The sequence below is a fragment of the Pagrus major genome, chromosome 5 (genome assembly GCF_040436345.1).
Source record: "Pagrus major chromosome 5, Pma_NU_1.0".
Classification (NCBI taxonomy): Eukaryota; Metazoa; Chordata; class Actinopteri; order Spariformes; family Sparidae; genus Pagrus; species Pagrus major.
The window spans coordinates 14,645,500-14,889,292 of NC_133219.1; the positions used below are offsets into that span (position 1 = coordinate 14,645,500).

Below are 243,793 nucleotides of genomic sequence, written 5' to 3' on the forward strand. Positions count from 1 at the left end.
AACAGCCTGGACAGAATCTCAGACATATTTTCATTACTTTGTGCTCCTTTTTACAAAGAAAGAGAAGGAACAGTAAATACAAAGTGGAGTGACAGGTAGCTAAAAGAACCTTAAACTTTGTAGGTTACCAGCTGGGCCCGTTAATGAAAGTGTAAACTACTCTATATGTGGTGATATTGCACTGCGATCTATGCAACGCTACCTCGAAATCACACCACTCCCCCCTTCATTGGTGTGTGAGGCGGTGGGTGTGCGGCCCCCATCAGGGAAGCGGGAGGCGTGAAGGACGGCTAGCCATACACATCACACAGGAGATCCCCGGATTAGTCACGCTTGCTGGTTTTCTGCTGCTGCCACCCTCTGCTGCATCACCACCACACATCCAAATCCAGTCTCAAAACACCACAACAAGGGCAACACTGCACTGCCCGCCCTCATATGCACACACGGGATAAACAGCAAGCTGGGCCACAGTGTGTGGTTACTACTGCAAATAACAGAACAAGCGACGTGCATGAAGCTTAATGAGATGTAGTTAACAGTGTGTGAAGAATATCATTGGTGAGGCATGCAAATGTATTTTTCTTTAAGTGGGCTTTGTTATAGATGAAACAAGTTCTTTTGTTGTTTTGTTATTGCAAGGCAAAATATGAAAAGTATCTAATGAGATTATAATTGTAAAGCACGAGTTCATACTGCATGTAGTCTACTACAGTATACTGATGACATTCTATATATCAGATGATGCTGAATTGACATGTTGGAGGGAGAAAGCACATTGCCACAACTTAATAACAGCTTCAGATATGGTTTTAATTACATAGTCCACATTTAGGCTGCAACTAACATTTATTTTCATTATCAATTGCACATCACAATTTTCCAGAGCTCAAAGTGACATCTTCAAAATTGCTTTTAGCAAAAGCAATCAAAAAACCAAAGACTCCTCATTTACCGTCATTAGTGACAAAGAACAACAGTAAATCCTTAAATTTAAGAAGCTGGAAGCAGTAAATGTTTGACTTTTTGAAAAATGACGTTTAATTGATTGCACCCTCTGGCAGCTCTAGCAAACGTGACACATGGAAAACCAGTGAGAAATGGCATCTAGTACCAGTGATAATGCTAACCACCAGCTCTCGCAGGTGCAAAGAAATCAATTATTATCTATATTTTTTTTATTTACGATCTATTGTCTTTGCTTGGTTATATTATTATAACTGTTCGTAATGGCAGAAGTGACTGTGGAAAAGCGAAAAGCCCTAAAAAAAGAAGAAAAACAGTCAGAGCAGACACCGGAGACCTTTTTTGCCAGCAGACTAAGAATCCAGATCTTCATACCACCACTGCCACTGCAACACTGTAAAGAGTGGCAGTGTCATGAACTAAGGATGGAAGTCCTACTGTAGAGGCACCATAATTTGTAACCATTTAATAAAACACCCACAATTGTCCCCCATGAAGCAGGGCCCACTGGAGCTAAGTGCACATTCTCTCCCCACTACACTGGAGGATATAATTATTACTGAGAGCAGTGGTAAACATATGCCCCAATGCTGTACAAACAATTCCACTGAAATGGGACAGTTGGTCCCAAACCATTTCTATAGTCTAACTAATGTGGTACCAGTGACAGAATGGGAATATATTTATAGTGGCAGGCTGGCTGTGCAGCAAATACACAGGTTCAGAGTTACAACTGAACCCGACCACATCCATGTCTGGAGCCTCTGCAAATATCAGCTTTACACCACCTCCAGTTTCACTCTCTCCCAGTCAAACATGCAATTTAGTGCAAAGTAGGCTGAAAAACTCTTTTCACTCCAAGTGTTTCGCCACGGATGAAATGTTGGGAATGGCATGTTACGAGTATGGTGATACTCATTACTGTAGTAATGCAGACAGGAAGAACTTGAAGGCTTTATCATTACAACCTCTAATTTCCTTAAAAGATTGCAAATTCGACTGAGGACTGGAGTTGACTGCACGGCTGCAAACCCATTTCACCCTCTGTCTCAACCAATTCATGCTGCCAGATCTAGTCATAAAAAAGTTCTTCTCTCTTGGTGTACATTAACTTATTAAAGTCGTTTTCCCTGGCCCATTAATAGCCCTCAGTGCATAAAATGATAAACAGTGGCCTCAGGCTCACTCTGACATTGAATGAATCAAAATGAGTAATAAACAAAATTTGAACACTTCCTGAAGCTCAGGGACTGGACTGGAAGAAATCATTTCAAAAGCAACATGGTCTAAATGTCACTTGGGGTAGCAATTCTCTTGTGGAAGTGTTCTTATTAATCATGTCCAAGATGTAATGTGAAAGAGGCAAGAATGGTTCCAAACAATATTGAGTGAGTGTGTATCTGCACCATAAAAAAGTATAATTAGCTTTAATAAATTCTCCTCTATCTTAATTATTTGGAAAACAGGCCAGTGCAGATCAGTGGGCTGTGGGCCAGAGGTCCCTCTTCCTTCAAATGCAACCAAAACACCAGCTTCTCAAAGGTGTCAGTGAGAGAGAGAGACAGAGAGAGAGAGAATAAAATAGTGCATTAGTGGGAAAGCTGGGAGTTCATGGCCATGGGCCTGTTGGCCCTTAGAGACAGTCTGTGTGACTCCTGGCTGAGGCTGCCTTATTAAAAGTCCTCCTCTGCACATTCAACACAGCAGTCAGGAAAAAGTAACTTCAAAACTTTCTGGGACAATTTTCATTTCTATTCAGCTGAAGTGCAGGGCAGAGCTGAGCCAATTTATAATGTATGCCATTTGGTGAACACTTGGGTGACCCCAGTGGGAACTGGAGGTCTAACTGGTTAGCCAATGGCTACCTACTACTAGTGACAGTCTTCCTGCTCAACCTGTCTACAGATTAGACTTGATACCCAACTTACGCAGCCAGACACCATTGAAACTGACTAGTGAAGCTACCTTTTGACTCTGCATTGTGTGGAGCTGGTTGAAGGAATGATGGACGGGAGGCCTGCTTCTATTACTGTGCCATTGACTCAGGTATATAACACAGTTTGGGCATTAGCAGGCTATGATTAAGGGTGGCGCTTCCACATGAGTACTGAAATGGCTGAAATATCGTCAGCCATGATACTTTACAAGTTTCTTTCCTATATCTCAAAGTTCAGCTGCCTAAAACCTGAGAACATTAGAGGTTAATCATTGAGCTTAGGTTTGGAGAGGTCATATTAGTCTACACAGTACATGCACGCACAGTGACAGTCAACCATAATTGGTCCCTTGCCAGTAGATTAATATGCATTCCCACTCTATTAAAATGGCCTTTCTTAGAGATGCTCCAGAGAGCTAATTAAACCGATGCCATTTTGGAGAGCCCAGGATTCAAGGATAAAACTACCTTGATATAAGAGGCTGGGCTCAGGACGGATAACTGCACTTCAGTGCACTTAACCTTCTCTGACTAGCATTTACTCGGTAACGGTTACAGGCTGAACCTGCTGTACCTGTTGTTGGTGTAGCGGAGGCTGATGTGAAGATTATATATAACCGATGGGCCGCTGCTGAAGTTTCACTGTGAAAGGTCACATTGAACATGGTCTTTAAAGCGAAAATCTCCCTGGTAGGATTCCACTCAGCTGTGATCATATGTACAGCACTCGAACACAAAACAGCAGCTGTGTGTTCGCAACTACTAACAGAGAGAACGAGAGGTTAAAGGTCACTATACTGTAAATAAGTGATGTAACCAACCTGAAGCCTGAAGGGGATGTGGACGACTCATTGCTTTGTTGTGCTGGTTCTTTCAGAGAGTGAACACTATATAGGGTCTAGTCATATTCGAATAATTTTGTTCTGCAACCCCAACCTTACTTTGCCTTTACAAGTTCTCTGTAATATTATATACGGGGAATTAGGGTGGGATAAAATATCAATTCAGCATTATATTGCCTCCTCTTGCAATATTATTATTAATGCACTGGAGCCAGATAGAGATATTTTTATTAAAACATGAAGGTCTCTAAACAGATTCCACTGATAACTCGATTTACCAGAGTCACTACTTCATGACTCCTTGTGGTGTAAACTTCTGTAAACTTAAATAACAATAAGAATTTAGTGAGGCAAAGTTGTATCCTTCCTTTAAACATTTTAACTCTAGAGCTGCTCTGCTTTCTGACTCTTCGCCAATTTCACATCGTAATGATGGCACACGTGAACATGGACATGTTGAAGTCAGTCTGTGTGTGTGATAAAGAGGCACCAAGCTAGGACTCTAGCGTGATACTATCATTATTGTGGGCAACGTATCTTGAATCGTATCATGGTACTCTATGTTGGCATTGTTGGTTTCTGCAAACTATGGGTATCTTGAATTCATAAATTTGATACATATTATATCAGCATGTCTACAATACCTATCATAGTATGTTCACATGGTTCACAAAGCTGGGAACGGTAGTGTCCTGACACCTAAGTGAGATGGATGCCAAGTGAGAGACCACTGAGAGTCGACAAAAGCAGGTATTTTACACCAAACATGTTCTTCTCCAAAACCCTAACAAAGTGGTTTTTGTGCCTAAATCTTACCAGACCATAAACACAGCATTGTCACAACATAAAATTGAAAACTGAAATCTAAAGCAACGTTAAGATTCAACATATAAAATGTATGTTAGGAAAAGTACAAATTTAACATGTCCTTGGTTTGCAGAAATGTACAATGCCAACATTTATTCTGGCATTGGGTTGCTTTGATAAATAATTTGCACATTATCTTATTCATAAACTTCTTAAACACCATTGACTGAATGACTCCTGGTTGAACTGCAGGGTGCTCAAGGAGCAATAGAGTGTGTGTCCGTGATTCAACCTCTCTTAAAGCTAATCTGCTGTAAACACTCGGCCCACAGATGGCCACTTATTCCAACCTTGATGAATCATAAAGGAAGGATTTTTAGGGCTTTGGATGATAGAAAATGAAATATGAAATCATAAAAACAAACTAACAACATTAAGCTGTACACTGTAAAATGCTGAGAGGGAGTGAAGCAGCAGATGATAGTGCGGATTCACTCAGTCGGTTTGTCCCAGCAGCCCTGCCACTCCAGGGGATAGCAGAGAAGGCACCGACTTGTGGGAGAATCATAGCCTTAGGGAGGCGGTGGAGGTAGGTTAATCTCCCCTCCAAGTGCTTTCAATAACTGCATGTCAGAGCCTGGCTGTCTTCACCATTTTGTGCGATTTTTTATTTTTTTTTGCGAGTCTTTAAATCTTCCCCTCATGTCAAGTCTTAAAGCTGATATCTCATCCGGGGCCGGGCCGTAACTCCTGGTTGAGGTGCACAGATGCAGCTCTGGTGATGTACTACTCCCCGAAGAACAGCCAGCACAGTAGCTCAGTCCCATTAAACAAAAAAGTACAAGACCGAGACAGAAACAAAACATGACCTGGAGTTGAGATCCACTTTTTCTTCAGCCAAACTACGCAAATGACCAGTTTGAGCTGCCAAAAACAAGATTAACCGCAGTAGCAAAAAAAAGGGGACATACTGTGGCGACTCAGCGTTCTCGTAAATCAGCAGCTAAAGAGAGTCTTCTTGTCAATGTGACCAAAGAAAAGGCCGACTGTTTTGCTGTTTGTTTTTTTTTTGTTTTGCGTTTTTTGGAAACAGAGCTTCCACAAATAGGTTCAACTTCAGTTTACAGCTCCCGGGCAACCAACATCGAAGCCTGAATTGTTTGTCAGGTGGCAACGAAACTTCACCTCTTTGAAACAAGAACATCAGTGCTTTGGAAGACGGTGAAAGCAATGGCAACCCAAGACACATACAGCAGTTACTTAGGATCTGTGAAAGAAATCCTAAAATGTCAGTTTGTGTCAATTACTTTAAACTGTTTCATGGATATAAAGAACTACATTAATTAACTTTTCCGACTACTCAGATAATCCATGCTAGAAATCAACTACATCTCACACTTTAGCCCCTACAATAAAAGCTTTTCAGAAGTCCCTTCCCTGTTTGATGCATTTACTTATTTTTCTTATATCAAGAGTGGCTTGATTGTCATTGGTTACATCCGGCACAATTTTACAATCTCCTCTTTTTACATGTTTTGAAATGTACCTAACATAACACCAAGTCATCTATTCCTCACCTTAAAGGTTTATGAGCCCATCATTAAACCACATGTCATGTCTGTAATCCAACGCTTTCACTCTTACTTGATGTGCTGTCTTTGACAGGTTTCTGGGGATTTTCAGACTGAAATTTATTTGAGAATAAGATCTGACCACTTCGTAGTCGTAAGGGCAGCACCTGTTATAGAAACCCACTGGTAAAAGTATACCACAACACACCTTTTTGAAAAGAGGAGGATGAACTCACCTTTGGTTGAGGAGAAAGACCCATACAAATATCAGGACAGGTTGACATTTATCACAGCAGAGCCACAACACCTGAAAAACAGAGTGAAAGACGTTTTAGACTTCTGTGTAATTTGAGTAAACAGAAGCATGAAAAGGAAAACTTTGACATTTCAGGAAATAGGTTCATTCGCATTCTTCCTGGGAGTTTGATGAGAAGACTGCTACCTGAGTAGAAAAGTGCATTTAAATGGCCAGTGGAGAGGTAGATTATTCTGAGGGCGCTGTTTGAGAAATTGCCATGAATATTTAGATACTTAGAATCCATTTTAACTGCCGTGAGGCAAAAGTATTTGGGGTTGGGCTGTTGTCACTGTACATCATGATGTTTCACTGTGGACATTGTCAAATGCCAATTTGGTAGACATTTAATGCAGTTACGCCAACATCAGGTTCCTATTGGCTAAAGGCAGGACAAAGCAGGTTATACAGGCCGACATCCTGAAGCTGCTGAGTAAAACTCTTCCAGGCAGTTTCTTTGGCCAGGTATCTTACATTAATAATAACATCAACACACTGACAAGCTGTGGTTATGAAAGAAGCTCCAGCATATCACAGGTTGTCAGTATTGACTGGCGGCTATCAGATTTATAATTTAATACCAGCACCGGCTGTATCAGTCTGCCACTAGTCTGAATGGGAGAGATGCTGAAGAGCCTCTGTGATAAACAACAGAGAACCTTCAGAATAAAAGCTATGAATGGTACATGAGGACAGCCGCAGAGTCAGACAGTAGCATGGGGTGGTCTGGTTCATGTCCTGTTCGGTCAGTGGGCGAGACCACAACAAGATACTGGCAGGACCTCCGGCTGAGCAGCTGCCATGCCTCTCCATCCTTCTTTCGACTCTCCTCTCTCTGAGCTCTTTAATTCACTCCGTAGTCCTCTCCTAACTGTGTTAGCTGAGCAGTACAGCTAACACGTAAAAGGTCACAATGAAGGAGAAGCCAGGGACGCCAGATGTTGCAGGCATCCAATAAAAGACTATACTACAGCAGCCCTTAGGGGTGGGGGGGGGGAATCGATACTTAGATGCATTGAGATTCTTTCTTGAAAGTTTTTGTCTCAATGCAGAAAAGTCAACAATCTTACATTCAAAACCAAATTCCTAACATTATGTTCACCTGTAACAATTTTGTAACCTGCTGAATCAGAATCGAATGCCCAGACATTCTCACCCCTTGTAGCCCTGAAGGCTCAACCCACCGCAGCTAAAGGAAAAACAATCAAATGAAGAAATCATCCCCAAACTTCAACAATTTGACAACACATACAGTATAAAAACATAACAGAACAAGCTGCAAATATAGAAAACACAACAAAACACGCAGACATTGGAAGTTTAATCAGGAAGAATATCTTCATGCTGTAAATTCTCTCTCTCTTTTCCTTTGTCCGCTTTCAACTCAATCAGCTGATTGAGGGAGTTCACTCTTTCGCAGAAACCAATCAGATCTTGCCACGACCTCTGTGAGCCAATCATATCATTGCTGTCAAACTTTAAAGTGTTTCCTTTCTCTGCTGCTGTAAGCTGTCATTTCAGTGTCAAATCAACGTGACCCTCCTCCACCCCACATATCTCCAGTTTCCATCACATCACATCCAGGACCCATGGGAGCCCTGAGCTTATCAGAAGTCCCACTCCACTTGTCATCCATCCAGATCTTTAGCCCTTCACCACCACCAACACCACCACCACCACCAGTGTCTAGATACTCCTTTGTAGCTCATGGTATAATTACAACCTTGAAATAATGACATCACATACTGTATACCTCCTCACATATATCAATTTTATTTAATTGCTCTTTCAGCTCAGCTCAATTAAGCCTCACCTAATTAACTGTATTTGTTTATGATGCATTTTGTTTGTTTTCTTCATTTGCTTGTTTTGTATGTGTGTATTTGCATGTTTTTTCTTCAGTTGCAGAAGAAAAAAAACTACAAATAAGGTTCCAAATGATCCTGACATGAGATTTTACAACTGTGCTATCCTCTAATTAAGCTTCTGTCTTTGCAACTTCTACAAAGTCCTAATAAATAGCTGTAACATTTTCTGGTGCACTGCAGAAACAGAAAAGCACACCCCAAAAAACTAATTTCCAGCGAATAGCAAAAAGCTGTCTTGTTGAGAATGTGACGACATTTACAATTCCTGGGAGGCCTGCAAAGGAAAACTGACAGGAGTGCTTGCAAGCAGCGGCCTCGTTCACTGGTATTGCTCGTTCTGCAGGATCTTTTATGTGACACCATTACAGCTCAAGGTTTTGTTTTTTCGGTTCTTACAAAGGGGGTGATTCAATGCTTTATGAAAAGAACAAAAAAATTGTTCTACAGAGCAAGCACATACAGACTTAAACTTCCTTTACAAGAGGCCCCAAGGGAAAGATTAGTTAGAAACAACGGCATCTTAGAAAATGGATCCAACAATCAGTGGCGGCATTGGGCTGACTCATAATTTATTACCCGTGCACGCTGCACAGTAGCAGCGCCTGTTGGTGTTAGACTCAACACTGGGCATCCGACTCAAAATAGATGCAAGAAACTGGAGCTGGGAAAACGATCACATTACAGCATTGTTGGGCCTCTATAAAAGCACATGACATATTTGACTGTAGCTCAGTGGTGTTTAATGGTGGGGAGGGTTTTCTTTTTGTCAATAATGGAGCAGTGTCTGATGCTCATGTTTCACTGCCCTGGAAGCACTGCCTTTTAATACAAAGGAACAGCATGCTATCAAAACAGCTTGCTATCAGCTTTCATATCATCTAGAACCACATGGGTATGACAAGGTCCTTGTAGTACTCTGACTTTAATGAGCAAAAATACATCCACGCACAAGGCTAGACTTAAGAGGAAGAGTGGAAAACTTGATTCTGTTTTTACTGACTTGAGGTGGTCAATAGAACTCACCCTTACTGTTTTTTTCTGTCTCACACTCACACAGCACACATATAGCAGTCAGAGGCAGAGAGCTTCCATAAATAGAATGGAAAGTAAGGCAAGTGGCTGCTGGGAGTGGCTTTTACTGGGAATATGATCGATTAAAAAGCAATTTGCTCCTCCGCTCAGGCCCTGCACTCCTAAATGACAGCCCCCCACGGTCCAGATGGAAGCTCTGAGGGGTCGGAGGAGCCGGCCTGCCCTGCCTGGCTGCCACTACATCTCTAGCAGCCAGGCACACACACAAACACACACACATGCACGTTCAGCCTCCACTCTCAATCCTCAGTCACAGTCTGGTAGGCACCTGGAAAGCGACCAGGCAGAAACATCCAGGCAGCCCCTGCTGGTCTGACAAAAAATCTAGACTTTGTTCTAACATACAGTGTATTTGGGGAAGCTGACATGGCGGCGAGAGGGCAGGTAATGGCAAACAGGAACAGAGCGATGCACGGCACAAACTCAAGACAAGGCATAAATTCGATTGAGTAGTCTCAGGGCACACTGGACCAACACCTGCGTTTACAACAGCTGCTGCAAAATACACTGTTTAGACACAACTGCAACATGATCACACTGATTTTGAATAACCAGATTTTCTGGATATTATTGACCATGTTTGTCAGTATACTCAGTTACTTCTCCTGGAGGCAGATCCTCTCCCAACTATCCAAAATCATGATGACTCAAACTCCTTTCACACTGAAGTCCCAGACGACGTTGTGTGTAAACACTTTTCCAACCGTCTCCGTTCAAGCAGGAGCAGGAAAATGCAGGAAAACAGCCCACGTTAAAAGTTGCTCGTAGCTGCTGGCGTTAGGCCGTAATAAGCAGGAAATTAAAGCTTTAAAGCCTAGCCTATGGATGTCTCTGCACTGCAACTTTTCCTCAGAGTATATGTTTCCAATGTGGCTTCATTTACTCGGCGCAAGTAACTAAATTAAATCATTCAAAACACAACACAAACTACTTGTGCTCAATAGCCTTTATTGTTTAGTTTCACGCTAATTAAAACCTACTACTGTATATCCATATAGTTGTTTATTCAGAGTAAATATTTGTTTAACATAAATAGAGTTATTCATAAAAAACCTTTGTTTGACTATTTTATCACTGGACCTGAAAAAAACTATCAATCAAATTAACTAATTTTAGCAGTTTTACCTTTTTCAAGAATAAACATGCTAACTTAGGTTTAAAAATGATGTATGTTTCCTCAAATGCTTGAGATTACCTCTATTCTGGAAAAATAGCATCTTCTGCTGGTTTACACAATTTATAAGAGGAAACCTCATCAGGGAAGCTGTGATGGGATACAGTCGATCGTTGACTGATAAACAATATTGCAAAGTAATCACTGGGGATAACAATCACTGCTGATTCTGACCTAAACTTGATCCTGGTTTTATAAAATGCAAATAATGAAGATAATCACGAGCTGCAGCCAAAGCACAAATTCCTGTACATGTAGCATGTTAACCACAGACACAGTGTAACCCCTGGCCCAGAACATGCAGTGTGTGTGTCAGATCACCTGCTGGGAGGAGAGGCTGGGTGAGGAGGGGAAGAGCGACGGCAGGCAGGACCATATGGGCCCTGGATTTAGCCGGCTGCAGGGGGCACTTTTTGGGAGATTAGCCCACCAGTAAAGCTACTATCACTGATGTATCATGATACAATTTACTGTAAATATAGTTTGCACTCGCACCCAAAGACAACCGCTCTACTAAATGAATTAAATCGATTTCTTTACACTGGACATCCTGTGAGAGATGTTTCTGTTTTTATAGTTTCACAGCTGTGGCTGAGAAACACGTATCGTTTAATGGCAGAAATTTTGGATCCAGATCTATCAGCAGGGGTTCCACTACAAGAGCATATCACTGACGGAGCAAAAAGATAAACACTATTTTGAAGTGCCAGGGAGGATGTTCTCTGTTACCATAGGAACACATGTAGTAAGTGGTGTTGGTAGTGGAGACTGTACAGCTGAAAACACACTGCGCAGTGGAAAAATTCATGCTTTTTTCATCAGAAACCTTGCTTGATCAGATACAGAGTGAGCGATCATTTTTAAACAAATATAAAGGTAAAGACACCAATCACTCAAACTAGTCAGGCCTTTCATCTTCCACAATCACTGGCTACACTGATTTAACATGACACCGGACTCAAACCTGCAGCGTTGTCTATTTTTCAAACCTTTTAGCAACATTGACCCTGATTATCCTCACTGTCTGTCTGTAGCTCTTGGCTTCAGCAGGGCTTGGCTTCAGACCTCTCCAGACTTAGTGGCTGGAGGTTAATTGATACTGACAGATGACATAATGTGAAAGTCATTTGCAGGGAGATCTGGCTTCTTTATCAATGACGCTACTCCTCACACACACAGACAGGAGGGAGGGAGTTAACAGATGTGATTCTGTCCAGAAGCATCGTGCTCCCACATGCACAGTGTTAGAGGGCTAATGACTAAAATCCACGCCAAAGTTGTAAATTATGTGAATGAACGTTTATTATCTGTGATACAAAAGTGATATTTTCAGTATTATCTGTTATTTTTATTGCTAGCCTGCTTAAATTCAGTTTTAAACATTGAAATGATTAAAGGAATACAGCACTAGCTTTACCTTTTGAGAATGCTTTCTTGCCAGGAGCTAGATGAGAAGATTGATCCCATTTTAGTGACTTTACATTAAATATGAGGCTAGCTTAGCATAAATACTAAAAGTAGGGGGAAACAACTAGCCTGGCTCTGTCCAACACAAACAAAATCTGACTCACAGCTCGCTAATTCACAAATGATATCTTGTTTGTTTAATTTGTACAAAACCCAAAGTGTAAAATCGACAAGTTGTGGTGACAGGGTGCTGTGTTGGCCTGTTTCAAGACATAAAGCTAGGCAAAGCTAACACTCTCCTGAATCTATCTTCAAGATTAGCACACAGACATGAGGGTGGTAGCTTAAATATCTTCTCATTTATCTCTAGGCAAGAAGGCAAGCACGATTTTTCCTCCTCATTTAAGTTTTGCTGGGAGGCTCTTCAACTTTACACCATCATTTATCTGAAGGCTAGTGGACCCTTGCTGCCAAGAAACGATCACTTTAGCCGGTGTCTTTTGTCAATGACTCAGTGACCTTGCATGGTTGATCAGAGGTCCCATGAGTTCACTGCTAATGGGATCAAGGGATAGTGAGGGTAGGGGAGTAGGGGGGATGGAGGGGGTCTTACTGGATTTCAGTGAGAAACAACCAGAATTAAAGCCCCTCTAGGGAGAAAGGAAAAACCATCAGAACTTTTGTTCCCTCTTCTTTTTACCCACCCAGAGTGGCTGGCTGATTGATATTCTTATGAATGTTAATACTGAAGCGCCCCTTCCAAAGCTCACCTTGATTGAATTGATTTTCCTCAAAAAATAATTCAGCGGAAGCATAATGGGAACTAGTAAAAGTGCCTCAAAGGCTGAATTCAATGGTTTTGAAGTGAAAAAGTTTCTGGCGAGATTCCCTCAGTGTGAAAATGACTCTCTGCAGACTGTGGATCCAATTTCTTCAAACTATCGAACAAATTTAATACAGATACGTCTGCGTTTGACTTTATGACCTATTGTCTCCTGCTCCATCTTCAAACATAAAATATTCATTTATCTTGGGTGCACAGATTAATAAGAAGCTTATTGCTGCTGTTGCAGAAAACCCTCGAAACACTCATTTCAGTTTTCTGTTCTTAACTTATAGTCTTCTTAATGCATAAGTCTCTCAAATCCCAACACATAAAAACACAATGCCTGATTGTCAATTAGAAAAATAACGCCTTTTGAGATTTGAGTCAATCAGACAGCAGCTAAATGAGTTGAGAGTTAACCTCCTATTTCACCTTTGATGGGTTGGGAAATAGATAACAGGCAAAGACAAATGTGGACACTTCCACTTGATATGGTGTTAAAGCAGCAGTCTCCTATTAAGGCTTATGGATTAGCCAGTCGCAACTCTCCCACACACACTTATCCACACACACACACACACACACACACACACACACACACACACACACACACACACACACACACACACACACACACACACACAGCTTTCTCTGGCACAAGCAACGTGTCAAACAATAGTTGCCAAGTCTGCTGCCTGCAACAAAAGATGGAAAGAATTAGAGAAATGGAAATGGTGATTCAACGCTGTTATAAAAACTGGAGCGCAGCGTGCTTTGACAGAGTGAAAACCCATTCAGACGGACTTAATGCTCCGTGGAATCTCTTCCCCGCCCCGACCCCCTGTCTGTGGCACTCAGAAATGCAAACAAAAATCTACTGTATTGTCCCTGAGTTTCAGCACACACTCATACACTCTCACACCCACCCTTCCCTTTGCACCCAGCCTGTCTGGCTTCCTACATTTAAGATTCAATATTTAATTGCTATGTCACTACTGGTGATTGGAATTTGTCTCCAAGCAGTCATTCCTGAGTCAAATATATAAATGAAAATATTCTTACAACGTTAAGGTGACTTCAGGCAAAAGTCATTATTCCCTATTGACTTGCCTTGCAAAATCTATGCTTGTCACAAAAGAGAAGCGGCTGAGTTAGATTTTTGAATTGCACAAAAGAGGCTGCAACTCAATATCATGTTCAGAATATTTTGCACATTCAGTCTGCTTCGGTCCTTTTATATTCTCAGCCCCACTTCACCTCACGTCTCCGTTCCCACCCAACAAAGTTACACCATATTGAATTCTCCCAATAGAAAGTGCTAGTGCAGACCTTTCTGACATCTATTTAAGCCTTCAGCCATATATCTGAGGCTGGGACACATCCAGGAGCGGTAAATACCCGTACAGAGGCAGCGGCACTGCTTCGCTACAGTGGAGATTGGTATTCAGTGTGGCAGCTTCCAAAGTTGAAGCTGCATAAATAGCCCAAACTATTACATAAAGGTAAACAAACCACATGGTGCTGAATCATATCAGCGCTGCGCTGCAGCAGGTGGATAAACTGACAAAGGCTGCTCCACTCATCAAATGATATAATAATATGTTTTTTGGTTTTATTAGTCTTTGTGGCAGAGTGCAGGCTGAACGCTGTCAAGATGGAAGCACAAAGAGAAGACAATGAGAGAGCAGGAGCAGAGAGAAGGCAGAGGAAGACAGAAAAATGGGCCAAGCGGCTCAAAGTGAGCTGTGAAGTTTTAGTCTTTCAGAGATGACTTCCTTTGCCGGGTAGCAAAGCGGGCCAAACTGTAGAGTAATGTATGGCAGATGGTGTCGCACAGTGGCTGTCAAGCTTTTTTTTGGAAATCATTGCTCAGATAATGAGCCTCACAAGTTTGGATAAAGGACACACACACACACACACACACAGACACACACTAAGAACTGTTTAATCCATTCACAGGTCGCTCAGCCAAACATCTCCCCACCACAGCCAGGATGTGACACTACTGTCTGTTTGCAGGCAGAAAAATAAATATTACGTCTTTCACTTTTCGTTAGTGTTGTACAGTATCAGCTACACAAGCTGCATCCAATTTAAATGGTGTCTGCAGGCTGCCAGAAGAGGGAGAGGTGGTGGGAAGAAGATGGAGGCAGGAACAGTCAAAGAAAAAGATCGAAAGGAAAAAAAATGGTGGGAAAAGGAAAGAAGTACAAGAAGGATATAAAATAAGTATGTAGAGAGGGATAAAGGATGTGTTGATAGGGATTTAGGGAGCAGTAGTGGACATCTTGTGGTTCTCCCACATGAGGGAGTTTTGTGGCAGGCAGTCTGTGATTGCTGTCAAACAGCATCAACGCTCTCCTTCTCTCTGGAAACAAGAGTTGTGGTTGTTTATCCATCCAGATCCTGGAGGACTGTTCACTCACTGTCAACCCAAACACATTTAAAAGAAATCTGTTGTATTGTTAGATAGTCAGCAACTATGATGCTTGAAAGGCCTGTACTAGTTGATTGCACAAATTATGGCACATGGGGATGCATTTTTTTCCCTATGTGGTTTTTAGTTTGCAGAGGCACACACAGGTAGATAACTTTGATATATGTTGAGTTTTGCCTCTTTCACTTTACTACTCAATTCATCTATGTACAATATAATCGAATACCCATACATCTTTAATGCACTTTTACAGCAGTCTATGTTAAATGGGTGGTGACTAATACTGGTGCTTCATCTGCAGCCTTCAGTTTGAGACAGGTGTAGTGTGCATTTACGTATGGACCACACAGCATGAAAATTCATACTTTATTTAAATCCTCGAGAATTAACAATCCTTTACCTTCAGTGCTTTTAACCTGCCAGACTGATAAGAAATTACACACAGATTCAGAGAGTTTATAGCTCCTCTCTTGGACTAAACTGCACTCATGAAAGTCAAGGACGATCAGAGTTGTTTAAATTTAAGCAGACTCCAAACAGACTTTCCTCTCGTTAATCCACATATTCCATTCTGTCCTGCAACTGCAAACACGCAATCATGCTTAGAGTAGTATAATTGTATTATACACCTTCTACTGGCAGCATATTTAGGGTGATGCATATCTTTATTGCAAAAGAAATTACATTGTTAAGGTACGTTTATTGCGACAGAGATTTATGATTTGTTTTTAATTAATGCAGTCAGGTTGTCCTTGGTGCCACTAAAGCATATGATGTTTGCTTATTGTTCATTTAGGGTTACAAGTGTTAGGTAAGTTGTATATATGGCAGTCCTTACACTGAACAAACAATTTAACTATCAATAATATGCCGTTTATCACCCTTTTAACCTTTTTTCCTCTTTGTGCTCCAGTCTGACTGCCCGATTCAAAATCCTCTATACTGACCCCTGAAAATGTCCCAGCACAGAGAAAATAAAGAAACAAAAAATACATGTTAGCTGTTATCTTACCAGCTACAGTAGTTTATCAACTACCTCTGCATGTAGTCACTACATTAACACATTTCTAGAACCACATATTTCACCATGACATATGAATTAATTTCCAGCCATCCATTCATTGGGATGGCAGCAAGCTAAGCAGGTAGTACATCCCTCTCTCCAGCAACATTTCCTCCAGGGGGATCAATAGCTAGATGACATATATGATCTCTCTAGCGTGTTCTGGATCCTACCAGTTGGCCCTACTCTGAACTCAGTCGAGATGTCAAATAAGAATAATTTTCTTTGCCTGATGTAAGGGTGGCACAGCAGAAGTTAAGGCCTTTCTGTCTGGAGCTTCCATCTTTTCCACAGGTCTGCATGAGTGTCCTTTGAGTGCTCTGGTTTTCTTTTTACAGTCCAAAGACATACAGGTAAGTAGAAGTGGATACTCCAAGTGGCTGCCTCAGGGATGGACTGATAAAATGCACAGGTTGGATCTCACCTTTCACCCTGACACTCAACATGTTACACTCAGTAAAAGTCTCCATCCTGCCAAAATGTCGATGAAAATGGAGAAAGTTGCTTGGCCTCTATGAGCTCATTGGGTGCTTTTCTGCGGCTGACTTCTGACCTCGCTGAAACAGGTGTCACAGCAAGTAAACAGACTCAAATAGACCTTGCCTGGAACTCTGATGTACTAAACCCTGAGTCAGACAGTGTACACATGAAACAATTTGTGCAGATTTGAGGTTCAAAAAGGTCCCTATTGTTGTCCCCTCCCCACCCAAGACATTCAGCATTTACAGGAAGTATTAGCATTTTGACTGACAGCTATTCTCAGAGACGCACAATGCACAAAACAAGCCTATAAATCCTGAGTTTTTCTCCCCTGCCTGTAGCCACATAGTTATGCTGTTGTTCACCGGCTGATTTGAAGTCCATGATTCATTTTAAGCTCGAGCACCAATCATGTTGCTGCTGAAGTTCAGACATATGGTGGCAGCAGTCTGTAACAGGTCGCTGATGAATGCTTCCTACAGCATTAGTTTTGGACAACAACTTTTCTGCTCTAACACATGGCAGAGTGAGGATACCAGGGTAAACATAAACTGACATTTTCTAGGACAAAGATCATAAAAGAAAAGAAGAGATTTGATTCTTCATTTGCATGTAAACCCACAGCTCCAACGCTCAGCTTAGATGACACAGTCTCATTCCGGTTCAGAGCTGCGTAGATTCGACTGTGGCTAATTTATCTCCGACTCATTTTCTCCAGGCTTTTAAACAACAGGGAAGCAGAACAAAAGTCTGTCATGTGTGATGTACAGTACACTAAAGCAGACTTAGCCTCTGGAAAAACTGCCTCCATTTACTCCAGCAAGTAGGGGATAAAACGCAGCCTGCGCCACTTAATTTATGATACAGAGTAAATTAATGGGTGCTGACAAGCTCAATAATTTTTCAGAGGCAACAGATAACAGTTATAATTATCAGCCGCAGAATTAAATAGTCAGTGGAGAGACAGTGGGCACTTACTGCGCGTGTGCACATGTGTGAATGTGTGTGTGGGTATGTTCGCTCTCGTCTGTTGGCCAAAGCTGGGCCCATTAATGGCGGACCTTGAGTGTTAATGTGATATTGTTTGGTTTATTACAGTCCAGTGTCTGCCAGGAACCTGACTACACAGAGCTGATTTCATGCCAGCTCTCTCCCTCTCTCTCCCTCTCTCAGCCTCTGCTGCTTGACAAAAACATATTACATCTACAATCTTTTTTCCTGAACAAACTGTATCGCCAGAGCTCAGCAAGGAGCTACATTGAATGCCCCAGTGTGACGAATCGACCGTTTCTGCGTTATGATCCATTACCCCCACTCATTTAAGGCAGCAGTAATCAATGGTTGGTCTTCTGCATTTCAAGCTCAGCCATGTTGACAGCTTTTAAAAAGCTTTTAGTTGAGCGAGATTCATATGGAAGGAGACACAAACAACAGGAGATACAAAGTAAGTATGAGGGAGCTCATCATCAAAACAAGCCTGTGTATTGTCTCTGGCATATGCCCGACTTCATTAGGGGCTTGCATGCTGCTTCACACACACTCCAACAGGCTGAAACCATAAACAACATAGAAGAAATGGACTCTTTCTGTGCACTGTGAGCAAGCCAGGCCAGTTACACAGGAAAACACACCACCTCTTTGGATAACTTGCGTTATGTCTCTCCCTCTTATGTTTGTGTCTCTTACTCTATTAGTCAAAGAGGAGAGATTGTGGAGAGCGCAGCTGCCCTCTATGGGTGTGAAAGCATTCCAACACACTGGCAAAGAGGCAGCTCGGATTTCTTCTGCTGCTGCTGCATCATGGCTGGAAGAAACAGAGAGGTGCTATTGTTGGTGCTCAGGTGTTTAACACTAATTAGTCGGCTTATCTTGCAAATGTTGCAGAATCATCAAACGTAGCTCCAGCAGCGTGGAACAGACGGGGGATTTCTCAGTGTAGTACAACATATTTTGCTTGCCTGGAATGTGAGGCAGCCGACTTGTGTTCACATTTTTTATGCTTGTGGAGTACACTCTGAACCGCAGACACACACAGCTCTAGTATCTGCGGATCCAAATTCCGTGCTTTTGCATGCCAAGTTCAATATAGCACGAGGAAAGGCGGTGTTTGTCTTTGCTTTGTCCTTGCTGCCCCATGCTGAGGACATAAACCATAAAAAACAAGGTGAAACACATAGAGCTGGTCTGCTAATAGATTTTATAGAGTGAGCCCAAAACAAATGGGTCTGTGTGTACTGACTGAGCTTTAAAGAGCCGGAGGAGGCAGCAGTTCATATTTCTAAGTCAGTTGGCTTCTCCTCTGCATCGCAGGGACCCCTGTAGATCCAGGAAGCATGTAGCTCTAGAGGGAGGCTGTGTATGAATCCACCCAGCCACTAAGAGGTCTTCCCCCTGATCATACAGAACACGCTGTGATGTGTAATCCTGCAAAGACCTGAGAGGATGAAAGGAATGTATGACTCCTCCATTTCTGAAAGTATTCATAACCCTGTCAGAGCAGGTCAACTTCTGGTTTTCAGAGAAAATGGGATGTTTTTACCAGGAAGAAACACAAACTAACAACGCAGGAACAATGCAGGAATGTGACAATAGCTACTACTGAACTTAGTATCACAGCAGTTCATCAAATACTGATGAAATTTAATCAATAAGATTCACATAGATGGGCAAGAATTGAACATATTTCTGTCAACACAAGTTTAAAATGAAAATGTGTATCTATGTACACGAACATAAAACCAAAATCAAAATCTTTCCCTACTCTAAACCAAAGTGATTACTATAATTAAAATGTTGTGATAGTTTCACAAGCTGAAAGTATCTTCTCTGAACCGTAATCAAAGCACTTTGTTGCCTAAATCACAGACCAGTGTTGTAAAGTATCCAAAAGTCATACTTGAGTAAAAATAAAGGTCTCATGTTAAAATACAAGTCTAAAAGTATCTGATATAAAATGTACTAAAGCATTAAAATAATGGGTATATAAGGATGCTAACTGCAAAGTAACTAGTAACTAAAGTTATCAAATATAGTTTTTTATTTAGGGGGATCTATTGTCAGAAATGCAAAATAATATTAATGATTATGTTTTCATTAGTGTATAATCACCTGAAACTAAGAATCTAAGAAAGTTTTCGTTGTCTCTGGGGGAGGGTGAAGAAAGGGGTATTTTATACACTGTTAGATACCACTAAATCCCACACACTTGACCTTCAAGAGATTCTTCCATAACTTGCTTCCAATGAATGCAATACCAACGAATAAAAATATATATGGCATACATAAGAATACAATTTACAGCTTTGTTTTGGTGCGTAAAATATAAGTTGTCGAGTGAGTGATTCAAGTGAGAATAAGAAGAAGCACCCAAGACTGAAGTTATGCTATCTTCACCCGACAGCACTATAACACATTTTGGCACTTTGGCACTTCACCAGACCACTTTGCATATCGAGCAGAGCAGAAATGAAGCAAATTCCCTCTGCCAGTGTCAGGAAGACTGCATAACTCCCCCATTAGAGTTGCAGGAGTCAGGTGATGGAGCGAGAGCCTGCCTTGGCTGCTGCTCCTCTTGCCCTGTCATCCATGGCAAAGATCTAGCACAGGCCGGAGAAAAGCCGAGCCTCTCTTCAGGGAGAGCAGGGATGTGAGCAGAGATCACTGCAGCGTGTAGTGAGGCTAAGAGCTGTGGGCAGAGCAGCTACTCAGACTGTTACACCAGTTACTGCAACAACATGCTCTATTATACCGGATTGCAGACCTTTGGCTGCCAGACATCATTAAACACATTGCGGCAACACTTACAGTAACACTGAGAGAAAACACACTGCATCAATAATAATGAATTACTCACTCACTCACTCACTCACTCACACACTCATGCAAACACTGTCTCGTTTGCTCAGTCGCTCACCCACACACTCAGCTAAGTCACTTGCTCAGGCACTTGCCCGCTTGCTCATTCACTAGCTTGCTCAGTCATACACTCGCTCAGCATTTCTCTAATTCACGCACCAAAAAACACAAGCATACAAATAAATGCAAACACACACGTGATATCCCCAGTATCTGTTTAGTACAGTCGAGTACAGATACAAACATACAGACACAGATTCAAAAACGATATTAGTAAACACAGAGAGAAAGCATCGCAGCATGTATAACTGCATGTGAACTACAAGCACACATTATCATACGGCTGAATATTATTCAATTCAACAAGGTGACACTGTCGATAAACAGTTTAATCACCACCACACAGGAATTTAAAGCTCTGAGTAGAAGCCCATCATTGAAATTGAATATTTACTCCACTTTTTTACATTCCACGTCAATACTGTATGTAAGCTGAATACTTTTACATCACCTGTAACAATGTCTATACAGCTTGGTTGATTTTGACTATTAAAGAATAGGGAAACTTTCTGTTTGCATTTGTCATTAAATCCCATTAAACAATCAAGCTTTACCGAACACTATTTATACAGGTTACCTCAGCCTTTGGCTACACATTGTTTCAATGCACAACTCATCAAGATGAGTGACAAGCAGTTGGATGGGAATGTGACCCACTAAGGCAAAGAGGGGACTAACAGTAAACTTTAAGTAGGCCAATAGAAGAACCCCGCATTTAATATATTTATAGCCCTTTTTCTGTTGTATCATGTTACTAATGCTGCTGGAATTGTCCCATTTTCCATTCTAGCATCATTTAAGTATCATATTTTATTATCTCTTATCAGGACATCCTATTTTTCTGTGTGGCAGCAGCAACCATTTTCTGACATGTGTTCACATTGCTTTAACATCCAGACAGGAACGATGGATGTGTGTCCACTCATTGCTTGTTTGTGCGTTCATCTATATGTCACTCAGGCTCAGACACCTCAGGCCGAGTAGTGATAAACCTTGGATGAGTGATGTTTCTCACAACAAGAATTATATTTAAAGGTCAGAAATCCTCAACAAAGAGTTTCAGTGGTATATCAACTGTTCAGCTATCACTGTACGCCACATGATTCCCACAATTTTGACTTCCTTGAAGACAGTTTTCCCTACATGGTTCATGTTTGGTTTAAGACATGTTTTTTGCTTCTTTGTTTCCTAATCCAAGATTTAATAAGAAAAAATCTGCTTTTTCTTTTATAGAAAGATTGTAATCACAAACTGACATATCATCTAATGTAAACATGCTTGATGCAACAGCCAGTATCTTAAATAAGAAAAACAATAACCCTGGGCTCTACGGCAGAGGAGAATAGCCTGCACTACATTACTTCTATAAAAACATACATATAGAAATATGCAGAGGCCTGTTCCAAGTTCAACAGCAGAAGTATGTCCTCAGAGGAAACCAGTGGCTAAAACAACAGTTAAAGTATCTGGCTTGAAGGGGTCGAAACAGTCATGCTGCAAATGTTTCACCACCTCTTGACCACTAAAACATTTTCATACCTTTCCACATTTCCACATTTCCATATTTCGTAACTTGTGCCTGTGTGGGTGATTGAATTCAACACTTTCTACATTTGAGTTTAAAAGTATGATCTGTAAATTGTAGGCACCGAGGCAGCATCTGCAATATTAAAACCATCCATTTGCACAGAAGTTTCATCCCATCCTCAATATTTATTCAATATTTTAATGAGCTCAGAACTACAAACTATAAAAATAACATTTTAATACTCAATATTTAGAACCATTACCCTTCAATATCTGCACATATTTGTTCGTAAGAGAAATTGGTTGGAGATCTGCGTCCCTGCATCAATTTACACAAATTATGGAAAATTACCATGAGTCTTTCTGAGCAGTAAACTAGAATTATTTTAAGCCAACAATAATGTCTTCATATTTACTATGCTTTAGTTTCTCAAGCAGATTCAAATAGAAAGCCAAATCTGTCAGGGTTTATACATTTACAAGAACTTATGTAAGGGTACCATTATCTTTTTCTTCCCCTTCTCTGATACCTTTATCTCTGGGTATCTAGTCTATCTTTTCTCTCTACGTTAATCCAATGAACACCTGTTACATACCTGACATAGAGTACTACAAATGTTTTATCACATATTTGCAGCTGATGAACTCTGCCTCAGCTAAGATGGTCCAGATGGCGGAGATCTTGAATGGTTTTCCAACATTAATGCCGGGTGAATGATTTGCAACCTGTTAGCCCGTCTTGCCCTATCACACAACACCAGAGCGAATTCAAAAGACAATTTAGCTTTACATGCATATTAGACAGAGGATATGGGTTTAAACCTGTTGAGCTGCCAGATGTCTTGAACGTGCAAAGCGGGATTGCAGGGCCTGGCTGTTCATGAGCGTACACAGGAGCAGGTGGACAGAGTAGTTTGCATTCAATTTCAATGATGATTGAGATAAATGAATCACTCGTTTTGGGTTTCAACCATGACTGCTGATAAAATATGTGACCATTTGATCTTAAATCTCATTGGAAAAACAAATCAACTGTTGATATGTTGAGTTGCTGATACAAGACATTTGATGCTGACTGTAAAATTCAATTGATCACAGTCTCTTACCCTTGGAAAGCTCGTTACTGACTGTATAAAGCTGCAATATTCAATATCATTATAACCTGCACCAAAAATGTTTTTGTTCGTTTGTTTGTTGGTTGGTTGTTTGGTTTGTCAGCATGATTACACAAAAACTACTGAATGGATTTCCACAAAACTTGGATGGAGGATGGGCCTCTGACAAGAATAGACATTAACATTTGGTGTGGATGCCGATAAAGGGATGGATCCAGGAATGTCTTCTCATTTTGTTTAACTTTGCGTAAAAGGGCATTTTTCAACATTTTTCGTTAATTTCTCAGGGAAAAAATGCATGGATCTTGATGCAAAAAATTAGACAGATTTAGTTGGCTGGTATCTACAAGTAAGGACATTTTATGAACTCATCAACTCCATTTTCAGCAACGATAGGCAGCTGTTCAGTCAATGTACCAACTATAAAAATGTTAGCTTTTTAACTGTAACCTAGCTAACAACTGACTGTGTGCAGTCTGTGTTTGCTCATCTTAAACTAATCTCAGAACTCACCAGTTCTTTGTTATTTTCATCCAGTTGCTCTCCTTTTCCCTCTAGTCTCTGCATACTTATAAAGAACTGCTATCTTCATGAAGTTAGAACGAAAAGTTACATTTAAGACTAAGCACCAGCAGACAGATAAAGTGGTGGAGAACAAAACCTAACCTAAATAGACAGCAAATATTGGACTTGAATTCATAGTTGACGTTTAAGGTCACTGACTGTATTCGTTACCAAAAACACGTCTCCAATTGAATACTAATGTTGTATCGTGTCTGCTGGATGTTTAAAAGTATACAAATGTATTTTCAGCTTCTTCTGCTGCTCTGAACAGGCCAAAAACATAATTCAATGCACGTTTAATGATTGCAAAGATGGTATTTCAGACTGCACACTATTGCCTTTGCATGAACCAGCGCTGGTCTAGTCTTGCTCTGATCCAAGTAATGATAAACTCAGGGAGGCACCTCCTGAAATAGCAGCCCATAAACATCCCATGCATCACCAAATTCAAACAGGCACCCAGCCAACAGGAATGCAGGTGAAAGTAACTGTGGGCATTTCATGGGCGTGCATACAGGCGGGGTGAGTCAGTGGCTGCTACAAGCCTCACTCACTCTACCTCATTAGCAATGGATGGATGGAGCTTCAGAGCCAAGGAGCTGTCGAGGCTCTACCTGGTCCCATGCAAGCAAAAGCACAAATTAAAAACCTTCAATTATGACCTGATACATCTGAGTGTGGGGAGTTGTAGATTTCCTGGCGAGTAGGTTAAATATTCAAATATATGAGAGCATGCAAACTAACTGATAATGAACCATGTACACACCATGTATGCAGTATGAAGATTAATTCAGGTGGTGTCAGCCCTGTACGTCTGCCTGCCAGTTACAGAGCACTTGGCTATGACTGCTCCCCATCAATGACTCTGTTACTGTCAGACATCATCAAGCCTTGACTCATGTCAGTCTACTGCAGAAGCATATTAAGCAACAGAGCCAGCCGCTAGACCCCACACATCAGGCATTTTCTCAGATACACAAGGGATGTCTGAATCCTGCGTGAAGAACAGTGTTGAAGATAAAGCCCACAGTTAAAACGCCTCCTTTTCGGCACCAAGGCTGTTAATCCAAATTAACTCCACCAAGGCTTTCCTAACACTCCTACACCTGTCAGTTTGGCCTGGGCCCTAAGCCGAGAAGCAACGCTACAATGATCAGACCTCCACAGGAGAGGAAATTACTCAGGAAAGTGTTGAGGATTATTAAAAGAAACTGGAAATTTCCAGAAATTTTTGCTAAAAATAAATCATATCCAAAATCTCCTAGGGGCATTTTAATATCTTAAAATGTGTCTTCCTTCTGTTCTGAAATTGCTTTTTGCAACAAGTTATCTTCATATATAAATCCTTAAATCAAAACGGATCCTGTCACCTCTATGAGGAAGCTCCCCTTTTTACAAAATACCTGCCGAACCTCGAAATAATACCATCCAGAACATACAAATCTTTACTGACAGAGAGTAGAAAAAAATTAGATGAAGAAAATGGAGCGTGATAAAGAAATCGACAGTCAGAGTGATAGTATGGAATAGGAAATGTGAAGGCTAGGAAGTCACGTCTACTGTGCAGGATGAGAGCAAATCCTTGCACTGTGTTAAGAAAAAAAATCCCTGTGCAGCAAGATTTCATCTTAGCGAGATATGTAATTTTCAACTCGATCACCTCCCATATGCTGGCAGCAGTTGATAGTGTGGCTATGGCAACAAGCAAGGGGAAGGGTTAAAGGACAGAGATGATGGAGGAGAGATGACAGACACAGGTTACATAAAAGGGACAGCGGAGGTGTGAAACTGTCACACACATTCCCCGCATATTTGCAATTGAGTAAAGAAAAGATGTCATTGAGCAGATGATCAATTTAGATTATAGTAACTGAATAAAAACAATTGAAAACAATGCAGTACAACATGGCAGACTGAAAAAATGGTGCAACGCAATATAAAAAGTTTCATACTGCGCATTACAAAGGAACATCACATCACAAGAGAAGTGCAATACTATATAATAAGAAAGTTTTTGTATCGGGCAAGCTACATGTCAATACCAATACATCAGTGATGAGCAGTGTTTACCGTAATTTTATTACTTTACACTTTAGCAGTGTACGGGATTACAATTTCCCAGTCAGTTATTATATTACAGTTTGTATTTAAGTAGCGCTGTGTTAATGTATTGCCAGAATGTGGTTTGTTTGCTCTCTTAGGCGCGGCAGGTCATGTCGGCTACAAGTCAAACAACTGAACGAAGGATGGAGGATAAGGGAGAGAGGTACACTCTCAACAGCTGGAGGTACTGTCATTATTTTGAGTTTTTCTCAGTCAAAGACGCGAAGAACATTGTTGTCCATTGCAAACTTTGTGCAAGCAACAAAACGCTTTCAATCACAAAAATACAACATCTAATTGACTGGAGGATCTAATACATCAGCACATCAATGTGAAACTTGTTGAGAAAAACAATGAGGGGTCTGCTGCCGGTGAAGCAGCATGGACTCTGGCTAAACAACAGATACTGGAGAGACATTAAGTGGACAAAATCTAAAGAAGCTCGTCGCTGGATATATTGTGGAGGAGATGTTACAAATGTTCACAACTGACTCATCCTCATTTCGACGCATTATAGAAAAAAATACCCCTGAAGAGTAATGTCAAGCTGCCACAGACAATACGTTTGCTAGCTGCCTCAAGAGAGAATATGCAGTGATGGAATCTAATTCAAAGGCCACACTTACTGAGGTAGACTTTGTTTCCACCCCAGCTGATATCTGGAGAGCTAACAACAGAAGCATCAATCGACCAGTGAATATATCGGTCGGGCTCTAACTATGACACATAATACAAGGTCAGATATGACTCTGTGCCCGGAGGAGCAGTGCACTGTTCTTGTGAGTCTTTGTTGGCCTCAGTTATGACGGACAGTAGTCATCAAAACTAAGTAGCAGATTTGTCATTGTTTTTGAATCTGCATTCATATTTTGTTTTGCTTACTTGCTAACTTACAGATCGAGCAGACACAGAACAAGATAAGTAGTCAGTCATAGTAGCAATTTGTCTACCTGATGAGTTTACATCCATTCACTCTCTTTTTAGGTCTGGTCTTGTTTCCAAGGGAGGGAAAAATCTGCTCTTTAGCTGCAAAATGTGGTATGTTTATTCAGTATGTTCACCAGCTAGCTGCCTTCTTTGTCTGTCTGCCATTTGGTGTTGGGCAGGTACTGCAGAGTGGCACTTATTGGAGCTTCGAAACTGAAAGCAGCTGCCTGCTATAGCTGAAAATGACACTGATGAAAGCAGTGAGAAAGATTCAAAACAGAGGAGCTGAAGGCCGGAAAATCAGAACAATGAGATGCCAAAAAAAACGATGCCACGGCAAATGCGTGCAGTAATCAAAGCTAAAGGCGATCCAATGAAATATAAGGGTGTGTGACTTTTTTTTGCCCGGGCAGTGTGTAACGGTCAATTAGTCAATTAGTTGATTGACAGAATGATAAATAAATGATAATCAAAATCAATGTTATACAGCCTTAATCTAACCTGAAGGGAGCAGGGCTCGCAATAGTAGTCTGATGTGAAATGATAAAGAAAAATGCAAATGGAACCACTCTATATTAAAAATCAATATTCATAATTCTGACTGTCCTGTCCTCCCTAATTAAAAACTGATATGTTTTGTAAATGATCACTGTCTAAATGTTATCCAGCTCTGCATGTTACTACAGCTGGCACACCCTCAAAAATATTGTCAGATAATCACTACACTCTATATCTAGACAGATCTGCTTTGTCAGTGTCCTGGTTATGACGTTGTACACAGACTGTAGTTATATCATAAATCCAAAAATCCACGGACTGTATGAAAAAGAAAAGAAAACCTATCACCCTGTCTCTCTGTCGGATTATTATGTCCAAAGCTTTGAAGGAGGAGGGGAGGAGGAAGAGATTACAGATTCTCATTTTATAGCTCAGATGTACTTGGAAAAAAAGAGGAACTTGCTGTCATGACAAGTATTGATTTGTAACCTTTCACAGGGTGATAATAACCTGTGAGCTGCTGTCCCTTAAGGCCTGCCAGAAAAAGAAAAAAAAAAGAGGGAGGACGCCACGGTGTGTTCTCTATTTTCGCCTCAGCCTGGGAGGAACATTTAGGCATTTTACGAGTGTCAAGCCATTTCATTTCCTCATAAAAATGGCAATAGTAGTGAGGGAGAAGACCATTTTTCCTTGTAGTTAAGTTCCTTACATAACACTTTTTGTTACCGTAAAAAAAGCTGACAGTGTAAGAACTCCTGCTCATGAAAAAATAAGCAGATTCTGTGTTATTTAAAAACCGCAGTCTTAGTGTAGGATCAAAATGTGGGCAGGGACATAAGGAGCTTTAATCGGCGAACAATCTGAGTGGCTAATGCAAAGAGGCACTGCACAACTGGTCCACATGTGGATCTGAAGAGGGTTCAATCTGAGCGCTCGCTTTCATTGCCACACACTTGGAGGTGCTGTCAAACAGCATTGTGAAAGGTTCAATCCCACAGTGCATCTTAACACCACTTATCCACATTAACTTCACGCAGCCTCCAGCAGGTCCAACTGACACCCCCACTAGGGTGAGTCGTTTGTCCCTGCGCTCTGGTTATGAAGTGGGTTGGGTGGAGGGAGGGTGGTAGCGCTCCTGTTCGGGGGACTTAGCTGACGTCACGCACCTCTCCTACCTCCCCCAGCTGCTGTTTGAACCAGATTTCAACTCTACCGCAGTTCTGATATGTGTCGTGCCCTAGAAACCGCTGCAGAGTGGCTTAGCCTGACCTCGATATTTCCAGACAGGCCACATCGATGGCTGCTGGGCAAACAGGGGCTTGTCTATGGCCGGAGTCAGTGTTGTTAAACGACTTGTCACCGGGGCGAAGGAGCGGACTGTGAGCCATGCTGTGGATTGGTCAACAGCTTTGGGATTACAGAGGTCACACGGAAAGACGAAGCCCAATACTGAAAAAAGGAAGGAGTATTTGCACACTCTGAATCTGGCTCATGCTTCTTTTCTACAAAACATACATTTTTTAGACATTTATCCTCTATTTGGAGTTATTCACAAGCGTTTCTACTGTACTTCATGAATTTTTTATGAAGTACCTCAATTTTCCCCCAAAGAGAAGAAGTAAAAGTAATGCCAGACACACAAGTCTGCACTGAGTTTTATTGAGGCGCTTGATATGTTTTTGAGTGGTTGTTAGCCAATGCAAGAGGACGTGGTCCAACTGTGGAGGCTGGAGCGAAGAGCACATATGGCCACAGGCCCTCAAGGGAGTATAAAGGCCAGACTCCCTTCATCACAGACTAAACAAGCATATGGAGCGAACAATACTCGAACTGAGGTATCAACTAAGGCAGTACACAGGGAATGAAGTCCTATAAATTCCCTGCTGGTTATGAGTTTAATAAGCTGTCTTGTATCTATAATCAATCAAATCAAACCATGCTCTTCATATAATTCAGTACATATTGCAATACTGCTTTTAAACAAAGAGGGGCTCAACAGGTAGCAGGCATTACTGGTTTTCAAGTAACTCAAAGCAACACTGATGTCCAGTGGAGGTGCACTTGTACATTAGAGCAAGCTTTGAGGTTTCAATTAGTAATTTAATTACTCTTTATTTATATGTACAGTGTGTGTGTGTGAGTCTGTGTGTATGTGTGTGTGTGTGCGTGTGTGTGTGTGTCTGAGTGTGACAGACATAGAGAGAAAGTGAGAGAGAGAGAGAGAGAGAGAGAGAGAGATGATCTGGGCAGGTCCCAGTCTGCTATAATTAGTTATCTTTTCACTAAACCGATTAATCTCTAACACTTGGACGGCAGCTCTCACTTACACACACACTGACACATATAAACACAGACTGATCCTGTACATGTGAGCTAATGGCCATATATCAATTACTTCAAGGCACGTGCCAACAGGATTTTTTTTTTTGTGATTTAATTTTTATTTAGTTTATTTTTACAAAATTAATCAATGAACCAATCATTCAATTAATTTCTTTAGGATAATGGTCCGTATGAGGTCTACATGAGAAGGCTGGAAGCTTCCTCTTCCTATATGGCAGTTCGCTAACACAGTCACTGAGGAGCAGTGGGACTTGCACATGAATGCAAATCAAATTAAGCCCAAATTAGAATTGCACGCTTGCATTCTGATGCAGTGGATCTAAATACTGAGCGCCGTCACTGTAAAATTATGTTTCCTCACTCCTCAGAGAACAGCTCCCCAGAAGGGTATTTCTTTCCCTTTGGCCTGACCATTCTCTCAGTCGTTTAAATGTAAAAAAGAAATGATGTGCTTAAAATTCAACCATTATGTTCTATACTGTATGATCAGTGCCAATCTGCTTTTTGTTCCCTTTGCTTCAAGAACAAGCACAATCGTGGAGGGTACAAGAACTATAAAAGGGACCTTGTCTCTGAAATCACCATCTTGATTTTGACCAGCCACAAAGAGCAACATCATTTGATCGCAAGATTTCAAAAAGAAAGGGTCTGTGCTAATTGGAAACCCTTTATCTATCACTAAAACTCATTTGAATAAAGCCCATGTTCCCCAGGTGCTTTGAGATTGGATCCACCAGAGTCCTCTCTCCTCTGTGCATCACTGTCAGACCTAGTGTTTCGTCCCTCCACTCTCATGTCTTGTTAAAATTACTGAGGCAGGTAGAAGGGCCTTCTTTGCAGGTAAACATGGCTTGGAGCTGCTTGCAAACTCTGGAGATGTCCTTTAGTTCTGCTTATTTGCCCATGTGTAAAAATGCCATATCATGCGGGGTCCAACAAATATCTAAAATAAAATGCCTGAAAACCCTGATATCAGTCTGGCTCTAAGTGAATTTTGGAGCCTTGTATTAGGAGTGAGCATGTACTCCAAACCAATGATATATACCATAACATGTATAAGAAAATAAGTGTCCTAAAATACCAAACTATTCCTTTTAGGGAATTTTTGTCACTCTCCTGGTCCCCCTACGGTAACATAATTCAAGCTAGCTTGCTAACAGCGTGTGCTTTGTAATGTGACCCTTTATTACTGCTGTGCTTGTAATTGTACAGTACATCAAAGTAAACTACTGACTAAAGGCAACCAATTGTATGCTTGATAGTCTAGGCATAACCCTTAAAGTAATTTACATTGAACAGAGTACATGTTACACCCTTGTATAACATCTATCAAGTTGTAAATATGCAAGGATAATGCAATCTTACACAGAGTCTTGGCAGAACATGGCTGGTGCACATAATGATGACTGATTATATTCCTCACAGTGTGATGGAACAAAGCACAGAGCGCACAGGGACAACGTGGAGCTTGTAATGTATACAAATATAAGAACATGATTGCTACTGACTTCAATAAGGTCTTCATCATGACCGCAAACTAAAATAAATGGCTGCCCCATTTAAATCACATTTCCTATTTTTCAGTAATGGTTTCCTGTGTACCCTGTATCTCTTTGCCGAATAAAACCCGAGTACAATGGGGTATAAATTGAATCGCCTAGATACATGCAACGTAGTGTAACACATGAATTTAGAAAAAAGTGTATATAACATGCTGAAATGTCAGTATCCTCGCCAAACAGATAACAAAGGGTATAACAAGGTAATATGCCAGGCAGAATCGTTTAATTAATCCATTGCTAGTAGCAGATGGGCATGAGCTTAGCAGCTCCTAGTAAGCGCTAATGTATTTTTGCACTCAATGTAATGATGGCCATGATGGTGCAAGCTCTGGAGTCTGAGGACTGACATAAGGCCAAGCAGAAAATGGAAAGCACCTCTCGGTCAGAGGTTGCTGTGACCTTCTAACTCAGAGGATATAATGTCAAGGAGAGCGCCTTACCGCCATGTAATCCTCTACACAGAGGAATCCTCAGGGCTACAAACCAGCGTGCCCTACAAAATGCCTCTTGGTGGGGTGAAGTGTCTCTCAAACAGTGCAGAACATGTACAGATCCCTCCTCAAGAAAATCTGTTTTTAGCTCAACTGGCTGGTATGGATTCAGACTCCTGGCTTCACCTCCCTATACTTAGGCGAGGCTAAGATGAAAGCGATAACCATATTTGAAGGGAGGAAAAATATATTTCATATTGAAAGGTTTATTAGCACACTACAATGCAGCCTACCCTGCGTCATCTTGCAACACAGTGACTACTGAACTGCCACATAATCTTCCATCGGTATCTCGGCTCACTTCAGTACTGGTAAATCGAAATTAAAAGCCACAGGAGGTTTGTACGGGGACCAAATGTGAAAATTACACACACTTGAGGGACAGACTGTATTAGCTTAGTGGATGCTCACTGAGAATAATCTATCACCCATCCTCCAAATTCCCTCTGAACGTTACCAGGGTTACAGCAGCCCTGAGATTTCGCATGCACTGCTTCACTTTCCCTCATGTGCCAGCGAGTGAGGCTTCGCTCTGCTTCTGTGTCGGACAAATCTGCTCCATAGCGTGACTTAAACATCATCTCTGCTGGCAAACAGACTTTAGAATCTACTTCAGTTACCTGTTAGACCATATGTTACTAACAGATAATACGAAAGTGTCAGTGCCATATCATGGTAGCACATTTTGACTTATTAGAGCTTTACATTCATTATTTTGCTCATATGGAAAGCTTGGTTTTCAACGTATATGCACTCATGGAAGAAAATCTAAGGTGAATGTCAGATGAGATGGTTTCAACAATGAGGTTGGATGAAAGGCAGAAAGCATGCAAGAGAAAGGGAAAGCGCTGCTGTATCCGTCCTGTTTAACAGGTCTGTGTGCTTCCCTTGTACTACAAGAGCGGAGAGGGAAATGAATGATGTCCACACTCATTCATTTGTCTGTGCGTCATCCAGAGCCATCGCATGCCATTAATTGCATATGGCTAATATGAGTCGACAGGCATTCCCCAGAGGTTGGTCATCATGTCCGATCCATCTTGCACTATAGCTGATCTCACTGATTCCACTGCTTTATTCATGGCCTGCGCTAGTATCCAAAGTTGCAAAGAAAGCTTCATATGAGACCAAACAGCAGCAAAAAAAAGAAACCAGTAGTGTCACTGCACCAACGAGAAGCACCTTGGTAGCATAATGGTTAAAATACATGCTGCCTGGATGCACATTGCCTGTTTGATTGCAGCCAGAGAACTTTGTTGCATGTCATAACCCTCCCTCTCCCCATTTCATATCTGCTTCTGCTGTCTAATAAAGGCAAAAAATGCCCCAAAAAAATCTTTAAAAAAAAAAAGGGTGACAAATCTCTACTGACATCTGGAGCAAGAAGCTCTCCATGCACTGGTTTCCTCCAGCATCACGAGTTTGAAAGCAGCTGAGCCTTTTATCTGCCTTGAACTAGACAACACTGATACACTCAACAGCCACCACGAAGTCTAAAGAGTAGACTGTATGTAGGTTGGCATGTGTAGGAACCCCCTTGCACCCAGCAGGACTCCACTGGGTTGGAAAACACAGTGGATCAAAGACACTAGCAAGGGGCTGGAAGCATAGAGGCATGTGGTATTCCTTCAGGGCGCCGCAAAGACTCGTTTAATCTCTCTATACCTCCCTGTCCTCAGCAGCTGTTGGAGACGGAGGGGTTTAAGACGCCACGGGCTGAGACCCATAAGAGCAGATTAGGATGGAACAAGAAGGAGGAGGAGATGAGGGGGAGGACGACAGGGACAATTTTTCATCACAAATATGGAACATGGTAAAGGCCTGGCTGCTACAGTGCTGAGGCCCTGTCAATCATTCAAGTGAGAGTCGAGTCCCTGGGTGGAGCAAAGACATAGGCGTGCAATGTGGGCCATCTCGTCGCACAGTGAGCTCTCTGAAAACTGGTTGCCTCACGGCATCTTTTAGCAAATGCCACGATTGGGTTTGCTCTGCTTTGCTTTGCTTTGCTTTGCTTTGCCGTGTATGCAAAAGAACTGCTCAGAATATTCATACGCTGTCCCGAACAGCTGAATGCAGATTGCAGACCCAGCGGGAGCGGCTACAAAAGGAGAGACATGCAGGAGGATGGCATGGCATTTGGAATTGGTGTCAAACTGCACTCAGATATCTCTGTTGCCTGCGGTCAACCAATTGATTTGCAGCTCTGAAATATACGTTCTAAATCCCCCTGGTGCAACCAATGTTACTTATTTGTGCGCAGTGTAGTATAGACGGAGAGCAACAAGGAAACAACAGATTAACATAGGCTATTATATTGAGACAGGAGATTATTTGAGGCCATTTCAAGCTGTGACCATTCTTGCTTGAAACATTTCACACAGAAAACAGTCTAAAGGATTACTCTGTATTCAGAAACTTGTTTAAACAGTTTACTGCATTGTAATTTCAGAGAATTAACTTAATCTACACCATCTTGTACTGCAGCTACAATCTCCACAAGGCAATAATAGACAGACGAACAAAAATAACAGAGCAGAGCAACAAAAAACAAATGTATTCTCTATATCCTGATGAGCTGTTTACACCTTGTGTGCCAAGTGCATAATCCTGATTATAGAAAACACGCTGTGATTCTGCAACGACACTGACATTTGCAATGCCCAAACCTTAGTCTTGTCCACGCAGCTACGACAGTCGGAATGAGGTAATTGGGGTCATATCACTCGTCGTAGAGTTTAATTATTTTCAGATTCTTTCTGCATATTAAAGAGCGCTGGCAGAGGAACATCTGGGGTTTTAATAGTGATTGGGTGAAGTGTATGTTTGTGATAGAAGTGGGTGAGATACCCAGCATATGGAGTATTATTACATTGGGGCTGTGGTGCTTAAATTAATGCATTCACCAAGGTCAAACAGAGGTGTATTTGTATGAAAATCACATATTCTCCTCTTTATTTTAATCTCTGCACTTGGCAAAGTTTTGAAAAGGTCAGGAATGATGATCTAAGTTAAGATTATTTTCCATTAAGGAGAAACACCGAAGAGCGAACAAAAGTTAGAAAAGGCCTAATTCATTCTTTTGTCATATTTTTTTGAATGACTTTGTTGAGGAGAGCCTGACTTGAAAGTATCATCCAAATCTGAAACAGACTGAAAATAATGGGTCACACTTCAAAAAAGAAAACTATTCCAGACATCTGAGAATATTCGAAAGCACACATTACTTTGATGGATAGACTGCACGAGTAATTTCCACTCACTCTGAAGAAATAACAGTAGCTTATGCTTCTTTTGATATTAATCATCAACTCTTAGTGGAGAACTTTGCAAGTCCAAAAGAGTGGTAATTAATTTTGTGACAGCTTATTTGAAAGTGAATGTCATCTCATTCAAGAAGGAAAATGCGTCTTGTGAAGCTAAAAGACTTTTAAATCCTATAAATGGAAAATAAGGCAGCTTCACAATTCATGAAAAGGGTGTTTGATTTTTTTTAGTAATGTGATAGTGAGATTAGTGGTGACTGAAAGGAATAGAAAAGTGAGCAGAGTATCTTTATCATAGCCTCGAATCAAATCAGTATCCCTGATTATATCGTCTTTCATGTTAGTCTCAGAATACAGCCTGCTGCAGTTTACCAGCGTAACAAGCTGTAAACACAACATTTATAAAGTTGACACAGCTAATGTGCTTGCAAACATTTGCTTATTTACACATCCAGCAAATACTGAGAAACATTAGCATTAATTTGGAGCTGTGTGTCTGGACCATGGTGAATATAAAGTCTAAAATTTATGCCCTATTGAAGTCTGTTTTAGTCTCAAAACTCAATGCTGAGCAAAATATCTGGCTCTTTAGCTGCTATTGGCTCCCACTTTTTTAACGCGCTAGTAGCAAACGGTGGCCTATTTGCACATCCTGCAAACTCAGCTTCAGTGTTAACATTCATTTGGAGCCATGCTACTGGCGATGGGATGAATTTAAACGGACCATAACAGTAGTTTGGTGGCCATGAAACTAAAACAATTTGAAACATCCCCATAATCTGTGCATATAACATTCCCTGTTGAAACGCTTACATCTCCTGTCATTTCAGTCCCTACTCTCATGTGTTTCCTGTCTCCTTGATTATCTGCACTTGTTTCCAATTACTCACCTGTCCCCAGTCTTGAAATCAGTCAGTCTCCTAGGGTACATCTCACGTCTTTTATTTGACATTTCCTAGCTGTTGTTCCTGGCCGTTTTGGTTCGAACTTATGCTGCCTTCAATAGCAAGTCGATATCTCCAAGTTGGTATGTCTGACTTCCAATCTAAAGCATTCCAGGGCATCTTCTCAGAAAAAAAACACAGACGCCTGCTGCAAACAGATGTTTAAACACAAGCAACTACAGCCGCTGATTTAACAGTTAAGGGCAGGAAGAGTAGGCTCTGAAAGACTTCTACTGAGCACAAATCAACCGAATGAAAGTGAAAATGACAACTACAAAGTTCTATTTAGATGGAAAGATAGATTTCACAAAACAAACAGTACATAAAGTAAAAAGTGATCAAGAGGTTAAAAGTAATTGTTCCGTATGTGGGCCGCCATACTGCTGTGAAGTCGGGTTTGGTGAATTTTGCCAGAGTCTCCAACTTTGAATACCGACTTGGATGACTACTGTCTTTGTTTTCCCGAGTTCCGAGAGCAATGGAAGGCAGCATTATTCCTGCTCCGAGGGGCCATGAGCTAGGCTACACAAGAGCAGCCTTCTCGGAAGACTTTCAGCTGAACGCCATGATCTACCCCTATGGCTTGCACATTTTAATGGGATGGCAGATGTCGCTTTACATGACGCCCCAGAGGAAAGGACGTCTCATTACTCTTAAAACATATTTCCTTGTTTCCTCTCTCTTCGCATGGTTTCCTTGCCTCTCTCCAGGTGGAAGCTAAGATGTAAGTGAGATGCAAGATACAATTTAATCGACTTAAGATGTACCCCTATTGTTTGTTTCTACGGTTTTGTACATAGCTTTGTTTATTGTGTTTTGGATTATTCCAGCTCTCTGCCTGGATTTGTTTGCCTTGTTCGGCTTGATCTCTTGTGTTTGACCGCCCGTGTCTTCAGTAAAGACCTCGCATCCTATGTGTATCTCAGCACTTGAGTTTCTGCGTTGCCCTGGAATCACTGCAAAATTAGCTGACATATGATAAAACACTCAATAAAGATGAGGTGAAGTGCAGAGTTGGGTGATAATGATGTGAAAATGATGTGAGGTGAGAGTTACTACTAAGTCATGTTTTTTAATTTGAAACCTAAAAGTATGATTGTGATTATGTTTATTTGCTTGCTTGAGTTTCAGATGCCTCTATGCACACAAATTCTGTGGGTACCTAACACCACGGATCACTCTTACTTAAGTCAATCTCAAAACACACAAGCACAGAACGAGAGAGATCTCTTAAAAGCCAGTGAAAATGAGGAAGGGGATTTCCTCACCATATAGTGTAATCTTCACAGGTTGTAAAGGCTTACATTATATACAACTCTTAACAAGTGACTGATCTGAACATATTTGGCTTACTTCTCATAGATTGTTAAAGCCAGTGCTCCTGTGATAAGCAATATAAAGAGAAGGAGAAAGGGAAGGAGAAGAAAATACTGCCAGAGCTTTCAATTAACTCGGCCAGAGCGAGCACACACACTGATGAGATCTCACTGTCTAAGGAGGGGAGCTCAGGCATATGTCATACAGTATGTCAGTGCACACTCGCAAACAAATCACAGACACAATCCTTTAACAAAGCCCATTACATCATTCACCATGACAAATGTTGTGGGCTAACAGGGCCCTTGTGGGAAATGGCTTCCTCCTCTGCCATGCCCTGCCAGCAACACCAAGGGATCAGTTACCATTCAATCCCATCAGCCCCTGCATCCATCCCCCCCATCCCCTCCTGACTTCTCATTCCCACAGAGCCTGCCTCCTCTCCTTCTTTTTTACTCACTGTACTGTCATTCTTGGAGTCAGCATCTGTTTGAAGTGATTCAGTGATGAAAAAGGGGGATGGGGTGTTAAGGGTGTTTGTGACAGAGTGACATACTGTGTTGATATCAGTGTGTCGAGGATGAGTAAGTCAGCGCTGTGGAATCAATCTAATCATGAAGCATGGATTTTTTAATATAGCCTAAAATAAACTGAGCACAGTGTTCTTGCAATATAACACCATTTGCTAGAATGCTTGTATTAGTCTGACATTTATACATTCATCCATAATGCCTCACAGCTCCATAATCTATTGAATGGGAGAAGGTAAACCATCTTTTTAAAGCTGCGCTAATAAATATTTTGTATTAACAATGGATCAGTTGACTGTGTGTGATGTCAAAGTGGCTGCTTGGCCACTCAGTTCCAGGGTGTTTTACGGTCTTTCAACTAATTGTTTTGGTTTTATGGCCAGCAACTTATTGTTTTGGTCTGTTTCCATTGGTCAGTTTGCCAGAAACACAACTCCAAATAAATGCTACTGTTGCTCTGTGTCTGCTGGATGTATAAATAATTAGTTGCAGCACATTGGCAAAGTGTTGTGTTTGCAGCTTGTTCCCCAAAAAAGAAAGTAATTCTATTGAAGCTTACATATATAACTCTAAAGCCCCTTTCACACAAACTCCAGGCAATATCCAGAGAATCAGATCAGGAAATTGTCCACATTTGTTTGTTCAACAGGAGATTGTCCGTGTCAGACGTGTTCACACATGTTGGAAATACTCCAACGTGAAGTATTATTTGGGTGAGGGGCAGCGCTTGGGTAGGAGGCTATGACTTATCCATAATGATGGCTGTTTTTGCATTGATATCAATACTACATGTATTTGGAAGTAGCCGCAATATCCACGAAAGAGTGGAAAGTAATATACAGGCAAGCAGAGAAGAGTACAAAGCAGCTACACTTGTGAATGAAGATCCCACCGTAGAAAGAAAGCTGCAGCATTGTGGCTCTGTGTCCAGCAGCATCATGAATGGTAGTACAAGAGACAGAGCAGGGAAATATTCTGGACAGATGTTTTGCAGAACTTTGACAATGAACAGTTTAAACCCCATTTTCACGTGTGTATGTTTGAGTATGTGTTATGGCTGATTAAACCAGCACTAACACAGAAGATTACACGTCATCAACACGCCCACTCACTCACTGTAAAATCACTCGTCACTCGATTGTCTCCTCTATTCACACATGTGGTTCACCTGGATTTAGAACTAGGGAGCTGGCACGGTGAAGCCCGGGCAAATAATTTGCGTTCACATAAACTGCGGGTTAACTGTGGATTAATCCTGAGTTACGGTGCATGTGTGAAAGGGGCTTATGAGCATGAGCAGACAAAAAATCCAACAGGCTGTAAAAAAGGCCAACACTACTGTCAAATTGATAAAATAAGGCAATGTTAGAATGATGAATGGTGGAATTGCTTTTTGGAAAATATTTTTGTAGTATATATTATGATCACTGTAATCACTGGAAGTCATTCGATTTTGACATGGTCGGCCATGATTTTACATACTGGCTATTTTATTTTAAGTGCCTAAGTGATAATTGAACCTTAAACTACTCTTTCTCCTCACTGGAAACTGTGACTAGAAAAAGAAATGCCCTGCTCTGATCTCTCATAAAAGAGGTGCTATGTATCAAGATATCACATGAATGTACACTTGAATTCTTTCATTGTTAAAACTTACAGCCACTGCATTACATTGGAGCAGAGAGATCACAGCACTAACTCTGCTAAGGTTAACACTTAGATTACCACAGAGGCTGAGACTGATGACCGCCTCTCTCGTCATTATAAGTGAACCTTTTTTTCTCAGAGCCAGCTCTCCCACCTCTATACACACACACACACACACACACACACACACACACACACACACAAATAACACACACACTCACACACACACACTACACAACCCCCAACTAATGCTCTGATTAAATCAATCCGAGCTCCAGTAACGCCAAGTGTTCTCTCTATTCCCTTCCATTTCTGCTCCCTCACTCTTTCCTTCTTTCCCTCACTTCCTCCTTCCCTATGGACCTCCAGTAGCTGAAGCCTCCTGCTGGGTCTGTGTGGCTGGCTTGGAGCGCAATAGTGAACACCCATCACCCATCCAACAGCACCCACCCGCGGGCCTGCAGCACTTTCAAAGAGCTCAGCTGAAATGGAAGAAGTCTGTGGGAACAGCTCAATCGCTTAGGCTCTGATTTCCACACAGGCAGGGAGGAGATGCACATTTGGCTTGCGCAGATCGATCCAAATCATTTCATGCCATGGTGGTGCCTGTGGGGATCTCATGATGCTCTAAGGTAGCGCTGCCACAGGATGACTTCAGTGAAGTTGAACCCGAAGAGCAGATGTAATTCAAGCCTAACACCTCGATACAAATAGGCTCACACAGCAGGAGCTCGGCCAGGACCTGCGTGAAGTGTAGTTTGGGGGTACTAGCAGAATAAGAGGATTACAGTATTCCCTGCGAATATGATGATGACAAGTTAGTGCGGACACCATGGCAACAAAAGAGGACATGAGAGGTGGCTGAATTTATTCATTTTTCTGTCAAAGTAGGGCACAAAAAAGCTTAGCCAAGTGTTTCTTGTTGGAGAATTATCAACCATTGAATTTGGGCTAATTACTGTTTATGGATTCTAGTGCTGAGTAAGCTTGATTTGTCTTAATGTCTCATATGACGTGTCTGCTTTGGACATTTTTATTACTTTGCGCGTGTGTGTAGCATTTACGTTAGTGCAGTACATGGTTAATGGAGCCTCATGCACACTGCAGCACTGCCCTCTATGCTGCAAAGCTCTGCAGCAGCCAGAATTGATTTCATCACAACCACAACACTGGGTGAGACCCTCATTTGCACTGCTCCTCCATGGTGCACAGAGCTCTGCATCTGAGAAACCTGCACTCAGATAGAGGGAGAGTTAGGAAGAGGAAACACATGCTTCATTAATGAGCCAGCACCCAAAAAAACATTTAAGTGAGGTTCCCAATCAAGCTGTCACAAACTCAAAACGAGTCACTTCCAAACACCAAAGTCTCTTGTAATGGGATGGTACACTGCTACTTTCCACGCTCTGGTTACTTCTCCTCTAGTCTTACAAGAACTTTCTGCAGTAGGAGGCAGGAAAGACAGCTTGCATCCACCATCGCTCAGTCCCAGCTGGGCAAAGCTCCTGGCTTTCACCCTCCACAGAAGACCGCTGCAGCGCGAGCCCTGCACATCAAAAACTCTCCCACACATAAAGCCCGGCATTGATGAATACGCTGGCATCTCCTCCGCCACATTCATGTTCTGACAGTGTCCCTTTATATTTGCTGCCAGCTCTTAAGTAGGGGAGAAAAACATTTTCCTGTCTTTATTTGACAGCCTCTTCATGAGGCCATCTCGCATGACCTCCGCATAAATTAGCTGTTGTGACTTGGCCAGGGCAACAAATATGAAAATGGCTGCACAGAATGTGTATTGTTTTTCTAGTTTGGATTTTTTTTTCATGAAATTTGAAATTGCACAAAGTAAAGGGAAATGCCAGCCTCATGTACTTTAATTTCACTTTTTTTTTTTTTTGTATAGCCTGGCTCGTTCCCCTAGCCTTCCTTTTCCATCAGCCTCCTGGAGTCTTCTTTTCAATGTGATTTTGCGAGGCAAACAGCCAAGAAATAGTCCAGCACATGACCCTCTGTGAAATCACTTTTCATTTTTGTACTGTTTTTATGGATTAAACAAACAAGATGTAACATGTCAGCCCGGTAGCCAGAATAAAATGTTGGCATTTTAGATTTCTACAAAACCCAGATATGTGTTTAACTCTATCCCCTCTAACTCTAACTGGAGTAAGAGGGGATACTGGTGGCGTGACAGCTAGTAGAGAAGGCTGTCACTGTTGGAGACAAGTGTAAACCGCTGGACATTTTAAGAGATGTCAAAACTATTTCCAGCTGTTTGTGACAACAGAACCAAGTCGGCTAACACATTATCTTTTCCTAACCCTAACCAAGTGGTTTTTGTGCCTAAACCCAACCATAAACACCGCTGTCAGAACATAAAATTGATAACTGAACATAAAGAAATGTAAAGTTTCAACATATAAAACATACATTTTCAACATATCCGTGTTTTGCAGAATGCACATTGCCAACATCCATTCTGGTGTTTGGGCTGAACATGTTTACTGGGTGGCAGATTTTTTTTTTACCTTTGGACAGAGCCAGACTAGCTGTTTCCAACATAGTCTTTATCTTAAGCTAAGCTAACGTGGTGCTGACTGTAGTTTCCATTTAACAGGCAGATATGAGAGTGGTATGAGAGTTGTATTAATCTCCTCATCTACTCTCAGACAAAAAGCAAAATAAATGTATTTCCTAAATGTCCTAAAACTATTTCTTTAAGTTAGGTATTGATGCATTTCCCACAATGCAACAACTTTCAGAGTGAAATGATTGCGTATTGCAATCTGTAGGTAGAAAATTGAACAAAAGACTTGAATTCAAAATAATCTCTGTTTCAGAAAATGATGGACATTTAGGTTATTAATGAAGAACAGCAGTCTTTAATTGCTGTCTTTGTAGCTCATCAGAAGTTAGGCATCACTCACCACTCACATCAAAAGAAATTCTGAAACATTGATCTCATTATTCCCTTCAAGCTGTAATTGCTCTGACTATTTCTGCTGCGATTTCTCAGTTAAATCTCACAAATGGATTAGTATGTTTTCTCTTACCTTCCACACCTCAATTACACCTCCTGTGAATGCTCAGGAAAATGAAACTGTTTAGCTCAGCGCAGCAGGAGAGCAAACAATTAATACAGACAGAGGAAAGAACCTAAGAATCGAAATCTCTAATGACGTTCAAGCATATTGCATACATTTATAACCCTAAGGATTTGTCTCTCTAGACTAAAACTGTCGCTGGCTGCTTCTCTGTGTTTCAAGTGTGGTTTCAGGCCCCCCATGTTGTCAGTGGGCTGTGTGCCTGTACATTTTGCCACTGACAACAATACTCCCAATGTTCATCTTTAAAGCTCAATGAAATGTAAGTAGAAGACAAATGTAGGTGACCTTCCATTTCTAAAAGAAATTAGATTAGAGTGAAATGACTTGTCATTATGGCAAATTAATCTCTGGTGTCTTGCTTATTAAATGAATTAAATGTAATTGTAAATAGTGCAATCTTCTCATCTAACTCAAGGCAAGAAAATGGAATTTTATACATCCAAAAATGTTAAACTTCGACTCTTAACTAGAGTGGGTGAAAACGCACATAACCAGAACAACACTCAGCAGAGCGCATACCTCAACCAAGGCCAAACAGCCCTTTAATTCAATCAAGCCTAATCCAATATCAAGCTCGATAGCCAGATCTGTAACAACCGACCACAAAACAATGCATACATTAAAACCTTTGGTACCTATGTATTGTCCACTCGGACCAGATTTCTGTTTGGATCCACATCAAATTGTGTTTAATCATAGATACCCACCACCTAAATAAACTTGATTAATTTTCCATCAAGATCATAAATCACCTGCTAATATTAACACTAGGGCTTAACTATATGCAACAAAAACAAAAACATTTTGCAATTACTTTGACAGGTATTCAATATTGATTGCAATATGAGTCACAATTTTAATGGGAATGGACATAAGTGTATTGCATATGAATTGAAAACATAAGAAAATGATGATGTGATTCTTGCTGAAGTCTGCACCAAACAAGCTGTTCCCTTACGTCTGGAGAATATGATTTGTAGGTCGGGGCATCTCTTTAGCACCAAAGAGCTTAACTTATAATGATATGTTGAGACATCTTTTTCCTTTATCAAAAAATTGCAGCTCCTGTGATTTGGATATTGGACTTAACCATATTGTGATTTCAATACCATTTTGATTAATTATTCAGATTGAATTAACACCCAAACACTGCAAGGGGAAAATGGGACAAAGTGCATTCGAGGGGGATGGTGTAGTGCACCAAGGACAGGTCGCCTGAGATTTGACCTCAGCTCTGCCACGACTAAAATGCCAGATGGCCAACCTGTTCCGCTAGACTGCCTTTAACATGAGAGTTGTCTCAATTTACTTGTTCCTCTAAAAATGTTCATTGGAGGGTTTTTTGGCATAAAGATGTCCTTTTCAGTGGAACAGACATCAAGCTGTACTCTCCAGAGGGCTAGGCCTGCACTCAGTAGAAAGTTCAAGAGGACAAGGTTTTCTCACACTGCATTTCACTACAGACCACCAACCCATGATTCACTTTTGCTGCTTATCTGGGTTCAAATGAAGACAGCAGGAAAAAGCAGATAGGCAATTCTGAGGCAGCCAAAATGGATTGCTCTGCACTCTGTGACTGAGCATCGAGATTATATCCAAGAAAAGCACAAAAGTACAGCTTGCCAAAGTCCAATACCCTACAAGACAGCACTTGACAAAGAGTGTTACAAAACCTTTTATGAAGAAGCCATTAACAGAAAAATTCACCTCACCACCGCACAGCAAAGGCATCTCACCTCAGTGCAGCCTTTACAAGGTGGTGGGTGAAGGCAAAGCCCTTGGTATGCTGACTCTAGTTTACAATATTCTCTCACATTGCAGAGAAATAGTTAAGTTTGTACTATCTCATCAAATTTCCCCCAACCTTTCTTTGTGAAGCAATCACCGTCTAAAGCAAACAAATTACAGCTACTGTTCAGGAGCCTTATCCCCCCTTGAACCATCTAATGATGTGCCAACTTCATTTCACAGTTTCAAGCTCTGGTGCAAACGTCAAATAGGAACAAAGCCACAAATTATTGGTGAGAAAGGCTGCCGGCAAATCAGTATTTTGAAGATTTACAACTATAAAATATGTCAATAAATTCTGAACAGTTTATGTTTTTGTTACAATCAGTGTATGTAGTGGCTGCTCATCTATGTCTGTTTTATTGTTTGTCTTTATGGCTGATTTAGAGCGTTGTATTATGTCTTTTATTCTCTAAAAAGCCTAACCAGGGACAAGGACTGCAAAATTGTATTTACATGTAACAATACCAATGCAATACATGTATCTTCCATGTTAAATAAACCAATTGCACCAGTTTAGATGCCACAGTAGATTCCAGTAAATTTAGACGATTTCATCTTATAAGAGCTTTTCGATACAGAGTTGAAATCCAAAGTCAAGTGATTCATACTGACTTCAGGTAATTCAATGTGTCACATCACCTTGGTAAAATGCAGGAACACTTGGAGTGGATGTGTCATCGAACTTTATTCGTAATTGCTAAATACATTATCAAATTATGCCACTTTACATCACAAAGGCCACGCCATGCCTAAATGGATGCATGCTGCGTTATTGGTTTTCTTTTACACCTCATAGCTCAGCATCTATAATTAAAAGTGTAAAGTGCTTGATGGCTTTCATTTAGATCTGACGAGTAGTTTCCTGCTAACTGACAACAAACAGAAAAATGGGATTAAAAACATAACCTCCTTTGCAAAGACAGTCAATTAGTGAGAAAATGTGGTCATCCTGGGTGTTTCTGAGGAGGAAGGGGAATGTTGCTTTTCCTTGCTCTGTCTATCTATCCATCTCCAGCGTGTTGCCTGGACTGATCCATGCTCCTGTGTTGACAGCGCTCAGGACAGCTCCAGTGATTACAATTAAGCAGCTCTTATCCCTAGACATAATCAAGGCAGGCCAGTATGTAGAGGGCAGGGTTAATCCTCAAGACCCAAGTCTGGGAGTGGAGGAGGGGGCATGGGGAGGGACGTTGTCTCAAGTGGAAGCCATCAGGCAGAATCCACATTACCATACACTGTACATATAATGTTCAGTACAGGTCTGTGTGTGCTATGCTGCCGTCGATTCACTGAGGGCAGAGAGTGGAGAGGGGACAGACAGGTTTCAGGAATATTCAGGAGAGGAATTTAATCAGCGCTCTAATGCAGAGCCCATAACGCAGGGAGGGTGTAAGAATGAGGGTGGTGGATTATCAGCGAGTCAGCATGTTACAAAGCACAGGCTGGCTGATGTTCTAATAACAATGCCACCCGAGGTCCCAACAATTGGGTACGGAGATGATGCCACAAAAATCTAATTTAAAACCAATTTTGACACAAGCATCATCGTGCGTCTGGCAGCGTAGAGTGCTTCCTGCACTGACCCCGGCATTTAAGGTTATAACACATCATCAGACGATTCAAAAAATGAAAGCTGGTGAGAATATGACTCATGATACTATCAAACAACTATAGACTGAAAACATGTCCCCTGGCATAAACAACATTTTGATGGGAATAATAAAGCATTCTTGTCTAGAACTTAATAGACATGTATTATAATATATAATAAATTGGTGGTTTGTATTGATAAATCAAACCAATAACGATTGAAACATTTTGAGGGCTGACTAGTCGATGGCTGGGTTATATGGGTGCTTAAAAATACCATTAATGGTGAAATACAGGCCAAGCAGGTAGAGGCATTCACTCTTCATTACACTCAGTGGCCACTGACAAATGTAGCACTAAACTGTAATGTCATCTTTAAGAGCAGGAAAATACATGCAGGCAGTATCACATGACACTGAACATTACAATTCAAATCCAAGGCTAACACTTTGTTATCAACATTATAACAGTGAACGTCCTAGCTTCACCCAAACTCACCCAGCAAGAAAATGAAAGTTTTCCTTTCAAATAAAAAAACGTCTAGTTGTAGAAAAGATCAGAGTGTGGTATGGTGCTGAGAAGAACAGGGTGTATTCACACTGTGGCCCAAAATCGCCTAGCTAATTCATTCTTCCCATATCGGCTACTAACAAGAGAAAAGCATCTTTGACAAAAAATGTAAGAAATGCAGAACAATCATCCTGATTATGCTACAGAATGAAACAGCCTCACCTGAACCAAAGACCTTCAAGACGGTCCAACTGCAGACCTCAAGTCAGGGGACCTCAGGTCTCTTAGACAACAGGAAGAGAATAGAGTCCCAAGAAGAGAGGTGTGTCACTTCCATTAGCTGTTAGAAGGTTTTCTCAGCACATGACTCTATGTAGCATTAGCATCATGTGTCAAGCTACAAAACTAGTGAAAGAAAAAAAATGATAACCTAAATAAATACAACCTGGTGGTAGTAGTAAAGTGCAGGTGATGCCTGTCAGTTGGAGAAACTAACATCTATCTTAGTCCAATAAAACCATGTGTGAAACAGATACTAATATCCTCTGAAATAAAACTGAAAACATTAACTGATGTTTTCAGTCAGTGGTTGAGTAAAGTGAATTACGTTTGCCTAAACATATCTGCCTTGAAAATGTACACACATAAAAGAAAAAATTAAAGTTTTTCAAGTATTTCTAGGATTCTTGCTCAAGATAACAGGCTGGTACGGTAAATAGTATCACCGTGTACAAAAAGCTAATCTTTAACAGCATATTAGCTGGCTAACATTTGTGTTGCTAATGTTAAAAGAAGACTGAAGTTAAAATTTACAGTTAAAATTTCTTACAGATTGGATGTTTTTTACATATAGCATTTTTTTTGTTACACAGAAGTTACAGTAGCCTACTGTCACCTTCATCAATCTGAGCAAAAACAAATTAAATTAACCATAAAAGTTGGCTTGTTTGCATTCATACTTTAGCGCAAGAAAAGCAACTCCTGCTTTGGGTCCCTATCTCTTCCCACTGGCTCAACAGAAATAGAAGTAATTTTTAAAACTGACATAAAAAGAGCAAAACACATTTTGTACAAATCATCTTGAAACCCCTCTGCTGAAACAAAGCAATGTTGTGTACCTTTTACAAAACTTCTAAATTTAACCCCTTGACAGAGGCAATCGATATAGCTCTAACACAGCTCTGCAATAGCGCTTCATTTGCCTGGCCCAAACAAAGACATGAGTTATAGCCTTTGCAGGATGGGCGATGTAGAACAGGTGCCAAGACAACAGAGCAGCGCCAGGATGGGTGGCCGAGGGACTGGGGAGTGGGAAGGCCAGGGAGGTTGGAGGTGCATGTTAATCACTTCAGGAGCAGGAGGCTGAGCTCTGCAGGTGTCTGTCCCACAAAGGACCATTCACTCTGGCTCCGGACAGGCTTTCCCCTGACCACTCGCTATCACAGACCGCTTCAGTCAGCTCACAACAGCCACGAAACACCGCTCATGCATGATCCAACACAGCAGAAGAGCTCTGAATCACAATCACTTCAATCTCCATATGCAGTAAATACACAGGGATAAGCCTTTGAGTGTCACTTGATATAATTAATGTGGTTTATGATAGTTTTGCTGATAATTACCACTCACTAAGAATATGTGAGTCAGTGAAGGAAAACTGAATACATTTTGAAGACGACTACCACCACATGCATTAAGCACTCAGGGCTGTGAAACATATCATTCTGCTGTAATTTAACTGGAAACACATAATACCATTTCGATATAATAATGCTGCTGCTCTATAATTAACATGCACACTCGGTAATGAAATGCTACACTGACCATGAAACTATAATGAGGTCGGTATAAGGCTAATGTGATTAACATAACATTGGCTCTCAATGCAGAGCGGTAATATATTTTTTAATATATCTATATGTGCATATGCAAAGAGTAATTTTAATTGGTAATCCCTTTTCTATTGGTAGTGATTTTGAAACTGCAGACCTGTAAAAAAGAAAGATCAAAGTTTACAAGTTTAGCAGTAGAGTAGCTTAAAGGCCCTACATGCCGCATTGTTCACCCATGGAAGTGTTTTCACTTATTGTGCATGAATAGAACTCTTCTGTGGACTGTGCGGCTGTGTAAAGCATCCCTGACTCTACTGTTAGTTTTGCTGGACTTGTCAGGGTGAGCCATGTTTGGTGGCATCATGTAGATCCAGCTATGTGAATTTGTAGGGTCTTTTCCTGTAATGCAAAATTCTCAAATATAACGACAGACAGGGATCTATCCATGCTTTGACATGTCATAACAGGGAAAGCACAGGCGTAATTAATAATATTAACTAGGGCTGCACTCAATTCAGCTTTACCTGTTACAGGGTCATACTATTGTACATGTTGGCTGACTAACACGGCTTATTAAGGCTTAATTATTACAGATGTTAATGGTATTAATTACACCAGTGCTTTTCCTGCTATGATGAGTCAAAATGTCTGTTATGAAAAAGGCCCGATGGGCTTTCACAGGGTTTGGAATAAACAAATAACATTAAGTTTATTTCTTTCATTATTTACTTACATTATGTAAATGTAAATCTGAATCTCCAAATACCAGCTTTATTTTGTTTGCTTTTGTAATTAAAGTGCCTTAATCCCTGTTCCTATATAACTGCATTATCTGAGAAAACAGGGCTATAAAACTTTAAAACCCTTAATTTATGAATAAAAGTGCATTGCCCAATTTCAAAACTGACAAAGAAAAAGTATAGAAATGCAATTAATAGGGCTCCTGTCGACTGAAGTCAAGAGAACATTGCCCTCTTATTACTGTTGGTGAGCTCTATGTTGTGCCTGAAACGACTTGCTTAGTCAAGTAACAAATACTTTGGTGAAAAAAGAAATTTAAACAGCCAAATTAGTTATGAGGATATTCTACTGTTTCATATATATTTACACATCTGGTCTGGTAAATTTATTTATTTATTTATTATTACTTAATTTTATTGAAGTCTATACATTTTATTATTTGCTTTGTTTGTTTAAACTGTTTTTTTAAATTTAATTTTGATTTAAAATCAGTAATAAATGTTTGATTTATCACTCAATAGGTCCCACTGCCTTTAAGATTTTGCATCACATGATGTGATCCAGCCTGCAGAAACTGAGTCTCTGTTAGGAATACTCATTGTCTGGATATACTAAATCTGTGGATGTTGTTGCCTTAAAATGCCATGGTCTATTGCAATGCATTGCAACTGTTATTGCAGTGTGTTGCAAAACTAACTAATGCATGGAGACTTCTTTTTCCTCTGTTTACTACTCCCTCTATGTGCCATGAGGACTTCTGATTTAAATAACAATACAACATGTTGGCTACTGGCTGTTTTGACACAGAAATATTGATTCAAGCCCTCAGAAACACGTGACTGTGAAAAATCTAAGACCTTCAGAGCCCTCATCACATAAAACAACCGTATTGCTAAGGTTTTTCGTTGCCAACTTGGTTCACACATCCTTCTGATACAGTCAGGGAAACATTTCACAAAGGCGTAACAGCACGGGGTCAGTCAGTATCTGCAGCCCTTGTGTAACAGTTACTGTAGATATTCATTGTCCTGAACCTGGAGCATGAGGAAAGTCCTACATTCAAACAACAAACAGATTGATTCATTTAAAGAGGGGCTTTGCGTTCCTCGTCAGCCCCTATCAACTCATGACTGCATAAAACTCATAAAATAGGTTTCTGCATAAACATTGCTAAAAGAGGTATGGTGAAACAGGTGGTTTAGTAGCATTTCAGCTTGCATTAGTTTCATTTCTGCAGCAGTACTAAGACATGATTATCAATCATTGATCCACCTGTCCAAGGTTTAACCATTTGTCCAAATTCATGCAAGTAAAAGCCCCAGACCCAAGTCCTGAACAATAAGGACTATATAGAAAATGGATATACAGAACCAAAGCCTGATTTTCATGGCAGGGAATTATACTCAGATAGTGCCATGGCAAGTTACTTCCTGTAGACTTGAAGCAAAGACAGGATCTGACAGTAACCAGCTTCCACATTTATATCTAAATTGCCAAAATGCTGCAGGGCTGACGGTTAGGAATACTACATCTTCTTCAGGCATCATACTTCCTCATAAATTTGTGCATTAGAGCGTGAACTGCTCTTGAGATTAAAACTGACCTCAGGTCTTGTCAAGACCATTAGAAAAATGACATTTTAACCTTTAAGAGCTTAAAGTGGTGATATAAGAATTAATTTCGTACGACAAAAAACAAAGTCTTTTTCAAAGAAAGAGCCCGCAGCTGGGGTCAGATCTGCTATATATTTTTAAAATCCTCCACAACATGCAGCTATGTTTTGTTGTTCATTAATTAGCTTGTTAACTGATGATGATGTTAGTGAATTTTAACAACTGCGGGGGGTTTTTAGCCTCAGGAAAAACAGAACATATAATAGAGGACAAGACAAAGTTGTTATATTTTATCAGCATACAGGAAAGCGTCTGATAACTTAAGCAGGAAACATAACAGCAGGATTTTCTAAACATTAGCATTCTTGGGAAGTCTTCTTGTTTACCCCTGGTTACGGAGAATTTTTCAGTTTTCTGCACAGTCACAGGTTGTGTGGAAATTCTCGTCCTGTCCAGAGATTGCTCTGTGTTTGAGTTGCAAATATTTTGTATTCCAAATGAGCTGCTTCCTGATTGCCAATGAGCCCAGAATGTATTCTGCGAAAGTGAGGATGTGCTGACATAGATGCATCTGAGGAGGTCTTTGCAGATATGGTATACATTAATATACTCATATAGGCCTATCATATGAGACAGGACTGATCAAAACATGATTTTGCAGCGATGATTAAATTGCCAGTTTACAGAGTGCATATATATTGTGAAGGTCCTTTAGTGAGTTGGCTGGCAAAATCTCGAGCACTTGGACTCACTACCACGTAGCCCTGAGTGATCAGTGTAGATCTGTTTCCTTTGCTGCACCTGCAACCCCTTTTCTAGTTCTGCTTAGCTGTTTCTTTTAGACTTCACAGTACCATCCATGCACACAGTTATGCTGACAAAGACACCTTGTATATTCAATTTCATATAAAATTATTCAAACTTTGGCACTGCATGTCCATTTTCCACTTAATCATGATCCTACAGGCAGGGTTATGACAATGTGTGAATAAGAAATGAGATAAAGAACCACTACAAAAATGTCATCAAAGTCCACCATCATCCCTTCACAGCTGCCTATGGCATCTAGGTGCAAACCTGCTATATGCAAATCTGCAAATCACACCAGATGTCTTTTAAAGGGGTACTATGTAGTTTTGGAGAAGAAATTCAAACTGAGAATTTCAATATTGACAATATTTATGAGGTAAAAATACAAACTCAGAAATAATTTATTTTTTCCTTAACTGAAAAATACAGCTGTTCTCAGAGGAAAATAAGGTCCCCAGAACACTGTTTGAAGCTAGAAAGGTGGCAGGGTCCGCCACATATAAACAAAGTAAAACAGTATGAAATTGTGTTGTTGTTTAAAGTCAGTTTGTTTATTCAGTTTATTCAGCGTAAAAAATCAGTCAATGAAAATCTTTCTCTTCTAATTAATATGTCTTCAACAAAACAACATAGTGCACCCTTAAAAATGCACCTTGATAAATCAAAAATAATACATTACTTAATTAAAGCTATTACAATATGTACCACTTTCCCATTTGCCACACTCATAGTACTAACTTAAACCCCAAACTGTAACCAAAAGCTTCATACAGCAGGGTGTGAATGCAGTATTTCTATGGATTTGTACTCAGGATTAGGGCCGTAGCCAGGATTTTGGAAATACTGAGATCCCCACCTCCACCCATCCATCAAGAACATTTTGAAGACTATAGTATAAATCTGTGCATTCTCTGCATTTTCACTGGACCAATAATCGCTTAGAAAATAATATCAGTACCGACAGAAGAAGAAGATAAGTAACAAAATGGCAAATTTCGACTTAAATGTATTAAACTTAATTAATGAATGGTAAATGTATAGTTAATTAGATTTAGTTTTGTAATTTCACTGTTGAGAAACAATGAAATGGTTCATGAAGCATTTCTTAAGCAATTGTAATTGTTAAAAACATCAGTTGCAACTTTATAATGGCCATCCAAATAATGTTCAAAAATGAACTACAGTATTTATTAACCATTTACAAAGTATTATGAACATCTATTGCAACTTTCCAATAAACAATTGCTAAGAGATAGTGTATAAAGCGCTACATTGCTTGTGAACAATGAAATAACTATTAACTAAAGTTTGATTAACTGTAAATTTGCCAATTTTAATTATATATAATTGTTTATTTTAATGATATGATAGATACTATAAAGTGTTACCAAATATATATATATGTATTAAGACATCACAGACCAAGAAAAAAAATACGAGGACATGACCTCAGTGTCCTCAATGGTAGTTACAGCCCTGCTCAGGACATTTAAGAATAAGGAAATGCAAATAAATTGCACTTGCTCACAGTTAGGCTTATTGCTATAATTGCATGCAGCTACATCCTGAGGCCATTAGTGCAAGCAGGGTGTGAAAAAACAGACCGGGGGCAATCAAAGTCTACTGAGAACTTAATTTGCCTCTTCCTAATGGCCTTAGCCCAGGTCTTTATTTTGAAGCGCTCAGTCATTGTGGCGGCTGCTCACATGGGACAGGATCACAGCACTACCAACCCAACAACACCGTCAGTCCCAGCAGCCGCTGACAGCCGCCCCTTTCTCCAAAAAAGGCAATCAGAGGAGAAAAACCGGAAGACTCTCCATGGTAACCCACTCACAAACAGGAGGGGCACAACAATGGACGAGTGAGGATGGGATGATTGACAGCTCGTTGCGGCTCGCGCTCGCTGCCTTTGACCGCATCCATTAGCGAGAAGAGCTCACAACAACACCCGAGCACACAGCATATATCACGTTTAATCAACATATTCGACACAATATGCTATACAGCAGCGTAAAATGCAGCTCCCTCTGTCGCACTGCATTTAAAAACACCGACTATCTAACAAAAGCGTGATAAATATTTTCTCACACCAGGTCCGCGCATCCTAATCAATACGCCTCATCCCTGCACCTGTTCACGACGGCTGTTTTCCCGCTCTCCCATTTAATTTGACATTGCTTTCACGTTATTGCTATCACAGTGTTGTCACACCCTCCTGAGTTGCAACGGCACAGGCTAAAAACTTGGCATGGCGAGGTAATCACCACATGGATTTACGCGAGAAAGCGAAGAGCCGTATTGCTGTTTACCTCAGTTTTCTCCTGTCCCTCCGTGTTTGTTGCTGGAAGCGAAGAGACTCTCCAGTGTTGGTGTGCGGTAGGTAGTCCGAGCCTCTGCTGAATAACGTTGTTCTGGATGCAACTTGGGTGCTGCTGCGGGGACACTACTGTTAACAAGCCTCCCCAAATCTCAAATTGTAGTTGTCAGGCTGCTTGCTCGTGCGTCCCTCCAGTCAGCATGCAAAAAACGGAAGTATCCTAAGTGACTTAAAAGTTATTTGTTGTGCACGAAGCGACTACCGTTAATTATTACTGATTAGTTACTGCGACGCTGTGTTGTGTGGAAGGCAGAGCAGCCCCTATCCCTCTCATCCACAACAGTGCTGGATGCTGTGGTCACACCAAGTGTCTCCGCCCCATCATCACTCGCACAGTATTGGAGGAAATGTGTGATTGATTTTTTTCTTATCTGGAATTATCGATTGAGCAATTTGTTCTTTTTATTAGCCTACTTTGAGTTTTTGTCATTCAATTAGTACACAGTGCTTTAGTGTGTGCTTTAATGTTTGTATTCGGTTAATTAGCCAATTAAATGCCACAAAACAGAGTTTTGATCAGTTAGTCGCTCATATATACGAGTTATATTTTTATTATATTTCATCATCTGTCCCGTCTTCTATTTCTCCAGATTCAGCACATCTATTGTTATAATAATTTAATGGTACTGTGGCATTGTCAAGTCAGCACAAATATAATAAAGACTACCTTTTCAAAGTAAAAGTTTTGAAAAAGCGACGCAAACGTCGAGTAAAACAGTAGGATTACAATTTTGTGTAGATTGGTGAAGAGGCAATCTGCATTCATCATTGAGATAATTTTACATTTTAAAATAGTGTACAACACACAGTTGAAGGCATGTGTTGATCATTAGCCTAATAGTGTATTTATCTACCTTTCTATTTATTTAGGCTATGTGCTCATATTTCTTAGGTATCCCTGGAGGAATGTGCTGTAATCAAACAGCCCTTGTGCTTCAGGTTTGGAACTTTTGTCCTGGTCTCAACAAGCCGAGACTAAATCATATTGTGAATAATCTCGCCAAAACACTTATAATATCCATGCTTTTATTTTTGAATGTCTAACCGGAAAGGCAATTAGTGGCGATTGCTGTTAGCGCGCTTGTTCTAGTAATGCTCCTTCTTCTGACCAATCACAGCGAACTTCGGAGCTTTGATAGAAGTGCACTCGTTTTACGTGTTTAGACTGCCGGGGTGGGCGGGACTCGGGACAACGCATAGAGAATAAACCTTCTCATCCCGCTGTGGACGTTTATGAGACGACTGGAGACACGAATCGAGGTCATTCAGTGTGAACACTTCCTTTCAGTTGTCAACAACGAGTGTAAAGGGACAGGGAGTACAGTTCGCCGATACTGTTCAACTGTGTTGAAGACAACAGGCGAACAGTTAGCTGAGCAGACGTTATCTGCAGTCTAATGTGCCGCGCATGACAAAGTTTAGGTAGGTAGCTGAAGTTCGCTTCATTTGCGTTCTCGTTCCTTTTTCTGACTGTATTAATGCTAACGATAGCTTGTTTTTGCCCAGGTTACCAAGTTGTGCTGAAACTATTTGGATCTAGGAACTAGCCACATGTTATAATGCTACTTAACCACTCTGGTCTGCAAGGCAAGACTTGTTTTCAGCTACGTACACAACAGACAGTGGCTATGCTACTCAGCTAGCTCATCTTGTAGCAGGACTGTAGCAACTATTAATAGCTTGCCACAGGGCTTGTTACTTGTTTAACACAGGGTTATTAGACCTTTAACTTCTACAGGTAATGGTAACTGTCTAATGAGCAGTTATTAACTGCTGGCATTGTAGTATCAGGTGACTACAGCACACTGCCCAGCACAACACTGAATGACATGACACGACATGACATTGTGACTCATGTTGCCTAATTGCTACCTTTGCACTCATTACAATGAAAAGAATAATAAAGATAATGCACGTTTATGATACTATGGCTAACACCTACCTTTCTGAACATGGGGCAGGTTCACAGAGGTACACACAGCATGCACTCTGGATGGTCCACTTCTTTGTCCTGCAGCCAAAAACGCCATGTAAGTATTGCAATAATCACTGGTCTGTGATTCTGATGAGTGCATCACATACCCAAGTCATTTCTTCCAGATGTATGCTCTTTAAGAGCTGCAAAAAAGGCCATATGCTTAGAGGAGGAAAGAAACCAGAAAATATGCACATTTAAGAAGCTGGGATCATAGACGTTTACGTGAATATATTTGGATTGTGGACAAAAGAAGACATTCAAGGGCTCATCTTGGGCTTTGGGAAATGCTGATTGGCATTTTTCACCATTGTTTGACATTTTATCGACCAACAACTAATCGATTTAATATAGAAAACAATCGACAGTGAATTTTATTCATAATTGCAGCCCAATGGTCTATAAACACTCACAGTGAAGAAATCCTTAATCTGCTGATATCTCTATCTGTACGATGTTGCACAATTTGAACATCCCTGATCTCATACACCAACACTTAACACAGGTGCATGTTTCTTTTTCTGTGTTCTTCTCTTTGTCAGATATGACGAAGATTTGAAGGCAGATGTGGATTGAGTGAAACATTGTCATCAATCCCTCCCCAATACATCCATGTGTATAATTTTTTTCAAGTTTGACCCCCGGCCTGCATCCAAAAATGCCTACAGGTGAGCAATTTATCCTTTCAGCAAATGGTGATACTTCTTGTGTAATTCAGTGTACGTATATACAAACTGTATATAGGTCATCCATGCAGTACAAGACAGGTAATTCCAAAAGAAAGGACTTGCAAGGGAAATATTATGTCTCAAGATAGATCATGCTTTGATGTAATCATGAAATGCTGCATGTGCAGAAAATGTATCTTTATTGCACTTAAAGCCCCAGGGTTGTACTTTAGCTACAGCTACTTTGCAAACAATCACTAATCCTTGTAAGCAGTTCTGGAACAAACCCAGTACATCAAAACTCTACACAATTCAAACCAAAATTATTTTTTCCTTTAATCAGACCCTCTTTGTGCACAGAGGTAAGAGAGCACAGTCACCCACAGAACTGCACACATGAAGCTTGTAGTATCTTGCTCTACTCCTGCTCTACTAGAGTGCATTTAAGCACTCTGGTAGAGCAGCCAAAGAATGGTGTCTTTAATACAATGTCACTGTTAATCTAAAGTGTCAAGCAGCAAGTAGAAAAACACCAAGATAAGGATCAAACATCATAAGCACCTTTTTAAAATCCTGACATACCCACTGTTTGGTCCATCTTCATAAACAGCTTTGAGGCTATTTTTTTTTTAATATCCCCAATGTGTCAGGTTGCATTTTTGGGAAATTTTCAAACAAATTATGCAGGATATTTCTTTTTGATGCAGTTCTAAAAAATAAAAAAACACACACAGGGCTGGGATTGAATATTTCACTGAGTTTACATCATATAGCTTCAGTGAAGTGTTGAGACATGCAGCGAAAGAAGATATATTTATGTTTTTATGAAATAAAAACAAATATAAGAGGACCAACCTTTCAGATTGATAAATCCCTGCTGTCATAGTCTGACAAGGCTGCAGTGCTCCCTATTTCATCTTGTTCCAGAATTGTCTAGTGTGTCTCTGAGCAGAGACATAAGCACACACAAATAGCAGCATCGTAACAAATGAGTAAAGAGAAGAGCATTTTTGTTTTACTATCTGTTTTATAAACATTTGGAACAAACTGATATGTTATTTTGGAGTTGTCAGTCATTGCCACAGCCCAAGTTTTTCATTGGCTGACATGAATAGCCCTCTGTATCGGGCACATAATCTACTTAGCAATGGTGAAATGATAAGTACTATAGAAAATACATCACATTTGCTCAAATCTACCACTTTAAAGTGCTGAATGAATCATTGTGCAACCTCCATGTACCCTACCCAGCAGTAAATGCTAACTCCTTTCAGTGGGCAGCACAGACTGGTGCGCTCTGAGCAGTCATTGTGAGTTAGGGGCCGATGTGGAGTCCAGCTTATTAAAATTCCCCTGAGCTGGAGAGTGAGCTCTGTACCTGGCCATAGTCCATCTCTGTCCTTCCCTCTGGGAGTCTGACCCCGCCTAAGGAGATCACAGCAGAGGTGTGGTATGAGCACTGACTCAGACCTGAACCTTGGGAAAGGTGAAACGTACTGTGTCCTAATGTGGTTACCTCAGTGCTATATATAGACTATTAGTTGCAGAATTTTTTTATTTTTTTGCTGCAGTGATGTTTAAATCAAAAGGAATGTGCTGCAATACTTACACTAAATTGGATTGAAGGCACGATTAAAGTTTCATTAAGAGTGTAATTTCATATTATTACACTCCCACAGCACAAATTGACAGGAATATACCTGCAGGGGTTAAATGGGTTCATATTCAGCACAAATGACTCAATGATTACCCACATGCTAAGGTTTCTGTATTTTGAAACTCAGTTCCTAGCCTGCAATGTTTTTTCTTTATTTCAGCTTTTTCAGCTGCTCAGAATGAAATGAGTTCTGCAATCAACCAATCAGCATTGTAATTGAATTTGACCTGTTATTATAGCACTTCCTTCAGGCTAGTCAGTGTCATGTAAATATTGATGGACTAAACAAAACGGCTCACTGACAGTTTTTCAGAGCTTTTGCAATGGTGGGGATAAAATTGTCGACTGCCTTAGGAGTGTGATGTCGCTCATGGCAATCTGCCAACTTAAATCATGATAGGTGCTGTAAGCAAGTTGACATTTTGGCCCAACACTGGCTTAATAGGAAAGCACATATGGCTATGTTCCTAAGGACCCAATGAGAATTGTGAATATCCTTGAATGATTAATTCCACAGCAAACCTGTGGCTCCTGCTCAGTCTATAAGCCATTGTGTGTATTGAATACAAAAGTTCAATATTCATGAAGAGCTTTGATAGTTCTCTGCTTCTCGCCATCCCTCCTACATGATGCAGCTGGCTGACTGTGATCCGAGCTGCTCGCATGTGATTTTTTTCCCCTCAGGATCCGATAGCAGATGCTCTCTCACTGGTGTAGCATCATTAGTGTTAGCTTTGTTTTGTGGAGCAGTGGTGGCTCACAGGGTGCCATGGGAACAAGCTGTCGTCAGCCCTTGATGCGCAGGGGTCGACCCCTATTAGGTCAGTTTGGTTTATTTGTTTGCTCTTAACAGGATCCAAGCTCCCATCCTCAAAGATTAATAGGGGGACCATTGCCAAGCTCGGATGGAACATACAGCTATTTTAGAGGTCAATAAATGCCAATGGCCTTCTTTTTTCTTTTTCTAGCCTGTGTAGTTTGCCCAAGGGTTTAAAATTGCCTCTCTGCAGTGTTTAAATCCATATCTCAATGATCTTTAACTCCAATTCCATAAATACACAACATATAGTTTTATCGACAAAGATAAATTATGTTGGTGCATTGCTTGCTTACACACCACGAGTCTATTATATGAATGTCTGCTAAAAATGCTAATACATGTTTATAAAAGTCACAGGTTGCAATAGTGAGAGGTCATGTTTTCCTTTGAGCAAGGGACTAATTGTTTTCTGTGTTTCATAACTGCTGATTGGGTGAGATGAAGTGGATATTGTTGTGTGCATGGGTGTTGCTATGTGAGTAGTGAATAACAGAAGCTGAGTGGAGATGTACAGTATGCATATAAAAGCTAAGTGATGTTACATTTCCTTGCTACGTGGTTTACAGTAGTGACTTGCTAGTAAAGGAAACTAATGGCTAACTGTCATTAGATACAGGTCACCATGCAGGTTCTCGTAGTTAATGACCATCAACATAATGGCAATACTGCTCACTGACTCACCTGAATTGTAATGCAGGTCAAGTGTAGTGCAGTGCTGACTGGCAGCCCACATCAGACTACACTACAGACTCCCATACAAGGTGATTTATTAAAACTCCGATCACACTCTTTTCCAGGCTGTTTACTCTTGTTTGTATCAGTAAGTGTTTGTGTAGTAGCCTTGCTTTGGCAATAAAAACAGATTTCAAATTGGATAAAACTCCTGGAAAGGTTGCTGATGCAAGGCAGGCACACACAGCTTCGCAAAGTGAGATGAGGATAAGATGGTTCATCTTGATCTGTCACAGATTTAGGTTAATATTTATTACTTGAAATCGTTTTTATCCCTTAAAATCCAGTTTACCTCTTTAGTAGCTTTAAGGTTAGAAAAATGATCTTATTCCACACTTTCTGATCGCATCATATATTATGTCTTCTGGCTGCACCATCTTATCAAATGTAAATATTCTAGATGTCTGATTTGTTTTATATGCATTTCCCCCAAATTAAGTCTGACATATTTGTTTTCTTTTGGAACTTATTTCTTCGTTCGTTCTTCAGAACCTGTTGAACTTGGATCTCAACTTCTGTTTCACTTCCTTACTTTCCTTCCTTCTGTATTAAGTCGGGTTGTCTGTAACTTTTATATTGGCTTGGCCTTTTGATGTCACATTCCTTTTGATCCTCTCCTCTTTGGTCATCATCAAAGGTCCTTCTCCTTATAACCTCGACCTTTTGTACCCTCTGCAGCCTGCTCAATCAATTTGTAATATCGCTATAGTTGAAGACTCCTGGACGCATCTATAATGTCAGGGACAGTGACTCAGCACTGTGTCCAGCAGTCTGCAGCAAACAGTCTGTCTATCTGTCTACCAACTCATTAACTTCTAGGATGGGATATCATGTGTTCATGATGATGAATGAGTCATTGATGAGGGATCTGCTGTTTGGACCAGCAATGGTAATACCTCATTGGCTCACATCTAGAGCGAACGAACAAGACTCACTGAATGAACAAAAACAACAAACTAAAGCCCTCTCCCTCCCTCTCCTCAGGCTAATTTTGGCTGCAAACAGAGATGAGTTCTACAACAGGCCATCCAAAGCTGCAGACTATTGGGGGACCAACAGTGAGATCCTCAGCGGTGAGTGATTCCAGCTCACCACTCACTATTTCACGCCCTGCAAACACAAGTTTTGAAGAAGAGAGCAAATTACATAGCACTGACTGAAATACTCTCTGCTTGTCTTCTTTAACACGAGATAATCAGTAAAGATAAAGCATGAGACAGTCGAAGTATCAAAACACTCAATCCACCAAGAAATGCACAGAGCCCGTAGTCAGAAACTCTGCCTTTAAACGAGCGGAGAGGACTTCTGTAAGGTTGTGATGACACAAGTATACAGTCAGCACCCTCAGCAACGCCCCCAGCATGGCCGTGGTTGCAAAAACACCAGTAGAGCTGATACACAGTAGGTTGTGCCTATTGGGGCCTGTGAGAGCTGACCAATCAGAGCAGACTGGGTTTTTCAGGAGAGGGGGCCTAAAATGGCGTGTTCAGGCTGAAGTGCTGCAGCAATAGACAGTATGAGCAAAATAATGTGTTTTTCTGAACATAAACACATGTAAGCATTTTCTAGCAGACAGCCATAATATGGGACCTTTAAACCAGGTAGATCACAATAAGGGAGACCTGGCAAAAATGGTAAAAAAGAAAATTGCAAATACACATACAAAATCAAGCAACAGATAATGTGTTTAACTGATGTAGAAGAATTTGAGTTCAATCTAGACAAATTCGATATGTTTTAGACTTTAAAACATACCTCTCTATGCTCTGTGACTGTGTGAAAATGCAGCAGATGTTGTCTTTCTTCAAGGCTAAATGGCTTTCAATAATCAAGGAAAAATCTGTCTACTTCACCCTGGAATCCGATTCTCCTCCACTCCGTCACACGACATCCCCACCCGCAGTAAACTATATTTAATTGACTGATGTCTAATACACATTATAGCCAAGCAGAGGAAATCAATCATCCCTTTTTTTCCTGCTGGAGGAGGAAACGCAGAGATAGCCTTGTTGTTCATCCGTCTCCTTCGCCCCTCTGTAATAGAGGGGTCAGAACTCCAGTAGTGGGCCCTTAATTGATGGCTGCTTTTATGCGATGTGACAGGAATAAATGGTCCTGCCTTATCTGCGGGGCTGGGAGGATGTGGAGGCAGGGCCCTGAAGGAGACATAGCATGACGAGAAAGGAAGTAAGCTATAGCTCCCAGTGGGATCAGGCTAGCTTTCTGTCCATCCCCCAGAGGGATAGGACCGTTTGGCTCTCTTGGTCACTGTCAGTGTAAGTGGACCTGTCTATATCGATCACCAGGAAGTGCAGTAGACTTGCAGCCCCACCTTTTTCATGTCATGTGAAGGAGGGGAATGTAGAAGGAAAACAATGGATTTACTGATGGATTGAGTTTATATAAATACTGCCAAAGCTGCACATGAGGGTAGTCAAGTGAAAAGACATTTTAAGAGATATACTCCTTATATACTTGTTCTAATTTGTGATTTGTTTTTTTATGTCAATGACAGTCAGTTGAGTTTCTTCAGTAGATCAGCAGGTGTATCTTAATGTAGACTAGTCGGTGTGTTTTCTTACTGCTTCTGCCAGACTGTGGTATTAGAAGGAAGGACATATTGCATCAAAGTTTGCAGTTTGAGGGTTAGCTTTGCCAAGGATGGTCTCCATTGTTGTAAGGCAAATGCTGGACATTGAGAAAGGGATAACCTATGAGAATAAGGTCCATGTTCAGTCATGCTTTGTTTGTTGAAACAATTTTCAAGGAAGTTTCCTAGGAATTTAATTGAAAGAAAAGCTCAATTAAAGTAATTATTCCTGATTTATTTATTATTGGAATCTTTATTTATCATAAGATGACTAGTATGCCTGCCTGTTGACAGACATCACATGTTTGCATGTTAAGCTGACAGGCTGAACCAAGTAATTATACTTAATCAGATGGAAGTCAACCAATTCTCCATAATCAATACCAAATAATGTAGTTATCCAATGTACTTCTTAAAGGAGACTGACCTGTGTTGAACTGAGGGTTTTAAAATCATTGTGGAAAATCTGCAGAAACGTGAGAAAAGACTTCACTGATTGAGTATTTTGTGTGATTTGTTTAAATGTATGGAGGTTAGGATCTTTTCATTTGGCAGATTGTGATAGTTGTTATTTCCATCAATAAAATGATTTATGTGTAAAAATTCTGTAATTTTTGTGTTAACCAGGCCTGGACCAGGAATACGGTAAGGAAGGAGGATCATGGCTAGGGATCAACAAGCGGGGTAAGCTGGCTGCAATCACCAACTACATGGAAGGACGTCCCAACCCTGATGCACAAGGAAGAGGTGAGCCGGTCGTGAAAATGTCACGTCATGCCTACCAAGTCTCCACATTTTGCATGTTGCTTACACTTCAGATTTATTCGATAATTTGTTTTGTTCCTGATACATTTCAAGTCTACTTGTGTAATTACTTTCAGAAGTTGGTATTGTATATTCAAATGTGATTTCTTCTCCAAGTTTCACATTTCTCTTTTATTATTTATATGTACATATTTACTATGTATTTATTATTACCAGCTAGGCTGAATTTATTGAGTGCATAATTTAAGATACATGTTTTTGTCTTTACTGTTCTGCAGGATTCCTAGTGTCAAACTACCTTATGGACAAGGATCAGGACAGCTACTCCTACCTGAAGAAGGTGTCGCAAGAAAGTCACCAGTACAACGGCTTCAACCTCATCACAGCGGAGTTCAGGTGCGTGAAAGGTGTAGCAGTGTAGTGAAAGCCATCTGAATGTAGGTGTTAACATCGTGAGTATCTTTAGACTGCAATTTGCTTGCAAAAAGACCCAGTTGTCTAACAGTAGTAGCCATACTCTCAATGTGACACATTTCACAAGTTGAAATTTATTCCAGAGTGTGAGAGAAAAATACCTAATATGGCCACCTAAGGCTGTTGGATGTTAAGACAAGTTCTTTATTGCACTGTGTGGGTGTCATGAAGTGACATTGGCAGGTTCTTGCACACTAAAGGATTCTAAATCTGAGGTTTTTTTGGAAACTTGTTGAGAATGGGCTGTAACTCTAATCCTCTGAGTTCTGGCCTTACCTTGGAATGAAACCACAAAAGCAGCGTCTTCATCTCTGGAGTGCTAAGCAGGCAAAACTGAAAAGAAATCTCAGGTGCTGAGCTGTGAAAGAGCCAGCATTAAAATTCAGAAGGAACACCTGTTCATATTTCAGGCTTTCAGACAACGAAAATCTAGGCAGCATTAAAAATAATGAGGGTTTTTTTTTTCTTTTTTTCCCCCTTCTTCTGCTTTGCCAGCCTGACTTGACTTGGTGATCTGTTTAAGGGAGAAAAATCAAAGTGGGATCAGTGCACACCAAGATAGCTGTCATGATGGAGGCCCCTGTAGACAATTGGCATGGAAACAGGTCTCAGTTTCTGCCAGCTCGAGGTTGGAGGTTCAGCTCCAACACACACCCCTACCAACATGTATTCCTGCTGGGGGAGAAACAAAAAAATCTGGGTTTTCACAGTGGAGCTTGGTGTCATGATCCATGTATCCTGGTAACATGGCCTCAAGCAGGATCTCATCTCAAAAGGGATTTTCTTCTGCTTGCACATCCCTTCTGTACATTTTTTAGCATCACCTTAAGGTTAGGGAAATGCCTTGGTTTTCTGCTGTATTAGTGACTAATGATATTATTATTATTATTATCATCATCATTGGATATGATGCCTTTTATTGATACAGTGAGTTTGAAAAAGAAACAGAAAATAATAACTGAACAGTATATCAATTTGTTCTCCATTTGTTCATCCTACAGAATACAAACCCCAGTGTCTTGGGTAAAAGTCCTGTACTTAACCCACTCAGCCATGGTGGCTTGCTACAGATGCAGTCACGTTTTCCTAAGCTTAAATGATGGTACTGGAGCAACAATAATTATGATGTTCTATGAACAACACCAACATGGGCGATATCAGATAAACGGTGTGAGGCCACTCACGCTGTTTACTCCATTCCTTCTTAAAAGGCCAAAAAAAGACACCACCTTCCAAACTCTTCAAATGCCAAGTATGTCTCATGATGCAGCCCCATGCACACAGCTTAAACATGAGAAGAAATCCAAAGCTTGATGGGACAATCACTATTTCACATCAGCACAAAATATAAGCTATTTGCAGCCTCAGACCACAAGCCATCAAGATATGCAAATGTTCTTGTTAAGACCAGCAGCCTTAGCTGCATCTTTGTTGCCCCACTGGCATTCTTCTGTAATGAAAGAATAAGGTATCACCCCACTCTCATGAGACATCAGCAAAGCGAAAGACACAGTGTGTTTATGTCATGATAATGCCTCATGTCTTCTGCTTTGGCTGGGTTGTCATTTTGGGCTCATGCTGTGAAAGTGGTGCATGTGTTTCTTCCGCACATACCTGTCTAATAGGAGCCGCATTCCCTACAGATAGAGATGGCACGCGGTGACAGAAAGCAAGCCTAAATCTTTTTAATAAACACTATCATTACCAGCCTATTTGATTCCCACTGTAGTGTGTCCGGCAGCCCAGAGGAAATAAGGCGTCTAGTTTCTTTCCAAATCAATAACTACATCTGGTGGATAGAGAGAAGCCCTATATTACAATTAGAGGATTTCTCAGTCATCTGTAACCGGAGACATGATTTATGATGTGGTGGCCGTGGGGGACAAGATGTGTCCTCCACTTTTAAGCATTCTCTGTCTTCACTCAGTTTGTGAGAGGGTGTGTGATCACCCTCATTGAGATGCAGCTGAGAGAAAAGGGGGTACACTTAAGACACAACCCAGAGGGCCATGATTTATGTATTGCGCCTTCTTTAATTGTGATGCTTGTTAAACTAATACTTCCTTGATTAATAATCTATAACCACGTTGGGTTGAGTTCTACACACAAGTGATTCGGTCAGTGGCATTTCCTAGAACATCATACTGAGCCTTCCCTCAGAGGAGCTACTGCCATATATATTTAAATTTTGATCTAAGATATTCTCGGCTTGATGCTCTCAAGGCTCCATATCCAACATTTCATCTGACTTTTCTATAGCTTTGGTTTTTGATCCTAGTGCCCAGAGAATATCCATTTTAATGAATATCTCCTCTGATGTTTGCCCGCAAAGAAATGCCTGGCTTAATGCGCATTCAGTCAAGCAGAGTGTGGCTGCTTTATAAAAACAACGTTAGCAAGTGGTTCAATCATTATGGCCTCAAACCATGTGTTGTAATTCTTGGCAGAAACTTGTTTTAGCTAAAAAAGAAAAACAGCAGATATGCACATTCCAGGGATGGAGTATCAGGGGTGGATGAACTCTCAACGTTTTAAAGAACAGCTATTGGTGTTTGTTTTTTCCAAGCACTAGTAAAAATTACCTGTGAAGAAGTCCCATTCTCTTTGCACTAAATAGAATTAGCAGGAGATGTAAATGGTTCAAATATAGCCTGCATTGTTCATTGAGTGAATCCAGATGCCACAAAAATCAAAATAATGCTGATTTTGGCTTTATGGTTGTGGATCATATTATACATCAGAGGGAGAGCTGAATCCCATTACATTTACCTTTCCATGAAAGGCTGTCCATGTATGCTGATTTGAAAGGCTAACTCTTCTAGGTCAGGTGTGATTTTGTTACTAAAGTTACATAAGAGTATTATAGTACTCTATTCTGTTCTATTTATCAAGTCAGCGGTCACCTTGAGTTCACATACTGTAGGCCGAGCTGATGTTGAAATAGAGTATCAGTATTATTTATAGTGATTAAATCAAGTTCATAATTTTGACTATGTAGACTAAGATTCTAAAGCCTTGCTAGCAGTTCTGTGTGGCTGATGTTTTGATTAAAGTACTAACACCAGCATCATTCACTGTAGGAAATATGGTGAGAGCTCTCTGTTCTAAAACAATTACGCCAATGCAGAAGTGCCTTGAACCTGCATTCTTTCTAATGGCACAGCAGGGTGCAACTCCGATGGTTTCTTTCAAGAAGAAGCTTATGTCTCAATTGTTAGTTTCAAGTGTTCTTCAGTACAGCATGATGTCCATTTTGTAAATGATGGTACCTTTCAGAGTAACATAGACGATAAAGTAGGGTATGCTTTAGGGTGCCGCTTAACAGATTGATAAGTCACAACCAAGGTGTGTTCTTGGTTTCTCAAACTGCATCCAAATGTCCAGACTTCCCAGCCCTTGCAGTCTCAAGTATTTTGCAGTCCGTTTGTGAGAAGTCTGCGAGTGATGAGGGCTGTCCAAACCCACAATTTATCCAGTCCACAAGGGCCCTCAAGTAGGCTTTCTGCAGACTTCCAGAGAATCCACTTGGGGTGCAGACTTCACCGAGCTTCACTGATTTAAGTACCCACAGTTCATTGCAATACAAACTTTACTATGCATCTGTAAAACAGTGACTGTTGAAATGTTACTTGAATCATGTAGGCCAGAAATAATATGTTATATATAATAATAACAATGTAAAGCATTCAACGAAACCAGGAACATTTATTTTAATAAATCCAATTCGGTAATCTCAGAGTTCAAAGAGATGAACGACATATCAAAATTAAAAATACTCCTGGGAGAGGGAGATAGGGCATACCTTGCTGCCCAATATGTGTCAACATGCCACAACCTGAGGGACAGTGAATGACCGACACACACACACACACACACGCAGGCACACGCACACACACACACTGTATATACTGTATATATAATTTATATAAATCAATCTTGGTGTTGTGTTGGTGTGTTATTTGTTATGTTATGTCCGAATGTTTGGAAAGATGCTTTGGCAACATTGTTTTTAAACTGTCATGCCAATGAAGCCCCTTTGAATTGAATTGAATTGAACTGAATTGAATTGAATTGAATTGAATTAATATTCAGCAACATCATGATACGGAGTATATCAAAGTAACAGGCTATAGAGTTGCATTGCATTGCATTAAAATGCCTTTTTTTATTATAGTCTTTAGGCCTGGCCATCAGCGGTTTATATTGCCTTGCAGTCTCAAATCCTTGCGGAGTTGACGTGATGACAGTGAACAGTCACAGTATGTACGACTGAAGACCGAGAGGGCCCAGGCTGCGTGGATTCAGCCTTCAGAATTCAGAATTAATTAAGATATCCTCCCCAGCTCCCCCCTCCCATCCCAATATGGTCACTTCTGGCTCTAAAAGCCAAAATGGCGACAGCCTGTAATGCCAAATGTGCGGCTTCATACGGTATATGGTATGGGTGACGTCACGGTGTGCTCACTCTTGGTCAGAATTCCAAAATGCTCACAAAGACCATGCTAACATGCTGATGTTAAGCAGATGTAGTGTTTACAAAGTTCAACATTTTAGTCTAACGTGTTGCTAACATTTGCTAATTAGCACTAAACTCAAAGCGTAGCAAAGAATAATGGGAATGTCATTAGTTTTGAAAGTATTTAGTCATTTTGATCTGATGATGGTGCTAGATAGAAAATAGATTGAAAGTTACTACAGTTCATCATGATGGGAATGTGAATGTCAGTACCAAATTCCATGGCAATTCGTCCAATAGTTGTTGAGCCATTTTACTTGTACCCACTAACGTCAACCCCATAGAGGAAAATTTGGGGAATCTCCAAAGTCATTTGCATTCATCCTTTGGCTATCATGGATGTCTAAACCAATGTTCATTGTAATGCATCCAATAGTTTTTGAAAAATGACACACCCATCATTGCCATCCATAGAACCCTGAATCTAATATACCTCAAAATAATTACAAACAAAACAAACACCAAACCGATCCAGTGTTTTCCTTCATTCCATGCCTTTTATGTCTGCATGTGTCGGTGTACATGCACAGATGTGTGTGATTGGATACAAGACTACATGTTGTCATTACCCAAGAGCCCACACCAACATTGCTACATCTACATTCTGAATTGATAATGTTGAAAGCTCATCCAACCATCTCCAGGCAACCACACCACAGCTGGCGATGGGGAAACTGCTCTGCGGCCTCAGTATAGAGGACTCTTCATTAGAACGTCTCCCAGCCAGCATACTGATTACCTCTCTAACTGAGATCTGAAAAAGCCTGTTTTCGACTCTTCCCTCCTCGTTCATTCGCTGCCCAGTGGTCTTGACCTCCTGCTGTTCCCTCATCTCAGCCCAAATCAACCCACAGCACACCTGATGGGACTTTCAATATTCTAGCCAGTTTCAAAAAGCAGAAATAGAGCTATCACTCTGCAAAATCCTCCTCCTGCTACCACCACTGTCAATTTGATGCATACCACTGGCAGAGTGTATACATAGACATGAGGCCTTTCAGGTATTGCTGAGTTCAGGTCACAATACCAAGATCAAAACAGTATTTCAGACATTGTGTTTGCCCACAGCAGATCTGACAACAGGTTAAACGCTTCACAGATTCTTCCGTTTCTCTCCAGGTTACAGTGCCATCTGGTTCGCATTGAGCAGCTACTGTGCACATGCATGTATGAGGGGTGAGCGTTAACACCCGAATCAACAATGGCCAGTGCGGCTGTGTTCATAGTAACCATAGGAACACAGAAAAAGCGGTTGTTTATTCAGACTGTTCAACTGGGTTTGGATACAAGCTGGAAACAATATTAAGGCCTCTGTTGTTGTCAGAGAGATGGTGTAATGTCAACCTACGGTTTTGAGGATTCTCTCGCAGCTGCTCCAACACATATTGTCCCGCCTTTAGAAAACGCTCCGCTTCAGGAAATTTACACAAGACAGAGCAGTCCCTGCGTAAACAGTAAAGGATGACCTCTGCACAGTTAGTTTATCACTAATCAACTGTAAGGCATGAACGTGAGAGTGTCAGACTGTGTCATCATGCTGAGGTTGAAAAGAAATGTCCCAAAGGAAACCATGAAATGAATTATGCTGTACAAGGTAATAAACTGACTCATCAGATGAGATGCAACAACTTTAATTAGTCCAGTCACCACCTACATGTTAAAATGCTAAATGCAAGCATATGTATTGACATGTCGCAGCGTCTCTTACATCACTCTGTCTACAGTGATCCTCACTGCTTCCAGGACAAACGAGGAGTAACACAGCATTGTATTAAGCCTAAGTAAAGTCTGACTTTGATAAGCAAATGAATACAATTTACATGAAACTATACATATTTCTTGTGCTTCTTGAGTCATACCAGTAAATACATTACAACTAGCTTATTGAAACCAAATAGCCAGAAATTAATGCTTTTTCATATATAGAGTTTCATATACTGGGGCTATCTGGCTTGTCAATAGGTTTGCAATCGAGGATTATCTTTGTTATCTTTTAATTCATAGAGTTTCGTAACATCCTCAAATTGCTTCTTTCGTTTTATCAATTATCAAAATAGCTGTCGGTTAACTTTCTGTCAATCAATTCAGCTCTACACGTCGGATATGTTTAGACATGTTGTTAATTGGTTCAATGGCAAACATCCACTGCTTACGATGATATATGATATAGACCAGAGAACGATTTGTATCTTGGCTTTTAAAACCATCCAATAAAGTGCGAGACAGAGCTACAAGCCCAGCAGCATATTCTGTTCCTGCCTTGCCAGTTCTTGACTGGGAAACTTTCCAAGTTAGATGTTGTAACAGTGTTGCACCACATTTCAGATTGACTGATGCCACTGCTATGGCTGTCATTAAATTGCCATCAAAAAAATTCATTCCCCTGCCGGTTCAAAGGATTTGGTCGTAATTTATTATTCACTCTCCTGTACCAAAGCCGTCACTGATGCCCTTGATGTCAGACAGATTTTTCAGACTGAATAAATTCCCTCTAACTGAGGACTTTGCAAAGAGATCTAACACCGTGACTAAAGGGTTTTGTGGTAGTCAAAGGTGTTTGCAGCACTAATTTGTATTTCGAAGCTTTAATTTCACCCAGTTGTTCCTTTAGGATAGATTTAAATGTTGCAATTAACTATGGTGTTGGCTATTTTCCCAATTGAATTGCTTCTACAAATGAAACGGGCTTCTTAATTCCCATTTTCCAGGACTGCAAAGACAATCAAACATTAAAGAATACTGTATGGTGCACTGTTGATATTCTCTTTCACCCCGAGCACCTGTTTCACATGATTCCCCCAGGAGTGCTTCTTTGAACATTGCTGTGTTTCGTGTTTATTTCAAGTGTATTGAAGCATTCTGACTCTTGACACATCCTTCATAATTAGACCTAAACAAGTATAATCATCACTAAATGCAATCTCTAATTTTCCATCTTACTGTGTCCCGTGTAGAGCCAAACAAGACACTGTGTGTTACTATGGAAACAGAGGCAGCCCTGAACCCATCCATCTAAAAACAGGTCTGTGTTTTTAATATGGTTGCTGCAGGAACCGTTCATTTCGCATTTTTACGTCTCCTCTCAGCCTATGGCCTATTCATGTTAGCTTGACATTTCCATGTTGATATTGCTCTCAGATTGTCTATTATTGGAAGATGTGCCACAAGGTCACTATCCACACTTCCTATTGTGGATGTTTGTCTTTATTTTTCACATGCCCCTCAGCAGGAATCTATGGTTTGAGTAATTCGTTGCTGGACACTCCGTGGAGGAAACTGCTGCAAGGCAAGCGTCACTTCACCAGCGTGGTCAACGACCAGTCCCTGTCCTGCGATGGACTGGTGCAGGAGCTTCTCAACGTCCTTAATAATGAGGAACTGTGAGTGGTGAACACCCACTTAGACATTGCTGTAGATTCACACCTCATAACAGCAACTTGTCATCTTGATTTTAGTTATTAAATAATCTCATAGTTATACTTTATCTATTTATTTAAAGGCTTAATGTTGGATGTCATGCAATTCTTCGGGTTAAATATGGATCAATTGCCAATAATGGTGTCATGGATGTTTGTTATCTACATCTACATTCACTAGTCCTGTGGAGTGGTTTGTTGAATTTGACCAGGTCAGGTGCCATGTGTGGGGTCAACATTGCTTGATTCAGTGTGTACAGAGCTGGACAGAGTCCCTGGAACATGCCAGACATCAGAGAAATACTGTGTCAGGGCTCTGAATCAGCTGCTGTATGGGATTGCAATTTTAGCTCAAGCTTGTGTCAGCCCCTTTTGATAATACTGTGTCTTTTGAGGGATATTATATAATACCAAAAGGGTGTAACAAACATAATGACATTTTGGGAAACATGATTATGGTTTCTTGCTGAGAGTGAGAAGACCAATAAGGCTCCAATGTCTCTACAGTAAACAGAAAGCTGTAAGACACATAAGATACCCACAGCTCGTTTCTTTTATTATCACGATGAGGTTGTGCAGCATATCTGCCAAGACTTCAGGAAGTTGATGTACCCTGCCTGGAAATAAAACTTTTAGATTTTTATACATATTAAACAATCACGATGGGACATATTAATTGTAGGTGAGCTTTAGAGGTGTGAAGAAGTGGATTTTGTTGCCACTGGACGGAGGCTAGCTGTTTTCTCAATTTCCAGTCTTTGTGCTAAGCTAAGCTAACAGGCTGCTGTCTAAAGTCTAACCATTCCTTTTACATTTTGTTTAATATGAGTTGTTTTTATTTTAAATAATTGGGTCAGAGCAGGCATTTGTTTAACATCTGTCTGATCGATTGTTGTTTGTGATTTCCCCTTGCACTCTGCACTTGCTCTCTGCACTTGCACTCTTGCAAAGCTGTGTTTATTCTGACAACCACATATCTCAAGATATTGTAAGATAAAAATGTTTTTCATAACTGATAGAAATGATAGCTAACCCTCTTGTTGTTTGCACATTACACCCTTAGTGGATGTTACACACAAGTAGATTTCTTACTTAAATGTACTGCATGGGCACTCTGACAGTGAATGATATATGTGTTTTTATTGTGGGTTTGTTAAACAGGAACACACCTGATCCAGCTCAGGAGAGCCAGGGTGATGGTTACAGCCAGCCCATGATCCAGGCTCTGTCAGCGGTGTGTGTTCGCTCAACTCATTATGGCACAAGGTCAGTGTCAAACTCTATATCCCCTTGTTTGTTTCTACCTGAGGTGACTGACAGGGCTGTGCTACCCTGCTGGATCATAGAGAGAACTCTTGATATACAAAAATCCCCTGTGTAATCAATCCTCCACAGGAAGGAAATGAAAAGGGATCTTCTGGATTTGTGTATACAGAGACTGTCCTGTAGCCAAAAGGTCAGAAGGTCTGTCTTTGCCAGAGCCATCAACAAGCCTTTAGCAAGGCACTGTCTGCCACTGCCTGCTCAGTGTCGATCAAGTCAAATGTGACTTTATCATAGTTGTCCCTGAGAGTTACTCCTGCCCCTCACCTGTGGTCTTAGATATTTTTCAAGCATTTTTTAGTTGTTAACTTTATATGTTATATATTTGTTTGCTTGTATCCCCTTGTGTCCCTGCGCATTTAGGACCAACACAATTATCCTCATAGACGCAGAAGATAACGTGACCTTCACAGAGCGCACCATGCTCAACTGTGACACAAGCAAGTGGAGCACCACTTCTTTCCAGTTTCAACTACAGGTGTAAAGACATGATGGAGGATACCAGCTCTGTGCCTTTCAGCATCACCTTTCCTTCCATCTCCCCCCTCTCCCCCCTCTTCCAGCTGTACCTCACCGTCGCAGCAAGACTCGTCTGCACTTTTTCTTCAGCTAGTCTGCACTAGCTGCCTCATTAACATCAGTGATATGTATTTCTTATTCTTGATTTAAGTTAAAATGCATCTTTTGAAAGTGTGTGCTAATTTAAAAGATTGCCAAAGAACATTTATAATTTTGTAGAGGAAAATATTTTACCTACATGTCATAAAACAGCAGGATTGGGCTGCTCCAACAAGTCTAATCCATCACAGATTAATGGCAGCCTGCTTTGATATGCGATCTATACCATCGTGCACAAGATTATTTTCATGCAATACAATTTATTCTTGTTGGTGTCAGATTTTCTTCTTTAAATCCATGATGTAGAGTAATATACACTTAATGCACAATTTCCAGACTGCAATTTGAGATAGCATCCTTTAAAAACAGCAATTAAGAAATTGTATTTCAGCTGTTTTAGATAATAGGAATTCATAGATTGACAGTTTTTCCAATAGAATGTGTTAATCGGATTAAAGATCACAGTAATTGTCATATATTAGAGTTACCAACTACTTTTTAAATTTCCAATTACTGTAACTCTGTTACATGCATTTCATTATATATGCCACAGCCCTGCACAACATTAGTCTCAGTGTTGGTTACAACAGATGTTTCCATGTTGAATGCAGATCCTTTCAGGCACTGGATATCTGACCGCTTCCATGATAAAACAACAAATTTTACAGCTGCTTGACAATAAAAACAGTTTATCCAAACACTCACATTTGGCTAAACCATTTTTTTAGTAATCACATGTGTTAATGCGCATCTCAAATGACTACTGCATTTATCTCTATCAAATAGACAGCTGGCTCTTCTTTTTAGCAAATGTATTTCACTTCTGCTTCTTGTGTTACTTTTCCCCCCACGTTACTCATAGTTAGGACGCTGATTCAACAAGATTCACAAGCACTAGCCTGAAGAGAAATTCGTAGCTTAGAAACTCCTATTGTAGAAAGCTATGTGCAGATATTTAATATCTACTATTAATGCATATTGGCCCTTTATGCATACTGGATTTAAAGAGTTTTAAAGGAGCCATTTATTTCTACGATCTTGTGTGTAGAGGGGTTATGCAGCCAGGACGCACTTGCAATCTCTCTTGGTTAATGTCAAAGAACCCACACTTCATATTAATTATGAACACATGTTTATATGTACTTTAGTCTACTGTCAAGATTTTGCTCTCATAAGGCAATGTGGCTGATTTCAGTAGGTCACAGTAGGGAATGCACAGGTGCAAATTAATTATGCCTGAATTCCATAGAGTCTTTGGTCCTCATTTAATGTTATTAGTAACACCTGTGTTTCCTACTATGAAAACTCAAAAATGTCTGCTGCTGTACAAGGTTATTATGCTAGATTTTTATTGTACAAGAACATTTCAGACATGGAGAATATCACTTCACTAACTTAAAAAGATGAAAAAATGTCTGTTCCTTTATCTCATTGTGTTTAAAATATCCCCAAAAAGATACCTCACCTTGATATAATTTAAAACATTAATTAAAGAAACCATCACCTCTATTCCTGTATTTTTAGTAGAAAGAAATTAAGTGAACACTGGGCTGCCCTGCATCACTGATCTGCTAATGTTAGTGAACAGTGCCCCCAACTGGCAATTTGAGATATTGCAATTCATATTATCCTCATTATCCAATATATTTATGTGATACTCTGAAAGATCAACTCCTTACTTTTCTTTGATACTGGTGGTAACAGCAAAGACAACCATGAACACAAGCTGTGTTCATGAACACCCTCACTGTGTCAGGTGCAGAGAAAGGACAGACCTTGTCAGTGCAGCGTTGTAACACTGATCTGTCAAACGAAAGCATCTTGGACTTTGGTAAAAAAAATTTAAAAACATTTCTAACTCATAGCTCTCAAAGAAATTCATTTTTCAGACAGAGCACGGACAAACAAACATGATGAAAAGGTTTATGACATTGCAGAATCTACAGACAGATAAGTAAACCAAAGGAAATGGGTACTGATTATAAACTGATTTTCTTTTTTTTTTTTTTGCCTAAATAAACTCTCAAAAATAGTTGACCATTAACATTCTGACAATTGTTTAAAGGTGCACTAAGTAGTTTTGGGGATGAAATTCAATGACTGTTTTTTTATGCCTAAATAAACAAATGGTCTTCGTTTTCATGACTGAAAAAACTGAGTGAACAAACTGACTGAAAGTTGAAGTAAACAATTTTATACTTTTACTTTGTTCATATTTGGCAGATCCTACCACCTTTCTAGCTTCAAACAGTCTTCTGGGGACCTTGTTTTCCTCATAGAAAATGTTGTTTATTCAGTTATGGAACAAATAAATATTTCTGAGTTTGTACTATTACCTCATTAATATTGTAAATATTAAAATTCAGAGTTTGAATTTATTCTCCAAAACTACATAGTGCCCCTTTAAGTGTTTAAATAAGCATATGAATCTGTTCTTCATGTGATTAATATTCTGGCATTAACATGTTAACATGTTGCTCATGTGTGGTGCTGTTAACGTTGATTGGTTCAATCATACCAGTAGACGTCGTAAAATTGAGTTTTGATTGGCCCGCTGACCGATCAATCATCAGAAGCCGGTACAGAGAGGCGGGGCATGAGTTGGTTTGCCGCTGTGGTTTTCTTCAAGATGGCGGGGCTGCAAGTGAGGCAGTATGGCGGCGCGTCAAGAATTAAAGTAATTTAGAAAGGTAGTGAGGTGCCCAGAAGGAGACAGCCGTGTCATATTTATCGGTGAGTATTTTTGTAATAAAGTGTTTACAAGCTCGCTGACCATTTCAGCGGACGCGGATATTTGCACAGTGGGATGGTTGCTTGCTAGCATATTAGCATTGATGTTAATGTTGCCAGGGGCCCTCTGTGCAGCTGAACAGATGCACTAAAACGAGGTTCTTCTTAGGATGAATTTGCTCGTTATATGAACTTGAATAAGCGTTAATCATATTCGCATGCAAACAGGCACAAATGTAACGTTGAAGACAATTTTCCACAGCCACATGGTAGTAGTATTATGTTCAATAGCCTGTCATATTACGCTATCAGTCATAAAGTTGCACGAACTGATATCTACTCTCTCTGGTCCTCTTTTTTCTAGCTCCCAGAAGATACCAGTGGAGGATGATCAGTGCCTAGATCACATAATAAGCTGAATGCATTGTGATTTCCAATAATTGAGACAGTGATTCTGAAAGCTGTCTACATTAATGAAAAGAACAATGTAGTCAGCTTAGCATTTTCACCTCTGGTACGTGGTCTATACAGGGATGTGCTTCTGCATGCATTCTGTGTTTAGATAAGAAGAAAAGTCTCAACAAGTCAGATTTTAGAGTAAATTATCAGTCTATATAAGTTGTATTTTATAGTACAGAGGAAATGGAGATAGATGATGTTCTACCCCCTCTCCCCTTGGAGCCCCCTGATGATTTTGGCCAAGATGAAGGCAGAGCACCTCCACCACCTCCCCTGCAAACGTCCAGTGACGCAGAGGTAATGGACGTTAGCTCTGGTGGTGATGGATACACATACACCCCAGGGGACGGGGATGCCCAGCCACAGGAGCCCCTCAGCATGGGCTCAGTAACTTTCTGTAGCCACCTCTCAGATGAGGCCAATCCCAACCCACCGTGCCCCAGAACAGCCCGCCACGCTCCCCCTGTCACCAAGTTTCTCCCAGACCTCAAGCTGCTCAGAGATGTTAAGATCCGTGTAAGCTTCACTGAAAGCAGCAGCGCAAGTAGCAAGGACAGGAAGGTTTTGTACACTGGTGAAGGGCAGGAGAGAGGAAGTGATGACGGCTTAGACAGCCTGAATGGTGAGTTGCATGACTCGACTAGTGAGCAGGAGGCAGCTGAGGGTAGTTCTGGAGCAGGAAATATAGCGGGCAGAACATCAGAGGAGGCAGAGGTAGACCTGGAAAATAAGGTAGAGTTCGCTGTCCTGGATGAGTTGGAGGACTTCTACGACAACTTCATGGATCATGATGATGCGGAGCATGGTGGCTTTAAATCTAAGGTCATAGCTCAGCAGGAGCAAGCAGATGACGAGGCCGTGGCTGACCCCTATGAGGTACGTCTGTTCTTTGGTCTACACAATTGCTTGTTCTTCACTGCCCAACTGAAACTATGTTAGCCACATACATACATACATACATACATACATACATACATACATACATACATACATACATGTATGCCTACAAAGGAGGGCATCATTATTTTGCGGTTCATAATATTATACATTCTCATAATATTATAAACTGAATTAAAAATTATTCTTGACATCCTGGATCATGTCTTCTCACTAATACTTTGAGCAACGTCCCCAAAAACTGTAATTCCTGCAATAACAGGGCTGTTTTCAGTGGGAATGCAGCCTAATGGTTAGTGATTTTACAAATTGACACCTGCCTATCCCCCTTAACCTTCTCTGTATATTGTGAGGATGAGCATAACTGCTTCCCTTGTGTCACGTCACCCACATTAAAAAAAACACCCCAAGTTGTATATAACTAAGAAAATCATTTCCGTTCTTTACTTGGTAAGATGGGGCTCTCCTCTGCTGCTATTTATGCCTCTCCCCAAATACAATGCAGGTACAATTGTATTGGATTTATGGCCTTCAAAGTTTCAGAAATTACATATGGAAAATAATCAGCATCCACCAGTGCTTGTTGATGGTTGGTTTTATATTAAGTATAACCGGCATATAGTACAACTGATAAATAAAAATGTAAAAGTTTTGGTGACAAACTTGATAATGCTAATATTTGGACAGATTGATGTTTGCAGTGTCCCTGCAAATACAGAATGGGTTGTATGTTAATGATAGTCACACTACTTGCTACAGGCAACAATACCTCAAACAGGATAGCTATAAACTGGAAGAAATACAATGGGAACATGTACAGACTAAGTATAGGTCGAACCTAATCAAAGGACCAGTAAACAAAAAGGAATGAAGACTTTTTTGATTTGACATTGCATCACTTGAGATCCTTTCTCCATCATTAAGCATGACTGGGTAAGCCAGGATCAAGTGTTCCATTCAGCAACATAAATGTAAATGTGTGTGTGTTTGTTTGTTTTATTTTTTTTTTTTTCATTTGTTGTTTTTCACTGACATGATAAGTGTGATGCTGGAAGAGGTTAGTGCCATTTTTAATTTCTCCCATTAATTGCAGGGTTTACTTTTGATGCGAAAGTAATCATCAGTAATGAGAAAGAAGTTCAAAACTGCTAGAAAAATCATATCAATTGTAGTAATGAATATAGATTCAGTACTGTCTTTTACTACATTCAGACGTTTTTACTTTTAGGCTTCAAAGTGCAAGGATCATTTATCCTGTATTGTGGTAGACTGTTGTGGTTTTTTTTGGTTTTTTTCTACACCAGTAGCATTACAGCAGTTCCCTTAAACTGTTGACCTATCCTTCTCTTCCGGCCTTAACCACTGACTCTTCCAGGAGGAGTTTGACAATGATGTCGATGCTCTGCTGGAGGAGGGCATGCCGGTCCCCAAAAAGATGCGTCCAGCCGAAGACAAATATGCTGGGGACAGTGATCATCAGTCAGATGGTGAAGAAGGTGTTCAGCCCATGATGACCAAAATAAAGACAGTCTTGAAGAGTGAGTGGCCGATCTGTCTCTTCAGGGTTGCACAGTATGATACGATACAACACTAATGTAACATGTTTCGTATTAATTTTGAAGTGAACGGACACAAAATATGGTAGTACATTGTGTTTTTTGAGTTATATTACACAATGGCGTGTATTGCTGGTATAGATCACAATACAGGGTTGTTCCATGGAAAACTGATCAGCAGAAGTGGAAATATATCCACAACTAAAATGGACAATCAAGTAGCACTCTTTTTTTGTTTTATAGTGCTCTGAAATAGCATTAAAAATCGAAAAAGCACACACTGTTGGGGAAACTTTGACACGTGCACTGTTTTTGGTCAGCTGGTGAGATATAAAACACTACATGCATGGACTTGCTACATTGGATAAAGGGCTAAAATGGGATTATGAAGCTATTATCAGTGTATCCAAATGTTTCATTGATATGACATTTATTTGCTCTGCCCATCCTTGCTAGTTTTAAAAACAGCGTATTTGTAATGATCCATAATTAAGATAAACAGATGAATTTTACTTTTCAGCTTGAGTTTTCGTCTATTTGGTTGGGTGACAAAACACAGATGATATGTAACATTTTACTGCCTTACTGATTATCATACATCACCTCAACCTTAAACATTTATTCCAAGCCAAGGATCAGTTGTAGACTTATGTAAATATCTTTTGACTGCTTCTCACACAATTGATGAGTATCACTCTTGTGGTAGCACATAAAAGTCTATTAAGGAACATTGGAAAAGTTTACCACATCAAGTGATAGTGAAGTAATTGGTGCCAACATTTACATTTGCCCCATGCCAGGTCGAGGGCGTCCTCCCACCGAGCCTCTACCTGATGGATGGATCATGACATTCCATAACTCAGGCATTCCAGTCTACCTGCACAGAGAGACCAGGGTGGTGACCTGGTCCAGACCCTACTTCCTGGGGACTGGCAGTATTAGGGTAAGATGCAATACAAGCTGCCACTCAAAGCCTCCAGTCTTTCGCTCTTATTATTAATTCCATTCAAAAATAAAAGGCTTAAGTAGTGATAAGAAGTTCTGAGGGTTAGCCTTGCTTATAAAAGCAGTTGTGTTTGTTGGACCCTGCAACATGGGCAAATGGGTTCAAGGAGGACCAAGCCACTAAACAGAAGATTGACAATAGTGACAAGTGACAATACTGTTGTGATGTTTTGTAACAACTGTTCTTCCTTTTTGATACAGAAACATGACCCTCCTACCAGCAGCATCCCTTGCCTACACTACAAGAAAATGAAGGAACAGGAGGAAAAGGAGCTGAATGGGGAGGTGGCACTTAATGCACATCAGTCTCCAGTCAAGGCCAGTGAGGAGGCCAACGGGGAAGAGGGAGGTGACAAGTCGGGGGCTACAGCTGAGGAGCAGGACCAGGACCAGGTCCAGGTCCCTCCCCCCAGTCTGACTGATGGCTGCCCAGATGAAAAGGCTACCACTAATAACAGCCTGCAGGGTACAGAGCCCCATTCCTTTGACACTGCCCAAGGAGCCTTAGGGCAAGTCAAGGCCAAGGTGGAAGTGTGTAAGGACGAGTCCATAGGTAAGGGCTTTTCATATACTGTCACAGTGATAGATTTCTGAAAGGTTATTATTAGCTGTCATTCATTAAATGATCTAACTCCTCCTGAACTGCTCCTCACAGAGCTTGAAGATTTTCGCTTGTACCTCGAAAAATGCTTTGACTTTGAACAAGTCACTGTAAAGAAGTTCCGTACATGGGCTGAGCGACGGCAGTTCAACAGAGACATGAAGAGGAAGCAGGCAGAGTCAGAGAGACCGATCCTGCCAGCCAACCAGAAACTGATCACACTGTCTGTCCAAGATGCACCCACTAAGAAAGGTATCTGTGAATGTCATACAATTCATGTTCTTAAGAAGATTCTTTCTAGCCTGTAAAACTAACGAAGCATGCATGATTTCTTCCTTTTGTCTCGACCTCAGTTAAAGGAACTTTCTAAATGTCAGCTTTATATCTTTTTGTTAAAAGGGTGGCAACCAGATCAGAGTTCAGTTATATTAAACCTTAAAAAGCCTTTATGTCAGTATCTTATAATATATTACAGTGTATTATTTGTTTCATTTTTTTTGTCATAACAGAATTTGTCATCAACCCAAACGGAAAGTCTGAAGTTTGCATCTTGCATGAATATATGCAACGTGTCCTAAAGGTTCGACCTGTTTACAACTTTTTTGAATGTGGTAAGTTCTTCTTCTGCAAGTGCCTTAAAGTATTTAAACTGTCATGCTTGTCAATATATATATATATATATATATATATTATTAGTAATGTGTAAATCTACTGTTCATTTTGTAACCCAGCACACTTTTACATGACCCCCCTATGTAGTCACTTAAATGTGCATGTGTTTCCCCACAGAGAACCCAAGTGAACCCTTTGGAGCGTCAGTCATTATAGATGGAGTAACTTATGGCACAGGAACCGCAAGCAGTAAAAAACTTGCCAAGAATAAAGCTGGTAATTTCTTTCATTTACAGTACTTAGCATTGGGATTGTTTATGGCACAACTTGATATGCACCGTGTTAGCTCCAAATACCATAGTCAGTGGGTAAAGACAATGGGATTGCTGTGAGGTTTTCTGGAGGAATTTCAAATCCCCATAATTGTAAATATTTTGTTACAATTGTCATTGTTGTAAATGGACAACAATTAAATTGGTTTAAGGGCTTCTCATAATGAACAAACTTGGTACAGAGGTTTACCAATCAAACTCTGGGATTATATCGGTGTATTGCAAGACTGGCTTTCTTCCAGGCCTAACATTTTTTGTATTTTTAAGATGTTTTTTCAACTAAAATGTGTTGATTGATGATAATTGTCTGAATTATTCAGTGCGTATGTTGTGTGTTTAACATTAGCAAGTGTACAGTCAAGAGAGAGGGAGTGGGTAACTGAGTATGAACAATGCATTATTGTGAACGTGGCAGTACAGTGTGTCTACAGTTTGTGGAAACCTCCTGGATATATAGTAGGTAGTTGCACTAGTAAGTTTGCCTGTTGTACGTCAGTAGTTCTGCCCTCACTTGTAATTTTCATGTAAACTTCAGCTCGAGCCACACTGGAAATCCTCATCCCTGACTTTGTGAAGCAGACCTCGGAGGAGAAGCCTGTTGAGGGCGATGAACTGGAGGTACTTCCTTTTTCCTATTTTTACACTTATTTAAGTTCTTAGCTGGAATCTTGTGGAATAGAGTAAGCTGAAATTCAAGTGCACATATCCAACAATGAAAGCAGTTTAATCAACATCTGTTCCCAATTGTTTCCCTTTTTAAAGTTGATGCATCTTTAGAATTAAAGGCAACACAACAGTAACATGTACTCTGCTCCACAGTATTTTAATCATATCAATATAGAAGACTCAAGGGTGTATGAGCTGACCAACAAAGCAGGACTACTTTCGCCATATCAGATTCTTCATGAGTGCCTTAAAAGGTAAGACGTAACGCATAATGCCAACAATACAGGTCACTTTTATGATTATTTTTAATTCAGTATTTTTGGTTTTCATTGTTTTTAAGCTTATCGATAATACAAGCCAACATAACAGACATATTTACTATAGTTAAGGTAGATTTGAGCAATACAAGTGTCATTATAAAATTGCCATACTGTAAAATATGTTGATAACAATGTTAATATCATGATATCTCTGTGGAACCCGTCTTTGTTATTGCAAATAATGTTTAAAGCTGCTGGTGGGCAGGTGGGCCTTCACACAACTTCATCTTTCACTGTTGCTACTTAACTTTTTCCTCACTGTTGCCAAGGACAACAAAGCACCAGGTTACAGATATGTATGTAAGATGTACCATTTGGTCTTTCCTATAGAAACCATGGAATGGGAGACACCAGCATTAAATTTGAGGTGATCCCAGGGAAAAACCAGAAAAGTGAATATGTGATGACATGTGGGAAACACACTGTGCGTGGCTGGTGTAAGTAAACCCTAAGCGTCATCTACCCACATGATGAGACTGAACTAGTCAATGTGTAGAGCTGGGTGTTATTTGAATTACCTTGTCTTGTCTTTCACCTTGGGGGGCCAACTTGTCTGCCTAACCCTCTAGACCCCAAAGCACCCACTCTATATTTCACTGGGTGTGGGGGTGTGTGCCAAAGAGTCAGTATGGAGTAATGGCCAGGTCGAGTGCAATGTTTACATGAAAACCTACATTGCTGTTGTTTTCTTATAATGTTAGTGTGCAGGATTTTTTATCTTTATTTTCAAAGCCTAGAGTTATCTAATGAAGAATCTGTTTTGTTGTTAGACTCGGGAGACAAATGGAAAAATATTGGATCATATATTATTATACTACTGGATCATATTCATTATTATATATAATGGCCTAATAATATACATACACATACGTTTGTTTTTACCACCAGGCAAGAACAAGAGGGTTGGCAAACAACTGGCATCTCAGAAGATCTTGCAGATGCTTCATCCCCACGTCAAGAACTGGGGCTCACTGCTGCGCATGTACGGAAGAGAGAGCAATAAGATGGTCAAGAAGGTAATAAGCTTCTTTCACACTTACTATAGAGCTTGTTTGGTCATGGAAACTTCTCTTTTGTGTCGCAATGTATCTACATTAAATCTTTGTGTCTTTCAGCATCTCACTAATGTAACTTGCATCTTTACAGTTTTGACTCAGAAGTTATCCGGCCAGTTCAGTTGTAATGTTGCTCACGCATGGCTTTGTTAACTTTACTACCTGCCTCATCAGTGAACAACCGGTGAAATGTAAACATCAATATGCCGATAATGAAGGTATTTCGTCATCACGTAAGCACATCTCCATGACTTATAAAACAGCTGATCTTTTGCAGGAGAACTCTGACAAGAGTGTGATCGAGCTCCAGCAGTATGCCAAAAAGAACAAGCCAAACCTTCATATCTTGAACAAACTGCAAGAAGAAATGAAGAAACTAGCAAAACAGAGGGTGAGAATTATACCATGCATTTTATTTTTTTATGTAATTCTAACAATTGTTAATCACTTATCCCGTCTTCCACAACTCTCATCCGAGCAAGCTTTAGCTGATGTGTAACTCAGTACTTAGATTTTCACTTATAGTTGTACAAAAGTGTAGTATTAAGCTGAAGCAGACATTTTGACTTCTTGTCGTAATACAGGTGTTACTAATAACATTAAGGATGGATCTGTTTAATCCAGTTGTACCAGTTAAGTCATGGCAGTGTGACAGTGTGCCAGCATGGCTTCTGTCACAAATGCCTACTGCATGAGCCTTTTATTATTTCTCAGTGAAGGAATTTTGGTATAAAGTTTAGGGCCGTTTGTTTTTTGTTTCTTTCTTCCCTTGCCAAGAACCAAAAAACTGTATTTGTTTTAAATCAGAAATTCTGTCACCAGAGAGCTCATTGAAGGAAAGACAGGGTGGAAGTTTTAATCCAAACAAAACCCTGAATTTCACTTGTACAAACATGAGAAATCTGCAGGGTCTCAATTAGCTGAGCTGGGATGCTCTTCTCTACTGCAGCTACATGTGCTTGAGGTTTAGGCTTATATTTCCAGTGCCAGGATTTGTATATTTTAAAACTAAGAATGGCTTTTTTTTTTACTGTTTTCTTCAGAATATACTCCTCACATTATGGTTACTGTGTTTCTTTACTAGGAGGAAACTAGGAAGAAACCCAAGATGACCATAATGGAGTCTGCCCAGCCTGGGAGTGAACCCCTCTGCACTGTTGACGTTTAAGTCTCTGAATCACTGATGAACCACGGCACTGAAACTCCAGTCACTGTCACACATCACACACCACCATCCATTTCTCAATTATGCATCACTGAGATCCAATGGCAATATAGTCGCACATTGACCAGGCCGATAGAACTGCTTGCTTGCTTCCTTTGCCCACGTTTTATTGGTTCAGCTGGTAGATCTAAGGGTAGAACTAAATGCATTACCAGACAGTAGAGCAAATATCGTCTACCTCTCTAGATGCATCCTCGTTATGGCACTAGAAAAAAAGAAGAAAAGAGAGAAGTGAACCTAACTTGATAACATATGAACCACATCAAAATAAAAATGCATGCTTCTTTGATCACAAAAAACACTGCACACATTGGTTTTGTTTTGAAGTGTCGTTCTCAACAGTCACAATCTAAGAGTGCCAGCACCTATTAGTTCTGTTTGTGCTTCAAGTGTTTGAAAGGGACTACTAATACTTGTGTATTTATACCATTCATTTAATTGGGAAACAAAGTTACTTGTTTATTGGGTATTTTAATGGTTGGTGTTATGGATATTTTGGGTCGTTTTGTTTTTTTTCCTCAGAATGGACAGTTGCTGCCTTGGTTTGCACGATAAAAACATATTGTGAAGTGATCACTATTCAGAACTATTGTTATGCACTCATGTCCTGTCACATATTTTTGTTGACTGATCATGCTGTTGGTACAAGAACCAACTGCTTTTGGGAAATTTGGAGGGACTCGTTGCCTTTTTTTTTCTCTTCTGCTTTGGCATTACAAGACACTGACATGCTCCTCCCCACACCAACACTGCAGTAAACCCAAGCACAGGGCCACAGAGTACTATCATGTGTTTAAGGTAAAGGATTGTTTCTTTTATGCTTAGTTCTTGCTAGCTTGTTATTAAAGTACTAATGCCATGCACTCCAACTAAACACTTTCAGTAGCTTTTCATTTTTGTTGCCCTTAAGAGATCATGTTGCCTTAGTTAATTCATTTCATGAAGGGCTTAGAGTATGTACAATACATTGGACCTAAAACACCCTTCAACAGGAAGTGAAAAGACCAAGCCCCCTTTACTTGATAAAGCATTTATTCTTTAGCCAGTTGGTGTTTTAATGAAGACAGCCTGTGAAAGATCAGTTACATTGCCTACAGCATGTGCAGATCTTTAAGACTCGTCTTAATGGATCATGTATATTGTGTACGTTTGCCATCATTGTGAGAGTTGATCATATTTTCTGACCACAAGAAGAAAACATTTTTCAAAAGGCAGCCTTGCGAAATGTAGTTGGTACACTGACATGAACAAAATATTTTAGTTCAACACAAGCTGACGAAACTGTGTATACCAAAGCTTACATACAGTCTTATGCATTTTATAGAATAATGTTGCTGCAAACTGTACAGTAGGAACATCTGACACAGGACAATACATAGTCATAACTTGCTGGAACAAAATAGGAACTGCTGTGCATTCTTTGTCAAGTGTTTGGCCTGTGATTTTTCTACAAAACATTCAAGGACACGTCACAGTTTAAAGACAAGGCTGTAGTGATGTAGATTGCTTTAAGAATGTGCTTTCCCCTCTGTGCGTTTGTCATCTTGCCAAGTGTGTGTCGGTGTGAGAAGAGAAAAAAAAAATTTCTGCTTTTACATGTGTTGCTGTTGAGTTGTACCAATGAATTGTTTTTGAGATGTTGCTGCCTAGAAAATGAAGTATGTATTGCAACCTGAGCTCCATGACTTCAGTGATATTTGTTATGCAAAATAAAATGTCTTGACTAATGAGTGGAACGACTGTTTTATTCAGCAGCAGGAAGATAAAGGAAAGAAGTTAACAAACTGAGGTGGCACTTTGATAGTAAATCAGTTTATTCCATAGTGCCCTACGTGTGCTGCACAGTTACATCCGTGTCAGGAAGGCAAAAAAATCTAGGTAGCTTTATGGTCTTTTGACAAAGCTCAAAGTAACCATTTTTGAATGAACATAGCTGGCAAAAGAAACTAGAAAGACAGAAAAGCAAACGGTCTGTAAAACTCAAGTAAACAATACAATGCATACTGTAATAAAGACAGTTAATCTGAAGCAGAGATTAATATTGAATTAAGAAATAAGGACTTAATAGGAGACACTGGTGAGCGGTTAACTGCTATGTAATTTTAATTAACTGACCCTTTAATGTTAACCATATAAGAAAAGAGTGCTATTGTAATCATTAGTGAGGCTGAGCAGACATTCCTAGTATGGAGAGCCCATGCTACCTCTATCAAACTGTACAGCATTGATTTCTAAAGCTAAGACTCTGTCATTTCCTGAGTGCTGCTGCTGCTCTGCTGGGAATTGTAGTCCACTCTCTCCAGCAGCAGAAGCATCTCCACGTGTATGGTCTGAGGGAACAGATCCACGGACATGGCTCGCACCGGACGGAACGGGGCCCCATGAACTCTATTGGATGGAGCTCTGCATAGACTGAAAGGGAAAAATTGCAACGTGAGTATTACCACTTTTCTAAATGATATTTGGTTTTACAGTAGAAGTGTGTATTCAAGGTTTTGTCTCTATAACTAATTGGCCAATACCCATAAACACATTAATATAATCCTAACTGCTGCTTCATGTTAAAACTCACTCGATGAAGTTGTTCATGGCCGCCTTCGCATTGCATGCCACATAAACCAGCCTCTTCAGATGCTCAGCCCTCCTGATGGCAAGTATCACCTTGGAATCTGTGTTTAATTTAAAAAAAACAAAAAAACTCTTAATATGTGACACAAAGTGAGTGAATTCTTTTTCTGGTTTTGGCTGATTACTCACGCAGGCCTGCCCTCGGTGGATCCACAATGGCTGTGATGTTAGGTGACACAAGAGCGTTGAGAATGTTGGGGAACACGTCCTCGGCTTTTCCACAGTGAAACTCAACATTACTCAGACCTTCAAATACAAACAAATGACAAACTGATTAAAAATAAATAGAGTTGATCACAAGGTAGTCAAGAACTAAACTAGAGGCTCGAATATGAAAAATAGACATGTGAAACCAGGATTGCACAGTACCCATCTACCACTACAGATGAAACTTATCAATACCAACTTTATAGGTTCATGACTTTTATGCTCTTTACACACTGACAAAAACATTAAGAAGTAAACACAATATACTCCAATTAATACAATAAGTGTGGAAAAGAAATAATCTCACAAAACTACATCTACTGACACAACGTGCCTCGTCATTGCCCTACATCTACAAATATTAACATTTTAAACACAAATCACTGGCGGTAGTTTGATGTTATCTCTCTTACCATTGAGCTTTGCATTAACTTTGGCGTCCTCCACTGCCTCCTGGCACATTTCGATCCCAATCACCTTCTTAACCGTCTGGACACAAAGTATTCATTCAGAAATCTTAAACTACATAACAAAAGGAATATATGAAATACGTGGAAGACTTTAAGCAAGTGTGTGTGCAGACTAATACAGTATTTATTGGTAACTCTAGTCAGTTCTAATCAAACAGCAAAATGTGAGTTAAGATTCTGTGACAGAGAACTAATGTTACCTTAGCCAGAGAGAGGCCGATGGTTCCTGTCCCACAGCACACATCCAGCAGTGTACTGTCCTGATCCAGCTTGGCCCAATCCCCCACAGCAGAGTACAGCACCTCTGCAGCGCCTGTATTCACCTGCCAGGTAACACAGACACATACTTAACACTAGCAACTATCGGATAAAAAAAAAAAAAAAAAAGCTAAAAATTAGCTGGAAAATGTGGCACGTGCTTCTTAACATCTAGTGGGTAAATCTTTCTTACCTGGAAGAAGGAATGAGGAGATATTCTGAACTTTAGACCCAGAAGTTCCTCGTGAATGCTGCCCTCTCCAGCCACCAGCTCACAGGGCAAGTCCTCTAGGTTAGGAGAAGTCCTTAGAAGCCGAAAAGACAGTGTTAGTGTAATTTTTTGCTCTGCCCTCTGCAGTTTGTCCTGCATTTTTCTGATACCATCAGTCAATTTTATGACTGGTGAAGCATCTTTTTTTTCTTCTTACCTTTGACCCTCTCTGACAAAGTAAAGAGACGTTACTCCGCTGTCTTTCCCCTCTCCTTCTGTGAAGTGCTTCTTCATGGAGCTCTTTAATGCACTGATTTCCTCTTCATCAAGTTTCTAGGGGGTCATTCAACACATCAAAGATCAAAAATGACAAATCTAACAATGTGTTTTTGTTTTCAAAAACGGATGCACCCACAGTTTGTAAAGAGATAATTTCCTCACCTGTGGGTTGAAGAAGGCTACAGCCATGGCTTGTTTGGTCCTTGTAGTCCGTACAGTGAGCTGCTTCCAGTGTCCTTCATATGTTTCAGGACTGTACACGGAGTATGGTGTTGTCCTGTATGCAAAATAATATGGAAATTAAATGCAATTAAAAGGAAATGTGTGTGTGAAAACTGTTTTATCAGACTAGCTCTAAATCCAACACTAGCTAACACAACAGCAAGTGGGAAACTACTCTAATGTTGGCCATGTTCCTCCTTTAAGTCTCATGTCTATGAAACCCTGAAAAAAGTATTGTATGTAACAGTAGTTCTGTTTTTTTTCATATCTGTACCCTGCATTGGACTATCACATAATAATACCTGATGAACTTCTGAAACTCGCTGACCACTCTCTTGGCCTCGGCCGAGACATGGCACGTATCTGCTGGGCCGACTACAGCGCAGGAGCCGCCTTTATATTTTCCAAGGCGGAAACCGATGGTCTTGTCCTCGCCGTCTGCACCCACTGAAATGAGGAACTCGCACTTGTTTCTGTACTCCGTCTGCCATGACACAGGTAGATAAATATGCACATGATTAGGAGGGTTTAAGACACGTCTGCATTACAAGGTGGAGAACAACGGAGCATAATGTTTGTAACAAAGTGACTGACGGCACTAATTAGGTTATTGTCAGATAAAGGTCAGAGTTAATCCCAACATGTAAACATACCTGAGTAGGAGATGGTCGGATAGCTTCCAAGGGACAACACATTTTGTTGTATTTCCCTTTCTGTGCAAACAGCCATGGCACCATGGCTTTGTTGGTGCTGCCAATCTCTCTGAAGAAGAAACAGTGAGGTATTAATAAAAAGTATTTTCTATCGCAAAAGTGCCCACACAGACACTGAAGACAACGTTTCATGTGAGGCAGTAAGATATGCTCCAACATCAAAATAACTTTTTGTGTGAAGGGGCTTAATGTGATGCTCTAAGTAGTAATTGGTAAGTTTTTTCTAATGAGCAATGTTGCCAGAGTGGGCAGGGTATTGGCCATGAACAACATAACTGGCCAAAGTCCAGTGTTGATACTCTGTACACTGTATGCCACTTGTATGTATACAAGTATCAGACTCTACATAAATGACATCACTCACTTGGTTAGCCTCTGCAGAACCCCCACCACCTCCTGCTCCTTCCTCCTCAGCTGTTCCTCATAAGGCACTTTCCACAGAGGAGTCACCACGTTGTTTATCTGCACACTGAGCGGCTCCTCTTCCTCGTCCCCCTCTGTCCGCTTGGATGGGGGCTGCCCTCCCGCGCCCTCTCCCTCCTCCTGCTTCCTCTTCCTCAGGATGGGGTCTGCTTTGGGTTTGGCCAGCTTCACGCTCAGCACCTGGCCCTTCCACTGCATGCCGTGAACCATCTTCATGGCCTTGTCACGCTCTTCCTCATTCTTGAAGGTGACGAAAGCAAACGTCTGCTTGCCAAACAGCTTGATTTTGTGCGGGTTGAGGCTGTGTTTGGCCAGGAACTTCTTCAGGTCGTTAAAGCCGACGAACTTGGGGAGATTCCTGATCTCAACTTTGTAGATCTCAGATGTGAAGAGGTCCTGCTTGATGTATCGGTACATGTCCGGGTCAGAGGCTGCCTCGTTCTCCCCCTCAGCTTTGGGATCAGACTTTACATCATTGCTGGACTCCTGAGGGAGCTCATCAGGCTTCTCCTCCTTTAAGGCTGGAGGATCAGCTGCTGGGCTGCCACTAACATCTGCCATCTTCCTGCTGGGTCGTCAAGGCAACAATACAATTAGTAGACTGATACTGATCTTACATTCAAGACATGTGACAAAACGTTTTCAGTCTAGTCAACAAACAAGACGTTTTTTTAACAACTTTTTTACAATCAAATGACTCGATAGCTGGACAGTGTCCTCAAATATCCACTTAGGTTGATAACTGTTTATAAATTGTTACAATTAACTTTAAAAATCTAGATAGTGGTGAAAATGAAAAAAGAAACGTTTAGATTTTAAAATAGCGACACATAAATGCAATCATTGCTTTGAGTTTTAGCTGCATGTCACTTAAAAACACTTTCTCATTACTTGTTTTTCATACAGAAGTCTCCACGTTGTTGTTAGCTAAAGGCTGATGTGGCGATGAAACCAAATCAAACTCACTGAAGTTACGCACGTTTAAGAAGAAAATGGTTCGTCTGTAGATATTTTAATACATGAGTCAGTCAGCAGGTTTCTATCGTGCTATGTGTCAGCTATTGCCGAATTCAATGGAAGACTTGATAATGTTTTTGTGAGTCTTACCTTCTTAAATTAACTTCCACTTTTCTACACAAACGTACAGGGCGCAGCCATGTTGATTTAACCACGTGCAGCGGTGAACTCTGACCTTTCTTAAAGCGGCAGTCGTCATTTCGGGGCTAGGGCGTTACATCCATGTTGTTTTATTTTTGTTTTGACCATGCCCTCTGGCTTTTTGTATAGTAATTATAATTGAAATTAATTACGTTGAAGGTATTTACACTACTCAAAATCAGTAAGGAATATTGGGATAGTTTAGTGTTCCACTTTATTGTTTATTATGTGACATATCTGATTTTTTATTTTGTTAATATTTTTGGTCCCAAAAATAATGCGACACACTTCATTTGACTTTAATTGCATATCCAGGCACAAGCATATATGCATCCCTATCCCGATACCCAAAACAAATTTTGAATGGTGTATGTTTCCCAACAATTGTTTCAACTTCTTTTGACCTTTATTTATTCTTCCCCAAGGCAAAAAGCCTTTCTTTTTTTACTTCAACCAAAGCCTATGATGAGGTGTTATTATATGCATTAATAATTGTATGGATGGATTTCCAAACTGGCAAGTCTAGCAACTGCTGCAGGGCCCCAGACCCCAAGGCTCCAGGTCCAGCTTCACAATATAGCAATTTGTTTGTGCTGATTGAATTTCTGCTGCCTTTATGAGGCTACTAAGTACACATTGTGCTCAAATGTTGCATTTTACACAATGCATTTTTGCAAAATGAAGTCAGTCCAAACTTATAGATATATGATGCACTGATGCACTGGTAACCTCATTTTAATACTTCAAAAACATAACACACACACACACACACACATTTCATGTTTGCATGGCAGCATTATTACTTAATTATGCTGTTTTAGTTTGACTTATTGTTTTCTTCTTATGAATAGAAGCATTCATAAAAATTTTGCCCCTACATTTTACATTTCAAATGGTAAACCCTAATGTTATAGTGTAGTGTAGTGATGACGTATTTTTATAGGCTAACCTGGTAGTTAGCATCGTCCTGATTCCCTCGACAAAAATCCCATTGGCTTTTTGTCGAGCGAAACAGGGCGATGCTAACTTCCGGGTTAGCATGGGTGTGGAACACACTTGCAGATTTATGCTGATGAGTGCCCCAAACCTGAACTCCTGGCAATATGTTTTTTAAATGCAGAAAGTAAGCATTTGTACATCTAATCCTATATTACACAAACCAGTGTTTAATTTGGATTATATAGTTTTTCTGTTCTGTTTACAGATGCACAGAAATTCGAGGTGAAGTTTGATGAGTGCAAGGAGGAGATCAGAAAAACTCTAGAGTTTGATGAGATACAACTGAGTTAAATGTTTCTCTACAAATGCAGTGTTTTATCACAGTATTTAACATGTGGACTACTTCAGCAAAGAGAATATTGGTTTACTAGAAGCTTTTTGTCAGGGGAAACAGGGCGATGCCAACTGGGTTAGCCTACAAAAATACATCATCTCTACACAAATAATTTTAATACTGAAAATATCACAACAAACACACATTTCACTTTTGCATTAGCGCATAATGGTTTACTTATGTCCTGGCTTTGCCTACTTAATTATGCTGATCCAGTTTGACCTATTGTTTTCTTCTTATGGATAACTAATAAGTATTCATAAAATGTTGCACCTGACTACATTTTACATTTCAATATGTTAGATCCTAGCGTTATAGTTCTTGCAGTTGATACAGTACAAGTTGGCACATGTTTCTATTGTTTAACAACTAATAAAAGGTCAATAATAGAAACAGAGGTTGTTATTGATTCAGGCAGTCCCACAGACGACAGAGGCGGTGCGCGCGCTGTCACAATGTGGGCGCGGGCATACGTAGGAAATTCGGCGCGCGAAAGCTGTAGCAGGAAGTGAGAGCAGCACGGCGGCCAGTCCGGGATTTCAAATCATCTAACTACTTCCATAATCTACAAACATCTACATTAATATGGCAGACCCGAAGGTGAGGTCACGCATTTTAGGTCATCTAATGTATTAGCTTTGCTTTAAAATCGGAATTTTGTGCCAGGCGTGTTATTTTAAATGTCATAATGTGCCAAAGTTTGTAAAGGAAGCTGCGAGCCACAAATGCCGACAATGCTGTTGTGTTTCGTGATGCTAGGAGAGCTAACTGGTGTGTTTTCAAGGCGGTAGGATGTGATAAAAGCCTGATAACTTTCTGACAGACATCTGGACATGTCCGGTGTGTCTAGTGCACAATTTTAGCCCTTTGTGCGTTTCTCCACAGCTCTCTTTGACGAGCTTAAAAGTACTGTGAAGTGTGCAGCCAGTCAGCATGTTAACGCTAGCCTCATACACTCATTATCTGCTTAGGAAGGCAATGGGGCACAACACTCCTAACGACTCAATAAACCATCGCAGTCGTCGGTCATTTGCTCAGGGTATTTTACAATCTACTTGCAGCCAGCTGGCCAAAGACAATGGGGTTAAGTTAGCCGGGTGCCTTGCCTTTGTCTGCCAAGCACAACAGTTGCTAACATTAGTTGGCTAATGTTAGCTTTGGGGCGCTGGAGCCAGTGACTGCGTATTAACAGGCGGGTAACTGTAACACGGTTACATTGAATGAAGTAGCAGTTAGCCCAAAAAGCATGTCGCCTTAGTTCCTGACAAATTAACCACGGTGTTATTAAGTGACACTCATCGTGGTGCGAAGAGCCAAACGATTAGCTCTCGACTAGCCCGCTAGTGAAAGGCCTCGCTGACTAGCTAGGCAACTTCACAATGAGTTGTCTTAGAAACAAAGTTGAACAACTCTTAAACGTTAGCGAAGTAAAATGCAATTGCGGTAAAAGCAGATTTTTAATATCTCGACCTCGCATTCGAGCTAGTGGCCACGTTAAATTAAGTATACCGCTATTTTGTATTGCATCTTTAATGTTAGTAGCAGTTGTGTAGCTTACCTCGTTTAGCCAAGGCACAAAGACGTACATTAGATTGGGACACAGCTAACTTGTTATGCGGCTAACCAGTATCTTAATAGGCTACAACTTGGTTTGATCATAGGAAATGCTTAGTTTCCGATAAATGATATTGCACGTCATGAAATTGTTCACACAGGGCTTTTCACACTTTATAACGGGTCATGAACTAGCCATCTTGGTCCTCACTCATTTTTTTTGTATCACAAAATGTTCTTGCCATGATAGTAATGTACATGTAATCCTACATACATCAACGTGGAGCCCCATATAGAATTAAAGATGCTTGGTTCAGCAGTGATGCTACACGAAAAGCTTTTCCAGTGCCCCCTACAAAAGCTATACTTAACCAATGAGCCCTTAAATCCCTCCATTGAAGCATTCATGGCCTGTTGGTCAGTTGTCAGAAGTCACTTTGTTCCTGTGAGTTTCAAAGAATCACACTGAAAGATACCACATGCCTATTTACTTTAACTTATTCTGAAGTTTGACACGGATGTGTGAATAATTTCCCCGAAAGTTTAACTCATCCACTGCTTTTCCCTTTAGGAACAGGATGACCATGAAACCACTGTAGAGGACTCCAACCATGATCCCCAGTTTGAGCCCATCGTGTCCCTTCCTGAGCAGGATGTGAAAACATTAGAAGAAGATGAGGAGGAACTCTTTAAAATGTAAGTTGCTTTAATGGTGATCTGATATACATTTTGCTGGCCAGCATAGAACTGTTAAGTAAGCCAGTACATGGATGTCTAAGCTACGAGTGACTTCCTGTTAATGAAGTGTACCAATGTTTTCCCAGGCGGGCTAAACTATATCGTTTTGCCTCTGAGAACGACCCACCAGAGTGGAAAGAGAGAGGAACCGGTGACGTCAAGCTGCTGAAACACAAAGAGAAGGGCACAATCCGCCTCCTGATGAGGAGAGACCGAACCTTGAAGATTTGTGCAAATCATCACAGTGAGTCAAGTGGACGATTATAACTAAATTGCTATTTTATATCGTGATACCAAACACAGCAGATCAAATACCTGTCAACTACAACACAAATTAAAATGGCTGTTTCCAGAAGCATATCTGTGTTAGTAATCACACCCTCCTTTTTCCCCTATATTTAAATGTTCCAGCGTAACAGCAAAAAACTGTCAGTCGGTAGTATTGATGGCCACCAGCATTTAACTGTAGGCCAGGGCAAATATAGTCTGCAGGTTACCGGTACAGCTGGGAAATTACGCATCTTGGTGTTCTCACCGATCCAGAAGTTATCCTTGGCATCCCAAAATATGATGGTTATGTTCACTGGTACATGAGCAGTAAATCTGCACCGATAAGTGTTTTTCACTGATTATTTGGGAGGGAGGACAAGATAAATATAAGGAGACTTTTAGCTGCAGCACGGTGGTTCAGTTGTTAGCACTATCGCCGTACAGCCAGACTGTTCTGGGTTAGAACCCGCTGGCTGGCTGGGGGTTTGCATGTCCTTCCAAGTGTCTCCGAAAAGACTGACAGGTTAATTGGTGACTGTTGTTGAACTTGGTGAATGGTTGTTTGTCTCCATGTCTCAGCCCTGTGATGAACTGGTGGCCTGTTCTTTCACCCATTGTCAGCTGGACCAACTCCAGCCCCCCTGCAGCCTTGCAAAGGATAAGCCATAATAGATAATGATGGACTCGCTATTAACAGGGTTGATAATTTTCTTTTAAATGTAGTAAATATGGACTAGTGGTTCTGCCAAGAGCTGCAACAGTACCAAACAAGTCATTGTTTAGATTATATGCAGTTAACCATTAGCAGAAACAGTATAGCTAAGGTTTGGCAGCTACTAAACAGGATAACCTCCTCCTATTGGGTAAATGCTTATGTCTCTGCCTTTGTGTGTTAACCTTTCTCCCCCCATTGTGAACTACAGTTACAACTGCGATGGAGCTGAAGCCTAACGCTGGCAGCGACAGGGCATGGGTGTGGAACACACTTGCAGATTATGCTGATGAGTGCCCCAAACCTGAACTCCTGGCAATACGCTTTTTAAATGCTGAAAGTAAGTATTTGTACATCTAATCCTATATTACACAAACCAGTGTTTAATTTGGCTGCATTTTCAACATTTAAGGAGCCTAACAGCTATGTTGTGATTGGTTTTCCTTTTTTCCCCATTTGTCAATGCAGCATTGGCCATCATACTGCAGTGATGTAAATGTATGCTAATTTTCTGTTCTGTTTACAGATGCGCAGAAGTTCAAGGTGAAGTTTGATGAGTGCAAGGAGGAGATCAGAAAAACTCTAGAGGGAACAGGTATGTACAACTTTTGGCATTTTCCAAAGGAAATATGTAAAAGTTTGATGATACAACTGAGATGAATGTTTCTCTACAAAAGCAGTGTTTTATCACATTATTTAACATGTGAACTACTTCAGCAAAGAGTGCATTGGTTAACTAGGGGTAATAATCCATTTTACATAGTAACGTGATTATATTCTGAGCCCCTAACTAATTCAGTTCAAACTATAGGTAACATTACATCTTAGGTTAGCTTTCTGGGGAGTGCAGACTCACTCTGTTCTTTGCTGCTCACTCCAGCCTGGAACTTTTTCTGTCTGCTACATGAACATGCAGAATGTAACACTTAACTGGCTTTGTAAAAGGCTGGTGTCACTATGTTCTGCTACATTGCTATTCAGGTTTCTCACAGGTTAACCCTTTTTCCTAATATGACCACAATAACAAATGGTCAACCTAAAATCATAAACATAATATAGTTGCTGCATAAAGAGGTGGGATATTCTAAAGACAGTGAGTTGAGATTCAAAGTGAAAATAGCATGGATGTTGTGTTTAAACTGTCATAGCCTTTTAAGTTGACTGCACATTTTACTGTTTTTGCCACAGGCAACACTGATAGCGCAAACAAAGTTGCAGAGAAGCTGGAGGAACTCTCTGTAAAGGACAAGGCTTCAGAAGGAAAGAAGGAAGAGGACAAAAAGGAGACGGAGAAGAAAGAAGATGAGAAAAAGGAGGTGAAGGCTGAGGAGAAGAATTGAGAACCAAGAACTTGCTTTGCTGATCTTCAATTTATCAGTTTTTCCTCCTTTTCTACAATAGACTCTAAACGAACTGAATTTGGACACTTGCATATTATTAGTTTTTTTTATTTTATTTGTTTTGCCTCAAGATCACAAGTCCTTGATGCCACTGAGGAAAAAATACAAGATAATGAATTTACGAAGACAAAAAAGCCCTTTCCCTTCCACTCCCTTTCCCTCTGCACCATGGAATGCTACGCTTTCCATCCTCGTCATCTACAGTTCAATTTTACTTTTGACAAACTGTGAAAAGAGGCTTGTGATAGTGATAATTCCCACATTGGGGTAATTTTTTGTTTTTTTGTTTTTGTTATTCTGAAGCAGAGTTTGTTTTTAGGGAGAGGAAAAAATGTAGCCTGCTTGCTAGCAGCACGGGGTCAGAGAACAGGCATTATGGAGGTGCATTAGAAATGTAATATCCCATATTGCATCTCAGTGGGCCTTCTAACCCTGTCCACTGTCTGAAACATCAAATAAGGGGAAGACTTCTCAGTGGATGCCTTGTAGAAGTAGTTCTTTCTTGGTTCCTTCTTGCATCAGTTCTGTTGGGACTGACTAGAAGAGAAATCCACTCCACACAGGCGAGGGGCATCAGATGTGTGCTGCAGATCGTAGCGTCCACTGATAGCTGACTGATAGATCAGATGCACTTAGCTAAGCATTTCTTTCTTCTTTTTTTCCTTTTGTTTTAAAAATGTGAAAACCATTAAGTCCAAAGTCAACGGTTCATCATGCTCTAACTTAAGGTATTCACCAGGAAATCAAGTTTGTATTCTGTAGATCATAACATTCCCAGACTTGAAGCATGTAGAGTATACAGTATGTAACAGAGTGTGCCCTATCTGATCTGTGTGCTCACCACCCTCTCCTTTTCTTTCCACTAATTGAGTTCTTAACCTTGCCTCTAAAGCGCATCTAAGTGCCAGTGCATCTGTAAATACATGTATATGGATGAAATGTTACTATTCATTTGCACTCAAATGATTTGAGATGTTTCCTCCACCTTCGAATAAAAGCTGTCAAAGACCACATGTTTGCATTCATATAAAAGTCACTTGTTTCCTTGGATCGCAGATGATAAAATGTATAATTATAAACGATACTGCTCTATGGATCTGCAACTACGATTATTTTCATTGTCAATGCAGCTGATAATGTCTGAAAATGGTTTGAGGAAAAAAAAAAAAGCCAAAGACGATGTCTTCAGATGTCTTGCTTTTTCCACAACCAAAAAATATTCAGTTTACTGTTAGAGTAAATAAACTGAAAATATTCACACGAAGCTGGAATCAGAATATTTTTTTTAAAGAGACACGGTAGTTTTGGAGAAGGGATTCAAACTCAGAAGTTTACAATATTAATGAGGTACTATACAAACTCAGAAGTATGTATTTTTTTCTATAACTGAATGAACAAGCTGTTCTTAGAAGAAAATAAAGCTCAAGCTAGAAAGGTGGCAGGGTCCGCCAAATAAAACAAAGTAAAACTTAAATTGTGCTGTCAGTTTGTTTATTTAGTTATGAAAACGATGAGTTTGTTTAGGCATAAAAAAAAAATCAGTCAATCAAGATCTTTCTCTTCTGTTTAAAATCCCTCATAGTGCACCTTTAATATACAATGTGATAATCTGTTCAGTTCATTATCTACCGCTTTTCCGTGAGAGTCGCGGAGATGTTGGCGCTTTATCGCCCCTTTCAGGGGATTGCGGGTTACTGGGGCCAAATCCAGTTCACATCGGGCGGAGGCCAGGGTATATCCCTGGATGAGTCGCCAGCTCATCGCAGGGCCCTCTGACGGCAGAGGCTGCCACACAAGGTGCCAACAGCGTCAGGAGCAGTTTTGGGGTTCAGTATCTTGCTCAAGGATACTTCGGTAATTAGCTCAGTTCCGCCCAGGGGAGCCAGGGTTTGAACCAGCGACCTTCTGGTCACTGGTCACCTGCTCTACCCACCGAGCTACAGCCGCCCCCATGTGATAATCTGTTAACAAAAAAGTTAATTAATAGTTGACAACTAATCGATTAATCCTTTTGGCTCCAATGTTCTACATATTAAAACAGGATGTGTTAAGGTTTGTAGTGGGAGTAGAAACAAGGTCATGTGTCAATCCTGAAGAGGCTTGGACAACAGCTGTTTCCTAAAGAAAATGAATTTGATGTGCAGATCGATTCTTGTTAGTAATAAGGGACAATTGCATTCACTCAAAGAGTTGGAAACTTTATTTACTCTGCTCAGGTCATTGGGAAATATTTCCTCTTCACAAAAATAGGAACGCATGTACATTTATAGTATATTCTATATTTTAATACATATTGAACTTTCTATTTGAGTTTCAGAAAACAAAGTCAGCTTGTGGCTGACGGAACAGATTCATTGCTGACTGTCAGGAATGGTCCCTGACCTGCAGTGATGTCCATCCAAAAAAAAGAACATTGGACTAATGGCAGTCATCTTAAAGAGGAATGACATCGATAGTGTTTTGATATGTGGTCAAACAGGGATCTGAAAGTCATGATAGACTGGGCTATTTTCAGGCAACTCAGCAGCTAACGATCTTCAGGTATTTCAAAACGTTCCAGTTAGCTTTTCCACTGACACTTTTACCTATCAAGTAGCTCTGTATATCACAGCCTTACAACAGAGACAGTTTTAATAATTCAGTAATACATGACTTGAATAGAGTGTTACCTCACATTACTGTGTTCATGCTAAGGCAGCTGGGTGAGACCTTTAAAAGGGAGACCATATTAGCCAGAAGGTTGTAACTACAGCTACCAGCCTTTACACTCTCATCTCTGCTGAAAGAAAGCTATGAATGCAGAAATGGGAAGAAAATAAAATCCTGGAATATCATAATGAAGCAAGATGATGTAAGTCTTGTACATTGGCCTTTCTGTTGTTAAAATTAGTAAGTTTACCCAATCTAAGTGTCACTCCTGCCATTTGCTGCTCAATACAAAACACTAACGGCTTTCGAGTGTCCCTTAGTGTAGAATAGTTTAACAACTAACCACATTTCACTGTGTGTGAAACAGTTTTTCCTCTCAAAAGGCAACAATGGTTTACTCTTGATGCAAATGTAGCTGAACCAAATCCACTAATTCTCATCTATGTAATTCTGCCTTGGTTTTCATAATCAGTTGGTGCTGAATATAAAATCACTGATAATATCTGTTCATTTCTATGATTAACAGTAATAACTGTCATGAGACTTGGGGGAAAAAATGGAAAGAAAAAGTTGAGTTTGATCTCTCTGAGTGGTGGGTAATACTAGAGCTGTACCAGACAGCTGCTGCAAATTGATTTGACATTTTTTAGTCTTCATGATGTCACTATGACATTGTGACACGGTCACTGTCTTTGAGAAATTAAGGGTGTGTCGCCACTTTTGGCACTGAGATCTCAAGGCAGTTTCTATTGAAAGCCCCTTCCTGGACTAGTGTACAGCACATACTGTTCACTAGTCAAAGATTGAGACTTCGATATTAATCTCCCTCATATCACACATCTTGTAATAACATTTCATCATAAAGTTGTTTTTTTTTACACTGCAAGGTAGAACAAGCTATATTAACTTCATGGATTTTACCCATTATCATTTCTCATTTATTTGCTGAATTTATAATTTATCAACACAAAACTCCACTCAAAATAAAACATCCATTCCAGGCTTAATTATCTGTATAAAAAGATGTATCAAACATAGTTTTTGAAAGGTTGGGTATATAAAAAGCAAACAAACGGATTAAAAAACAACAAAATAATGAATGAGTGACCGGTTATCATTTTACTACATGGGACAATGGCTTGTTTCACTACACTTTTCCATTTTCTATGGTTATAACACAAACATAATTTACATACTAAATTAACTTTTTTTTTTTTTTTTTTTTAGACAAAACATAAACAGAAAAGTTGTTTTGGTTGTGCAAGGCTGAACTCGTTCTGAACTCGGTGAACTTGGGATGAGGTATTCTGATCTTGTAGAACGCCAATATGTCTGCCCAGCACTTGACTAAACTTCACTATAACAAACTGAAGTACTGCACCTTCGTGACGGGGAGTAAAGCGGGCTGAGCTACACTCAAGCCCTGAAAATCTGCACTTGACTGAGACAAAGAAGCAGACATTCATTATGTATGAATAACGTCAACTGGCATCTCTGCTGGTTGCATTCACTCCTGAGAAATTTCTTTTTGATAAAGAAGGGATTTAAGTTTATTTTACTTTTAATTAAAAGCAAGCGTTTCTCAATGAATTTGGAATGCAGCCACCAGACATGATATGATGATTTTCCCCTCTCCTTTCCCAGTTTCTCATCTTACTTATCATGTGTGGCATGCAGTTGCCCTTGGTGCTGATCTAACCAATCTGTCCTCCATCACTTCTCTAAGCTGTACGACTCCACCATATATGCTGTAGATGACATGAACAGTACAAATTAATGCGAAGCACCTTGTCTTCTTGAGGTCAATTGACTCGGAAAGGACAGAAAAGGAAGTCTTCTCGCAGAGGTCCACGGTGAGGATGTCTGAGTTTAATTCGTCTGTAGTGTTTTCGTTCAGCCTTCAGCGCTTGCTGGAGAAAAGTTTGTGTGTGACATTTGGAACAATGTACGCTTCATGACCACATCTGAGACAACAGTAATTACATTGACAATCTGTTGGACGGTCCACTCTTATGAGCCACAAAATGTTAATGACTAGACACTCCTCATACATAAAGCCTGCTGCGGTATCAACTGCCAACCGACCCCTCCGCTACAAACACACACGGGCATTTGGCTAGACAGACCCACACAAGAGCAGACAGATCCTCTGATTGGATAATAACTCCAAAACAGGGAGTGCTAGTCGCCCCTGACTGGCCATCATCTAGACTTCACAAACATAACAGAGAGGAGAGAATCTCTGGGTAGCTGGGTGGCCGTTGTTGTTGGAGTTGGATGCAGTGCCCCTGCTCACACTGATATCTCATAGGTGGTGCCTCCTACACCAGTCACCTTTTTAACATTACTGTGGCGACCGGGGCTGAGGGTGGCACCCTGGGCACTGGGGTGGCAGTCCATCTGCCCATTAACTTTCATGGCCTCTCTGAGTGGAAAGAGAAGAACAGAGAAAATTATGAAAAGAAATGCAACACAAACCAAACAATAATTTATTAATAAAGGTTGTGGCAGCATGCAGATTAGTTCCATGGAGCACGACAGCAATATGGGCAACTACTTGAAAGTGTACTTGTTAGTGAAGCAAAAGGCTTGAGAGTGTTAGGCGAGAGGGTGAAAAGCATGCAAAAGAAAAAGAAATGAGGAGTCACAGAACTTTATTCATCTGACATTTGTGAAATAATACAAAAATTTATATTTTACTAGAAAGGCAAACAAATAAATCAGAACAAAACACGTAAGAATTCACACCAGACAGTACTTATTATGAATAAATGGACTCAACAGTTGGACAAATACCATACACCATACACAAATGCTACACATTGCCTCGGTTAGGATTAATACACTACTGCCCATTCCAGCAGAGGGAGCTCACCAGTCCCCAGTGGTTTAGTACAATGCATGCAGTCCCACAGGGGCAACGTTACGGTTCATACCTTGGGCCCCCCAGATGAGGTGAGTCTGTCCTCTCACGGGCACTGATGTAGGAGAGTTTCTGATGGGAGTAGGAGGGGGATCGGGGCAGAGCAGGGGAGTGTGGCTGGTGAGCCGGGGAGCGATAGGGGCCCTCGGGGACTGTGGCCCTGCTGTGGCTGCTGTTGCTGCTACTGTGATCTGTGTGCAGGGAGGTGGATGAAGTCCTAGGGGCACGGCCCAATGTGGAGCCAGCATGGCGCAACACAGGGGTTCGTTGCCCGTAGCTCACAAGCCCGACCCCCATCAGGTTGTCCCTGGAGCCTCCATAGGCTGGGGGTGTTGGACCTCTGGAGCCAGGGCCACGAGGCCCGTCTGGGTAGCAAGCATTGGGGGGTAGGCCATAGCCCCCATCAAACACACCAGAGTCCTGGGCATAGATATGGGTCTGGGAGCGCCCATGCAGCATCTGCCGCTTCTCCCTCTCCTCCATCTCCTTTCGCTCCTGGATGGAGGCCATAATGGTCTGGGAGAGGTTGTCGTAGCGCACTGGGGATGGGTCCCTATCCCTTGGGTGAGGAGATTGCCTTCCTACACCCCTGGGTGGCAGCACTGGACTGTAGGTGGGGGTGACCTGGTGCCTCTGCATCTCAGGTTCCCGGATGTGGCACATTTTGGTGGGCAGGTAGGGCGAGTGGAACCCCATGGAGGGCATACCACGATGGGCCATGCACTCGCTGGCAGTGGCTGGGGAGATGCTGGGGTTCAGCAGGCTGTCATAAGACAGGCTGCCATTACGGTTGGAGAGCGTGTTGGGCGAGAAGACACTCTTGTAAGGGGTGGAGGTGACTGTCTGCGGCTGCAGGGCTGGGAGCTGGCCCTTTTCTAACCGGCGGTGACCCTGCTTCAGGCTGAGGGAGCGCGAGTTGATGGGGTCAGAATCCAGTTGGAGGGGAGAGGACTGGAAAGTGCGGTGGAGGGGAGCATTGGTGTACTCCGGCAGGTCCAGGTTGGGCTCAGATCGGTAGTCATGACCACGGACACCCTCTTCTAAGATGGCCGAGGTCTTCCGGTCATCTTGCATGACAATCTGAGGAGCAAACAGCAGTATAAAACATCAAATCTTAGTGGAACTTAACTGAAGCTTTTACAACAGGCAATGAACCCCTGGCTATTAGAGTGGAGCTACTTATCATAGCATAAAATCAATGATACCATGATAAGTGCTAAACAAATCATGTCCTACCTTATCTCCAGCAGTGTGGTAGTGGACTTTAGGCATGGTGCCAAAGGACGGCCTGAATTTGTACATGGCTGGAGTGGAAGGATGGGTCTTACCAGATAGAGAACTCTCTACAACCCACATAGAAAGAAGAGCAGAGTTAACAATGTAGAGATAATAGAAATAACACTATTATACTGGCTCTGATTGAATGTCATGTCAGGGAGGAAAGACAAGACCTAAGAGCTGAATCCTATTATCAGAGTAAAGAGGCCGCAGGGACTGAGTTTTTGAGACCCACACCATCACCGTTCTCAAAGAATGAAAATGTATTTACAGAGGGTGGGTAGTCGGATAGAAGGAGTCAATTTTGTAACTGATATATAACACGAGTCTTACAGTCCAGCCAGACGTCCATCCTTGACAAACTACCTTATACGTGGGCAAATCCTGAAACCCCAAGGTGCTTCTTAGCAAGTCGCTGCTCCTGTGCTCTTGTGTCTCTGAATGTTATGCAGAGAACTTTTACATCCACACATTATTAGTCCCCTAAATTGCTTTAATACAGTGAGCAATGAATTTAGACCAACTGCAGTACTCTGAAGTACCACCAAGCAGTGGTAGAGCTCCATGGAAGAGCAGAAAGTGTTCACTCCCTGACATAATGCACCATGACACTGGAGATCCACTGGAGGGAACCTGCTGTTGTAGGTTCAAAACTATACATTATTGACACTTAAACTACTGAATGCAACAGTGTAAAGAACACATTACCATTAGCTGTCAAACCTCTGCCAAGATAGTATCTGTCACGGTTCCTAAATGATTTTCAAAGGCAGTCAGTCATTTTTTAGTCCTGATTCTAGACCGTATTCCTCTCCCATCCATCCATTTGGCAGAGCTCTGTTGCTACACAACACCAACAAAAAGTGGTGATTCATCTTGCAATGATTCACTCTGAAATCTCTCCACTGTTCCACAAATCTCGTGCTGATTCAGTTAAAGGGCTGGCCTCTCAAATACAAATCACGCCTATTCTCTTGCCCAGCATAAATAAGGCCATTGACCTGCCACTGGGACGGATATTTATCACGCTAAACTAGAGCCGAGTCACACACTGGGACACTGGTGATGTACAGAGGGAGTCTGGGAAATTGCCATTTGACAGGAAGGAGAAATGGGATTGATGATGACTGACAGGAGAGTTAGTTGCTGGAGAACACAGGGGGACTGTGTTCCTGTGTTTCTTACCTTCACTGGAGGTCAGCTGGTTTTTCAGCTGGTTGTACCTGTCAGCTTTGGGTGGCAGCGGAGGCTGGGTTTCTTTGTCATCCAGGTTGTCCAGGCTGCTTTTGGACTACAGGGAGGAGAGCAGGGTGTCAGAAGCATCCCAAACAGGTGGGGGAACAGCAGATGAAAAAGAGAAGAGCACGTGCTAATGTTGGGGATGTACTAACACTGCTCTCACAGATGGTTTTAGGGTACCAAAGCTGCACCAGGCAGCTGCTCTACTTGAGTTTAAATTTATTCTTTTTAGAGGCTAATGGTCTGGAAATGATGAAAGGAAATTAACTCAGATTTTGATTGATTTTTTTTTTCCTCAATAGAGTATTAATTTGTTCATCTTAAAAGAGAACTCAACTGATTTAGCATTGCACTTCGGTCACACTTGGACTAAGAATTTAAAAAAAGGAGCAAAATCAATGCAGAGGAAACAGTGATATGGTCTTTTTGATTCAACATGTTCTTCTTTCTTGTCAAAACCTGGTGATTACATTGCCTACAAAGTTTTCTATTTTGCTCCTATATTTCACTTAATTGTTATCAGTTTGCAGAACCCCAACATCAGAAAATAACTGAATCTATAGGGTTACTGTTGAAGGGAATAAGAAGCTTTCCTTCACTTGAGCCCCACTTTGTGCTTTAGGCCGGTGAGATGGGTGTGTTTTTACAGGCACAAAGCAATCTGCTATACCTTTGAGGACCCTGAATGACCTATATCAAGCAATTTTCTGACAATGCATGGCATGAATTTAAACCAATGGCTGACTAGGGGGTTAAACTATAAGTCTAAAATATACAGCATACTTTTTTGAAAACAGTCAGTAATGTACAATTACAATCTCAATTGTAGACTGACCTGCCGGAGGAGATCAGGGAGGCTACACTGCAAGACATTGTCAACTTTTAAGTCACTTCTAGAAACTAAAAAGTTGAGAAACTATACTATTTTAGACTTGCTTTTCTATTGATTTTACTGTTTGTTTTATTATACTTCAATGCATTTTATCATAATATTATATTAACTGTTCTTTTATTGTGTTCTTATTAAAATTAATATTATCATTCGCAAAAATGGTCAAATTAATTTTCCTCCCTGCGTGAGTCACTTGGCTTTGACATCAAGTGTCTAATAATTTTCTGTTTGAACAATGAGGAAATTCTCTGATAAATCTGACTTCAATGAGCTGCTGTATCTTTTGATTTGTTGCCGTCTGAGCCTGTATTTCAATGGGAAACTAGGAACAGAACTGGGGATACACCATGCTACACATTTGTGACATGAGACTATGGGAATAAAACAAAGAGAAAATGGTTACACTACTGCAGAAGAGGGACTAAATGTAGGTCAGTTGGATGATGGATAACAGGAAAATAACAGGAAAAAGCTCTGCAGTGTTTGTTAACAACTCACCTTGGAGCTGATGATGGTGCTGTGGATGCCATTGTCGCTGACCTTGATGGTGATCTGCCTGTCGGACAGGTCAGGTCTGATGAATGGGGGCTGAATTTTGACATGGGGCTTTTTCCTCGGGTCCAAACTGTACCTGCAGAAAAATGAGCAGCAGGTATGAAGAAACAGGTTCTTTATTGTCACATCACACCACTTTACCAATTTACAATACAGAGTTGGCTGTGTCACTGGATGCAACCACGACGACAAGTTTGCAACTCTTTAACAAAGCTGAACAAGAAGTGTCTCTGTAAAGTTGTTGGTGGTGGTGTGCACAAGCTTTGTCTTCATGACTACTGACATACTGTATGTTATGTGCAGTGAGACTTCAACTACTACAACAGTGATCTGTTTTAAATTGTACCAGAGTGAACAAACTCTTTTTGAATAAATGAAACTGAAATGGAAAAAAAACAAAAACTGTATGTACTTATATGTATGTTATTAAAATATGTTCATTTACACAAAAACAGCTAACGTTGCTAATGTTAATTCAGTATTCTTCTCCTACTTTATATACCACACTTTATACTCCACTGTCGGCTCATGTTCACCTTCCAGAGACGAGCAGTGCAAAGTACGATGATGAAATTAGTTGAGCACTTTGCATAATCCCATTTGGCTCATTACACAGTTTAAAACAGACATTTCAAGCACAACTTCCTGACAGAAAAAAACATCCTTTAAGTGTGTCTTACAGGGTTTTTTCATAATTAAAAGGGCTGTCACTGCGATTTCTTTTCATGTTGAATGGCAAGTGTGGAAATTTGGGGAGTAAAATCTGTGCTATACTTTCCGAGCAGTCTTGACATATTTTAGGTTATCAACCTATGTTACTGATTTGCTGTCAGTTTTAAAGATACTGTTCAGTATCAGTCAGGTCTAACATGCTTTGAGTCAACGGTTTGGTAAATCATAAACTCCATCAGGGACCATGCAGCAACTTAACAGCAGATGCTTGTAAACGCAGCGTTTCAGCCCCGCTTGCTGTTGTCTCTCTGCAGTCACACTGTTGATTTTTATGGAATGGGATTTGTCCCTATGGGTTGTAAAACTGCCGCTATGGGTCTTAGCGATGCTGTGTGTGTCTGCGCTCGGTTTCCCATTAACTGTTGTTCTACAGGGTGATTCAATTCTCTCAGCCATCTGCCTTCCCCCAGGGTTGCTGGCTGCTGTCAGGCTGGAACTGGATACACACCTCCGCAACTACCTCAGAGTATGTGCATACATCGTACGCACAATGCTGCCATCTGTGTTATCATTGCAGATGGTGCTATGGCATGGATGTCATTGGCTATAATGGACAACAACCCTAGCACACACACCTATCTGCATAAACATACACAAACATGAGCTATCAGGAGCATGAATACAGCACCACTGATTAGAAGATGAGTTAAATGTGAGCTGAAGAAAAAAAAAACAACCTTGAAAAGCATGATACACACACATACAAACGCAATAGTATAAAGCATCTTACCTAGGTGCCAGGGGACTACATAAGACGTACTCCACGTTGCCACAGCAACCCTTAGTGAAGGGATTTACTCCTCCACGAAACTTGCCTGTCACCTGAGGAACACAACGCCTTGTTTAGAGTCGGCAGCAGAGGAAGGACAAGGCCACAGCACACACACATTCGTATATACACACAGAGGTCCAGTGCTTGAATACAAAGAGGATGATTCATGTTGTTGAAGCATCACATAATTAGTACGGGCGTATATGTGCTGCTGTTTACTGTCTTTAATAAGGTTAATGTATATCTGTCCACACAGACTAATTGGACTATGTCTGCAGTGACCAGATTTCCAAATTATTTCAAAGGTGCCCTAAAGCAAGCCCAGGTGCCAACAGTCAGGCAGCTCCAGGTGTGAATGTTTGGATGTGTGTCAGTGAGAAGCAGCTCTGTTGATTTTCGCTGGGTAAACAACAGGCTAATGATTGTTTGTGTGTGTACATTCGGCTCCCATGCTGGTGTCTCCTCACCTGTTCGTTGGTTGTTCGACCTCGAGCTACGAGCACCATATGGAAACCTGTGAGTCCCATGACTGGAATAAAGAAAAGCCCTGCTATACACATCACCACCAGACTGGACACAAAGGTCAAGGAGGAGAACACAAGCAGATGTACTCCAAGAATAACTGCACTGACTCCTTCAGACAGATCCAGAAACATTATTCTGAAAGATTGAATAGATAAAACTGTCTTTTTTTTTTTTTTAAAAAAGGAGGAGGCTTTAGTTAGCAGGGAGATTTTAAAGCAGTGAAAGGATACGTGACAGTGGTGTGCAGCGCTCCCAGTCTCTCCCGGTGGTGGAGGACGAAGATGAGGCCGAAGGAGAAAACTCCCACCATGTGGATGCTCAACGACAGCAGGAAGAGGAAGAAGTAGCGGTAGTTCCTCCGTCCAATGCAGTTGTTCACCCAGGGACAGTGGTGGTCGAAGTCCTGGGGAGGAGTTACACAGTTATTCATAAAAATGTATTAAATTATGTAACCTGCAACTGCAAGAAGGTTATGTTTTCACCCATGTCCATTTGTTTGTTTGTCAGCAGAATTACACAAAAACTACTGAATGGATTTCCACAAAACTTGGATGGAAAATGGGTCTCAGCCCAGAAAGGATCCCATTAACTTTTGGTGCAGATCCAGATAAAGGGACAGATCAAGGAATTTCAATTTTTAAAAACTGATCATTTTTGTTATTTTCTCTGGGAATAATGGTTGGATCTTGATGTGTATTTAGGTGGCTGGTGTCTATGAGTGAGTACAAAAGGGGACTATTGGGCCTTGGCAGTGGTATGCACTCTACTAAGTGCCATTCTAGGTAACTAGACTTTTACAGTCTGTAAGTCAGACATTCAGTCTTCAGTCAGTAAAATGTAGAAGAAAACAGGATGCAGGAATACAACCTGTGTAATTCTGCATCCTGTGTGTGAGTGTGTATTAATGTCCTGATGTGTGTGCACATTTGTAAGACAAAAATGATCATTTGAAAGCGAATACTGATAACAGTATTTTATAGTTGAAGCTGCCAAAAGCGGATTCATGCCAATAATTACTATCTTTAAAGATTTCATGTTTTTTGCCAAAAAAACCCAGATGTTTAGACAATATTTATTTATAGAGTGTTTGTCTAAGATTTGATTTCTTGGCTGGGAAGAAAATACAAAATATGCACTATGTACAAACTGCATTATATATAACATCCGACATGCTCAATCCAAACAGCATCAGACTCCTGATAAAAAGCAAATACTAACCAAATATATCAGTCTAACCTTGATGCATATTAAGATTTCAGTGTCAATACTGAAGATAAAAGGTCTTTCTGTTTGCACATTTGTATTCAAACAGACACATACATATACACACACACCTCTACACAGTTGTCACAGACGCTGCAGTGTGAGCAGCGTGGCGGCCTGTAGAAGTGACAGGTGGCGCACCACTTCATCCGGACCTGAATGCCCTTGATCTCCACGTTCTTGTAGAGCGGCGCTCGGAAATCATCGTCTTTGTCCTCGTCCTCGTCCGCTGTGGGGGAAACACACAAATATAGAAACACAGACACACAGAGAGGCACATTTACTTGGAACAGATGCATATGGTGGGATGTAAGAAAAAACAGTCACAAACACAGGCAGAAGAATGGTTTTGACTTATGATCCCATTTGACAGGGACTACAGCAGAGCACCTTAAATGAAGCTCACTCCTGCTGTTAGCTGTCAGCCGAGAGAGCAAATACTAAGAGAAATGAACATTTTTATAGACGTGACCTATTCCCTCTGCTTTTAACATTAAGACTGATTACTGAGCACACTGTGACTCATGTAGAACAGATGCTGTTTAATTTCCGACAAGTCATACATCATCAAAATAGAAGCGTTTTTTTTTTTTTTTTAATGGAAATTAAAGCTCTAACCCTGGCAGAGTTGGTACCTTGCTCTGCTCAACTTAAGCATTCTATAAGCACATAAGCTCTAAACTACAGTATGAGAGTACAAGTGGCAGTTCCACTGCCCCCGGTGAGCCTCTGCAGTCAATCAAATTGTTTATGAGAAGCTTTGTACTGAAGACCACTTTTTTTCAGCCACTGAGAGCGTTTTGCTCTGGAGCCACGGTGCAAAATAAAATGTCTTTCAGTTGATCAAAGGGCACATTCACACGATCTACACAGAGCTAAAATAATAATTTCACAGTACAATAATGACTGCAGGGAGATCTAGGTAGCTGAACAAACACACGCACAGAGAAAGCAAGAGAGAGTGAAAAGAGAAAACAAGAGCGAAACAAAGGTAGAGCGCTGAAATAAACACTTCCATAAGCGGAGATTGCTCTGTTATTATGGCTGTCAAGTCTCTTCAAATAGATTTTAAAGGTAAAGCGGCTGCCAAACCAGCACACACAAACAGCAGCTACGCCTGCATCTCCTCTGACAGCTTCTACTCTACAAATGCAAGAAATATTCAGCAGACAAAGCAGTGGCCTATTTCAAACGGTACACATTTACTCTGCAAAAATAACACGCAATTCAGATAAATTACAATCACATTTGAGCATTTTTACCTCTCTTCAGTGAAGTTGTTGGTTTGCAGCTTATTTACTTACTCATGATTATTTTCACCACTGAAGAAGGAGCTACCTGAATCTTATTGTATGTGTGGATGTACAATCTAAATCTTCATCAAATAAGAATTAGGCTTAATCCAGTTATCAAAATGTATGTTAAAGAGGTCATATTATGCTAATTTTCAGGTTCATACTTTTATTTGGGGGTCCTAGTAGAATAGGTTTACATACTTTACTTTTCAAAAAACACATTATTTTTCTCATATGGTGCATGGCTGCAGCGTCCCTTTTCACACTGTGTCTTGAACGCTCCGTTTTAGTGACAGAGTGAGACACCTCGCCTCTGTTTTATCTTTGGTGAGAGTTGCACATGCGCATTACTTAACAGGCAGGATGTAGCCAATCTGAGGCAGAGTAGGGCGGGTCATGCTGAGCAAGGTAGTGTGATCTAAAATAACGCTGCTACAGCAGTAGCAACTGTATGTCACATATATATAAAAATATATATCTATATAATGCCTGTTCGATAGTGATGCACATAAGTTACAGAAGTAAAGGCTTGACTCTAAACCAGGCTTTTCAGGTGGTGCAGGAGCAGTGTTTTGTGTGGGAGAGAGTAACTCCCTTTGGCGTGGACTTTTTCACTTTGCAGACATCTGACATGCACAAAAATGCTACATGACATAAAGGAAAGGCAAAAACCCAAAAAGCATAATATGACCCCTTTAAATTAATCTCTGTAATCTTCAAATACAAGTTAAACAGCTGACACCTGCCCTGATAAAATGCTTGCTCTTGTGAAGGTCAAGTGGAATTTTAATGAAATTATGGGAGTACTAAGTGGCTAAGTATCTTATTGACAGAGAAGGATTCTGAGGACATATCTGCTACTTTACTGCAATTATTTCAACAGCATCAATGTGTGCGTGGGACATCAATCTGTTCACAAGTGTACCATGTATTATAATCACCACATGTTATGTGTGTATGTATATATGTGGGGTGAGCAACTAGCACTGAGTGATGATGCAAAAGCTCAGTGTTTTATTCATCGACACTCGGGCAGGATGAATGGCTATTAACAGGGATCAAACCATTGACCTTTCAGTACTAAAATGAGCACTTAAAACACTTATCCTACTTTTTCATGCACATGGCTAATATTTACTGTAGCTGTTGCCCAGGGAAACAGAATGTCTTGTTCTCAGAAACTTGACATGCACAACAGCTTGTGTTGAGAACAATCAATGGGAAATGGACAGCACTTATACAGAGATTTTCTATCTCAACAGACAAAGCTCTTTACAATATGCCTCCCTTTTACCTATTCACACACACAAATGCACGCACATCGATGGCATTGAGCTGCCATGCAAGGTGATGACCCTTACCACTGAGAGCAGCAAAGTAACTGCTATATCTTATTGTCTTTGGTATTGTTATCGTTATTGGTCTTCCACTGATAAACCCTATGGGAAGACATACTTCATAGCAACACTATGTAACTTTTGAAAGAGCAAATACTGAATTCTTTATTAATTGGTGTGGTATGACCAGTAGCTTATGATGGCTAACGCTGTGGATATTGCTCTATAACGGCCATTACTGTGGCAGTTTGCTAACTTATAAGTCAGCTAACATGTACTACAGTTATTGTGTTGTAGAATTTACCATAATTCTATTTTCCCCCAGGGTGGTTAAGTCATGATCTGCCCTAGTACACATTGCCTTCATTAGTTGGGTTGGTTAGGTTTAGGCATGAAGAGTGGGAAAGCAGTATCACAGATGGCCACTAGGGGACATCAGAACAAGCTGTAAACACAAAATGGACATACTATCTTCTCATAAAGTTAATGTGGTGAACATGTTAGCCAACAGTTGCATATTTACTCATCTAGCAGCTACATTAGCATTCATTTGAACTCCTGTTTCAGGCCAATTGACGGATGGGCACGGTTATTCACTCTTCCTCTTGGTCTCCTCTTGGTGTTCCCACAACATCATAATTATTGTTGCTCCAGGACAGACCACTGCAGCTGACTAATCATGATTTTGTGGTGTCTTAGGTTTGCCACTCAGGAAAATGAACTGAAAAAGTACACACATGGGAGAAGTACATTTTGACCTAAACCAGTATCTTTCCCTCGTCTGAGAGCCTGCATGATGTCAAAACTCCTTTTAACCACCCAGGAAAACTGAAAATGTCCCCCGAGTTCTGCAAATTGCAGCAATTTTGTGAAAAGCTGCTGAATTGTGAAAATTGCAGAACTTTCTGATATTTCTGCTCAATCAGCTCCCTCATCTGTCACCTCATTTTGCAGTTTGCCCCAAAAAATGAAAAGGACAATAAATGACAATACACACTAACCCTTCATTCTCACTTTTACAATCTGGATGACGGTGTGATTTTCTAAGCAGATGTCAGTTAATAACTATTTCAGTTCTTTACTTTTCAGTTCAGAACTTTACTGGTGGGCCTGCTGCCCGTGAGATATAAATATATAAATAAGTCAACATCCTTCAGTAGTCTATAAAACCCAGCAGGGGAGCGGCAGCACTGTCACCTCTGGCGAGGCAGATAACCTCCGCTTTATACAACTTAATGATTATTACCCCTTTATGGGCAGAGAAAGCTCCTACAAAAGACAGGTGCTTATCATTTACAAGCGCATTACAAACACCCCTGGGGACGAGTTCAATCATCATTACTTAAACCAGATAGCGCTGAGGACAACAAGGATGCATCAGGAGCATAAGTCAGCGCAGCTTGTTTGAAAGGCTAAGCAGCTGAGAGATACTGACTCCACCTCACGCTATGAAAGCTTGTGTAACTTCCAGCAATGTCCTGCATGTGGCGCATGTGTTGTAAGGCGGAGAATGGAGTCATGAGACATTGGGTTGAGTGGTGCTCTGATAAATGTGGTGCTATTAAAGGATACCCTCTACATGAGGACCCTACAGGGAGGAAACATTACTCACACTTATGGGCACATACATTATGACAGATACTAATATTTTAAGTTGTCGGATAAATATTGCATGCGTACAAACCTCGGGGGTAAACACCAGGGTCCATGAAGGTTGCCATGCTGAAGTTGGCCAAGACGAAGAGGAAGACCAGGCCATTGTAGAGAGGCACAGCGGGAGAGATTACCTTTGTCAACCAGGGGCACCTAGGGACACAAAGGAAGAGACAGCAGAGGTTAGATTTCTTCAGCCACACACATCTAAATGTTATCACACTGACATTTGAATGCCCTCTCATCCTATTCGCGTGAGCAATGACCATAACTGGAAATGTGATTAAAGAGAGAGAATTAGAGCGGGATAAACAGTGGATGCCAGAACTTGAACCAATAATCCTTACAGTACAGTAATTCCTTGTAAATAACCAGGATAACTGTGAAATGAATTAACTGAATAGTTGATCTTTAGCCTGAGAGGCTTCTTTAGAATTATCTGTTTTAAAAAAAAATGCCTGCTGTTTCATAAAATAAAAATAATAAATTTGACTCCAGGACAAGTATTTTCTTTATGTGCTTCCTCCTCCTGCATGGTGTTCAGATTAGAGAATAAAAAGATAGCATCAGGTCACAGCCCACCTGACTATGTAAGCTAAGCTGAACTGAATTGATTTTACGATAGTAGAAGTTGTGCACTGTTAAATTGTTTTGTTTCTTGGCCAAACTCCACTCAGTGACACAAGCTACTTCTCAAACACAGCTGAGACTGTTGGGAATGTTTTACAGTCATTTGGCCATTAACTGATAAACTTGATGAAAAATTAAAGGGGCTCTGTGGAACTTCTGTGTTGTGCTGGAAGCCAGTTGTAGTTTATGTAAGCAAACGCCATTTCTAAACCAATGTTGGCTACTGTTGCTCTCTGATGAGAGGCCTAAGACGAGGCACTCGACAACGTGCATCAAGTCCCATCCTTTGGACTGTTGTGGAAAATCAGACCCGAAATCCACAGTCCAGCAGCATTAAACTACCTCAACAAATCATCCACAGGCTTGTATAGACAACTGAGAGAGATGGGGAAAGTCTAATTTTCCACGACACGTCAAGATCCGCTCACATATGGCAAATAATAAAGTGAGTAATACTTGTAAATTGCTACACATTGTTACATAGAGCCACTTTAAGATATCATTAAATTGATTCTATTCATCCTGAGGAGGATATGAAAGTGTGTGCCAAATTTAATGGCAATCCATCCGATAGTTAATGAGAACATTTCACTTAAAACCCACAAATATCAACCTCAAGGTGGGGAAGATGTAAAAGTGACAGATCACCAAAGTCAGTAGGATTCATTATCTAAAAAGGGCCATGAATATCTGCACACATTTCATGACAATCCATCCTGTAAGTGATGGACCATCAGACCGACCAATGACTGACTAACTGACCAACCAGCTAGGGTTGCAACGATATACTGTTTTCAAGGTATACCACAGTATGAAAGATTAGTGACTGAAAGATGATTATGATGCCATGTACATACACACTGCCAATTCGTAAACACCTGTGCTGGTAAAACAGGCAGTCACAGAGGTTATCAATGGAGAACCTCCTTTAAATTTCACCCACATATTGCATCAACACTGACCTTCTCCATTGCCTGCAAGTCATAACTCAGCGCTGTGAAATATTCAACTGTGGCGACACCCACACAGACCTGCTCAATCACCTGGATTCAAATGTCAAGACACTGTGTGCCTCCTAGAGTGCCATCATTCAAGCCAACTGTTTGTGCGATCTCTCTTGAAATGAAACGCTGTCAGAATGAAGATGTGTTACTACCTCCTGTCAGGCATACTGCAGAGATCCTGCAGGTCAGAATTTATGAAAAAACAAAGTATCTTGATAAAGAGGGAGGAAGGGGTTTCAAAGAGAGACCCTCCATCACACTCTCCTGCTCTCATTCCTGAGCCCACTTGCACATGTAATATACAGTCTTACACACTGAAGCTCGCTTCTCCAGCTTATTCTGACGTCAAAAAGTCAATTTCCTCGTCCTCGTGCCCGAGATCATCTTCAATCCATATCTCCTGCTCTGCCAGTCCTCTTTTTCTTTGTTGAATTATTCAGAGCCGCAGCTGAAGCAAGCCACTGACAGAGAATAGAGAGGCGCTAACGGGGGTGAGGTGGCCTCTCAGAACCAGTCTACACTGGTCCACAGATTTGTGACGGCTGGTGTGGGCTTGATTGATTCATTCTTCCAAGATATCACTGGATATCAATGCTGGAGCCAATTATAGCAGACGTCATTCACATCACTTGAAAAAGTAGCTCACATATAATCAGTACCATTACATGTACAAGCGTATAATAAACTAATTAGAGGCAGAAATACAATTTATTTTAATTAGGCAATCACCAGGAAATCACATGCTAAGTGTTCTAATTATGAAATAATACTGTTGGTGGATGCAATGAGCCTATAATTATCTTATATGGCTTTAAAAAATGTTTTTTAAAAATAGCTGTGTTGCGCAATGTAGATCCAATACTTTGGTCAAGTATCTCAACAACCGTTGGATGGATTGCTGTGAAATTTTGTACAGAGGTGCCCAGAGGAGGATGAATTTCCACTAAAATTAAGAAAAGATTCTGTCTCACCAACTAAAAGTTTTGGTAATTTATGTTTTGGTTTTGGTGCCATTAATGCTCTTAATACAGTTTCAGTCACCTATTTTATGGCACATTTTCCCGCTTCCAAGATAACAACCCATACCAAGTACATTTCAGCAGAATTGGCATTCACGCAGGGGGACAGTAGTGAGTAGTACCATGCCATGTCATCAAGTAGACAAGGTACAAATGCTTAATAATTGATCAAAGAAAAGCAACAGCCCACAGCTCCACCATCTTACAAAATCCCAATTTACTTGCCTGTCAAAGGTTCATGTATTTTGCCCACATTGTGATACATTCGAACCAGAGAGGAGGAAAAAAGAGGAGTGCAGCTGACAGCAACCATCTTAGGATCCTGGGAGCAGACAGTGTGGGAGGAAAATATGACTGAGAAAAAGCCAGATTAAGGCCACAGACACTGGTTAATTGTGTAGGAGTAACAAATAACCACAGAGCGCTTATCAACACTGTTTAGAAGCCACTTCTGCTGCTTGTGTAACCACAATACCCCAACTGAGGCAGAAAAGCCTCCAGCTTGTCAGAAAAGTTCGGGGCCAAGTTTATTAAGCTGAAGGAGCTTTCGCTGCCAAAAGTACAGTAATGTAATGAGTTTGGTCGTGTCCTTGCTTAAAGTCCTGAGGCTGGCCAAAGCGGTAGAAAGGCCTGAATTCTCTGTGGTAATTAAAATGCCTGCAAACAGGAGCTGGAGAGGTAACAAAGCAGGCACCCTCCAGCCAATCAACATTTAAAACGCCAGCTCAAAAGCCCGTGGAACATGCCCAGCACACTGTCTCAACAGAGGTGTAAAGATAAATTTCATGCTGAGGAAAAAAAGAAATGGAAATCAGATATCTCACTGGCTGAAATAAGGGAAGGGAGCAAGGTAAAACTGAGGGATTAAATAGGAATAATCCACAGCTTGCTCCTCCGGCTGACAGAGCAACACAGTACTGTCTCCTCACTAACCTCAGGTGGATCAATCACATGAGGCAGACTGCTACCAAAGGCCACAGCGTCCACACAGCAGCTTTCACTTTGGCTTCATACATTAGCATCATTAAAGTGGAAAAGAGTTTGGACTTTGTCCTATCTAAATATGACTCAGTGTGTTTTGGTGGTGTCTAAGTGCCTTATGTTGGCTTATAAGCTTATGATTCAATACCTGATACAAGCTCCATGATTAATGCAATTGCAGCAAAATGTGACTGCAGAATTTTTATTTTCTAAGTCACCAATTATTTTTATAATATAAACACGGATGATAAGGGATGATAACAGGATGTTGTCAAATATTCAATTTGATTCGTATTGTTTGATTATAATTACCTGAGAATTTGTGAAATGATCAAGGGCAATGTGATTCGTGATTCCTACAGGGAAAGAAAACGTCACTAACAACGCAATATAAATTCTCATTTTTGCATTGATGTTAGCAAAAACTGTTTTTTTTTTTAAAGCTGCACTAATCACTGTTTATTTAGTAACAATGCCTCATGTGACTATGAATGATGTTAAAGGTGCTGCTCGTGGAGAATCATCACCTGACTGCAGTTCGCTTCAACTCGACAGAATATTTTAGTGTCTTCCAGCTTATTGTTTTGGCTCTGTGTCAACACTGTCAACAACTCTATTTTCCAGTTACAGCTGGGGTAAGTTTCATGTAAACTACAGGTACCAGTCTCTCCTTTTGTATCTTTTTACTCTTGTGGCCCCAATCTCATTTGTGGTTGTTGACGATGCTGCATCTGATATCTGCCCTTGAGACAAAGTGAAATCATATAAATCACAATGACAAGACACAAACACACACTTAGTTCCATCTAGCATTAGGATGGAAAAAGAGACCAAGGTATCTGCCTTCTCAGTCACTGCAGCAGTAGGGGTGTCTCTAGGTGGGTATTACGATAAGGGGAAAGCACCCCAGCTTCGTGGGGATAATAACCCTGCTGTCTTTCCAAAAAAAAAAGAAAAAAGGCTGGACACAAATCCTGTCCTAAAAACTCAGCTGATTGCCCCTTCAACCTTAAAAACACAGGCTCGAGTCCATTGATTACACAAAATCTGTGTGGAACACTTGAAATGAAGCCTCTAATCCCCACTGCTGTGGAAAACCTTTAGAGGGGGGAAACGCTCTGTGGCGTAATTAGGTGCTTGATGACGAACTTTGAGTTTTTTAAGGTGGTAGGATCGGTCTGTTGGCACAGTTGCAGCTTTAAATAGGACTTCAATAATCAATCACATCTACCATTGAAAGCTGTCTACATGCTCGCTACACATCCGAAAGCTATTTGGCTACTCAAATCTTCCTGTCCTTCATTTGCCTGCTTTTGGATCGGAGCAGAAAAAGCAGCCGGGCCTTTGAAGTAGCTCTTATCTGTTCTTTTAGTAGCTCTGGGAGGATGAGGAGGGTGGGGGGGAGGGCTTGTGTGTGGAGGGCAACCATCAAAGAGAAAAATGACTCAATCCTTTTGGCAGCGACACTGATGGGTACTTTTCTAAGTCTGACATTAAGTTAGACATTTTCACCCGATGCCAGTCTGTCTGAATAATGACGATGGACTAAAATGCACAACATGAGTTTGATTCATTCAGGAGCTGAATGCAGGTCTGCTGCTCAGTGACACAAGATTCAACATTTTTCATTCACACTCCGACTATTTAGTATTCCACTTACATAAAACTGGGGAACTCACAAAAGTAAGAAAAAATAGAAAGGTCAAAATTGTTGGATCACAGGTGGAGATATTCTGACTTTTAGTCTGTAGTATGCGCAGAGTTCTGAGAAAGGTGGATCCTCCATTTCCCATAATGAAACCTTTAACATCATTTCATTAGACCCTCCCTCTTAAATGCTACTTCTATAGTCCCAGTTTGTAATGCAGGCTTTCTGTTATGAAATTGAAGTGTCAGATTGAAGGCAAGACTATTAAATTAATTGCAGACTATTTTTATGAATTAAGTCTTGGAATCTAATGTGAATATTTTCTGGGTTTTTTACTCCTTGTGGACAAAACAAGACCTTGGGGAACACTGATCTACATTTTGACCATTTTCTGAAGACACGGTCAAGCTTGTCCACCCACTTCAGACGTGCTGCATGCAGCTAAAGTGAAGACTTCACTAAATAACATCTTTCCAAATCAATTTTAGGGCTTCTGCACTGGACGAACTGCATGAAGCCATTTTATGTTTAGATTTTTTAGTTGTTTTTAATGTTTAAAACAAGTTCCCCGTCTACTTCAGTTGTTTGGGAGAATGCTACAACGCCATTTTGTTGTGAAGTTCCAGAAATGTTTCATGGACTATGAAACTTCACCTTACTTTCCATCGACATGGGGGTGAGTAAATAACTTCTGAATATCATTTATGGGTGAACTTATCCTTTAACTTCTTATCTTGCAGTGATGTAGAAATGCACTCTGGGCTCCGTCAGTACACTGAGCAGTGCACTCTGCTTTTCAGCCTGGTATTAAGTTACAGTTTAATATCAAATACAGTAGTACTAACTTGATTTTGAAAGATAATTGGAGAGGAAGTATGCTATTATACTAAAATTAGAAATTAAATGAAAAGAAACAAATTCCAGTGTCGTAGAAACACGGCAGCGCAGTTTGACTAACAACATTTTAATATAGGAGAATAATGTTTCCCTGTGGAACATTGGATCACCTATTATCAGGACTGGAGATTAAGCCTTTATCAGACTATAATGCTTGTGAGTGTGAATGACACTTGTTACAGCAAATGAAGCTACCGAGCCACTGGGAAAACTTAGAGTAATGTATTCAGCACACGGTGAGAACACCATCCCATTGTTTAGTTCATTAACACTGAACCCAGTGGGACACACATGGGAGGCCTGTTCTCCTGCAGACAGCCTGCTGAGACCCAGTGATCCAGAATCTGTTGCAAGGCTGGTGTCGCTTCACCCTCCAGGAAGAGTGTTTCATTCAGATTTTTTTTTTTAAATTTAAAAAAAGAGGGGGGATTGTATTTTACTCCTCGAAGGATTCATGAACGGCAGCATCACTCGCTGCTAAACTCCCCTGGGAGCTGCCGATCTCTGATGCAAATGCATCCCTGAGGCTCGGCATTCACACACACGGCATTTAGTATTCCACACACAAACACACACACAGCAGCAGGCCGGTTGTCAGTGCAGACAGCGGTGATGTTTGCTGGAGGCGTGGAGCAGAGCAGTTGCAGGCAGGTCAGACCAGAGTCAGAGCTGCACAGATTGACTGGATATCATGACTGAAATCCATTTCCTCTAGCCCTAAGTTATTCATTAGGGACAGGTTCTTTTATATTTTTTATCCACCAACTGCACAACAACACAATCTTTAGGCAGAGTTGTATATTCACATTAGGTGTATATATTTCATTTAAGTGTGGTTTTCTATCTTAAAAACCAACATATAAAAATTCATTATCATTTTTAAACAAATCCCCGTCACCTTCAGTTGTTTAGGAGAATACTGCAACACTGTTTTGCTGTGAAGCATGGGGGTAAATAGATAATGACTGAATTTTCATTTTTGGGTGAGCTTGGGAGATAGTAAATGGTCGTCACATGTTCAGTCCAAAGTGATGTCTTCGAATTTGCTTGTTCAGACAAAACAAGCAATTCAGAACAATTTACAATGTTATAAAAAGAAAGAAAGAAACGCAGAAATTCCTTACATTTGAGACATGTTGAACTCAGATTTATGGGGAGCACAGAGAATCTTTCTACCTTCAGCAGATGAGTGTGAAAACAGCCCATTAGTGTCAAAGAAGTAAGAACAGGCCAAATAGATTTTTGATTTTAAGTGTAGGGACTTGAATTTTTGAATTTTGTTGAATGTTTATTATGCATGAGCAGACTTGCAAATATAAATTTTAGAGAGTGGGAAAAAACTAAATCACACCACCCCAGCTCTGTTTGTTGATGAGGAGACAGCCTCGAGGAACGGCTGACTTCACTCTAAGACAACAGAGCAGAGGAGGGACCTGTGCAGCTGCAGGGCACACTGTACCCATCTGCATTTCAGCTCAGAGTTCAATGTCATTTCCATTCTCATAATTGTATAAGAGGTCCATTCAAAATCAAATGAAACGCTTTGCCCCCTAAACGCTGCCCTTTTGCAATTTACATATTCATACCCCCGCTATTACGTCTGTGGAAAGCGAAGAGCAGGAAAGCTGTCCCATGGAGAAAAAACATTTCGATTTCCCCTCGGTCGCAAATGTAGTCTAACCAGCTTACCACACTAAATGACATCTCACTATAAATAAGCCCAGTGAGTACTGATACAATTACAAACGCTGTCTGGCTCCATACCTATGAGGCTCATGTTTAAATGAACAGTTTCGTTCCAGAGCTATATTCACAGCTGATGCATAACATAACCTACATTTGAGCTCAAGAAATTCATTGATATCTAAAATTGCACTTGAAAAATGCATGATAAATGGTCAGCTAACTAAAACTGAGAAAGAGTTTGTTTTTGTAACACTCACTGGAACATAATCTGATTTAGGATAACAAAATTTCATTCAATTTCCAAGAAGAGCTTCCTCTTAACGTGGGTGAGCATTTTGTGGGAGCAGATGTCACATTTTCAAAAGTGGATCTCACTGATAAAACAAATATTTTGATATGGGAGAAGAATGAATTAGTGTGTTTGCTTGTAAGTGCATGTTTCAAGGGGAGAGGGTTAGTGTCACCTTTCTTCGCTTTATCCTCCTACTCACTTTCTCTGTAGAGTTAAGAGACAGCACATACACACACACACACACACACACACACACGCTTTGTTAATCTCCCCGTTTATTCCCCAAAAAATCTGCAAAAGCACAAATCTCACCCACACAGACACTCTCCCACAATGCCTGACACAGGCTTGTAAACCTCCAAAACATCAACAACGTCTGCTCCCATAATCCAATAAAACAAATGCCAATCATTTTTCCTGGTGAAAAACAGTTTGCAGTGACATGTGTCTATAAACTGGCACAACAAACACAGTTTCTTGCAAGGACTGGTGTGTAGTGTAATCCCCCCAAGGGGTGATGACACATGTGCTGCCTGTCTTTCAGCCCCCCTGTGGGAAACTGGAAACCAGTACAGTGCCATGGGTCAGTTGGAATAAATGAGGCTTATGGGTCCAAAGACACTGAGGCTTAACTAGACAAGTACAATAAATATCTGTGAGTATTTAGACCACAGGAGCAAGGACAGTCCACCAAGCCGATCCAACTGTTGCCTCTGTGTGTGTGCATGTTAAGCTCTGCCAGTTTGAAATATGTATCTGTATGAAACCCAATATTGGCTTTTGTGGAGGGACGAGTGTGTGGATTCTGCTAACATGGACGCCCCTCGCTTCAGACAACCATTGGGGCGGCTCACTCAGTTGCCAGGCTGGTATATTCGGAGGGAAAGCGATGCCCGCAGAAGTTGGCTTGGCTTGTGTCACATTCCTTGCCACTCTAATTCTAAGCCCGGAGCACAGTGGCCTGCATGTGTGGATACTGTCAAGAGCTTCAAGAGTTATGACGCAAAGAGGCGACAGAGTTGTTCAGTCTGTTTCAGCCTGTTTTGAGGTAATTGGCAGCCGAACAGTAGTGTTGTACAGGAAATGCAACATGGGACAATGAGTTGCATTCAACTCTGAAAATACTCTCATGGCATCAGCCTGAGAAGCCTGAGGTTCTCCAAGACTGAAAATGTAGTGACAACTCGCAGGGCTAGTTAGCAAACTAGTGCAGCTGGCAAGCTTACCACTAACACACTAGCCCTCCAGGAACATGCTAGCGCAGTGTTATTATGGATCCCACTGTCTTTCTCCGAAACCCTCCCTACCTCGCCTCTGATCGGCTTGTATCTTTTGTTTATATGACAAAAGCCTCAAGAGCTTTGTGGTCCTGGTACTCCGTGCAATATACATCCAACAAGTTTTTCGAAGGGAGAAGGTGAGAAAGTAGTCAAGTTCAACTGACAGGTGCCTTCTTCCAGTTGAAAAACTGAATAAATCTTAAAAGAGATTTCTGTGGCCCCGGTAGTCTGCTGGACAACCAGAGGGAAGGAGGTCGGTATGTTTACCTGGGAAATGACACTGACAATAGAACCTCAAGAAAAACTGACATAACCAGAGCTACACTATGAGCTTACAGTTTGGGACAGGCATGTAAAACCAATCAGAGGGAGACTGAGGCGGATCTTGCAAGAAAACCAGTGGGATCCATAATAACGTGTCACAAGATCTCTCCAAGCAACTGTTATCAAATAACACATAAGCAAATCCAAACAATAAGAAGATTTAAATTATATTTGAATCCCTTTTTCTAATCCAACACATCTATCTGACAGAGGCTGGTCTGTTTTGTTAAAATGTAGATTTAGGGTAATGCGAAGAGCAAGTGATGCCAAATCCTGTCTACCAGGCAGCACCCAGCCGGTGAACTCAGCAGTTCTAAGAAAAACAGAGATAAGAGCAACTTAGTTGAAACCTGAGGAGGTACTCCAGAAATACAGCAGATGGTAGACAGATACACACACACACACACACACACACACACACACACGCACACGCACACACACAGAGGCAGTATGTAAAAGTAAGATAAATACAGAGCCCTGAACAAGTCTAAAGAAGCGGGACAAATCGTTGACCTTAATGTCCATGCCATAAAGCACAATGACCTGCCACCATCGAGCACCCGCCCCACCATGCTCCCTCCAACACAGTTATGACTGTTATGCCTATTTATCTGCAAGCGCCATCTGCAAGCTGCCTCCATCCACACCAGTGAGGTCAGTCCAATTCTCTTCTCACTTCCTGCAGGAAGCCAAGGTTGAGCTGGGGCTGGACGAGCACACAAACACACACAAGCTGCTCTCCTCTCTACAGAACAAAGCAGTCCTCTCAGTGTGGAGCAGACACAGTGTGGAGATATTTGGAGAGTTTAATGCACGTGAAAGCACAAACACATGCAGCCACACCAGGTTTTAACTTAAAGACACAGATAGAGGGAGCAGCACAGTGTGTAGAAGACCTGCCTTGTGGTTTGGGATTGACAAAGGGTTTTTAGGGCCATACCATGCTATGTCCAGTCATGTTGCTTCTCTGCAGGCTCTGTTGGCAGTTACTGGTGGATCAGCTGCTTGCCTGCCTTCTGGTCCTGGTGATATTTACAGTACAACACTCAACCTGCTTTCCAAAAACCACTGATTAAATGGGATGGGCAAACAGCGTCGTTTTCACAGCTCAGGCATGTCCTTCCTGCTAATCCACTTAATCACACAACTAACCCATAAAATGTGTAGCACAATGGCAGCCACTTATGTAAACAAACCTCAGCTACGTTTGTGACTAATAGCAATTATTTCACAGTCAGAAAAGTCTCCTCACAGCAGAAAATCTATCACAAAAGCTGCAGAGTCACGCTAAAGTGCTGACGCAGTCGGCGTCAAGCCACGGCGAAATCTGGTTATATTTTAAATCCACTTGATGTTGCCGGATACTTGTTGGCCCCTGCAGAGCCCATCAGCCTAATGAACTGTTCATCAATCAGTTTAATGTACACACACACAGGCGCTGGCTAGTACAGATGTTGGCAGAGATGGATGACACAAGACTCGAGTGGTATAATAAAATAAGGGGAGATGTCCACACATATTCCTCCACCCTTACAGCCAAAGTGTCAAGTCAAATAGCAGGAGACATTGAAGGTTTTGTGAATCATCCTGCAGAGGAGTGTGTAGATGCACAAAAAGAAACAAAGCCTTATATGGCTTTCTCTGCTATTGTCTAATGTAAGAAGTCCCCCCTAGCATTCATGGTCTAAATCCACAATGTTGAGGCATCACTGGAAAAATTTAGAAAGTTTGTGTAATAATAGTTTAATAGTTTATGTGCAGTCTTTAAATGTAATTACTGATTAAACCTGCGCTTGTGTTTAAACAAAATCAACTGGCTACTAAGCAAATTACACCATCTGGTTGGCTAAGCATCTTCTTGTAAACAGTGTATGACAGGAAACTTTTCTTATCCTTGAAGCATTAACATTTAGCCAAACTATTCTTTTGACAATTATGTCTTAATATGTTAAAGCCAGAGACTCAAGATGAAACAATGAGTAGCAAGTGTTTTGCTGTAAAAATGTCAGTGTATGTCATACTCAGCAAATCCAACAGCACTGTTTCTGGCAATTTAAAGCCAAATCACAGACACATAATGTTTCGAGTGGAATATATGTTTAAACAATTTTCACACCTGGCACCTCGCCTTATAAATGCATACTGGGGGAAAGATCTACAAGCTTGCTTTAGTAGCAGAGGGGGCAGTTAAACATCAGTCAAGTCCTGCCTCGCAGTAAACTAAGATAATATCATCAACTTCAGTTCAACTGCAACAGTAAGTCAAATACACCCAGATACAGTGAGTTGATTAATAGTAAACTCAGATCATTCCTCCCACACACAAACATGCGCTGGCTAGAACTGATAGCTTTCTTTCTGCTCCAACATGTGCTCAGTCAAACCCAATCTCCAGGCTTAACACCTATTTCATTTGGAGTGATTTGTCCTTCCACTCACCTCTAACAGATTTGACATCATGGTGAAATTTCATTATTGGACTTCCCCTACAGACAATGCTATGGGTTATTCAGAGCCAGCGTTGGAATATGAAATTCTTAATCCTAAGTGATTGTCCATATGTGTCTCATAATGCTGTGCTTTCCATTCCAATGCATCTGCTGACAGATGTGGAAAGAGATTGCATACACAGTCAGATTGAATCTATATATATATAACTTAAAACGCCCTGGTGCACTGTGAGGGGGTCTGGGACAGTGTTGCTGCACAATACGGACAAACAATTTGCTGAGTATTACAACTTTGATATTAAAATATAAACACAAAGGGATTTCTCTTTTCATATGTTTTTTCTTTGGATTTAAATATGCTCTCAAAACGTATCTGCGTGCAAGGTAAATGCTTAAAATATGCAACTTTGGTTTAAATTAAACCAACACACGGCTTTATATAGTTTCAAAAAGGCACAAGAAGCCTTTGTTCAGGAAACTGGATGAAACACTGCTGCCTCACAGGATTTTCAAAGCGTCGTCGACTTTTTTTCCCCTTCTTTTTTCATTTACAGTATGGTGCATGTGTTTCATGTGTAGTGCATGGCCTCAGACTTTGAAGGGAGGTTTCTGTGGTGTGGTGGTCCACGGCAGCCCACATGCCTGGATGTATTATGACAGACTAGGCCTGAGACCAGACTTGCTCTCCCCACCACTGATGTCCAGATGTGCTTTCATTTGAGTCTTGATATGATGTCTACCACTGTAGGTCAAAAATGGATATGGTTAGCGTAGGAGTCCATGTGTGTATTTTATTGAGAAGGTGCTAGTTGTGGCATTTGTGAACATTTATATAATAGTTTTGTTTACCTGTGCGCTCTTGGTTCAAACTAATGTCTGGCCAATGAGTGACATCACTGGAGGGAATTTATCAGACTACACGCAGCTTCCTCTGGAGGCACAAAAAGCTTTATACTACTTTCCTCACATATGCAGCAGTACTCCCCAAGACCCGTAAACACACTTTAATGTGTAAAATTGTTAGTTACCCTTTAAATATGAAGCTACAGCTAAGAGATCATTAGTTTAGCTTAGCTTAGCTTAGTTAAGCTTAGTGAAAACAAGGGTGGGGGTCCATCGGTAACATAATCTTCCTACAACATCTCTACAACTCACCAATTACCACTATCAACAAACACTACCTCCTAATCCTGTTTTGTACCAGTAATGAACATTTGTGCTATAAAGCACATTTCCCGACAAACCCAGCCAGCTGGCATGCCACACAAAATCCAGTTAAGACTCAGCATAGGCTGCCAATCTGTTTTTTTCTTCCTTTCTACGTGCAAACATTAAAGTGGTAATGATTTATTGATGTCAGAATGTAAGCACCAACTTTATATTCACTCCAGTAAAAAAAATGTAAATTGAGTCACAACAGAGTTTCAGGGGTTTAACCAGGAGAATTGAATTAGAGCGTCGTTGGATTTGAGAAGCTTTTCAGGGCAAGAAAATCATCTTGGGACCTTTCAAAAGAATTTCATTCCCGAATTGCATGGATTTAACATGAATTAACCCCGTCCTGGTTTCTTTGTGTCTGCGCTGCTGAAGTGAGGTATTTTCAGTCGGCCAAGTTGTCCTTCAGTTTGAGCTGAAACGTGCTCCGTCCACCTCCCCTCTTCTCTTTCTCAGTTGTTCCTCTTCATCCATCATGAGCGCCGGAGCTGACGCAGGTGCTTTCACTAAACCTCCTTGAAGAGCCCCCCCACCACCACCACACACACACACACACACTCCTCCTCTGCCTGCTCCTCCAACCCTCTCTCCTCTCTCCTCTCTCCTACTGAAGGAACTCATCAGTGGCCCCTTTCACATCTGCAGGAATCTTAATTGTATATTGTCAAACAGGGGCATTTCTTTTTCAATCCAGCAAGAGAGGTGAGCTATATCAGCTTGGGGGAATATTTTATGAATATCTACACACACTCTTTCAAATGCAAGAGTATGCATACTTGCATGCAAATATATTCATATATGCAAAAACACACAAGGGCATATGTACAGTACAAATGGATGAGCACACGTGACACAGGAAAGCAGGCACACTCATTCACAGAGGCGCAGAGAGAGAGAAAAAGTGGGATGGGAAACCTCGGAGGAGATGGAGCATGGCAGCTCTGCGATAAGACGGTTTCCTGTTCCTTCTCTGTTTGGATAACTCCCGGGTTTGGGATGAAATGTGACAATCTGTTGTTCCTTTCGCAACCTTTCTAAAAAGCACAGGAGACATGTGAATATGATCTGCCACGTCTACGCTCAGCAGGCCGCAATCATGACACGTCATTACGGGCCGGGGCTTCACGTCCTACATGCCGCAGAGGGAACAAAGAGTCCCATTGATTAACAGAGCTGCAACAAGACAAGACAATGATTCCTTTTAGCGACAGAGACTGGTAGCACTGGGCAGAATCCCACCAGTGTTCTCTGGGAACTCGGGGACAAAGAGAGGGACAGACAGAGGGTGGGCGGGTCAATAAACTGGGTTGACCTGTCTTCAATGCAAGCCCTTCAGCTCCAGCGTACAGCAAGTCAGAGCACAGAGCGGCATGACGGCACATACATGACTGGGCACATTCACGCCATCACTGAGCAGTTGCATAATTGATGTTACAGCAGTGTTAGCGTTTTACGGAGAGCATCAATATGTTCTTTCACATCAAGTGCCAATTCACACGCCACTGCTCAGTGAGCCTTGCTTAGCTGGCAAACTTGTTGCCAGTGGACAGATGTAAATATAGGTCGCTGACGTTAAACTCTCGGAGGGACAGTTACAGCATCCAGGCCCCACCACCCAAATAAAGAGCTCCTTCTGTAATCCAGACTCAATTGAGCACCCATTCTTTCCGAAGGCGCGTTTATAAACCTGCTGACTGAAACATAAGACTGATGGATGGCATTTAGAAAAGGTTGTGCTAAAAATGTGCCCCGTGGCAATGTAAAGGGTGACACAGACAGGGAAAGCAGGTTGTATCACAATTGATTATTCCATCTGTGAGAGATGAGGTGATTTGGGGAGTTAAATGGTTGAAAAGCCAAATGTCAATATGCCTGATCTGACAAATTCTGGTTACATTTAGACAACAAGAGACAAATCACTGTGGGTGCAAAAAAATGTAATTGAGTGTTTGTTAGGACTGTCAAATCATAGCTTACAGCAGCAACCATAACAAACCATAGCAGGTCTTTCTCCACAAGCCTGAGCACTGAGCAGTGAGTATGGGGCGGCACAAGTGACAAACTCAGTACAAAGAATGGAGTCTTTTATTTTGAGCTTTTTTAAAAACCCAAAGCACAAAAGCAGAAGTGTAAGGAATGGGTTAAAGTTCTTATCGGCTGGATGTGCAATACCCAAATTGCAGAAGCTGCAATGTTTTGACAATATGTCAAATGTTTGTCAAACAGCGTTATAATGAAATACTGTAGTGCTGCAGAGACGCCCTGGCCTACAAATCTTGTTCTCCAGATGCTTAAAGAGATCCTGACAATTATCACATCATCATGATTTTAATAGTTTTTTCAGTGAAAATGAAGATTGTGATAAAAAAAGAAAAGAAAATCATTTCCAGTTATCAAAAATCATATCGCTATTGTAATTAGTAGTTACTAATAGTAAGTTACCAGTAGTTTTTTAGTTTATTTTCTGTATTGTGTAGCCCAGCATTCTTCAATCCTGGTCCTTGGGGACCCCTGCCTGCAGGGTTCTCTTTTTAAAAAAGGGTCAGCTGGAAAAATTCTTAATTTGGACATTTACAACCAACTCAGGGAAGTAAAACTAGCTTAATTAGCTAGCTACTTAACAAAATCAACAGCTACAGCAGTCATTTCAGACAGCAAAACTGATTGAGGCTAGCCAGAATTGAGAAGACTAATTTGGTCTTTAGTCCATTTCAAAAAATTACTCAAGAATTTTCAGAGGTGAATCTGCCATTGATATCAGAGTAAACTACATGTTAGAATGGAAACCTTGGTGGGTGGATCAGCAGTGGCTAACGGAGGCTTAGTGAATGGTCAATTGGAAATATTCTAATGAACTAACAACTAACCATTCAGTCAGAGCAGAAACAATACTTTTCAAAATGTCCAAAAACAATTTTTCAATGTGCAATGAGATCAAAATGTATATTTATACAAATAAAATACAATTTCTTGGATGAAAGCTCAGTTATTAAAACTGATTTACAGCGATTTGACCAGGAAAAATGAAAAGTGCTGCCCTCTGACTCCCTGAAAAGCCAAGCTGAGATTTACAGTTTCCACTGGCTTGACTCACACACCAAGGGATCTTGCGAATATCGTGAAAAGGCAGGAGTTATCTTCTAAAGCGCCTGCTGCTGGCCTACTTCCCTTATTAAGGGGATTCCTCTGGATGCCTCTCCCTTGACGCTTGGGTCGTGCCATCTGCTCCGGCTGCACTGGGGAGTTTATTATGGCGCTGACAGCCCCGCGAATGGTGACCCTTAATGAAATTGTGGAGCAATATGTAAGGTCTGATCCGCTTAAGGGGCTGTTGAGGTCTGTTTCCCTGCAGTAGTGGCAGGCAAGAGCTGGAGAGTCAGAGCAGCGGGAGCCTAGCTGGAACCATATGCAGGGATAAACGCTGATGTCAGGTCACCGCTGATTCAATAAGGAGGACTACAGGGCTGCTCTGCCAGGCTTTTACAATAACAACATATTCACATTAAGGGTGTGGGATTTCATTACTGTATTGTTAAGTGATTCATGGGCATATCTTTTGTTGGAAGGCTCAACACAGGGAGTAGCAACTTGGCGACATGCTGGAATGAAGACTGATGGCTTTTATTACGATAAATGTATTTCGCTCTTTCACTGCATCAGCCCCTGTTACTCTGAGAGTACAACCCCGGAGAAGGTGAGAAGAATAAAGATTGATTGTCTAGACCGTCTATGTAGACTAACACAGAAACAAACACTGACTGGATGTCCTTTTAATCCTTTCATTACAGTTTAGACAACAGCTCCAACAGCTGAATGTTTTAATGCGGGTGAATCTCTAAGTGGTCGTTTTACAGGATGCTAATGAGAGAGACTGATAATAGTAGGTGTTTACTTAGAGCACAATCAGGCCATTTAGTGCAACTAGCTCTGCTCAGTGTTTAATGTGTTTGGAAAGACAGATTCTGTCTATAAATATAAATGCTGACCCAATTATAGGTGGAGTACAATCATCTGTGATTTAGTCTGTTTGAAGGCAGCCAAAAAAAATCCCCTGGAGGAGGCTGGGTGGGGCTAGCCAATACTCTGAAAACAATTAGAGCTAGATATTTAAAGAAACAGGCCAAAATCCATTTGACGTGTTGTATAAAATTTTGGCTTACAAAAACCGTTTCACTCTTTTGCCATCTGAGCACAGTGTTGGTGATTTGCAGGTGAAAACCGACATATTTAGGTTATTCTGCTCAACTTACAAAGGCACAATCAAATCACAAGAGGACGGCTCTGAATGCAGGTGTGAGTGCATTGAGAACACAAGCCATATTTCATGGTTGTCATGTGTCCACATGCTGTGCTGTGCGTGTTGCGAATCCAAATGCGTCCCTGACTCCATAGAAGAACTGCTGAGCTGTATGGCTGAGTGCACATGTGCATCCTTTTATCAGGGCTCTGAAGGAAGTTTTTTCCATTTGCCGTCATCTTTTCCAGATAATACTTAAACCAGAAAATCCCTTTTTTGCCTAAAGGCAGGAGGCCTTGATGAGCAGAAGTGAGGAAGCCCCTCTGGGTGAAAGGTGGAAGCTCAAAGTAATCAGTGAGACGAACAATGGGGGGAAAATGAAAAACTGACTTCCTCATTGGCTTAAAGGAATAGTTTGACATTTTGCACTGGTCCCAGCTAAAACGTAAAATGTTCATTTTAGGCTTAAATTTTTTGTATCAATTAAATTTATCATAACGTTTTAATTAGTCTTCTTAACAGGTGCTGGTAGGCGGATTGTGTAACCTTTTCACAGAGTCAGGTTATCAAACTTCTCATCTAACTCTCAGCAAGAAAGTAAATAGCAAGAAAGCAAATAAGATAGATATAATAAACTACAAGCAAAAAAAAGCATGTATCTAATCTCTAAGTAATACATATGAAACGCACCGTTGTGACTTTTTGGCAATCTGTCGAATTCCTACTTTAAACAAACTGGTGCAGCATATCACAAGCATAACTACTAACAGCTGCTAACTGTAGCTACCATTAGCTAGTTAGCTTAGTTAGCAGAACATCTAGTGGTCCAGACTGGGAGCTTGGGTTACCAGGGATGTGTTAGTGTTTACACTGCTAGCACAGGACCTTTGGACCGGCATGGGCTGGGGCTAGCTGGTTAGCATGCCAACTTTAGTAGCTATCGCTGCAACACAATACATATATGTCGTAATGTCAAAACTGTTATGTCTACACATTATGTTGATCATTTTAGATAATTATTTCATGTTTTCAACTTAAATTCTTAGATATTGCACCTTTAAAAAGGAGCTTTATGCACAATTTTTTGTTAAAACATTCAAAAATTAACTGAAATTATCAACAGAATCTAAAGAAATAACAATTTTGACATTATGTCAAAGACGTTTATGTATTGTGTTGTGAGATATCTAGTGAAGTTAGCATGCTAACTAGCTAGAACCGGCCCATCCTGTTTCCTAAGACCATTATATACCTCAAGAAGCAATAGCGAGTCACTGAAGCATCCAATCTGCACTCAGTCCAACATGACAGGATGAAGAAGTAGAGCTGCTCAGAGGGCAAGAAACTGTGATGGAGTGAACGCCCCAACTTTCTGGTGATAGGCTGATTTGTTGTGGTATTATTTTGACAGATGGCCTTACATACAGTATATCACTTTTAAGCACAATTATGCTCATGACAGTGTTTACAACGCATTTGACCTCACTGTCACCTCTTCTAATGTGTGATCTGCACTAACTAACACCTTCCCTGCCAATTTGACCTGCCTCATTATCACAACACCTTGCCTGTAAGGCCAGTCACATCCCTTAATTTAACCTGCCTTCATCCAGATTATGCATGCTTTTTTCAGCACTGTTGCACTTGTAATTAACTCTGTTATGTAAGCGTTTGCATCTGGGAACTGATCAGTACTTCTGCTGTTAACCAGTGATACGCAAGTGTTTTACTCAGAGGCATCTTTACTGCATTTTCTAAGAGAGGAAAGAGCTTCCACCAGTTGGTCCAAGCATCTGCACCAGGAGTGTCCTGGTTTCAACCCAGATAGCAAGCTCTCATACACCACAACCCCAAATGAGAGCACCAGGAATCTGCTTCACACCCAGGCACCCATTAGGACCCAGGGCGTGATTGGCAAGAATCCCGACTGAACCAAAATAGAGCTCTGCTTCCTACTAATCCCAGATGAACAGGTGCTTCTATTTAAAGGACAAAATCCTCTCCAATCCACCCAATGGAATCCCAACCCTCTTTCTCCTCTCCCGCTCTCCACTGTATGTGTTTTTCCCCTGGTTTTCTTCCCTCTCTCTGTCTTTCCTGGATTAGCAGGGGAAACAAAAGCATTGAGTCCTGAATGAGCTGTGGAAATCTGCATGAGGAAAACCACTTAAGAAACCAAAGCTTTCACCACCCTTCCCTCGCAGAGAGTGGCCAAGTGTTTGACTGAGCATGCTATTTTTAAATACAATGGTGAACTGGTACTTCTCATTGAGTTCATTCTAACTTTTTTCTGCGCGTCCAAGTCAGTAAACCCTGGAGATGATTACCAATATTAAACAGTCCACCCATAAATGCCACAAGGCCTGAAAGACACATGACTACATAAAACAGCTGGAAAGCAGTGGCGGTTTTATTTAAAGCGGTATTAACAAATATTTTTTATAATAACAATGAATCAAGTGACTACATTTAATGTGAAAGTGGCCACTTGTTGTGATAAAGTCACCTATCTCATTAATGCAACCAACTCAAGCCAAAAACAAGCAAAAAAAGATGTTAGTGACGAACTGGTGGTGCATTTAGCAGCTAAAGAGACAGATATTTCCCTTAGGAACTGGTTGAGACCAAAACAGACCTAAAAGGCAGGTGAGTATTGGAGTTAGATTCTTCAGGTGGGCAGAAAGATGACACCAAATCTATGCTAATGTTGCTCTGCAGGATACATACTCATGAAAAAACATGTTACCCAAGTGGCCAAAGACTTTAAAGCGAGTTAAAAACTTATGTAACGGTCTAGAGTTGCTACAATGATAAGGACAAAGCATCTAGGATCCAATTTTAAGCCTTATTTAAAGCGGAACCTTGTTAATAAGTAGCTTAGTGGCAGTGTCCCAGTCTGTATGTCAGAAAGAAAAAAAAAAAAGTGTTTTTTTCAGCTGAGCAGTTAATGAAGGAGAGGATATAGTCAGAGTATCTCTGAACGGGCCTAGTTTTTATCAACTATAATTCTGCACCATCTGCACTTCTATTCCTATTGTATGAAGTTGAGTCATTAACAATCAGAGCGACAGAGAGCGGAGATTTCCTTGATCCCAGACGGAGGAAACGTCATTAGAAAGGTTCACTCAGAGTGCTCAGGCAACATGGATGAGAGCAGGGTTTGAGTCAGAGGAGGAGGAGGAGGAGTAAAAAGGAAAGAAGGGTGGTTACAAGATTTACTTTTAGGCTCTCCTTTTCTCTTTTTACCTCAAGGCCTCCTGGAAAACTGAGAGGCCCATCAGACAGGGCAACACCTGGTGGACACTGAGTGACGGGACAATATGGCGCGAGTCTAGCTTTGACAGCAGCCACAAGACAGATTGATTGCACCCTTTGAGTACATGGTCAACATGGCAAAAGCACACTACGGCAAACCAAAGCTCTCAGGAAAGCAGCTGAGTTTGAGCTCTGCTAATTATACTTTTTCCCCTCAGGCCAGAAACCAATTTGTCTCGTTTTCAATACCACCAAGTTTCTCCTATCACTCTGACAGAATGGCTCGGGGCACTGTTTGAGAAGCTGTAATGAAAACAATTTCTTCTAAGAACCAGTGGGGTCTGGACTCGGCCTTGAAAAATGCAGAAAGAGTAATCCCTCCACTCCTATTGCTGTAAGTGGGTGGAGGAGCCAGAGAGGAGACATAAATTGTATTGTAGCAGTCCAAATGTGTTATGTTGTTAAAAGGAGGAATAAGGTTGACAAGCCCCTGGGCTAGTATGGGGAGCCGGCTATTCACACAAGCACAATCACGACCTTTCTAAATATGAATTTCGTTTGGTGTGTGTGGTCTGGGCTTTTGTTGTGGGCACAATGTGACATGCATGGGCTGCGTCAGCTCCACGACACACAAAAAGAAGGGAAAGGCCGGGGGTATCTGAGTGTGGGACAGTGTTCCTGGCTTTCTTAAAAGCCCTCGTTTTCTTTTTGTGGCCTGACCTGGTGATTTCACTATTAAGAGCAGGTTGGTACACAGTGAAGACTTGGGTTTAACTAATGGGAGATTCTGAAACCAGACAATATTAAAAAAAAGATTAATGTAATTGTTATTTTACAACACCAGGGATGTAGAACGACACGTGGGTTGAAGTCCCTTAATGCCACATGAGAAAAAAATAAATTGATTTTATATAGTGGAGTGCTGAGGATTGATTGAGGAGTCTCACAGCCTGAGGAAAAAAGCTGCCGTGTAGTCTGGTGGTACGGCAGTGGATACTTCTGTATCTTTCGCCAGATGGCAGCAGGGTGAACAGACTGTGGCGGGGGTGGATGCTGTCTTTTAGTGAACACTTCACGACAATTCATCAAAATATTTCAGTCTGGACCAATGTAGTGGACCAACCGACTGATGTGGCCATCCCTAGAGCCTTGCTGCTAGAGAGGCTAAATACACAAAAACATAAATAAATTAATAATTCAAAGATGCAAAAAAAAAATTAAAGCCTGTTATTATCTGTAATCATTCCTAACACATACAGTATCTGATTTTCAATACAAGACAAATAGGATCTAACATGCCATAATTCAATTAAAAAGCATGACACCAATGCTCTCAGCTAAGCCATGCTGGATGCTGTTTGTACTGATGGCTTTATGAAGTGCAGTTAATAAAATCATCCTCTAAACTGTGTGTATAACAGTTAAAAGAGCCATCTGGGTTGGGACCTATTACAGCCAAACCCACACCAACATCCCTGGGGCTGAGGACTCACTCTGAGATCCAAAAAACTGGATCTCGTCAGTGAGGGAGAGTGTTGCACTGCACCCTTTATGACTTGGCAGAAAAACACTCAGCACTTTGTGTCCGAACTCTTTCTCCTAGTGCTGAATCTCAGTGACACAAGAGCCCTGTAAACGTCCACTGAGAGACGGCAGACAGGCTGATAGCCAGGCGGGGAGGAAACAGACGGAAGAGTGACCTCAATGGTGAGAAGCTCCTGGTGGGATATGAAAGAGTGGAGGGACTGTCATTGGGAGTGGGGAGACTTGCCCCACCTGAAGGTGAGGAACAAACCCGTGGATTCACTGAGTGTCCCTTTGACATACCTCACTCATATCTGTGCTTCTGAATGGTAACTAACGCACAAATAATAATCCATTTATGATAACGTCTCTAAGATTCAGTAGACATAAAAACACGTACGTTGTAAAAACAGCTTATCTTCCCTCTCAAGGCCATGTCAAAAAACCCTCTTAAATGTTGGAATATTGCGATGAAATCAATGAGCCTCAGTGGATTTAACTTTGGTGAAGTTTCAAGGGCAAATTAGTACTGCTGAACAGTGGTGGTCCTGACCGTGCTGACCTTAGAAGGACTGAATGGAGGAAGCTATTCTATCTTAGTAGCTGTGTTTCACCATCTGCTTTTATTACCTCTTCTTAGTCCCAGTTAAGTCTGGCATGATTTGCAGACAGTAATAAGACAGTAGTACATCTATCAAATTAAATAAACTTTATGAACTTACTGTCTCTGTAGAGATCTAGCTAGCTTACTAAGTGACGGTTAATATATTTGAATTTCAGAATATCCTAGTATTTGGTATTTCCCCCATTTGCTTTAATGATAGCATACTTGAGGGCCTACTTGAGGGCCAAAGACGACCAAAGAGTCCGGACTTTCATGGACTTCTTCTCCAGTCACCTGACCTCAACCCCTTTGAACACTGAAGACTGAGAAAGCCAAGCACATCACAAGACGCTTTGTCATGCTGGGATAACATGAGTCATCAGGTTTTAGAGGTCCAGAGACAGATGTTCAGAAATTCGTGGTAATATTTCAAAGATTCAACTTTTTCACTTGTATTGTTAAGTTTATATTATCGTTTGTAATGAGAAAAAAACATTATTACAAATTATTATTCTATTCTATTCTAAACAAATGCAAAATACAAGTATTTTGACTGGTGGTCTTAGACCTTTTGACATCATGACAAAAACAAGTATTATGGATGCATAACTGGGAAATGGTGATTAACTGTTCAATATAATATCAAAGGTGCTGAATATTACCATATGTATGTCTGCTGACAGTGGACACACACAAATACAGTGCATGAGTAGAAAAACAAAAAAATATAAACTAGACACTGACGATTACATCACACATTATTTAAATAGGACTCGGAAGAAATGAGAGTGCCTTTGCATAATTTCCTGTGTTTGCTTCTCTCTTTGCATGCATCTTCAAATGATTTATAAAGTTAAACAGACTGTCAAATGACAATTAAATCCAAGCACGTTAGCTTGCTGAGTCAACATTCTGTATAAATCTAATAACCGTAGAACAAGGCAATAAAAGGACTGAACGAGCTGGAGTTAATCTGGAATGCATTAGCCGAACCGTATTCTCAATCTGTGCTGTCTCTCCACAATAACTTGGTGCAGACAGTTTGTAACATCTGAGCCTCAGCTGACCAGCCTGCATGGACACTTTGCTCTGTTCCAGTTTGTATTAACGTGAAACTTGAGTTCTGCCCTTTTGCAACATTATCAGTGAATGATGAGCCAGATCCACCCGGTTCTCCCCTCCGGACCTCGGACGGAACAGTGCACTCATTGTGACTACTACATCAGGCCTGACACCATCAGTGTGTCCCATGACACTCCATCAGTGGGCTGAATCTCTGATGTAAAGTGAGAACCTGAAGAACAACCAAAGGAGGATGGAGGAGTGGAGGATTTATAGCTGCGATATTAAAGCAGAGGTTTACCACAATTGATAACAAGTGTATGAAGAACACATACGTAAAGCCAGACTCTCCTCTCCGTGAACTCAGTGCTGATGAAACACACAGAGTCGTTTCACATGACCCGGTTTGATGCAACAGGATGCAGAGGGCATTTTCTGATCCTCCCTCCAAAGAAATCACTCTCCAGGCCAAAACCTTCACTTACTCCCCTGGTCTTGGCAGGCAAGAGGAGGCACCAATGAATGAGAATTTTTCTTTTCGATTATCCTTCAGTGAGTAAAAGGTTCAACTCGGTGCTCTCTGCTACTTTCAGGACTATACTTGCTCTCTCTTGCCTGCAGTAACCCGGGCATGACTCCATTTTGCTATGCTTTTTTCCCCCCACATCATAAAAAGAAAAAAAGCATCGCAATATAACTCCACAAACACTTTATGACACTATCACTTGAAAGCACATCCTTCCTCTCCGTCTCCCTCTGATATTTCCAGATGTTAAAGTCACTTGTATTCTTGACAAATAGGTGCTGAACCACTATGAGTCTTACTCTTGGTAAGAGTATCAGCTCTCTGCCTTACATGTTGCAGTTTATCTGACTCGAAACACCTCCCTTCTGGCAGGACTTGCAAGAACTCAATTCATTTTCCATCAGATTTAAGGAGATTGAATCAGCAAAGGGATTCCTTGAAGTGAAATACTGCTTCCCTGAAGGAAGGCAGAGCTTTTGGCTTCATGCAGGATGTTGATGGTTTATAACACGAGTTGCAAAGATGTGGAATATTGAATTGGCTTTTTAGGCATAGCAAAAATAAATAAATGTGGAGAAATTGCATCTCTGCCAAAGTAATGCAGCTTTTCAGTGAGTGTTAAAAAGATGAGGAGATTCAATTCTCGTTCAATTTGTGACGGTGGCAGACGGCCAACTGGAGTAGAGACTTCACAGTGTGTCTCTTATGGCTGATTCAGAGAGCTGCCAGTGGTGTGTGTGTGTTGGTATGTGTGTGTTGCTGGCCCTTCTCAAGATATCTCTGTCAATCATGTGATTGAAGATCTTTGAAACTGAGATTTTTTTTGCGTCCGTTTCCACTACCTGGCTGGACTATTGAACAAACACTGTTGAAATAACTTACGCTCCCACTTTCCAGCCAACAAAGATTTAATTAGAGGATTATTTTTCTTGTTTACTGACCCTGGTTCGTTGTGTTCAGCAGTTTTCTGACAGTTGCTGAGGGGTGGTGGTGGTGGGGGGGGGGGCTCAGACTCACTCTGTCTGCAGAGAGAAGCAGCAGAGTGGGGTATTAATTGTTCCACTGTCAGCCACAGGCACTCATCTCATCCCTGAACCATTAATCATATAGTGAGAGGCGGGCAAAAGGGTGCAGGACCAAAATCACATATGCATGAAGGCAATTTGTAACACCAGGGATCTGATCAGAAAAAAACTTGTTTGGATTCCCATGTTGAAGCATATTGGATCAGCAGTGTAACGTTCCCTTTCGTGTTCCTTTGAGATCCTCAGTAGAGCAACACCTTGCTCATCAGTGCATTTCAACTAACTGGCGGGAAGAGTTTACAGTAAACGCACGTATGTGAACAAAGGATCTCATTAAAAACGGCCACAGACAGACCATAGCCTGTATGTCTCCACGCAACAATGCTGCCTCTCTTCTTCATTCCACATAACCTCCCTGGAGTCCGGATTATAAGCAGCGCCGGTCTCTCCTGAGCCGCACAACAGTTCATGAGTCAGAACCTTTTACATCCACACCTATTCACGAGGAGGAGAGAACAGCAGCCTTTACTGGGTGCAGCCTCCACCTCCCTCCCTTGGTTCAATGAATGAATGGAGGCTCTATTAGGCCTGGATAGTCTGTTGCTTCAACCCACAGTGGAAAATATGATGACCCAGCAGCAGGTAGGAGAAAGAGGCTACTGGGACGGCATGGGTGGGAGGTCCCACCACCAGTACTACAACTTTACACACAGCCGTTTGTATGTCGTTGTAGATGTTTAACTGCCAATTATGACCAGAGTGACTTCAAGGCTCGAGGTGAAGGGTTCAGCTTTGTCTTCAAATTGAGTGAGCTTTGAGCACAGGAAACAAGACACACGTGCTAATCACACCATGGCTTGGAGAACTTTTTCAAAAACTCAGGACCATCAGCCCCATTTGCACCAGAGGAGCCAGGTTCCAGTGTTGGTTCTTTAGCCACAAGGCCATGTTCAGACTGACTTTAGCCATGCGTCAAAAACACAGCCCCCTCTTTCATTTAAATAAGACCAGTCCAGCGACATGTGGCTTTCTAATAAGATGACAGCAGAGATGTGACATGCATCTTCCTCATCTTCCTAATGTGGGAATGGTGTGGCAGCACCCTACCACCCACCATTTGCTACTGATATTTAGAGTCCATATTAAATCACTTATGGAAAATTAAACTTTGACATGTAAATATTATTATTGTACATCATAGACACAGAGGGCTAAATTATTGTACAAATAGGATAATTATCGTGCACCTGGCAACACTGGAGTCAGAGCAACTGTGCCTAATGTTTTCTGTGTAATCCCACACACCAGCACGTCATTGCTCCAGAAACAACGACTTCCATATTTACTCTAGCTATCTAATCTATGCTACCTTGACTCCTTCTTCTGTCTTTATGGTGTGGCTGGTGTGTGTTGCCCTTTACTTCCTCTTGGATCTTTTAGTGGGAATATACTCTTATCAGTGAAGTCAAACACCTTGAACATGCACATCAAGGTCATCCTACTACTCCCTGATCAGCACGATCAGGGATATGCTGATCGTTATCAAACATCCGTCACATTGGTTGTAACAATGGTTACTAACTATCAGCATTTGAATGAAGCATATTGTCACCAGAACCAGAAACATTATTCCCATTGCTGTGAGGTGTCTTTGGAAAAAGCTGTATCTAATGGCTTCACGGTACTAAAAAGCGCAAAGGTAACGGCTGCAGCACACAGACATTGTGTAGAAAAAATACTACCTAAACAATGGCAGAAAATTGCTTGGTGAGAAAATAACAGCCGAGTAGAAGTGGGAGATTTTCTCTGCCTCTATCACTTTATTTTGAATGCAGTGTTAAGACGAAGAGAATCAATATAAGCTATTAACATAGTGCTCATGACAACAATTGCTGCAGGTAATGAACAGCTACCGTGCAGAGCTCTGGTAGGGGCAGTCGCTCTGATTACTCGCAGCTTCGAGGAAAACACAGAGCCTCTATTCTCATCTTCCTCTGCTTCCATCCTCCCTCTCCTCTCTTTCCACCTACCTGCACACTCATGCTTTAATGCCGGGGGGTGAGGGAACATTTGTCCGACGCTGAAACAAGTAGGACTTCGCCTCAAATGTCTCAAACTCCTCTACAGTGGAATAGCTTAATGGTTAGAGAGCGTCCTGACATTTTCACTGGAGGAGTACAGCAATCATCTGACACATTTTCCACAGAAACAACAACCCACAGTAGGAAACTTGGCGCCTGTGAGAAGCAGTAGCACCATTTCTGAGTAATTAATACATAAAGGACAAACATTTGACTGTTAAAAAAGTAGGTTAGACGGACTTGTTTGTGATATAACAGCCTTACAGTGACCTTTTTCTTAAAAATCATCCAAGTTACATCTTAGTGTCCCATGATCTCAATGCTGGTACCACACTGCCAACACAGCAGGGTCGAAAATTGTTAAGATGTATGTTATTATGAGACATCTTTGCACAAAACAGAATCATTTATCGGCAGCTTAAATATCAATTGAGCTGCTTTTAGCCTTTAAACACATGTTAATTGAACCCTAATGGGGTAAAGTCAGGCTTGGCTGTGACTTTTGAAAAACTTTGTAAACTGCTACAGTGAAACACACTACATTTATCTTTATCACTGCATCAGCAGCGACTAGTTTCCTCTAACATTATTTATGTGTGATTTATGGAATTTATTGGACGCCATCTTCCACGGCCATCCATCTCCCACCAGCAGTGACACCATCCCGTCCTCACCTAATGAAGCAAAGCAAATTACTTTTCAGTTGGTGGAGGAAACAACATGGCAGGATTTGGATCTCCTCCTACCAATCTTACATTAAAGGGACCCCTCAAGCTGTGACTATAAACTCTTCTTTTTTAAAAGCAGCTACAAGGAACCCCTGTGGACAAAAGCAGTATGAGCTATGCTATATAGAAATTGCCAGTCTTCTTGCTGACGGTCTCCTTTGCTGATATAGGTCATATAGAGGCATCTGTGTTAAATTGAGACTGTTTCATAACCAGTTAAAAGCTCCTTGTAGTACATTTAAATACACAATTCACAGCGGTCCCTTCATCACAGCCATCGCCCAGTCTAACAAAGACAAAAAGACTTTTCCATTGAAGGCTGTAAATTATTTATAGCCACCAAATGTAAGAGGAACTTGTCCTGTTTGAGTCAGACTGCTAAAGTGCCATTTAACAATATGTAATCAATGCACATTCAGTTGCCTGTGTACCGCAAAGCCCTTTCTGACTACACCACTACAAGATGCTCTGAATACGTGTTTAATTACACTGTGGCCCAGAGCTAGTTCAAGGACCCTGCTATGTTTGATTGGGTTGTGTTCATGATATCACTTTTAACAGCGGCTACAGTAGAAAATATCGATTGATGTCAGATGTGTGACTTGGTTCAACATTTCAGTGAAATTAATTAGATGCAGATGACACATTACAGGATATATACTCATGTGTACTCGAGTGATACACTGCTGCAAGCCTTTGGTACCATTACATCCTACATACAGACCACTCTAAAGGAGACTCACTTGATTTAATACCTCAGTAAACATTTTCCTAATGAGTTTATGGGCTCAACCATTAGCTTCAAATCTTCTTCGACACAGCATGATGTTCATATTAGCAAATTATGGACCAACTTAGAGTAAATAGACGATAAAGCAGGGTATGCTTTGGGGCGTGGCTACCTTATGACTGACAAGCTGCTACCACGGCTTGTCCGTGGGATCTCAGTCAGATCCAATCAGGATATGCTCCCCAGCTCCACCCTCTCTTGAGAATATGGTCACTTTTGGTTTAAAAAAAACCCCAAGACGGCAACGCCGAACAGTAGTCCACAAACCAATGGATGACATCACGGTGGATTTAAACTTGGTCAAATTAGATATTAGCAAGCAAGTTTTGTCAGTCGTTTCAATTAGCTATTCAACATTACAACTGGGAGTTAACAAGTGTAATCATATAGTAACAATCTCTAAGAAGTAGTTGGTGTGGTGCAACCCATATAGATTTAGTGATGAGTAAATCAACACTTAGTAAACCACATTATAATTAAGCCAAGATTCAACAGCTGCTGACACTGGCACAAGTTCCTCTTCAGTATAATGGGTAGTGCACACACACTCAATGCAGTCAGGTAGTGCTAAATTAAAGGCTGGTGATCTGTGCCCTTCTTAGACCCTGATTGCCTGGCAACAAGGTAAAACTGGACTGAAGTCCCTCCAGTAGAAATGTTGTAAACTAACTTTAGGTGGGTTTATCTTACACTGCTTTCATGCTGCCAAAGATAGTGTTTCCATTATCCTAAAGCCAACCATACTAAATATGTATGCCCTCTAATGAGGGCACTTTGGATAAAAGCAGTGCATTACAGAACCAGGAGAGTGCCTACATATTTGGTATGGGTGGCTCCAGAAATGTGCTTTGCATAAAAGCATCCTCTAAACAGCAGATAATATTATATACAGCGGCAGAATGTGCTGATACAATGGGCAGTAATAGGGACATAATCACTGCGCTGTGATTATGTCGGGCCAGGCGTCCCATCCTGCAGGGATTAGTCAGGGAAAACTAGGCCTTGCATTCACTGTCACCTTGCCATGACTTCACACCTTTTTATAGCTGTGACAGGTCACAGTTCATACACGCTCACAGCTGCATAGCCAAAAACATGCTGAAGCCTTAGTTAAGCACCTTGCCCTCGGCTCGCCCCTGTATTGTGTGAGAACAGCTTGTTTTGTAAACTCCTCTGTGTGTGTTTGTTCTGTCTATTCAAGCCGTTAGGTGCCACAGCATCTTTGTGTTTAAATGCCTATATTTGGAGTTTAGCACAAAGCAAACAGTTTGTTGCGTTTCTTCTTAATGCTGACTCTGCTTCTGCGTCCACCTCGAAGCTCACCTCTGGCCTGTGGGGTCAATCTAATAAAATGACCATAACCCCTACACCAAGGGGGACATCACTGTTTAAATCCTGCTGACACCTTTGATGACCGACTGCAACAATTTAATGCTGAGATGGTTGGCTTTACAAAAGAATGGAAAAAAGCCATTATGCAAGGTGGCAGATAACCTGTGCTTCTCTGAGGCACAGGCACACACACACACACACACACACACACACACACACACACACACAGATGTGACACTAGCTACAACAGTAATTCCTCCCAGGCCCATGAAAGCAAATGTCAATCGATGCATTATTAAATGAAAAGCAGAAGATTAACAAGAAGGTAATAATAACTGTGATTTAAAAGTCATCCAATTTGCAAAGAGCGACTCTGTTGCTGCTTGCAACCAATTAGCCGTTTCAGTGGCAACAGTCATTACAATCCAACATTACCAGGCCTCAATATCATAATTTCAAATGAGGTTAGCTGGAGCTTTGGAAATAAAATCTATTGGATAGCAGCTAAAAAGGTTATCATTTCAGCTAAACGCCTGCTGTAAGGTTTTATTTTTCAACACGGGGAAACACAGGCTGTAATTGTAGTGTCAATCTCTCGCTGTTTGTTTATATTGTGTAAGTTGTTATCCTCCCCTCCCTAATTTCCTCTGTGCTACATCGAAGATTTGAACTGCCGTGGTGCCTCGCAGGAATGAAAGTGTTGGCTCTGGAGCAACATTATCTTATTCATGCTGCTATACAGCATGGGACAAAATGTTACAACAACCTGCTGCATTTTACTGGTCAACCCTGCTTTGCAAAGCAGTGTCCAGTTTCTCCAGCTGCCACTGTTTTTTTCAGGAGACTCAGTTTATACATGATAACTAGCCACTGCCAACTGTGTGTGTGTGTGTCTCTGTGTTTGTGTAAATGTATAAGCATGACTTGGAGCAGGTGCGTGTGGGGGTGTGGGCATCAGCAGTGTGTTATCCTGTATGTTGTCCTTCCAAGGCTGGACATAAGCCTCCCACTGAGCTCCATTGGATGAGCCTCTCAAAGCTAAACATGATGTACTGTACTGGGCATATACCATTTGTAGACACTACAGACTATATGTGCTCTTTACATAAAAGCTACACAATCCTTTGGAGGAATAAACAATGACATTGACTGCTTTTCTTGCAAGACCCACCCGTCTCTGCCTCTGATTGGTTTGTACCAACTGTACTTTCAGTGGTGATCTGATGATAATGTGTCTGTGTTTTTCTTACTGTTGGTTTGTAAAACAAACAGCTAGCAGTGGAGCTGATACAGTGATGTGAGCTGTAGTTTCCCCAGTAAACATGTTAACCTGTTCGACTGTCGAAGCTGAAGTGTCTCTGGCTCTGGAGGATGAGTGACCCCAAGAGGAGCAGCAGCAGAGGAGCAGGAAGGAGGCTGAAGAGGTTGGTGTTTTAACAAGGGAAACTAAAGCTCATATGCCGCTGTATCAGAACCGCAAGAAAAACATACATAACCATGCTACACTATGAGTTAACAATTTGAATTAAACATAGAGAATGCAATAAAGGCAACCAATCACAGTCAGGACGGAGTAGGATCCATAATTATTTTTCATTGGCAAGAAACAATAAAGCAATTTTACTGAAAAATTAATATCAATATTTATGTTTTCATCCTAGAATCTTAGAAACATCATAATTCCACAAAAATGCTTGGTTCACACTCAGTGTTCAAGTTAATACTTGACCTTGAGAAATCTTAACTGAAGCTACTAAGACCACCTTGAGTTTAGATATTGATGATATATAAAGATATTTTGGGAGGCTAATGTGATGGAGCTCTGAAATACCAAAATCATAGCTAATAATAGCTGTACAGTTCAAATAAATGTAATACATGCACATAGACAGCTGTGTGTGTGTGTGTGTGTGTGTATGTGTGTGTGTGTGTGTGTGTGTTGGGCGTTGGTAAGCTATAAAAAGTGCAACAGTCTGGATGGTAGACTCAAGAAAGAGACAAGCCTCCAGCAGAGCCCTGATCCTCCTGAGTCAGTATCCGGTGTTGGGACAGGGCCTCTGCCAGCTGTGGCATAATGCAAGCCTCATTAGGCCCTGGCATCAGACAGACAGGCAGCACCAGAGCAACAGAGTGCTGCTAAGACACTCCATTTCCTCCGAAACGCAGCAGGTGTAAAAGGAGAATAGATCTCCATTATAGGTTAACGAGGAAGTCTGAAATATTCAGACTGATTCAAACTGCTGTGTCACAGCGTCTTAATGCAGAAACGTCTCTATTTGACAAGCTACCGTCTTAGCATCCCAGAATCAATAATATGCTGGTATTTTCAGTGCACTCCACCATGACTCAGCAAAGATGACTTACGGCTTGGTAGAGGTTTTCCGATATCTAAGCATTCTTTGTTAGAATTGAATACAGCAAGTGTTTTTTCTAAATGACTTTTCAGTCGGTTCAAAAGTAGAAGAGCACCACAGGCCTTCCTCGGTGCTATGAGGAAACAAAGTCAAACAGGTCTTTTCATTTAGAATATTTAAAATTTTCCTGAATCAAAATGAAAGTTCAAATTTCTAATAAAAACTGACAGCACTACCATATATATCCATTGTTGTATGATGCACATGAGAACTGTAGTTTATTTTGAGTCAATCATTAACAGCAAATGTGTATCGAAGTTTGCTAAAATTACATTGCCCGGCTGTTAAAGTAAATTACTGAGCCTTTGATGAATGAGACCATACTCTATATAACTGCAGCCCATTTTCAAAGATTTACATCTTCAGTGGAAGCAATCGGCTTGGGGCTGAGTCACAAGCAGGACAAGGAAGTCGAAAAAAAAAATTGAGGAATGGCCTGAAGCATTGTTAATTTTGTTTTTTTAAACAGGATTTTTCTACACATAAGAAACATCTAGAATAATGTCAGCCTTATCCTTTAATATTAAGACCCAACATCACCAACGTATGAGTTGAATTGTGCTAGGCAAGCACTAGAACATAAAACGTTAATCAGATTGCTGTGTCTGTATAAATACGCAGAGATGACACTTAAACACTTGCGTTTTGATATAGTCACATCAACTAATTATGCCCAGCTGGCAGAGACTGATCCGACCTCAGCCTACATTATGAGATCAGTGTGTGTGTGTGTGTGTGTGTGTGTGTGTATGTGCGCGTGTGCGTGCGTGCATGTGTGTGCGCACGTTGCTCCAGGAGCACGAAAAACACTCCATGATGCACAGGTGTCATCAGCAGAGTCAGTTCCCTACTTAAGCCCCAGGCCCATCTGTTCCATTCATACCCAGTGGAGACAGGTCACAGCCACTGCCAGGCATTACAAGTCGACTGATGATCACCAGGTGCTTAGACCTTATGCAAGGAAGAACTCTGTGAATACAGAATATTACAGCTGGGGATGTCTCCAAGAAGTAAACGCCTCAAAAAAGTCCCAAGGTTTATGAATGCTTGCACTTTCATACACCTCATGATGTAGTTGGCTGAAATGTTCGAGCGGAGGAAGATAAAAAGTTTATCAGAGCTGTTTGCTTAGTAAACTGACCAGGCCGTGTCAGGCACTTGGGTTTGTACACATGGAAGAGTGATAAAAATGTCCTCTGGATATGGTTTGAAGATAAGGGCTGGCAGGCGGCCAGTTCAGTGAGCCCAATGAGCTACTGAGATTCCTGGGACTCAAAGCCAAGTTAAACCATTAAATGCTCCCAGAAGCAGCATTTATAGTAAAGTGAAGATCCCAGAACTGCCCCGCTATTGTTTTAAAGAAAAAATAAATAAAAAAACTGAGCCACTTGTCTAGAAAAAAAAGGAGAACAGGAAAAGGGAGATGGAAAATGACCACTGACGACAACTATTCGTCCATAGTTGCTGATTGACAACTACCTGCCTTTTAGCCCTATTACCCATTTCAATGAGAGAGCGCTGTGCTCCAGTTACAGGAGGGGAGTTAAAAATAGGCCTCACTCAGTCACCACTTAGCCTGGCAATGTGGAGAGCAGATTGTAAATGAGCACAGTGAAGTGCTTGAATGGCAGCCCTTGTCGCTGGCTCTCTGGGCTCTGATACACACACTGAATGTAAAGCAGTAACACACACTGCTCACGATTGAGCAGTAAACACACTTATCATGCATTAAGGGTCTGTATGCGGGGCAGATAAGGACAACAGCAGCTCTGTCTCTACGCTGGTTTACTAATGCATTGATATTACAGCCTCTGACTAAAAAACAGAAATTTTTGTTGCACGTCTATACTCAAACCTTACTTCTGCTCTTCTCCTGGAGGCACGGGAGCAGCTGAGGACACGTCATTCTCTGTAACAGTGTTTGACAGATGATGAGCGCCAAAAATGACCAAACGCCGGTTACAGATTGACAAGCTTGTGACAGAAAGCCTTCGATGTGAGGCACTGCCTGACACAGAGGGGTGAAGTAGCCCCTCTTGGCTGTAGGGAGTGTGACAGACAAATGTTTACTGCACCTCATTGCATCAAATTAATCTCATCCCCTTACTAAACTACCAACAAAATGTCAGTTACAGCATATGCTGAAGCACTGATACCATTCACTGCAGTTTCTATGATGTTCGCAAAGCCAATCAGAGTTGTATATGCGCAGAGGATCAATGCTGTTTCTTAAACTCTCTGTGTCATTCATGTTTCTTTTTTTTGTTAATAACTGCATCATCTTTAAACCTGAGTTAAATAGATTTTCTGGGCAGCAGCACAAGAAGCTGTAAACACACCACTGAAATGTTTTCAGCTCAGCGGTTGAAGAAGTGTTCAGATCCTTGATTTCAGTGACAGTAATAGAACCACACTGGGAAAATACTAAAATAAGTCCTTCATTCAGAACCTTACAAAGTAAAAGGAATTAAGTATTATCAGAAAAATATTCTTAAAGTATGAAAAGTAAAGTTACTCATTGTACAGTAAAATTTTCCTGGTGTTTTCCTGTTATATCTGATGTTTAAGGATGAATATTACTGCCGCATTAATGTATAGGTGTCATTTTACTGCCGTTGATGTTTATGGTTGAGCTCATTTTAACTACTTTATTGACTTTTGGCTATATAATCTACAGCAATACATCATTTTCTCTCAGATCATCATATGTTTGTAGTGTCACTGTCCTGTGATGGTGTGTTCCATTTACCTTGGAAGTCAGAAGTCGGAGCTACGAATGACCAGAATTGAAGTCAGAAAACCTGTTCTTTCACATCACATAATTTTGTGCATATAAACATTGGGGCAACATGTCCACATATAGAGGTTGGACAGTACTGTGTTTAAGACTGAGATACAAATAAGACAGAAGTGCCAGTAAACAGTATAACTAAAGCTTTCACAGCCATTGATGAGCAGAACAGACATCTACGGAGTTGGTGAGGTGTGCCCAACTTTCCGAGTCAGAAATACAACTTCAAGGGACATTCCAGTTGAAACTGCAAACATGGAACTCGGACATTCCTCCTTCCCAGTTCAAACTGAAAGCACCATGAGAACCATGCATCTCTAAAAAGTAATTTTCTCATGAGCTCAGAAAAACAGGAGAACGTTTAAACAACCAATTCAGGACACTTAATCTTTCAGTTTATCAAAAACATTCATATTCAAAATGACCACATTTGGAGTTTGTGTTCACTTGAAAGGAAGTGTATGGAAACTTGTAAGCTGAAAAGTAACTTCTAATTAAGCAATCAGGCAAATGTAGTGATGTAAAAAGTACAATATTTGCCTCTGAGATGTAGTGGAGTAAAAAAAGAAAGTAGCTTAAAATAGAAATACTCAATTAAAGCACAAGTAAATGAGTAAATGTACTTAGTTACATCGCAGCACTGGTATATATAACTTACATGTCAGGGAACGGTTGCTAGTTACACATCCAGCAAAACTGGAGCAATATTAACATTAATTGGGAGATGTGTTTCTGACCACTTAAAGAATGCAAGTCATTCTCCTTACCAACTCTGCAAATGCTCCACTATGTTCAACAGCTAGTCACTAACTTTGTCCGTCTTCTTTGGTGCTGGGCAGGTAATGTACACAGTGGAATTATCAGAATAGTTTTTTGCTGATAACACCTGCTTGTAAAGGCTGGAAACAAGATGGATAAGAGCGATCAGACTGAACCGTGAAGTGGTGGATCGTAAAACCAAAACAATAAGCTGCAAGGTGCTAAAATGTGCCATAGAGCTAAAGGGTACAGTAAAGTTGGGTGACAAATATAGCTATAGCCTGACCCGTGTATGCTACTGACATGAACCAAAGGCAAAAAAAGATTCAGTCCTTCATGAACTTTCTCCGATGCATAGTCTCAGATTATATCAGAAAATAATTAGCTCCAGCTTCATGCATAAGCCATGAGAGCGAAGATCAATACCCCTGCTCTTTCTGCATGTGCTTCATTAAGCGCACCATGAGGCATCACCTCGACGGCGCTTGAAAAATGTGTTGGCAGCACCAGCAGCCTTCCTCCTAGTTGACACCACTCTCAGGGTGGAGCCGCATGTCTGCAAACACTGCTGCAAAACACAACTCTGCTATAGAGGCAGACAGCATCACATGTCCGACTGCTCCTGAAAACCCCACAGGCTAAGTCACATTGAAGTTTGACCCCGCCAGGCATGGAGAAGTGATTATACAGTGATTATACTAATGACACGCAAAGAAGTGTGGGGGGTCACAGTATATAACACTTTTCCTGCAGCCTTGCGTAATGTCCTTGCTAATCACAGTTGTTCTAAAAAAGCACTTAAAAGTTCACAGGCTATGTGAAACAACAAAGTCTGTGTAGGCATTTCGTGTCTAATGCAATCAAAGTCTTTTACAAAGCATCATGAGTTTTTTGTCTTTATAAATGTAGGTGTATACAAAGTGCGAGGTCATGCCAAGGTAGAAGTCTGATGGGAGTACATGACCTGGAGCATGACCCGCAGAGTCTATTAGCAGCACCGACCTGCCTCTCTTCTGCCATTTGGCCTAAAGTTGCCCGATTCACATGGTAGACTCCAGCCTGACATAATATTCCTCTGATCTCTATGTACATACAGTGCTGGTATCAGTACTTGGTTGAAAATTGGACAGTTGTAGTCTCTGGGAAGCAATCCAACCAAATTGACTCCAGCGTGCTGTTTTTCTGAGGTACAGTACAAATATGAGTAAATATGCTGCTATTCCTGTCCTTTAATTTAACAGCGCATGGGTGTTATGTGATAAAACTGCCACTTCAGAAGCCTTTCCTCCCTGCCAGGAATCTAATTATGTGAGAGTGCTGAACGCTTGAAATGTACTGGCATGCAAACAGTTACACTTACACATAATTAATACAATTAAGCTACATATAAAATCGTAGGTGTTATGTTATGCAATGGGGGAAAAAAAGCTATTTGTACATGTCAATGTTCCCATTCTGATACAGAGCTTAAATTAAACAAATATTTAATCTACTGTACATATACAAAGCTGCCTATTGATATCTTTAAGTGCTCTGTACGGACTGTGATTTTCTCCCATGTGAAACGTCCCTTTCTGCTTTTTACCATAACAAATTTTGCATTACTAAGATTTTACAGACTGCAGACAGCAGCGACAGACACATTTGTTAAAGTCAACATGATTAACATCACGAAAGGCTCCTGAAATTTTGAGACAGATGCTCTGATTTCTATTAGTGATGGTTTAAAAATGTCATTTTGTGGGAATCTACAGTAGAAGTAGGATGCTGCATGTTGGTTTATCCGTTTTCTCCTCTTAAGCCTCAGCTCTGCATATCTGTACCAGAGCTCTCCTGGTCCAGCTGCCACCACACCTCAGCCCATGCCACATGAAAGCAGGCTTCCCGGGCAGCTGTTGTCACAGGCCCTGTCACTCCGTGCTGTGGGACAGACCTTTTGTCAGCAACTCCAGACACAACAACACCAACTCCTTGTCCATCACTGCCAGAGCTGAGCTGACTTCTTTCATGGGTTCAGGCTGAAACTTGACATTTGAGCTTAGCTTGCGTCGTACGGGCCTGTGGGTCTTTACTTAGCTCAGGGGTTGGGACAGCTGTGCCATTGCTACTTTTGCACTATCCTGACCAATTGTTTGTGCTGTTGGTACTTCCCAGAGCCAGGTGTACTTTCTGACTGCTCAGCAGTTTCTCTGTGATTCCTGCTCCTCCTCCTCCAGTTTCGGGGCTTTCAATCAATCAGTCACAATGTTGTCGATGGGAGTTGCAGCTCCCCAGGGGCTCATCTCTCCAGTTCCTACACTGCGGCTCCTAAAATATCCCTGAAACACCCAGGTCAGTTCAAATCTGCACACCACGGCTGATGCAATTAATATATCTTGTTTAATGCACACACTGGCAGACAGTTAGCTTCATCACATTGGAAAAATGTATTTTACTTTTATTAAAATGTTCAGAAATGTGCCAGAAATAGATCAAAATACTAAAGAATTTAAAAACTGTTTGTAATAAAACTTTGAGTTGTCTAAGAAGCACATCTGACAAACTGAACTTCTCAAATCAGGAAAGAAAAACTTCAAAAAAGTTAAGATGTGATGGAAGTCTCCAGGGAAGACCTAAGACTCCCTAATAACAATCTGCACATACTCTCAGGGGGAAATTCTCAATTTGCAGCACCCAGCGCATTAGTGCAGGCAGAAATATGCTTAGGAACGAGGGACGCCGGGGCTCGTCGCAGATAAGCTCTGATTTCATTAACATAGAGCGAGATATATTTCGCAAGGCAGGCTAAACCCACAGACACGTATCAGGGGAGCTTTAACCTGCCACAGTGAGAAGATGAGATGCATCTCCTTGGACATTTTAGCTTGTCACAAACTGAACACTGAGACTCAGTCATGGCATCTTGCCCTGGGGTTGACAGATATGAGTATAGTCATCACAGGTGTTTGTAGAGGACTTGTCACTGTGAATGCCACACAAATGCAGCCTCCTTAAACAATGGCTAGATTTTAACAACGAGAGAGGCGAGTGTAGCTGGGAGAAAAATGCAAACTGACGCTGGCCGTCATCTTCACCAAACTCATGGCAGAGGTGGACGAGCAGGATCAGAATGTAAAATGAATTAAGGAGGGCACCGAGTACCGAGCCGTGCATGGCCTTGTATAAAGATCAATAAAACAAACTAATTGAGATTCACAGGTTATCCTACCCGATATTCAGTGATGCTAAAAGCCAGCGTGCCCGTGGGAATAATGCAAAGAGGTACATTATAACTGCTGCATTATTAAACTTCTGTGGGCAGAGAGGAACTGAAGTGGAGTTTCTGTCAGAGCGAGGGAAGGGGAGAGGTCTTGAGATACTGAGCTGAGTAAATATTTGACTGGAACCTCAACACGACCCACTTGGGGCCGTCTGGTAAATAAGGCTGTTGCTGCACATTCACAGATGCTGTATATCACACAACACACAGCTTGAAGGGATGGCACCCCGAGTAGAAAGATGTGTTCCCCAGCCATTGATCTGTCACACTAATACTGAAGAGTTTATCAGTCACTCTGCCATTTAGAGCCATTATTGTATGTGAGTTATGAGGTATTAAAACTTAGGGGCAGTAGGTGTGCTCCTACACCTGGTGATTGATGCTCTGGGTGGCCCTGATGTCAACAGGGAGTAGTATTAAAACAATTTGAGGGATCAGCTGGATTTGGCTGGCTAGCTAATAGTTCCACGGCAGTTTAATCAGGACTTTAGCAATTATTCACACTGCTGAGAATGCATGGTGGCAGTAGTGATGGGGGCGGGGTGCTGTGCAGCAGACTTTGAGGATAACAAAGTCTGCTGTTCATGTCAGTTCTGATCAAATGGTTTTAGGCTGCTGAACTAACTGGGCGCAGCCAGGTCGCTGAATTAGATCACTGCCTGTGCGGTTGGATAAAGACTCCAACTAAGATCCAAATTTGGAATAAAATGGCACCGTGGTGTGGCTCTGTTTTAGTTCATCACTCATTTGGCTTCAGGTCTATTGATATTTTGCACTCCTGCCAGAGCACAGTTTTGCCTTACACCACAGCCAGTGAGTGAGGTCTGAGCTTGCATTGACTGTGTAAAGGTCAGGCTTTGTGGTTCCATCTGCAGCCCGAGTGGCTAGACAATCAAGCCCACCTCTCAGGATCGACAATTTCACTTACTTCCCAGGAGACAAGAGGCAAAACAAACCGAAAACATCCTCACCCTGGAGCAGATAAGGCAGGATGAAGTTCCTTCAAGTAATAGAGGACCCAAAGCACTTAAGGCTGCACAGCCACATGGCACGCTGCCTTACAAAACATCCAGACAGTCTAATACAATGTTCACTAAGCCCCATCCCCCCTTAGTTACACTGCTACGCCTGTCAAGCTCCCCTATCTCTGCAAAAAAGGCCGTTTACAATGATAATGGCGTCAGATTTACCATTCAAACAATAGGTTTTTGGTCTCAGACAGGAGTAGACAAGAGCAGGCTTCTCATTTCTAGTCGGCCATTGTCTTTTTTTTTTTAAATGGCTGAAGCAACACCTGTCCTGGCAGATTTAATAAGCTTAAGCTAGCTAGCTATCAAACCAAGCTAATGTCAGCTCCGTGAGTTGGTTGAAAACGCCGTCTGCAGCTGACTTTGTAGGCAAATGTTTCAAACAGACACATTTTAAAATGAGAATCCTGTAAAGGGGTTTTAAGTATGAAATTGATGGCTACATATTGTGCTTAAAGAAATGTTAAAGCATTGTATATGTCAAAGGACATACAGAAATATCTCAATTTGATGATCAAGAAGACATGGAAATAAAGACTCATCATACAAAACGATACAAGAACAATGCTAAGGAAAAATATTAAATCAGACTTATTTTATTCTAACATAATATGTGGTTGTTGTAGCTTCCACTTTTATTAGTTTAGTTTTTACTTTTGAACCAACCAAACCATCCAGCTCAACAAAATAAAGTACTTGACTGACCATATCACATGGAAAAAAGGGAACAGCCAAGGAACAGTTCTGCTATCGGTTCAGTTATGGGGGTAAGCTTCTGTGTGTATGTCGCTGACAATCATTCTCCAAAGAAGTACAAGTGAGAAGTGAAGAATTCTCTGCTTATAAATCCAAAGTCAAACTTCCTGTCCTTGTTTTTCAGTCAAAGATAGTGCAACTATGACTTAATCAGCTGGATATGGATAACGGTCAAAAACTGCAAGCCTTTCTGCAATTTCACACACTGCTGGGCCAAAGAAAACAGTGTAGGAGAGGAAATCCACAGAGCTGGCTGGCTTCTCTCCGGCAGAGTACAGCCTCTGTCACAGATGTGGTCAACAACTTCCTTCCACACCACCAGGAGTGTTAATTCACTACACATTTTTGTATTGTCTGTCAAACTGTGTACTAAAATAGCACAGAGTGATAAGTGGGTGTCTTTTACTGTCTTGTAAAAGCAACAATAGCTAAATAAAACAATCCAAGAGGACAAGTTGCTTCAAGTATTACATCTGGATGACCTGGAACCTCAAATTGAGTCCACACGCCTGTCAAAAGCTTCAAGATTCAAACTGTGAGATTTCTCTCCATGACACACTCAGACACTTTATATTAGGTAGAACTGGACCTGGAATCCACAGAGAATGGTAAAGACCTGCGGGCTGAACACATTTGTCCATTGTGAATTTAACCCAATTTCAAAATATCCTCCCTGTCAAGCACGATGCCATACTATTAAACAGACATTTGACATAAGGATTACACAGTAACTGGTTGGAGTACAGTGGCCCACCTTTACCTTCTGTCTCTGTATTCTAACTGTAGCATGTTGGCAGTGGGCTGAATAGACAATCCAACCTGTTTGGTCTAGCATAAAAAACAACATCGCACGGGGCCGCATTTGCCTTTTTTATATGTGTTTTGGTGCCAACAGAGTTCGATTACAATTTCAAATATGAGAGCGAATGATGGAGAGTGGATGAAAGCTTGAGTAGAAGGCAAACAGCAGCTAATGCACAACATGCTGAACTACTAAATGTATAAAATAGGGTTTGTCTGTCCTTTCATTAGAAAACAGCTTCTGAGAAGAAAAAGCTATGACAGAAACAATTCCCTGAATGTCACAGCAAAATACCTTCTTGTATTGTTGTAGGGACTGGCGCTCAGGCCTGCACGCATTTGAGTATATGTTTACGAACAAAAAAGGAGATTTCTATCTATGAGTACATGACATTTGGCAGGTCAAGCTCTTTTAACTATTAATATAAATGTCCTGAGAGGTGTGAAATAATAGCATATGACAGACAGTATAAGGCAGCCTCTGCAGTGAACTACAAAGGGACTGGCCAAATGTCTAACAGAGGAGAACCTGCCAAGAGCCCCTGGATCCATGGCTTCAAAAGATGAAAGTGACCACTTTTATTTATAGAAAGTCACCTCCACCAAACGGATATATCACAACAACAAGCTTGGAGTGTTAAGCTTCGGAATATATTTTGATTTTATAACAGTGAAGACGACAGCTCCAATGATACGGCTGTATTTCATGGTGTCATCACACTACATCTTTATTTTTTACATCATTGTGCATTTAAACCTGCATTAACTATATTTTTAACAGACGCAGAGCAACATCAGCATTCAATCTGAGTTTTGAACACCTTAGTAAGTCTAAGCTAGTAATTCTCTGTGGGCTCATCACCACAGGCAAGCCCTTTCACACACATTTTTTTTGACCCATCGTTAACATAAAAATGTTACTCATAGCAGCTTTAACCTGTAATAATTGCTTTTGTTTTGCTGTTGTGGACATAACACTGACATATCATCACCTGTTTTGTTTGATAGTGAGAAGTGTGTTTGTTGAAATGGCTGAGAGTGAAGTGTTTATTTCTGCTCCGTCCGAGGACTTTGGATAAATGCACGAAAGAGCCTTTGCCTAAATTGGCTGAACATTATTCAGTGGCTGTGGGCGATAAGCCCCTTAAAGAAAATATTAAAGTGGCTTTGAAATCAAAACTAGTCGAATCAGGGGTTTTGACAGGGGGGGGGATCCAGAGTTGCCTCCTCCAGTGGCTACGGCATTCCCCTCCCCAACGCACGGGTTAACTTTCGGGCAGCAGAAAGAACTTCTATTGATGCGGATGGAGCATGAAAAGCTTAAACACAAATTGGAGGTTAATAAGCAAATTGAGGTGGAGAAAATCCGACAGCAGACAGAGAAGGCGAAGTTGAACCTGGAGGGTTATCGTTTGTCTCTGGGGAAAGGATGACCGGTCTAGTATGCAGCATTTTGACATTAATAACTTAAGACTGCTGCCACAGTTTAATGAGAAAGTGGATATTGTAAACTTAAGCAAATGGTTGCATATTTACACATTTACCAGGTACAGAGCAACATTATCATTCATTTGGAGTCATGTTTCTGACCATCTAGGGAATGTAAATTTCGGTTTCTACCGTGTGTGTGACCACTGAAAATGCTAAGTCGTACTTGACAGATCTTTTGGTGCACGTGCGACCAGAACAGTCATACCCTGGAGCCCTGTCATACATTGTTTTTATGTAAATATCAATTATAGCCACTTTAAAGCGATGATGAATGTAAGAATTTCGGACTCTGGAGCCCCCAGTGTTGGTATACAAAAGACATTTCAGCTGACATCAATACACATCACACTGACTGCAAGTTTTGCCAGAATTTTTCCCACTAAAACGATTGTCTTAAGAATGATTTTGAAGATGTTAAAACCACATGAAAATTCTACACATGGTGGCTTTAAGTCTTACATGTTGATATCTGCATCGGTCTGCAGTGGTTCTGTGGTTGAACTCCACTACACAGATGAATGGGTCGTGGCTTTGTTTGCTGTGCCCACTCATCTCCACAGACTTCTACAACCGCTTACTTCAAATAGTGGCAAAGATGCGGAAGACCTGCCCTTATAATCACAGAGTCTATCTGCCTGTCTTCCTCTGTGTCCCAGAGATGGACACTGCTTCGCTCTTGTAAACACTGGGAGCCTCAGCTTGCTATACAGACTCCTTGATCTCTCAGAAAGCCACTCCAGCCGGGGGTGTTAAGACATAGAGCTCTGTTTCTACTTATTGCCAGTCATGGTCTCTCTCTGGCAAAACAACATGAGGGGAAAAAGGGTGGAGACACCCATGGAGGGAGAGGCTGGAGGTCTAAATTAATCCCACATGTTCCCCAGGAGGAGACTTTCCAGGCAGCCCAGGCTTATTCGGCTGGTGGGAGGGTGGTGGAGTACAGCAAACTCTGAGAGCACCTCGCTGCACTTTCCCGCACTTTTCGCCCACACACTGCTGTGCACTGAATCCACATGGATCCATTTAGCTCAACTATGGCATCACAAGGCACAATTTACTTTTCTGGCAAGCACCAGCACTCCAGAAAGTCACTGCTTCAGAGAAACCAAACGGACTTAAAATAGACATAGAGAAAGGCACACAGTCATGAGCTGCAGTGGGAAAATAAAACTCTATTGATCCTGCATACAGATGACACATTCGGTCAAATATAATAAATTTCCTTCCTGTTCTTCAAGGCGTATTAAATTTATCTGATTCACACGTATTACAAAAGAGTGCAACAAAAGTAAAAAACACAGGATCGGACGGGCTAATTTTAGAAAACACTGATTTTTATTCAAGCTCAGCATGTGCCTGAAAATCACGATAAGAACATGATGCACAATTTGGATTCTGTATCACCTGCTGTTGCAGATTAGCGTGTTTGTGCTTTTATTAATTTATGATAAATGTGCAAACAATGATCTCACCCTGTTAAAGACATATGGTCATGTGCTGATGGGGTTTTCACTGGAAATTAGCGCTCTGTTTGAAAAATGTGCAAAGAAAGAGGAAAGTATTGCTCTACAGTACAGCTCGACAAGCTTATTACGTGTCCAAAAAAGGGGCTTGTAGAGTAGATGACAGATCTGTTGATTTTGTTGAAAATTACAGAGGGAAAATGGTAATTAGTAAAACTTGCTGTACTGAAACTCAGCACCAGTTTGTGTGGCATGTACAGTCGCCATGCTCACATTTGCACCGTCATGAGCCAGGGAAGAGGATCCATCAGCATTATCTTAACCTAGTTGTCAAGCAGTGACGGCGGCTGGGATGGGATGAGATTAGAAGACTTGGCCTTTTATTCTCTTGGCCTCTGTCACTCATCGATACCAATGGAGACAGACTGCTCTGACTGTATGAAAGCTCTGCCAGCGGTCTGCAGCTCAGGCCTCCTTGAACATTGATGGGGGGAAGATGAGGATTACTTTTATCTTGAGTGTAAGTTTGCTTTTGTACACTGACCACTGACTTTCCTGTAGGTTGGGTCTGTCTACACAAAGTGAGCACAAAAGTACTTCCATCATCGAGATAACACGAATAGACAAACAAAATTAACGACTTTATTTTTCTGCTGCCCCCCTAGGAGTCTTCAAAGTAACCTTTGCTGGACTCCTGACCCCCCAATGAGAACGCCTACTCAACAGCTTTACTCTGAGGAGATACAACAGCTGGACATACCTCGGCTCGACAGATATATGGCAGTTCCATGCCACAGCGGACAGGACTGGTTGGTGTGTGTGTGCATCTTGGATGTTGGCTGTTCTGTAATGGTTTGCTCCAAAAGAATCCGATTTGATGTCTTGTGAGAACCACACTTATCATAATTACACCAAGAAATTTGTCTGAAACTCACATTTGATCAGAGCAGAAACAAGACAGTCAAACAATCGGCAGCTAAAATTTTGAAGGATTCAGACGTGTTGAGCTACCGCTGGAATAAGAGCCATGAGTTCTCCTGCTGTCTCCACTGTTTGATATCAGATAAACATCAATGGAATCCATCCAGGATTATCTCTATTTGGATTTTCACTCCGATGTACAACATTGACACAACAGATCAAAGCCATGGCATGTGTAACAACTGTCTCAGATTCACTCCCTCTGATTTACTTGATGCTCCTTCCAAAATAGTTTTTTGTTTTGCCTTCAAATGAGATGAAAACATTTATGGTATTCCAGAGAAACTTGGGTTTATTTACTGAATCCTACCACAGAGGTTAGCTACATGACGTTCAAGCTGCACTTAAGGATGCTTAAAAATTTGGCAATGGCATCCACCACTGAAGACTAAAAACAAGATGCGTCTAGACTGCTGGCTCTATAAGGCTGCAATTAAGCACAGTAGCGCAGCGGGGACCATGAATGTCTGTCCCGAATGTCATGGCAAGCCATCCAATAGTTGAGATATTTCAGTCTGGAGGAAAATGGTTGACTGACCAACAGAGAAACCAAGCCTACCATCCCAAGAGCCATGCAGCTAGTAGGGCCAGTAAGCATTATTTTTGTTATAGACATGCAAACAGATGCACATCATGCCAAAAACCCCAAGGAGAGACCTGTGATTACAATATACATACGGTACCCCCTGAATCTCAGGGCCAGACCAGTCTTTACAAATGATGAATGCATAATAGCTATAGTTAACTTAGAAATAGACAAAACACAGTTCTAATGGATTTAAATAGAAGGTGTCTCAGATTGGAGCTACATGACGGTATCAAAGAAACAGTCATGTCAAAGGAGTTTTGCTTCTGCATTGATGAAATCAGGACAGCGGGGGATGGGACACAACACGAGGAGAGACTATTTGTAACTGTAAAGACTTCAAAGTGAATTAAAATAGTCAGTCAGACACCTACGCAGTCAGAAATATTGGTCGTTTCAGGTGTCCTTGTCTCCCTGAGTCTCTACAACTGAGGTGGAGAGTGCAAAAAAGACCCATAGAGCCAAAATAGCCACATTTATGGGAACTACGCCTTGGCTGAAATAAACTAGTATTATCCTTTAAGGCTGTGAAGCTGCATGAGCAGGGGTTTGGTTTACAATGTGTGATGACCCTGCAGGGTGGAAACGTGCCTTGTGGTAAACCATAAACCACAATGAGAATGAAAATTAACCATAAAAGAAAAACCCACACAGGCTTAAAATAAAAAAGGCCAATTTATACCTGTGGCCTCATCTTCTGCACTAGCTCAAAGTGAAATGAGACCTGTTCTGCATTCATTGTTGTCCATCTCCTTAAGTACTTTCTGAAAGCATAGGGGACACAACCCTGCACTTCAATTGTCAATCTCCAGGCCCTCGCTCCGAGGTGCTGACGGATGAGAAGTACAGAGGAAATTACATCGTTATCTTATCTGACAAAGCTAGCCACACCGCACCGACCTGCTGCTGGTTTTATCCCCAGTGAAGAAAATACAGCAGTTATCTCGACAAACCAAGAGGAGACTGCGCAACATGGATTTTATCAATAGGCAAAGGGAAAATCTTGGCCCTGGTGATCTTGTACATCTACTGGCTACTTTTAGTCAAGCTTTATCAAAGTTTTATCCTCTGTGTGACATGAAGACAGCATGGCTCCTCATTCACCTCAGCTGAGGGGCTGAAACCTCCTGCTGCGACAGTGTGTGATGACAGTACAGCAATATTCAGTGAATGTGTCTGACGGCAAGTTGAGGAGGACATGCTGAAGACTGTGACGAGCTCGCCTTGAAGGAGACCTATTATGCTTTTTTTATTTTTTTTTATTTTCCGTGTGTGTGATGAAGGTTCTCTTGTGCATGTAGAAGGTCTTGAAAGTTGAAAAGGCCAAAGTCTGCGCCAACAGCAGCTCCTCTCTCCCACAGAAAATACCACTTCTGAAGTTCCTTGAAACGCCTCGTCAGTAGTCCCACCTTTAATAGCTCACCATGTCACACGTCGGCATAATTTATGCCCAGCAACTGGACTCGACTTATGTGTTTTTGAACATTAAAGCATGTAAACATAGTAGTAACCCAAACTTAAATTATGAAGATGAAAATGAGCATAATATGTCTCCTTTAAGAGCTGAAATCTGCTACTCACATGGGAATCATGGAATATTTTCATAAAGCTTATTAGGAGGTTAAAGTTGTGCCAGCATGTCATAAGTCCTGCTCTTTTCTCAGTATGCTGTACATGAATATCACATCAGGGAGGCTTAGATTCTCTGGTTTCTAGGCTTGATAGATGCTTGTTCATGAGCACAGAGACTGAAAGAGCTACTAGGGCATATTAATAACATGTCAATTGGCAATTTCCTCCTCCTGAGAAACTCTCTGCCCTTGCGACATCGCAAATATATTCTCAATCATTGATTTAAATAAACAAACTAAACACAAATCGGCACCAACATCACATGAGCAATATTTAAAACAAGCAGCCGGGATGGGCTGACTTACACATGGAGCATGAACAGGACGACTTAAACCAACAATTCATTTAACTACAGTCAAACATGTGACGCCTCAAAGCCACTAACGCCACACAGGAGGAAAGCACACAGGCTCTAATGGACACTAATACCAAGTAGCAAGGCATTAATGTTTACAAGCTTGTTTGCCGAACCCCTCGACAAAAAGACGACAGCAGCTCAGCATACATAATCACACGCAGGATGCGGATTAGGATCAATGAACCAACATTCAATTATGCTTTTAGACCTCCAATTAATAAGACGTGGACACAGCCGAGCGAAGGGGGGCCAGGCGAGCGTAGAGGGGGCTGCAACCTCAGTGGGGGGGGGCAAGTGTGAGATTAGGAACACCTCTGGACTTGACCATGTGTTGAATGTGAATGGAGTTTCATACAAAGGATTAATAACATCTTTTCTATACTTTTTAGCTAATAAATATGGCTCCAGGCTCAGCTGTATCCTATAGACGCTTTCTCTTTGAATCGGTCTCTGTATGCTTATTTCTTTGATAACACTTCTACTATACTATCCACTAAGTTTCCCAACTATTCCACAGTAAAAACAGAGGTTGTATACAACCAACCATGTTAAATGGTTCTACATTGAACCATTAGGGGTGCCATATGTGTACCAGAAGGTTGAATAGAGCAGCACTTGTTTTATCAGTGTATCATGGTTGTCATCCCTCTCGTTCACATATTTCGACAACTCTGCACTCTTAAACAAAATCGGAAATACCTTGACAAATCTCTACAAGGACCTCTGAGTGAAGCACAAATGCAAAACAATGCATTCAGTAGGATCTGAATAAGGTCCTATTGAATGGATATACAGTGAAAAGGAGGAAACAGATGTGGAAGCTGAAGATTAGATTCCTGCCGGGCCTGTTCTCATGTGCAGCTCTGCTCTCAGCCTGCTGATATGCTGGCTCCGACTGCCACCACTGACTACCTCTCTCATAATTCAACTCCACTCAGCAGAAACTGCTGAACGCACGTCTTGTCCAGATGATCAATTGAAAGTTTCCACACATCTATCCATGCGTACGCTAAAGTATGGACTATTAGGCTTAGCAACAAATGATAACAGCCCGTCTGGACATTCGGTTTCCTGAGCAGGTTACTCATTTGGCTTATGGTCAAGGCCGGTGATGAAGCCATTCTAAGGAATTACTAAAAGGTAACAGAAAGCTTCTTCAATGCAGCCATACAGAGCTGGGACGGATTTAGACATAGCGCGGGGTCTAAGCTACTGTATAATAGAATCTCATTATAGACCCAGATATGGCTGGGATAACATTATGATGGCTAAACCATGACTAAAAGCTTAATTTATCATCCGTATTTTTTGTGGCGAGTCGTGGTCATGCTGTAGAGATATAAATAATTCTGTACTAATGTGTTCTAATTCAATCTCTGTGGGAAACACAAACTGTCAGGCGTCAGTAAGCCAAACACAGTGAGAGTGACACACCATGGACAGTATGTGTGTGTGTGAGCCAGTGCTGGCCCCGGGTCTCATCCTCCATTGCCCATATGACACCAAGTGGCCTGTTGGCAACAGTGAGGCCTTTAACATACTGCGGCCTAGGAATAAAAACAGATTTGTGAGCCTGGCACTCTGCTGCGTGAGTGTATATAAGGGACTAGTAGTTTTAACCCTGTGTGAGGCTGCCAAACGAAATTGGCGACAGAAATTATGAGTGTTCCCACCATTACACTTGATACATGTAATTCTGGTTAATACAATTTAGATAAAGGCATACCACTGTTCTTTGGCTCGCATTAATAAATGTGTAGCTTTGCACTCGAGCCAAAGACAAGACTAGACTGGGTTCAACATAATGGACTCTATGTGTGTTTGAGAATGAAGAGGCATGGCCTAGTTCACTGCTCCCCAGGGGGTTCCATTATACGAGACTGAATCCCCTGGACCTTTTACTGGGAAATGAAGGAGCAACAGAGTAAAGTCTTAATCCTCACCCTGGAACCATCTGCTGGAGGATGAACCTTAATGTGTGAATTGAAGTGAACCCCAGCAACAGAAGAACTAATATTATTCAACAAAAATGTCTGAATAGCAGATTATTGTGAATAATATGGCTTGAAATGCAAATTTCTTATTAAATCACAACACGTTCACTCTGAATCAAGACTTGTAAATCAGGCCATTTGTTTACCCAAAGCCCTCCACCGAACAGCAAGGAGGGCTGGGATTTTTAAAGCTACAATCCAACCTGCCGACACTACCCGCAAACACCATATGTCTCCTTCAGTCTCAGTCGCTGACCTGAGACAGAGTGGAAACCCACTCAGGGTGTAGCTAAAGCGTCTTTTGTCTGCGTCTTCTTGCATTTATCCAGGTTGGACAAATCTCGTTCATACATGTGAATGACACACACTGAATCACATTTTTGAATCCAACGCAGATTTGTGTCACCAAGCAGTAAATGATTTAATAGTACACTCCACCTTAGATCCACAACAGCTATAAATGGATATGCGTACATATTAACTAAAAATCTATGTTGAAAATGATAAATATGGCTTATTATGCAAATGAAGTAACATCCTCTTCACACTCAACGTGTTCCCATTAGCCACAGTGATACTTTTTGCACTATTGGAGGTGAGGAATCACATTCAGCAATATTATTTTGGCTCTGCCTTGGATAAAGGTTGGATGATGTATCCCCACAGTCCTAAATCCAGGTCAGAGGTTCCCAAAATGATTTCCAACCCCCCTCCCTCAGGGGTCCTAATCAAGCATGGCATTGATTCCATTGATAATCCATTCACCTATAGGGTTAGCACTGTAGAAGAGTAAATGTAGGAATGATGAGACATCACTCTCTCTGCTGTTATCTCCCTTCATTCATCAGATGGAGCGAATGGATGGGACAATTCATCAGATGGGACAATAGCCGTCCTACCTGGGGGTCCTTGGCATGATTGTGATGCTGGCTGATGGGCTGCGTGACAATGTAATCATCCTGATTGCAGCTGGTGTCACCTGCTTGTCAGAGCATAGAAATTCACTTGAACTCAATTCATATCTGCTTTTGAGGGGACCTGTTGGCCTCGGTCAGAGGTTGCACTTTAATCCTCATTTCCTCCAAGGAAGATACTAGATTACTGTGTACACATCAGGTGAGACATGGTGGCTGGGAGCTCCTGCAGGACTCCACACTGACAACCTCAAACCTGAGAGGATTATAATGCCTCTGGCTAGGTTGTGTGACTCTGCAGCCACCTCAATTGAGTGTGCATGAATCAAACACAACCGCCTGCTGGGCCAATGCAACCATTTTAATTGTATCAACTACTGCCTGCGGCATTTCTTCAATTGAACGTGAGTACCTGCGGCCTAAAGCTGTGGTCTCCAGCACGTTAAAGCATGTTAAACTTGCATGCTTTATGGGAAGTTTGCCTTGCAGGTATAACTGAATGATGTGTCCGATGCTGCACATGAAGGCAAGATCACAAGGCTGCTCTTTACAACCCCCCTTCCAGTATTCCCCTTTGGGATAGATACACTCCTCTACAATCACTTAATCTACCTAAGTGATTGAATCCACCCATGCAAACTTCGAGCTGCAAATCCCATCTTGTCTGGGTGATCAGTGAACACACAGTGTATGAAAGCCCCGGCGTGCAGCGAATAAGAACAAAAAGCGATGCAAACTTACGTGAAAACGAAAAATAAAGTGGTCGATCCCACAAGGAGTGTGGCAGCAGTGGACACTGGGATGTATTTGGTGGGTTTAAATCTCTTTCCAGCGCTGTTGGGCATTCTGTAATTTCCACATTCCTCAATTATTTATTCCGATTGGAGTCGCATGTAGAAAAAGGATCCAGTGTGCAGTGTATATATAGGTCTTTTCTATAGCTATCAAAGGTACAGCCAGTCCGTCTTTTGCTGTCGTTTAAGCCGCATAGATCCTAGGATAGAGGCAGGAATACACAGCGCTCTCTGAAAGCCTGGAAATCCCACCCTTACAATCCAGCCCACTGGTGAGGTCACTGAACCGCTTGAAAAGGTGGAGCCTGTGCAAACCCTGCAAGTGTCTCCAGAAGAAAATGATTGGACCTATAATGTTGATGTTCCTGCATTTTGTCGGAAGCATGAGTCACTCTGCACGCATTTCTTGCCAGGTAGATTCCGCGAATGTAAAAACCTACTTTTTTTTTTTAAAGGTATTCACCGACTCATCCAATCTTCACTGCATATTCAATTAATTTAACATAAAATAGACAATTAAAGTTTAAGATGATGTCTATCGCTCTTAATTTTCTTTTTGGAAGCTACCCTGCCGGTAGCTCTGGTCCAAATGCGCAGAGGTCTTTCGGCGGAGAGCGCGCCGCACCAAACCTCATTTACAATTCTGCAGTTTAATGTTGCTTTCCATGAACACAAGCATACACACGTGTCAAAGAGCCGTAACTGCTTTGACACAAGGTCAACTTAAGCTTGTAAATTCGGTGTGGTTTATATATACTAATATTCATTATTTAATTGAAAATTAAGTTGTTAAAATATCTTTACCCATTCCATTCACAGTCATCTATCACCAAAATAGACATGGTAAAAATGTAAAATATAGAGAAGCGGGGGGAGCATGAAGGTCTTTTAAGAGATGGGATTTTACTAAAATTATGTGTTGATTTATTCGGCTTTAATTTGTGTTATCATACAGTTGGCCCATTGAAATGCTGCATGTTGAGTGGACTTCGGAGTCTACGCTGTAGTTACTACTGTGAATTCAGGGATTAGAGCGCCCTCGTGTGGTACATGTCGGGATTTATGCGAAAGGCGAAAGCCGGCTTTTTTGGCCCCGCCGAGCCACCGTTATGTTTGTGGCGAACTGCTCAGATTAGCTTGCTATCTCTTGTGCCGACAGTGTTTTTAGTTTCCTGGTAAGAGCCGCCGCCCGGTCGATATTTGTATCAAAAGAAGCGTGTTTTGTTTCCCGTGGTGGCGGTGGAGTCGACAGTCATACGCCATTTAGCATTTAAGCCACACATTAGTGAGGCGGCTAGCGTCACACCTTGTTAACAGCAGAACGGAGTAGAGCAGTTAAGCGCAGCTAATTAGCTAGCAGTAGTTTTTCCCTCTCGCAGGATGTCGTACAGGAAAACTTTGAAACTTATTTGTGGCTTCGCCGGAGGCTCTGCCGTCGTTGTGTTAGCGGCAGCCGCTGCCGACTCTCGCGGTTACTTCGGTGAGCAGCGCGGGGAGGCGGCCAGTCGGTGGTCGAGATTCACCGTCCTACAAGCTGCGCAGCCGGCGTGGACACCTGCCAGCCACACACCAGCCCCGACTGGACACTCCTGGGACTTCAACTGGGATAAGTACGTGTCTCTAGACGCGCTGTCTCTTCACTGTTTGATCATCTGAACGTAGCTATTACTGCCTGTTGTCCGACCTCCATTTTCCCCCTTTAACTTTCAATTTAATAACAGGCTATCCACTACGATTAAAGTTAAATTGATCTTGGTGAGGTTGACCACATTTTAATATCCTGCTAAATTGAATTTCTGTTTTGGACGAGATCAGATGATAGTCAGCTATGAATATAGTTGTGGAAACTGGAAGTGTTCTTCATAACGAGATGTGTGAATAAAATGATCATGCTGATCATAATCTTAGTTGTGTTAATCCAGTTTCCCCATCCCTCAAGTTAACCATGTGAGACAAAGCTTCTAAACTTCTAATCTCAAGATGACCTCGTCTTAACTCTGTTAAGGAGAGACCCATCTGCACTGTCTAACGGGAAGAAGAAGGAAACTGCAACTGAGGACCCCAGCTCTGAGCAGGACAACGGCAAACCAAAAGCCACACGAAACATCCTCCTCATCAGACACTCCCAGTACAACCTGAGCGGAAACAGCGACAAGGAGAGGATCCTCACTCCATTAGGTCCTTTATTTCCCATTAAGTCACCTGAAAGTTGACCAGGAGTCACAAGTACATACTGATGCTTGCATCAAGCTTCAGTGCTGTTACTTCAGCATGCATGTATCACCCTGACAGCAGTTATTGAAGTAACAATCTCTGTTGTTATACCCACATTTTCCCCTGACAGTTTCTGACAGACCAGCCATTTCTAATGACTGTTGTGTCACTACTTCCAGGTCGTGAGCAGGCTGAGTTGACGGGCCAGCGTTTGGCAGCGTTGGGACTGAAGTATGATATTCTGATCCACTCAAGCATGGCCAGGGCTACAGAGACTGCAAATATCATCAGCAAACACCTTCCAGGTAGTAGATGGATGTCACACTGGGGTTTTAAAATGCTCTTTGAGGGAGTTCACAGGATGCATTTTTATTATCAGCATAAGAAAACCACGTGAAATTAAGTTTTAAGGTATTATTTTTCTTACATTCTTTACATCTCTGTTTAAAGCTGGTGCAGAAATGTTGAACATCACAATTGCATATTAACATTTTCTCCCTCACACCAAATGTCATACGGGTCCAGGAGTGGACCTGTTAAGCTGTGATCTGCTGAGAGAGGGTGCACCCATCGAGCCTGTTCCACCGGTCACTCACTGGAAGCCTGATGCTGTGGTGAGAGTGGGCTCAAGGCCCCAATTTCTGTATTTGCATATCCTTGTTCAGGTAACTTTCTGCTCCCCACATGTCTGTGCAGGCGTCTTGTCAAGTGCTTGTTTAGGCTTACAGCTGCAAAATCAGCCAATACATCAGTGCATTGCCACAGGAATGGCTGTAGGAAGAGTTCATTTCCAAAATGCCAGCGTTTCAAGTAGCTGAGGAGCAATCATATTAGAGTTTACTCATTGCTATTACTGCATAGAGAGGACATAAAAGGTTTGGTTTGTCCAACTGATAAACTTACCCAATATCATATCTAGCCACACAGGTAGTTTTAGTTTTCATCACGCCTTTAAAAAATAGTCAACAGCTTCAGTGTGTTTCTTTCCATAAACACTGTCCTGGTCACTGGATAATCCATGGACCCAGCAACCTTCAGCACAGTAACAGCAAGTGGTTACAAAGAAAACTGTTGACAGTGAGGTCTGTGGGTTATCTAAAGTAACCAGGACACTGTTTCTGCAAAGACTCATTGTCGCTAAATTTTTATCTGGGAAAGCTTTCATCTAAAAGCAGAGCTCCGAACATAGTAGCTGCAAGACCATGAAACAGGATTATCCATGTAACAATCCCATAAACAACCCATGTAAACATTTTCCTCAGTAATGGCTTACTCCGAAAACATAATTGAATCATTAATGTGAATGTAACCACTAATATTTCCCACAGAGAGCAGTGCAGCTGTTCACAACAATTTTCAGCCGTCTGTGATTCACAGCTGATTAGGCCTTTAGGAGAAGTAACATTTTCCAAATAGTTGGCCTCATTTTGGAAGGAAAACTCTTCATACATTCCCTACAATGCACAGCGGTATCATGTATTGACTCTGTACTGACTGGGGGGTTCAAACAGAACCCTCCCATGTGACAAAGGTGGCTTTCAACCTCTCTACCGTCCTCCAGCAGTACCACGAAGACGGCGCTCGCATTGAGGCAGCCTTTCGCCGCTACATCCACCGTGCTGACCCCAAGCAGAAGGAGGACAGCTTCGAGATCATCGTGTGTCATGCCAATGTCATCCGTTATTTTGTCTGCAGGTTTGTGTCGCCGGCATTCTCGGTGGTCACACATCGGCCGAGGCCAGAGTGTGGCCTTCTTGCTTTGCAAACCATTGTGTTTAAAACTATGCGGCAACTGTTTTTCATAAGATTTTTTTTTTATTGAATATGTGCTTCACATGTGTCATTGTGCTCTTAATGGGATCCCTAACAAAATCCTGTTAATGTAAATATTCTAGCTGCTCCATAGAACCTTGGTGACTGCTTTTCTGTGCATGTGATTAAAAGGGACTTAAAGTACATGTAGTTAGTCATGAAAAGGGTTTAAAGTCCGTCAAAAGACTACTTGCTGTATAATGTCACACACAAATCAAATGATTTGTTAAAGAAGTCCCCTGTAAAGATACACTAGCTCCAGATGCTCGTCGCAGCTACTCATCTTTCTTTTGTTTTCTCAGGGCTCTGCAGTTTCCTCCAGAGGGCTGGTTACGGATGGGCTTGAACAACGGCAGCATCACGTGGCTCACCATCCGCCCTAGCGGCAGGGTGGCCCTCAGAACTCTGGGAGATTCAGGATTCATGCCCCCGGACAAGCTAACACGGACCTGATGGCCTGACACGCTGCAGGTTTTCAGGGACTCAGTCCGATGCCCATGTCATTTGGTCGCAGGGTCAAAGCTCAGTTTTCTCCTTAAGTGTCTTGAAAATTACTGTTATTATTTTGTAATTGAATTACCATAATGTAATGAGACTCTGTGGTTGTGATTACATCCGTGCCATAGAACGCCAGCAGAACTGATTCAGAGCTGCATAGCAACTCCTCCTGAATGTAATGGGATTTTTACACAAGTGACTGATTTTTAAACCAAAAAAAAAAAAGTATTTGTATCGCTGCTGTAAATGCAAATGTTGCTCTCTGCTTTACATTTCATTACAGTAAGTTGAAGTGAGGATTATGTGTTGTATGGTGCAGCTGTAGTAAATAAAAGAAAATGCTGAATGTCTGTTTTCAGTCACGTTTCTTTCCTGAAATAAATTGAAATATCAACAAAAAAAAGCAGACACATTGGCAGTAAAGTAGGAGTGATGTTTTATTGATTAGTTGAAAGCAAATGAGGTCTAGACATACAGAAAGAATTCACCGTCAAAGTTTTTTTTTTAATAAAGCACAGAATGCTAATAGCACAAGAAGCATGTTTTAAGTTTTTTAGGTGCATTTTTGCAAAGTTCCACATTCATAAACATTCAGAGACCAGAATTAGATCTGTTGTCACCTGAGAGCACAAGGATGACAATACAATCTTCTCAGTGAAGTAGTTTGTGCTCTCGGATAAAGGTTTAGTTCACAAAAAAAAATTTACATTCAGAACACTTGTTTCTCTCGACCTAAGTAGAGTGGCAATCTGAATATTCAGAATGATTGGCTTTTTTTCGTCCTAGACATAGATAAGCCCTCATACAGCGGTGAATTTAACCCGAAGTTACAAATAATTAGGATACAGCAGATTTTTGCATATTCACATTCCACCATGTTTTGGGTTAGAGAACTGCAAAACCCGCCCTGTGTACATGAGTTAACTGTAAGCCGATCTGAATACCTAAGAGGTTCATGACATAACTTTGGGCATTAAAGCTCTATTAAGCGCTAGTTTTTGAAATTAACACTGAATCAAACTACTTCCTGTAATGTGAAAAGGGTTACGAGTTCTGCCGATCCCACTGGGAATCACCACTCAACTCTTACAGCTTTCAGCTAATCAGTTGAGTTCTCTGCAAGCATAAGGCAGGTTTTTGTTAACAAGATGGCCATAATAAGTTATAATACGATAGATGGAACTATATCAGGGTTGTTACTGTTGAGTTAGTTTTGGAGTAATTTTGCCCCCTAGTGGTTGAAAGTCGCTTAATACAGCTTTAAGGTATTCTCCGGCTGGGCAAATTTAAAGTTTAGCCCCAGACAAGACAAATTTGAAATACGTGATGGGTATGTTTCGTCATTCATACTCACACTGTGGGAGATGCTTGTGAATGAATGAGATATCTGAGAAAAAATAAAAAATTGCACAGTCTAAGGCCGCCAGTAGTGGCAGAAAGGAAAAGTCAAGACATGTCCAGGAACCACCGAGAAAAGATGGAAAATGTATGCATTTATTAAAGAACAAAATAAAAACATGGAAGCTCTCATTCTTATCAGTTTTTCTCATGTTTGCCGTAATCATCTGTGACTGACGCAGCCAGTGAGGTCGCCATTTCCAGATATTTTATGTATAAGCTAGAGAGAGTGTCCAAACTGACAGAGAACTGGTCCATCACTTCAGAAAATTAAGGCAATTCCTGAACTGAGGAAAACATAGGAAATGGCAGTCGGTTTTAACACCATTAATAAAAACATTTAAATTTTGTGCTACTGACCAACATACAAAAAATAATTTTTAAAATATTGACATTTTACTTTTTTTAAAAACATCTTCAGTGACAGGATCCTGTTGAGGATTCCACACTAAGGTTTTCGTGATGACCTAACTTTGGGGAGTGCGGCTTGTACTCACGATATTCAAAAAAGTTGACTCAGGCTATGATACAGGTGCTTCACACTTGCCACAAATAACATTACCGTCAATTCAACATGGTCCACACCCATACAGTACATAAATTATCAAGGTTTCTTTTTTTCCTTTTTAAAGTCTTGAGTGTACATCACAACCCAACGTGATGAGGATTTCTGTATTACATAGGAGTAGTACCATACACCATTAATACAAACCTTCCAGACACTTGTGCATATTTCTGTTAGGTGTGTGGTTTCTGAGCTCTGGTGTAGCCACCTTGGTGCAGTAGTGGGAAGGGTGTGGGGTGGGGTTAGGGCTTTGAGAGGGTATGGCCGTAAGTGGTGGGAGACAGGGAAGGAGTGGGCAGTTAGACTGGTGGCTCGTTCAAGTGCTTGAGGCGGATGCGCTGGATGTAGCTAGCATTGGCAGGGCTGTAACGGCTGGGGCTGAAGTCTGGTGAGGCGGCGTGCCGGGCAGGACTGAAGCGGCCGCTGGGAGACATCAGGCTGCTGACCGGGGAGCCAGGAGTCTGATGCGGCATCCTGAGTCGTGGTTTTACCACCGCAGGGCTGGGCCAGCTAGACAACAAACATCAACACCAGTCAGTGGTTACATTCACTGTATAGGTCCTTTGCTAATATTACTGAAAAGGTACAATTAGTACAGATTTTACTGTCCCATAGGACAAAAGTGACTGAACAATTACTGCAACTGGTGCACATTCATTCTGTAACCTGAAAGACCTCACATTCTGGTGCCATTATTATGTCCTATGACATTTAGGTAACGTTTTTCACATTTTATCACCTTTTGCACATGAAATAAACAGGTACTTTCTGCACTTGTGCAGACACAAGAGATGGGACTGTTGATTTTGTCTATATGCACCTGACACAACTTCTTGAAAAGCCTGAAGAGAGCAAACCTTTTTATGATGTTTGTCTTTTCATATGTATTCTCTGAGCAAAACACTTTTCTTGCGCCAAAAGCTGAAAAAACCCTCTCCACACCAGACATCTCTCTTGAATTTCTGCTGTACTAATCGTTTCTACTCCTCTTTTTTGTCATTAAGGAGTATTACAATTTATAATAAGTGAAATATTTCTTTCAGGGCAGTCAGTATCATCCATCCGTTATTCACTTACTATTTTAGCAAAATCATTTCAGTCTGGTGTAGGAAGACTATATGAAGAACCTCAGTGGATACTATAAAAATATGCCTTTATGTCGAGGAATGCCTTTGCTTTGGAATGTTTCATTGCTTCTGATTTTGAAGGTGTGCATAAAGCATACAGTATATCTAACGTGCCAGTATGTGGAAGACTTTACACATAAAAATGCAGTCAATGATATCATGGTTCAGCAGCAGAGGCCATGAATTTCTTTGACAAAATGAACTCAAACTGAATTGTTTCCCCACACAAGAACTAAGAATTACAGTGTTTAGCCTTTAATCTGATAATCTGGTTTAATCAGGAACTGAGACCAAAGACCTACATTTTTAGGCCAGGGCAGCATCATAAACACAAAGTGGAATCAGTAGAACAACAATAGAGAAAATATGCATTGCAGTAAAATGTCAGCTGGGCCTACTAACCTGTGCATGTCTGATGCAGAGAACGACTTCATTGTGCTCTTCCACTTCTGAATGCTGGGAAATTTCTGGGGATCGACATCTATGCTTTCTATTGCTGACAGGACCTCTCTGTCCAACTTGGTCGGAGTATCCCTGTAAAAACACACAGGATTAATCTATTGTAAAATTATCATATATAATTGTCATTGTACGTCACAGGTTTGGGGATCAAACCTTTTTGGAACTAGCTGCCAGTCACATTTCCCCAAATGCAGTCAAACTTTTCTAGACTTGAAATATACCAGACAGGTCTCGCTACTTGTTTCTAATTAGAATATCAAGTCTAAAGATTGTGATGCGATATCTAGTAAAACAATATCAGGGGCATTTTGTTATTTGAGTAGCTAAAAGTTCTTTCAACATCTAAAACAATACTTCTTTTACGCCTTCTGCAGAGACACCAGTGTGACTCACCCTTCAATGAAAAGTCCTCTTCTCATGTGCGGTGGGGTCCTGGGTAGGAACTCATTGGAGTTCTCCAAGGACTTGTAGGAGGACCCAGAGGACCCTGAGCTGCTCAGGTCCCTCCCCCCATGGTCCCATGACTTGGACCTAGCACAGAAGTTGCGGCCCCCTGATACTGACCCCCTAGTCCTGCCCAGCACCTCCAGACTCTCCTCTGCTTCAAAGAACTCCTCTGAGCTCCCGCTGCTGCGCCTCTCCTCTGCCCCTCCTCCCCCTGTTCTCCAGCCTGGCCCCTCCACGGTTTCACCGTCCTGACTGCTATGACCGAGAGACAGGCGGTTCAGCCCGGAGTTCAGGTCTGTGGCCGAGGAGGAGCCATAGGAGTCTCTGGCCTCCCTGTGCCGGCTCCCGCCACTGCTCCTCCTCTCCCTGCAGCTGGCGGGGCTGTCCAGTGGCTCTTGCAGTGACATGCGCTCAAACTCCACCATGAGGTTGGAGATGGGCGACAGCAGGCAAGAGGATGAGGATGGGGAGGTGCGAGGGGCCACCTTGTCTCCATTGTGAGTCCTGTCTCTGGAAGAGGAGCACACCCCATTTTTGCAGACGATGCCGGGCGACAGCAGTCCGTCATCGCAGCAGCACAGCAGGTCCTGCTCGGCCGCTGTCTCGATCAAGTCGGCCCCACGGTGGTGCAGTGCAATGGGCAGGATGTGGAACTCGTGGCCCCCCACTGCTCCCTTCAGGCCGTCCTTGGATGCAGCAGAGGAGGTGATGCTGGTGAGTGCTGCGTTCTGTCGGTTCTTCATCTCCTCGAGGCTGATGTCATCGCCCTCGTCCAGGAAGGCACCAACAGAGATGGAGTTGCAGAACTTTTTGGGCTTGCCTGCAACCAGGGATGAATTATTACAGTGTATTTTTTATGTAATTCTTCATTGCAAGAGATTATGTGGCTTTGAAAGAGCCTTTGTCTATTTCACGTCTGACAAGAGGCTTTATCTGAGAACAATACACTAATTAAACTACAATGTCAATCAACAAGTAATTGATATAATTAATTAAATGAATCTGGAAGAATTAATGAATGCACATTGAATGTGCGCAGCTCATTTCTTATTTCAGGACTTGAAGCCTCCCTGATATAGAGCAGGTGAAGTTACCTGGAGAGGGGGTTTTGAACCTGTTGCTGGTCTCATTCTCCCCAGCCTCTTCATGAGCCAGTGGGCTGAAATCCTTCTTGCTAAGGTACTCTTCCAGCTTGCGCAGCCCCTCACTCGAAGACAGATCCACAAAACTATCCAGAAAGTCCCAGTACTCAGCCCACGGGTGGCCCATCACATGAGCCAGCTGTCTGTAGATCAAGGATGAATTATCATTTACATTATTGCTCGTTTAATTCAGCCCTGTTTCTGTATTTGTTGCCAATTTATAAATAAAGAAACAAACAAACAAACACTTGTATGGTCATTTTGGGGACTACAGTTTTGTCCACCCCGTTTATATCAATGGATGGGCTAAACTGTGTATTAGAGTCAGAGAGGAGATGACATTTACCAAAGCAAGAACCAGGTTTGTATGCAGGGTGTGTAGTACATGGCCTGACAGGTCTATAATCCTCAAAGACATTATTCTGCTTGTGTATTAGCTTCATACATTACAGTTGGCAGCATTAAGCCTAGTTGTATCACCCTTCATATTTTTTGATAATACATTTAGAAAGCAATGAAAACAATGAGAAGTTATGTTTTGGACGTACCTGCCCACCCTCTCTGCCCCACGGTCAGGATCTGACTTAAGAATGTGGTGGAAATGATCCGCCCGCTCTCTGGGTGGCGTCTTCCAGGACCGTCGAAAATCATCTGCCTACAGGACAAAGCGATAAATGGTCAATCAATGTTTTTAATAACGCCGTGATGGACTTGAGTTAGCACAGACCGGTAATCTGATAAATAACTTGCTTTAGAAGGGCTCAATGGGCCAGCGAAGGCTGTGACAGTCATCAGCGGATCCATAGGGCTTCTTGCATGCAGCTGGGTCAGCGAGAGACTTTCTGAGGACTCAGGTGACCACAGAGCACCAATGATGGGCTGAGTGGTGTTGTCAGATGCCCTCAGCAAAGGGATATAGCAGCGATCTGTGAGCCAAGGGACGATTTCATGTTTAGATAACATGTTCCATAGACATGACTTTTATCCACAGCACTTTACAGAACAATGGCCACATACATTTTCAATGAGGGTTTCAGTTTGTTACAAGGCTTGGTTTCTCAAATCCGTCCTGAGTAAACCCTCTTCCGACATGCAAATCAATAAAAGATCTGAGACGCTTTTGATGATCGAAATTGAGAGCTCATTTGGATCAACTTTCGATTGAGAACCAAAGTCGTGACACCCCTACCTGCTAATGATGTTTTCTAATTGCTACTATCAGCCACCACATAATAAACAGGACAGAAAGAGAAAACAGCAAGACTGAGGTGGCACAGTCAAATCCAAATGAGGTGATGTAACATACTGCTTCTGTTTAACCAGCTCTGTGTGTGTGAGTGTTACTGTCACTTGCATGTGTCCTTCAGAAAACAGGAGAGGATATGAACAAAAACCCGTAATGTTTAAGAAATGTCTGTGTCCTTACCCTCTAAATAGTCACTTATCTTCTGCCTCACCTCTTGGGTTTTATTTTTTCTGCTACAAATAAGCTGTGGGAAAAAAAAGAACAACTGTGGATATATGTACAGCTGACAACATACAACTGCTGCTGGATTAGCAGGGGAAAGAATTTGCTCATGCTCATCTATGTTTAGCCCTCTATGTGCAATGAGTGATTGTTGCCAAAAGATTTAAAAAGCAAGCTAAAAGGTCACGGCTTCAAAACCTGAGTACTGTAAAACTGCACCTCCCCTCAGCAACTACTGCCAGGATGTCAGTGTTCAGCAGTATTGTGCAGTACACCAGAATACTTTCTACTTAATAACACATAGCAACAACAATATTGTCTTTCTTACTCAGTGTGCATGTTACCGGGTTAAATAAGGGTAAAAAATAAAACTCCTTACATCACAAGGCTTCTGGCCATCCTTGTTCTTACAGTTCTTATCTATGTCAGGATGCGAGCACAGGACGTTGACCACGTCTGGGCACCCAAACTTACAGGCAAAGTGGAGTGGTGTTTCAAAGCCCTAGAACGTACATACAAACGAAGCAACATACAATATGACAAGACAGCCCATTAACTTCTATTTTAAATCTGGTTTAGCCCGTATGGTAAGAACTTACAGCCTTATCTGGAGTGTTGAGGTAAAGATCTACAATGTAGCGGATACGTTTCTGCAGCATTACTTCCTGGTCGTCTGGGTACATGAGGCGCATAAACTCGGGGTTCTCCAAGGTGTCGAGCAGCAGCTGGGCGACTCCAGCCTGGTTCTCCTTGGCTGCCACATGCATTACGTTGTACCGGCAGCCCTCCTAACCAGACAAAACAACAAACAACTGTATGGATCAGGACATAATCCTCTTTAATCTCCTGTCAACAGGAAAGGATAATTTTGTCCAAAAGCAGCATATGACCTTACAGTCACCTGCTGAAGTTACCCAACATTTATTTCATTTTTAAGCCAAAGGGTCTCAGAAATGTTTGGGTATTTATTTAACAGTGTCATCAAATTTTAAGTTTTTATATCAACTTCCAAAGACTGATGTAATGCTTTGGATTTAAGACAAAAAAAGATATTCAATTACACTCATAAAAATCAAGTCATTTTTTTTATTCATCTTAGCAACTGCAAGCTTGACAAGGACATTAGTGAGGTTGGTGCAGATATGGAAAAGACATTTACGTATCAACAAATGACAACAATCCGAATACGGCAATGCACCTTTATAAATCTCAAAGAGTTTGAGAAACTACAACAGTACTACTACAACAAGCTCAAACAATGATGCTGTCTTTTATTCATTCTGTGTTTAGGAAACTGGTTCAGAAAGTTGCAATAAACAGATGAGACTGAGAACACCAAGGAAGTAACTTGTCCTCACCTGCACAATGGTGGGGTTATCACCTGAGCCAATGAGATAGCGTGGATTGTTCGACACTAGCTCACTGAAGGCCACCTCGTCACCCTTCTCCACAGCTTTCCTCAGTTTGGCGGTCAGATCCTGTGTGCGTGGGCTCTTGAAACTGTTGGCCCGCTCCCGGTTGATGGTATCAACCTCCATGTTGTCTGGTGTGGAGAAGGAGAAGAGAGTGAAGGACAGGCACAGGAAGTCCAAATACTGTTTAAGGCTGGTGTGCCCTGTACATCAGTTTATTTTTTTTATGTTTGTCAGATGACATCTCAGACACTATTGCACCTGACAAAGCTAGGAGGGATCATCGTTACAATGATCAGCACTTGAATTAAAGGCAGGAGAAAGATGCAAAAAAGAAGAAACTGCAGAGTGATGCAAATTTAATAACAGAGAGAGCGTTATATCAACAGGAAACAATTCACTTCAGTTTTAAGCCTGCAGTTCTCTACTGTGCATGTCACTGAGAGCACTGACCCAAAAGATCAGTGTGCCATGCCTTGATGAGACCTAGATTAGACTTCTAATAAAATACATAACAGAGGGCTGTTTTACTGAGAGCTCTGCATCTACGTCGTAACTACTTACCCTTACTAACGAGGCCTGGCTTGACAGGAGATACACAAGGTGTAGATTTGTTGGGAGAGGGGAAATAGTCACAGATCCCCTTAGCAAACTTCTCCGCATCCTCACGGTGGGGAAAGGCTTTGAAGCGGGCGCCCTTCATCATCTTAACAGCTTGAAGGGCATCTTTCTTATCTGTGTAGACATGTGCTCTCTCTACAGACAAAAAAAAACAAAAACAAACACTTTGGGTCAATCATCTTTTATCCATTTTCAATGTTTCTCCATAATGAGCACCCGATGTTTCTTGTTTCATACATTACGGTTTGTAAATGTGGCTTTTTAAATGTTGTTTGAGCTGTTGTTTCTTTACTTTTCTATCAGGTCAGCTTGTCAAGTCATATTCTGATGAGGATGAGTTGCAATAAAAGCCTGCCCTGTCAGATTAACATTACCAGCATTGATTTTCGTGGTTGCTCAAGATTAATGTGATCAATACTCTATTCCAGAGCAGTCAGGCAGTTCAAATGCCCTGGTACTTACAACCAAAGAAATAGCAACACATTTTCATCCACTAAACAAATAAACGTGGATGTCAGACTACATCAACCTCAGTTTCTTATTTGTTTATGGGAACTATCTCTCCAAAACAAATACAGAAAGTGGACAACATAGTGGATATCATGAATAAACAAACAAGCAACTTGGTAACCGTTAAAGGTGGACTTCAGCCTCAAGTCAGTATACACCAATCTACCAAAAAATGAAAACCACCGACACCCAACAACCAAAACAACGTTTTAACAATATGACTGATTGGTGTCAGTGTCTTTTTTTTGGGTTGTGGCTTATTTGGTTCCTGTGGGTGGCAAGGTGAGGGCTCCATGGATCAGACTTGTTCTGCCATGTGGTTTTAGGGGGGCGTTACATGCCAAAGAACTGGCATTCATGTGGATGAATGCCAGGACCCAAGGTTGCCCAGCTGAACATTGCATATGCCGAGAGATGATCAATGTTGTTCACTTCACCTGTCAGTGGTTTAAATGTTTTGGCTAAGTGGTTTAAAGCCAAAAGTTTAACCTACAAAAGACAATAGTGTTCACAGTGGTTGTGTATTTTTTTTAAAGGAAGAATTTATACATTAGGCTAAAATTGTTGATGATTTTTTAGTTTATTTTTTAGATAATTTACATTAAATTGATATATTTATCATGTATTATTTCGTCCCATAGTCACACCAGATGGAATCAAAGGTTGTTTTTTTTTTCTGGGGAATTTTTGCCCCACCAGAACACCCCAAAAAAGCAACAATCACTATGATTAACCACACGAGAAAATCATAAGAATCTGCAAGAATTTTATCTTGACTGTGGGAGAACAAGCACACCCGTTTGTGTCTTAAACATCAACACTCATTTACTGGTGTGACTGTATAAGTGTTTGGGCGGCAATGCATTTATTTATGCCTAACAATAAAGATTTTATTAATCTACTTCACTGAGTTATTGATAGTAAGTGATGAACCAAACAGTAGTACCCAGTGCGTTTTTCTCATTTGAATTATTTCCCTAGATTTTAAGATGTTTAGACTGATGATTAATATACTGTGTACTTTCCTCTCTCATTGAACAAATTCAGACTGTGCGAGATGATGGGGGATTTAAAACTTCATATGAGGTCTAGTCATGGTTTAAAAGGTATTTTTTAATACACTCTAATCCTGAGGTGAGATGTAACTTTCGCAAACCTTCAGAATGTAACACTGAAGTCTGTATGACACCACACAAAAACAAAATGAGTCTCTTACCATTTCTAGCCAAAACATCATCCCACAGTGGACATACTCCATAATAAAAGGTTGGAGACACTTGTGCCAGCTTTGAAGGGGTTTCTGTTTTGAATTGAGAGTTACTGCCTTCAGCTGAGCTATGTGAAGACGTCTTTACTGAGATCTCCTCTTCCTCTGGTGGGTTGAGACCTACACCGTAGCCAAAGTCCAACTCCTCACTTGCAGTCTCAGTGGGCTTGTTGCTTGTTGCAGCAGTATTTGGTGCAACTGCTAAGGTGGCACATGACACAGGTTTGGCATGATCAGCAACAGCGGCCGCACTGCCCAAGATGCCTGGTGATGAGCTGCTGTCCGATTCAGTGGCACTGCTCTCGGGTCCAGCCAGGACTCGAGCTAACTTCCTCTCAAAGGTGGCTCGGGTGGTAGCTGTGATGGGGCCGCACTTGACGTCTGCTCGGGCAAACTCCTCGCGCAGTTCATCAGCACTTAGCCCCCTCAGCCTGCTCAGAACCGCCTCCATGCTTCAGCTCCCTACAACACAGAACACATTACACTTCAGCAATCATGGCCAGCAGTTGTCAGTAAACAAAACAACCCTGATGTAGAAAAATGTGACACTTGGCATTAGTCTCTTTGTAGTGTTCCACTACTACTCCAAATATCAAGAATCGTAATTTCAATTTTTTTTCCTCACAATTAATACCTAAACAAAGCTACAGAGTCAGATTTATTCCAGGATGATTTCTTCAATACTTGTGAATGCCAATAAAAAAAAAAAAAAACTATAGTTCCTTCCAGGTAGACTAATAAATGTTTAGACAAGATGAAAGGTGAGTATCAGAAAGGTCTTCTTGTTTTTGATGTGTTTTTGTCCCATCCATACAACTTCACCACCATTGCTTGCAAATAACAACCATAAATTCAGAAAAAATAATAATAATAATTTTATTAATTGCCTGACAGTCTGAACACATAACTTAATTTAGCTTGGTGTTATTTAGTGTACTCTGGAGGAGGTCATAAAACTAATATTAGCACAGGAGCCAAAACATTGGTGAAACCATATGTTAAATTACAAAGCAATCTTAGTAGGTTTTTACCTTCCATTATAATTCCCATAATTAGCAATCCAAGAGCCTGAAATTGCTCTGCGTGCCCATATATTAAATGCCATCCATTATTTTTATGCTACAACAAGCTGCCACACATTCTAAAATATAAAACACACTGATTGAACCAATAAGTGAACACTTGCCCTTCAATGCCGAATACAGTATTTCCAGGAAGGCTGCACAAATCTTTTACACAGCTCTCGCTTGCTCAATGGCAACAAAGTCTTTCACAACTACGAGTCCCTGTGATGCAATAAAGCCAGTACCACTTAATTCCCATACACCCATATTACTAACTCGACATATTACAGTTTATCCGAACCAAACCCCACTAATGTGAGACTAGCACCTGCTAGCTAGCTTGCTAACCAACAAGTCAGCTTTAGCAGCCGGGGAGTGTGCTTGACAAAGCTAGCATGAGGGAAACTGCTCCGATGAAAATCTAAACTGGCAGAGTAAAGCACACAGTTCGCGCAGGAATGTTAACGATCACATATACGTAGAAAACTGGGTAAATTAAGACATTATTAGTCGGTTCATCGCATGCTGTCACGCCCAAGTATGCCATTCGAGGTGGGTTTTCGAGCTGTAACGTAACGAATTTGATACGTCTTCGAGGTGATGATGCCGATAAAAATCCAAGTGTGCGTGATGACATTTGGAAACAAATGTGCACATATACTTACCGAGAAACATGTTTGTTTAACACACGCGGAGTTGTGAGAAATCGCTGTTAGTTTTGCACAGATAAAGTGTTGGACAGACACAAAGCTTGAGACGGTCTGGAATAGTCTCATTGTTTACAACATGTTATGCGCATGCTCAGTTTTAAGGGAGGGCGCACGCTGCATTCCCGACCGGTGGGAAAACTCAAACATAGACGACTTGAAGGTGACAAGCAGCTACACAAAGTGGATTATCAATTTCTATTTATTTATTTATTTATTTTGCTGAGGAGCGATACCTTGATAATTTGCAAGGTACCCTATACTGGCATGTGATATTACACTGAAAGACGCCACCGCTGTACAACGTCTACACTACGCCAATTTTTGTAACATGGCTACATTCGTTAATCATAACATCATCATAAAACACCACTCAAAATGACTTGCTGGTCCGTGCGGATAACAAATTAGGCACCTGGTTTGTATTTGTTTTTATACAATTTGTGAATATCAAACTGCTTTTCACGTTTACTGTGTACTGCCATATCAAAACAAAAGCAGTTCACCTGACTTGTTCTTGTTAATCACCAAGTTGTTGTGCCTCGCCTCAACATTAAACGAGGGATTTTATTCTCACAAAACTGGCCGATGACAGGAAACAGAAACAGAAAGTGGCTTAAAACCGTATTTGAAAACGTGTCTTATATTTACGTACTATCCCCAAGTTTTGAACGTAGCATTATGTTCTCCTATCAGACGTGACTAATCCAAGGAAATGACAACCTAGTAAACTCATGCCAACGTTTATCTGGTTCACAACACACTGGCCTATTTTAAAACAAATGAAAATGGCGAATTGGTGGTCATACAATGTTTGTATAAACACCAATCTAAATTATATCCATGCTGGTACAATCCTATCCATGCAGGCCAACTTGGTAAGGCATGTATGAGTCAAGCTAACAGCTGGACATGAAGATTCTCAATATATTTATACCAGACCTGATCGTCCATTAAAGGTGGAAGCAAAGTAAATTACAGTAATATTAGCTACACGACCCAGTTTTGTGAACTGAGTCGGGTAAGCATACTAACTGTCATTAGCCACTTAGCAAGGCAAGAAGCTAATCACTCATGGCACCGGTTAGCAATTCGATACGTTGGTTGGCACGGTGAGAACGCGCTTTTTGCTCTAACCGGGCACACAACCCTAAAAAAGCATCATAATTAACTATAGTACACTTTTAGTGAAAATAAAATCATTTTTAACGATGCCATGCCTACCTCCTCCTCTCTCCCCGGCTGCTGCTGCTGCTAGGTGTCTTCTCACCGCTACGGTTTCAAAATGCAGAGAGCAAGGACCCGATTCTGTCTAACATATCGCCTGAACAAAATGACGGCTTAAATGTGGGGAAATGGGACAGAACTTGAGACATTCAGAAAGACTTGGTAGACAACATTCACGGAATGAGCACACAGATTTGACAGATGAATAGTGCAATTTTATGATAAATACAATCACATCTCCCAACACAAATATTAAAACAGGAATGAATCAATTCCAATCTTTAAAAAAAAAAAAAAAAGAAATAAAAAAGCAGCTAACAGCAAGGTTTATGCATTGAGCGCAGGCGCTCTCGCAATTGTTATTATATACTACCTAACATCACAGTGAAAGGTAGTTTGGAAGATACAGTCCAAAATATTTTTTCAGCACAGTATATCAATATATTTGTTGTTATTTGCCTCAATAAGCATTCACCTCAAACTATTTATTGTCCCTTTGGATATTCTTGAGCATACAATGGTGTTAAAGAAAGTTTTTTAGTATGGGAATAAGCAGCTGCCGCACAGTTGCATGCAGAAAGCTACTATACCACCCAACGACCCCTCTACACTGACATGTTAGTGCATCACAATAACCATCTGCTCTGATTTATGGTTTGATGTCTTGCATTTCATCTTCGTTCCACTATTAAATAATCATGACGACTTTACAATCATACAAAAAGGAAGTGTTTTTATATATTAACCTCTGGAAACAATTAACTATTCCCCTTACCCATGAAACAGCCATAAAACAAATAGAACATCTGATTCTGGGGTAGTCATTTTTTGTAAATACAGTATGTACCGAATGTAACAGAGAGTGAACACATCTGATTGCACCTGCTGTTAGAAGAAGTAACATCTCAGCTTCATCTTACAACTTTCTCTCTCAGTCAGTGTTGATCATCTACTGTGCGATGTCAGTTGATGTGACCCACTTATTTTACAATAAACCATTCTTCAGTAAGGATTTGCACACATATACAATATAACATTACATCTTGCACACAACCTAAGTATAATACGTTCATTCACACCACCTTAGTCCTTTACAGCATATTAAAGATTGCTTAAGGCTTTTTTTGAGTACAAATTACTGCAGTCCATGCTAGACAAAACACCTCCATACATAACTGAGATTAATGTTTTTAGAGTTTTAGAACCCAAGGTGATATGGTTACAACAAATGTAAGAAAACACTGCATTTTAACAAGGCAATACAAAAGAAACTGACCACAATTGTGCATGACTTTTAACTTCATGAAAAGGAGTGATGATGATTCATCAATAACTGCTTGGAAACCATGTGAATGTGTAACCACGCCAGTTAAATCATAGATGAGCAACTTCACTCGCACACAGGCACAAAGAAATGGAAGAACAGTTCATAGCCAGTCTGGTTCGTTTCTGTCACCAAAAACACTTTCTGAAATAATGTCAGCCATTATTGAGCAGCATCAAAGCCACTGATTTCATATTATGAGGAGGAGCATGACTAAATCCTTTTAAGTGAGGAAAACTGCTGACTCAAATGGGGAAAATTGGCCCAACAGATCAACAACTATACCATATTTGTATCTATAACAACTGAGGGGGGTGAGGGGTTGGGGCCCTTGGAGAGGCTGTCAGATAAGTTGTAATTCCTTAACTCAAAATAAATAAATGTGACAATAGCATAACAAAAAATATAAACAACCATCAAATAAAGAGGAAAGAATAAAGCCATGGTATACAAAGTATTACTCTGTGAAAGCACTTCTGTGCTGATGGGAAAATGCCAAATGTTGGCAGCAATTGTTAAGAAAAGATACAGGGAATAAGGGGCTGAAAAGTGCCTTTGTGGATAAAACTCCACTCTCCCTCTATTGGCCTGAGAAAAGTTCTTCTGTTATGATTGCTGCTGTTCTGCTTCATTGTTATTTTCCACCACCATGTTGTCGAGCGGCGTTGATGATTTGGAGATGTTGTTCTGAAGATCCAGTTGAGCCAGTTCCTCCTCTGTGTTTGTCAATGAGCTCATCGACTCATGTACTGTTACTGTGTGTTCCTCCATCTGCCTCTGGAGGCTGTCCATCTCCTCCCTGAGAAAAACAAGCAAAGCATTACATTTATTCTGGTATTCTTAGGATAGTTGCAACAAAAAGCCTCATGTAGACATGTTAATAATGTAACCAAGTCATATGGTTAGAACAATAGGCATACTTGAGCTGCCGCAGACAGTTGTGCAGGTTGTTGAGAGGCTCTTTATTGACAGAAGTTGATGGTTTCAGCAACTCATCCAACAGGGTGGCAGGCACTGGGCAGTCTGGGATCTTAACTGGCGTCACTGGGTTGGATGGGTTCCCCTCACTCTTCAGCTCCATGCGCTGCTGCTCCAAACAAATCATAATTACAGGGATGGATTTAGTCATTTATCTGTAGCAGGCATTTCCTCTTTGGCATTAAATTTACACTAGCCTTTAAATCTTTCTAAAGAGAGGGTGGTGGCTCTGTAAGCATTACTCAAAGGAATTAACGGGTACACCCAAGCTGTACACTGCTTTCCATGTTAAAATGAAAAAATACTGAAAAACTATTTTTTGTTACTTCAATTATAATGTGTTTTACTTTTGTCTGATGATAGCTGATATTTTTTTGTAATGTTAAATATTCTAATTTTCAAAATGCTTTCATGCTAAAGAAGACAATTAAAGAGCAACTTAACATTAAACTCTTATGAGTAGGCCAAGGTTATAGGCTGATACTGGCTCATTAGCTATACTGGTGTAAATGATGTCAAAAAGCAAATGTAAATACCATTTAATTTGCTACAAATATTTATTGGTTTCCCAAAAAATTAAAAGGTGCAAAGCGTTTGAAAAAACACTCAAACTGTCACAGACTAAAACAAGTTTTCACATAGAAAAATAAGGTTCCTTACCTTCCTTAGGCGGCTCTGTTTGAGGTCCTGTTTAAGTTGCTGGTTCTGCAAAAGGACTGTCTTCATGCTGTTCCTCAGCTCGCCCACTTTGGCCTGCAACATGAACTTGTCCTTCCTGGTGCTGCTCAGGTCCTCCTGCACTGACTCCAGCTCCACCTTGATGTTCTGAGACATAGAAATAATCTTTGTTTGTTACAAACCCTCCCGAAAAAGGAGAATGTGGCGGAAATGACACAAATGACTGTATAGTAATAACTACAATGCTTACTTCATTCTTCGTCTCCCTCTAGCACTGTTTACTTTAATTGAAGTACTCCTGCACATTTGCGAATACAGCTAAATTTAATTTCTTTATTACGTCTAGTGGATTTGTAAGCTATACTTGGGAGCGTTGTGTTAATTTTTTTACAATAAAGTGAATACTTGCCTGCAGAGCTCTCTGTAGGTTGTCCAGCTCCCTGTGGTGACACTGCTCCATCATCTCCAGCTGCTGCTTCTGAGCCTCAATCTCCCTTTGCTTCTGCTCCAGCTCCCACTTCAGGTCCTCAACCTGAACAAGTGGTCAATGTTAGACATCAGTGTCACTGAAATTAGTCCTTAATAACAACAAGTGATGGACTGAAATGGATTTTTAAGAACTGGAACTGGAAGACCAAAAGCATGATAAATGAAATCCTGGTCAAAAAGTTGTGTTATAATCAATTTAGGCTAATTATCCATCTATCCATCTATCTATCTACCTATCTACCTATCCATCTATCATATCAGAGGATAAGGGGATGACCACGGCTTCTCTGAATCAATACGTTTAAATAAAAGTCATGATCAGCAAAATATTTTCGTCTAACGCTTGTTCAAAATCCTTACCTCTTGGTTAGTGAGGGGCTGCTTGGCCAGTTCCTCGTCCAGTTGTTTCTGGAGGATCTGGAGCTGTGAATGGGCCTCAGACAGCTCCTCCTGGAACCTGGAAACCTCCTGAGTGTGCTGCTCATCCTGAGCCCTGCGGGGTATGACACATTCAATGATAAATAAGTGGTAGGATGTACAAAAACTATAAATTTTGCAGCACAATAACAGATTTAAAGTGCCAAAAGTCACTGTATTCTTTTATCAGGCAAATGCACGTACTGTAGTTTGTGGGCTTCACTCTGCAGCGCTTTCACCAGGTCCTCTTTGGCCTGCAGGTCCTTCTTGATCTCTGACAGCTCCAGCATGGCTGCCCTGTAGTGCCGTCTATTGTGGGCCGCTTCAGCTTTTGCTGCTGCCACCTAAAGGACACGTCACATCATTACAACCCAAAAAATTGAGTCAAACGCTCCACATTAGAGACTGGTGACAAAAAGATTACTACTACTGTGGATTTACAATTGATGCATGTAACAATTCAGCTGTCTATCTTTTATATTTTAAAGAGGCTTACTAATGTGCCCTGTGCTCAAAATAAATATTCAAATATATCTAAATGACTCTTCAGAATCATTTGAAAGGCAAAATGAAAATGACCAGATGATGGTTAGCTCAGAGCTCCTACCTGTTCTTTCAAGTCCTTGACTTTGGTTTTCTCTTTTTCTAAGGCAAGCTGCAGAGTTTGTACCACCTGCTTCATTTGCTGGTCCTCCTCCTCCTTACGCTTCAGAACAGCTTGAACCTGAAAAAAGGATGAAAGGTGAAGAAATGGTGTGTTAAAAAAGATCAAAAGTGCACAATTTCTAAACCAGATTTTTGTAATTTTGCATACTGGTAAACACAACACTTGACAGGTATAATCCAAAAATACATCAATATTATAAGATGCAAACAATTGTTTTTACCTGCAAGTTGAGCTGGACAAGATCTGCCTCTCTCTTAGCTAAGGCAGTCTCCAAAATGTTGGAATGCTCCCGCAGTGTATTGTGGGACTGTGCTAATCCAGCCAATTTCCCTTTTTCATGTTCCAGCTCAAGTGCGAGCTTCTTGTTGGCGTCTTCTAACTTTCGAATCCGCTTTTTAAAGCATCGAGACTCTTGAAGCTGTGAAATTAGTTCATGTCATTAATAGTACATAGCATACATTGACTGAGTGATGACAGAAGTGTAAACATGCTGCTCATACAGGGTTGGGATCAATATCGTCAAATTAAAAAATATAGGAAACAGTAATTTCGTATTAGACAAAAAGAGCAGTTCTTTTCAAAAACCTGAATGAAGTAATACAAGGGGACACAAATGATTAATGTTCACCTCATCCTCGAGCTCCATGACCTTCTCCTGGTACTCCTCTAGCTCTGTGGAGGTGAGGGTGATCACTTCCTGCAGCTCCTTCTCTAGCATGGTCTTACTGTTGGTCACAACCTGCAGCTCAGCCTGCAGAGTCTTAATCTTCTCCTGGATGACAAATAAGACCACACTGTATTTCTATATACACTTAACAAATGTCAAAAGGTGCCTATATGATAAAGATATGAGTCAAGGACAAGGACAGGCATAAGGCTACCCTATAAATCAATGTTTTTTTTTAAACCTTGTTATTGTTTCTATGGGCTGTATACTCTTTAACCTGAATTAGGAATGATAAATATGACTTATTCTTCAATTTTGCTTGACATTGGCAAGATCAACATCTCTTGACTGTATTCAGTGGCAGAAAAGCAGGTGTTTTAGACCTTGTATCCCTGCCACCTTATAGTAGACAATATATACAATGTGATGATAAAGAAAAAGTATATTATTTCATATTATGCTCTATCGTTTATTTAATTGTGTTGCAAATAAAGTTTCATGTCTTCTGGATTTAGTCTGATGAGGTATATAACGTGCTGCTTTCTACAGGTTCATGTTTTTTTGGCAATGTGAAAGGGGTCAACCGCCTATTATTAGCGGGTTTACCCATGTTAAAAAAACCTGCATATACATGCTAATTTTGGTGTTAAAATGGTAATACTGTACCCTTCTTTCAGTTGCTAATAACTGTAAATGGATGAGAGCCCACACACTGTAAAATGCTCTGCTGACACTTCTCTAACTATGATGCGTTTACTTATGCTTACTGCATAAAACATTGCTAAACTACGTGTTGTAGCTGTGAATTGTAAAGGTCTAGCAGGTTTATACAGTACCTGTAAGGCCTGGCTGTTTCCCCCATCTGACACCTGGGCCTTGAGTTTGACCAGCTCTGCCTCTGCCGTCTCCTTGTCAGTCAGAGCCTCTTGGAGCCTCCTGCTCAGGATGCCAACAGCATTCTCATAGGCCTTGTGTTTGGCCTTCATCTCCTTCTGAGCGCTGGTCAAATCAGTCCCCAGCCGTTTCACACGTACCTTCTGCTCTGAGATGGCCCTATTTGATGCATAAGACATTAAGAAATTCAAAATCTCCATGGAGAGATCAGGTTGTTTCTTTCAGAAGACAATAAATACATAAATATGAACAGAGGATGTGGCAGACTGTTATCTTTAAGATCACATTTAATTGACAGGTACGAATAACACACAGAGTGTAATGCTGTGGATGTACTTTCCGCACCACATGTACTGAGTCATATGTCAATGTGGAGATGAGGAATTATATAAGAAATGCCCTCTATTTGTATTTATAAATAGCGCTTGACAACAGAGGTATGCATCATGGTCCAAGTCATTACTGTGGGAATCATTCAAGCTCCCACAACCTCTAATGCAGCAAATGACTCACTTTTTGGCTTCTCCCTCCATCTGCTCCACCTGTTTCCTCAGGCCTTCATTCTCTTCTGTTACAGCTGCTAACTGGCTTCGATCAAACTGTAGAGACTGAAGAGGGAGGAAAAACCAAACACTGGACATTACAACAAGATTCACACTAAAACAGTTCACTTCCACCTGCTTTAAATACATCCAAAACATCAACATTTACTTTTATTGTTAAAGTATGTATCATTTATTTATCATTACCTGGACCTGGGTTTCTAGCTGATCCCTCTCTGTCTGAATGGCCTGCAGATGGGCCTCCATGTTGCTCATCTGCTCCTGGACTCTGACCACCTCCTTCTGAAGCCGGGCCTGCTCCAGCTCCACGTTTTGCTTCTCCCCCTGAACGGCCAGCAACTCCTGCTTCAAGTCCTTGACCTCCACCAGCAGACGCTTTTTGGTGGACTTGAGCTCACTGATCAACTGATCTTTGGAGCTGGCATCCCGACGGTAGGCTTCCACCATCACCTGGAAAGTCAATAACTGTGTGTCTGACTAATGAAGTGAGAATTTGCTCCTTTTAAGGAGTCTTGACTGAGACAGAAGGCAAAAGACTTTTCATAATTACTGGAGATACAGAGATGGCGAGACACTGCATCATTTTTAGGCTTGAATAAGCATGAGATACATTTCACAAAAAGGAAAGTCACACACATACTGTACCCTATTTTTGTAGTACAGGCTTTTCATTCCAAACAAAAGTGTTTGTTCCTACTGGCAGTATCACACATATTATACAAAAGGAAGCTTGACATTTTACAAAATCTTACATGAAACCAACAAAACAAAGCTGTGATGCAGATTGTTTTTCATGTAAGCTTTTAAATACATTCAAATTGCATTACAGATCTGAATGCAGGTATGGCTGTGCATGTGTGTGAAGTGCCTGCATTTGAGTAAAAATTGAGCGGATTCAATTTTCTTGCTTTTCTTCAAACCAAAAATGGACAAAACATCTTCAAAACTGACAGCAAATACCTCATCTTACTTGTTGCTCAGTATCCTGTACACTTTTAACAAGTAATTCATCAATCATACCACAGTACCTCACATACCATTAATGTATTTACTTTAAATGCAGTGGAAAGACATATCAGATTATTGATAATGCAGCCAAACTTTTTCTAGTTTGTTTTTCATGGATTACTGATGCAGTCCCAATACAGTGTGATGGACTCAGATGAATGTTAATGCAGGAGTCTGAAGGGTCTATAAAAACTCGAGTCTTGAAAGAAACTGAATACAATTGACATTTCTGTCATTCTGTCAATAAACTCCACCCTCTTTATGACAGTCTGTCAGTGCGAAATGAGCAGCCTTCACTACTGCTCAATCCACTGAGGCGTGTCAACCAGTACTCTTCTGAGACGACAGCCATCTGGCTCTACAATACATCCTCCCACGACAGCATCAGCTCAAGCCAGCTGGTACATTCCTGACATTTATAAATGTATGCAAAGTCTACACGTCTCCCTGCCTTCTACCAACTTTACCCAGTACAATAGCTGTACATGATCCTACATAAGAGCAAGGGCAAGGGCTTACCTTTTGTTGCGTGAACTGCTCCTTTAATTTCTGAGCTTGTTTTTTGAGGGAGCCATTTTCCTGTTGAAGAGTTTCAATCTGTAACAAAGCAAAGGCCCTTTGTTATTCACTTCATGTTGGTGAAGAGGCAATGAAGAAATGTAGAACAAAATGCTACTTGATTCGGTTTCAATTCTTGAACTTTTGTACAAACTGACTGACCATAATTTAACATGTCACTATAGAAGTAGATGGGAATATAAGAATGGAATATAATAATCTTTTAAGTTACTGGTAATGATAATTGCACTTATTTTTTCACATCTTTATCTTTTGCTTCACTGGTGTCTTAACTTTTCCACTAGTGCCATACCTGATTGGCTTTGACCTGGACTTCTTGTCTTAGCTGATCCAAGACATCTGAAGCCACCAGAACATCCTCTCCAAGCCGCTCAGCGTTCTCGTCAAGTTGGCTCTTGTCAGCCCGGGCTGCCTGCAGCGCTACCTCCAGGACAATCTTCTCATTCTGGAGGTACTGGATATTGTCGTCCTTGGCGCTGCTCTCTGTCTGCAGCTCGGCCAGCTGGGCCTCCAGCTCTAGGTAGCGGGCCTCTAGCTGGTTGATGGACTGCTCTTTGGTGTGCAGGTTCTCCTGAGTGCTCGTCAGCTGGCGCATCAACTCCAGATGCTCTTTCTGGAGTGACTGCAGCTGCATGTCCTTCTGGGAAAGGGTCAACCTCACCTAAGGGAGACAGTGTGTGAAAGGCAGTTTAGAGCAGAATACCATGAATATTTTACTGCCTATACAAGGTCGAAAACAAATCAATGTTACATTTGGCATGCCTACCTGCTCTAGTTCCCTTTCCAGTGTGCTGGCTGTGTTGGCCAGTTTTATTAACCGCTCTCGCTCTTCCTCAAACTCGTCCAGTTTGTGCTGCAGATCGTCTTCCACCATGGATTTTGCATCCTGGATCTGCTTGTAATTAGCTTCCTGGGTCAGCATGTCGGCCTAAAAGACACAGACAGTAAAGGTTTGACACTACAGTTGCTTTAAAAAAAAATATCATCCAACAGATGAATAACATAATATCTATAAACCCAATACATTTTAGTTTTGGTAATTTAGAAAACCTACTTTTATCAAAGGTCCTTGACTGAATAATGACCCTTATGTGTGGGTTGATTCCTTAGTGGACAAATTCAGAGAGGGATGTTAGAGAGTATACCTCAATGCTCTGCAGCTGAACGGCAATGCGCTCTTTGTCTTTGATGGAGCGATGTTGGGTCTCGGTGAGTTGGTGTGACAGAGTCACATTCTCCAGCTTCAGATGTTCCACAACACCGATCTGAGTCATCTGTCCAGCCTGGGAGAGGGAAAAAAAAACAACAAAGTGTTGTCTGTCAAATTCCAAGCCTTGATGTAAAAACCAACCACATTAGCATCAACCTTACCTGCATGTTGGCCATTTCGCTTTGCAGTCGTACTCTTGCCTCCTGTGCCAGTGCTAGCTGCTGCTGGTACCACTGTCTGACCTGCTGGAGTGAGTCGATTTCAGCCTGGGATGTCTTCAATCGGCTCTGCAGGGTGCTGCGCTCCAGCTGGACCTGCTGAAGCTGGCTCTGAAGACCACCCATTTGCTGACGCAAATCCTGAACTGCAAAAGTGTAAGACCAAAACATCTCATTTAATCATGAGAGGAAATACAAAAATAGTCAGGGTGTTCTCCAACATTATATTGGGTGGCTGAATAAATCAAAACACAATTGGAGATATTGATTATCGTTACACTCAGCTCTCTGGGTCTCCATTACTCACCTGTATTGTCTCTCGAGGCTACAGTGTTTTGCATCTCCTCCACCTTCCCCATCAGCCTGTTGTATTGGTCTTCAGCCACCTTCAGGTCATTGCTTAGAGAAGACAGACTGGCATTCTTGTTCTCCAGACTACCCTGGAGCTCCACCATGGCCTTCTCTAGCTTGCTGCAGTTCTGCCGCAGTGTGCCCACCTCGGTTGTGAGGGTACTCTGCTTCTCCTGGCTGAACTGAGCCTCCTCCCTCTTGGCCTGCAGCTGAGCATTCACTGCAGCAAGCTGGGCCTGAAGCTCTGTCTTCTCTTTGAGAGCCTAGAGGACAGGACAGTGTGGTCAGCACTTAGCGGGGCCTTTAATCACCTCAAATACAGGTGGTACCAGGCATTTATAAGAAAAGGTTTCTATTGGAGGTAGGCCTGTATTTCTACTTCCATCTGTTTAATTGGTTAGTTAGTTAATTAATTAATTTGTAATATTGTGGCAAGCAGCACAGAATGAGAGACAGGAAGCAGCTCTCAGCAATGTCAACCCCATGTTACTACAAAATTCCATTTCGCTGAGACATTAACACACATACCTGGACAACAAATGGTTGAAAATAGCATAATTACATTGTTGAATTTATGACATTAAAGCGATCTAAATATGCAATATGCTTAATAATAATTTGTAATTATCTGCATTTACTCAAACACAGCTATAATATTACTTCTATGTGTCCTTGGGTTAGGACTTACCAATAAACAGGATATGATGTTTGAGCACAATTCACCAGCCAACTATCAGTATACCAAATATTTTCAAGTGGACTTCTACCACCAGATATTGTAGTTGAATCAAATCATGCTACATTAGTTTTGGATTGGATTGTAAATAACGAAGACATGCTAGTGCTAAATTGTTTTATTTTTTATGGTTTCCATGTTATCCACTCCTGTACAGACTGTGTATGGATGGGTGATTTGTGCAGAAGGAATGGAAAATATCAGTGTAGAAATCAGTATGTTACTTTACCTGATTGGCCTCAGATGACAAAGACTCCAGCTGACCCTCCAGTCTCATTTTCTCTTTCAACACCTGCAGCATTTCATCATGGCCCATCACTGAACTCTCCAAAGAAACACTGAAACAAATGGAAACATTAATGCTCAAATGATTTTTAATTAACTAACATCAAATAGTATCTCTGTGGAATATTTGCTTAAATTTGGCAGTAAAAACAATGCCTAAATAGTCATTATTTTAAACCTGCCTTATCTGGTTATGAAAAATACCTGCTGGAGAAACTGTCCCTTCGGCTGCGAGGCTCTGCCATCCCTTCTCTCTCCTGCTCCAGCTCCAGCAGGTGTTGCTCTTCACTGGCTGCCTGCAGCACCTCCTGCAGGGAGGGGAACTGACCCAAGGCCTCTGGGGCTATCTCCCTCCCTTCCACTGTGTAGGGCCCTCGCTGCCTCTCCACTGCTGCAGAGAGCATGCCATATGTGCCTCTGGTAGACACGCTGCTGTAAGACGAGCTGTCACTGTCGTTGCCGTCATTCCCTGGCCTCGTTCCTGATTCACTGCCATCAATTTCTGAGACATTGTCCCCGACCTGGAGCAAAGCACCAGGCTGTGCCTCTGTCTCACAGGTGCTACCCTCAGACATCAAACTGACCTCAGACAAAGTGGACACTGAGCTGATAGTGGACTGGAGGGAGCTCATGGTGTTGTCTGCTGTTGTTACTCCACCTCCTCCTCCACCTCCACCTCCACCATCATTCTCAGGAGACTTGTAGTCAGCCAAAGAGTGGATCTTGCTCGGGCGGGGTGATCTGGACTTTCTCTCCTTGGGAGGGGGAAGTCCCAGGCTACCCAGTTTGGGACCACGGGGGACACTGGTTCTCAGGAAGGAATACTCCTTGGTCATGGCAACAGTGCTGGCCCTGGGCAGACCCTCAGGATGCAGCATGAGCTCCGGATCCAGGGTGCTGAATGGCCTGTTCTTGGGTGTGGTGCGATGAGACTAGAAACAGATAGAAAAGAAATGTACCACGGTACTGCTATCATGAAAAAATCTGTATAATGGATTAAATCCTAAAATAGCTGTGAGAAAAACGCTAAAGAACAAATACACAAATATAATCTGGGCCAAACTTCCACCAATTGTTGAGCATTTGTCAAAATTGACAATCTGCAGCCTCTCTTAAGTTATTTATCTTCTGGGTTGCATACTTCTGCTGTACATACCACATCTAAATAAACCATTGTGTAATGGAGAAATTGTACATTCGAAAAAGGCTGAAGCTGGTTGAGGATCTCAAAGTCTAATAGAAGATGAGTTAAAAGGAAACTGACGGCTACTCCAGTTACTCACCCTCTCCTTGTGTCTCTGCACTCTATACTGTTTGAGCTGCTCCTCCAGACGCCGGCGAGCCTCCAGGCGAATCTTCTCCTCATTCTCCATCTCCAGTGATGGCTTTGGATTGGCTAGAGGGGAAATGTATGTTAGACGAATAGGAGAAATGTTCCCTTACACAGTACACCACTTCCTACACACAAGACACTGCATCACTGATTCAGTGTAAAAATGCTTGCATTACCTTGGTTGTATATGATTGCATAAAAGCGAGGTTGCCTGTTAAACATTCTCCATTTTACCTGACAGCTGCTAAGATATTTATAGCAAGTGGGTGTTATAGTACACAATACGCCCATATATTTAAATTGGTGCTTTAATATCACTGTCTCTTTTTGCAAATTGGCTCTAAGTGCAACTAAACATTGTCATTGGGCACACTGCTGCGCCTGAATTTTTGTTAATTTAGTTTATTTTTAAACAATTGAGGTACAGCAATTTCTTGTCGCATGTGCTGTGATTTGAATGAAGAAAAACATAATGTGTTAAGAAATTAACTTGAAATTTATTATTGGGTGCACCTAAATGAAAAACTTAGATTAACTTGTCTAACTTGAAAAGTTAGTCTGGAGTCCTAGATCATATAAAAAATGTGCCAATCACTCAGGTATGACTGCATCAGCTATGGAGCTAGTATTGCCAATAATGCAATGAGTTACATGAACACTTTTCGAAAATGCATTGTATAGATATAAACTGGTTCAGTGATGTTCATGTTCTGTGTGGGAGTTTCAAGGTGAAGCCAAACAAAATCACCACAGTTTATGCCATGCCTAAAAATATTACATTTCATAATTGTGAACAAGGCAACTCGGACTGACTATAAAATACCACATAAAAAAAATCATAAAATAATAGAGGGATTAGTTCCAATTTTGGATTAGTTTGGATTAGTTCCAAAATTAGTCCAAACAGAGCTTCAAATGAAGCACCCGCACCAAATTCTAACCAAGCAATCAAATGTCTACGGGTTGCAGAAAGGAAGTAGACTAAAACAACCAAAACAAACTGCCACTGAATCCTTCTGTTCGGTTAATACACAACACAAGGGAGTTAAACAAGGATGCAGACATGAGCCAAAAAAAACATCCCACAGTAAAATTAGGTTAAATGTAAGGGTATAGAGGGGGCATTCACTCCACATGAGTTTATGCTTACACAATTCAGTCTCCTGCATAGGCATACTGAGTCTGAGTGACTGCAATGAATCACTCGTGTGAACCGTGACCTCAGCACTAGCCCCCTCAGACTTCTCTAGCATCATGGGTGGATAAGAAGCCACACCTGCGGAGGGCTCGTGGATCTTGGAGTTGACAGGGGAGCTGGTGCTCTGGGGAGGGGCTGTAGGAGGCAGGGACCCATTTATGTGGGTGTCACCTTCAGGACTGAAGCCTTCTGCCAGTCCGTCTCCGTTTGGCATCACATCTGAACTGACAGGACCTGAAAGGGAAGGAGGAAGAGAAGCCCCGAGGAATGTGCCAATTAGTCATGAGAAGCATTTGTGAAGTAGACTGCAAAGTGAAAGTTACCCCACTTGGCAAGCTGGCTGAGCGACTTTGTCAAGCTATCAAAGTTTAAGTGAAAAAACGGAGCTGGAAACACTCATGTAGCATGTGGCTACTGAAGCATCACTTTAGCAGAACCTGCTCTTGTAGCAAGGAGCACAATTCAGGCTCATCTTGAAAGGCAATCACATTTAAAAGGCACTGAAAACGTGTTTTAGATGTGGGATTAGGTCAGTTAAACCCCATTTTCTTCAAAAGTTTGAAAAGTTTTGAGTATTTCTTTGTCTAGTTTTAAGTGCCAAGGGCTTAGCTGGAAAAAGATGGTGACCCATAAGTTATTAACATGTTGACAGTTGTAGGATTGTTTGCTTAAGTTGCCACACAACTGTCAAACAAATCAAGACAATCAAACCACATCAACACTATCAAGGTGCTAAAATTTTCTAAATAATACCAAAGGGTATTGTCCTTACTTTCAACTTTGATCATTGCTTATTTAGCCTGAATATTTTATGTTATAGAGAAATAGATAACATTTGAAAGCAAGTTTTCAGAGACTTCCATCCTCCAACCTTTCAGAAATATTTAAGCTTCAAAAAATATATTTTCAGTAATTTTCATATTGCCCTATTTTCTATTCTCCTAAGTCTTAACCAATGTAGATTATAAGCATAGCACCCCCGTTATGATAACTAATTAGAATTCAGTGCAGCTATTTAACACATTAGTCCAAAGAGCCGTGTAACATGGAGCGGTAGAAGGCCTCAGGCCTTGCAGCAGCCACTAAAAACAGGTCATGCATGGCAGGATACAAGTGTTAGATAAAAGAGATACACCAGTTATATCCCTACAGGGAAAAGAACTTTGCAGATCAGAGAGCGAGAATTGGAAACAAGCTAATTTCAGTCATTCTAGTAGGAATATATTACAAAAAGGCCACACAACACAAAATGAAACGATACTTTTAAAAAGGGCTGTCTAACATTACCTATCCAAATGCATGTTTGCTATACATGAAAAATGTAATAAAACCTTAACATTTCTTTCAACTCTATCCACAAATAATCAAAGTCCTTGTGATTTTGCTTTGGATAATAAATTCTGTTTTAAAACAGGACTGAAAGGCTCTACAAGCCAAGAGGCTTTATGTACTGCAACATTACTTTTCTGATGCTGGGCTACATATACTGTACACCCGTGTGTGTCAGAAAACTACATTTTTGCATAACAATATTTGCATATTCACCTGGCTATATTCACTCCCATATTCACAGCTACAATACTTGGCGAAAAAACTACCTAAACCTGATTCAGGTTTAGGTAGTTTTTTCAACAAGTACTGTAGCTCTGCCACTTCACTGCAGCAAACTTTTGGCACTTGGTGTGGTGACACACTATGACTTCCTTTCAGCACACACTCATACTCAAAGACATCCTACCCTAATGGTATGTTGTGAGACAGCATCAGTACTTACCATTATGCATATCCCCTTTTGTGTTTTGTGTGTTCTCCTGCCCTTGTTGCTTCAATTGTGTTTCAGCTTCCACAGTATGGGCTTCAGCCTCTTTGGATTTAATAACATGGGCTTCTTGATAAGCGTTAGCTTCCATTTGAGTTGCTCCTGAACCGTTAGTATCCATTTCCATTTAGAAACTGAAGAGTCACAATACTGCTGGTGTGGGTTTGGAGAGAACTTCTCACTGGGCCATCTTCTTAGGAGGCAGGCCAGCTGAGAGCATGTCAGTGTCCAGGAACACTTCTGAACACAGACAACACTAAAGAGAGAAAACAACAAGCTTAACATGGGATTTACAGCTCTTGTCTGGAGAATGACAAGTCATAAAGATCATCACAGATGAAACTGTAGCTCCTCAGCAGTGATCTGTTTTAGACAGTAATGATGTTACGCAACAACACAGGCTGCTTTAATTTAAACATAAGCTCAAGTCAAGGGCTAACGAGCTGGCTTGGTAGATAAGTAGATTGTGTTGCGTTAATTATAGCTTAAATAGCAACTAACAGCAAATTCCTTAACTTAAACAGACAGAGAAACGGATACAACAATCTCTGTTGACAAATATGACAGGCCAAAACTGGCAGCTTTATATTTCGCTTTTTATCGGCTCTGTACAGTCTGATGATAAGGAAGACACACGTAACAACCAGCACACAGATATTTCAATCTAAGCCTTACAACTGTCATGCTTTAACTTCGATAAGATTGCGGGGAATATCAGTATCATTGTGAGAGCAGCTGCTGCTACTTATGGTATATGTTTGCCGCACTTGCACACACAAATCGGAAAAATGCAAGGCATGCTTACAAATTGTAGATGTGTATCGTCAGGTAAGGGCCGGTGTGAATTTTAAAAAGGGTATGGCATAAAGTTCCCTCTCTAGTATGACTGAATATGTACTTGTCAGATCAAAGAGAGGTGATGGCAATTGTATTCAAAACTCTTGCATCTTTAAAGTTATATAATTATTGTATGCTAGCTATCTGTCACTTAAGCTATTATTGATAACCGTTGACTCCCGGGTTGTGTAGCTACATTTGCCGGGGTCACCAGTTCAGAAGACATACAGACATTAACAAACGTACATGTGAAAGTGGTTATTTGACCCTCATGCACTGACTAGTTTTAGCAAAAACCTAGTGACAAGGAAGAAAGACTAAAAGGCAGGCGGATGAAATTAGCTCGCAATGCTAGCGAGCGAGACAGCTAACGTTAGCTCGATGTATTTACGACGGGACCTGTCAAGCTAAATTTGCTAACTCGCTAGCTAGTACCGCCAGCGCCAGTGTCGGAGAGTGATTTCTCAAATATTTTAAATAAATAAACGAATTGCCTTCCGTCGCGCAGGTACGTTACAACTCCCATGTGTAAATTATAAAATGACAATTTCGACAAAGGTGCATAAGGACAATAAACGCTCACCTCTTTGGGAGCTTCGCCTTTCACTACGTGGCTGTTTGGTTTCCGTCCCTTATCTGTCCGACTAGAAACAAACTGAGGGCGCATCCCATGATGTATTGTCAAAGGCTATGGTCAAAGGCATATACACATCTGGAAAGGCAAGTAAAGCTTGTCAGACAACGGAGCCCCTGCTGTGTAAACAGACAGCGATTAGATTTCAAATACAAAAAGCTATTATTTTAATTATTTGAAATAATTATATTATAAACGCATTTGGCGGTGATACATTTATTACACGAGCTATAATATGGGACGGACAACACTGGTAGATCTGTCGGATGTGGTATATTGGTAAAAAGCTGCGCCCTACTTCTCTGCTGTGGCATCCTGCAGCAGCCACCAGAAGTGCCCAAGCTGATGTTGCCAGTCTTTTATTCTGCCGCCATGTGTCACATAATGCATGAATTGCATTAATATGGACAGCATTATGTAACACCACTGCTCAATGTAATGAGATTATGCTGGATTACACAGAGGATTTGAGTTAAGATGATATATTTGTATTGGCCTTTTATTTAAAATATCTGCCATCGTCGCCCATCGGACAATTTGCTGAATTGCATATGCAGCCTACTCTAGGCTCTTATCATTACTGGTTGCATGTGGGTTGTGTGTGTAAGAATGGTCTAATAAGAATAAGAATAATAAGAATTTATTTTCTCTAATAACATTGCACATAAAAATAGGTCACCACACATGAATGCGCTTAACTGTTGGCTGTTCACGCACAATTAAATGTGTAAAAAGAAAGCTAATTCTCTGAACTGAACTGGGTACGTGCATATCCCTATGCATAACCCTATCCCAACCACAGACACCCTTGAGGGCCCCATCACCAGCATTCACAACAGGACCCTAGCATGCCCAAACACAAGGTACTAATGAACACCTTCCAATGCAGGGTCCCCCAACAGTGCTCCCACTACATGACACCTGTTGACAAGAAACAGCAATCCATGTGAAAGGTGTAACGTTTTAGGCATCCCATTACAATCAAGTCTTCAGTCAAAACACACAGTAAAACTGCTAAGACCCACTTTTTTAGTGTAAATAAAAGTATGAGGCCAAGGGTAAAATCAGCAGTTTTAATGAAAAGGCTTAATATTTTAGAAAAAAAGGGACTAATTTGAAGTCACTTTAAATTATTCCAAACTGTCGTATTTGATGCCATCTAGTGGCAGTATCAAGAATGACACGAGAGCTTCTACACTTTGGTTTCTATGTTCAATGTCACTGGCAAAAGATATTTTGTTAAAGTGTGGGAATCTAGCAATCCAGTTACTGAGATTAAGTGCCTCCTTAAAGACAAAGCCTACATTATGACTCTCTAAATTACTTTGCAATAGCAGATCAGACGGAACTATGCAGGTGTTTTCTTTACGTCAATAAATGAAATGTAAGTAGGCTATTCATTCTGATTATCGAAGATCTCAACAAAATTAAGTGGGCTGGTTCAACCTCAACCCCAAAGAAGGTGTGCATTTTTATCTACATTTGGATATAAAAAATAAAAATAAATAAATTAAAAAAGGGGGATGTCTCATCAGGAAGCACACAGACACTTAAAGCTGTCTTAGACTTAACTGCCTTGACACAATATGAAAAGGAGAGTTGAAAATTAGGCTCCAAACAAGATAGAAATAAATAGTTAGGCTATAAGTCTTTAGGATTTATTGTGCAGACTGCTTTGGGATTCTGAAAGAATATGTGAAATAGGATAAATGTTAATTCATAGACCTCAGTCAGCCACTTTGATTGCACAATTTACATTTAGGAATATAGTAATAGGCTAAAAGCAATTACAGCAATGTGCTAAGCCCAGAAATGTAAAACGAAAGCAAAAAAAAACAAAAAACAAAACTTTATTTACTTTTATTTAAGCCTAAATTATCTGCTTGATTGGGAGAATGAATCGTTATTAGGCTATAGAAATATAAGAGTTGGACCTAATGACAGAAGTGTATGGTCATGAATTGGTCTGGCAGAACTACAGTCATGCAATACTATTATAATAACTTTTTTAAATGGGATTTTTAAAATAAATCTCACAGACGTAGTGTTTATTTTCCCATGCCAAGACAGGACAGTTTTTATCTGGGGGTCTGGTCCTGTGTTCGAGTTCTCCCATGAACGATGGAAGCGCGCTCCCGATACTTCAGGTGAATGAGAGGGAAGCAGAGGAGCGGGATACGGTTCACTGTGCGTCGCATTAAAAAAGGAACAATTACAGGAAAATGAGTTGTGTTACGTCGCTTGGGGCACATGTTTTTGTGACAACATATCTACTCTTCGTGATGGGATGCGTTGCACAGAAAGTAAGTTGACATTTGCTGACAATAAGCTGGCAATAATTCACAAGCTTTACCTCCTGCCCAGTTGAGTGCCGTGTTCACTTGTATGGAGAGAATCAAGCCACGGACTATGTTCGTAAATCTTGATATTCAACGATTGTTTGCTTCTCGGCAAACACTCTGACGCCAAGGGACTTTAAGTGAGTTATTTTATGAAAGCTTCGGTACCACCATTCAATTCGGCATATATCCGATGCACAAGGCAACTCTTGCGTCAGCTGCACTTTAAATTTAAATCTGGCTCGTCGGCATTGTCAACAATTTTGTACCTCCAGAATACAGTACAGCGTTGCAAGCGCCAGCGAGAAGTGGCACGTATGAACCAATTTTTGAAAGGTGACATTTTAATACTGTGAATGCTTTTCATTAAATAACATGTATGCCGAGTTTATCAAAAGACCACTTTATTTCGAAAAACATCCAAACTCACGTATTACGGCGTAAACAAGTTGGGCGTTTAGCTGTAAACTTTTAAATGATCAATTTTTACAATTGAGTTTTGTGTGCGCTCTGTTTGATAACAAAATAGCTCGTAACATTACGTTCCCTTACGCTGGTTGTGGGGCAGTTACAGAGGAAACAAACTAAATTAGGTCATAAAGAGGTTATCAAAATGCTCTTGTACTCAGCTTGTGATTTGAAACTGTCTGTCCAAAACATTGAGCCAATACATCCGCCTCATGTAAGTAGGCTAAAAACTAATGCAAATTAACTGAAATATATCTTTTTTAAAATGCGGTTTGCATTTCGACGAGGCAAGTCCAGTTTCGTTGTTTATATTATTAAAGTATCCCATGTGTTTTTTGACAATCCAAAACAGTGAAATCCAGGGGGGGAAAAAACCCTGTAGCGTTTAGCCATAGCCAGACTGTTTTAATCAACTTACATCATGCTGACTAGCTTTTCCACCTTTTCCATTTTAGGCACACTTTCGTAAAGTTTTTATTTCTGTTTAAAAAGTACCTAACTTCGTGTCACATTAGATCCTCTAGGGCTTTAAAGGGGGATGTTTTGATGGCACAATCATGTTTTGATGTAACTGCACTTCACACAGTCAGAGAATGGCATGCAGAGTCCAAACTGCTGAAATGAGAACCACATTGAGAGCATGTAAACCTTATGTTGTGCTTTTCATACTCATTGAGGCGATTTCCCAAGCTTTTGCCTCTGACATGCGAGTGGTTCATGATCAAAAGTTTGTCTCTGATAAAAACAGGAACACAAACAGTCATGGATTGTTTCCCGGGCATGTTTCTCATTCAATCAGGCTGTGATTCATGTTGGACATGTTTTAGCTTCTCCTGTGGTAAAGTCAGAGCTCCTGCCAGCAGGTTAGTTAGGCTTAGCTGTGTATCGAGTTGATTGGCTGAGGTTTAAAAGTTGTTCTGATGCCATTACTTGAGGTGTCACTCTGTTATTTGGTTAATACTTATACACAGCTACACATTTAACTTGGAGGATGACAGGATTTGTTGATGTACATTGTGAGCCACCTGGAACAATCATGTTTACATAGACTGCTGCAGGGGTGGGCTTAAGTACTTGCTCCTGAAGCAAGGGACAGTGATGGCTCATTGTGCAGAAGAGAAAAAACTGCCTAATACAGCTAGTGCATGCATTTGTTAAAATGCAATTTGATCGCCAGCATGTCATGTGCATCCCTAGCAGTGTCAGCTGTCTCTGTTGGGGAAGGATAGATCTCATTGACATTGTTTGCCACGCATATGTTGTTGTGGAAGGCAGTCTAAAAGGTGAATGCGTCTCAGGCTGAATAGCTGCTGTGTTATTCCTGTGGTCCTGGAAATTGAATCTAAGCCGCAGCATTCTAAAAATGACAGGGATGTTCACTCGTTTCCTGCCAAATGTTGTTGTAGAGTCATTGAAGCAAGGGATCCAAACTGTTAAGTGCATCACCTACTCTTTCTTCTGATCACATATTCTTCTGTTTTTGGTTTATGTGTGATTAAAAATAATGTCCAACATGCGGGCAGTGGCTGTTGTTATACCATAGCATCCTTAACACAGATCCCTAGGAAATCAAGACCCTCTGGTCGGCAAGGAGAAGCTTCCACCTGTCAAGAGTTGTCCTCTTCCGCTGATGGACAATGGCGGCTCAGCAGCACAATTCTTGGAACTAGACAACAAAAGCCTTTGCTATATTGAATTGTCAGCGTCTCCAGCTTTAGTTCCTGTGTGCATAGGGTGCTCACTATCTTTGCAATTATCTGCCTGAGGGGGCACGGTAAATGATGTCTTTGTCCTCCGCTCCCCTTTTGTATTAAGTTGATTTTTGGAACAGCATAAACAAGCTTGGAATTTATTCTATCCCCCTCGCAAAAAATGGGAGGCATCCAAGTCTGCAAGTCCACAATTCAGCGCTGCGGACGGGAGAGAGTGAATTTGATCTTTGTTTTCCGGCACCGCTCAGTCGTTTCGGAAGGTTTTATTTCCACTTGAAAAAGGGACATTGGTTTCTAATTGAATTGAGTTGTAGGATCCCAGTGAACTGTGAATTCACTTAGTCCTCCCATGAATTATCTGACAGCAGGTGCACACACAGTCTGTCAAAAGATAAACATGTCAACGTGCGTCAGTGAAGTGCAGTGGGACTTTTGCAGAGATGGGATGGATAGACTAGAGACAGAGACAGAGTGATGAGCAGTGAGTCCGACTGAGAGAGTTAGTGAAAGCTACTCGGTTGCAGATGTAGACCTGTACGTTGTTCAGTAGAAAACAAACCTCTGTCAACACCTTTCATGTTATAGCGGCAATTGTAGGGGAGGGTGAGATGAGGGGCGTTCAGTTGGTTGCAGTCTTCAACCTCACTGCTAGATGCAACTAAATCCTGCACACTGAATCTTTAATGATTTTTTCATGAGCTGCTTAATCCAAATACTGAAAGCCAGGATTCAAAACTATAAAGTTTAGGCTATAGGCTTAAATGTAGGGAAGACAATTCTGGAGAAAGATAGTTGATTGTTGAGTCTCATTCCCAGGACGTCAAATACTGACACTTTGGGTGAGAATTTCGGACTGAATACCAACCCAGAGTGTTTGTATTTGACATCCTGGGAATGAGACTCAACAATCAACTATCTTTTTCTCCAGAATTGCCCTTCCCTACCTTTAAGCGATCTGTAGAAAAGATGAATCACTCTATTGGAGTTGTTTGGACTACAAAATCGCTCCACCCGGGGTTGTACAGAGGTGTTATTGAGTGATACTTCTTTTATGTAAACAATCTTTGGCTGGGCACAGACACCAGCCTGCAGAGAGCACAGACCTGAGAACAGGATTTACTTGTGGCCCCCAGGTGAACCTCTCATGTATTACCATTTCATTCAGAGTTAAGCATCCCATTTTGAAAAACATAAAAACCAGGCATCTTTGGAAAACTTAATTTAACACAACTTAAAACTGTTCTGAAGGTATTTCTAGAATTCAAACAGACTCTTCTAACGCTTTGGGTAAAAAAGTCTTTCCATCTGCTGCACAGCGAGACAGGATTTTGTTTTCCCCAAACAAAGCAGGGATAAAGAAATATGTAATTTCCAGCTCCCTGGATAGGAAATAGAGTTGCAACTTGAAAAAACAGGATGAAAATCTTTCTTATCATGCAGCCGTTGGAACAGTTTTTCATCCAGTTGGATAGCATAGTCTTTGCAGATTCTTGAAATACCTTTACAACAGCAGTGAGTTTGGTTAACACCCTAATAAGTTTTATAAAGATGCCTTGAATTTTATTACCTTTTTTTTTAATCAGACGCTTGGCTTTGTGACTGAAATTTAATGTAAATAGATGAAAGAGGCTGTTATGGGGCTAAGTTAATGCATCAGAACAGCTAAGATGAATTAATAAGTCAATTGGTAGAATTATTGTTGACAGCTTTTTTGATAATCGATGAATCGTTTCAGTGTAACATTTGCTGGTTCCAGATCTTTAAATGAAAGGACTTACTGGTTGGACCAACAAGGCCATTTGAAGATGTAGATTTGGGCTCTGGGAAACTGTGATGAGCAGTTAACATTTCTTTGACGTTTTGTAGACTAAACGATTAATTGATTATTTCTGAAAATAGTTGGCAGATTAATCAATAATGAAAACAATCGTTAGTTGCATTCCTACACATTTTAATTAAAGAATTAAAATTATATATGTCCAGCCTAACATAAGGCCTCATAGTATCTTCTCTGAAGACTAGAGATAAATCACTACATTTTGGAGTAGAGGGCAGTTCAGAATCTTTTATTGCAGAGGAATTAACAGCTTTCATGACAGTTCTCAAAAAACATACTGTAGTTCAGTGTTGCTGGAGATGATATTCCAAAAAAATAAGCTTAACTGACAACTTTGATGCTGTGGTTGCACTTGGAAATGTTGCTGTGTCCATTTAGACTCTGATTGATTGCAGTTTAATTGTGTCAGTACAGTGCAGCCCAGCATACACAATCGGGCTTCTCACTGACATGCTGCAGAAAGACTAATTATCTTGGACGCATTCACAGGATCACATTCCAAAATCTGGAAAAGATTTCTCCAAACTGTTTGAAACCATTGTGGAGTTAAGGTCACCACAGGGCTCCACAGGTTTAACAGCTACCACAGCAGCGGCATCAGCAGCTCTTTCTAGAGGAAATATGTTAATAGGTTCTACACCACAAACATGGAGGAGAGAGTCTGCATCTGCCTGTCCTCTCCCTCACCCAGTCACATATCTGTGCAAGTTGGAGGACCGCAGCGGTAATAATTTCCAGCGTTCCACTTTTTTTCAAGCATGCTACAGTGAATGTCCCATGACGGCCCTGTCAATAAAATGTCGATCGAACATGCATGTGCTCAAAGAGGCCTTTCATAAGTCACTCATGATGAAAATGTGCTGAGCCAGCGCTACAGTGGCCAACGTGGGCGACCCTAGAAATGCCTGGGCTTAATCAGGCCGCCACACCAGTTGTTTGTAAACTCACCCTGGCTTGAACCAGAGCCACTGACATGAGCCCACCAGGAGAGGCATTGACATCACAGGGGAGATATGTGATAAATCCTGGGCTCGAGTATCAGCGCTTCTCACAGCTGTGGAGAATGACCTCAAGGAGCTGCTTTTCTATCTGCATTTGGAGGGAGCTGCACAAAATATAAAACCACACGGGGCATCTTGCTGACATTGAGATGCAGCTGCTGAGTCAGCTGTCTCAAAACTTAAAAATCCCATTCTAGCTTTCTTTTCAGCTGCATGCCTCTGTTTATGATAGGTATGATACGGGAAACCGATGTTTTTGAAAAGAGGAATAGTTCCTAACATTTTCCCACGCACTGACCTCTTAGGTCTGTGTAATCTGCACTACTGTACGAGAAGTCTGTATCTTCTTGCACCAGTGCAACTCAAGGAAATCCCCCATCATTTGTTGTATTTTTCAGAATAAGTGATTTTTATTCTAATTCAGTTAGTGATGCTTCTAATCTTGTTAAACGCTTCAGCTTTTATTTGATTGTGTGGTCAGGTTAGCCTCATCCCCATCATTTGTTTTACAGCATAAATTCTTAATATGTTCGATTTAAGGAATCAATCACTTTTTATGCCTGATCTAATATATAGCTGACTGACAAATTAAATTTGTTGCTGCATTACATTCTTATATATTTTTATCCCTCAAATCTCAAACCCTGTCAAAAATTACTTGATTCAGTTAAGGATAATGGGAGTTTAATTGAATGCATGCAACAAACTATCGGTCCACAATGCTGCACTTTGCTGATATTGGTGGTCCAGAGCTGAGGAATTGAGTGTGATTGTAAAGCATCCCGAGCGGACTGCTGCTGCTGCTGCTGAAGCGCTAGCCTGTGAAGCAGTGTCACTTTTCTCCTCCAGTAAACAGGGCTGGTGAGGATTCCTGCCCCCTTTTGAGGGGCCCGCCTGCCTGTTTATGAGCCAGTCCAGGGCTGTTTGTGCATGAGAGGCCAAGTGTGTGTGTGTGTGTGTGTGTGGGTGTGTGGGTGTGTGGGTGTGTGTGTGTGTTAACAGTACTTCAGCAGAAGCCAGCTCGTGTTGCAGAGTTTTCACAGCGGTGTCGTCAGCCTGGGTGGTTTAAAAAAAATCCATGTTACAGTCAACAGTTATGTCTGAGTGCAGACTTCTGTTTTGTCAAATAGAGGTGAACTGAATTATGTTGGTGTGCTCACCTTTTTACAGCACATGAATTTTTAGGTACAAGCTTTTGTTTATCTCTTATCTGACCAGAAGCCCCCACTTACATAGAATTCAATCTATCATAGAAAAATATATTCAGGTTAAAATTGTTTCAATTAGTTTTAAATAATGTTTCTTATAATAAAGAATATTTAAATTAATATTTAAAAAATAATATTCTAATGTAGTGGTATAAAACCTGATTCCAAAAAAGTTGGTGTTTTTGACAATCCTTTTACTCAGTCAAAATAGTACAATATATTTAAAGTTGCACTATGTAGTTTTGGGGAAGAGATTCTAATCAGAAGAGAAACAGCTTAATTGAGTGATTTTTTTTTTTTTATGCCTAAACAAATTAAATAAACAAACTCTTTTCATTTGGCAATGATTGGCAATGAAAGGGGAATCCTCAAAAGGGTCAGTAGTTCACAAGCAAGGATGTGGCGAGGTTCACCACTTGGTTGGTTTGCAGATGATTTCGTTCTGTTTTTATCTGCGTTTTACACACCGTTCCAACTTGAATTGATTGTACATAATAATGAGTTATGCATGATATGATGCAAACAAGTCAGCTCCACATCATCAGTGAGTGAATTTAAAGTATCCTCTGAGGTAGTTAGACACGCTTATGAACCTCATCGTGGAATGTGATTGACCTTTTTTCTTCTTTAAAAAAAGGATGTACTGACGCAAAGTGACAACGATAGAACAATACTGTTTGTGCGGGGCCTCTCAGTAATGACAGCAGCTGGTCTGATGTTTCACTGAACAAGTCACTTCAGACAATTATGTGCTCAGTTGATCTACTTCTGTCCAGGGAAGCCCCTGTCAGTGGCACAACTGGGGCGCAAGGACCAGCCGGCTCTTATGTAAACTTTCAGCTTGCCTTGTACTTATTAGCATCACTTCATTAAAATATTATCCTCCCTCCCTGTTTGTGTAGTGGCTCACCAAAACGGCACTGCGGCCCATTGTTCCGCCATGAGAAAAGGCATCCTTGAATAATTAGCGGCCTGCCAGTGGAGCGGCCTGTGATGTAACAGAACTGAGATGTTTGGCATTATAAGAATGTCCCATTTCCATTCGACACAGTGGCACTTTGGGGCCCTTTCATGTGTAGTCTAGCATGCACATCCCAGGGTGCTGGGGACCTCCCAGCCGCCTCGTCCTGGTGGGAGAGATGACACGGTCCCAGTCCATGACACAGTTCTCTTTCATCAGATGCAGGATTTCACATCATAGACGAGACTATTGATGTACAGATGAGCAGTGTTTGCCACATCTTTTTTTTTTTTTTACCTTTTGAACTTTTGTTGATTTATTTATTTTAGAGTGAAACAAATCTTTAACGGAGGTTGAGTAAAGGCCAGCAAAGCAGCAATATGACAAAGATAAATCCACAAACATATGTTTTCTCGTTGCTGGTCATTTTTACCCTGAAAGGGGACACTCTGTCCTTCTCTTCCCCCTGTTATGCCCCCATATTGTGAAGTGGTTCCCCTCATTGCGCAACCCTGCTGCAAACACTGTGAACCCCAAATCGGCTTAGTCTCTCTAACCTCAGCAGGAATGGCATTTGGCCCGTTCAAATGTCATCCGTGTAATTCTTTGCTGTAGCACATTAATTTCTTGTAAGTGTGAAGGCATTGCAAGTGTTGTTTGTCTTGCACTAATGTAATTGCTTTCAAATGTAAGTCATGGAGAAAAACGGCCAAATACAGCCATTAAAAAGGACTTCAATGATCAAAATTTGAGAGAATTTTGGTAACTTGCAAAAATATTAAAACAGCATTAAGGATAAAAAACAGTGAACAGACATTCCTCTCATGTCAAAGACAGGTCAATGTCTTTGACAACAGTACTACTGTTTGTAACTGTAATGGAGAAACTATGGCTTTGGCTTGTCCTGTAGTAAGCTGGTTAATTTGTTTCACATACGAGCATTTTTGCTTTGATGCATACTTTCACTTTGCATTTCGTGGATTTGTCAAGGAGACTGGTGACTTGTCTTATGCAACACGTGGTTTTATGCCTGTGTTATTTTTCACTTAAACGTTGCCCCATCTGTGACCTCAGCACTGTGTATGTTACTCTGTGATTTGGTCTCAGTAGCATGCAGTCGCATTCCGTATGCAAATGTTTGGAGGAAGATTAAAGTGTTGTTTTTTTAAGCAGCTTGCTTTACCTTCTGAGGTTTTCTCGCAATCCAACAGATTGCTGTCTGCCCGGAAAGATTAAATGTTTGCCTGAGACGTAACCAAAATTTCAATGCGGTATTTCCGCAGACTGTGCCAGCCACTGGCAGACCCTGACCAGCAGACTTAACATACAGTAAGTTCCAGCATAAGAGTAGAGTGGAGCAGCCTGGTTTGTGGAAATATGAGAAATAAACACTGGTTTTGCCCTGGGCAAATATTTTATCATTCTGAACAGAAAGTAGACACCTGTGAGATCATGAAAATAACTTTGGAGGTGCAGACCATCGCTGGATTACTACATGCCCTACATTCACTACAGTTTTTACATTCCCCCCTACGATATGTGTAGGAAAGGCAACTAACAAAGATTGCAACCAACTGAGCACCCCTTGTTTCAACCTCTCCTCCGGTGGTCGCTAAAAACGCAATAAATGCAAAAAGGCTCTCTGTAGCCAGTGTTTGGTCTGTCCATTCTGGGCCACTGTAGAAACATGGTGGTGCAACTTGGTGGACTCTGTGGAAGAGAACCGGCTCATTCATCAAAACAGGTGATTATACACTAATGAAAGCATAATTATGAAAATCGTATTCCATGTCTGACACCCAACAGAATGCTCACACATATTTCCTTTAGTTATGTAGATGGCTCTTCCCTCCTTGCCCTCTCTGACCTTCCATGTGTCTGTAATATGCTGTAGCCTGGCTGTTAGACTGTCAGCTGTATCAACTATAGAGAAGGCTTTTGGTTTGATCCTAATGACCGGAGGGCTGACTGAGTGGTCCTCTCTTCTAGTCATGATTGAAAATTACAAGTAGATTTGGCTACTTAAAATATACCGACTGAGGAATGCCTTTGATGCATGCCTTTGGATGGGGATAGATGGTCCATGGAGAAATCAAAGTACCTGTCTGGCTCCATAGACTTTAGCTGTCCTTGTGTCCCTGTTGCCCTCTTCCCTAGCTCCCATCTAAACTGCATTCTCAAAGTGATCTCTTATGCTTTTAGCCCAGTCCAGAGCACAAGTGTCGCCCGCGGTTGTTGGTTTGTTACCTGTCTGGCATGGGGGTCCACCAGTCTGGGTCATTCCCACAGTCCAGAACTGAAGCCAACAGGAAAGCTCATAAACGCACAGGCCCCCTACAAAGGTCTGGTCCTCAACTCCCTGGCCCAGCCACACATCTGCCTCTGCTTAGGCCTCAGGTCCCCCTTACATCCCCACACACCTGGGAAGAATTACAGCCAGTATGTTTGAAGAAATACTCTCCCCAGGGTTACCCGAGCAGGCAAAACAGGCAAAGCACAGGCTTTGATATAAAGGCAGAACAGCAGGGTTGAATAGTTCAGTTTCAAGCTGGTTTATGTCTGTGAGTAATCAGACCACAAGTCGAGTGTATTATTTGCTGATAGGTACCTTGGTTGTTGGTGCTTTTGACATAAAGAACTTAATCGCTTCGTTGCCCTTATCTGAATACATGACTCAACTCAAAATTTAGGCAGAGTGTTATATAATACGGGTCAACTCTTTTAAACACAATGCTGAAGAATGGCATGAATGCTAGCATGGGTGGCACCAGTGGGAATCAAAAGCCGTACCCTGGCAGTATTTGTGCTGAGCTTTACCTGTAGACTTATATGAGTCACGTTAATTGACAGGGGTGTTAGTCAGTGCCTAAAATAAATCTTGAAATGTAAGATTCTTAAGTGGACTACCATTTTGACACCACGTGTATGGCATTATGGCTGTCGCCATCTTGGTTTTTTGGAGCCAGAAGTAATTATATTTGGATGAGAGGGTGGTGCTGGGAAGGACACTGGATCTGACTGAGAAACTACAGAAATGCTATGGTAGCAGCTTGTCAATTACAAGAAAGCCTTGCACTAAAGCACACTGCTTCATCGTCTATTTTACTTCAAATTACGCTAACTTACTAAATGACCATTTTTTATCGAAGAAGACTTGAAACTAGTGACTGAGACCATGATTCTCATTAGGAAATCTGCATGTCATTAGAAAGAATGCAGGTTTAAGGCATTTCTGTACTGGCTTAACTTTTCAGACTTGGAAGCTCAATGGTTGTAGTGCTTGAAAAGCAGGTTTTATATTATGACATGACTAACTTAATATGATTCATATTGCAGGTATACTTTGACTGTGGTGCCAAGGTGGATGTGGTGGATGTCCAAGGCCTCATTCTGTCCCCTGGCTTTCCCTACAACTACTCCTCTGGGACGCACTGTGTTTGGCAGTTCTTTGTGCCTGTTGATTACCAGCTTATCCTGGAGATATTTGACTTTGACGTGTTTGAAAGCCATGACTCCGCTGCACAGTACTCTGCTATCTCTAATTTTGAAGAAGAAGAGGCAGACGAAGAGGTGACGTTCACTCCTGTCAGCTTAGCAGCAGATGAAACTTCTTTAGCAGCTAAAGATCCAATGCTTCAGAGTGTAGGGGATGTCACAAAGACTCAGCAGTCCTCCCAAGATGGCGAGGTGAAGCAAGTAGTTGTCCAGGAACAGTCCACAAAGATGGAGATTGCCAAAGTCTCAAATTCTGCCAAAAGATCTGCAGATGCCTCATCTGGCCTGTCTTCGCCACCTCCTCCCTCTCTTCTCCTCCTCCCTGGGGCTGTACCTCAAGGAGACAAGGCTGTCAACTCCGCCTCCTCACCTCACCTCAGGGGAGACATCAACCCCAGTTCTAACCCAAGCACAGTTGTGGAGGAGACCACTATTGCCCCACCACACTTCACTGAAACTCCAGCTGTGAGCCCTGAAACTCAGCACTCGGTGCTTGACGCCTGCCCCCACGATGTCCTCTACATCTCAGACCTCATCACCTTCTCCTCCAGGTTCTGTGGCTCCAACAGGCCTCCTAGCAGTCAGCTGGTTTTTGGTTCCAGCCAGGAGATGGTGGAGGTCATCATGGAGCTCATCACCACCACCCACTGGGGTCGTGGCTTCGCTCTTCTCTTCCACTACCACAACCTGACTGAGCCAGGGGGGGAGCGCCGTGCCTCTGCTCCCACAGCCAGCAAGGTAGACTCTCTGCTGGCTGCTGTGAGTGGAGCTGCCTTCTTCGCTATGATACTTACCAGTGCCCTCTGCATCGTTTTCAGGTAACAGAAGTAGAATAAGTTTATTTAGAAAGATTAGGGATGATAAGTGCTGCAACCACCAGTTAGTCAGCCTAATACAATACAGATTGACCTCTAGTTGCCACTAATGAATTGCAACAACGTTGTAAAGTTTGTGGATGAAAGTATAGTTGTATAATCTTGGGCAGTCATTCATTCCATCACTCTGTTTTAGGGCAAAATAGCTCAACAACCTCTAATACTGAATGGATTGTTAATTTTTTACAGACATTCATATATATCAAATTTAGTGCCATTGATGATCCCTATCCCTAACTATTAGATGGATTACCATGAAATATGATAAAGATATTCAAACACCCCTGAGGATGGATCCTATTGAGGTTTATTATCCCCAGATCTTTAAAGTCCCACCCAGCGAGGCAAATATTATTCTATTCTCCAGTGATGCTTCCCATTGCTATCAGCCTTAGTTGTACTTTGTGTTTGGTGTTATTAGCCGATGTTAGCATGCTAATATGCTTCACAAAGATGGTGAAAATGGAAAACATACCTGCTAAACATCAGCATGTTTTATCCTTGTTATTGTGAGCATGTTCCCATGCTGATTAAACACAGCCTCACAGAGCTGCTCTTACCGAGACTCTTGTAAATATACAGTATCTGGTTTTCTCAGATATATCCTTTAGATTCTTGTTTTTTGCTTTGTTTGTCAAACATAAACCCTCAGAGTTCCTCAGTAGATATTCTCCTGAGAAAATTCACAAGTCTTTGATTTCTCCCTTGCATGAAAATGGGCTGGACTGACAGTAAATACAGATGCACACGCTCGCACATACAGACTCGCCACTTTGTTATGTTGACTCAGCTGGAAGCCTCAGTCCCTGATGTGGTGACCCTTGGAGATTAGTTGGGTTTGGCTGCAACTGTGCGGCCTCCTTGATGTGGAGCATTCTCACCATAGACAGCGGGGCATTCAAGGTACAGCACCTGGCATCAATTCCAGCACACAAAAACACAGAGGCTGCATGAAAGTGAATGGGCGGAGAGAGAAGGGACAACAAGGAGAATTAAAACTCAATGTGAGTTTGGTACTAACAGCATTGTCAGACAATCAAAAGGTATAATTTACAAGCTGTTCCCTCTTGTCCATCCCAGGGGACAATGAACACAAGCTGAGGGGTTAAGTTTGGAGGTTTGTAATACTATCTGTTCTGACAAGGTGACTGTTTTACCCCACTGGTCCAGATAGACTCAGAATCCAAAAAGGTTTTTGTCAACCTTAGTATTGAGCTTGCTGTGAGAAACACCCCTGTTTAATGTGATTTGTGTTAATTTCAAATGCAGCTCAGTGTCTCCAGCTCATCTGCTAGGCACAATAACTCCACAGGTTCTCACCATTAATGACGGGGAAATTGAAAGCACATGTTCAATAAAATGCAAGTGTAATTAGCAAGAACAACACGAGTCATTCAGAAGCTAGGAAATGCATTCCCAAGAAACGTCAACCTCATGAGCGGCCTCAGTAGCTGTTCTTTTCTCATTCGGTTGTTCCCTATTAATTTAAATGAGTTCACAGAAAATCATTGGAAAACAACTAGCCTGGCGAGCTAGGCGAGATCTTGCTAGTTTAAAGCAGCAGTGAGATTAACTCTCAAGGTCCCCTCTGGTCAGAAAACAGCCAAAGGTGGAAGGGAGTCACAGCAGGATTTGCTCTCACTTGACCCGTGGCTGGTAATGAACTCATTCAGCTGTGAGAGTAATTTTTAATAAGAGGGTACTTGCTCAAATATTTCTGCATGCTTCATTGGTTCATATGGACTGAAGAGCAGGACAGAAATGCATGGTAAAAATAGGTAAGTGGTGTTAGTAATGTCCTCAGTTGTAAAAGAATCCAGTTATGGCTCTACTGGACTTTTGTGCACTACTGGAGATACTGGATACAGATACTGGACATGGCTTTCAGCAGTGAAAAAGTGACAGGACGAAAAATAAATAACATCTCAGTATCGACCACTATGTGAACTGCTAGAGTTGAGGTATGTGTGAATGCGAGATCATGGTGCATCTCGTCTAATGTCCAGCACCACAACAGAGTAACTATTGAGGGGGAAGCAGCCACGGGTATGTTCCAGCTATTATATATTGAACGAGGTGGTTACTATTTCAAAAAGCTCCTATCCCAGTACAGCTGTATGAGAATGTGTCGATTTTTACATTTCTGGTCAAACTGTGAACACCAGAGGGATTTTTATTTTTGGGAAAACTCTGCCAAGAGGGGAAAAAAATTGCAGACATTCATAAAAGTTGGTTTTTGGATATGTCTGTAATTATAAACTGAATTGCTGTGGTACTGTATGTTTTCCAGGCCCAAACTGTGTCCAAAAAGAGCCAGCTCCTGTGCATCCAGCAACTCTGAGGTACAGACACCGCTGTATACTTACCATTATTTCTCCTTTTGTCCTCTCAGCATGTCACTGTCTCTCCTCCCCTACCTGTCTTCTTCACTCTGTTGCCTTATTTGTCACAGACATTCCTCTGAAAACAAAGTTTTATCAGGGATCACTGGACATTTCTTTTCTAATATTCTTTGCCACTGAAGTCAAAACCGTCTACTGTTGTAGTTCTGCCCCTCCACTCCATGCTGAGCCGCACCACCTCGGGTTCACATCAGGTCATACAGTTTCAAAGCATAGTTTGATCAACCTGATGACGAAGCCAGAGACATTTCATAATATTTGCTATAGTGATTTGTAAACTTGCACTTGGTGCTTGGTGTTACTTAGATTCTTCACATCAATTTATATAATGCACAACAAAGGTTTGCAGGTAACTCAAGTTCTGTGACACCCCGAAGGCTATTTATCATTAAAATTAAAGGCTGCTGGCTGACATAATCCCTGTCAGTTGTGTCTTAGCAATTACACCTTGCATCACAGTACTTTTATAGCTCATTTTTCACCAAACGTTGGTTTAAACCAACTGTTAATCGCTCTATAAAGCCTTTTGTGCCTCCAGAAAACTGATATTGTCTGAATTGCCTCAAGTAATGTCACTTGAGTCGTTAATGGCCAAAGACTACAAGTTTGAAAATGAAAAAAATCTGAAGGTATGGAGTTAGAAATAAGTGATCTTACCAGACCTTTGAAACCCGGTCTACATCTTTGCTGCGGGCTAGAGGCTCCATGCTACATTAGCCTCTACTAGCATAACACACCTGAAACTCTGACGTGAACTGTTGAAAGGTCAAGTTGCATTGTGCACAAAGGATGATGAAGACTGCATGGAATAAAAAGACTATCTCTGGTTCTGCTCCATCCATTTTGATTCTCTTTGTAGATACTGTCCATCGCGAGTCTAGCAATTCTATAGGAGTGCAATGCAGTCGATCAACAGATCCAATGAATGAATCATCAGATTCATTGGCAACTATTTTGATAACTGAATAATCGCCAGGCATCATCTGCTTCCAGTTTCTGAAATGTAATGCTGTTCTTTGCCATACATGATAGTAAACTGAATATTGTTGGGGTCTGTACTGTTGGTCAGACAAAACAAGCCATTTAAAGGCATCACTTTGCAGTGAGGGAAATGACATTTTTTGAAGACAATATGATTAATCATATAATTGAGAAAATAGTCTGCAGATAAATCAATTATGACAACAATCTTTAGTTGCCGCCCTACCCTGCACATTTTCTCAATTTTTCCAAAAATGATCCATACACCATTATATGAGATATGAGTTATTTGCAGTTTCTTTGTATTTTTTCATTAACGTCTGCAAAAGTAAAGAGCAACAACCAAATGAGAACAGATTTAACTAAAAGTCCCATCAGAATAATTTTACTACAAGTAAATTCTTAAAATAAAATGACACATTGGTGTGATTTAAACTCAAAAACACCACAACATTAATAACAACAAGATGGTATTTCTAATTTATTCTATATCATTCAATGTACACATTAATTTGTGTTGACTGCTGCAATATCCCTGTCAATTGCAAGACATTGGCTCGTGTCCTCTAGGAACACTGAACATATTTGTACTGCTGGTATCATGATGAAGCACTGTGGGTAAACTGAGTGGTGTTGTGCTGTGTGCTTGTTTTGTAGGTGCCAGAGGGAGTCCAGAACACTGGGGCTGAGGTCAGTGAGCTGCAGCTGATGGCTGAGAATCAGACCAATCTGGAGGCAACCATGGAGCAGGACAACAACAACGAGAGCTCGCCACACACAGGTCGGGAAGGCACACACCTGCACACACGAATGCACACTCACTGAATAGACTGATATATTGGATTGCTGATATTGGCACTCTGTGTTCTACTACGGAATTGGAGCAAGCCCAAAGGCCACAATTGCTCATTACTGTGGATGTCATCATTTTGATTTATATTTACATAACGTGTTTAGACTTTTAATTACAGTAATTTTAAGGAATGATAATAACACCTTCAGGAATATAAATCTGCCATTAATTCATTTCCTGGCAAAGCCATCATCTGATAAAGTTCGAGTGCAGTCGTTAAAAAGAGAAAGGCCTGGGGTTTGTGGAATGTGCCTCAATTGCTGTGATGTTTTAAGGAGATTGCTTGTCAATCAAACAGTGTGGGATTGATATTCTGCTGATGAGCATCTCTAATTGGTGCTCTTTCTTTGTAATTTCATCAGCGATGGTTATCTGTGCCCATGCTACCCACCCAAGTCTTCTATTTATTCCAAACAATTTCCAAACACAGATGTTTCTGTAAATGGAAAACAGGAAATCTTTCTTGCCTCCCAGGAGTTTTCCTCTGAAAGATTTACCTAACACTGAGCGTTACAAGTTTTCATTTACTGGTTATAGGTTGAATCACACTTGTGTTATAAATATGTCGTGAGATATTACTTTAAATGAGGAACCCTCTGGGGACTCTGGGTTGGTCTGTAGAGTTTCCATCCTTTCAATGGAAAGGAAAAATGCATTCGTTTTGGAGCCACACACAGGCTTGATCCTGGAACAATCCAAATCTCTCTCTCTGTTAGTGGGACTGAAACCAGGCTGAGAGATTTGTGGGTTGTGGCATTTAACCCACAAAGCAGCCTGGGAGTAGTTTGAACAACAGGGGAGTACAGTCCCCCTCTGTGTGTGTGCTCCAGTCACGGTGTAAGGAGTTTACACTAAAACACATAGCTTATAAACAGTAAAGGAGTTGAGATTAGCCTACTCTACATATTGTTTCAGTGAATCAGTTAAATTGCAGTAGAGCATCATAAGCTCTACTGCTTACTGTCCTTACTTAAAGAAGTAGGCAGCATGAAATCATTGTGGATCATTGGGATAGATGACATTTCAGTGGTGAAAACCGTTCTGATGTACAAAATTTGAATTGACATATAATTACACTTTCCCGAGACCTGGGACAGAGTTCCAGCTCATGGATAAGCACTATCACAGTGCAATGAAACTAAAATGGCCTCGCTATCAATGTTTTCACATCTTTTGTCTTTGAACTTTTTTTCTTTTTTTCTGTAGTCAGTGCTGGCGGTGACATTTCCCAGAATGCAGAGGTGGACCTCTCCTGCAGTGGTCTGACTGAACTCGACCTTGGTGCGGATGAAGTTTTCATTGTATCCTCAGCCCCTAGCCCATGCAGGCTACCCTTCTCCCCTCACACAGTAAGGCTCAGTTTCATGCCAACACAGTTGTCTATGATGTTACCTCGTTAGGATATTGCTTGCACCAAAAACATTCAGGATCCCTTAAAACTTTTGCAATGTCAATCAGTCGGTCAGTCCACTACTTCGCTTCAAGTTGAAACCTCTGAACAACTATTTGATGGAATTTCAATTAAACTTAGTGCAGACATTCACTATCCCTATAGGATAAAGCCTGACTTTTTCTCTAACGCCCAATGAGGTTGACATTTGGTATGTCGTAACCCTTTTTTTGCAGGGGTGTGCATAAGACGGACATGACACCTGTCATGCACATGAAGCAGTCATGTTTCTGACTGTTGTCATTAAGTGTCATTCAGTCAATTATGTCACTTTTGATGCAATTTTTTTAGCATTAACAACCAGCTTTGTGCAGTCCAGCCAAAAAGTTAGATTTGAAAGTAGCTGTACAGTGAACAGTGAAATTGTCTATTTAATCTCAAGGCCAAACACTTGGGGTGTTCTTCAGTGGGGGATCTCGTCGCTTTGGGGAAATGAACCCCGAACCAACAAACATCAGAGGTGACAGGGCATTCGGTGTTTTGGATTGACCCAGTGTTCTAATAAGGCTGACACCATTGTTGGCATACGTATGGTTCAGTCTAAAACTATGAAAACTGTGAGGACATAAATGGGAAATGAGGATAATTAAAAAGATGGGAAGAGTGTTGAGGAAGAAGCAACGGTTGGACCCAGCATTTTTTTCTCTGCTCTCTTTTGTATTCTCTTGGAATAAGAGTTGGCATAAAACAGCTCTGGCAGCTTTTTGAAGGACTGGCAAGCTTTTCTGCAGCCTAGGCTAATGGAGTATTATCTACAGAGCCAGATTCCCAGCTCCAATTGTGTGTGTTTGTGTGTGTCATGCACGCTTTGGCACACAGTGTGTGGTCTGCCTGTGTGTGTCCTCGATGCAGACGTCCATGTAAATAATGTTTGAGAAATGTTGCTTGGGCTAACAGTGGCAAAGGTCACTGAAAAATGCCCAATTGGACTTCTTAGTGTCATTGCCAGGTGAACTTCTGGGTTCGCATGGTATTTTCAACACCAGCAAATATCTACAGGAGCATTAAGCCATTAAACCCTATTTGATAAAAAAATTTGTTCTATAGGACCTTTTCTGAAAAGAGCTTCAGTTTTGTTACAATAAAGCAATGAGGAGACTTTAAAATCGTTGCTGTAGGCAGTGTGATGAGATAAAGGCAGAGAAGTCTGGATCAAAATGCCCTTGTACATTCTTCGCTGTCCAAAGTTTACAAGATTTGTTTTTATTTTTTCTGGAGAGTGTGTCAAGCTTCTCCAGCCACCCCTTAAGGGCCTGGAGACACAGCCTTTAGAGCCACAGTTTGTGGGCAAATGTGATCTGTTGCTGATTTTTCACCTTGTGTGTCAAATCTAACAGTTGCTATTGTGTTGGTGGGGCTTTAATGCCCAAAAGAACATTTAATTAAACCCCAAGCTAATTCTTGTCTAGACAAAGTTAGCTGCTAGTGACTCTGTGTAAAGGATTATCTGGACTCGTTCTCTGTCTGATGGTTGCAACCCCTAAAACCTCCCCCCTCCCTTGATCAACAGCAGCTGACCGATCAGGAAGGATAATGTGTCCTTTGCACATCCAACCCGTCAATCACAATTAGCCTCTCTTGGTTGCTCAAGCATATATGACCTTTACTACTCCCAATACAGTAAAGTGTTCTCTCAAATAGTCATTTGTTTGGATTTGTAATGTCCAGCTCAGATGGTAAGACTGATGCATACACAACACCACTAATGTGACTGAAATCATTCAAAAACCCCATGTTGTTCTCTTGACAGCTTTAATTTTACTTAATAAATAATGATTGAGATTGGTACGTGAGCCACACGTGCTTTGCTGGCTGGCTGTGTGACTCAGCGGGCCAAGCTAATCAGGCACAGTTCCTTCTTGTTAATCCATTAATGTAGTCCACAACACAATGTGCAGGGAGAAATTCAGGAGTAAGGAGGAAATGCGGCAGGTGCCGTCAGCAGACTGGCAGCCAGTCAGTTCCTAATATCCCCAGCTTAAGTACTATGTTCCTGCATGCTTTGATACTTCTTCAGGCTGACAGGGCAATAAAGAATACTTTTCTCACGTTTTACGTGTTATTATTTGGTCAAAAAGATCTAGGTTCTGTAATTTCTCAATACTTTTGTCTCTTGGTGTCTGAAATATACAGATCTGATAAATTCACCTTGCCCGAAAGCAGTATCCATCTATTTTCCTTTTCCTATTGTAACTACTTCAGTCCAGTCTTTCCATTAATGCTCAATACTAAAGATGTGTGCGTGATTCACTAACAAGCTTGTTGCTCAGTGCAGGTCATTGACCATTGTAGCTGCAGTTGAGTGCTTGAGCATAATGCCACCTCTGATATGTGAGCTATTTACATAGTGTGGTCGTCATCATTGCTAATTAGTTTGTTTATCCTCTCTAGCCACCCTTGTCTTTTGACCTTTGTTAAGGGAAAGTTTGTTGGGTAAACATTTATTATTCCAGCCCCTCTTTGTTTTGTATTATAAATATACACATTTTCCTATCATTTTTCAGGCAGCTCTTTTCATGTCATTTTAATTCATACATTTATGCATTCTGTGTTTCTCAGCAGCGGGAGAGGTTCTTGAGACACAGTGACACCGGTCCCAGCCCTGCAGGTGACTGGCCCTCGCCAGACTCCAACACCTCAACTACGGGCAGCAGGTCGACCAAGGACAGCAGCGGTGCCAGACCGAGAGCGTGGAGCGTACGCACCTTCCAGGACTTCCTCCCTCCACTGCCGCAGCTGCATAAGAAGTGGTGCAGCTGGAACTCTACCAGCCCCTTCACCAAGCTGGTGGACAGCGTCAGTACTAGAACCTTTGATGTTGCAAGAGTGTGTCGCAGTCATTTGGGTTAATTTCATTTGTTCTGTAATTTGGGTGACCTGACCCTTTAAGAAAATTCTTGGCACATTTGAGATTTCATTTGAATTGATTGTTCTATTTCCTCAAACAAAATCACCAGCATTTAAGCTACAGTATATATTTTCTATCATTAAAGGAAAAGAAGATTCAATCATCATTTACCTACCACCTTCAAAGTCAGGTGAAGTTTTGTAGTCAACAAAACATTTCTGGAGCGTCACAGCAACTGAAATAGATGGAGACTTGTTTAAAGAAGTTAAAAACAAAACAAAAAAAACATGTCTCTCAAAGCCCCTATAGAATAATGGAATCCCAAATCATCCCAAAATAATGACTCCCTTTAAAAATCCCTTAAAACTTGTCTCCTCATGTTATATTCGTCAATAGTATCTGTTGTATTGGGGATGTAGAATAGCTCTGGCACCTCTGTCATACTGGCCTTTTTTCACTGCAGACATTTTGTTCTTCTCCTTGCACAAAACACAATGGTCTAATGTGCAACATTAAAAATGGCTGCATTCTGTTTAGCTATTAAAAATTACAAGATCCTAATAGTGTGCATTCTAGCTCAGTGGCATGGCTTACTGAGTCACTTCAGTTGAATGGAGCCATCTTTAGTGTTATTGATCACACGTGCTTTTCCATCTGTAATAAGTCTAGAGGGTCTACAAATAGTTTGCTATCATTTCAGGCTCCATCCAGTTCGGTAGTTGACTGCAGAGGAGGCGACAGCAGGAAGGTCTTCTCTGATGTTCACCTGGAGGCCAAGGCAGACACCAGCACCATCTCTGACTCATCCATCAGTAATGCCTCCTACCCCCTTACGCAGCCCGCCCAGAGACAGCGGCGTCTCAACTCCACCAGCAACCTGCGGCGTTCACGCTTCACGGGGCCTTGCTTTGGTCTGCTTTCCGGGACAGCAGACCCAGGGAAGGCTTCTGGGGTTCCTCATGCCCAGGGCTCCCCCACTGAACCCAGCCCCAGCTCTTCTTCCTCCACTCAGATTGAGAGTGTCCAGACCGGAAAGAGGCGTGAGTTCCCAGGCGAGGGTGATCACATCAGTGTGCCGGTGTTTGCCATCTCTGAGGAGGAGGACCGGCAGCCTCTGGTCTCAGCTGAGCACCTGGACCAGACCTCTGCCCCTGCCGTGCTGAATGGGTCAGTAAGGGGGACACATGAGGGGAAGAGGCCCGTTGCTGGAAGCACCAGCCTCAGCCCCAAGAGCCAGAGGGCCAGACCAGAGTGGAGGCCGTGGGGGAGCCAGGTTTCAGGCGGGGTTGGTCCATTCACCACCATGACCGAGTCAAACTCAGTCAGTGACAACCAGCCGTCTCTCAGCCAGTCCAGAGTGCTGTGCAGTGTGACCAACCAGATGTGACCAGACAGGCTTTAAGTACGTGAAAAGAGCAGGGACTCTGGTGGGCCAGTTATGTATTTCTGCCACTTTGTGAAATGTATAACTTACATCTTTAATTTCTGAAATCAACTTTTACAAAATGATTACTACATATACTGTAGTCTCCTGCTGGCAAATATATTCTCCTTTCTCTAGTTGTTTTCTATTTTTATAAAGATGTATTTGGACAAAGATGGAATAATATGCTGCTTACTATGCCAAGGCACTGACTGCTGTGGTATTATGTTTAAAAAAGATGACTTATTGCAAACATGAACAACATGACAAGTATTTTCTGAGTGAGTACTCCACAACCCCCAACTTTTAGGAGCACTTTTTAACCAGATTTATTTACCAGTTTGATGCTATTCAGTCAGTCATAGTACTCCAACCATTGCACTTTGCTGTCAGTAGCTCATTCATTATAGATTTTGTGCTGTCTTGTGCCAGATTTTCTGCCTTTTCCTTAACATGGTTCTTCATGTGGTTAATGTTTTTTTTTTTTAGCACAGGCTAATAAATGCTTATACAATTACTTATTACCCAAAAGTGTTGTGCAGAGCATAGATCGTACATTAATATTAATGTTGCAACAGTGTATGCTTTACAGTATGTACTCCTGAGGCTCATGCTGGATTATAAAAGGGAAATCAAAATAAAGTAAAAGCATATAGAGTACTAATATACACTTATGTAGAAAAAAGAGAACTAGGAATCACAATAGTATTTAAATTGAGTTATGAATTAATGTAAAGTTTTAATAAAGGCTATGTCATTCACATGTTGTGTCCTTGATCTGAACAAAAAAAAACAAAAAACACCCACTAAAAAACTAGAATGAAAAGATGGGATATTGTGCTGATTTTTCAGACTTTGGGTTTTTTGATTGAGCACCTGTTAAGGTCTTCAGCTATATTGGAAATAAAAGAAAGGGAGCCATTTTTAAGAATGGCCCAATTTGAGGGGAAAAATAGGGATAATATGCTTCTCTGCACTCTAATGTGAAGCTGTGCATCACCGTAACTTAATTTTTTTTAAAGACGTATACAAATACACTGATTTCTAGGATTTGTGTCTGACAAGTTTTTTCCAAAGAAAAGTTAAATTAACTTAATAAAAATTAAAATAAAATTGCATCTACTCTTTCTCACTTAAAGATGAATTTATGAATAAGCAATATTTTTTCCCATTTAACTGACAGACACAACATGTTTTCCTCTTTCACATAATGCTTGTTCAAATTACATGTTGGACCACAATTGTCTTCTTCACAAAAAACTTAATTTAAAAAGATTTAAAAGGGTAACGCCAACAATTTTACATGTTAAAGTTTGTTAATAGGTCTAATGTTGGCACCAGGTTTTGAAAAGGAAGAAGAATGCATTGAATAAAAGAGACAATATCTCTGATTCTGGTGTATGTCCATGGTGAGTCCAACTGCGTTGAAGGAGTTGCAATTTTTGACCAGTGGACTGCTTTTCAAAACCTCGCGCCAACATTACCCACAGTGCAACTCATCCAAGTGACATCACTGAAGGCAATTTATCAGATTACAATGCAGCTTCCCCTGGAGCCACACAATACTTTATACTACTTTTTTCACAAATACAGTAGTACTCCCCCAGACCTGTGAACACACAAGTAGTTGGAGTTACCCTTTAAGGTGAGCACAGTGAAAACAGCCCTCTAGTACACATACATCATTCTGCACTGTGATGCTCAAAGTGAAGTAATGAGCAAAACACACTTTTCTTCGCAGGAGGGGACTTTAAAAAAAAAATGGATTGACAAAAACATGTAATATTGTAGAGACAGCTAAATCAAGTCTTTTAATGTGTTAACATAAACAAGCAAATCAGATCTAGATGCATTTCAAAGACAATTTAGCATCGCTAATACAACATACAGGGTAAAGAGGCATTTATCCAACGCTCAAACATATTTATCAAACTCAAGTCTGCACAAAATTTCTGCATGTGCCTAGTGCTTGTCTATAGATCTAACTAGAAGCTGATTATGGTCTAGATAATCTAATCTGTTCAAATAGTGCATTGCATTCAAAGTTTACAGGCATCAGTCAGGACTTACATCCCAGCTGTGAACAGATGTGAATGTGACTCTGATGCCTGTCCAGTCTCCCATCTTCCTGGGAGCTGTGATGAGGTAGAATGAAACCTGCCTCTTCCATACCGCTGAGCACCCTGGTCCAGACTTTTGCACACAAAGTGAGTAAATATTTGCCTTAGTATACAACATGCCCCACCACAGGGAGAATGCAAAGCACTCCTCCAAAGCCTCCTTAATACCAATTCCTGATTGGAGCGGCTTGGGACTGTTGTTGGCTTAGGGTGCCCAGATCTCCGGTAGGGAATAATTAAAACTCAGCCACTATGTCGGGGGATCGACCGGGTTTGTGCTGAGGGCCTGAGCCGCTAAGGAATGCCAGTGTGGACCCAACATGATTGAAGGGGTAAAAAAAATTAAAAAATACACAAAACAAAGAAAAATACAGCTAAACCACCTTGCTAACACCACAGATTAACTCAGGAGCTCTGGCAGAGGCCAGGAAAGTGCCCATTCACAACGAAAATATGAAGCGCTACATTTCAGGACAACACATTCTGTTTCTATATTCACTATGGCTAATGTTTCTAATAACATTAAGCAAAAAAATAAGCACCATCAAGGACATCCTTTAAAAATAATTTTTCATTGCATTCCCTTCCTGATGATTTATAATTAATGTTGGGATGAAACTTTTCATATGACCACAAATCAGATATTTATGAGCCAGTATTGACATGTCATATTCTGACTTAAAAAGAAGACTTTCCATTTGTGAGAGTCAAGTTATGTGCAAATATCCTCATGGCTGTACAATATAAAAACACATCCAGACATCTTTAGTATCTTTATTTTATTCTTCTACAATCAACTGAAAAACTAAATAGAAATGGAAACATGCGCCCAGCATTTAAATGTACTGGATGCAAGCTAAGCCCTGCGTTTAACATTTTCTACTCTCTCATTCTTCAACTCCACCAGCATTTTCTACAGGCCAATAACAGTGATTCTACAAAACACAGGGAAACATCAAGGCCATTACTTCATTCTAGTATTTCAATATTTAAAGGCCTCTTCAAACTAATGTCTAGATGGTCTTATTTGACTTGGCTAACAAGTCCAAAAATCGAAGGCGGATTTTTGATTTATTTTTTTACAGTAGAGATCAATACCAGATGTGCATGTTTGCATAATGGGGACTCACTGACACTTGGGTGCTGATAGTCATAAATGAGAGGTCATCAAATTCAACATGACTGTGCAGTGACAGCTTTTACATGTTGACACAGAACTCGTCTAACCACTAATCATGGTTAAGCTGCAATTTAAAAAAAAAAAAACAGCAGCTTTGTGTACCTGAGGAACCAGAGAAAATCTTACCAAATCAAATATTTCCAAAACATCTGAATAAACCTCTATCAAAAAGTAAGCTAGAAACACAAATGGCAACAGAACATACTGTTGTGTTGTATTGGCACTATTCTCTGAACCGTTCCTTCTGCAAGTGTATCCTGCAAGACTCTACTCTAAAAGCCACTAAAGGGAACACCTTCATCATATTAAACTATAAGTGGTTGACCGAAGTGCAGACTAGTTTCTTTTCAACTGTGCATTTCATCACAGCTTAGCCCTTACTACAAGGCTCTGAGAAAGCGTTCCTTCTACACTACTTTAATCACCTTGGAGATGATTATCCAGAGCAAAGCATACAATAGAGGCCCTCGTACACATTGATCCCCTTCCCAATCCTATACAAATATCACATGGGATTATGAATCTACCCTGGTGCACATGTGGGGCTTGGACGTGGCTTTTTGCCCTCGTCTGGGAACACAGTAATGCCTTGGTGAGAAAGGAAAAAGTCCCTCAGAGGTGAGAGATTTTTACTTTGCAATATACTTTAAAAAAGGTTGGATCATGGAAACACCAAAATGGTGCTCTGCTGTCATACTCTGTATCACTTTACTGTGATACAGATGTTTTTCATCTGCATTATGTTTTAGGAAGCCCTGGATTCTTCATTCAGCATTCATAAGACTGTAAGCCTCAACTGCCAAGGCTGGAGGAGGACTTAATATAAAAACATGCTCACCAACATGTGTAAGTGTACATAAATGGCCTTAATCCATAGAGATTGCGTCTCATACTCTGAGAAAACATTTGTCATGTAGGCTGGAGGACATATCAGGAAGCATTTTTAACAAATGACAAATAAATTACTCAAACAGTTGGTGTTTGGTTACCTGGTAGACTAGATGAATGCATAAGCCATAGACAAAATGTATTAAAATTTAAATGGAGGCTGGTGTTAAACGCCCTCACAGGTCTTCACTCTAAAAAGCATCTAAAACCTTTAGTAAACATTGAACTTTAATGTTATTGTGCATAGCATGATTTCACACAGCCCAGTGTCAAGTAAGACACTATTGTAAATGGATACTGATTGTAATTTCTGCATTAGGTTATTGCATAACATCTGGAAGGCAGTTAGCTATAATGGACAAAACGTAACAAGATCGTGTCTACGAGATGCTCACTTATCTACATTTGACACTTATGTAAAGAAACAAACCACGCGGCTCGTTCAGCTCTTGAACCGTGTCTGCTCACATATGTGGTTGAATTTCCTGAAATCAAAATAAAGAAAAGAAAACCACATAAATTAAGTGCACAAAACCACAGAGATGATATGACATGAAGCATCATACACAGGAGGACTACAGGACCAAGTTTATACAAGGACTCCTTCTAGTGGTGAAGCAAGTGAACAGCATGCACATCACATATCGGTTATGTCATTCCAAAGTACAGGCAGAGCTGGTCTCAACAGAATTATTAAAACACTTACACTGCATGATGTGCCTTCACCTGCGTGCGACAGTTGCGTCCCCAGTAACAGTCGGGACGAGATATTACACCAGCTGAAGACAGAAAATCATATGAAGATATTACATGAAGTCTTGATTCAAAAACAGTAAGCCATTTTACCTCTAAGTTGTCTCAAACACTGAAAAACAAACGTTTAAACCTGACCTGGCAGTTCAGATGAAGGGATGTTCTGTCTGTACTTGTAGGCGAGCTCCTTGAATGCTCGCAGGCCACAGCAGTAGCACAAGATGGCATCAGCAGAGACACGACAATCTGATAGAGAGAGAGTCAAAAAGGACAAGATATTATCACTCTCTTTTTATAGGACATTGGGGCCTTAGTTCAGCCAACCTGTATGTGCTGTGAGTTTTGTACTGGATCTTCCAGTTGTATCTGCAGTGGTGGAGGAAGTATTCAGATCCTTATTTTAGTAAAAGTACTGTTTCACACTGTGAAAATACTTTATACTATGACGTTACAGGTAAAAGTGCTGCACTGTAAATGTTATTCAAGTACAATTACGTAAGTATAATCAGCGAAATGTACTTCAAGTACTGAAAGTAAAAAGTACTCAAAGCAGTGCCTGTGACTATTATAATATACCATTACATTATTATGACACATGCATTAATTAAGCAGGAGTTTCCTGATGTAGTTTGTTCAGATGAAGCTGAACTCTTTTGTATAGGACTGCAACTAATGATTATTTTCATTATGGATTAATCTGCTGACAGTTTTCTTGGTTTGGATTGTTTGGTTTGTAAAAATTGTGAAAATAGTGAGAAATGCCGTTAAAATTACCCTGAGTTTTTTAAAATGCATGCTTTGTCTAACCAACAGTACAAACCTCAAAATTACTCTAAATAAAGTAAAAGTACTAAAATAATAAAAAAGGAAAGCAGCAAATCTTCGCATTTGTGAAGCTGGAACTGTGAAATGTTTTTACGTGTAAAATTACTTCAGCTATTATAGTATAACTTTTTGTAAATTGATGAACTGTTAATCAACAAATCATTTTAGCTGTACTTGCGTAAACTAACATACCAAATTTTTGAAGAAAATGTCATATTTTACAAGTTCTTTGTGTGTTGTGTATGCAAGCATCCTAATCTGTGAAGTAACTCAAGTAATTGCAGTAAAGTAAAAGTACAATATTTCCCTCAGATGTAGTGGAAGAAGTGTTAGAAGTAGAAAGTGGCATGAAAAGAAAAAGTCAAGTAAAGTACAAATACCTCAAATTTGTACTTAGTAGTACTACTTGATAATAAAAGTGACTCTGGTTTTAATCTAAAAGCTCACCTGTCAGATGGTAGTTTCCCTGCTGTAAGCTCTGCAAAGCCTCCTGGAGCAGATCTCTCCATGACTTCCCCTTGGAGGTCAGGTAGTTCTGGTGGAAGGATGAAAACACACAAACAAATAGCATCTCATCATCACATACGACAGTAGGTGCAGAGATGCATTTCAAATCATCTTACAACCTTAGCTTAGGTTGTAAATGGAGACTTGTGTAAGCTTTAGTTGATGCCCTTGACATTTTTTAAATCAGGAGAGTTTATTTAGCTTAGTGAGGTAAGAGGTGTTTGGAGGACACACAGATCGAAAGTGTGTTTGAGCATCAAGAAGATAAATACCAACCAACCACCCAGGACATAATTAGCATCATCTCTATACTAATGACCGAAATATGTAATGCATTCTAACATACAAATAAATAACTAACACAAAATATATCATTGAAATATCTGACATGCAGATAGTCGTTCTTACCTGGAGGACCTCTGATTCATAGTTGTTGTTGTTCAGCGCACCATCCAGGCATTTGTCCGTCAGAATGAGCTCTGGAAAAAAAAAAGAAAAAAAAAAGAAAAATGGTGTATTTGAACCACGAAACATTTGGCAAACTATAACACACAAATCTGCAGTACAAATAAATACATAAGAAGCCATGTCACAGACAGGATGTTTTACGGTTGCAAATTTGAATTCCTGAGCTGCATTGTTGTGGTCAAAGATATACAAGAGCTCCATCAACTGGGAGTCGAAATTCATCTCAGCTGCTGAAGCTTAGGTTTCTCCAACACTGAACCAAAATCACTAAGTCACCCTACAATACTGCTCAGTGGTGGTGTCTTAATTTATATTCGACACAAATATGCAGAAAATATGTTTAATCAGTTTTCCTGCTAAGAATAAAATGTCAAAAACACAACGCTTATAATTTTAGAATGACAATCATCAAAATAACAGATGTTGCATTTGGACACTAGCCAAAAAATTCCAATACTTGTTGAAAGCTACGACCCAGCAATAAGCCTAACAGGGGAAACCCCCCTGAGGCTGTTTTGCTGAAACAGATACATACCACTGAATCGAGCCAGACAGCCTTGACAGCCAATCCTCTGGCAACCCCAGTACATGTGACAGAAGGGTCGATGGCACAGCACACCTGCCAACACACAGCACATCATGCATAAGAGGTATATCATGGGGTTTGTGCAACAATCTACCTGTACATGTGAATGGCTGGCAAAGATGTACTTCAACTATGAGCCGATTTTACATGTATAGCACACCTCAACACATTTTTATTAAATATGTCTTTCTACTGAAGAGCCTAACTCAATTTAAACCGACACTGACTGGCTTATAGAATCTATGAGTTTTAGCTTACTTTATTAAAGCTGCAGTGCCGGACTTTTACATATAAATGAACTTCTGTAACATTCAAGCCCTTACAAAACAAGGGCCTTAATTTGACAGGACAGCTAAAGAGTTGACAGAAAAGGAGGTTGAGAGAGTAGACGCAAAGAGCAACAGGTTGCAGTTGAACCTGGGCCACTGGTAAGGACTCAGCCTTTTTGTACATGGGGCGTAGGCTCTACCAGGTGAGCGACAGGGACACCCTCACAGTGCTGATAAGACCCATCGCGGCCAGGTAAATTTCTACCTTTTTGAACACAGACTACCGCCACCTGGTGGTATGCCGAGTCATTTTCTCCTTACACAGGCACAGAATGCATGAGCTAGTTGGCCTTGGTCTTTGCTGATAATTATAGTGCAATTTTTTGAGGCGACACAACAGTCAGCCTCAGTAGTTGCTAGTTCTTTGACGTCTGTTTGGTGTGCCCTATGGTGTCATGAGCATGTGTCAACAGTGTCCGTCACAAGGAGGAAACAAGAATTCCACACTGCAGGTTTAATTCCTTTTCTATTTCACTGTGCACAATACAATAACAGATTTATTGTCTAAATGAAACTATAAATTTAAAAACACATTACATGACTGCAGACTGTCTAACAAGTTCTGGGAGCACTCACATTGCTGAGCAATAACCTGCTGGCTGTTTGGCTCGGCCCGTCTGTCTGGCATTGGTTGGAGGCAGCAGGTGCAGATGAGATGGCAGCCCTGAGGGGGGCAGCGGTACTCATGAGGAGCTGCAGACAGGACGGGAGCAGACATATGTCTGAGACAGGAGGAAGGCACGCGGATCTCTACAGTTGCTAAAGTGAGCTTTCAGATGCATTTTCCAATGACAGAACACACTGTAATTCTTGCTTAATTTTACTGTTGGTATTAGGATTATAACAGAATGTGGTCCCTAGCAATTTGCCATCGACTGAAATGTTTAACATTAGTTACTGATCCTTTCATCTAATGTACACTTAGAATCACCTGAGGGGATATCAGAGGATGTTGAGGGCTGCTCCCCTGTGGCCTTTGCAGATGCAGATTCTTCGTCAGTTGCTGGTTTGGGTGAAGGAGGCATAGGTGGTGGAGCTGGCAGACCAGGGAACCAGAAGTTTGAACCTGAGGCAAACAGCACTTGACTGATCTCCCTCCTGTAGCCAGGACACTGTCTGCACATCACTAGAGGCTGACTGGGGACAAAAAATGCAAAAGAAAATCACCACATGAAGAACTGTTCAATAAACAAGCAAAAACAGGCTTCCAACCCTGATAACTTTCCCATGTAAAGATATTCTTCTGTTATTGCAGATTGTCATACAGATATAAATTTTCATCCAAAGACTAAAACGTAATCAAAATCACAATTAACACACAGTTTCCTACCGATAAAGACAATCAGAGCTTTTACCTAATGTCTGAGGAGTCACTGTCGTTGTCAGAGAGCTCAAACAGATAATCTGAACTGCCCTCCTCGTCAGAGAAAGAGCGCTCAACTTTTGGCTGCAACATGTCCTGAGTTATCTTGTTACGGCTGTCCATGCCCTTTAGGTCCTCCTCACTGCGGCACTTCTCTGTGGGACAGAAAGGGACATACAAAACGTATACAAAGTCAGCATTGGAAAGGTAAACCATTTTGGACAATCATACAAAGTAAGAAGTTCTTGCCTACATGTCATTACTGCTCTCTTCTGTGAATCTCTATCATGTCAGCTTTTATAGGAATTGCTCAACAACAGCTACATTTTTCTGTTATGTAAGGCAATTTTCCCCATCTACTTTGAATTTTTTCAGTTGATGGCAATACAGGGGCTGGCATTTTGTGCCAATGTTTCATGATTAAAAGATGCTATTAAAATAATGTTTATCTGTGCAAACCTGGGTGCTGGATGAGGTAGGCCTCCACCAGGTTGTTGAGGATGTGGTTCTTATGAATCCTCTCCACAGGGCAGCGGCAGGTGGGGCAAAGAGAAGAGCGCTCCATCCAGCCAGAGTAGCAGGCAGCACAGAAGACGTGCATGCAAGGCTGCAAGCTGAAGCAAAAACAAGAGGCTCAGTATTAAACTCACATTGCATTTGTTGGCCATGAAAAACCAAAAAGTGTGGTTTAAGCCCCTAACCTTGGACATCTGTTTGAATGCCACGGTCCTTGGGATCTTACCTGACACAGTCATGTAGTAGGTCCTGGCAAATAACACACGTCAGGCTCTCCTCCATCTTGTCTGTTTTAGTCCCTTCCATTGGTGGTTTAGACAAAACACTCCCAACACTTCCCTTAGTTGAACCGACCACTTCTGTACGGGAGGTGTGTGGCAAGCCCAGACCGTAATCTTTATCTGTAAACACAATAACTGCATATTACATGCTACAACGAGTCTCGGTTTTCGGCAGAAAACTTTCCAGGTTAGGCTTGAAGTGTCTGGGGTTGGAATAAAAGCTGCAAGTAAAGCTCTGTTCTATACAAAGGTTCTATTTGTGAAAGCACAATGACCAGTGTGGGCGTCTCTAAGCTCACCTGCTTTTCTGGTTCATGTCTTCAAGTGCAAAAGGGCTGTCTGAAGGTAAATATAGATCACTGTTGTGTTGATTATGGTTATCTCACATCCTAAAATGTGTTCCAGCAGTGTTTGCATTTTTATTTTGTTTTTAAGTTGGAAAGAATGTCACGAGTAATGACCTGGCCAGTCTTTGCCGAGGTGTGTGTTGTCATTTGCATGTGATTTAATGAAAGTAATCACAGTCAACAGCAGCTTATAATGATACGGCACCACTCCTCTAATCAGAGGCTGCAGATCTAACATGTGTCCTGCCACCTTCAGAAGGCTGCAAGGATTTAATGAACTGAATGAGAAGCTTTTCATACAGCATAAGCATGTGAGGACTGTAGATGCTGTAACAGTTATCCAGATTATGTAATAAATCCAAACTGCATGCAAGCATTCCTGTTTTAGATGTTTGAAACACAATTACTGGCTAGGAAGTGTTAAAATGGTTTGTTTGCAATTTGGACTTAATATAATCAGATAAGTGGCAGCTGTGTGATCTCAGTGAAAAGTCTAAGGCCAAAGTTCGGCCAAAATTCCAACAACTGGCCTTCAGATTCTTAATTTGAAAGAACCTCCCACCTGCCTCTCCTTCCATCTGTGCACTCTGTGCTTGGCACAAAACTACCAAACGGACCAGAAAAGCACATTTCAAAGTCAGGAAAAAGCCAAATGGATACCAAATTAGAGTGCTGCTTGTGCTGGTCATTGTGCCGCCACAAAAATAGGGCCCACAGTCTAATGTGAGTATCAGAACTGAGATTAATCCCAGAGTAAAAGCAATTTACCATCATCAGTTTTTCTCCTCTTGCTCTCTGGCTCCATGTTGTCCAAGTCTTTTTCTTGCGCTGTGGCAGCATCTTCAGCTTGGCCTGATAAGATAGAGGAACAACAGACAAGGGTCAAATAATGTTGTTTCTGTTTTGACAGTGATGACTAGGGATGCGTCATATCCAATGCTCATGATAGTATCTGTGTCATATCAAATGAAAATGAGATGAAAGCAGACAGTTCTGTCAGTTAAACACCAGGCTGAAGATAGTGTGATGATCCTCAGCTGGACACATTTTGCCCAATACTGAAAAAGTTGGTTGATCAGCTGCAATAACAAGACCAACATCAGCAGGACGGTTTCTTTCAAGGACTGTGACAGAGAGTGAATTTAAAAGAAGACCCACAGCTCTGCCTCTCTGTGTTTTGTCTGTGTGATAGATGGTGAATTCACAGGTTGTGAGAGGAGCAAACAGAGGCTGGCTGGAGAAATCTGACTACACCAGCTGAAAGTAGGCTATCACAATAATATTATTATTACAATGCCATTCTAATAAATACTAGGCCCTAGGCTTTAATAACATGGCCTATGGTGTTACTGATGTCTTTAAAGGAAGGGTCTGACATTTTGGGAAATATGCTTGCCGAGAAGATCAATAACATTCTCATATCCATCCATTAAATATGAGGCTACAGCCAGAAGACTTAGCTTTGCATAGAACAAAAACTGAAAACAAGGGGATGAAGCTAGCTTTGCCCTGTCCAAAAGGTACAGAAACCAAATTGTAAAGACAACATGTTGGGATTTTACAGAATGGTTACATGTGGGACTCTTTATTGGCCAGAAAAGTCTCTTTCTGGAGTCTTTTCATCATCACGAGGTTACAAGACGACCGGCGGAGACTCTGGGAAGTCTCTTCTCGCGCCAAGAAATAGTATTTACATGACCACGTAAGACTCTCCCCACCAACTGAACTCAGAGCTACTGTATGTAAACATTAACAATTCATCTACAGTGTGAATTTCCAGACAGAACGCTGAAGAAAAAGTCCTCCCTCTCACCACAATAGATCACCCCTCATCAGCAGAGTTTTAGCAGAGAACCTACCAGAGGCAGGACAGGCTGTGGTTGCCATGGGACCACAAGTTGTAGGGCTCTCGATGCAGAAGTGGGAAGTAGATGTGGAGGGCTGAGGTTCCTCCTGTGTTGGATCACGAGGAGCCTTTGTCAGCATTACGGGCTCCACGGAGAGAGACATCTCTGAAGGTGGAACTGGAGCAGGACTGTGGGCCGACCTCTCCATGTCTGAAGTTTAGATAAAAAGTAGGGTGTTACAATATAGCTGCAGAATCAAAGTGGTTGCATTCGACAAAGGAGCTGTGGGGAATTAGCTGACTACTTACCATAACTATTATGTGAGATAGCCTGCTCCGTTTTGATTGAGTGGTAAACGTAGGCAACGTCTACAGGGTGACAAGAAGATGTTGTCTCTCTTTCTTTGAAATAAATTCATATAAACATTCTCATGGGGGACAAAATGAACAACTCACTTTGTTCTGGCTCACTTTTCCTGTACACAAAGTAGATGACATCGCCATTCTGCAGCATGTGAGTTTGCTTCTTGACCAGTTTCGACATGTTGATAACCGTGCCATTAGTGCTAGAGACAAACAAACAAACAAAAAGATGTGTCGTTGTATGATGTAAAAGTATCGGATCACTTTAACAGCTCTAAAAACACAAGCAAAGTCATTCTTTCGAACACACTTCAACATACTTTAGGTGTATTTTTGGTCTAACTACCAAGAGTGCCCAAATGAACTGAATTGAATGAATTCTCTAATGGGTGAACATCTGACTACGGTACCTCATGTCTTCCAGCCACACCAGTCCTGAGCTTTCATCTTGCACAATCTTGCAGTGCTCCCCTGATACCAGTTTGTTGGCTGGAAAGGACAGATAACATCCTGGAAAAAGAAATGGTATTTCATCTCATTAGTGTCATTATTATTTGTGGAAGAGTATAATGATTAATACAGTACTACATATACAATATCCCTCATATTTACAACTATCATGTGCAATTCCTATTTGAATCCTGTGCAATCCAATGTCTCTGTGCAATTACATTTTTATCCTCTTTCAGTATATTACTACACACCATGTGTGTATTACAATTATGGGTGCAATTATCCTGTGCGATTGTCAGTTTTGGGCATATCTGTATGTGAAAAGGTGAATAGAGTGAATATAGTCGTTATTAAGTAACACTTTTTAATAACCATCAATAAATGGTGAATATTTATTTAATTAAACTTATAACTAATAAACTGTTATTTCACTGTTAACAAACAATAACATGCTTTATAAACTATTTTAAGCAATTATTTATTGTAAAGTTTCAAGTGATGTTTATGAACAATTGCTTAATGGTTTATAAAACATTTAATTGCTTGTAAACAGTCTATTAACTAAGCTATTAACTAAAGTGTAATTAACTGTAACTTACTATTAATGGGCATTATAAAGTGTCAGCCTTTATAATTTTTTCTAATTCTGTTGTTGTCTTTATTTATCTAGCATTTTCCACGGTAAAGGATCTATTATCCTATCTCAATATGTGTATCTTTTTCAGAGTATGTCAACACGTGTTTTCACGATCATTTCTTTATTCCCCCCTCTGACCATTCCAGCATACTATTACGATTCACCTTCTCATGACATTTTTTTTAAAAACCCTTTAGAGACCCAGACATAAGCTAACCAATTAAGACGAGTCACTTTGCATTGCAAAAAAGTAGACCCCAAAGCTCGCTACAACAAAGCAGACACAGAGGGAAATATAGGCCTAACCCTTTCTTAAGCAAAACCCATACACAAAAAAATCTACTTAATATTCTGCACACATGTTGTCAATGGAGGCCTTTTGTTATCATCACAAGGGGCTGTCTAAGTTTGGTGCACTAAAGAAGTCTTTGTGTTTTCAAGGGGGAGGTTATAAGGGCTCCAGACACTGACAGCAATGTCTACAGACTAGACGATCTTTTGTTAATAGGCATCACCACGTTTACAGCTTTTTAAAGCAGGATAAAAAAATGTTAACAACATATTAAAAAACAAGATTCAAGGTGAAGACAAAACTTTGTCGTTCATTCCATGACAAACAGAAACAAACCTACCTTTTTTTCTGCCAACTGTGCATTCCCTGTTGAAAAGCAGGACAGTTTCACTGGAGTCCACTTTGACCAGTTTTCCCCATGCTCGTCCTCTTTTATAACTGTCCATCTCCCAATGTTTGCTCTATAAGAAGTTATGAGAACACAAGTGGAAATGGTTAAGTAAATGAAAAACTCTTACACACTACTGGGCACATGGTAGCAAAGAGAAAGTGAAATTAATCATTAATTTCACATTTTAGTGTATGCTGGTGAAATAACAACCTACTGAGACATTTTATTTAGTCAGTTACTAATATCAGATATACTAATAATAAATGAAAACATTGTTTCCAGGATTCTGATGTTAGCTGCCAAATAAGGTTCAAATCTGACATTTAAAGACACTCAGGGTCTCGGCAGACATACCCTTGTAAAACATAATATAAACTCTTCTTAAAATTAATACAATCGTTCATTCTTCATTTCTGTTGTCAGAGAAAATACCTTGCACCTATTCGAATAAGATTTCATCTTAAGGAAATGTATAGTCCCACAGATCTCTGAAGTCAAACACACCAAAATCTTACATAACATATCGTGCTTTATGTATGCCGAATTCACAAGTGAACTTCATAGATTCATAAATGATCATGAACAACAGCAGGAAAGCTATGCAACCTGCGAAATAAGCAAGGCTCCATGAAACTGGTAGAGCTTCTCATGATGTTTGGTACGAAACCAAAAGCTGCTAACGAGACCTAGCTTTTCTGAGTTTACTAGCTATCCAACGATATTTGCTGCATCTGTTAATCGTTGATAGACTTCGTTTTCAACCGTCAACTATTAATTACTTGACAAAGTGTTAGAAAAAGCACATGTTGTGGGATATTATTACAGATAACGTGGACAAACATAACTTCGCTCAATAGTAACACTAAGCTAACGCTAACGTTAGCAGCCAACCAATCTGTGTATCCAAGAGATAATCCGGGGCACAACGCAACAACTAGACATGTCCGTAACCTTAGACGCATCGCAAGTCTTAAGTGCTTATCTTACCGTCAAAAGCTGAGTTTTTTGTCCCAGAAGCTGTGAATAAAACAGCTTCTTCTCCTCATGTTCCAGCTAGGCGCAAGATGCACTTCCTGCCAAGCTCAGGGTTGACATTATATACCGTCATCAGCTGACGGAGGAGGGGCGGTGTGGGCTTGTGTTTTAAAGTACGGGTGTTTCCATCCGTGCTGCGGCGGCACCCTCCCATATGAACTCCCACTGTCTGCTGATCTGTGGCTCAAGTGCATGCACACATTGCTGCTATTGCATCGGAGAAGACACTGCAGGGAAATAAAGAAAGTGTGTTTGGAAAGAATATAATCACCATATGCAAAGAAGTTTGTATCATGTGGTACAAAATACACGTTTGTTATAACAAGCCAGCAGTGCCTGCAACAAGTGCACCTGTATTTAGTGAGAATTATGCAGAGAATGCACATTTTGTGATACCTGGTATATAACAACTGCAACTGTGTATTTTTACTTTTATTTTTCATGTTTCATGTAGCACGTAGTAAATATTTATAATGTGTGTACTGTAATATAGTGTGATTTACCTGATTTACCAAACCTCTTTTCACAAGCACCTTATCTTTTTGCAGCTTTTTTGACTTTTTTGGACATTTTTTTAAAGATTGTTTTTATTGAACTTTTCAGCTTTTATACAATAAAAGAAGCTGAATAAACGTAAGATTAAGGAAAATTAAAATAACAACAACAAAATCAACTTCATATAGTCATATATTCCACCCAGCTTGACATATATTATAATTCGGTGGGTAATAACCACATATAACCACATATATATGTATATATATATATATACAGATGAAAATGCATAATAAGTAAATCAGAAATTTGCTTTTTGGACTAAAGGCTTAAAGAATAAGTTCACCCAAAAATGGAAATTCAGTCACTTATTTCTGTAACTTTCTTATCTCTCATTTTTTCAATAACTGAATAAACAAGCTGTTCTCAGAGGACAATAAGGTCCCCAGAACACTGTGTGAAGCCAGAAAGGTGGCAGGGTCCGCCAAATAAAAACAAAGTAAAACAGTATGAAATTGTGTTGTCCTTTAAGGTCAGCTTGTTTATTCAGTCATGACATTGAAGAGAGTTTGTTTTTTTAGTTTGTTTAGGTGTAAAAAATCTGTCACTGACGATCTTTCTCTTCTGATTAAAATTTCTTCCCCAAATCTACATTGTGAACCTTCTAAAACAAAAACAAAATCCTGCAGATCCCTCAGGGTGTGTAGCATCCCTGCCATGTGCAGGTTGTAGTGCAACAGGCCCATGCATTCTTGAGGAATGCTGATGCCCTTCAGTGTTGCGTCCACAGCATTTCTCACAATGGCTGACGGCCGTGAATTGCTGTTCAGGTCTGCCACACGCTTCTTTGCCTCCGTCACATCATCACTGTTGAGGAAATTGATGATTATTTTCACTGAAGCTGTCTCCATCTCCTCCTCAGTCAGGGGTCATCCTACTGATAGTGAGGTCTCTGTATACACTGCTGTCATCATGCCTTTTCTGGCTCTAACAGCAGTTGAGCTGATGCGCTGCCTTACAGTCTAGAGTTTCCTTTGTCTACCTATAGCCAACAAGGATGAAAAGCCCTATTAGTGACGTTCAACATCTGTAATTTTCAAGGACATCTGGGTCCAGAAAAGCTTGTGGTGAGATTATTTTGTCAATAACCCAGGAACAATCTCTATGTACATTATGTACGTGGATGTAATAAAAAAGATAAGCAAGAAATACCATAAATAGATAAAAAATCCTAAGAAACATTTCAAAATGTCTTTCCCCCAAAACATTGTGTGCTTCCAGCTGCTGTTAACATCTGCACAGTGATTTTGTTTTTGTTTTTGGGTCTGAGGAGCAGAGTTATGAAGGTTTCACTGCTTCTCTGAGGTCAGCACTTCCAGAGAAAAATACCAAAACAGACCTTAAAAAAAATTCAACTTGCATCCATTTAATATTAGTTTTATTCAACTCTTTGAAAGAAAGGCAATAAATATTAAAACAGGAAAAAAGCCTTCCTAACTCCTTATTTCTCAATTTACAATTTCAGTTTAAACCATGACCCTACTCGAAGCTGTTACCAATAAAGCCTTAGTTGGTGTAGTTACTCCTTCTTCTAAAATATGAAGATGACTTTATTGTATATATAATATTATGACTAGTTAATGCAGTGAAGATAATGTTTATTACAGCAGTTCTTTATTAAGTTCCTCTCAGACTTTAACAGTGGAAGTGACATCATAGTGAGTTTTACCTTCTTCTTACTTTATCAAGCGAGCTTGAAATCAAAGTTTCTCCAACTTAAACAACAAATAAACGGATGTGAAAGAGTTGATCAAATAAAAATGATGAATAAATAGGCAGAGTGAGGCAAGACTGCAAGCTGAGGCTGTTCTACAGCATTTATCATCCATTCAGCATCCTTGAGTGCTCCAATTTGGATGCCATATGTATCTGCCTGTAGCTCATTATCTGTTCATATCCAGAAAATGTATCTGTATTAGATTACTGGTCACACAGACACCATTTAAATATACACCATCGAAATGTAACAGCAGGCAGAAATCACAGCGCAGGATCTACTACAGTTTAAGAATCACAGGGGGTGTGGTGATCAATACTTAATTAATACTTGTTAAGCGGATCAATTCAATGTTGGTTTTGTGCTTTTCACCTTTTTACCCTCTTACTTACCAATACAAGCCAAGCATAATGAATTGATATAAACAAGGAGATTGGGGAAAATAAAATCCATCAAGTTAAATTTTACA

At 41.0% G+C, this 243,793-nt stretch overlaps 10 protein-coding genes and 1 non-coding gene across 21 annotated transcripts; 6 read left to right on the forward strand and 5 right to left on the reverse strand.

Annotated features, from left to right (window-relative positions):
* Positions 1 to 53,796: 53,796 nt before the first annotated feature.
* tango2 (transport and golgi organization 2 homolog (Drosophila)) lies at positions 53,797 to 74,139 on the forward strand. 3 transcript variants are annotated; one of them, XM_073466490.1, is made up of 10 exons: positions 53,797 to 53,880; positions 55,843 to 55,911; positions 56,399 to 56,524; positions 60,718 to 60,806; positions 62,951 to 63,070; positions 63,367 to 63,484; positions 71,033 to 71,100; positions 71,305 to 71,458; positions 72,656 to 72,760; positions 73,181 to 74,139. In XM_073466490.1, the coding sequence occupies exons 3-10, from the start codon at positions 56,469 to 56,471 to the stop codon at positions 73,299 to 73,301; spliced, it is 831 nt and encodes a 276-aa protein (XP_073322591.1). In that variant the 5' UTR covers positions 53,797 to 53,880; positions 55,843 to 55,911; positions 56,399 to 56,468; the 3' UTR covers positions 73,302 to 74,139. The 3 variants fall into 3 exon arrangements, with proteins under 3 accessions (XP_073322591.1, XP_073322592.1, XP_073322589.1); XM_073466491.1 differs by lacking the exon at positions 53,797 to 53,880 and adding an exon at positions 55,111 to 55,303 and having other exon boundaries at positions 71,308 to 71,458; XM_073466488.1 differs by lacking the exon at positions 53,797 to 53,880 and adding an exon at positions 55,218 to 55,303.
* A 1,919-nt stretch (positions 74,140 to 76,058) lies between these two features.
* Positions 76,059 to 86,623, forward strand: dgcr8 (DGCR8 microprocessor complex subunit). The gene is made up of 14 exons (XM_073465545.1): positions 76,059 to 76,168; positions 76,530 to 77,500; positions 78,897 to 79,059; positions 79,878 to 80,020; positions 80,284 to 80,635; positions 80,738 to 80,935; positions 81,193 to 81,294; positions 81,473 to 81,571; positions 82,163 to 82,245; positions 82,447 to 82,547; positions 82,944 to 83,050; positions 83,502 to 83,629; positions 83,946 to 84,059; positions 84,753 to 86,623. The coding sequence occupies exons 2-14, from the start codon at positions 76,808 to 76,810 to the stop codon at positions 84,834 to 84,836; spliced, it is 2,367 nt and encodes a 788-aa protein (XP_073321646.1). The 5' UTR covers positions 76,059 to 76,168; positions 76,530 to 76,807; the 3' UTR covers positions 84,837 to 86,623.
* A 63-nt stretch (positions 86,624 to 86,686) lies between these two features.
* Positions 86,687 to 91,490, reverse strand: trmt2a (tRNA methyltransferase 2 homolog A). Of its 2 annotated transcripts, none has more exons than XM_073465546.1 (12): positions 91,412 to 91,490; positions 90,246 to 90,872; positions 89,822 to 89,930; positions 89,471 to 89,652; positions 89,109 to 89,223; positions 88,885 to 89,000; positions 88,650 to 88,761; positions 88,399 to 88,521; positions 88,142 to 88,217; positions 87,651 to 87,767; positions 87,466 to 87,562; positions 86,687 to 87,305 (listed from the first exon to the last, which is right to left on the reverse strand). In XM_073465546.1, exons 2-12 carry the CDS (start codon positions 90,863 to 90,865, stop codon positions 87,131 to 87,133), a joined length of 1,842 nt encoding a protein of 613 aa, XP_073321647.1. In that variant the 5' UTR covers positions 90,866 to 90,872; positions 91,412 to 91,490; the 3' UTR covers positions 86,687 to 87,130. The 2 variants fall into 2 exon arrangements, with proteins under 2 accessions (XP_073321647.1, XP_073321649.1); XM_073465548.1 differs by having other exon boundaries at positions 90,246 to 90,869; positions 91,412 to 91,461.
* Positions 91,491 to 93,257: 1,767 nt separating this feature from the next.
* Positions 93,258 to 98,480, forward strand: ranbp1 (RAN binding protein 1). Its single transcript, XM_073465549.1, has 6 exons — positions 93,258 to 93,395; positions 94,921 to 95,045; positions 95,174 to 95,331; positions 96,281 to 96,409; positions 96,596 to 96,664; positions 97,258 to 98,480. Exons 1-6 carry the CDS (start codon positions 93,381 to 93,383, stop codon positions 97,407 to 97,409), a joined length of 648 nt encoding a protein of 215 aa, XP_073321650.1. The 5' UTR covers positions 93,258 to 93,380; the 3' UTR covers positions 97,410 to 98,480.
* On the forward strand, positions 96,916 to 97,044 carry LOC140996901 (small nucleolar RNA SNORA77). Its single transcript, XR_012178872.1, has one exon. It is a non-coding gene; the product is annotated as a small nucleolar RNA SNORA77 (small nucleolar RNA).
* Positions 98,481 to 99,651: 1,171 nt separating the features above from the next.
* Positions 99,652 to 167,429, reverse strand: zdhhc8b (zDHHC palmitoyltransferase 8b). The gene is made up of 11 exons (XM_073465302.1): positions 167,141 to 167,429; positions 114,614 to 114,735; positions 110,369 to 110,526; positions 109,265 to 109,437; positions 108,977 to 109,079; positions 108,468 to 108,559; positions 106,949 to 107,081; positions 105,505 to 105,610; positions 104,278 to 104,384; positions 103,055 to 104,121; positions 99,652 to 102,543 (listed from the first exon to the last, which is right to left on the reverse strand). Exons 1-11 carry the CDS (start codon positions 167,242 to 167,244, stop codon positions 102,411 to 102,413), a joined length of 2,298 nt encoding a protein of 765 aa, XP_073321403.1. The 5' UTR covers positions 167,245 to 167,429; the 3' UTR covers positions 99,652 to 102,410.
* A 903-nt stretch (positions 167,430 to 168,332) lies between these two features.
* Positions 168,333 to 172,063, forward strand: pgam5 (PGAM family member 5, serine/threonine protein phosphatase, mitochondrial). Of its 4 annotated transcripts, none has more exons than XM_073465621.1 (6): positions 168,333 to 168,803; positions 169,199 to 169,371; positions 169,587 to 169,712; positions 169,933 to 170,021; positions 170,969 to 171,102; positions 171,522 to 172,063. In XM_073465621.1, exons 1-6 carry the CDS (start codon positions 168,574 to 168,576, stop codon positions 171,670 to 171,672), a joined length of 903 nt encoding a protein of 300 aa, XP_073321722.1. In that variant the 5' UTR covers positions 168,333 to 168,573; the 3' UTR covers positions 171,673 to 172,063. The 4 variants fall into 4 exon arrangements, with proteins under 4 accessions (XP_073321722.1, XP_073321723.1, XP_073321720.1 ...); XM_073465622.1 differs by having other exon boundaries at positions 168,482 to 168,803; positions 170,972 to 171,102; XM_073465619.1 differs by having other exon boundaries at positions 168,482 to 168,803; positions 169,587 to 169,711; positions 169,926 to 170,021.
* A 73-nt stretch (positions 172,064 to 172,136) lies between these two features.
* On the reverse strand, positions 172,137 to 185,207 carry ankle2 (ankyrin repeat and LEM domain containing 2). Of its 4 annotated transcripts, none has more exons than XM_073465617.1 (13): positions 185,132 to 185,207; positions 182,086 to 182,598; positions 180,303 to 180,494; positions 179,685 to 179,869; positions 178,926 to 179,114; positions 178,706 to 178,828; positions 178,285 to 178,348; positions 177,609 to 177,784; positions 177,407 to 177,513; positions 176,811 to 177,001; positions 175,663 to 176,536; positions 175,210 to 175,341; positions 172,137 to 174,190 (listed from the first exon to the last, which is right to left on the reverse strand). In XM_073465617.1, exons 2-13 carry the CDS (start codon positions 182,585 to 182,587, stop codon positions 173,980 to 173,982), a joined length of 2,946 nt encoding a protein of 981 aa, XP_073321718.1. In that variant the 5' UTR covers positions 182,588 to 182,598; positions 185,132 to 185,207; the 3' UTR covers positions 172,137 to 173,979. The 4 variants fall into 4 exon arrangements, with proteins under 4 accessions (XP_073321718.1, XP_073321716.1, XP_073321717.1 ...); XM_073465615.1 differs by having other exon boundaries at positions 177,407 to 177,509; positions 177,605 to 177,784; XM_073465616.1 differs by lacking the exon at positions 185,132 to 185,207 and adding an exon at positions 183,866 to 183,983.
* A 120-nt stretch (positions 185,208 to 185,327) lies between these two features.
* On the reverse strand, positions 185,328 to 202,013 carry golga3 (golgin A3). Of its 2 annotated transcripts, none has more exons than XM_073466259.1 (24): positions 201,969 to 202,013; positions 200,504 to 200,804; positions 198,808 to 198,963; positions 197,482 to 197,594; positions 196,403 to 197,130; positions 196,143 to 196,251; positions 195,134 to 195,440; positions 194,770 to 194,972; positions 194,544 to 194,681; positions 194,165 to 194,326; positions 193,691 to 194,059; positions 193,339 to 193,416; positions 191,998 to 192,261; positions 191,762 to 191,856; positions 191,191 to 191,407; positions 190,316 to 190,459; positions 189,908 to 190,105; positions 189,628 to 189,744; positions 189,225 to 189,364; positions 188,964 to 189,096; positions 188,524 to 188,646; positions 188,097 to 188,261; positions 187,379 to 187,545; positions 185,328 to 187,257 (listed from the first exon to the last, which is right to left on the reverse strand). In XM_073466259.1, the coding sequence occupies exons 2-24, from the start codon at positions 200,673 to 200,675 to the stop codon at positions 187,065 to 187,067; spliced, it is 4,491 nt and encodes a 1,496-aa protein (XP_073322360.1). In that variant the 5' UTR covers positions 200,676 to 200,804; positions 201,969 to 202,013; the 3' UTR covers positions 185,328 to 187,064. The 2 variants fall into 2 exon arrangements, with proteins under 2 accessions (XP_073322360.1, XP_073322359.1); XM_073466258.1 differs by having other exon boundaries at positions 198,682 to 198,963.
* Positions 202,014 to 204,169: 2,156 nt separating this feature from the next.
* LOC140995452 (uncharacterized) lies at positions 204,170 to 226,633 on the forward strand. Its single transcript, XM_073465450.1, has 7 exons — positions 204,170 to 204,322; positions 214,882 to 215,858; positions 218,206 to 218,257; positions 219,956 to 220,079; positions 221,358 to 221,500; positions 224,161 to 224,397; positions 225,150 to 226,633. The coding sequence occupies exons 1-7, from the start codon at positions 204,242 to 204,244 to the stop codon at positions 225,834 to 225,836; spliced, it is 2,301 nt and encodes a 766-aa protein (XP_073321551.1). The 5' UTR covers positions 204,170 to 204,241; the 3' UTR covers positions 225,837 to 226,633.
* Positions 226,634 to 228,751: 2,118 nt separating this feature from the next.
* chfr (checkpoint with forkhead and ring finger domains, E3 ubiquitin protein ligase) lies at positions 228,752 to 241,119 on the reverse strand. The gene is made up of 18 exons (XM_073466440.1): positions 241,005 to 241,119; positions 239,967 to 240,087; positions 238,655 to 238,754; positions 238,338 to 238,447; positions 238,191 to 238,250; positions 237,895 to 238,092; positions 236,804 to 236,887; positions 235,634 to 235,808; positions 235,351 to 235,505; positions 234,884 to 235,046; positions 234,460 to 234,665; positions 234,105 to 234,221; positions 233,149 to 233,232; positions 232,554 to 232,624; positions 232,086 to 232,173; positions 230,952 to 231,059; positions 230,767 to 230,839; positions 228,752 to 230,545 (listed from the first exon to the last, which is right to left on the reverse strand). Exons 2-18 carry the CDS (start codon positions 240,070 to 240,072, stop codon positions 230,503 to 230,505), a joined length of 1,941 nt encoding a protein of 646 aa, XP_073322541.1. The 5' UTR covers positions 240,073 to 240,087; positions 241,005 to 241,119; the 3' UTR covers positions 228,752 to 230,502.
* Between the last annotated feature and the right edge of the window lie 2,674 nt (positions 241,120 to 243,793).

Bases quoted from the DNA above. Each gene is read 5' to 3' on its own strand.
- tango2 (XM_073466490.1), top strand. From the start codon at position 56,469: ATGTGTATAATTTTTTTCAAGTTTGACCCCCGGCCTGCATCCAAAAAT. The intron at 56,525-60,717 runs GTGAGCAATTTA...CCCTCTCCTCAG, and splicing joins GCATCCAAAAATGCCTACAG to GCTAATTTTGGCTGCAAACA. The intron at 71,459-72,655 runs GTGAGTGGTGAA...TTTGTTAAACAG, and splicing joins GTCCTTAATAATGAGGAACT to GAACACACCTGATCCAGCTC.
- dgcr8 (XM_073465545.1), top strand. From the start codon at position 76,808: ATGGAGATAGATGATGTTCTACCCCCTCTCCCCTTGGAGCCCCCTGAT. The intron at 83,051-83,501 runs GTAAGTAAACCC...TTTTACCACCAG, and splicing joins ACACACTGTGCGTGGCTGGT to GCAAGAACAAGAGGGTTGGC. The intron at 83,630-83,945 runs GTAATAAGCTTC...GATCTTTTGCAG, and splicing joins GCAATAAGATGGTCAAGAAG to GAGAACTCTGACAAGAGTGT.
- trmt2a (XM_073465546.1), bottom strand. From the start codon at position 90,865: ATGGCAGATGTTAGTGGCAGCCCAGCAGCTGATCCTCCAGCCTTAAAG. The intron at 88,762-88,884 runs GTAAGAAGAAAA...TCGGCTTCTAAG, and splicing joins TTTGTCAGAGAGGGTCAAAG to GACTTCTCCTAACCTAGAGG. The intron at 87,563-87,650 runs GTGAGTAATCAG...AATTAAACACAG, and splicing joins TCCACCGAGGGCAGGCCTGC to ATTCCAAGGTGATACTTGCC.
- ranbp1 (XM_073465549.1), top strand. The intron at 95,046-95,173 runs GTAAGTTGCTTT...ATGTTTTCCCAG, and splicing joins GAGGAGGAACTCTTTAAAAT to GCGGGCTAAACTATATCGTT. The intron at 96,410-96,595 runs GTAAGTATTTGT...TTCTGTTTACAG, and splicing joins ACGCTTTTTAAATGCTGAAA to ATGCGCAGAAGTTCAAGGTG.
- zdhhc8b (XM_073465302.1), bottom strand. From the start codon at position 167,244: ATGCCCAACAGCGCTGGAAAGAGATTTAAACCCACCAAATACATCCCA. The intron at 110,527-114,613 runs GTTTGTACGCAT...TTTCCCCCACAG, and splicing joins CCCTGGTGTTTACCCCCGAG to CGGACGAGGACGAGGACAAA. The intron at 108,560-108,976 runs GTGAGGAGACAC...TGTGTTCCTCAG, and splicing joins GTCGAACAACCAACGAACAG to GTGACAGGCAAGTTTCGTGG.
- pgam5 (XM_073465619.1), top strand. From the start codon at position 168,574: ATGTCGTACAGGAAAACTTTGAAACTTATTTGTGGCTTCGCCGGAGGC. The intron at 168,804-169,198 runs GTACGTGTCTCT...AACTCTGTTAAG, and splicing joins TGGGACTTCAACTGGGATAA to GAGAGACCCATCTGCACTGT. The intron at 170,022-170,968 runs GTGAGAGTGGGC...ACCGTCCTCCAG, and splicing joins ACTGGAAGCCTGATGCTGTG to CAGTACCACGAAGACGGCGC.
- ankle2 (XM_073465617.1), bottom strand. From the start codon at position 182,587: ATGGAGGCGGTTCTGAGCAGGCTGAGGGGGCTAAGTGCTGATGAACTG. The intron at 179,870-180,302 runs GTAAGTAGTTAC...TCTCCACACCAG, and splicing joins GCCAGGCCTCGTTAGTAAGG to ACAACATGGAGGTTGATACC. The intron at 179,115-179,684 runs GTGAGGACAAGT...TTGTCTGGTTAG, and splicing joins ATAACCCCACCATTGTGCAG to GAGGGCTGCCGGTACAACGT.
- golga3 (XM_073466258.1), bottom strand. From the start codon at position 200,675: ATGGAAATGGATACTAACGGTTCAGGAGCAACTCAAATGGAAGCTAAC. The intron at 193,417-193,690 runs GTATGGCACTAG...GCTTTGTTACAG, and splicing joins TCCAGGTCAAAGCCAATCAG to ATTGAAACTCTTCAACAGGA. The intron at 189,097-189,224 runs GTACGTGCATTT...CATACCCCGCAG, and splicing joins AGTGAAGCCCACAAACTACA to GGCTCAGGATGAGCAGCACA.
- LOC140995452 (XM_073465450.1), top strand. From the start codon at position 204,242: ATGAGTTGTGTTACGTCGCTTGGGGCACATGTTTTTGTGACAACATAT. The intron at 215,859-218,205 runs GTAACAGAAGTA...TATGTTTTCCAG, and splicing joins GCCCTCTGCATCGTTTTCAG to GCCCAAACTGTGTCCAAAAA. The intron at 221,501-224,160 runs GTAAGGCTCAGT...TGTGTTTCTCAG, and splicing joins TACCCTTCTCCCCTCACACA to CAGCGGGAGAGGTTCTTGAG.
- chfr (XM_073466440.1), bottom strand. From the start codon at position 240,072: ATGGACAGTTATAAAAGAGGACGAGCATGGGGAAAACTGGTCAAAGTG. The intron at 238,251-238,337 runs GTGAGTTGTTCA...GTCACCCTGTAG, and splicing joins GAAAAGTGAGCCAGAACAAA to ACGTTGCCTACGTTTACCAC. The intron at 233,233-234,104 runs GTGAGTGCTCCC...GTGTGTTGGCAG, and splicing joins GCAGGTTATTGCTCAGCAAT to GTGTGCTGTGCCATCGACCC.